General features: G+C 47.3%; 14 protein-coding genes and 1 long non-coding RNA gene across 18 annotated transcripts; 11 read left to right on the forward strand and 4 right to left on the reverse strand.

Annotated features, from left to right (window-relative positions):
- Positions 1-2,055: 2,055 nt before the first annotated feature.
- MED12L (mediator complex subunit 12L) lies at positions 2,056-158,973 on the reverse strand. The gene is made up of 44 exons (XM_072867910.1): positions 158,754-158,973; positions 150,568-150,672; positions 148,500-148,691; positions 146,436-146,595; positions 142,995-143,164; positions 142,224-142,334; positions 141,521-141,790; positions 139,140-139,289; positions 138,501-138,600; positions 138,194-138,330; positions 126,523-126,654; positions 124,993-125,119; positions 122,723-122,937; positions 121,470-121,574; positions 120,281-120,457; positions 49,356-49,503; positions 48,647-48,765; positions 47,343-47,486; positions 46,634-46,797; positions 46,032-46,163; positions 42,947-43,174; positions 40,202-40,343; positions 39,232-39,352; positions 38,409-38,510; positions 36,576-36,689; positions 33,140-33,339; positions 32,391-32,579; positions 31,335-31,409; positions 31,022-31,212; positions 30,534-30,695; positions 27,751-27,862; positions 26,450-26,539; positions 24,010-24,119; positions 23,370-23,505; positions 22,704-22,865; positions 20,867-21,229; positions 19,680-19,836; positions 18,302-18,519; positions 11,218-11,307; positions 10,349-10,572; positions 8,215-8,371; positions 7,308-7,376; positions 3,209-3,290; positions 2,056-2,758 (listed from the first exon to the last, which is right to left on the reverse strand). The coding sequence occupies exons 1-44, from the start codon at positions 158,850-158,852 to the stop codon at positions 2,706-2,708; spliced, it is 6,504 nt and encodes a 2,167-aa protein (XP_072724011.1). The 5' UTR covers positions 158,853-158,973; the 3' UTR covers positions 2,056-2,705.
- P2RY12 (purinergic receptor P2Y12) lies at positions 52,553-53,566 on the forward strand. Its single transcript, XM_072867914.1, has one exon. It carries the CDS (start codon positions 52,553-52,555, stop codon positions 53,564-53,566), a length of 1,014 nt encoding a protein of 337 aa, XP_072724015.1.
- Positions 56,408-58,042, forward strand: P2RY13 (purinergic receptor P2Y13). Its single transcript, XM_072867916.1, has 2 exons — positions 56,408-56,462; positions 56,998-58,042. The coding sequence occupies exon 2, from the start codon at positions 57,011-57,013 to the stop codon at positions 58,040-58,042; it is 1,032 nt and encodes a 343-aa protein (XP_072724017.1). The 5' UTR covers positions 56,408-56,462; positions 56,998-57,010.
- GPR87 (G protein-coupled receptor 87) lies at positions 80,139-82,617 on the forward strand. The gene is made up of 2 exons (XM_072867912.1): positions 80,139-80,172; positions 81,581-82,617. The coding sequence occupies exons 1-2, from the start codon at positions 80,139-80,141 to the stop codon at positions 82,615-82,617; spliced, it is 1,071 nt and encodes a 356-aa protein (XP_072724013.1).
- Positions 105,129-107,791, forward strand: P2RY14 (purinergic receptor P2Y14). Its single transcript, XM_072867913.1, has 2 exons — positions 105,129-105,211; positions 106,760-107,791. The coding sequence occupies exon 2, from the start codon at positions 106,778-106,780 to the stop codon at positions 107,789-107,791; it is 1,014 nt and encodes a 337-aa protein (XP_072724014.1). The 5' UTR covers positions 105,129-105,211; positions 106,760-106,777.
- Positions 115,921-119,004, forward strand: GPR171 (G protein-coupled receptor 171). The gene is made up of 2 exons (XM_072867915.1): positions 115,921-116,019; positions 117,465-119,004. Exon 2 carries the CDS (start codon positions 117,514-117,516, stop codon positions 118,489-118,491), a length of 978 nt encoding a protein of 325 aa, XP_072724016.1. The 5' UTR covers positions 115,921-116,019; positions 117,465-117,513; the 3' UTR covers positions 118,492-119,004.
- A 2,086-nt stretch (positions 158,974-161,059) lies between the features above and the next one.
- On the forward strand, positions 161,060-163,447 carry LOC140654997 (uncharacterized). The gene is made up of 3 exons (XR_012043599.1): positions 161,060-161,072; positions 161,919-162,081; positions 163,264-163,447. It is a non-coding gene; the product is annotated as an uncharacterized lncRNA (long non-coding RNA).
- A 2,966-nt stretch (positions 163,448-166,413) lies between these two features.
- Positions 166,414-175,318, forward strand: CLRN1 (clarin 1). Of its 2 annotated transcripts, none has more exons than XM_072868442.1 (3): positions 166,414-166,666; positions 173,817-173,996; positions 175,014-175,318. In XM_072868442.1, exons 1-3 carry the CDS (start codon positions 166,414-166,416, stop codon positions 175,316-175,318), a joined length of 738 nt encoding a protein of 245 aa, XP_072724543.1. The 2 variants fall into 2 exon arrangements, with proteins under 2 accessions (XP_072724543.1, XP_072724544.1); XM_072868443.1 differs by having other exon boundaries at positions 175,053-175,318.
- A 6,822-nt stretch (positions 175,319-182,140) lies between these two features.
- MINDY4B (MINDY family member 4B) lies at positions 182,141-191,574 on the forward strand. The gene is made up of 12 exons (XM_072868512.1): positions 182,141-182,247; positions 182,503-182,530; positions 183,169-183,321; positions 184,942-185,061; positions 186,360-186,451; positions 187,225-187,390; positions 187,854-187,919; positions 188,456-188,526; positions 189,378-189,450; positions 189,798-189,947; positions 190,053-190,233; positions 191,432-191,574. The coding sequence occupies exons 1-12, from the start codon at positions 182,141-182,143 to the stop codon at positions 191,572-191,574; spliced, it is 1,350 nt and encodes a 449-aa protein (XP_072724613.1).
- Positions 191,575-197,185: 5,611 nt separating this feature from the next.
- Positions 197,186-207,590, forward strand: SIAH2 (siah E3 ubiquitin protein ligase 2). Its single transcript, XM_072867641.1, has 2 exons — positions 197,186-197,668; positions 206,137-207,590. Exons 1-2 carry the CDS (start codon positions 197,294-197,296, stop codon positions 206,692-206,694), a joined length of 933 nt encoding a protein of 310 aa, XP_072723742.1. The 5' UTR covers positions 197,186-197,293; the 3' UTR covers positions 206,695-207,590.
- A 3,212-nt stretch (positions 207,591-210,802) lies between these two features.
- On the forward strand, positions 210,803-221,650 carry ERICH6 (glutamate rich 6). 2 transcript variants are annotated; one of them, XM_072868181.1, is made up of 12 exons: positions 210,803-210,883; positions 211,497-211,612; positions 213,816-213,862; positions 213,965-214,081; positions 215,336-215,437; positions 215,515-215,672; positions 216,688-216,755; positions 217,617-217,778; positions 217,925-218,006; positions 219,288-219,440; positions 219,726-219,957; positions 220,435-221,650. In XM_072868181.1, the coding sequence occupies exons 2-12, from the start codon at positions 211,501-211,503 to the stop codon at positions 220,696-220,698; spliced, it is 1,497 nt and encodes a 498-aa protein (XP_072724282.1). In that variant the 5' UTR covers positions 210,803-210,883; positions 211,497-211,500; the 3' UTR covers positions 220,699-221,650. The 2 variants fall into 2 exon arrangements, with proteins under 2 accessions (XP_072724282.1, XP_072724283.1); XM_072868182.1 differs by having other exon boundaries at positions 210,868-210,928.
- On the reverse strand, positions 221,303-223,043 carry LOC140654656 (glucose-dependent insulinotropic receptor-like). The gene has a single exon (XM_072868183.1). It carries the CDS (start codon positions 222,530-222,532, stop codon positions 221,303-221,305), a length of 1,230 nt encoding a protein of 409 aa, XP_072724284.1. The 5' UTR covers positions 222,533-223,043.
- A 4,367-nt stretch (positions 223,044-227,410) lies between these two features.
- On the reverse strand, positions 227,411-236,316 carry SELENOT (selenoprotein T). The gene is made up of 6 exons (XM_072867138.1): positions 236,088-236,316; positions 234,437-234,547; positions 233,191-233,317; positions 231,650-231,737; positions 230,030-230,181; positions 227,411-228,139 (listed from the first exon to the last, which is right to left on the reverse strand). The coding sequence occupies exons 1-5, from the start codon at positions 236,225-236,227 to the stop codon at positions 230,057-230,059; spliced, it is 591 nt and encodes a 196-aa protein (XP_072723239.1). The 5' UTR covers positions 236,228-236,316; the 3' UTR covers positions 227,411-228,139; positions 230,030-230,056.
- Positions 236,317-237,007: 691 nt separating this feature from the next.
- On the reverse strand, positions 237,008-253,471 carry EIF2A (eukaryotic translation initiation factor 2A). Of its 2 annotated transcripts, none has more exons than XM_072867059.1 (14): positions 251,964-253,221; positions 250,326-250,395; positions 249,943-250,017; positions 248,353-248,471; positions 247,114-247,213; positions 246,637-246,719; positions 245,272-245,345; positions 244,986-245,130; positions 243,963-244,079; positions 241,090-241,661; positions 239,638-239,754; positions 238,627-238,755; positions 237,592-237,657; positions 237,008-237,508 (listed from the first exon to the last, which is right to left on the reverse strand). In XM_072867059.1, the coding sequence occupies exons 1-14, from the start codon at positions 252,121-252,123 to the stop codon at positions 237,443-237,445; spliced, it is 1,893 nt and encodes a 630-aa protein (XP_072723160.1). In that variant the 5' UTR covers positions 252,124-253,221; the 3' UTR covers positions 237,008-237,442. The 2 variants fall into 2 exon arrangements, with proteins under 2 accessions (XP_072723160.1, XP_072723161.1); XM_072867060.1 differs by lacking the exon at positions 251,964-253,221 and adding an exon at positions 253,362-253,471 and having other exon boundaries at positions 237,009-237,508.
- A 137-nt stretch (positions 253,472-253,608) lies between these two features.
- Positions 253,609-254,434, forward strand: SERP1 (stress associated endoplasmic reticulum protein 1). Its single transcript, XM_072867061.1, has 3 exons — positions 253,609-253,814; positions 253,898-253,973; positions 254,155-254,434. Exons 1-3 carry the CDS (start codon positions 253,731-253,733, stop codon positions 254,193-254,195), a joined length of 201 nt encoding a protein of 66 aa, XP_072723162.1. The 5' UTR covers positions 253,609-253,730; the 3' UTR covers positions 254,196-254,434.
- Positions 254,435-260,593: the final 6,159 nt, after the last annotated feature.

The raw sequence follows: 260,593 nt of genomic DNA on the forward strand, positions 1-260,593 counted from the left end.
GAACTTTGGGGTGACGCTACAGAACAACTTTGTTCTCACTTTTAAACGAGAGCGTAAGCTCTCTTCAGCGCTGTTTAGAAAAAGTGTACGGACCGCATGTAGAAACACTCTAGCTTGGTGGTGTTCTCCTATTGTCACAAAAGCATCTTTTACAAATTTCTCACTAGAAAACAACTGCACCAATCTGCATATAAATTTAGAATTCTGATTTCTCAATTCAGTAGATAGGTCTGAGAACCTTCTGTAGATGAGGGAAAAACACCTTCCCAATGGTAGGAAATTGTTACCTACACATTTTACACTAGTGAATCACAGACTGGACTGGTCAAATAAATCTTTAAAAGATTAAGCCAGTAACTAAAGCTCAGAGTTTCTTGTTTTCTTCCTAAGAGATAAACTAACGTCAGGACAGAGGGGTGAAGAAAATACATGCCATGCAGCCTTTCCCTTCAAATTTGCAAATTCAGGACACATGCATTCACGGAAGAAACTGCCCTGTCCCTCCGGTCCCGGCTAGTCCCGCAGCCGGCGGTGCCCGGCACTGCCCGATCGTGCCGGAGCGGACCAGAGGCCACATGGCTGAAGCCAGGGCTGCTGGAAGAGAGCGGGCTCTTCATCCATTACAGCAAGTCTGAGGGATGTATGAAGGGTTCCGTGTAACCATCCCCTGCCTCATGAACAATTCCAGCCCTTTGCATCATTTAAAATAATAACAAATCCAAGACCGGTAACACGTCTCTTTTGGGCCCGTAAGAGACCGCTTGCAGGAAGGGCCCGCAACGGCTCTCGGGGCTAACCCGACAGCAGCACTAACGCCTTGCAGCAGCAGCTGATGAGCGCACAAGACGCTCATCAGTGAGAAAGTACTCAAATGCCGAGAGCTAAATGGAGATTCTACCTCATTTAACCACATCCCAATCAACCCGGGGAATTTTTTAGGTTTTTTATTTAAGACTATAACCTCAGCTCGGATTGCTTTTGTGCTGGTTTGATCGTTTCCTGACATCAACATATTCCCCCCTTCCACAGTGTTGATGGAGCAGTAGCCGCAACACGGTTGGATTACATGAATCTCTCTGCTAATATCTGTAATAGCTCTAGCTACTATGAAGAACAGTTAATCTCCTTAAAAAACCCGAACAGAAATAATTTTTACATGAGTAAGACTTACCTGACTATTGTAAAAGCCAGTCAAAACTTACTTTTCTACAGATTTCCGTGTGAGTATTATTTCATTAGCTGGCTGTACCGCCTCCTACAGTCCTCTGAAGCTTGCGCAGTGCAGTTTTCCCCCCTCCCCACAGAACACCTGACTATGATACCATCTATAAACTCTTTCTACAGTAAATCAAGCAAATCAAGTTAATACGAAACAGAGAAAAAATATTCCTATGTATATTTTAAATGCCCTGCATGTTCCACTTTCAAAATGAATGCATTTAAAAAAAACCAATCATATAGCCTACTCCTAAATTACATAAAATAGTCATAAATTTATCCTGTTTTTTCAACTCTAACATGAGCAAAATCATGACATATTTGAACAGGTTTGAATAATAACTATTTGTTTGTAGTAATTTTGATTTATAATTTACTTGTGGTTTTGCACTCGGCTGATAGTCCATAATGCATTACACTGCTGAAGCTCACCCAGCAATCCAGACTGAACCCGGGCTGTGAAATGCTTACCATACGAGCTGAGGAGCATCTTCCCTGGGGCGACGCCAGGACAAAGAGCTCTCAGCTACGGCCGCGCTGAGACCGCAGAGAGGGCTTCTCTCTGGTGGCTGTTCCGCCCTCGCTGTGCGAAAGCTGGTACCAGGCTGTAACCGAAGGCGTCGAGGGAGACACGGAGAGTCGCTTCTTGTGAGGCTTCACAGGACTCGGAGATTTCCCTGCGTGAGTAGAGCAAAACCTGTTTTGACCGTTCAGTCCTCGTTACTGCGTCGTGCACTCCTTCAGAACTGATCCCCAGCAGACTTTGTATTAAAAAGACCAAGTAAGAAACACTGCTACTTCTGGTAGGTTTATTAACGTTACATTGTGGCTGTTAATATAAACTTCAAGAAGTTCTAATACAAGCAATAAACCCACTTCAGCACCTTCTTACCACAATGAGAGCAAGAGAAAATTGGTACTTTAAACAAGGAACTTTATAAAGTGCATATGAAAATTACAGTCAAATAAACACAATTTAAACTGATGCTTGTTCTACCAACAAAGAAAGAGGTGAACGTTTGAATGAACAAATTAACTTCTATGCCAAAATTGGAAGTGCCTTTCAGTTCAGTAGTTTGGTCCAGTGCAGTTCTTCTTAAAAAAACAAAACAAAACAAAACAAAACCACACCAAAAAAAACCCCCCAAACCAAAAAAGTGTTTCCCACAAATAAATAAATCCAGCATTCTTTGTCCTCTTTAAAAGTAACAGGACCTAAAAAGCACCAAATTCATAAAATCTGCAATAACATTCTTCAAATAGGCCCACAAGTCCATACATTTAAATCTGGTTAAACACAAAAAAATCCCCAAGCCCCAAAACCCACCTCGTTACATATTCACATCAACTGCAGCACAAAAAATAATTATCGAAATAATAAGAGAAGAAAACTAAAGTTTGCTTTCTAGCAATAACTAGTGCATTGAATTTTGAATGTTCTGTTCTTCAGTGCAAACGTAGCGTGACGTCTCCCTTCCATCTCGGATTTAGAAGTGTGAAGGATGCCCGTACTGGTTCACCCCTTGTTGGGGCTGGTTACCTGGTCGATAAAGCAAAGGGAAGGGTTTGTGCCTCATGACTGTACTCTACAGAAATACAGAAAAATACCTGCATTGCATGCAGCAGTAGCAAACAAGAGTCAATGCATTCCCTTGTATACCTATCTAATGCACGCAAGAGGTGCTAATTTCCTGGGGGACTCTGCCTGCGGGAGGACTATAGAAGTGAGGGGAGGAAACACGCAACAAATTGCGACTGGGCCAGCAGCCCAGCGACTGGGGCTTCTCTGGAGACCAGCAGAAATCCGGGGGAGGCACTAGCACCAGAATTTTGGTATTACATCACTACTGGGATGGGTAACCAGCTGTCAGGAGGTGAATTACTTACATGTAGGTATGGCAGCATTTAAATAGGCAGAACACCTCCAGAAAGGTGATTCCATATTCAAACATACATATATATTTATGTACATCTATGCACACACACTTACTAGAGAGCTGCTTCTGGAGCTGCCTGACCAGCGCCGCTGTCTGTTGTTGCTGCTGTGTCTGTTGTAAGCCTTGCCTTGGGAACTGCAAAAGAAACGTGAAAGATGAAAGAAACAGGCACAGCGCAAGCGCCACGCCAGGTAACGGCCGAAGCGTTGGGCTTGTGCTGCCCTGTCAACTGCTGAGAGGGCGGGCGGAGGGGACAGCAGAAGGCCGGCAGGCAGGCGTGCCTCCACAGCAGATCCGGACCGGATTTTAACAGCACAGTAAGGACACGTGGAGCACGCTTACGACTTCCAGAACATTTGTTCTCTGCATTCCCTGAAATCTCACACATTTCCAGTTGTGCTGCAGGTATCACACGTGTCCAGCCGGACACAAGGGACAGAGTCAGTCCCTGTCTTTTCCACCTCTGGAGAGGCCAGTATTCATCCTGCAAGTCACTCTAAGCAACTTTACTGTCTGCATTGTTCGAAGACAAGGCAAATCAAAACTGTAAATCAAAATTAACAGCCTTTTTAGCATTTGAAAACACTTACGTGTGGTTGAAGCATAATAGTCAAAAGAAGCTTCTCAAAAAACATTCTTCCCAGGGCAATGGTGCTTCGGATAAAAAGGATGAGCACAAAGCAGACGCTGTTCATCGCGCTGCACACCTGCTGCAGGGTCGTAGCCGCACACTTGATTCTTGGCTCCAGTGGAACGGGAGATGGATCAGTGCCCAGCCAACTGGGCCAACTCCTCCACTGAGCAAAATAATCATCGTTCTGATCCTTACCCTAAGCCCACAGGGATCGAGACCCTTCCAGCCCATGGCATTCCAGCCCAAGGCCTTCCAGCCCATGGCATTAAGCACAACGGGATTAGACACAAAAAGCTTCCCAAGAAATCTGCTGGTAATGAATTAAATCATTACTTCAATCACTTTCAAAGTACCCTGGGTGTAAATGCATTGACTTTCACAAATGAGCACCCTATTTATACTTGCATCAAAGCAGAATTTAGTCTTTAATTGGTCTATCTGACAGCACGCATTATTCCCTACCTATCTGGCCCATGAAGTCTATTTTTCAAGTAAGGAAGGGTAGGAGAACAAGCACCGCTTTGCTTTCCACGCTTCTGGCTGTCATTCAGAAGAAAGTCATTCTCTGTTAACAACTTTTATTGATCATCCACCTGTACGTCAGAGTACTGAATACATTGCACACCACGCTCCTGAATACGGACAGACAGACCTGCCGCAGACCGCCTGTGTGTGTACCGTTGGGAGGGATACCTCTGGAGCCAAAGGTCTGCCTATACAAGCAGCATTTCTTCCCTCGCAAAACGCGTCACCCGCGTGACAGACAAACGCCTGTGCACCAGCGCTATCAGACTCCCGAGGACAAAGAGCTGCCGGCACAACTCCCCCATCCTTACCTACTCCTGGGAGGGAAATCGTGATGAATGAGGTACTGCTACGCCAGCAAGCACAAACCAGACCAAGCCTTCACCATTTACTGTCTGTCTGCTCCTCAGGGCCTCTAAGCTCTCTAGCTCTGTTTCCTACGTCCTGGAGTTTTCCTTCCCATTAGATGTGGTGAAAATGCATGTGCCTCTGATTAAGTGATTTCTCAGTGCTTCTGCACAAGGATACACAATACACCTGACCAGTTTGAAAACCTGATGCGCTGAATAAAAATGGAGTTATTCAATACTCTAATAACATCATATGCGCTACAGAAAACGCCCATGCTTTGTTTCAGTGAAACCTTTTGCTTACTGAAGGGAGTTTCAGTGTTTTACAAGCCTTCAGCATCTTTTCCCTTTCTGAAACCAAATCCTTCACTTAAAATGCATTGTGTAATCTTCTGGCTAACAGTCCTTAGTAAATGCTGAGGTTAGTCAAAAGCATTAACCGCACCAGGGTTAATGGGGCCATGAAACCAACACACAGAAAGCTTTCTGCTGTGCTAAGTGCTGGAAGAGGAGCCGGCAGCCAGGCAGGTGCTCTGTCTCTGTGACAGTCCTTCACATGCAGTTTGTTCAAGATATAAACACTATTAAGAAAAACTCAAAAATGGATGAAAATGACCTTTCAATAGCTATCAGATAAACAGCTTTCCTTTTTCCTTTGCACTTACAAGCCGTCCCCGAGTTTCTCTATCAGATCACATTGATTAATGCTTTTAAACTCAGAAGCTAGCAATTTCAGCATTACTATATTTTCTCCATTTTTCTATAGCACATTTTTTCTAGTTATCCTCAACTACCTTAAATATGTCTGAAGAAACTGCCCAAATACAGGAAACAAGCATAATGACATTGTAAATTCAGTGGACATGTCCACAAAAATGACTTGGTAGTGATAGTGATTTGGTAAAATCATACGTTAAGCTATAAAAGGCTGCAATTCAGCATAAAGGAATGTCTCAAGAACAATTTTGTTTGTACAGTTGTCTTCCTGAAGCTCTGTTTTATGACTAACGATTTAATTTAAAAGGATCTTCAAACAATAAAATAAATTTTTTCCCCAGCATGTTAGCAGTACAACCTAAAAATCAAAGGCCTGAAGCCACTGACAGTCACTTGTGACATGACTTAAGGCAGGGACTGGAGTTTGGTAGCAGTGGAGCTGCCGGCGTCCGCAGTCGACGCCAGAGGGAGCGGAGGGAGCGCGGATGCTCGCACAAACGCAGCGCAAGCACGGCAAGGTGGAGAAATGCCAACCATCAGCACCTGACCTTTCCCAGGGAACGCTTTTCCTAGTGTTACAGCAAAAACTAGTTCCACAAGTAGCCTCTATTGTATACATTATCCTGCTTTCACTTCAAAGTATTGCAGAGACAGAAAAATCCACCGACTTATATGCATCAGCAAAAACTACAGATTTCACATCAAGTTTTTAAAGTTAGCAGGGCTATTCATTATTACTGTGATATATTAATTAGGATAACACTTATAAAAACGCATAGCACAGCAAGCATAAACAGGAAAAATTCATTCCTGCAGCAGCAAGGTGTTAATTTACCTTAGCTTGCTGCTTTGGGACTACTAAGTGGCATCTTCAGACCAGAAAAAAAGATCCCTGACTTTCAGTGGGGCTTGCAGCACTTGGTTCCATATCAGATTCTCAAAATAGTCATTTATTTATGCTGCACTGGACTAAGACTGAGGATGACTTTAAAGCATCTCTTCCCCCCCCCCCCCCTTTGAATTCACATAAAGAGATTTAAGGCAGTTGGTCTGGGCAGTCTTATTTTGCTGGTAATGGAAAAGAGATGTACAGAATTAGAAAAGCACTGGTACCCATTTTGTAGCTAGATCCCCCAGGAATTCTCAAAAGAACTCCTCGGGGTGGTTATTTGTATTGTTTGGGATATTAACCATTAGTTTTAAATCAACACTGCTAAGTGTAATTTCAAAAAGATATGTTGAAATGAAGCATTTGAACCTTTCCTACACACACACACAAATCTTTTTTCAGCCAAAACAACGTGTCATCGTTGGCCCTGCTTTGGTATCAGTTCTAACTAAACTGGTGAGTGCACCATGGAAGCGCAGGAGGCAGCACGTACTCCAGTCCTAGAAGGAGCATCTTTGAACAGCAAACTCAAACACGGTGCTGCAGCAGCGTTGGGCATGAGCCCTCCTTGCCAAGGCCTGCGTTCAAAGCTGCACTTGGAGGTGAGCAGGCGAGGTCACCTCCAAGGACGCCTCGGCGCACGGGTAACCCACCTCTTGCCACCTTCTGTGGACAGATGCAATCTTCCTCTGCCCACAGTCGGAGCCAGCCAGGAGCTACCTGGATGCACTACAGGCTGTTGAGCCCCAGCTCACACACTCTGTTATCACAGCTACAACCTGTGGCCAGCTCAGGACGCAGGCAAAACGAGCCTGTCGCCACCGGCACCGGGCACGCGCTCGTACGGCGTTCAGAGTGGTGGAGGTACGGCACTGCGGGCACCGTGGAGTCAGCACCGGCAGGCAGACGGTGATGCAGGGAAGCTTACACAAACCCTCTCCCCAGACTGCCACGCTGCCCATCTCCGTAAGTGGCAGAACCCACCCTGTCACTACCCTCGCACCTGCCCAAAATATCCGGCAGTCGCCTCTGCTTACCAAAGGCTGCTGCGGTTGCACCGGCTGGAGACCAAGCGCCTGCTGCTGCCCCTGCTGCTGCCCCTGCAACTGAAAGAAGATGGGCATTGAAACAAGTGACGTGATGTGCACACTGCCTCAGGGAACGACTACGAGCCAAGCGATATGGCTTCTCATGACTGATGTCCAGCATAGGATCTGGGCTCGCTTACAGCATTGGTTACTGAAGGCCCCGTTTGGGAAATAAGCCTCACAGCTCTCCACTTTCATCACCGGCCATACCAAGGCTGAGAAAGAGTATTGTTAATAGACAAAAAAATACTCAAAAGCTGGTATATTTAGTTTAGTACAACATGAAAATATTTAGATAAAATACATTATCATTCGTCAAGAACTGGCAGATAGCTGTTGCATTAAAATGAAAACATGAAAATAATTCCAACTATCAAAGGGCCACGGGAAGGACTTTTAATGTAATTTACTTCCCCTGTGCCAAGCCCTACATATTTAGCTGATAAACTGATACTTACCTCCAAATTAAAAATATATCATCAAATCAGAATACAGGAAATAGGCCAGACAGGAAGCAAGCCCTTCGATTTAATTCCGGTATACATTATAAGGCCAGGCAGGGGAGAGCAGAACCACTGCTTTTGTCTCTGCACATTCAGCTAGGCTGTTCTCAAATTTACCTTCTCCAGAGGCATTCTACAATCTTGAAAAACGAAAGTACTGAATTTTACACGTATGTCCAGAGCTCTCTTTTGGAAATCCCAAATGTAAACAATGAATTCTTGCACTCGAGTAAAAGCAGTTTGGGTTTATAGCACCAGGCTCTGCTGCTAACGCCGCCACCCGGTACAGCGACGTTTACACTCCCTTCCTGCACGGAAATATCCCTGGCCTCCAGCGCAGCCGAGTCCCTCACCTGGAAGAGTCTCTGCTGTCGCATCTGCTGCTGCCTCTGTCTCATCGGCTCCGGAGGCAGCTGTACTGAGCTCAGCGTCGGGTGAGGACCTGCGGTCGATGCGCTGTCCAGTCCCCCTCCAACCAGTGAACTCGGCTGCAAAGGCTGATGGCTCAGTCTGATTGGGGAAAGAAAAAGAACGGATTATACTTCATTTATAGACAGAGCACAAGTTAGTCTAGGAGTACTCAACTATAAGCTGAGACATTAGACTTCCATAGATTTAAAAGACAATACTTTTCACAGGAAGAATATATTTCCAAATATGACTGCTTTGAAAAATATTCCGTAATAGAAGCCATACCATACTATTGCCCAGTAACTGATGTAGGTAATAACACGTTCCTCTAAACAAGAACAGATCCAAGCATTCGATTCTTGCTTTATTAAGAAGAGTGATGAGTTTCTACATTTCAAGCAAGAATTCCACATAAGCGCTAAAACATTCTCCCAACTGAAACATCTCACAGTTACATTACCATGAATTTAAATCTGATTATAAAGACTTTTTCCTTTCTAAAGTACTGATAAAAACACACCAAGCAAGAAATACTTTCTTAGGATGTTATGGGAGTAATTAAAGTTGACAAAGCAGAAAGATATACATGGGAAGAACATGTTAGCTAGCTCATAATTTAGATGAGCTGTTTAAAACTCAGTAAAGACAAGGCCACTCAGGTTAGCAGCTTTATTCCTAAGGCAAGGCACTCTGCAGGTTTTCATACGAGGCTGTCAACCAAGTCAAGGCCAAACTTTTTGAAGAGATGCAAACATACCCAAAATTGAGCATACTCTTAAAGATATCCAGGCTTGCAAGAATTGAAAAGAAGTTAAGGAACCCGTGATTATTGCAGAATATATGGTAATATTCACAATTCCAGAAACACTGATTTCGTTAAAAATAACAAGAGTTGAGAGAGAACTGCGTAGCTACATACACGACAGTTTCACATTCTGCTTACAACAAGCAATTGATGAGCAAGTAATTTAAGTACACCTGTACTTAGCATGTAAAGGGGATTTTAGTTTTGGGATCAAATTAGAGCTGAAGCAGAGAAAGAAGAGTATCTCTACCCGGTAACAGAGCTCATCAGGGGCACTCCAGGATAAATTACATGGGATCAGCGAGACAGGACTGAAGCTCTGCTGACGGGCCAGACCACCTTGTGATGACTGACATCGACGTACTCGCTGCTGTTTCAACGGATCTGTGACCCGCACACGGGGAGAGCGCTGCGCGGCGCAGATACTCCATCACAGCTACGGCTGGACAGCGCGTACAGAGGCAGACCTTGCCAATTTTGACTATTCCCCCCCACCCCCTCTTTAATTTAAGCCTGTGTTTTTTGGGAGTCACTCTACTGAACATGTCTATTTGAAATGGAAATTAAAAGTGGCAAAATTTCCGATTCAGTTGAGAGCAGAGTTAGGCTGTTAGTTGGACTATGTTAGACTGTTAGAAAAAAAATCTGATTCGAGACAGTCATTGGAAACTCCAGTTTTCCACTCTGCTTACTCTGTAACACTCCCTTCTACAGATTTATTTCCTGCTTCATCTGCCTTCTGTTTCATTACATTTCTTTACCAGTGAATTTTTCCTGTTTCTCATAGGCACTGCAACTCACCTATACTTCCGAAGTGAAGTCAATTTAGTCTATTCAGGCTTAAACACAATTCATTTGTCTATTGCTAGTTAAACTACCAAGTTGGTCTTGTGTTTTCTTGACCACAGACTCTTTGGTAAACTTGGAATATTTATTGTTTAATACCACACGTGTATTGGCATAATAGGGATACCATATCTGTGTGTGTAGTGAAATAGGATCCAACAGCAGCCTTTAAATGAATTTTTATGTTCTACAAACACACAGGACAACTGGCCTACAGCGTGTGCCAAGACCAACTTAAAATAAGACTTAAATGAGGGAAAAAACAGGGAGAAACTGGAGAGAAAGGCATATTTATTGCTAATTAGACCCAGCGTTAACCTCATTTTGATTAACACGCTTTATTTTAAACAGAGCTTTAGCTCTCTAAACAAAGTTGCCATTAAAATACTGCAATGTTACCAGCTATGAGAACTGCAGAAGCTCACCGCTGGGTGCCTGCCAAGGGCTGGATGTACGCAGCAGCCTGCTGTTGAATATATCCGCTGGGCTGCTGTTGCATCTGCCGCAGCCTCTCCATCAGCGTGGGGCTGGAATGAGCTGCTGCGTATGCTCGGGGGTTGTAGCTGGGGGAAAGCACTACGCCGCCAGGCTGCTGCTGCTGCTGCAAAGGCATCGGAGTGCTGTACATCGTGTATCCGTGAGGCATGCTCTGCAGGGAAAGCGGACAGAAGAGTAACTGCGCTGTGCCCGCATTTCAATTAGCTGAACTAGAAAAGATGGCCTTTCTCAAAGAGCCAAAGCCTGGACAACCGGAGGCAAGTCAGTGGGACGCAGTGCTGTACCCACGCGCCGACCTGCGCGTCCCCCACGCTGGCTGTACCCCACTTCTGTTTGCGGGTTCAGGCAGCTGCAACGTGGTCACGCAGCAGGACGGAACTCGCAGCGTGCCACCCTTCCCCGAGAGGCACTGGGCAAGAGCAGGGCTCTGCTCCGCAGCTCCACCTCTCTCTTTTCTTTGTTCCCCCCCCCAATCCCAAGTACCAGAATGACCATGACATAATAAAGAGTTACTGGTATCGCTGTCTCACCAAAAACTGCCCAAATTTCAGGCTTAACGCTGAAGTACGCTTGCCTTTACCAGCAACAACATTAGGAAAAACTGGGAAGTGATCACGTTAAAAACATTTACGAGCTACAATGTGCGGAGACAGCAAGCACCCTAGAAGAAGGCCTCACCGTTACCGTAGGGCACACGCACGAGGCATGTCCCAAGCACAGAAAAGCAGGTTGGGAGGTAAAGGAGCTCTGTCTGAAAGCATTTTTATGCAGAGGCTCCATGGGAGCAGCGCAGTACCTGTGCTTGCTGTAACCCTGGGTACTGTGGAAGCTGAGACGGGGGTCGAACTTGCGGAGTGAAAATAGCAGCTTGGTCCATCGGCTGTCCCTGAAAGACACATCACCCATCAGATACGGCCTCCACACCCCGAACAAGTCCAGTTCTGGACACAAACCCCACCAAGTTGTGTCCCAGAGTCATGGAGAGACTTGACCATTTCCTTCAAGACAGCACTGTTGCTCAGTGCCAAACTGCTGAACTGTATTTACTCACAGGGAGATGGAAGAATTGACTTTTGTTTGATTTCTGACACTACTGTAACACTGCAGCAATGAAGAAACAGCCATTTACTGAACAGAGGTCTTGCAGACACCCTTTAAAATGGGGCCTTGCAATGGATTAGAAAAAAAATATTCTAGCTGTCTTGAAGACAGTACATTAAATTATACAGGAAGCTTAGAGTGAATGATAATCTCTAGTGTAAATACACAGCTGATAGCTTTCTCAGGCTACCTGATTACTAGCTTTCCCCCAGATGAAGCAGGCAAAATGCCAATTAGCAAATTTTATGATGACATACAGAATACCAGTATGATAAATGGGTAACACAAGCATCTCCAGCTCCCAACCAGTACAGCTTGGAAACACAGCCCGTATTTGTGATCAGCAGACAGCCTAGTTTGTTCATTTCAAATTGTCTCAGTATTTGTGCCCAATTAATGGCAAATCATTTAAAGATTTCAACTGTAACTGCATTAGTATGTTTTGAAGCACCAGAAAAGAAGAAAAAAAAAAGTTAGACTGAATTTCAGGACCTAGATTGTAAAAAACTGGGGAATGAGAATGTGCCAAGGCTGCAATCAAGTCTGTGTATTTTCTGTGCGATTGTGACGCTGCACGGCTGCACCTGATCCTTCTGAAAGCCATTCTACTCAGCAAAGCTCAGTGGCAGACGGGAGCTGGAAGCAGCGATGTTCCTTCCCTGTAGCTGCCCAGCTCACCACAAAAACAAGCAAAAAGTCCGAGTCCTCCAGCAAAGCCTTTGCCGTTTTAATCAGGATATCCTTATAAAGATGTATTATAATTTAAGGCTAAAAGTGACTTTGATAACACACTGCAAGCAGCAACATTACAATCAGGGCTACCTGGTGGAAAAGAAAATCTCACATGGGATAAGACACTGAAGCGCCATTGGAACTCTCCTTCTTTATCTGCTCCCATCCCTTTCGTGGTAACTGTACCAAACGTTAACAAGTCTCTAAGCACAACCAGCAGTCCTGCAGTTCAGCTACTATGTTGGCGTGGGTTGAAAAATATGTGCATCCTCATCGACAGACCTGGGAAACAAGCAGAGCTACCTATTGTGAACAGGAATCGCTCAGGGAAGCAGTATGGTGGAGGGAAAGCGTTCCAGCTTCAACCGATCCAGCCCCAAGGGACGTGAACCGCTGTGAGCGGGGCTGGCTTAACCGCCCTCTGCTTTGGGTAGAGAACAGACAGAAGAGGTCAAGGACAAGATGCAAAACCAGGGGCAAAGCTACCCCAGGGTGCCACAGGGCTGTCACACACTCATTTTTCATACCTTCCTTTCTTTTAAAAACAAGCAAGCAAACAAAGACTGACCTAGCTAGGCTCTGTGCCAGCCCCTGGGACCAGCGCTAAAGGGGCCACTAAGGCGCAGACAAGGCGGCAGGGAGCTCTGATATGGTAAGCTACACTAAGGAGGCAGAAGCTACGCTAAGGATTTGTTTTAAAAACAAGCTCATTGAAAATTCTGGAGAACAAATTAGGGAGTACAGGAGGTGTGAACAGAGTATCAGTCCAGACAAAAGTTCAGACAAAAGTAAATTTCTCTGAAAAAACTTCTGCAAAATCAGACGGGGAGCTCTCAAGACAACAACCTGGCAGGTGAGAAACTGAAACGCTGGACGGAACATACGGCTTGCAGATGGGATGCACATAAAACAGATGTCAGCCAAGTACAGGGGGAAGGTACTCAAGTACTTAATATTTTTCTTTTTTTAAACAGAGGCAAAAGAAGAAAAACAAAAAAGAACAATAATTTCTCCAAGCAAATTGCTTCTGAAACTTTTTCATAAGGTGAAAAATATTCTACCACAGGATAGATAAAGATGTAACTTGAAGGCACCCAAAGGTGAAATCTGGTAAAACCACGTCTGATTTCTAGAAAAACCGGTGCCTTAAGCTGCTCCCCGCAGCAGTACAAACCACCTCGCGGGCTCTGTGGAAGCTGGTCTGCAGCACGGCGCTCCACGTGTTCTCCTTCTGCTCCTCTCGGGGACAGCTAACCTGGTGTGCCCAGGCCCAAAGCTGTCCGCTCATGCCCATGCAGTGTGAACAGCGTCCCTCCAAAGTCAGTGCAAGTTATATCAATGGAAATTGGCTTAGGCCCTAATTCTGTAAGAAAACGCTAAATAAGCAGCTGCGCGATCCCAGCAATGCACGGTGGGCAGAAAGCCGCAAGTGAGTTTTGTCCGCCGCTCTCGTCCCCACCATTTAAAGCGCACACAAAGCAGCGGAGTGGGCAGGGTGCGAGACAAGAGCAGCACACCCGAACTGAAGGCACCGCTGCCCGGGCCAGGCAAGCACCCCACACAACACCACACGTGAAACGTCAGCCAAAAGCTGGTCGTTAGGCAGGGGACAGATCAACGTATTGCACGGCAGCACACGGCCACCGAGCAAGCTCCCGTGTTGTAAGAGCACTCTGCATTCCTGAGCAGCAGTAGCAGACGTTGCTAAATTCAAAGGGACTTCCCCCTCCAGGCATAATTTAGTAAAGAGTTAACTAAGCATGCAAGCCGACTGCTGCAAGCCAGAACTGTGCATGCATGTCAAACAAAAACAAACCAAAAAAAAAAGGAGAAAAAACCCAAACACTTTTATTCAATGCTGATGCAATGTTACAGTAATAACCACTGTTCTCTTTGGTCTACTAGCAACTTAAACGGAAGCGAAACTTACTGCTTTCTCCTGTTCAGGTCTGTGACCATAGCGTATTTGGAAGGAATTTTCTTTTCTAGGTGGTGCTGGGACTGGCCAAGGCGACTGTAGCAGCCATGGCACTGTAGGCTGCTTTTGACCAAAATCTGACTTCGAAAGTAGGTAGTGAAACACTAACGCTTATTTAGATAAGAAGATGATGATAGATTTGAGAGACCTCACTGTATACTTGCTGCATATCTAGGTGTGCCTAATCAACTGCAAATATGGTGATCTATACCCTGTTCTGACATGCTACCAGTAAGAACAGGAACGACTGCACATACATAAAATACGGACAACAGGGTAAGCAGCAAAGCCTTTTTAAAAACACATTTTGCTTTGTCTTTCCAATTAGTGCTTTTAACAACATTGCAGTTTCCCTAAGACAGGATGGAAGTCCTGCAAACTAACTCTGAACAGCTTTTCCAATTAATATCTGGAAAGCTTTCCAACACAGATATTAGGGATGAAACTTCATGCCATGATGGTTTTTCCCCAGAAACAACTGAATTCTGTGAAACTTAATAATTTAACAGGTACTGTTAGCTGTTACTTCTTTTGGAAGTAAGAAAATACGGTTATTCTAATACCCGCAAATCCTGCCATAGCTCAGGAACAGACCATCAAGCCGTATACCGTTGTGCTCAGGTGGGACAAGAAGTATTTTGGAAACTACAGCTCACGTGGAGCCAGGGGAGCTGACCCTCGCTGCCTGAGCTGAGTGGCACGACTGGGTCCCACTGCAGCGGGAACAGGCCCGTGCCAGGAACGGCTTCAAGTGCTGCCTGGGAAGCGCTGGTGGCACGCGCCGGCCAAAAAGGACGTGTGGTCCATCCCTTACCGCTCGTCTGACACAGCAGGCACCACTACCCCACCTTACGTCGTGGCAGAAGCTGCCACAGGGGACGGCAGCAGAGAGGAGCAGACCCAGCTGCCAGCGAGGAGACGAGGGCAGAATGGGAACACGCCAGCCATGCTTAGATGCACGTGGCATCGCACATATCTTGCAGCTACATATCTATGCAGCTACTCTAATCTTTCACAGAGAGAAACACAACAGAAGAGAAAAAAAATTAATCAACGATGCAGTCATTGGAAGTACTTGTAAGAAAAGAATATTCTATGTGCACAAGTGTATTCACAGCCTTCCCACATGCAGCCACTGCGCTACCTAGGTGAGGGGTGCCAAAGCGTATCATTCCCATCAAAAGCAACGTGTGCAGCCTGTGTGTTGAAAGAAATGCATGTTTGTGCAAAAGAAAAAATAAAGAGACGTTCACGGTCTCAGAGTGGTTACCATTATGTTGTCAAAGCCATCCTGAAGGGATACAGCAGTGCTACAGACATCCTAAAGGAAAAGGACAGGCGAGAAAATAGCAAACAATACAAAGAATACACACGATTAGGTGCGGATTGTTAGTGGAGCAGTACAGCACCTTTACAGAGCTCACCTGTATGTACTCAAAGAATGCTGGTGTTTAGGAACGCTACCAAGGTCCTTTTAGGTGGTTTTTATGCTAATGAACCTCAATACTTTTATGAAAGTTATGAACAGAAACTCTAAACATGGAAAGAGTTACCATCCACAGGAACCTATTAATTCTATACATAATACTCAAATTTTTTTTAATAAGTCATAGTTCTTAAAGACCTTGTACCACAGCTATTCATTCAAGAGCACAGCATGCACAGCACAGCACTAAAGAGCAGAGTCCTTCTGGAGTGATTTTAAAGAACTGTCCACACCAGTGCCAGTGATTTCAAGCTGAGTAGGTAATTTCATTCTGCAGCTGCAGAAACATAAAAACCAAAGAAGAAACCTTCCTTATTTAAGCTCTACCTAACAACGTACACCACACCGTAGCAACGCTTACAAATCACCTTGTTCCTAAATTTTCAAATACTACCTTCAGGCTTGTACGCTGCCATAGCATTTCCTATTCTAAATCCAGGACTGCAGGAAGAACTACCACGAGCTCCCCGGGGACACGTTTCGCAGCGAGAGCACCGTGCATGCGGGCAGGCAGGCGTCCCGCGGGGCAGCCCACGGAGCACGCAGAGCCCCAGCCCCACTGGGACCTCGGAGGGGTTTCTCTGGTTGTCAGCGTTGCCAGCGCACGCTTAGACAACAAGGAAAGCAAACAGGACGGCCTGCCGAATTGCTCGTTCATTTCATTACAGTGGAAGGTTTCAAGTATCAGGCTGAATGAATCTTTCCAAACATCCAATAAGGCAAAATATTAGAACCAGACAGAAAACAATGCGTCCACCTGTGGAACTCCCCAGCACACCACAAAGGACCCAGCTGCGCATGCCGCTGTGTGCAAGTAACTGGGAAACAAAGGCCGGGTTTGGATGGCTCTGGTTTGACTTGGTTCACATCAGTTTAACTTATACAGACTTATTGCTGAAATAAAAACACGTCTGATATGGAACCGTTGACTGATGAACATCCAGCACATGTTGTACGTTAGCTGCAATACGCATCTGAACCTACCCGGTCAAATTTTAGTGCAACTTTTACATTGTAGAAGTTTGATCCAAATTTTATGAAAAAGTTCATCATAGACACCTTATTAATATTATTTAGACATGGATTCATGCCTTCATGGTGAGTTTATTCTCCTTACTGACAACTTGTCTATGCAGCACTTTGGAGCAGAAGTTAACCGTTGTTCTTAACACCTCAGATACTGTCCCTGTTTGAAACCAAAAGGGAAATGCAACATCTTTTGTCCTCTAAACATGACAGTGTTAAACAACAGCATTTCTTAAATGTGAGAATGTGTTATTTTAGATCTTCAACTATTGCTTTTTGATCCACCTAGCCATAAGTATTGATCATCATTTGTTTACTCAAGGCTCTTATTTAAGCCTGTATTCTATCATAGTAACTGAAAGCCAGTTGGACCTAACACTAAAATAGTGAGATACTGCCTAACGTAAGAAATACGACAGGCTTAACTGTAGAGGCCAGTACCCTAACATTTAGGGTACCCAATCCTTAGTACCTCATAGTGCCTACAGGACACCAATGAGGGATCAAATATCCACTGTACCACTGATATTATAAAACACATATCCAGAGCTTTTGGGGGCTGGTTTGGTTTTTTTTTTTTTAAGGTAGAAGACAGCACACATACAGGGAAACCCTAGTCTCACAATTATGAACAGCCCCATATAAAACTATTGTAGCCCATCAGCAGTTTAAGCACTCCAGAGGGCTTTGCATGCATCATAGCAGAGAGAGTGAAAGAGGGACGAGAAGGACAATGAGGGAGCTCCAACGAAATAGAGACAGCGTGGGAGAAATGATGAGGATACTTGCTGAAAATTTTGACTATTTTGAGCAAAGAGGGCACACCACAGAGTCTGAAGGTAAGATAGCATAAGGGCAATGTAATGTATACTGCAGTGAGGGTAAGAATGGGTACAGAAGGACTTTAAAATAAAGGTGAGAAGTTATTGGTTTTACCACCAACTACTGTACGCATATTGCTGGTGATCTGGGATCCAAAAATCAATTTTCTGTTCTTACACCATCAATTCAAAAGCCACGTGTCTGTAGCCATATTGTGAAACTAGCTCAGGCTCTGAAGCGTGTTGCACAATAGCCATGTGCGGTTTGGCACGCAGCAGCTGTACCCTGCAAAAATGTTTGGAGAAGAAGTACCAGCTATTTCTAGAGAACACGGCTGTCTGTGTGCACACGTGTGTTGAAATGGCTCCTGCTGGACTTCCTGGATTTCTAACTGAAGAGCATTGCTGTGTCTCTGCTGCTTGCTTGTAGCTTGGTGGTACATAGCACCACGCAATTCCACTATGAAAGCCTTTGTGACACACCAGGGAACAAGAATATCATCAAGTAGCAGAAGCAAAACCTGATTTTATGAAACACAGAAAAAATAGAAGGGGCTAAGAGACCAAAGGGCAAATGAAGTTTAAAAGCAGATGGCTCTGGTTAAACAATATTTGGGGAGTTACTGCAACGGTAAATATCAGCTGGCTCTCCATTCCATACGCCTACGCAGGGCAAGCAGCCCCAACAGAAGGCAAAACCACCGTGCTGCTCTTCAGACTTGGGGTTTGGACAAACCTGTTGGAGAGACCGTGACTGTGCTTGCTGCCTGAGGAGCCGCTGCTGCTGCTGCTCTTGCTGCAGGAGTTTCATCTGGAGCAACTGCTGCTGAGGCGTGATTGCATGGATAGAGGGGGGCTGCATCATGGTGCCAGAGCGCCGCTGCAGCATGTTCGACAGGGCTTGCTTCGTATTAGTTGGAACAAAGGAGCCTGTCGGATCCAGCCTGGAACCACCTAAAAACCACCCAAAACACAAATGTGTTCTCTGCCTTCCATAAGAACATTGCTGGTACAGATCACTGCTAATTCATCAGCTCCTATTTGGTTAGCTCTACAATAACCATGATAAACTTATCTCTGTAAAGGCAGTGAACTGGATTAAACCAGATTACTGGTCTGAAAAATTAAACGGGCAACATAACTTTGAAGACTACCACTTGTAAATGAGAACAAAAAGTAAACAGGCTATGGGCTGTTGCACGTTCTACATCACATAAAACGTTTGACTACTACTGAAAAACTAAAGTTGCATGTCAGATCAAAAGCACGATATGAACGGCTTATGATGTCAAGACAACTTTATGAGATGGCAATAATTTATGCACTCTATGCTATTTGATAAAAATCATGTATCTGTCTATATGTCAGACTTAGGAAGGTAATCTTATATGTATTTTTTTAAAATCAGCTTTTCCTTAGCTTTGTAGCCACGTATGTTATTTTCTGAAGACTTTTACACACTTAAATACAGATCTAGTTGTATCTGGAGCTTCAGAAAAAATATTTAACATTTATAACTGGAACCAAACTTCTAAACTTCTCCTGCATAATATCCGAGAAGGACAGAAGAGTATTTCTCAAAACATCATAAACTGCTGCCCCCTGGAGCAAGTAAAATACCTATGTTAAATTGTATACACATTAACTGGAAGAAACAAAACAGGCCTTCAAATAATTAAGTACATATCACAAATCCTGAAAAAAAAAGGGAGCCCATGGATTTATTTATTCCATCTAGCAGATGTTAAATTAGCCACCATGGTTCTTGGTATGAATCAAAGAAGAAATAACCTAAAGGTCATTTGTTCCTTTTAATCATCCCTCTCTTATTTCACTCCTCATTGAACTTCTGCCAGCTTTCTCACACTATCACTGTAGTAGGTCATTTTTGCTTATCTAACAAAAAAGTTTAACAGCTTAATAGAGACAGACCTACAACTGATAATAGAAAGCCCTTCAAAAAAACCAGCTAACTAAGGAATAAAATAAATGGCATCGGCAGACACAGCCTGCCTCGGAGAAAGTCAGAAACAAAATGTGGTTATAAGAAGTCGATTTTTATCATACATCAAATAATGAAGCCCCACGTCTGTGAATGCAAAGCTGGCACGCACCTGGTGGGAGGGGCTGGTTCTGCACAAAGAAGCCAGGCTGCTGCGGCTGTCCCATGATGTTGTAACCCCACAAGGCAGACTGAGGATGGTGCATCATTTGGGAGGAAATTGGTGAGTAAGTGGGAGGCACTCTGTATAAGGTGTTCTGTGGATATTCCTTAAAATAGACGGTAAAAGTGAATGTTACTGACATTCATACCTTACTAACTCATAAATAATGCCAATTTTCCTACTAAATTATTAAGGGCAGAGACAGTTCCCATTGTCATTGCAATGATGTAAAAAACAGATTAAGTCTCAGGCTGCCCACAGGTAATTAACACTAACAACTTCATAGACACCATCCATTTTTACCTTATTAGCAAGTATCTTCTGCAGGCTATAATTCGGTATAGCACAAGGACAGGTTACTGTATCAGTATATAAATAACAGGAGGAACTTAACTGAAACATCAAAAAGGCCAGAAAATGATCCTAAATTACAGCTACTTAAAACGCAACACATTGACAAACCAGCTGGGTGCCAACAGGATACTATCATGTCTACAACACGTACGACTACACTGGCAGCAGTGGGAAGAGGACGTCATTGCGCAGAATGCTGCGACTGGAAACGTACATTATTCTTTGGGTGGGTGGTGCCAGGGATGTTTTTCAAACCCGTGCTCTATGTCATTCTTCAGCTTAGGAACCCACCCCTCAAAACCCATTAAAACCAAAAGAGAAAGTGTCTCAGAAACCAGAACAAACTGCACAGTAAAACAGTTCATCTATGTGAAAGAGCTTATTTCAAATTGGTTTCCATTTGAATGGGACCTGGGTTTGAACCAGCATGTTTGCTCTCAACATAATTTGAACAGGAGGAATTTTAGAAATTGATACAAACAATAACAGCTGTACTTTACACCAAACAAGAGAAAGCATATATGGAACCCGAATAATATTTAGTGAGTAAGATCCAGTCTAGGGTATTTTACATAGCACATAAGGTCCTAAGCACAGTACATTCCTCTACACTGAGCTCTATTTGATAGAAATCCACCCTCCTTCTGACCATCTCCATTCAATCCCTTTATTAGGACCCGCTCCTCCAGGTGCAGAACAATTTCCAAAGGTAGCTGAGACAGCACCATGCAACATCAGATGCTTCGGCGAGCTACTTCTTGTATGGGGCACCAACTACTTACATCAGCCCTTGAGCTTGACTTTGACTTTCGCTTCCTGCCCTTTGTCTTCTTCTCGTCGTCCGTGGCAAGTTTTCCCTGATCTGAGAGCTCTCCTGACTTTCTTTCTGGTTCCTGAGAGACAGGTGTGGTGGGCTCTTCGTCCTCCTCCTCTGGAAGAAGGGGCAAGGGCTCGAGGTAGTAACTTCGCGGCTTGGGTTTGGTGTGCGTGTGGTACAGGAGGAGATGCTGCTGCTCCTCATACTTTATCACTTTCCTGTCGACACGAACTGTACCAAACCACGCCCAGGAGAGAGGAGCAGGATTTTTGTGACCTTCAAATAAATCCCAAGGGGACACCTTTTGTTTTGTTGAAACCTGAAGACCCTGTTTCAGAATAAAAGTGAAGTTAGTACTTTAAGAAAGCTGAACGCTAGAGCAGACTGCTTGCTTTTGTACACCATTAGTTGAGTCAGAAAAATCCAGTAAGGATTTTTTCCCCTCCACAAAGTGTACCAAATGCATACTGGTGGGATTTTAACCTCTATCCAAGGCTGCCACTAGATAAAAGCATTTATATTTTTATAGTACTATCTGCTTATAGCTATGCTAAAAATGTCAAGTTCCATCTATCATATTTTGGAGGAAAAGTCAAGTATCTATCAAAAATTGCTAATCTGAAAATATGCTTGCTGAAAGTTTACACATTCAAATAAGGGGAGAATAAGCCTAAGCACTATATCACCAAAAAAATGCCTATCTAAGTCTGCAGAATAAAAAGCTCTATCCTAAGCTCTATCCTTCTCTTTTAAATAAATTCACTTAAAAAAACTATGCATCCCTTTGTATTCCCCCAAAATCCAAAACAACTAATACACTTCCCCCCGCCTTTTTTTCCTCTGTCTTTTGTAAGCAGGATCACACTCTCCATCTTCCTCCCAGCAAGTAACAGGTCAACAGGTTCCCAGGTTAAAGGAGCTCTCAAATGTAGGATTCTGCTTGAAAAGCAAATACGTTCCTAAGAGCTTCTGCTGTTCAACTCCAAGTCAAACATAATTTCCTTTTTGGCAACTTTTGTGGAGTTGGCTCCAGTCAAGACCCTATATTGCAAAACTGAGCAAGCTTATGTCAACACTCATCACGTCAGCAGTTACAAATTGACCATGTACTCTGCGGATTTAACAAGGAAAGACATGCAGCCAAACGTGATGACTGATTTTTAAACAAATCGGAAAGTGAAAGGTTACCCAAACTCTTGAATTTGTACGAGTGGCATAAAACTGTTTCTATTAAAGATGCATATATATCTAACGCTCTGAGACTATCTGCAAGCATCGGTGAATTGTCAGGGAGAGGCGGATGGAATCCCTGCTGGTGCTGCTGCAGGGGTGGTGATGCTGGTGCATGGCCCAGGCCACCCGAGGCTGCTCGAACCCTTCAGCTGGGGTTTGACAGCTCCCTGCGTGCCTCTCTCTAAACCCATTCCGGGTTTCACGCTCTGCCCGAGAATTTTCACGTGGATCACGCAAGCAAAAACGGTGCAAAAATATTTGGAACGGGAACACATTTGATACCAAAAAACGGTCCGTCTTTGCAACTATTTTTAAAGGCATTATTCTGCCTCACTTTTGGCATCACGGCTCATAGAAAGCCTACCTGTTTAAAAGAGACTGCACTGCTGTGGCTGAAGCTTCAGTAATGACTGAGAGTGCGTTAGAAAGCTGTATTGCAGCAGAAGTACAATGCTTTTATGATACTGCATATAAACACGTGCACTGTACAAGCTGTACCTGTTTGCTTAAATTTCCTACACTTCAAAAATCATGGAAAAACTGAGATGAAAGCAAACATTTACTCTTGCCTGTTTCTTATCAATGGAGTCAAATCCTGCAATTTTGTTCCCCTTGGTGTCGATCAAGGATCCCATTGGCTCACAAGTAATAATATCACACGTCTGCTTTGGCAAAGGCAGCAGCTGGCGAACCTTGTCGATGCTTTCTGACCGCTTGTCTCCCAGCTCTTTCTAGAGAATGAACACATCAATCAATCAAACAGAAAGGTGGGAAAAAAGGAAGAGAAACATTGCACTGCTTTCACTATTAGAAAATGTCCAGTTTCTGGATGAATCATTTCCTTGTACTTTTACTAAATTTAAACAAGTGGCTTTAAAAGGGTTTTTTTGTTTTGTTTATTAAAAATGTAAGTTATCTTTTCATCTCTTGTTTAAACAGAACGTAGAAAATAAGTAATACAAATTTCATGTCTCAAACATGAAAAAAAGCAATTAAGTGTCTTGCAGGATCCCTAAATGTAATTTAATACAAAGAAAATACTAGAAGTCTGTCTTCCCACCCCCACATTCCTGTATTTTTATTTTCTTGTTTTTCTCCTTGTTATCACTAGTGCTGTTTCAGTCTCTCCTCTTTTTCCCAGAGGCCTTCCCAGACACTAGAAATGACAGGATTAACAGATGAGCGCAGAACGTGATTCAAAAGAAATGCTGAAAATGACAAGACATAACACTTACTTTTAATTTTTTCACTAAATTCATGTAAGCCCTCTTGTTTTCCTCAGGCCCTCCTTGGGAAGCATTTGACAAGTCCGAGGCAAGCGTCCCGTTGATGAGGACGCCCAGCATATCGAGCACGGTTGTGAACAATTCGCTGAGAGTAAAGACAAGTATTACCCTGAGGAACTGCCGATTGCCAAGAAGTCCAGGGACAGATATTCACGGCAAAGGCCACAGACACAGTTCTTTAGACAAGCCGGGTTTTTCAGGGCTTTCTGCACACACACACATCTCAGCTTGCATGCGTAAGCCCCAGTGTATACATGCAGGTGGACTGTCGAGACGGACACACAAATCTTATTATAAACCCCAGCTCAGAGCTACAGACAGCACAAACTGCTAACAGATAGTCATTAGAAATTACAGGCTCCAAGTTAGGAAAGCGCTCAGGTACATGCTTGTTAAGGAAGAGCGTAAATAGTGGCTGCAGGGCTTTCCAAAATAGAGGTGCTCCCCAACCAAGACCAGCACCGAGCACCTAAGTTGCACTCAAGCAGTAATAGGATAACAGTCAGAAAAATTTAACAACAACGTACATGCAATCTAAACTTAAAAGCACTAAGGACATAATTAGCTTGTTTAAATAGTGCAGACGTACTTGTTGGTCTGCATATCAACAGTTCCTGAAGTGATTATCTGGAGGAGCAGAAGTGCCCAGTCTGTGGTCCACTGGGTACTCCTCTGCACAGTATCAAACATGCCACCTACCTGCAAAATAATACAGCAGATAGCAAGGCTCTGCATGTATCTCACAGATGCACGCTTCCCTTATCATATGTGTTACTTATGAATTAAACTGCTATCCAGTCCCACAAGTTCTTGTGTGCTGAATGCCATCTTGAAGCGCTGGCTTTAAATAACTTTTCCTCCCCACCCCATGCGCCCAGCAAAAAGCTTCTCCTAAGAAGGAACTATAGCAAAGCAAAACATTATTACACTGCTCCTTCAGCTTCATATCTTCACTTTCATGTTTGATGCAACAAACTGAAGTCGGTGAAAAAATTCTCAGAACTGAAAAGGTGTTGAATGAGAATTGTACAGTTATCACTTTGCTCCCACACCGCAAAATCAGACAATCATGTCTAGTGCAAAGAGAAAAAAATCTGAAGAACAATATAGCATTGATTGAAAATGAGAACTGCTAAATGATATATTTTACCTTATGAACAACTTTTCACTACTTCTACCAGTATAGTATGATACTGTAAAATATGCCCTGGCTTTGAGAAGGAGCCATTTTACCAAAACGCATCCTTCAAAGGACCAAACTGCAGTAACACAAGATACCTGCTCAGGTTGCCTGATTACCAAACTGGTCCGAATAGAGTCCAAACCCCAAATCTCAAAGGTACAACACTTCTAGCTAATGAAAGCCCAGCTCAAGCCTTCAGACAGCGACAACCCTGGAAAAGAGAAAACACCTCCCTGTCGCACAACAGGATGCCTAAGAGAGCTTACGTCAAAACAACGCTGCTCTTTCCTTCCTGGTGCACTGCAGCCCGGGGTCTTCCTACTCTACCATGACGCTACTGTCAGCTTCCCTGTTTGGCACGTTATCCCTGCACCAATATCTGCATCAAATCATCTTTCCTGATGTTTGCCACTTCACAACTTTCCAAAAATAAATCTTTTTATTTTGTCATGTTTATAATCACTCTAAATCCCTTCACTGTTTGTGCTTGTAGTTGTTTCACTTCACACAATTCTTCCCCATGCTTAAAGCTTATTCCAGGGTGGTGTCTTGCTCAATAAATACAGAGACTGTTTCAATTCTCAGTACTGGCTTTTACCTCCTAAACCTTGCTGAATTTGTATCTAAGATTACTCCTTGAACTACATAAGTGGTTTATGGTTTACAAAAGGATAAAATCTTGCTGCTTTAATAATAAACCAAATATTGCCCATATCAAGCCATGACAAAGTGCATGTCTCCATGGCACTCAGTGGCAGGTGACAGCTGCTTTACTTTAAGTGCAGCCACAGCAATCCCAAAGCTGGTCAAGTCCCCTTGGCCTGAACCAGTGGCAGCGTAAGGCTGTGGTTACCCCTCTGGTTGCACAGCCACACCTAAGCAGCTTCCAAAGAGATGGGAAGAGAACAACGCTGCAGTGTTCCTCCTCCTTTGGTGCTCCCTCATTTGGCCTTAACGTGTAGTCTCCACACCCCTACTGCACTGTGCTAAACGAGCCACGGTGGCCCTGACGTCTGGCACAGAGGTTTCAAGAGATGTGGGACGTTGGAGAACTTGATGGAAACTTTCTAAGTTGATTAATACATGTATCCAAGTAGCAGCAACTGGAACTGCACACGTAAGTTAAATAGCCAAATGTTACATTCCCGGAGAGCTCTGAAAGTCTCAACTGTATTGACTGCCTAATTCCATAAAATCACTGCTTGTTCATAGGGATAAACCATCAGTGGACAATGGCTTTGAATGTCCACGAAAAGATGATACATTTCTGCAGTTCCACGGACACTGAAAGGAAGAAAGCAGCACAAAACTAAGGCATGGATAAGGCATGGGCTGTCCTTCCTATTCATTTTATATGAGCAATGTCCAAACATTATGGCCAGGAGGCATCAGCTGAAACAAGAGAGACAGGAAGAGCAGAGACAAACACCAAGGGAGCAGAGACCCTTGCCTCAGGGCAGAGGAGGCACTGACAGCCCTTGCTGTCCCTGGCCAGCTCCACCTGGGGCCACCCCCACCCCCCTCCCTGGCCCAGGAGCCCCAAGTCAGGAGCCTCAGCCCGTCCCCATGGCCCTGCCTGGCCATGCCAGGGCTGTGTCTGACCCCGGCTCCCCTCGCTGGGCCTGATCCTGAGCCCCCCCGCCATGGGCGGACGTCCTGGCGTGGCCTCAGCCTGTCCCCATCCCAGTGGAGGTGCCTGACGCTCGGGGCTGGGAGCTGCCAGCTCTCAGGGAGCCCTGGCCCCTGCGGTGCCCTGATGCAGTGCTTCTTGCTCCTTACCACCTACTCCAGAGCAGCTGCTACATCTCTCTGTAACATCACGATAACCAGATTAAGTTTTTCTTACCAAGTTAAGACGAAGTTGTAAGGCTTCATGCATCATTTGCCTAGCTTTAACATCATCCTGGTACCGTTCTTCCCTCCAGTTACTAAGGATCTAAGAAAAAGAATTTGATTAAGGTTGTTTTTTTCCTGTAAAGCAATGTTCTCCCTTTGAAGTTTAAGTACTTGTGACCATTACCTATAAGGACTCATAAAGGATTATTAACCTTTATATCCTCATGCCTGTTTAAGGATTAGAGCAGATTCCGCAAACTAGCAAGGGAAAAAAATTAATTTGTAAAGAGCTGATAATCTGCTATCAATTGTGTGACTAGATCTTCCTGTTGTAGCAAAAAGAAAATAAGCAGCTTCGTTATGCATTTATTAAAAATATTGTTTCAAACACCCTATTTAACTGTTCACCATGGGTACGTAAATAGATCTCTTGCACTGGATGCAGCTTCCCAACAGGATCTGGTGGGATCTCTGGATGAGAAATGACCAGAACCTTAGGGAACCTGGACCAGCTGCATTTCAGGGGAGAACCCATACAGCAAAAGGAAAGCCCAAGTGCCAGTAACACCAGGGGAAAAAACATCATAGGAATGAATTTAACTAGGATGTGGACCTACGCCATAGCCTGGACCTGAGCTGAGAGGCAATATGAGAAAACAGCAGCCCTACAGGTATGAATTTTCACTGTCACAGTAATTCATAGAAACTACAGACAGAAAAAAGGAAACATGCACCCACTATGCTGGGCACTGTCTATATTAATTTTAAAGACAGTCTTAAGGAGCTATTGTAGGCTAGAGCATGAACCAGATGGGAGCAGGAAGTCTAGAGCAGAATCAGCAGAGGTTGTGAGTAAGCACAAGTGATCCAAAGGAAGAGCTGTAGGCAATGGGCCAGTTTGGGATTAGCAATATTGTCTTCTAAAATATGAAAAACTCCTAATCTGTAACAGCTGGAGAAGATGAAGGGTTTTCCTAGAGAAGAAAGTTTCAAACTCATAAAAACTTTTTATGATCGAAGTAGAGACTGAGAAAACTGTTCCTCTCAGGACAAACATCTTTTATTGTTTTTCCTGGAAAGAACTGAAATCAGACTCAAGTTCATTACATTCCTCTGTAACAATTTTAGAAAAAAAGATGTATTCACTCTCAAAAAGGAACAAACACCTCCCCATTCTTCCTCCCTTGGACTGTTCCTTTTGGCATACCAGTGCACTGTAATTTTCCTGGTTTTACACCATCGTATACACGTAAAACTGATGACACGTAAAACTTCTAACAACGGGTGCGTATGGTTATGTGCTTGTTTTACCTGATTAACTTGATTCTGCAGTGATGTTAGAAGCCCTTCCCGTTGCTCATCCTGTCCCTTAAGGCAAGTAAGTACCAATGAAAGGAAAGGTTGCTGACTCAAAAGAGACATGCTTTAAGAGAGGCAAACACAGAAGTCAATTAGTAAACTTATTTTGATACTTCCCATCCTCACTCCCTTCCTTGTTTTGTCTGCTTTTTTTTTCCTGGAAGTGGCATTGCCTGCATCTATGTCTGTTTCTGTTTTAGTAAATTAGAGCCTTGCCAGACAAATTAAAAGAACATGCGCACAAGAAAGCAGAGCACCAGCCAGTAAAAACGCACATATTATACACGGCATCACTGAGACCCACCTAGCTCAGGGCACTGAATGACCAAGAATTGCACGGACACTTGAAGGCCTGACTCAGAAACAGAACATGTTATTTTAAGACTACTTTGATTAACCAGGGATATAATTTTAGTGGAGATTAGGCAGCTAAAGCTTCTAATCCGTGTTAGTGGTCTGAAGTGAATCCCAAGTAAGTTTCCCCTACAAGCACTGATTAGAATGACAGCTGCCTAAATTCCACTAAAATTCTAACACGGGCTTAGTGTAATTAAACTGAGGTGCAGCTTTAGCTGGTTGTAGGAGACATGCCATACCAATGCAAGGGCTTTCAGATTTTTTAAATTTTTTTTTTTTTTTTAAGATTAATGTGTATCCATTATAAACATAAAATTAAGACAAACTGAAAGAAATACTCAAAGATTAATTTGGAAGTACAATATGTGAAGTAGAAGAGAAGTTAAAAATGTCAGCAAAGGGATTTGAGTAACAGCTCATGCAATGACTTTGCAGTTTTAGGTATATAAGCTCCTTAAAAATTACATGCATCCGTAAACACAATATAAATACCTATCCACACATACACATGTATATTTATTACAAGTATTCATTTGAACAGCTATTTTCATTTGGCATTTAACTTGACTTCAACAATTTAGGTGACAATTAGTATAAGGGAATGGCAAAATCCCAAGGTCCCATAAAAGGAACAAAATAGAAAGTCTGCATTTTCAAAAGTCATGTTAAACAGTGATTTTTCAGATTTTAGGAACAACATGGTAGGAACACCTCTTCATTTTCTCATTAATTTCCATTTGAAAAATGTAGAGTTTGCAAGACAGTTATTATTGTCATTGCTATCCCTGCTACACAACGCAGAGTTTGAAATAAGAAAAAGAGATCTTATATATGTTATACAAGATTTCACACTTTCCCATAGTGTCATTGGTTTTGTCACTCACAGAATAGTAAAGTTTGTTTTCAATCAAGAAGAGATTGAAGAGCTTCAAAAAGCATGCAAAGAAGTAATTTATTGTTACAACTGGAACAACTTTGTAAATGCTTTTACTTCTGTGCATAGGAACCACCGTGGAGGAAGCGCTTGACAGTTTCTATAGGCATTTTATTTCACCTTTGAAAGAGACTTGGTTGAGATTTTCTACACTAGAGCTCTCCCGTAGGAAAAGAAACAGAAGACAGAGAGAGGTTCCATATTCTGCAAGCAGCAAGAGAGCCAGTGAATAATGGAAAAGTGCTGAAAATGCTCAGAAACACCTAACAAAGAGATCCGGAAAGCAAGACGTCTGTTTTATCTAACAACAGATCAAGCAGGTATTACAAATTAATTAGAAGGACAAGGAAGAGATGGATTCATAAAGCTAAGACAAAGCATACTTAACTCAAAACCTGAACATGGCAAACAGAACTTCTATAGGTCGATGTACCACATAAGCACCTTATTAAAGAAACAGCCCAGATGAACTAGGAGGGTCCAGCATAACCCAGAGTAATGAGCATACTGCAGTTGTGACAGAAAGAAAAAAATTAAATCTTCTAACCTTCAAGGGAAAATAAGCTAGGTGGAAGAGGCTGGAAAATAGCAGTAGCCTTAAAAGGCTCCACAGAATTTAATGACAACCATAAGACAAAATCAATAACGCAACACAGGTTCACAAGAGTCCTACAAGGTGGCAAAGCCCAATTATTGGTCCCACGCTCAGGGAAAGTATACTGCATGAACAACGTCGAAGGTGATCAAAAAGACAACACACACTACTGACACGCAAGAACGAGAAACTTATGGTGGGACCATACACAACAATCAAACGCTACAAGCCTTTAAGAAGTGATCTGGTTTTTTGAACAACTGTACTTTGGAAGAGCTTCACAAAAAGAAAGGTGGTTGGTATTTGAAGCTGAGAGACCTTGTTGTGTATAGTATTCAATGTAATTTCTATCACAACTCTAAGAAAGTACAAAGAAATTATAGGCACTGTGGAAGAATATTTTACTAAAGGAAAATCAATAACCACTAAGTCAATAAAATTATCATATGCTTGGAAAGCTAGCGATGAGCTTAAGCTTAATTCCTGACAGGAATTAAGTGACATCTTACCACAAGTATGGGATCTTAATGGCAAGAGAAGTGGCCTTCTGCCCTAGAAGGGAAGACACAACAAGCCCTCTGACTATTCTTTTAAATCTCTAACATTTCCCATCACCAAGCTGCAGAACAGCCACTAGAAGATGTGGTACGAAGCTTTCACATTTCTTCCTCTGAAACCAATGATATTTCTTCAGACTAAATGAAACCTGAACCCTGTTTGGGGTTGATAACTTTTTGCTCCACAAAAGCAAACCAATGAGGTTTTGTGAAGCCAAAATCCAGTCCTCAGTATACTCCTCCTTCAAAAATACCTTTCGGCTCTGCGTACAGGGATTTCCCAAGGTCGTACCTTTTTTGTTTCTGTCTATCTCTTTCCTTCTTAGAAGATGACCCCAAATGCTGACCTTTCTCCAGCTCCTCTCCCGCAGCTTTCAAGACCCTACCTTGAACTGAGGTAGGCAGTTTTGCAATCAAGGGAGCCACCAGCCACACTCCTCGCCGCTCAGAGGAACTAGAAGTAGAACAAATTTATTTCAGCCAAAATATCCATGTAGTTTTGCAACCAGTATTAGCTGTTACAAGACTGAACTGCTTTAACAAAGCAGTTGACACAATGCATCTGGAGTAACTACTGTGGACTGAGCAGTCACAATTTCTGGTTTCCAGAAAATTCAAGCATAGCAACTATATTTATTGTTAAACAAAAGTAAATACAAGTAACCTTCAGGTAACTCATTTCTGTACATTCCTGTTTCAAGTGCAAAAAAGTCTAGGCAATCTACACATAATTAAGCATCATGTTGGCTAAAATAATTAAAAAGGTGCTACAAAAAATACCTTAGGAATGTCTTTTTACCATTCTGTCTTGTATTACTTGTGTCAGCATTTCCAACAGAGTTTGGATTGAAGAGGCCTATACCAGAGTTAGAAGAGTTATTGTTTAGATCAGCGGATTGCTGAAACACCTCTATTGTCGCCTTTGCAATATTATCCAACAAGCTGTTCATTTCAGCCACAGACCCAGAACCCTACAGTAAAACATAAGTAAACTAGCACATTCATGGTATGTTTGCTCATGGACTACGTTAAAATTTAACATACTTTTTTGCATTAAATATTTAGATAAGAAAGTTTGAAAACAAATACTCACAGGCTCCTTCATGCACTGTTTGATCATTAGTTGCAGCTCCAACCAAGACTGCCGGAGAGTCCACTGATCTAAGTTCTAGGTAAGAATTAATATTATAAATACATGTGTCAACACTTTACAGGTCTGAAGAAACAATAAATCTCATCATTGAATACATTACATGCAAAAGCCTCCTCTTATAAGCAGATCATCACAGTCACTACCCTTTTTAATAGTCTAATGACATCCCAAACTATCAGGCCTATTAAAGAATGTACGTTAACTTCCACATCTTTGCAGCTAATATCGTTACTCAATACTTTTAACTGTGCAACTTTTCTGAATAAAAATCTCGCTCTCTGCAAAATCTGAGTTTAGTTACACATGAATACGGAAAACCTAATTAGCTCTTTCATTAGTAATTACATTAATCCATGGCATTGCCATCCAAATGGACGTTTGTATTTGGCAGAAGGCCATCTAGACACAATGAAAGTAAACGCAGCAGCTGAAGCGATTATTTTGCAGGACACTGATCACTATTTGTCCTGGCCCAGATATTGCCGAATTGATTCTTCACAGGTCTATTCAAAGAAAATCCATTTTGTAGTTTAAGAAATGAAGTGTCCCTAATGCAGCTGAATTTGAAGAAATGATCAGTTTAGGGCTGTCCGTGAAGGCGTTTGAGCCTTCTCCATGGGGCAGGAGGGTCTTTCACCACAGTACTGTCACAGAGCCCTGCTGAGACAGCAGGCGTCTCCACCTAAGCAGCCCGAAAAGCAGCTCCCTTTTCAGCGACTTCCTAATGACTGACAGTGATGAACAGCAATGATGAGCGTGCTGCACGCTTGTTTCCCCCAAACTGTGGAATCAGAAGTAAGGAGACACCAGAGGTCACACTGTAAAACATTCACCACAGAGACCGGGGATCCTGAGCACATACAATCTCTCAAGAAGAATCTAATGCTTGATTGCACCAGGAACTGCAAAGCAATGTCACTTGGTGGTGCTGCTGAACGACAGGTTAAGAGTCAGTGCATCACAGGTGGTTTTCCCACCTTTTCCCCACTGCATTACCTGAAGTATGCGTTTGATATGCTGCCTCTGAGGGTTGTCACCCTCGGTGCATTCTTTAATGCCATGAGGATAACAGATAAGTTGAAGGAGTTTCTGTGCTTGCTTGTTTGAAAGAACGGGATCCAAAATAAGATCTTTGTCTGTGCACAGCCTCTCAGGTTCTTTTAAGCAGTGTTCTCCAACCCATTCCTGTAAGTAATCAGACAACAGATTCACAAGATAGTTTCAAGGCAATATTAACTTTTGGTAAGCTAAACAGAAAAGTGATTTTTCCATATGCAAAACTTGAAGTGAACTACGGTTCATGCAACATGTGAGATTAGAAACGTCTCCTGTCATTCAGTACCACCTGCAAGTGTAAGGCTGTTAAAGGGTTTTCCAAAATTCACTTCTTCTGTACTTTGAAAGCAACTTTGCAATAAAACAAATGCTACGGCAAAGGCACTTTGAGCAGACAGCTGATGGAGTGGTCCTACTGTCTTCAAAGTGCTCCAGATCCAGGTACGAAAAACACCTCTGATAAAACAATTCTGGTAGAGCGTAGGGAGATGCTAATAACTAACTAAAGCAATTTTTCCCCCCAAGAACATATTAGTCTGTGCATAAGTTGTCTAAATCAGGAAACCCAAACAGAACTCAAATATTGAAATACTTCAACATTCATTTTGCGCCAAAATGTATGTTACAATTTTCAAATAAAACAACATTGTTACTCCAAATGAAGACAGAAGAGTACTTTTGGAGATTACCTGCTGGCAAATCATTCTTAGCACGTATCTAGCATACTCGCTTAAACTAGCAGTTTCTATGGAAACAGCTTTTCCGCATGATTTCAAAGTGTGAGAGGAACCCCAGATTTCATCCTCATTGAGTTCATCTAATAAGCCTCTCATATGGAAGTCTTCACTCTTCAAGGAGCTGACATTGTTGCTGCCAATTTCAGCATCGCCTGTACAGCAGAAGCACAGAAGCACAGGGTGAACTTCCACCCAAGCCCGCGTGCCCCCAGACCCCTTACCCGCTGAGGGACGTCTTTGGAGGCACAGGCCAGCTGAGGAGTAAAGCAGGAGTGAGGCAGTCGCATTCAAAAAGGGCAGCCCTAACTGACTCTGAAAGTCACCACGTTCAAAGTATCGCTCGCTTACTTCATTTTGCATAGCATCTTCTTAACGGATGTTTCAGAAGTAGGAAAAGGTTTATACAAATCAAACACAAATAAAGCCACTATGTACTTGACAGGAAAAGGTCTGTGAGTGTATGGAATGGCTTTTGCCGATAAGGAAGAGTTGGGTTGCTCGCTCTTCTCAGATGTCCATTTTCCAAGTCTTCTCTCTTACTTTGATTTATTAACACTCCATACATCAAGAGACAAGTTTTGAGCAGTGGCCCCTTAGCCCCCCTTACTATGAACTTCTTGACAAGAGAGACTGATCTTCCTGGGAATGGAAAAGGGCAGAGCACGCTGAGGGAGCCTGGCTAACACTGGTGAGCAAGGCACCGGCACAGCTCTACGACCACCATCTACCTGAAACCAGTGAGGGCAACTGGAGGAGCAAGGAAAAATAGTTCAGACATAAAAAATCAGACCTGTCACAGTTCATGTTTTACGTGTTTACAGGCCTGAAACCTTGGATGAAGAAGAATATGCAACTGCAGCGTGTAGTAGTGGGGAAAATAGCCCAAACTGCTGCACATAACAATACCCTAGAGCCTGCGAGGCCATCCAGGAGCATGCATGATGACAGCCTGCCTGAGACGGGGGCTAACATAGCCTAATGTTTTAAGTCAGCAGAAATTCCTGTGGATCTTAACTGATGCGCTACATGTGACAGTCATCCCTTAGAAAACCCCTCAGTTTACTATCAAGATCAACAACATGATGTGACAAGGCTAAATGGCTTGCTTCAGCCACTCAAACACACACACATTCACACCAGGGCCTCTGGTTACACATATGCTAGGATTTTTTGCCAAAATCTACAACTACCAGCAAAATATTTCAAACTACTGCACCAAGGATACTGACAGCCTTTCAGCAGCTGTGGCCACATCCCCAGACTACTACACATTTACACAGAGTGCTCGAAACACCACGGTGCACTGGGTCTTCCTGCACACTCAGTTCTCCCGTCGCTGTTTCTGTGTTCCCCGGCACTGCATTACCCTGGACGACAAAAAAAGGAGGGTTTAGCAGAGTTACTGCTAAGAAAAACAGCCAGCTCCTGTGCCCCCATCCTGGTCTGTGCTGCTTTTGAGTTACTCCTAAATAAGCAGCATACAATCCTTTTTTTAACAAGACTGGACTTTTATTTAACAGTCTATCAAAACCAGAGCCCTGACTCGCTGTGACAGACCAGCCTGTACCCAGACAGTACCTCCCGGTGGGTGGCAGCGGTGGCTGTGACTGGACAGCACACGTTTCATCCCCGAACCCTCACCCAGCGCTCCACTGCACCAGGCACGCTCCTGCCCCGATCTCCTCTGCACGGCCCACTGCAGCACAAGGAATCAACTCCTCACGGAGAGGGGACAGACTGAATAAACAGCGCTGTCACTCGTGAGACAGCATAGAAATGATTTTTATGTAGGGCAATAGCAAAGCAGTAGAACGTACCCTGAGAAGTGAAAGCAGTTATAATCCCTCTGTTCCCCCAAATCCAGGCAAACCCAAAAACCCCCGTACTGCTGACCCAATGGCTGGTAGAGCAGACACATCAAGCCCTGCAGAACACAAAGCCCGGGAGAAGCTCACTGCGAAGAGCGTGGGAAACAAGCCGACGGACGCCTGTGCCCAACGCACGTGAACAGACGGCAGCAGCAAATAGCCCATCCACACCCTCCCTGCACTCAAGCATCTTATGAGCTTGTGAGCGCAGCCATTGCAAGCCCAAATCTGTACCCATGAAGGACAAGAGGGAAGAACCTGGCAGGCAAATAATATGATGAAGAGACTGATATCAAGCCATACATGAAGCTAAAGCCATCCCACAACGCTCTGATAAAACTTGGGAAGACATTTAATACACCCTAGAGCAGGTGATTGCAGCACCGTTTCACTGTGGGTAGAGATTATTTTTTCTAACATAGATTTCTACTCACAAAGCTTCTTCAGTGTGGAACTGCTACAGCTGTCATTTATCCGATGCTTTTCCTCAGCAAATCAAGTACAATTTTTAAATAACTAATGCAGGGTGCCAAGAAGAGACATCTCCAAATAGAACATTTTGAGTATGGGAGGAGATGTGCTGCAGTGAAGGCACAAATAAACTGTGTCCGAATTTTCCTTTGTACCACCCTGCACCAGACCCTATCCACCAGGCCACATCCCTGCATAGAGATGAAACTACAAGCGTTCACACTACACACCATTAATGAAGAAAAATGGCAAATTTCAGCACTCTGAATAGCAAGAGAACATAGATAATGGCCATAAACATATTTCAAACTCACTCTCAAATCCATCAGTCCATCCCAGATAGCTAACATCTTTCCCAATATAGTCACATCATTAAGGATCACGGGGTTTTCAAGACAGTTCTGAGACACTGGCCGACAGAGGATATAATAATGGCACTCTAGCTGGAGGTATACCTCTGTGGGTATGTCCACATCTGGAAGATCTTGCTTGTTTAACTGGACATTTACTTAGCTCCAAAAATACATACCACCATAGGTCACAAGAGCTTTAGCTGAACTTAAGCCAAACTAAAGCTCTGAGGCAGTTATTTGTTTGGAAAAATAACACACTTGTTCATGGAGAGTTACTTAGCAGTGATTCTTTTGCAACTTCCACAATGACAGGCACACGTGATTTGTGGTAAAACACAGAAAAAAGGTGGGAAAAATTATCTGAGACCATATTTCCTCTCTGTATTTGAAAGGGACTCGCCTGAGTTTGAAATGTACTGGGACTTGGTGGCAGGGGTAGGGGTCAAAATGTGAAAAAGTCACATCTGCTGAAAGCCTCATCAGCTGGGGCTGACTCACCAGAGAAAAATTCTGTCTCTTGACCTGTGGGGAAAACGCTATGCACATGCTATAGAAGCACGGGCAGCATCCACGTTTTTCTCCTGTCATCAGGGTTTTCCTTTCCCAGGAGCATTCCCAGGGCAGTGAACTAGCACAATCTGTTTTTTACACGAATGCTAGAACAAAAACATTAGACATGACTCTGCATAATCTTACCAAGCATCAAAATTGCTTTTAAGACTGCAAACACAGCTCCCACTTCTATACTGTTGTGAGCAGCAGCCAAGAGGTGACGATCACAAGAAGAACGAATTCCAGGAAATAATTTCCCTATGGAAAGAAGAGTAAGTCTTGTAGAAAATGGTTGTTATTTACCAACTAAAATTTCCTTTGTACAAAATCCTTTTCATCTAGAATAGGTATGGAAGTACAATAACTGAATGAAGAACTGAATTTTCTGAAATTGAAACTGAAGACCAACAGGTAAGTCATTAAAATCAACTGGGATACATGGTTATGATGTATTAATACCAAAATAAGCTATGATCATTTAAATAGAAAAAGGAGCCTGTCATTTCACTGTGTCCACGTAAACAGTGAATTTAACCACAGTGAGACACGGAAGTGTATTTTGGTTTTGACTTCACAGATTTAGGAGATTACTTCCCTCCCCTAGTCTTCATAACAAATGAAGCAAAATTAATGAATACAAATGCCTGTCGCACAGTTAAGCCTAATTCTGCAGCTCAGAAGTAGGCTGCAAAAGAAGTCAGTGAGTGCTTTTTCTAACTTGAAGGAGAAGATGAACAGACTGAAAGACAGGGAGGGAGAAAGGAAGGATGCATCTACCACCCTTCTGAGGTGGTTAACTGAGCCGTATGTAAGAAAAGTCTTAGTGTGGTCACACTTTGTCCGATTTGTACTACCTCCTAGAATTCAGACATGATTTCTCCTATCCATTCAAATATATTTTTATTTCTAGGGAAGCCTGGGACCATGTAACATATTTCTGTTACTCAGACGGTATTCTTCACAGCTCTTACATGCAAACAAAAGCTCATTCATTTCTGGTCAAAAAAGAAACTAATATTACTTTTAGATGGAAGAATTTTACACCACTTAAGAGCTGAAAAAAATTTTTTCTTTCAATTTCATTTTCCCATACAAATAGCCTTGTCATCAACTTTGCTGAAATACTTCTAAGTCAAAACACAGGTTATTTCCAGTCTTGTTTCCTTTTAATTGTTAGGTGCTTGTTCCTTGCCCTTTGCCTTCTCCTTTTGGTCTGTGGCAAACATACACACATCAGACCACAGAGTATTCAAATTTAAAAGGAAAGAGAACTATATTAATATATTCTGAGAACTAATTTCCTCATGTTTCTTCTGTTGGACTAGATGCTTTATTATACCCTACTTAAAATCGCATTTAATTTCAATTTACATGCAAGGCTACCAAACTGCATGATGTGTATCCCTATCAGTTTCTGTATCACTGCGAGACGACCCACTACAGGAGCTGTCACTGCCCCGACAGTACTCGGTACGAAGGAAGGTGGGACTGTGACATGTACTACCATTGCCAACAGCAGCACCGGCACAAAAACAGTATTAATAGGTCCCAGCCTCACATGACTGTTTCAATGAAATTCCAAAACAAAATGAGAACTATCAGGACAGAACAGTTCTTCTAAATGTATTCCTCTTTGCTGAAGTGTACACAGATGCTGTGTTAAAATTTAATTTTCTTTTTGAAGATGTAATATTAATATGGCTGAGTTTTATGTCAACATTATGCCACACCTGGGTGGCCAGGTGTTGATAATGAATAAGTTTCAGCAAACTTCTATAGTTGTACATGCATATAAAACATTTCCCAAACAAGTAAGAATAGTACGTGTCAACTTTTCACTAGTGAAACATCTGTAATTTTAAACAGGCTATCATTTCTACTTGCACTATGGGTATTTTCACACATGAAATCCAAAGCCATCAAAAACCATCTGGGTTCACTTTCCGAAATGAAAGGACCATGCAGCACGCAACTTACCTGTTCCCTGGGGAAAGAGGCAGACCTGGGGTGTCCTGAAGAGGTGCAGGAGTAGCCGACAGGTCATCCTCGCCCCGGGCTCGGCATCCGGATCTCCACAGGCTATGGAAGATGGGATGTGGACATAAGGCATCTGCCCAGGACCTCACAAGCGCCAGTGGCAGGCCTGGAAATGTTCTACCTCACAGCCCCATTTTAAATGGGAATACAATAACTTCATCAACAGGAATCAGCATTTATGACCTTGAGTCATTAAAAACCAGGAAAGAATAGTATGATTTTTGGTAAGCAAGAGACCTAATCAATGGCAGAAAAGAATACATGGTTAAAATGGCTTTTGACAGTCAAAGCAGAAATAAGAAACACAAATCCAAGGAGAAAGTGAAAAATGTGTGAAGTGGCCAACACAGAGGACCACAGCTACAGTACTCCAGGGCTGGAGGCAAAGACTATGAGGTCAGGGAGAAAATGCCAACGTCAGGCAGGCTGATGCCAGAAGGAAATGCACAATCTGAGTAGATCTGGCAGACATTTGAGCATATAGCGTAGAGCAGAAAAGAGTCGTGAGCAGAAAGTGAGGCTGCATAACAGAAGGGGACAGTGTGCTGCCAGCAGCTCTGATACCACTTGTCATGTGTGGGTTCTCTGATCTAACTTGGCGTCTCTCCTTTTGGGAACTGCAGGGACACACGTGCTGCAATGCACAATAGGCGGCATTTCATACAAGCACGCAGTTCAGGACACGCTACTTACTCAATCGATGGAGATTTCTTAAGAAGTCTTAGGTCTTTCATTTTAAGTTTTTCTCTTGGTATTTCCTTACCAGCTGCAAGAAGAGAAGGCAGTGCGACATGCTGAACTACATCTTCCAGAGAAAAGCACTGCCGGGCGATGAGTATAGCAATGAAAGTGGCCAGGGAATCGTGGAACGACAGGTCACTCACCTTGAAGGAAAAACATTGCAAGGCTTCACATAACAGTGCACACACCACTGCCACGATTCTTAAGGAACTAACTAGAAGAATAAACAGTAAAATGCTTACATGTAAGCATTTGTCTCTACGTTTTAATGCATTTCCCAAACATTTTATGGCAAATACTGACAGCTCTTAACTTAATTTTAACAAACACCTATTTCAAATACCACAAATTAATTCTGAAATAAAAAACATTAGTCTTATAAAAAACGGAGAAAATTTTATCATTCTATAAAAACTGGTAACATTAATACTCATTCCTTAGCTTCAGGACAAGAATAGGTCCCCAATGTACACAGCGTCAATCTGTTCCTAAAGGCATGTGTGATCCAACTAGAGATAAATACACGGAATCAGATATTGGATAACATTAGTCACCGTAATCCTGCTGACTTTAACAGGACTACGGTAACTTATGCCAGGTGAGTAAGGAACAGCAAAGTGTACCACCCTTTCTACAATCTAAGAGCCAACATCAAAACATGGTCTTGAAAATAGAGATAGTTATTCGCACATCTGTCAGCATTTTAGAAAAAGTATACGGACATGCCTGCTCCTTTCAAAAAGGACCTCTGATATTCCATCATTCGTAATAAAGAAAAAAAAATTTACAAAGAGATGGATTCTACGTTAACCCTGAAGATGTAGGAAAGAATAAAAATCAATCAGGAATCTCATTAAAAGCCTTGAAAACTCAAATGGATACAGGACTAGATTTGTGCTCAGCACTTTGTACTGAACAGAAACCTCACTATACTTCTAAGCGCACCCTAGGTAAAGAGGTCTGACAGGTACTTCAGAAGATATTAAACTTACATCCACACTGCAGAGCAGATCATTGAAACCCCAGACATGATTTGAAGAGCAGCAAAGAGCTTTTACGACCCCTAACCACTCTGAGCTAAGCACCGTGCAGCATGCCGTCAGCTCTGCGCAAAGGTTCGCTATGTCATTAATCCTAGGAAAGAAGAGAAAAACTAATACAGAAGGAAGATATTTTGTAAACAATAAATATTTAGGTCAAAGCAGATCAGTGCTTGGCAGAAGAACTGGTGTTTCCTTACTCAAGGCAGGGGTTTATGTGCAAATGGGACTTATGGTACTGTACACGTAGCCTAGCGTTACTCGGTTGTGGAGAACTGGAGCATCTGGAAAACCAACAGCACGTGACTTGTACCCCATAACTTGCATCCATCCAATCTACAACAGCATAGGGCCTTTCTTTTGCGTAAACCCTACTTTTGAACGCCCTGTGCTCGTGCCAGCTTCCCTACCCGTGCTGAGCTGCCCAGGCAGAGGGATGGAGCACCCAAACCCCGGCTGCCTGCAGCCCACCACGGCAGATGACCTGCCCCTCTCTACGGGGCACACTCCGGCCTTTCCTCAGTGCTGCCGCACAAACGGCAGCTCCATCCTCTTTCAGGCAAAAACGTCACGGGGAAGCGGCGCGTGTGGCGCACCGCTCCCCAGCCCCCGGGTCACCTGTGACATCTCACGGCAGGAGCCCTCCCTCCCCGTGCCAGGCCAGCACCACTGTTCAGGAGGGAGGAGAGCGCCACAAAATCAATTGGCCTTCATGAATTTTACTTCATAGATCGCATACTGTGTAACGTGTGATTCGGTGTATGATTCAGAGTTATGTAACATTTAAAAAAAACAGAGCAGAGTTGACTCATCCCAGTGCAAGTTATTTTTTCTCTGTTCCACAGTGAAACTCGTTTGGCCACATTTAGATGTTCCCCTTTGTTGCTCTTACAAAACTGCTTCCTCCCAGCTGCTCTGCTCTGCCAAGGATGCCCCGCATTTCACAGAATCACGGAATGGTTTGGGTTGGAAGGGACCCTACAGACCATCTAGTCCAGCCCCCCTGCCACGGGCAGGGACACCTTCCACCAGAGCAGGTTGCCCAAAGCCCCGTCCAGCCTGGCCTTGAACACTTCCAGGGACGGGGCAGCCACAGCTTCTCTGGGCGACCTGTGCCAGTGCCTCGGCACCCTCATCGTAAAACATTTCTTCCTTATGTCCGAGTTAAATCTACCCTCTGTCAGTTTAAAACTGTTGCCCCTTGTCCTGTCACTACAGGCCTTGGTAAAAAGTCCCTCTCCATCTTTCTTGTAAGCCCCCTTTATATACTGAAAGGCCGCAAGAAGGTCTCCCCCAAATCCTTCTCTTCTGCAGGCTGAACAACCCCAACTCTCCCAGCCTTTCTTCACACGAGAGGTGTTCCAGCCCTCGGACCATTTTTGTGGCCTCCTCTGGACCTGCTCTGGACATTTCAGAGATGGCTTCATACTGGGGACAGGGAGACTGCACAGGTGTGACAGAAACTGCACACACCTTGTGCAGGAGTCAATCAGAAAATAAAAGAAAAAAAAAAATCCACAATTTCCTTGAGTTTTGTGACCTGTCAGCAACCTTAAAAAAGACTGTCAGGCCTAAAAAAGACATCTAGGCCTAACTATCAAGACCAAGAATTTCTTAATAAAAATTGGAACAGAATCAGAACAGAACACCAAGTTCTGGTGGTTTTGATTGTGTAAGAGGAATAAAGGTGCTGGGGACAGAGGCAAAGGCTAGATCCAAAAATCAGTGTCAGTTTCACCCTGTATCAAGGACTCCGCAGAATGGAAAACCGGGATGAAACAGTTTCAACACTGCAGTGCTACATTTGCACAAGAAGGCAGAGTTTGTACGTTCACACACTGGAAGGAGGAAGCAACTGAGCGAAGAACATCTGAATATGAATGAAAACATACTGCCAGTGTAAAACCCTGACATGGATGTCAAGCTGTTTTACTGCAAGGGTTCTTCACTATGCTTCGTGTCAGTACCTTGAGATCATCTAAAAAGATCTAACATAGACTTAAGACCCAAGAGGTGTCAGGAGGATCAGCCCACAGCTCCACCTGACTGGGACAGGAGCCAGCGCCTGCTGGTGTCGCAAGACAACCGCAGCAAGACAGTGCTGACAGCCTGCTGGAGCGCAGGTCTCATCCTCCACTCTCATCGCTGGAGATCGCCTTGGACTGCGCCCCATGAGGTCCAAGCTACTCTTAAAATATCACTGACAGCTGCTGTAGCTCTAGTAGCTTCTATCCAACAAAACTCTCAATACTTTTTAAAACATATTTTTGGAAAATCTATATATTACCTATGAAGATGAATTCCATAATTAATAAAGTACACATTTAATAAATTAAACACCGATTGCATCAGAAGAAGGAAATGACCTAATGCAGAACCTTCCCTCGTTTACAGGCTTCTAATGGGCAAAGATAGTGCTGAGCTGTTCTGTCTGAAAGGGCACAACTGCTGATAACAAAAAGCCTCCTGACTGTCTTACAGCAAGTACTGCCTACTTGCTACTCCCTCCTGTTAAATTATGCAGATTGATTTAATGACATAACTCAGAGGAAACTTACTCAATAAATTTTCAGCAACCAGAAAGAGTAACGAATGAAAACAATTGCAAAAAAGACACAAAACAAAAAGGTGAAAGGAAACCTCATCTATACCGTGTAAAAATCCATCCGGTTCCGATGCCAGCACGGTTTGCCTTACCTTCCTGCATCTTGGTGCCCCATGCACACATTCATTAGCGCATTGCAGACAAAGCTGTAGCGGTTGGCTGCGTTATCGCTCAGGATCTTGCCCAGCATTGAGTAGTTAATGCTGTGAGCGGAAGGATTCTCAATAAAATCTAGCATGAACTCTGGGTCCCACAGTAAATTGGAATTTGACGGCTGAACATTGCTGTATATTGTTTGCTTCACCTTAGAACAGGCACTACTGAGGACCAAAAAAAGAGAGAGTTGCCAGAAAGCATACTTTGCAGAAATACTGTTGAACGCACCATGTGGGATTAGAAAATCCTAGTTTGGTTACCATCCTGCACACGTTTTCAAACCAGAAAATAAGGCTGATACATCAATTTCATTCAAGTTTTCCTGCAAATAAAGTCTCAGGTTCCCAAATTGCTTCTATGACATTTCTGTGACTGAAATTGTGAGCAGCTGGCCAAGGACGACACATTCATTCCTCACTAGCAATAATGTCCTGGAGCATCAGATGCCTCTCCACAAACTGTAACAGTGCTTCATAACACTGCTCCCCCTCTTTATGTGTTATGACCCAGTGAACTGCAGTGCTGGTAAGAAGAATTAATTAAGGAAAAATGAGAAAACTTATCTAAATTAAAAACTCTACATTTGGTAATAATGTGACATAACAGACAACTTTTTGGAAGATGAAATCAGTAAACAGAGAAAAGATACCTAAAGGTGATATTTTGACATTAACAATTATGACAAAAGGTCAAGAAATGTTCCAGGCTAGGAATACCTCCATGTTAATTGGCTTTTTTCAGGGGGAAAAAAAAAAAAGGTGCTAGTGAAGAATGCAAATTTCACACACAAAATGTTCTAAGGAGCATTCATCTCAAGCATTGGGTTTTATACCACAGCTGGAAATAACATCCATATGGACAAACTTCACTAATTATCCCAACTGGGAAGACTTCCTTATTACTGAAAAAAACCTATTAATTGAAACTAACTTCAAATACATGAAACCTTTGGAATTTTTTAGAACTCCACTGGCCCCAGGATGAAAAGACAGAGGAAGCACTGTGCCGCCTGGAAGGCATCTGTGACCTGAGGAAGGAGCGATGTGCACGTGCGCATCGCCTGGACGCGGGGCTGGGAGGGCAGCCCTGGGGACACCCCGTCACTGCGCAGCCCCTGCACACCGCTGCTCCTCATCCACGATGCAGGGCAGGAGGAAAGGGCCGTTAGCCAGATAATTAATCTACACGAAGGGTAATGCCTGATGTCAACCCTTTGCTCTAACAGCCAGCGTAACAGCAAAGAAAGAAAACCAACCAGTGGAAAACAAATACCCCACACCTCAAAGAGCAGGCACTATTTAAATGGGCTCTGATGAACCAGCATCCTGGGCACATATACGTCCCCGACAGTCTGTCATCACAGCATTTACCTACACTTACCCCACGGGTCACAGAAAGAAAGGTCCAAAACCCAAACAGTACGATACTGGGTATGTGAGCAAAGCAGCCTCTGAAACTGTACTTGCACAAGAAGTAACGCTGGGGGAGTGGTCAATGATAAGATTAAAAAAAAAGTGAAGGAATGATTTAAAAAAGGAAGTTTGGTGAATACAACTAAATATACCAAGCATACTAAACCTAAACATGCAGCTCACTTAGTAAAACCCAGTCATGAGAAATACTGCAGATGATATTAGAAGCCATTTTGAAGCACTGCAATATAAGGAAGGTAAGTCTCTAAATTTGAACATTTATGAACTGTACTTTATTGTCGCTTCAAATTGACTTAGAGAGAGAGAAATAGCCAGACGTACGCCGTGCTAAAAAGGAGCTAAAAAAGTTGCTGTGTACAGACAACTGGTTTTGGTTTTGTTTCAATTGTAGCAAGGAAACCAAGAAGAAAACGAGTGTAGCACTGTTACCTTATACACAACTGTTTAAAAAATGTGTGCATACATTTTATGACCAGTTTTCGGAGATTTTCTAACTCCACTTGTCTGAAAAAAGGGGTTTCAAATCAAGTGCTGTATATCACATATTTAATATATTATTTAATATCTTTACTATCTCTATATTACTAGATGATGTTTTGATTTGCTATTGTAGGTTAGTATTAATAAAAATGGGTTTTTTTATTGTGTTACTGAACTTTAGGTTTTAAGTAGAAAAATGCACATACAGTCAAGACACTTCTGTAGTTCTTCTATATTTCATATTTCTTTTTCCTAGTGTTTCTCGTATTAAGTGCTACTGTTCCCATGTATTTGTAAACCTATTAAAATATTAAGATTATTACCGAGAACTCTTTTCCTGCTCCCTATGAAATGAAAACCACAAACCTGAAATATGCAATCCAAAACCAGGTATATAAACTAGGAGGGGAAGCTGTAACTGAAGTGGTTTGTAACTCTCACAAGATGCGTATTTGCATATGAAAGGTTTCTATTCCCCCTTTAAAAAGTAAAAGCCAAAAATACAGCATATGGGTACATAAAATATTTTTTTAATTTAAAAATCAAGGAACTGAACATTTGAGCATAAAACTTCACAAACTCAAACATGTTTGTGCCTGTCCCCACATCAAAGGAAATATTTAACAGAATATTACAACTGTGTCAGCTAAGATTTTGTTGTTTTCCATCCACGGTGGTATGTATTACAGCCAATTTGCTAATGCATTATAGAAACCGAATCAGCCACATCACAATCTGCGAAAGCAAAGGTGTGTGGGGAGGGGGCCCGATGCTGCGCGGCAGCTGCCTCGGCAGCCGACCCGACGCTGACGGTCCCCGCTTCCCTCGCCCCACGCCTGCTCGCTGCGCGAGCACTGCTTGCTGAAGCAACCCGCTAAGCTAACCACTGCTCCTCCACGGCAGGTACTGGCACAGCGCGAGGACTTCACAGGCTCAGGACCACACGCTGTGCTGCCACGCTGGCACGGGCAGGAGAACTGCACCAGTAAAGGTAAAGCAGCAAAGGCAACGGCGTGTTTTCCACGGAAAGCAAACCGAACTGAAACCACAGCAGCTTGCATCAGTCTACAGGCTAGGCAGCGGTGAGAAAAATCCCGTTACCACCCACCTGAAGAGGTCTCCAAACTTGCTTCTCAGGTGACTACAGGACACGTACAGATCATAGAGGTAAGCTAAAATACACCTTTCTGGGGAGGAACACTCTGAGGGATTAACGACGTGCTTTACCACCCCGCACAACCTGCAAAAATAAAACCATTCTGAGTTCGCTCCCACCCACCTGAGAAACGTGTCTCATATCGTTACATACCATATAAACCCCACCATTAGCTGGGCAACGAGGTGACGGACCTTGCATCTACGGGTTAACGGGGTTCATATGAAGTTTGGTGCCACCTGTGCGTTTGCCCAGGCCCCAGGGAGGACAGGACACAGAGGCACTCGGGCAGCCCAGGGCAGAACGGGGCGAACGGGCAGGAAATCAAGATACACGACTCCCTCCTTTCCCTAGGTTCCAAAGTGTGGACATCCCACCAGCCCCCAGCAGTGGGGAGCAGGCTGCAGAGGGGAGCCATCCGCTCCACTCACCTGCGCTCACTTACAGCCTTCCAATAGCAGCGCGATAGTTGGTCTCACTAGCTGAACCTAAACGCATTTTTTGCCTAAAAGAACACCAAAAATACTTTTTGGAAAATTGTAGCCGCCACAAACCCTTCAAAGACTTGTGCAGTTTGCTCCGAGTTGAGGATGAGGCAGGCATGGTAACGCCGCAGAACGGCGACGATGCAGACGCACAGCCCCGTTGTGTAGCTTCCTGCCAGGCTGGATGACTTCAGCAGCAGCTCTGCCTCCACAACGCTCAGCTCGTTCAACAGCTGAAAATGCGTACACAAAAATAGTGACCTGAAGATAACTTCCAAGTTAAACATGTAAAATGGGGGGGGGGATTAAGGAAAAACTATATAGCAAACAAAAATGAATTCCTTACTCACTACAGAACAAGGCAAAGAGGGAGCAAAATAAACTGTTAAGTATAAAAAACATCCCTCAGAACTGCTCTTCAGAAATACATGGCATTTCTGGCACCCAGATGCTTTACTGTGTAATATGATGGTTCTGTCTGAAACAGTGAAGCCCATCCTAAAATACTTTGTGCGAAAATAATCCAGAATTTTATTAATTTTGAAAGATTTAAAAATAAAATACGTCTATTGATTCTCCATAATTGTCAAAGTAAGGCAGAAGGGGAAGTAGATCTGGCACTCTGTTTCAGAGGTCAGGAAACTGAAACAGATAAAAGTGCATGGCAGCAAATCAGGAGAATTTGCAGTTCAGCTCTTCGGGTTTTTTCCTGGTTTTACTGAAAATGTATCACAGCTTTATCCTGACATAACCCCCCCAAAAGATGAACTCTGTTTACCTGTATTGCAAAGTCTATAAGTCCATTGATATTCAGTGCTGGCTCCATGAGATCAAAGATGAGCTGTATATGGTGAGCCAAGGGAAGATGGTATGATGTTCCTGAGGCAAAACTAGTTATCTGTTCGAGAACATTACTGGAGATCTGTGAAAATAAATGTCAAAAAGTCATATGGTGACTTCTCAGATACACTAGCCCTCCAAAAATCCCATTTTATAACTGCTAATAGCAAGTGACAGCATTTTGCAGATAAAAGCACTAACAAATCATGCATGAGTGTATCTATTACTCTACTATCCTGCAAGTCAGTCATAATGCTGTTTTGTTTGCAAAATTGACAACACAGAAAATGCTGTTCTGCTGCTTTACAGCTCAGTCAAACTGTTCTTAACATCTACAAGACTGATTTTCATTCTGTGGGGTATTTTCCTTTAAAGAAGAGGCAAAATAATTTTTCTTTTCATCTTACTGCATTGTGATTTTTTATTGATGGTTTTCAGATCCTTAATAATATGTTATCCTGCAAACAAAACATGTAATGATTCATTCAAAAGACCAGATCCAAAGATGTCTTATAAAGTAAGTATCAAACCCGTACCTCTCTTACTTTGTTTCTCATGTTAGCCTCTGGTTATTAAAATACGTTTAAAAACAGTAACACCTGACAAAGTGATGAAATCCTATGCCAATACATTTGCATGTTTACAAGTCCTAATATAGACCAGGAAAACTAGGCTTGTCATTTAAAATAACTTATTTATGTTCTCCAGTCAGCCACAGTTTTTTAACAGTAAAGGCTGACTATAAATTCTAATATCCACGAAAGAACAAACTGAATGATGCACCAGCTTCTCAAAGAGACATACTCAGTCCGTTGCACGAAAACACAGAAGAGTTCACTGTCCTTCATAAACACAGATACAGTCACATCTTACATATATGCAAGAGATCGGTTAATAAGTATCTAATTTGCCAACGAGCCCTAAACAATGGTGTTAATGGAAATTTATGTAAAATTTATTTCCAATTTTTCATTAAAAAATCATGACATCTATAATAATCCAGAAAGCTTCTTGCAAAACAAACAAAAACCCCCAAACAAACAAGCCAAACCAAACCCTCAAATATCTCCTGAAGCAGGTATTTTCAAATACCAAGGCAGCATTTTTTCTCTTGCCTTTGAAGAAGCAGTGCACTGAAAATCCTTGGTATATACAAAACACTTCTAAAAATCTCCATTTGCTTCCTATTTGATATCCCTACAGCAGAACGTAAAAGGCTACGATTTTATACAAGGGAAGTACCTGAGATGTCACCTGATGTTGATCGAAATAGGATAGTTGCTGTAGTTTTGTGAACACGGTCTCTAGAGTTGGAAATGCTTCTTGTTTGGTCTTCCTGGCTTTTTGCCCTTCATCCCCAACTTAACAGATAAAAAATTATTTTGGTCATTTAATATTTAATGGAGCCCTAGTAGTTTTGCATTATTACTAATTTAAAAGACAATAAAAATCTTAATAAGCTTTACTCATGACTACATAAACCCCTACTTGCCTCGGTTTTCCATTATACTTGGGACAAATGTACGCCACAGCATGTAACAATATCAAAGCTACTTCGAGGTTATTCCAATGCAAAAAGGCGGCACCCAAGAAAAACTGGAAAACAGTCGTACAGTTTTACTAGGAGGGTAAGGAATATGTATCGCTCGCTGGCCAGTATCTCATATTCCAGGCTTAGCCTAACGCAAGTGTTTACAGCCAAGTGCTTATAATGGAAAATAGGGATTTCTAGGCACAGTGGCCCTTTGCCGTCCTGGCGCGGCCGTAAGGCAGGCCAGCAGACTGCACTTCGTGCGGCGGGACTCTGCTCAGTACTTCACCCAGTGACTGCGAAGGGGATAAAAGCCAAATTACGTGATCAACATGCATGGCTCCAGACAACTCGCTGAGCACCTCACAGCTCCCGTGATCTTCGCTACAGGCTACCATACAGCAGCGTTAAAGCATTTACCACCCATTTCAGTAGTACTCTTCTTATTCAGAATTTTGAGGATGTCTTTGGTAATCTTCTTCAGCTGATGCCTTGCTTCATCACGCTCCTTACCAACACCATAAAGGAGAATCATGCGCTGGTTACACTCATGACTTGAAGATTCATCCTGAAAAGACCAGATATGAGTGAAGACTCTTTTCTTTTTTCTGTCATCGCCTCCAGAAACCCGACCCGAGTAGCCCAGACTGCAAGAAACAATAACTAACTCTTCGTCACAAAAAGCATCTCCTGTGGTTATCAGTGTGGAGGAAACAGTGCCAAATGAAATCACTAAAGAGGAAGGTAAAAATACAGAGGGAAAAAATGTAATCTGATCTTATGAATTCTGTATGTATCTATAAGGACAGAGTCAGACGATGCATATGGATGTCCCCTGGATTGGCATTCAGTAGCAGATTAGTAAATAGAAGACAGATGTCTAGAAACTGTGTGACATTTCTCTTATTATGTACAAGTCCATTGAAAAAAAGATGCAGCCCAACTCCTAAAATTCTGTTCCGCACATCCCAAAGAAATTGAAATGTGTACAGTTTACTTAAACTGTAATGGTTTTATTTGGTCTTTTAATAAAATGTATCATATAATGTTGATGCACTGTATATATAGCTTAAAAACTTGGAGGACTGCTCTGCAAGTCATATAAGGTATAAATATTTTGCTTACCTTCTCCAAACTAACCAATCACTACTTCTTTCAACTGCTTAAAAATTTTTTTAAAAATAAGGCTGTGTAGAAAAGCAATACTAAAGAATCCCAAGGCAAAAAGGTAGTAGGCAGGAGTGCAACTCTACACTCAGAAAAGCTGCACAGTCTTACAAAATACATGCTCTCTTTTAAAAATAGTGACTCTGTTAGTAGGACAAAAGCAGGAAGTAAACCTCTAATTACTTTTAAAAATTCTGTTTCTCTCTCTCTTCTAGAGGAAACAAAAGCAGAAGCACTGAGAGCATCACCTGGAATTTGCAGCTGTCTCTGGCTAAGAAACCAGTTCAAAGGCAGAGGAAGGGCTAAGTCTCCGAACTGGGATGCACAGCTGCTCCTCCAGCCTCTCCTTGCTCCGTGGGATTTACGCGTGAGCACTCCTGCCCGCTCACACGGTGAAGAGCTAGAGGAACTGCGAATGGCCCTCCGTCAGCAACACTAGCTTCCCATCACAGGAAATACCCAAGCGTTTCATCGCTTCTCAACAGCGCACTACGGTAATCTTCTCCTTGATTTTGGGGTGGGGGGACGGTGTCTGATTTTGCATGCTTAGGGAGTACTTATTTAATTAGGATCAGACTTGGCGGCTGAATCCGTTATGTGCTTCAAAGCATAAGCCAATTTATTTCTGTCTTACAGATAGAAATAAAACTTTGCAGCTCTGTAAGGAAGACATCAGGGATGTTTGGGCATTGGCTGACAAAGCACCAACTCCCCTGAGTGCCTTATTTTACAAAGGCAGAGATCATACAGAAATATAGCAATTTTTACAATTGCATCGCTACACACCTGGAAGTTACTCCTTTTGAAAAGCAACACTGACTGATTCAACATCCCTGCCTGGCTTTCCCAGGCAACCAGTTTGGATCAGACCTGATCTGATCAAGGTTTTTGGACTAAGGGCAACAGTTTTCAGCCCAGCCCCTGTTACCAGTTACGTGGCTGCCAGCCGCTCAGTGTTTGTGGATGACTGGCCGGCCGACGCGCTCTTGTTTTCGTGGTAAGAGCGGGCTCGGAGGGACGCAGCGCTGCGCAGGGGTCTCAGCAGCGACTTCACGCAGGCGCTCGCTGCAGGGCATGGGAGGCTGCAACTCCTGCGCAACTCCTGCGTGTTGGCTCAAGTCAGTGAAGTCTTAAAGTTATTTGCAGCACCAGTAAAGCAACTGATTTAGGACAATGACAGGATAAACCGTCAAACTAGAAGTAAAGGCATTCGTGAATACCTACATAAATAAAGCTACAAATAACTTCAGACTTTGCTGGCAAATGTGTAACCACTGAAGTAACGACACCATTAGCTGTCCAGGTGCTAATATGTAGGGTTGAAGAGCAGGTACTCCTCTCCCACTTTCTTCCCCTTGGAAGCAACAAACTGGGACTTTGTGGGATGCCACATCCATCCCTTGAGTAGCCGGGTGAAATGGCAATGGCCTGCGAGCAGCTGTTCCTGGGATCCGAGCAGGGGCAGGGAGGGGAAGGCAGAGATCATCTTCAAGGACAACCAAAAGCAAGGCTAAAATAACACCGCTGGGAGAGACAGACGGCCAGCCAAGCAGAAATAGAATGAAAAGGGGCATTTGCTTCCTTTTACTTCAGCCTGGCACTGTTAAATCTGCAGTCAAAACGAGTTTCGATGCTATCCCTTTCCGCACTGGGGAAGATGCAGAAAGGGACGCTCCGCCCTCCTCCCTGGGAGGAGAGAGGCAGTTTGGGCAGACGTGTGTCAGACGAGCAAAATCGCAGCCCAGCCAGCCCGTATGCGGCACAACGGCCTCACCGAGCGTGCCACCGCAGCCCTTCCACCCCACGCAGACCCGTGGCCCTCCCCAGCTCCTCTGCCGCCAGGCCATTGCCCAAGGCGGCGCAGCCGGGTCGAGCCCAGCCAGGCCAGAGCCCGCAGCCTGCTGTAACGCCAGCGGCAGGGCCGCGGGGGCCGGGAGGTCCACGCCAGGGCCGCCAGCCCCGCACCGCAGCCAGCGAGAGCTGCGCCGTCACCAGCACGCTCGCACCAGGGAGCGGGCGGCACACGGCCGGCCGCGCCGCCCCTGCAGCCCACCGCCACGCCGGCCCCTTGCCCACCCCTGCAGCGCGGGTCTTGGGGAAGCCGTGTGGGAAGCTGAGGAGGCTGGTTAGGATGGAAGCTCAGGAGGTTAGGATGGAGGGTCACCTCAGCATTTCAGTCACGGAAGATCAAACCAGACCACCTTACAAACACGGCTACATCTAGTGCTCTTCTGTAGAAACCTCGGTAAAATAAACCTCGGTACCTACGTTTACCTACATCCTCGGTAAAATAAACCACAACTTACAGCAGTCAAAATCCCCAGATAAATGTTCCCAACACCAAAATTAAAAGTAGACTAAAAGGGTTGAAGTCTTATGACAGGTACAACTCTCAACTTCATTTTTCTTCTTCTTTGTTCTTACAGGGAGGGGGAAAAGACAAAGTGCAAATGAAAGCCAACTTCAGCCACTCTAGAAACGACAGCAACTGCACCAGCGATAACAAAATCAGTCAAGTCATTTTTCCTTTGCTTTATACAATTCTGTTCCTGGTGGGTATCACCATGAACGGCCTGGCAATGTGGGTCTTTTTTAAAATATCCAGTAAATCCAATTTCATCATCTTCCTCAAGAACACTGTCATTTCTGACCTCCTCATGATCTTGACTTTTCCATTTAAAATCCTTAGCGATGCAAAGTTGGTATCATGGGTACTGAGAGGATTTGTGTGCCAGGTCACCCAGGTTGTATTTTACTTCACCATGTACATTAGCATTTTGTTTCTTGGTCTAATAACTATCGATCGCTACCAGAAAGCCACTTCGCCGTTCAGAACATCAACACCAAGGAGCCTTTTAGGTGCCAAGATCCTGTCCACAGCAATTTGGGTATCAATGTTTGCTCTTTCATTACCCAACATGATTCTAACGAACAAGAAGAAAACGCCTAAGAACGTAAAAAAGTGTGCTCTCCTGAAATCTGAGTTTGGCTTAGTCTGGCACGAAATTGTAAACTATATTTGTCAACTTATCTTCTGGGTTAATTTAGCAGTCATAGTTGTATGCTACATACTCATAAGTAAAGAACTGTACAAATCCTATAAAAGGACAAGACGCACAGGAAAGGCATCCAAAAAGACTGTAAATCTGAAGGTTTTCATCATTATCGCAGTGTTCTTCATTTGTTTTGTGCCGTTCCACTTTACTAGAATCCCCTACACATTGAGCCAAACAAGAGACGTTTTTGAATGCTCTGCTCAGAACACCTTGTTTTACTTGAAAGAGAGCACGCTGTGGCTGACATCGCTGAATGCTTGCCTAGATCCATTCATATACTTTTTCCTCTGCAAATCATTTAGAAAGTCCTTGCTAGACACGCTGCGCAAGCACACAGCATCGTCAGAACTCAGAGCACGGATAAAGGAGCAGAACGAAGGAGATGACACAGACGAGACACCACTCTAGAGCTAAGAACTACCCATACCCCTTCTTGGCCGCATATGTTTATTGGTGGGCGGAAGCAGCACCTATCCTGCGGAAGAATATCTAGAATTTCACCGACTTCTTTAGAAATTGTCCCACAGATGAAGCACAAGCACCCTGGAACCAACATCACTGCTTGCAAAAATGGTGAAACTAGAAAGCTTGAATAAAACAAGAGCACCACCTGATCACAACCTCTGTACTCGCCAGAATTGTTAGGAAGAAGTTGGAACTTATAGTTGGAGCTGTGAGGAAAAATTAGAACAGAGTCATGAAATGCTACAGATGAGATTATGAACTGCAAAGATTTTGCAGAAATAGCTTAACTTGGGCCAGAGTAAAGTCCATGACAACACAAGATCTGGGAAATGCAAATAAAATCCACAGTAAATATGATTTTTAAATACAGGGAGTCGTCACCTTGTATGCAACTGGTAGACAAACAGAAATATAGGAGATACGTAGACAAGCTGTTTATCTGTGCAGATTTTTGGTAACAGAATAACATTTTGCTTATCTCATTATATGCTTGCTATTCTTAATCCATTGACCAATAATTAATATTTGTATGTCAGAGGAAATTACTTCATAATCAGGCTTATCTTGATGTGAGTTAAATCTTCAAATATTTCACCTTACTATATGAATAAACAGAAATGTACACTTCTGTAGAGAACAATGCATTATATTAGAAAATATACAAAGACTCAATTTACAGAATACTTAGATCTTAGGGAAAGAAAGGCTCATGGTAAAATCTTTACTGATTATTAAGGGCAGCTTTTTTGCACTATATGAAAAATTTAACCACTCCCCCTTTTTCATTTGGAAAAGTTGAAAAAAAACCAAACCAGGGAAGTATTTTCAGGTACACAACATTTTCAGGTATCATAACAACCACACATGAAAAGGAGCCTACGCTATTGTAATAAATTATGGTTCATTTATCATCCCTGCAAAGCAGCTCCAATTCAGAAATATGTTTCACCATCATGCAAGAGCTCAGCCCTGCCAAAAGCCATTGCCTGTCTCCCCTTCTCCGGTACTTATCTGTGCCTGGCAGGGCACCGGGCGTTTTTGCGACCCATATCCAATTTCCTAAAAAGTTAAAAGACAGTTCAGTTACTTTAGCACTCAGCCTTAGAGTTTATGCATCTCTTATAACCTGCCTGGATGAATAAAATATTTTACAAAACGCTTTGTGCCCCGCTTATGCCGGTATAGGCACCAACACTGATTACAATCAGTAACTGGGTTTCACCACAGAAAAGAGGGCACCATTATTTCCCTGGAACCAGCGCTGCGGGTCACTCCAGAGCACTCTCCACAACCAGCCCCACGGGGCCCAGGACTGATCAGCTCCAGCTGATGCCCAGGAGGGAAGCGTCAGATGCCCCACTTCCACCCAACGCTCACTCCCCACATTTTTTGTACCTACATATGGAGAGAGTGGCAGTTATCTGGCAGATGCTCTTCCTGACCAGGTGAGCTGTTCAGACAATAGACAGTACAGCTACCTGTGCACCGTACAGCAGTCCCCGACAGGACAGGCAGAGGCACTGAGTACTGCCTCTTTCAGTTGGGAACAGCGTCAAGAAGTCAGTTTGGAAGAAAACGTGGAAGATGCTGCCTTGGACATGAGTCCTGGGGCATTGCAATGGATCGTCTCAGCTTTATACAGTCCCCGATGCATGAACAGAAGCCGGGTCAGGCAGCTAGGGACATGTCACGCTGATGACCGTGGCGAGGGTGACCTTCATGCCGGTCATCCTCAAGGCTCTTTGCTCTCTGCCAGCCATTTAATACCGACATCAGCATGCACACCTGCACTACACACTACACCTGTATCTACAACCAAAATGTAGATACTAACGCACAAACTTACTGTCAATACAGCTGCAGCAGCCTGAGAACCTCAAAAAGCAATCCACGTCTGCCCACAAAAGGATGGCTTGAACGTGAGCCATTTCGCACATGGCAGCAAGCAAGGAGCCAGAACCCTAAGTCACACCAGCTGACAGGAAAATACAAGACAAATCACGTGACTCAGTTAAACTTATACCAAAAGTTCTGTTTACAGAGCAATGCACTAGATTCCAACATTATACATAATAAACACATAATAAATACAAAGCATACCATGCAGCGGCAGCAGCTTCTGCCAGCACCAGAAAGTGGCTGTAACCAGCACGCTGTATCACCTGGCTACCTTGATGCCAAAATAAACCAGAAATCCCATTCTGGAGATCAAAAGTCAAGCTCAGGTCCACGTGTCAGTATTAACAGGCTACAGAGGGAGCGTACAGTTTCTGCATATGTCGGTGCACGTGATTTTGTAGCTGAGTAACCCCTTGTTAAGGGTGGCTCTGAGCAGACTTTCTGGTCACGCATTTGACGACGACTAGAACAGGGGAATTCACACACACAAACAAGAACTCAGAGCTACATATGAGGATTATCCTGGAAAACTGTCAGGAAACACCGTGTTTGTTCATCCCACCTCTCTAAAGGAGCCAGTTGGTAATGGCACAGTGTAGGTGCCATCAGGTCTGCCCCACACAAACAAAAAGCCAGAAAATGTGTCTGTCTCGATGGATATGGTCACTTTTTTCTTTATTCGTATAGCAGAAGGTAGCGTACTTTCTGACAGAGAGCAAAAGGAAGAGCGAAAAGCAACAAGCAAACATGATTAACGAACTCAGGCAATACACAAAAATGAGGAAGGAAACACAGTACACCAACAGAAAAAGTCTCATCTTTCTACACATTTCCCCATTCTTAATACTTTGCTCAAGGCTTCTGTCAGCAGAGGAACGGCGGATGACCCAGAGATAGCCAAAGAATCCTCTCTGAAACAGTTGCTGCCAGGTTTGCTCAGGTACTTGCATGATCGGAGCATTCACATGGTGTGATGGGGCACTCGGTCATCTGGCTTTCAGATGTAAGAGGCTGATAACCAGCAGTGTGCATCTTATCTTGAAAGTGTTATTTAAATCTGTGCTGAGAAAGGAAAAATGGTGTGTGCTTGGTAAGAAATACCAGAAGTTGCTTCCCCAGAAGCACCTTGCTCTGGGGCCACAACTGTAAAATTTCTGTTCAACGTTTACATGGAAATGTATTTTAAGACAAACGGTGCTCTAGGCACTCTGCTGTGATACCTTGCTATTATATTATCTTAGGCCTCCATAATGAATATATAGCATTTTAACTTTTCATTAGATGTTCGTTTGTAAACAACTTAAACTTAGGCAAAGATTTAGATTTTCTATGAACTAGAAGAGAAATCGCTCGGTCTATTTAATGCATGTTCAGGTTTTGTGTTTATTTGTGTAAACCTGCCAGTTGCTGTAAGGAACATTTAATTTTAAATACAGAATGTTATGTTCATGTTTTCTCTCTCCTTTTCACCCAAGTCTATTTCAAACAATGGGAGACTTTGCAAACAAGAGTATTGCCAGTAACTCCAGTGGAGCACCCTCCTCTGCACCGTGCCACCGAGACACCACAGTCACCCACCTGGTCTTCCCAGTGCTGTACACACTCGTCTTCCTTCTGGGACTCGTTCTGAACAGCCTGGCTTTTTGGGCTTTCTTCCATATTCCAAGCACATCAACTTTCATTGTCTACCTGAAAAATATCTTAGTTTCTGATTTTATAATGACCCTGATGCTTCCTCTGAAAATCCTGACGGACTCTGGCCTGGGACCCTGGCAGCTCAAAGCCTTTGTCTGTCGCTTCTCAGCCGTAGTATTTTATGACACCATGTATATTAGCATAGTGCTCCTTGGGCTCATTGCCTTTGACAGATTTCTCAAGATTGTGAGACCTTTTGGGAAGTTCTGGGTGCAAAACCTGACCTCAGCAAAGATCCTTGTGGGTCTTGTCTGGCTCTTCTTCTTTGTTCTCTCTCTGCCTAACATGATCTTATCGAACAAGAAAGCAACACCCCAATCTGTGAAGAAGTGTGCCTCGTTGAAGAATTACTTCGGACTCAAATGGCACGAAGCTGTCAATTATATCTGTCAGTTCATCTTCTGGACTGTTCTCATCCTCATGTTTCTATTTTATATAATTATTGCCAAAAAGGTATACGAGTCTCATATAAAAACACAGAAGAAAGACAACAGAACCGAAAAAAGGATCAAGGGGAAAGTATTCATCATTTTTACTGTGTTTTTCTTATGCTTTGCCCCCTTTCATTTTAGCAGGGTTCCCTATACTCTGAGTCAAACGACCACCCGAATGGACTGCCGTCTGCAGAACCAGCTCTTTGTCGCAAAAGAAAGCACTCTGTGGCTGGCTGCCACAAACGTCTGCATGGACCCCCTGATATATATGTTCTTGTGCAAACCATTTGTAGAAAAGGTTTTATGCAGGAGAGTAAAGACACTTCGGAAAACAGTTCATACAAACCCAAAAACCGAACTGGACACACAAATGTCTGCTACTGAATCTTGATTCTGCAGCTTCACGCTCTACAGCCTCTGCATGTTCATAGAGAAGTTAAGAAATAATTTGTTTTACTTCTGCTGTAGGAAATGAAAGGGCTGTTGTACTGTAATATTAATACTTAATAAAACAGCACAATGGATTTCCCTATTTATGCTTGCTGCTTAGCCTTAACAGGCAAAAAGCTGTCAGCTGCCAGCCCTGTTCTAACACCGATCCTCCCCTGGGCTGCGCTCTCATGGACACCACCACTGCCAACCGAAGCTGTGGAAGCCCAGCCGTGTCTTGGTTGTGCCTGCCCAGCCACGGTACTGCTGTGCTCACACCACAGAGACCTGTATTACCCTGGAGTCATTCATGCGACTTCCCAGCCATAACCACATTGGTCTGAATAGAAAAATAGCATCGATGATGCATAAAACTACCAATGATCAGTTTGTAGTCTTGCATGGCTGTGCTGGCTCTGCAAAGCTAACAAGAACAGAGGTTTTTCTGATTTGGTCACTAAACCATGTCCGCCTCACAGAATACAAACAAACCGTAGCCTGTGAATTGAAATACCTTCATATATCTTAAGACACTCCACAGAATAATTCTATCCGCTTTAAACAAAAAAACCTTACTTGTTAACACGTAAGTACCTTACTGACTATGGCTGCTTCTAAGGGCAATTTAGCTTTATTTGGGATTAAAGCCCAGAGCTGTTGATTTTGTATGTCAGTAGTTCTTACACTGGGTGTCAGCTCGGCTGGCACGTCGCGGGGCTGGGAAGAGGAGGAACCGTACTTGACAGAGGGAAGGAGGACTCGGTCCCTCCCCGTCCCTACCCACCTCTCTCACACCCGTAATTACTTTCCTACTGCCTACGCTGTTTCACCATCCTTCCTCTCCACTCCCAGCGGGGACTTTGGTGGAGGACGCAGTTGGCGGTACCCCAGAGTCCCCCCGGAGCACGCTCCTCACCGAGGCCAGCAGAAGACCCAGGACTGCTTCCCCTGCACAGGGCACCCCAGAGCCACGCAGCATTCACCCCTCCCCTACCACTCACCAGAGGGGAACACCCAGAAATGTCCCCCTTGGTGGCACGTTCACCCTTCCCAGTCCCAACGGTGGGCAAAGAGAAGGCAGCAAGCAACACCGCCTAATCCTCCCCTCCCAGAAAATCCCTCTCTGCCCAGCTCACTGCACCACTCGCAGAGCTCTCCCTTAGCTATCCCACAGGGAAAGTCCAAATGGACTGTGCCTAAAGAGAAACTGCTTTCTAATCAAAAATCCTGGAATTTATTTCACTATTTTAAGACATGAAAGAGATACCAACCATTTAATGACTCCAACTCTACAAAGAATATTAAAAAACCCTGAAATTTACCTTAGCTCTCAGCAATGCTTCCTTGCTTCTCAAACAATACGTTCCTACTGCTACTTGTCCCCCGATGTACCTGCCACTCCGGAGGACTCCCTCTGCATCACGCGCTGCTCAGGTGACATGGCATTGCAGAAGGGGCCTCAGGGAAAGCTCCACAACTTGCACTCTTCCATCAGCTCTATCGCTTGTTGTACCTCCCATCACCCTTCCTGCCTCCCGCCCCGTACCCGGACACTCATCTCCTGCTGCTTCGTGACCCTGCGGAGCTGAAGCGTGAGTCCCCAGCACCTTGCTGAGAAAACATTCTCGTCCCTTGTTAACAAACTTCACTTCTGCTCAAGCTCCCCTGCTAGCTTTATGCCTTCTCACACATGCCAGACACTTTGATCACCACTTGATTGCTATTTTTAGAAATTAAATATTTACAGCAGCCTAATACAATCGCACAGGTTGCTCCACACAGCCTGATTTTTTCAAAGCTGTTTTTAGATTACTGCGCATTAATTACATCTGCCTTTGGGATTCCCCAGCCTCTGCCACACAGGTAGATGTATGTCTTATTTAGCAATTTCCACTCACTGTATCTTCTTCACTAGGCATGTTACATACTTTCCATAAGTGTAACACCCTTTTACAACTGCAAACTGAACTAATTCCCAATCAGCTTCCAGCTGGTTCCAAACTTCCCTGTAAATCAACATTTTCTCAAACAGTGTCTTCCTCTCAGGATTAAATGCTATTCAGGAATTAATTCCTCTCTCCCCACACACATACAGTGTTTAACAGGATTAACTTAGCTACTTCAGTAAAAGTAAATATATTAAATTCTTAGCTGCTAAAATACCACTTTAGCAACTGCTTAAAGAAATGCACAAGGAGTCTGAAAATGTTTCTCAGCCTGTTGACAAGGCACAGCAATTAAGGCAGTGCCCAGAGCTAAGCATCAGGAGGAGAGGGTTTGTAAAGCAGCTGTGATCTTCCACCAGGCAGGTGCCCACGGAAACCTGTGCTCCTGAGCTTTGGGTGTAGTAGGGAAGAATTCAGCACGAAACTTTGCGGCTCGGTCCTCCCTCTTCCAAATGAATCACACCAGCATAGCTAATACAGAGGTCCCAGGACTCTCAGCACAGAGTTACATCCAGCTCTGGATTTGAAAGTGGAACTCCGGCCTGTTTTTGTGGTTATTACAAAGACAGACAGTAACATAAAATGAGCAATACGGCAGTGACAAACTATGAAAATGCTCAAGAACAGAAAACTTATTCCACTGTGGAAGTTTTTTTTATTTTCTCATTTCTCCTGCTTGTAATACAAGGCTCATTTGGCGCTGTGCACAAACACATACTGGCAGCACGCACAGCTAAGTACTAAGAGCCTGCATGGAAGGGTGGGTGTAACCACAAAATGGGCTGAGTTGCTCCTTAAATAAGGGGTGTGCCAAAGGTTTCAGAGGAGTCTTAATCATCTGTTTTTCAGCTGCTGCTTCTTAGGTAGGTAAAAGGGAGCCAGAGTTACCAGACTCTGTAGCAGAGAAACACAAGGTGACTGCAAGGATAGGACATCTGGTTGATCCACTTACGGAAAAAAAGTCCCCTAAATTCTAACATTTGGGATTTTGCACTGGTTTCTGCAAGGTTTTAGATCCCTGCCTCCAGGTGCAAGTAAGAATCACAACAGTTAAAATGCCTCAAAGTTTAGGTCTCTGCTTTTTAAAGCTCAAACAAAAATAACCAAAGCAATATTTTATATTTTACACCTGACCAAAATGGAGACATGTTTTGAGAACAGACTTCCCTTGGAGATGAGGAAGCCATCACCCTAGACCACAGGTAAAGAGTACCAGCAGCATGCCACAGAAAGCTGCTCTTCTGGGCTCCCCAGATTTCTCTAGTGCACTCAAGGCATTTACATTATTCAGTAAAGTTTACCAGCATATTCAATACAACAGTCACCATTTTTCCAAATCTGATTTTTTTCCCAACTGAACTCGGAAAGGCTGGTACTGACACTCATGCCCCAGGAGCTGCTAAGAGAAACCTTTGCTTTTCCGAGATTCAGCAGTTGTACAGGAGAGAGCAAACGCATGTAACATTGCCACCTGACGCATGCTTACTCCAGTCCATCACCACCACGAGGCAGCAGCAGGGCTTCTCCTTTCCACAGCCCAATGTTCATTTGCTCGGCTTGTCTACGCTCCAGACTAGAAGCAACAGACAACCTAGAAACTGGAAAACTGGCACCAGGCCTTAAACTTGTTCAGACAAATGAACCTTATTGCAGGCTCCTATGGTCCAGGATTCACACAAAAACTATCAACACTTATTCTAAACATTTTTACAGGTTGTTGGGTTCCCAAAAGGGGAACTATAGGGCACCAGGCAGTCGAGTTTTGTAGGAAATCAATCTTATTTGGGTACACAAAGGCTTACATATATTTCTTTGTATTTTTTATTTTACTTGCGTTTCAGAAAAAGGAAATATACCTTTGCCTAATATACCATCTAGCCTTCCAGATTTTGTATTGTACTGCCTCTCCTCAGAGGGACAGCAAGTTAATTCCTGAATGCCTAAAGACAAATTCTGCACTTCACACACATCCCGACTCTCCGGCACAGCGATACACATCCCTCCATCAAGGCTCCTACAACCCTGAGTACTGAGAAAACTCTCATAACGTACAGCAGTACTTCAATTAATTAGAAATGCAAAACAACAATTTACATCATGAACAAGAGCTGGGAAGCCAAGTCGAGCAACCAAGATATTACCCATAGGACTGCCCACAAACACACAGAGCCACCAGGCTGCATGTGAAAACTAAAGGCACCAGAAGAGACCTAAGTCTATAGACAGGATCAGCCAGCCAAGGTGTGTAACTTCAGGTAACCTGTCAACATGATGCGAGGAACTCGAGGACAGAGGAAAAAAAAGAAACAAGCTTTTTAAAAGTCAGTTCTTAATGAGCTCCTTTCCTCCCTCTTTCCCTTTTAGTGACAGCCATCAAAACCATGATAGAAGTAAACCACGTAAGGAAAGGGGAAGCGTCAAACTCTTCCAAGACACTTCCACTGCCAAAAGCACCTCCATCTTGCACATCTGAAGGTAAAACGCTGGAGGAATCATCCCAGTGTTGCAAGCTCTGATCATCCTACCACTTTTCTACGTTTAAAAGAAAGAAAAAGCCAGTCTCAGATATTATCCAGGTGGCTAATCTGCTTTAAAAATAACCCTGTAGTTGGTACTGCTAAATAAGATAGTAAAGGAGTTTTAGAATTAAGCAACCCAATAATTGCTGTAATAACGTTGTTCAGGCTCTTATGAAATCTGAGAATTGCTCTCTAATCACCAGAATACAAAAAGGGACATCCAACCTTTAAATAATGTGAACAATAGTAAAGTTACAGGTTAGCTTTCAGCTTTTCTTTACATCAGAGCTTCGCATTTCTTTCGCGCTGTTTTTACGACAAGCTCCTTAGCATTGTCTCTTCCTGCGGCAGCTAGTCCTGACTTGCTCCAGCCTGAGAACAGTCAAACAACACGTCTGAATTAAAAGCCTGCTAGGGGATGCTATGACAGTGGTTTCTAACCCATTAAGTTTTGCCGATACACCAAAATACAGAGATTTTAAAGAAAAGTTAATGTGCCACAGTACCACATTCAAAAAATAAACAAAACAAAACACCATTCTCATGTGGATTTTATGAATCTGTTTATTATTTGACAACTGTTAACACAAACTTTGGTGTGTGTACTCCACAGAGTACCAACTATTAAACACTTGGGTCTCTGTAAGAAATTAAATTATATTTTTTAGACATTTCAGTTTTCACTTCTAATTTCTTCCCTTCTTCCCCACGACACCTCCTGCACCACTGTTTCTTAGACCACAGCCTAAGACAACACCATCATGAGAAGTGCCTGAAGAACAACAGTGCAAATCAAACCATAACGCACTGTCGTGCCGTGCCTTGACTGAAGCCCGCAGGACTGAGACCAGAGGAGCAGACACAGCTGCCAGCACCACCCCAGGGTCGGAACTGTGCCCCACACCAGGGACGCAGCACAGCACCCGGCTTGGGAGCGCGTGGTCTTGTGCAAAACACAAGTCAAGCGTGTAAAACTGCTGTTTATGACCTATCTGCAAATCTGCTTCCACCCCTCAGCTACGGCACTCAGACTTCCAGGTTCCCAAGGCGCTGGTCCCAGGCGTCTGCTGTTCCTCAGAACAGAGACAGGAGCTTATCGCTCCCACGGCTGAGGGGCATGATGTCAGGCGCTCTGTGCAGAGAAACACTGGAAGCAAGACCAACACAGTGTGGATGCTTTGTTCAGTGCCCAAGCTGTGAAGTCTCTGCTCCTCTAAGGACCTCTGACACTGGAATTTTGGGTTGTCCAAACATCCCAGAGAAGGACCATCTATTACGAGATATCTCAATGGAAGAGAGAGGTGGATTTCTCCTGCAGCTTCTGCAATATTCCCCAGAAACATCAAACAGAGGTCTTCTCTTCAGGAAACCTGAAGGACTACCTATGTGGCCTGCAACAAGCAGGTGTCCACCGTGGCATCTGGATGAGTGTTCGGACATAGCTCTTGAAAGCCCAGTTTCTGAAAGACAGGAATTTTGAAGAGTCTAATCCCAGCCAATTTTCAAGAAGCCAGCATGAGAACCCAGCTTCATTCAACTCTCCCTCGTGAAGAGTCATCCAGAGACAGGACACAGCTTGACAGCACCAGGACTGGGAGCCCTGTTCACATCACTAATCTCCAGGGCCCATGTGCCTACTGGCAGCAAGTCACTTACAAGCTAGCCTGATCCCCAAGTGGCTCCTTGAAAGGATGCAGTATCTGAGGGGTGAACTGAACAGTATCAAATGGGAAATTGGCCTGAGGCACGTGGTGAAGATAATCGGTGCACAGCAGTCACAGACCATGACACTACTCAGCTACACCTAGTACAGGAGTCCTTTGCACAATCAGGCCCCACAAGATACAGACAGAAAATCACCACTGGTAATACCCGTAGGAAAAGATCTAGAAGAAGTCACCTTGTCAGACCTAAACTCACAGAGCTCTAACACAGGCACTGACAGGTCTACGTTGCAGCAAAGCCAAAGAATAGACCTTTGGACAATGGTTGTTTTACCAGTGATAACTGGAGAGGAGACCACAGTGGTGAAAAAGTGGTGCTAAGGTAAGATGCAAAGCTGAGTATAAACAGGTCTGACTCCAGCGTCAAACATCTGGTATTGGGGAAGAGATCTGAGAAATTCCCAGAAGGGCAAAGAAACAAAGGAAGAGATTTAAATTAAATCCCCCAAATTCTCAAAAGGAAGGAGATGAGGCCAACCCCAAAATCAGCACAGAGTTTGCACAGCACCCTGTCCTCAGGTAAACCAGACTGTGCTGAAAGTCAACCAAAGAGCTCAAAGTACGAGGCCCACCCAGATATTCTCATAGCCCTGGAGCCTCCCAGCTACCGCACAGCCACAGGAGAAAGGGCAAGACAGTCAAAGAGCCTTGTACGCTCCCCAGAGGAAGAATGAGGCTTCCACTTAATGGAGAGCAGACAGTAATTTACAGATATAGGAGTGAAACACCTCAAGAGAGATTTAATACCGAGAAATCGAGCTGTTTGTGTGGCTATGCACTGAGCTGTACCATACCTGAGCTGCGCTAACTGATAGCATTTACCACCGTATCGCAGGGTGGCTCTCACCGCCTTCTCCACGGGATAACTTCTCAGCTCAAAGGAGCAGCCTACAAGACCATCAGTCAGGCACATAGTCCCGTCTTACACAGGCTCCACCGAGAAGAGAGAACCAGGTCACCACAAGTAACGTTAGGGTGGAAAATGACTGAAAGCCGCTGAGGAGGTGAACCAAAGCTTGGAAGGAAAAACAGAAGGCATCATTAGCCTAGAAACAGGACAAGCAGTTGAGAGGGGAACGAAACACAAGCAGCTGCTAAACACTGGAGCACAAGGGACAGCTGAAAGAAGGTGAAATGGTGGCTGGCACACAGTCTATGTAGCCATGTGCAAGGTCTGAGAGAAGTAGAGACTTCGTCAAGTCTCCTCTGCCTAACTGCAGAAAAAGCCTTCTCCCTCCTCAGGTGATGTGATGTGCGCACTCCAGCACGTGCATGCAACAGGGACCATCACTTAATGTCAAAATATCCAGCTCCTGAGATCAGTTTTGCAGCTTGTAGTAAAGCTAAAAATATGACAGAAGTGTAACACGTGTTCCTGCTGGCTTCACTTGCATTATCTGTTTTGCCTTGCAAAAGCTGGTCTTCAAAGATGAGCCGTGTCAGAAGTCTCCTACGATCAGGGACTGTACCTGATTCAAGGGAGAGGTCCCGAGGCAAGTGGGAATTTTACAGTTTGCCCACTAGCAGAAATGTGGGAATTAGCACAGGGCCCCCTGGACACACGGCCAGAGGAAGCTGTGCACCAGCACGCGGAGGGCAGCTGGCAGGACCTGCTCCTGCTCCAGCTCCCCACAGGGCTCCACGCAGCCTCAAGGGCACCTATGCAGAAGGCTATCCAGTTTCAGAAGCGGGGGGCTGGGGATTCAGTCCCTCAGATCTTTGAGGAAAAAAGAAAAAAATGTGTATGGAGAAGTCCAGGCAGAACAGACAGAGCAGTCTGAGAAAAGGGACTTGGCAGTCATTGCTCTCGTAGCATGAAATTATTTTTTCTTTCCTCCTGAAGATTTAATGAGGGAGATTTATTTGCTTTATTTTTAAGAAGGCGGCAGAAATGGGAAATTAACCACTTTATCCTCTACTGACACGAAGCAAAATTTTGTCCTGACATAACTACTGCTGTGATTCTTTCAATGCTCTTAAGGCACTAAATTATCTTACTCTAAACGCGTGTACACCCAGGACCACTAACAGCAGGACTGCAAGAGTCAGCAGGCTCACAGTCAAAGTCTTAAAGAACACCATGGCAGTAAAAAGAATGCAGTAAACAGCCAGGCTAGTCATTTTAGCTGAAATATTTAGTTACAGACTTAACATTTTGCTTTCATCCTCCATGCTGTTCAGAAGAGAGGATCTACTGAAAGCACAACATTAAAGATGTCTAAATACAGTCAAATTAATAACTGACATGATAATCTCGATTAGCAGATATTTGCATCTATCCAGCACAAGAGTTTTCAGTATTACATTAAATTCACATTCACCCTGCAGACAAAACTGTATTAACCGAAAGGCACAGGCACGGTTGCACAGGTTGCTGCAAAACACGACTTCAGACTGTCTGCAACGTCTCGCTGCACGAAGGCTGCTGCCTTTAACAGGCACTAACCCACCTCTCAGGTGAATCACTGTCTGCATCCTGGGCGCCCGAGCTGCTCCGGAGCCAGGAAGTGAGCAGGAGCGCGCCGCTCACCTACCCTGGCATGTGAGTCATTCCCAGGAATGAGAAAGCCAGTTGCTCCAGTTGCTCCTGGCCAGGGGAATTTTGACTCTCTGATCAGGTATCGCAAAAAAAGCCATCGGAAGCAAAAAAGCTTACTTCCAGATATGGTTTATTTAACTACCTTATCGCAAGAAATACTCTCATGCCTACTGTAGTTTCAAGATGCATTTTGGAGGATTCTAGGGGACTTTCGAGATGCAGCTCAGAGACAAGCGGAAGGCGACAATGGTGACAGGTAAGTGATCTTTGAGCATCTGAAAAGCGTTTGATAAGTTGTTCTGTGAATCTTCTTGCTCTTAATCACCCTCAAGTGAAAAGAAAACAGGAATTAAGATACAGTTGCTGAAAATTAGACTTGGAACCACAAACTGAATATCAGATCAATTAAAAGTGTGACAAGTTCTCAAAATAGCGTGACTTTACTAACCTTTTATTCATTCATTAAACATTACTCGTTATCTTTTTCCCAATGGCAAAAAAATGGTTTTCTACTAATCGTTCCTTCTAAGATATGAATCAAAGTGCAGGAGGGTTCATGGTTTCAATAACTTACTTCCTGACAGAGCTTAATTCCAATCAAGTAAGATTCAGTAACTATAAAACCTGAATTTGGTATAAAACATTTGTACTGTATTCCTTTTCACCTCTTTCAGTACAGGAAAGCATATTTGAATTCTCTTAATTATATTATACAGAATAAAGGTTCTCTTCCTTCATACTTCACTCAGATCATGTTAAAACTTGTCAGGTTTGCTGGAAAAACCACATAGCTCCGAACAAGCAACCTACAAACTATACGTCTGATTAGACTCAAAGTTTGGGAAATATATAAGGCACTTTCAAAAACCTATGTCATTTAAGCAGTATTTTAGAGTGAAAAGGTTATTCTTCGTTACGAAGAACTGAAAGTAGCAGTGCAATTAAAGTTTTTGTATGTTGAAAAATGACTTGCCATTTGTGCATTATAGGGACTGTATACATCTGCCTTCTCATTACCTATGCTTGGTCTGGAAACTCTGATAGCCTTTCCCACTTTCTTCCATCTTTTTAAAGAAGATTCTGCAATCTTCTTTTAAAAAGGGAAACCAGGAAACTCAGGCAAGCATTCAGCTAATGTCACTGACTCACTCCCAGAAGTACAGGCCCCGGATCACATGAAAGGCTCCAGCGCTCCTCTGGTTATGAGCCGGCTCTGGCGGGCACCTTACTCTTTGGGTAGGCAGCCAGCTCTCCTGCACCAGCCAGGCCTTCTCCTCCCTCCCCGCTCTACGGGAGGGGGAGCTGGCAGCACCGGGGACAACCCCCTGGAGTGCGGGACGTGGGTCAGCTCCTGCAGGAGGGAGAGGAGGGCAAGGGAGCAGAGGAGAGGAGAGAGGCTGAAGGGCGGCCAGGGACCTCAGAAGCAGAAGGTATCTGTTTGCGTTAGGGGTGCGTGAGAAAAAGCAGCACATTTTCAGCAGCACCAGCCGCCGGTTCCTCCTCCCTCCCTCCCTCCCTTCCTGCAGAGGGTTGCCTTTCCCAGCTCAGCCCTGCTGTCTCACCCTCGGCTCCCCTCCCTAGCTGCCGGGGCCGCCCCGGGGCAGGGAGGGAGCGGGGAGACCAGCTCGCCCAGCACCTGCGCCCCGCAGCCCGTTGTGCGCTAGCACGCACCCACGCCGGGTGCTGGAGCGCCCGAGTCCCGGGACGCTGAGGCGTCGGGAGCCGCCTGGCCGCATGGATCCCAGGAGCACGGCTAAGCCGGGAAGACACCCAGGCAGGGCAGCCAGACAGGGAACGAGCGCCGGGAGGGAGGTGGCAAGTCACAATCTGGAGTTTGTCCGACCTCGAAGCAGCCCTTCGGAGGCTAGATGCTCCTTCTCAACTGGGAAGCCTACTCCACTCACTGCACATAGCCCAAGATGAGATATAAAGGGGAAAGCCCCTTCTCTTCTTTTTAGGACAAGTCACTTACTCACCTCCACACAGCAAAGTTCAGAAAGACCTCCTCTTTCACCAAGTGAGCACTAGGAAAAGCCAGTCAAGACATCTGCAGTAAGACTGTAGCATTAAACCTGAAGTGTGCAGTATTTATTGAAAGTTTGGAACTAAGCGAAAATGCGCCTGACGTAAACCAAGAGCTACAGACCCACCATGCTGCTGTCAGCTATCAGGGCTCTGTAGGAAACCAGGCTGCAAGAGACACTAACCCCAGCGCTGCCGAGAAAGCACTTGAGGAAGTCAGCGATATTAATTCCTACGTTTCAGCGGTCCTAACCCTTCCCAATATAAAAAATTACAGTACCTTCTTAAAACAAACAAACAAACAAAACCCCCCAAAACCTCGCACCCTCGATTATCAAATGCAGGTTTCCACATCTGACCACCGCTGAACCTCACAGGAGATCCACAACCACCACTACTTCTTGTTTTTCCTCGGCATAAATCAGCCTTACATCACCTTCACTGCAGCAGCAGCTTCTGCCACTATAGAAGGAACAGCCAAGAGCTGGCAAAGCAGTTGGGCCAGAGGAAGAGCAGCAGCTCTCCGCAGCCGGCACCCTGAAACCCCGCCCAGGATTCGCAGTCCGTCCGTTTCTGAGAACGGCAGAGTGGGGACTCCCCGGGCCGCTCATGAAAAAAATCAGGGCTGCACCAGGCTGAACTTCTCCCAGCCATTCCCCAAAATCCCCGTGTCCTTTTCCTTCCTCTTTGAAATACTGGTGCTGCTGCAAGTAGCTAACGTGGTTAATTGTGTCACAGCAATGTGTACTGAAACACAAAAAAACCCAGCTGACAACTGCAGACGAGGACTTCTTTGTCCTTTTGCAATGTGAATTAGAATTGCATATAAAAAAATCAATAGAAATTGTTTCAATGCAAAGTAAAACACCTAAAAGTAAGACTGGAATTACTTAAAAGTTTAAATGGAACTGTCTACTTGCATGTACCAATAATAATTTATTTTTCCCCACGAGATGTTTTTTCACACTATCCCTTGTAGCATCTGAGAGACCTGGCAGATGCACAATAGCCAGAGCTACAATGGATGAAGGTGTAATGCGATCAATCGCATACCTTCATTTTGTTTCCCCTGTGACCCAGACATCTTGACTGTTTTTAAAGTTTCATTATGAGCTTTTTAACTTAATGTTTTTCATTGCATAATACCAATAATCAAACCTAAAAGGTAATATTTTCAGCAAAAAGCGCCAACAGAACTAGCCTGACGCCCAAGAGAGCCTTCGCCTCGCAGGCGCGCTGCAGAGCGGAGGCCTCTCAGCAGGTCCCTGCTGCTCCCGGGCAGCGCGAAGCAGGGAGGGGCTGCACGGCACCACGCTCCTCCGCGGCACCGCGCACTGCCTGCTCGCCGGGACGGGAGCCAGCTCCTCTGGAAGGAGCTCAAGACCACCCAAGCACCGCAGGCTGAAACTTAATAACCAGTTTTTGCTTTTTGCCCAAACTACTGCATTTATAAAACTTTTTAAAATTTAAAAGACTACAACTTCAGGATAATAAAGCAGACTGGAGAAGTAAGGGCCAGCCTATGGAACTGAAGGGTGATTATTTGACAAAGACTTCCATGCTGCCCGTCACGCCAAGAAGAGAGCCCATGAAAACACAAGCAGAACAAGAATGGAAAGGCCGGGAGAGAAGCTTGTGAAGAGATTAAAAGAGGGAAAAGTTGAAGTTATTCTGGAGACATACATGTAAATGTGAACCTGCTTCTGGCCTCCACCTTGGAAGGGAAGACCAGAAACGTGACCTGGTGAGAGATTAAAACTGTGTCTTCCAAGTAGCAGCAGAACTGTAATCCAGTGGGATGGAAAGGGGACAAAGTTTGCAAACGACACCAAACTGGGAGGAACGGCTGATAGCCCCGAGGGTCGTCCTGCCATCCAGAGGGACCTCCATAGGCTGGAGAAATGGGCCGGCAGGAACCTCGTACAGTTCAGCAAGAAGTGCAAAGGCCTGCCCCCAGGGAGCACAGCCCCCTGCACCAGGACCTGCTGGGGTGCCAGCCGGAAAGCAGCTCCGCAGGGAAACACCTGGTGGACAAGTTGAACGTGAGCCAGCAGCCTGCCCTTGCAGCAAAGCAGGCCAACAGCCTCCCAGGCTGCATTAGGCAAAACCGCCAGCAAGGCACGGGTGGTGACCCTTCCTCCTGGCTCAGCACTGCGAGGCCACACCTGCAGTGCTGGGTCCAGCTCTGGGCTCCCCAGTACAAGACAGACAGGGACATACTGGAGCCCAGCACAGGGCCACACAGACCACCAACGTACTGGAGCATCTGATGTACCAGGGGGGCTGAGAGAGCTGGGACTGTTCAGCCCGGGGAAGAGCAGGCTCAGGGGCATCCCATCAATGTGCACAAACACCTGCAGGGAGGGTGCAAAGAGGACGGAGCCAGGCTCTTTCTGGTGGTGTCCAGTGACAGGACCAGGGGCGATGGGCACACACTGACACACAGGAGGTTCCCTCTGAACATCGGGGGTTTTGGTGGTGGTGGTGGTTTGGGTTTGGTTGTTTGTTTTTTTTTAAACTACTGTGAGGGTGGTCAAGCCCTGGAACAGGTTTCCCGGAGAGGCTGTGGAGTCTCCATCCTTGGAGATACTCACTGCCTGACCGGACATGGTCCTCGTCAGCCAGCTGCAGCTGATGCTGCTCTGAGCAGGGAGTTGGAGCTGATGAGCAACTGCAAAAGACAATGTCAGGAAGGAGTTTAAAAGACTGCAGGTGGAGGCTAAGTGGGCAGCAGTGAGCGGGTGGTGGTGCCAGGCAGCCAGAACTTTGGGACTGCCACCTCCACCTAACCCCGCTGAGAGCGCTGCACATGGAAGTTGCATCTTGCGTGGCATATTCCTAATGGGGGTTCAAAGAAAGCAGCTCTATAGGGTTACAACACAGCTTCCACTATCAGTAGCTTTTGTGCAACCAGGTACAACCATCAGCAGCATCTTCTAGAAAGAAGCAAAGGAAACATTCCAGAGTTAATCTTTTCCTCCTGTCTAATTAGAGGCTGCCGTACTGAGAAAATATTAATTATGCCAATCCTGCCAACGACTGCATTGTGCTCTCTTATTTTTCTTTTTCCTTTTTTTTTTTTTTTTTTTAAAGAAAAAGAAAAGGCAAGCAATTGCAACACACAGCTCCTCTTCCACCAACAACGGCCATTTACCTGCTGCCCAGTGGGATAGCATTTCTGTTTGGCAGCTCTCTCCTAACTCTTATGTAGAAGCAACCGCAGCCTAAAGGAGCTGTACTTTAGCACTACATTCATACTACACTGCTTTAGAAATGGCAGTCAAGGTGCTGGCCTCTTCTACAGAAAAGACCAGCCTGCATACAGCCCATCGCGGTAGTCAGCCTGCAAAGAGCAAAGCACAATACGCAAGACCAGGACCCCCAATAAATGCGTAACAGTAGTTTCTGCTTTTTGGTCATGAAAAATGCACATGCTTGTCGTTAATGCAACAAAGGACTGGAAAGCATTTCTTCAACATCACTGAGGAACTACGATGCATGTTCAAAAGGAAAGAGAATTCATGCATCTGTAGATTCTGCAAATAAGTTTAAAAAATAAACAGCCTTACAGTAACAATTAACAACATTTACTAGATTTTGTAACCTCTACATAGAAAATCTGACTCAAAGTAAGTAATATTAATCCGGGAACTTTTAATAAGGAATAGTTCAAAAGAGAGAAAAAAGAAAGAACTTGATAGTTCAGGCAGCATCCCAAAAAGGTCTCATGTCAGAGCTATCCCATATAGGGGAAAATAAGGGTTCATAATCATTCTCTTGAAATGAGAAAAAAATTAACATTTTATTTTTGTTACATTTGGACAAAATATTCCAAAAGTGACTTTGAGAAAGTTAGATATGTCCAAAGAATTTTATTTCTTTTTTAAGTGAGGAAATCATGTTATCCTAAGGGTATATTCCCCCAAAATAGAGAATTTTGCATATTAAACAGTATTATTCAATGCTTACTGCAGCACTCTGCTACACCCAGTTCAGGCCCTCCTGCAAAGGTGCAAACTGCACGTGAGATTTCAGGCAATACCTACAGTAAAGCACGGGTAGAGACTGAGGTAGGAACCGTAAATGAGCACATTTAGCTGGTTACTCAGATGCAAGGTAAATCTAGCACAGGCACTGGAAATATGCATGGTACTTCTAGCTGTCATATACAAAGGACCAAGAAAGACTAAACCCCAAATTTCATGAAGTGACTGCACGCGGGAAGCTCTACAGGTTACAGGAATGGCATACAGATAATTTTTCTCGGAGACACCTCTTGGGCAAAATGACTGTGGGGAAGGAAGTCTCCGTTAGCAGCGTGTCTCAATGCGGATGTGGAGGGACTGCTCTTCCCACGTGCGTACCGACACAGATGTCAGCTCAGCGTTCGGCAGAGACTTCCATGGGGAGGTGTGCTCCCTAACCACTGGCATCGCGCTATTGAAGACGAACTGCTATTGAAGACGAACGGAAGGGGTAGGGCAGGGACAGGACAGGATCCTGGAGACAAAAGCAGCTGCTCCACCAGCTGAAGGCAGATGGAAGCAAGTTGCACCGCACCTTGCCCAGGGCTGGGACGCTGTGCTGTTCAGAGACACGTGAGAGAAAAGTTAGGCTGGAATTGAGGGGAAGTTCAAGGAGGAACCTGAAAACCAAGAAGGGGGTTTTGTACTAGACACTAAAGCAGGCAAGAAGCTTTCCGAGCAGAGACAGTGGTTCCTGTTTCTGGATATGACTACACAGACAAGCACCATAAGCCACAGCTGAAGACAGTTATACCCTAGTTCTTATTTTTCAGCCGCTCTGCAATTCAGTCGGTTAAGCATGGCGGTGTTACTGCACTACAGGGAACCAGCTCATACTGTCTGCACGCCCCTCCGCCACCACGCTCCTAGGAAGGTGGGCACCGGGAGCCGAGGGCACAAAGCCCCACGGAGGGCTATTTTCACCCTCTCCCCAGCCACCCCACATTGAAGCAGTTCCCAGTTGGAGGCAGCCAGCACATGCCAGCTGGCTCAGTCAGACATAGGGTGGTGGACACCACCATTTAGCTAAGCCAGCCTTTGGCAGGCACGCAGGAGCAGGCACCCCAGGTCTCTACCGCTGCAGCAGAGCGTGGCTGAGGCAGGGGCACCCCTGGAGCTGCCCACCCCACCCCAGGCAGGGCCAGCGACACCAGGCTGCAGGGCCGTGCCCAGTTGGGAGGTACGTCCCAGGATGGAGATCCACAGCCTCCATGGGCAACCTGCACCCGTGTTTGACCACCCACACAGTAAAAAAAAAAAAGGCGTTTTCTTGTGCTCAGATGCAATCTCCTGAGTCTCAGCTTGTGCCCACTGCCTCCCATCCGGCCAGTGGGCACCACTGAAAAGAGAGAGCCACGCTCCCTCCCGCCAGGTACTCCGGCAGACTGTAGGAGCCCCCTGAGCCATCGCTGGCCCAGCCTGAACCAGCTCAGCTCTCCCAGCCCCTCGGCAGACAAAAGACGCTATACTTGGTCTACGATTACATCTGAGCACATGTGGCTGTGGTCCTGCAGTGGACAGGAGTCTCTGGCTAACACAACCCTAGCGTTACGCTAGTTCTTGTCACTGTTCGTGCTGCTGCCAGCGGCGTGGCGTCTCTTGGCACAACAGGTACAGAAGCACAGTTCCAAGGACGGGGATGTGACAGCTAGAGAAATGCAAAAAATAAGAAAGTGTGCAAAGCACAGGAGAGTAAGAGGCGCATACTCACTCACTGTAGGTACAAATTCCAACAGGAATACAAAGTTATTTCACTATGCATTAACAGTATATTAACATACACTTTTACCAAAAGGGAGATGGACAATTTTTAACAGAGGCCTCCGAGGAAGGAAAAGCTTGTAGTGTCCTAATTATTGGGACTGGGCTTTCTTTTCGTGAACACGGAAAAGCACAAAGGAAGAGAAATAGGTGCAAGCGGGGAAAAATAGAACATTAAGGCTTGCTCAGGTGATGCGGTATAGGAGTGGACTGAAATACAGAAGAGAGCAGGGATGCAGGCTCCACTTGCCTGCGTGTGCAGAAGCTTTATGCACACATACACTTACTCTGCAGCCTACGCTGATGCTTTTTTCCCCTAAATCTTTACAATTAAACTCAGTGATTTGGTTCTGGTGGGCAACAGAAAATAACACAATTGCAGGCAGCCAATAGCAAATTTAATAAACTGCCTCACGTTCGTGTTGTTTACATTAACTCTGTCATTTACCAGACTTTATGGTGGTGAATGCAGATTGGCTGGCAAGAAGCCACGTATCAAAAAGTTATGTGCTCAAATAAAAAAAAAATCACTTAAAACTCTGCAGCCCTGTGACCTACAATATCTAGTCTAGTTCACAAAGAAAATTTTCTAATTTTTAAAAAGTTGTAAATAAGATGAAAAAAGAGCAATTAGATTTGAGGATATAGAATTTCTTTAAACAGTGAGGCAACTTAAAGCCTTAGTCATTAGAAGAACTATACAGTCATTCCCTAGCCATATGACACTGAAGTCTGCCATGCAACCTACTATTTAATTTCTCATCTGAGGTTATATCAGTCATGCATATAAACCAGTCTATCAACATTAGCAGTAAAAGATTACCTCATCTGTGAAACAGTAGGTACTTAACTTACATTTATTTAATGGAGTTGACAGCCTTTAGGGGAATGACAGAAAAAAGCCAACTACCGACCAAGTGCATAAACTACAAGAAGTAAAAAGTATTCTGGTTTAAAAAGCTACTTGAATCAAGGAGCAGCTTCTAGTGCATCTTCAAAACCATTCAAGCAGAATATATGTATATGGAAGAACGAGACAGCTGGTTAGGATTAAATTGATCAGAAGGAAAGTGTCCTGAGAACTGGACAAGGAGTGGAAAACCAACATTGCCCAGCACAGAAATACCATATTCAAACAAGTAAAAAAGCCATTATCAGGGTGCATAGCCAGCGAACAATTATAAAATATCTTAAAAGACTCTTTAAAGAGAAGGCAGTCTTCATCTCCCATTCCAGGAGAACACATGGAAAAGGGTGAATTCTCCACATGTGATAACTTTCTTCCTGCTCCTAGAGTCTGCAATATAGTGGTCTCTATCAGAAAAAATGAAGCTTCTGGAGTACAGGGATGCACCAGATTTGACTCAAATGAGCCTTGCTCACCCACCCTAGCATGCAAATAACAAAGCCACACTACTCCAAGTGCTCTATCTACCACAGTACCCCTTAGTCTGATAGACTTAAGTAGGAAGCTATGGAAACACCTCTGGACTGGTGAGTCTAAGCAGGATCATCTCTGTGTATCCCAGAATTGTGTCCCATGACCAGCTCTGTGCCGCAGGGGCCATCGTGCCTGCACCTCTCTGCTGCTCTGCACAAACCTGTTTGAGACTTTAAAGCTTCACACTACAGCAGCGTAAGGGAAAGTCTTCAGCACATAATTAGGGCAGCCGTCAGTAGGTGTTGTCTCTAACCTCCACCCCATGCATGCACCAAAGCCTCCCTGCTGAGCTCAGCTGTGCCAGCAAGGCAGGATACAGAACACTGCTCATGTAGTTTAGCTGTCACAGTTTATGTTTGTGAAGAGTTTGCTGCTTTCTTTTTGCAACCCATACTTTGTTGGGATATTTGTGGAACATGTTTTAACATTAAAACCGTCAGGAAGAAGATGACACAGAGGTATCCATTCAGAGGCTTGATCCTAACTGGTCTCCAGGAACAACGAGCAAGCTCCCAGTATGGCTTCCAGGTGACCTGTATCTCCCTGGGCACTTAGAGTGTGGTCACATCTTCACTGGCCAGGGAGACGCATGTGGCAGGCATCCCCCACAGTCAGTACTCTGGGCAGGAGTCAGCAAGTCCATATGGGATTCGCTAAGACTAGGCAACGCTGACTTGAGAAGCGTAAGAGATGGGATCCTGCTGCTCCTGTCACCCATGCAGCACCTTCCCGCACTGTGTCTGGAAGGGACAACAGAGCACAACCACCGAGCAGCCGGGCTGCTTCAGCAAGCACAGGTTTTGCATAGGCTCGGGAGATAAGCAGACTGCACCTGAGCAGAGGAGTTACAGGGCAAGCACGGGAGCAGCGCTGATACTATCAAACCCCAAGAGGCACAGGTAAGCCCATCAGAGACTGGGGACTGCAACACATTCCCTGGGGTGGCGAGAAACATGCCTGTCCAGGGAGAGCCTTCTGTGACAGTGATGTAGCCATTTCTGGTCCAAGTGATTGCAGTCCATCCTCTACAGTAGTTTTCAGCTACAAAACGATGGGCTAAATCCCAAGACTCAGACTAACAGCCCAGTGGGTTCAAGTAACAGTACCCAAGAAACAAAACACTACCCACAAGGAGGAAGGAAACTGCATTTTGATCCACACTGAATTGGGGCTTGAGAGTCTTAAGGATGCTGTGGATGGCCCGTCTCTGCTGACAGTAAAGCACAGGATGCAGACAAGAATGTGAACAGTGCAAGCCAGAGGAAGAGGCCAGAGGACAGCTAGGCAGAGATCTCCAGCTAGGCAGCAAGGGAGCTTTCTCACCAGTGTCAGAAAACATCCATCAGTTTTCTGATGTAAAACCAGAGTCAGAACCTTTGGAGAGTGTAGGGCCTGTCTGTACATGAAGAGGCATTCACGGATACTACCTGGTGCTAGATTTTTGTGGTCTCTTAGTGACAACATCCACCTAAAAGGACAGATGCAGAGGTGGAAAAAGCCAGGAGCCTTTTTTGACAGGATTTAGAGCAAATCCCTTCAGGACCTGCAGTAACTGGCCTTACACAAGAAGTCCATTTAGCACAGATCTGATCCCCAGCTCCATCGAACCCTGCAGCATTTGCCAGGGTTACAGCATGGGAGACTGCAGTCCCACTGCCTCCAATCTCAGGCAACACAGCCGATGCTTTACTAACTTCTCTGGACAGAGGATCTGGGAGAGCACTTGCCTGAAGAGCCTGAGAGCAGGGAGCTTTCCAGGGACCAGGACCAGGAATTACGCAGACTTAAAAGGAACTCTGAAAAGCAGGGAAATAAGCATCTTATTTGCGTAAGAAGATAGATATGCATATTTTCATAAAATCACATATTCTTTTGATCTCAGTGCCTCCTGGGCAAAAAAGGATAGCTGCAAATTATAAACAACAGCAAAAAAGCAATAGGTTACTGCTTCTCAGACCAAGAGAAAACAAAATATCTAAAATACCCCTAACAATCTCATTGTGGACCCCAATTATTATCAGAGCAAACAATGCCAGACAAGAAGCCAAACCGACAAAAAGCTTAAAATATCAGAATTAAAATTTTTACCGACACTTTAAAATGTAATGATTTGCTTCACTGCCATCTAGTGACAATTCAACACAGGTCATAACACAGTGATATTCACATAAAACAAGTTTAGATCTGCAAAAGGGCTTCAGCAGTTTCATCGACTACTCAGTCCCACATGAGAGGCAGTCAGGTCCAGTGTAATTGCTGAGATCCAAACTATTTTGCTAGTTTTCCTATCAAAACTTGTAACCAGAAAGTGAAGCATGGAAAAATCAATGCATTTGCATACTGCAAGAGTAAAGCAATGATCTGGAATGTAGTCTTATGAATTAGTATTGTCAAAATTTCTTTGAACAATGTCAAAACACTATAATGCCATCATAGCATAAATTAGATTCTGCAGTTTTTCAGTATTCCCTGTAGGCTGGCTTCATAATACTCTGAAGCACTTCATTCAAAACCATGAGAAAGGAACAGGAACTTACAATTTCCACCCCAATTTGCTGGATACATTATACACACATATCTCATAATTACATATGAAACTTTTTTACTTCAAGAAGTGAGAGATGATAAACTTAAAAAAAAAAATCCCACTCTCAGGCATCCACCACTGAAATGTCTAAGATCGCAAATAAACGAACAGGACGGCCAAGCAAGAGATGTCAGGAATAAGGTCGAGGGCCTTTACCAAGGAGCAAGAAACCAGCTGTAGCGGCAGGTCACAACAAAGGCATACAACCATTCAAGCGGCATGTTCTGGTAGTCAGGAGACAAACTTCACCTACTGCAGTGTCTGGGATGGTACGTTTGCAAACACTTGCACACTAACCTATTTTCAAAACTGAGAAGAGCGGTGTAGAAGTACCCACCTGGAGAATATCAAATCCAGTACCAATTTAAGAAAAGAACATTCGTGGCCAGGCTGTCAGAGTCCTGTCACAGTCCAGGTTTCTGCAAAGGTTTGGTCCAAACTTTTGAAAGAAATCAAACTGAGGAAAACAGGTTTTAAAAAGTTAAAATCAAACATTTTTACAGAGGTTAACAAACTTGAAATGAAGTTTTCTGGGACAAAAAATGCAGTATCATGCAGCTAAGGACAATAAAAAAGCCTGCCGCACACTAGCACAGGTGCCTGTGAAGCACCGAGGGGACAGAAAGCGTGACAGAGCTGATCCCAGCACAGCCGTTTGCCACCTACCTGGTGCAGACATAAGGAGGAACTGAGGAAAAGAGATCCCAGAAAATGTTAGATGAGGTGTTTCAGTGGTGATAAGGAACTCGGCCACCAGGAAACAAGCTTTTCTTAAACCTCATATGCAAAACAGCGCACAATATTTGTCAATGGGATTCAAGGAAGATTATCTTAACTGGATCAGATACAGAGAAGGCCTGGTGTCTTCAAGTCTTGCAGAAACACATGAAGGCTTGCTTAATCACAGTAAATGAAGTCTCAGTACAGTGAGAAACGTCCCTCTATATGCAGAGGGCTAAGTATCAGAGATGGACATGGGTTCTTTAAATGAAAGGCACTGGTACAAGAATATACGAGACAGAAAGTGGCCATGGAGACATTTAGGCTGGAAATCAGAATAATGTTGCTAAATATTATAGCAATAAAGCTCCAGCACAGCGCTCTCAGTGAGGTGGAGAAAGGGAAACAGTTTTAACAGTGAAACTGGCAGGCTTACAAGAGCTCAGGTGGCAGGACGGCCTGCCACGATGCAGCGACGCCCAGCTCCAAGTGGAGATGTGGCAATGAAGACCTCGACGGCTGTGCAGCATCCAGAGATCAGCCATCAGCATGCCTCAGCCCTTCCCTTGGGAATTCTGGCGGATGCTAATTTCCCAGAGCTCCTCTCCACACTGGGGAGAGCAAGCTGGGGTCTTCTGTTTTGCTTTGGTTTTAATGCCGATTTATTTTCCCCAGAATGTAAAGCTGGCACAGCCCATGCCGCATCCTGGATCTACGGCTGCCAGAGGGACTCCTGAAAAGCATTGCAGCTGAAAACCTACAGCAACACAAACGATGGGGTACAATTTGTCTTATGGAAAACTGCCAGGTAAAATAACGTTGGAAATGTAAGTGATTGAGAAGTGTTTATTGTATTACTGTCAGTTCCCACCAACATTTTAAAGAAGTCATTTCAGAAAAGGCTGTCTAGACACTGCCAAGTGCTGCCCCGGGGGTGCCGGTCCTGGTTCACCACACCAGCCAAGTTCAGAGTATAAACAATATCAAATAAAATGTGCTATAGTTTTATGAGAGAATTTATAAGTCTGAAGTGTTTTCACAAACATTTACACATGAAATCTTAAAAGCCCCAGAGACTGTGATTTTTAAATACATTTAAGTACGCTAAGTTTTAAATTAGCATTTAATAGGCCCAAAGAGTCTCTCTGGAGTCCTGTCTCTTGATAAACAGATCATCTCAGCTCACAAGTTGCATTCTGTCAAGACAGCCAAGAGCTGACACCCTGTAATTTTGATCAATAGTTCGTTCCCAACACGCTGGCGTGCAGCTGCGTTTGCCCACACCCCTGCGCAAGAGCAGCGACGGGCTCTGCAGAGCTCGGCCTGCAGCGCGGGGAGCGCCCACTCCGCTTGGATGGCAGGCGGCTTAAGGGAGCTCAAATCCTTCTCACATTTCACAGGTTCTCTCTACAGAGAATTTCCAGGCTATTTATCTTCTTCAAATACTGAGAAAATGTTTACTTGCACAAACCCCGCCTGCCGCAAGGCTGGCCAGGCCCTGCTGCTCCCCCCGCCCCAGCACCGCTCCGGCCTGCGCCCACCTTACCCAGGCTCACCACCGCTCCGGCAGCCAGCGCCAGCCAGAGCCCCGAAAACAGGCGTGACCGCCACGTCTGTGGCGCAGATGCCAGCAGGCCCTGCCCGTGCCGCGGAAAGGGAGGACGCCGCCGGCGCGGCCGCGAGACCAGGTGGCAGGGACCGGCCCCACACAGGCTGCACAGCGCCCGACCCGGGCCTCGCCTCACGGGTCCTTCCAACAGCCCAAACTCAAAGCCTCTCCAGCGACAGACGGGCTGCGCTGCCGCCCATCGCCACGCAGCATCCACCCCACCGAGCTGGGCTTTCCCGGCTCCTCGCCCGCAGGGCGGCGGCAAGGGCAGGCAGGGAGCTCGTGAGTAGCGCGGGGACCTGGGGAATATACACGCACTCACATCCTGCGCGTTTTTCCTGTCAACCTATTTGCAGAAGCACCTTTATATTTCAGCAGGAAGCACAGACGTCGTGCTCAGAGGCTAGCAAGCCTCAGGCACATTTATTTTGACACGTGCAATACTTAGGAGCACTGTTTTAAACTCAGGTTTTCCAGGCTGGGTAATCCGAGCAGCCTCCAGAATTGCCCAGAGATAGGACATTTTCTAGAGGACAGTTTTAAACCAGCCCCATTTGTAAAACGCTAGAAACACACTTAAACTTGTTGTTTTCCCTCATTCCCACAGATGATCGTCTGAGCCAAGACAACAGTACCTCACTCAACTCCACAGCAGGCTTACTCGGGAACTCCACGCACAATGAATTCACCACCATCGTCTTGCCTGTGCTTTACCTCATCATTTTCCTGGCAAGCATCTTGCTGAATGGCCTAGCCGTGTGGATTTTTTTCCACATCAGAAATAAAACAAGTTTTATATTTTACCTCAAAAACATAGTGGTTGCAGACCTTCTCATGACACTGACGTTCCCATTCAAGATAATCCAGGACTCGCAGCTGGGACCGTGGCACTTCAACTCTTTCCTGTGCCGATACACCACGGTTCTGTTTTACGCAAACATGTACACCACAATTGTGTTCCTCGGACTCATCAGCATCGACCGCTACCTGAAAGTTGTGAAGCCTTTCGGAGACTCCAGGATGTACAGCATCACCTTCACCAAGATCTTATCTGCCTGCGTTTGGGTTGTAATGGCTTTCCTAGCTTTACCAAACCTGATTCTTACAAACGGCTACCCGACAAAGAAAAACATTGACGACTGCGTAAAGCTGAAGTCCCCCTTGGGAGTCAAGTGGCACACAGCTGTCATTTACATCAACACCTGCATGTTTGTAGTGGTGCTGATAGTACTGATAGGATGTTATATTGCGATATCCAGGTACATTTATAAATCGAGCAAACAATTTATTAGCTCATCAAGCAGAAAGCGAAAGCATAATCAAAGTATAAGGGTTGTTGTGGCTGTATTTTTCACTTGCTTTCTGCCATATCATTTGTGCAGAATACCCTTTACTTTTAGCCATCTAGATAAAATTTTAGATGACTCTGCACATAAAATCTTGTATTACTGTAAGGAAATGACACTGTTCCTATCTGCATGTAATGTCTGTCTGGATCCAATAATTTACTTCTTCATGTGTAGATCATTCTCACGAAGGCTGTTCAGAAAATCAAATATGCGAACCAGGAGTGAGAGTATTAGATCACTTCAGAGCGTTAGAAGATCAGAAGTGCGCATATACCATGAATACACCGATGTCTGAAGTCACCCGCACAGAGACTTTTGCTAACTTGTGAGAATATTTGTACATCGTGTAAATAAAACGTATCTTTGAGTCTCTGACCACAGAAGTTCATTATGGAATGTGCAGACATGTACAGCTTCTCTGTTTCAGCATACCTAACACCCATTTCAAACGTCAAAAGCTTAAACCCACACAGAGATCAGGTTCACTTAGAGGGGTTTTGGGGGTTGTGTTGGTTGGGTGGGTTTTTTAAGGCCGAAAGAAGCTAAGGATGCCTCAGCTCGGAAAGCAACCTGGAGCTCCAGGAGGCTCCAGCTGAGATGCACAGGGTCTGGGCTCGGAGCGGGATCCAACAAGGCGAGTCAGCAGTTCCCCAGGCTTCGCGTTTGCTGTACAGCCTTTGTTTCTGCCCGTTTCTACCTGCCCAGATGAAGAGCTCTGCCGTACGAGGACAGCACGTTTCACCCCACCTACCGCTGAGCTCACCAACACGGGGGACGCGCGGGCACAGGCCCGGCCGCAGCGTCAGCCCCTGCACCGCGGCACGGCCGCGCCGGGGCCTGGCGGATGGGTGCCAGGGGCACGCGGCAGGTGAGGGAGAGGGAGGAGGCGGCACGCGCTCCTGCGGAGACCCTCGGCGTGCCCGCGGCAGGCGGCCGCTGGGGCCGGGCAGCCACAGGCCTTATCTGCAGAAGCGGCACTTCACTGCCAGCTGAAAGCGTCTCCGCTTTTCCTCTCGGGTGTTTGCGGTGCCAGCAACACAGTCTCATCCACAGATCAAACCTACCAGAGCGCTACTCACTCCTTTCAAAATATCAAACATAAACTAGGATTGTGTTTGAATTTGTTAAGTCTCTTCTCAAAAAAAAAAAAAAAAAAAAAAGAAAGTAAAAGACAGTTAAAACAGCTTTTAATTCCCATTTATCTCAGTCTAAGTGAGGAAACAACAAAAAATGTCCCTTGACAGACTCGAATGTGACAAGTCTGAGCAATTGACATCAAGCTGAAAATTCAGCTTCCCTGCACCTTTTATGCTTGCTTAATACAACAGAAATAAGACTTAAAGCATTAGGAATTTTTTGTTCAAAATTATTTATAACTTGGCTGCTTTCAACTCTTGGAAACAATAATTGTGTGCAATAAACAGGTGAAATTCATTTTTGGAGAGCAGTTCAGGCAACACATGCAGGGTATTATTTCACACTGTGGTACACGCAACCAGAGCAGAGGAAATATTAAAGAAGAACATCCAAAATCAAGGCAAGAAGAAAGGAATAATGAAAGACCAACACAGCAGCTGCTGCATGAGATAGTGTTGACTAACAACTACATTATTTAAAAAAAGAAACCAAGTCCTGGAGAGTACCCACCAGAGCTAATACTGACTGGGACACCTCAAGTCGTTTCAATGAGATCCTGGCAGGCTTCGCACCACAGAATCACAGAATCGTATAGGTTGGAAAAGACCTTTAAGATCATCAATTCCAACCATATACCTAACACTACCGAGACCACCACTACACCATGTCCCTGAGCACCTCATCCAAACGGCTTTTAAATACCTCCAGGGATGGCGACTCAACCCCTTCCCTGGGCAGCCTGTGCCAGTGCTTGATAACCCTTTCAGTGAAGTAAAATTTCCTAATATCCAGTCTAAACCTCCCCTGGCGCAACTTGAGGCCATTTCCTCTCGTCCTATCTCTTGTTACCTGGGAGAAGAGACCGACCCCACCTCTCTCCAGCCTCCTTTCAGGCAGTTGTAGAGAGCGATGAGGTCTCCCCTCAGCCTCCTTTTCTCCAGGCAAGCAGTTGAGACGCAAGCAGTTGACCACGCGAGCAGTTGACAGGACTCCAGATTTGTTTATGACAAGGGCAGAAGAAACCAAAACCACTTGTCACAACCGCTTGTGCAAACATTCCCGAGCTGGTTTTGCACCAGCTCGTCCTGGCGGTGCAGGGCAGGCAGCCGAGCTGGCCGGGGCACTCACGCCAACAGGGCGGCAAGAGGCACAGCAGGGTCCAAGGCTGCTCCAGCAGCTCCTCCACCCCGGGATAATGGTGTGGGAACCTCTCAGGGAAAGGCAGAGGCAGACAGACAAGCTGCTCCTCCTCCTTTGATGGCTGCACTCTACAAAGGAGGCCATCTCCCACCGAACGGCATGGGCACGTGCCCTGGGTGCCTCCCGCGCTCCCTGGGGAGCTCAGAGCAGCTCGGCCGGGCCCCAGCCGAGAAGGCAGGAACAGGGTGAACACAGGCTCCCCGGGGACGAGCTCCCCAGGGGCTGGGAGAAGGATTTGCAGAGGGGTGGGGAGGCAGGGAACCGTCCCCCAGGAGCGTGAATTCGGTCGCCTTCAGCCAGTGGAGATCACCCCGAATTCACAGCCTTTTAAGAACAGCCCGGGCACGCAGTTCACGCGCCGAGCCGAGCACGGGCAGCCCCAAGCGCGTGGGCGGCACCGCACAGCCCGACACCTCCTCCCCTCACCCTGCAGCCTCCCCATACACCCTCAGCGTGACCGGAGAAATCAGCAGGGAGGACATATATATTTGGCCACTCAAGGCTACAAGGATGTGTTTGTATTTAATCCTGTAAACGGAACAATGTTTACATGAATCATTTTGTCCTGTACTCCACCAGGGATTAGATCAGATTTGTTTAGAGTAAAAGCTGCTCGTACAAAAAATAAACAGCCAACTTGAAAAATGTACATTGTAAGGAGCTGACAGGTGTTTTGAGCAATCAATTTTTATACGTCTCTTGCAATGTAGTGCAATTGAAGAAACAGAAGATGGCAACAGTCCATCATCAAGTTCATATAAGGACTTTCCTTTTAACATAGAAGAAAATGGTTTGAGAAGAAAATCCTGAAAATGCAGCATTCAAATAACAAGATAAAATACTGCATGAGAAGACCTTTGATGAAGTTTTCTACTGAAACAAGGGTTTGGTTTTTCTTTTTTTCTTTAAACACTGTTCGTTTAGTTTCAGATTCTGTTTTATGCATAATGAAAAAGTTGAAGTGGAAGTATTATAGTATTTGGATTAATGCAAGTATTATAAAACTACTTACATTGTTCGGGGGGGGCTGTTTCTGGAAAGGAAGACAGGATATTTTGGATATTTATCCTACTTTAAATAAAAATATTTTAAATGGCTAAAATACCACAGAATAAACCCTGTTTCCCAATCAGCTCTGTAGAAAACAATGTTCACACACAATCTCAAATACTAGTTCTGGGATCAAATTTGCCATTTTGTACTCTTAGGGGTCTATGCACATACATAACCATATTAAGAAAACCATTTTTGAGACTCGGTTGCATAGTTTAAATTCTCGTAAGCACCAAATTAAATGGAACAGCAAACTGGGTTGGTTTTGTGAAATGGTAATATTTAGGACTGCAAGATCAGTTATGTACACACAGATGTTAATAACCAAAGACTCTCTTATTAGGTCTTATATGGTCAAAGAAAGCCCAGGCTGAGAGCTTCTGGTCTCCCTTTTACGACTCAAGTAATAGTAAACCACAGAAGGGTTTATGGCCTGTTAAATTGTGCTAGATAATTACCGTGTTAACTTCATACACACACACCCCCCACCACCCTGGTCTCTGCTTTGCAGCTGTTACGCTTTTAAAACCTTTGCTGCAACACCCACATGGCTACAGGAACAAGCAGGTACACGCAGCTTGTCTTTTCCACTAAGGGAGACTGCTACACAAAATCTTCCAATAACAAGATCACTTATTTATGAGGCTGCAACTTCTTCCCACCCCACTTTGTGCCCTCCCCTCCACGTGCACGTTACCCGCCGGGAGGCTAAGGCAGGTGGCTCGTGCTACCGCACATTCCCTGACGTGCTCCATGGGCTCAGCGTGCCAGACAGACAGGTATCATCATCTTTTTACTTTCTTATAGCCTTCTCCAGTATTAATCTTTTGAGCTGAATTTTTCTGTGTACTATAAAACCTATCTTGATTTACCCAAAAACAGCTTTTGTCTTGCAAGAAGGCGTGCAGACCCATTACAACAGGTTTTACATCTGGCTGGAGAGAGACACTAGACTCTGCAGTCAAACTGTGAACGATTACATCCCTTACCAGATGGAACTACAGTCAAGCCCGTTCCTGGTGGATAGGCTATTTGCAGAGTAACTGTGCTACAGATGAAGATGGCTCTTTCCGTCTTCGTTGCCCGCTGCTGCTCAGAAACCGTCACCACTTGCACCGTTGGAACTGATGCTCATGAGCTGCTAGACTCAAGGGTGCTCAACCACAACCAGGCTATGCGTTTCCACCAGGCTCCCCAATGCCTGGTTTCACCCAGGTTCTCCCATTCTCAGCAGTGCTCCAGCTCCTCCTTACCAGAACCAACAGACAGCTGACTCTGTCCCACATGCTTCAGTGAGCTAAGTCCTATCAGAAGCAGATCACAGAATGAGCACACACCTCCTAAGATTAAAGTCAAATATCCTGACTACTAGACAGTATTTTAAATATATAGCATAGCAGAGTATTTCCATACATAACATACGTACACACACATACACTCTCTCAGATTCATCATATACATGCAGAACAAGAAAGCTTGAACCCCTCTCAGAATCGTAACCTTTTTCCAGGTGGATGGTGGACTTCCCGCCCAACTCCAGCAAAGCCCGAAGAGCTACTTCAGTGGAAACATCCCCCTTTGTCTCTAACCAGGGACACAAAGGACAGGCAAAGAGACTGCAGACCACGCGTACAGGACTCAGGATTCTGTCCTCGCACAGCAGTGGAGCCTGCACACCAAGTGGTGAAGCTCAGTGATGGCTGAAAACACGACCAGATGGCCACCTACATCTCTTCTAGCATGCCGCATACTGTCCTTACAGGATGCGGATGCACACATACTATGCTTTCTCACTACCCACTTATTTTTTAACTAAAGGCTGCATTTATATCGGATTTCCTCTTAGGAGAAACAGTACTGCTGTTTCCTAATAAGAATTTTCTACCAAAAAAACTATTACCCAAAGCAACTGCACCCAGGGCGATGCCCTTCAAAGAACGGCCTTAAGATACCCTTTCCAGGGGACCAAAGAGATAAAGCAACCAGTAGTTTCTGGAAAGCATGGTCCCACAAGGGATCAGTGGGGCATCCGTATGAAATCCTGCGCCGGGAAAGGAAGACGCAGCCGCGCGCTCCCAGCGCACGGGCCAGCCAGGATGAGGCTCTGCTCTGAAGCCTGACGACTTGGATGCATACAACACTTCACTGTTAAATCATCCCCAAAATAAGTTTACTTTATCTTGACAGGATGTATCTGTGATAATCCTTTATCACTGGTTTATACACGCACTTACATATACAACAGTTCTTTGAAGACGCTGTTTGTGAAATATTTTCCCAGGGCTACAAATGAATTATAAAAGAATATCCGAGTCCCCAAATACCAGATAACTGTATTTAATTTGTCTGGATTTGACATGGAATTTTGGTCCTTAAAAGTTCTTCTTGAAAGAAGAAGCTACAAGAAAGTTTATAGGAAAAGTCTCAGGCCCTGACTTATCGCTGTCATTTCAGAGAACCAGATCAGGACAGAAACATAGGTACATTTTGGTTGTGCAGCCTGAGACTCCCATTTTTTTATAGGACGCTATACGTGAAAAATGGTTTTCCAGGTGGAGGCATGACAGCAAATCAGACCCAAGAATGCAAGGAGCACACAATTCATGAACATTTGTGATTTTTTTTCATTCAGGAAGCTTTGCATTACATTGTAATTGAGTAGCCCAGCCAGAACTCTCCATGCCATGGGGTTATTGTGGAAGAAATGTTATTTGAATGTGTACTTAGAGACAGCTTCGGACTGCTACCTGTGCAAGATTTTTGTCACTACATGTATTATGCCGTTTACTTTCGAGGTTTCTCTAGCAATAACCTCTACTGTGGCTTTCCACCACTGCAGCTTCCTAAGCAACTTAAAAAAGGAAACTAGAACCTCAAAAGTTCTAAGAATATATCTTTGTACTGACACACACCAGAACCTCATGAATTACGCAATTGTAATTGCGTAACTAGCGCAACCTTGACTGGGCTCACTGACATGCGCGTCAGCCCCTTTCCTCAGCTCTCCCCACGGGAGCCCGTGCCACCCCGCAAGGCACGACGTTTGCAGTGGGAGCAACAGTGCTGCCAGCTGAATACGGCCAAAGACCTGATGACTACGTTTCAGGCAGATCCCTGTAAGGCCTCTGAAGGCTATTAATAATGACCCATGAGCAAAACAAAACTAGGCAGAAAGTATTTGCCAGCAGTTTTGATAGGGTAAAAAAAAAAATAATCCGGAAGTCCTGCAACACTTTTGTAATCAGCATGCCTTCTAGTGGGATTATTCTATACAAATCCTTATCTTGTTCATCCCGCTTTTATCAATTCACAGAGCTTGGCCACAGATATAATACAATTATATGTTTTCATGTTTAGTAGGGTTGGCAGCACTGACTACTTCATTAGGAGGTTTTGATAACAGGGCACAGACCTAGAAGGTTAGTAGTCAGAGATATTGCTTATATATGGCAATGCTTTGGTGGTGTGAGATCCTTCATTTAGAACAACACAAGTCGGAACCCCTCAGCCACATTCCTCTTACCAAAGCCTTCAGAGCTGCCACCCCAACTTGCACTTCTGTCATCAGACACACGCAGAACCAAATCACCACCACCACCAGCAGCCCTTTCAGTCACCAGATATGCTCTGATACAGTCAGTTTTCTCCCATCTCTGTCCATGAATCTGTATGCTCCGGTTCTGATACAGAAGTCCATCAGCAGGACCATAAAAAAGGTTTCCTTTCATAGGCACTGAGCTCAGACAAAAAGTTCAAATTATTTTCCTAATAAAACAACAGCTAGACCACAAGTGAATTTTGCATTTTTGGGGAAGAAAAAGACTTGTATGGCTAAAGGTAAAACGCGTTATCAGTTTGCTCTTAAGCCACCAAAAGTATATGATATACAGCAGGGGTTTTCCAGCAGTCATGCTCACTGCTTGCTTTCTAACCCTTTGGAAATAGAAGCTGTATCTTTAGATCCTTAAACATTAACTTTGGCTGGCATTTTGGAAAAATATCCCTGTCTGCATAACAAAGCGACCCTTCAGTTTGCCCTGCTGTCTAGAGTCATTCCAATGGGGTGAAACTGTACACAGAGCTGAGATGTCCTACCCGCCCTTTAAGCTCTTAATCCTCTGCGCCGGACAACTGCTTGCTTCTCTCTGAAGCACGCAAAAAATTATCTGTGCTGCAACGTTTAATCCACCACAGAACAGCAGCTTACACTTGAAAACATTGCATTTCTTCTTTTGGGACTTCACATACTCATGGAGAGCTACACACTTCAATCTTTTATTGGAGGCAGCACTGTGACTGGCGTACTTAGTTCGAGTTTAACAATTCTAACAAGTTTCAACCAAGAATGACATTTCAAACCAAGAAGTACAGCCATGCTGTCAGGCAATCCTACAATGACATAATTTCAAAATATAAACTATGAAAAAGTCATTCCCAAAGTTGCTCACCCTTGGGTCGTTACCTTTCAGCATATTACCATTTTTAAAACAGTATCATACCAATGGCTATGAAGCTTGAACTGCCCACTGCATCCTGAGACCCACACAACTTTTCAGAGAGAAACCACATAGCACCCACGCATTTTAGCACTTCAACTGGTGTTCGAGATGACTTTGCCTGCTTAGAATTGACTTCCTTTTCCAATATACACTGGCTACTCGTGATCTTCGGACAGGAAGACCAGTGACACTTCACTTCTGGTCTCCTGGCATGTGGTGTTCTGCTTCCATTGCTCAAAAACTCTGCGACAGCCAGAGCTCGCTGCAGCTTCTCTGCAGGGGAGCAGCACCGAGGCCCACTGCTGGCACAGCCCTCCAGCCTGATCCGCCGGAGAGAAGCAGCTGCTCCGAGCACACCAGGTATGTCCTTCCCTAGAATCAGCTACACGGGAAAGAGCATTCTCTTAACTTGGGCTTGTATCTGCATTGTGTATTGCTTTAAATTAAAATTCTACCCTCAGCTGAAGTCTTGGTAGCTATTGCTATTATAAGCCATTTTTAAGGTATACATATTAGCACTGGCTTGTTCACAGGAGCTTACATATTTCATTTCATGTCTTCCCCTTTCCTGTTGAAGAAGGTAACAAGCTTTGCAAAAAACAGATAGGTAAAGAAGATCCTGGATACATCAGGGCCATAAAACATCCTGGTTCCATGCACAGCCTGGAGCTCTGGATATCTATAAACCAGTGAGTGCTTTACAGTGAGAGCACCACCAGGGTGGGCACCACTCTATCTGCCTTCCTTTTTATTATTTTCTTCCTAAGCAATGACTCCTGACCATTATAAAAAACGATTTCTGAGTTAATTAGTATATTGCTTTGAGTTAGTTCAGCAACTTTATATTTCTATCAGAATATGATCAAGTTTTAAATAATCAAGAGACTCGAATTTGCACAAAGAGAGCGTGTGAGCACATTACACATATATGTCTGTTTTACCACTACATCTATATAAAACTACTCACACACATAGCCTTTTGATAAACTCCACTGCCAATAGCCTGCTAGAACTATACAGTAGAAACACTCTGTTCAAATTAAGTAACAAACTTGATAATATGTGAAGTGTTTTGTTTAGTTTGTATTGTGTTTCAAGTACAACAATAGTCATCAGAAGCCCCAAACAATAAACAAAATGGAAAAATAATACAACAGATAAAAGTGAAGTGAGAGGGCGAAAGATGTTGTCACTAACCGGACCGAACACAGGATGGCTATTTAAAGCCACTGGAACAGCTTTGAACATTTAACATGAAAAGGTGCATTTTGAGGGTTGTTTTTAAGCTTTTCCTCCTCCACCTCAATACATTAAACAGACATACAAAATTGTGTTCTTCACTCACTGTTAAAGGCAAACACGGTTATCTTCATTTCCTTCTGGGCAATAAAGTTAGTGAGTTACAGCGTTAAACCGCAAGCCTGAGCAGCAGGGTCACACAGCCCATCCAAAGATCCCACTCAATTCATTTTAAAATACTTGGGGTTCAACTCCCCAGAAATATTTTGCAAAGCACAGAAAACAACCCTTGACTTTGCAAGAACTACATGGCAACTTTTGACTTCAACCTAAAGAAATTTCCCCTCTAGAAAGAATGAATTTAAGATTCCATTCAAAGGCAGGCTGTGTTTAACAACTCTCCCGGACTCTCATTCTGGGGATGCAATTAAATTACATAAGCAGAGCCAAACAACAGTTGTTCTAAAAACATCTCATGAAGTTTCGGTGGGTATTGCTCTGAAAAGTCATGGGACTAGAACAGCGACTAGGGATTAACACGAAGCCTGCCCGTGCAGAGAACAGGCGTGCAATGTTCCTTGGAGCATCGGGCTCTGGTCTCCACACTAAGTCACGGAAAAGCCAATCAGCCTTCCTAAAGCAAACCTGGACGCCCGTTAATGCAACCGGTGGAAATCAACTGCAGCATCAATCTGCTTACATTGTTATTCTGAGTTACTCAGTATAAATGATTTATGTAATATTCTACAGTAGTCATAAATATGGTGCTAGCATTGTTTTCTTCAGAGAAACAAAGTCAGTACAAAACTACAGTTTGTTAAACATTCACTCACCCACCACCAAACCCAGAAGTGCTTACTTCCAGAACTCCATTACGCCAAGTTGAAAAATAAGGATAGGCAGGAGGAACTGCAATGCACGTGTTGTTCGATGTATCTTTACACTCAGCTGAGAAGTAACAGCCAGCCCTGCCATATGCACATTACACAAGACAGCTTTCTTTTAATGTTATCAGGGTTGACAAGAACAAGATGCTTCACTTTCTGTTTCAAAGCATTCTCTGGGTGGTTGTTTTTGGGGTTTTTTTTGTTTGGTTTGGGTTTTTTGTTTGTTTTTTTGGGGTGGTTTTTTTTTTTGGGGGGGTGGGGGGGTGGGGCACAGCAGCAGGGGGAAGGATGGGAAAGGATATCCAAACAGCTATGATCCAAACTAAATGAGATATCTGCTTCACAACATCAAAGCCCCATTTCTAGGCTGCACGAGAGCAACTCATGATCTGACATGAGACCCCAGGAAAGGAACTGAGTGTTAGAAAGCACCAAGAACCCCTTTTAAGCAAGCTGGAATTTTTCAAGTCAGACTCTCAATTCAAATAGGGAATAATAAACATGCAATCAAAACCCAAATATGCAACAAGCATGCAATCAAAACTGTCCTACAATCTGCCTCAAACCGGAGATCAACTCCAGCTCTCTGCTTCAGCTCTGCCCACCCTGGCATCGGTCTGTACTATGGTCACACCCTGTCCACGTGCTTTCACTAGAGCCAAAAGTATCTAAAACACAAGTTCCGTCCCACTGACAAATGAACACCTCGTGACTGATGACAACATTCATAACTGGAGATGACAACCGCGTAAGACTTACTGCTTGAGTACACGCAGAATTGGCAAAGCTTTTAAGCAGTTCCCATTTACAGCCTCGCAGTCCCTGAGCCTGGTCTTGATACGACTGCAGGGATTTCATGTGCACCTACGCTCCCACCTGCCGCAAAGCCAGAGACTAACATCTACCACGCATAAAAATCAGCTGGTTTCTCCATGAAGAAACACCTTTCTCGGAAGAGCAAGACACACCCCCACAGCACTGGTCATTTCAATTCTGTGCAGACTCAGAGGCTTACAGGATCAAGGCTTACAGTTAATCAGCGTGTTAGGGCAGATGGCAGGGAAGATGACACTGCACTGCTGAGATGATTGCCAGATGTGACATTTCCAGGAAACCTCTGGTTAGTAAAGGAGATTAAAGTGTAAACCTAACAGGCAAATCCCCTGATGGCGCAAGATATTTCATGCACAACTCTGAGTGCCAACAGATAATTTCATGGACTTTCCAATTAAGACGCTGCAGAGCACAGAGCCTGGGTCTGTGGATTTTATGACTCTAAAAAAGGAAATCTGCAGGCAAAGCATGGAGGAAATTTACTGTTCTTATTTATAATAAAAGGACAACAGAATCCCATGACTGAGAGTTTCCGTAGCTGTTTCCATCAAAAAGGAAAGACAATACACAACTATGTACAGAACTCAGATGTGCCTGTTTCCTAACGGTCACTTGGTTATTACCTTGAGGAGTGCTTATTCACCAACGGCATCCCAGAGAAAACCGAAATCTTCTCTCTTTCGTACACAGATGAAGACATAAGCGTGATGCATTTCTCCCTCTAACCAGAGCACTGAGACTGCACAGAAAAACGATCCTGGGCTGGGACCATGCAAAGGAAAAGCAGATCCTGCTCTGCAGAACCAGGGAGCTTACCTGTGGTGGGACGGGACGGTCGGGTCTGAGCCCTGCCTTCCCCGAGGCAGGAGTACTGCAAGGTCAGCATAAGCACTCCAGATCACTGGCCTGGGCTCACATCCACCTTAGCTAGCCAGGAGAGGTCTACTTTGTAGATCTAAAAATAACAAATTACTGAGTCATTCAGGGATGGAGGCCTATGATTGGACTGTAAATCAGCTAACCAGCCCAAGAAGGAACATTATGCTTCAGAAAAGAGAAATTGCTCTGCACTGTAGAGAAGAACTAGATCTAGCTCAAGCTTTCTGTACCCAGGAGCAAGGCACAGCTCTGCATATCTACACCTCCTGGCATGAACTGAGCACACCTGCAGTACGCCTGAGACGCTCTAACACTGGAAATGCAGATGTGGCCAAAGAGACTTCTGTTCTCACACATATACAAGTAACATTAACGAGCCCTGGATGTGCTGAAGCGTAACAGCCATCTCCAGAAAACCAAGCAATTCTTCTGGCAGGAGTCCCACTTCCACACCACATCACAACCTGCAGGTCCACACAGCGTGCAGTCACCTCTGCTGCCAATGGAAAGCACATAGGTGGTTTTGGGCCACTTTGGGGAAACTGGAAAATAAAAAATTTGGGAGTAGAAATAACATACTAAACAACAGTGCTTCCTCCCCGCTTTGCCTACAAAACAGAAGGCCTGGCAGCATAACTGCAGCAGCAGGGACTGCCGCAGCGTAACACCTTCAACCCCTTTGCAACAAGTCTGTTGCGATAACAAACTCGTGGTCTCCCTTGGAAATCCTGATGTCTGCTTAGATCTGCTTTGTAACCACCTCCTCAGCTTCTTTTCAAGCAGAAACAGAGGGTAAAAGCCCTGCTTCTGTTACCGCAGTTCACAGGAGACTGGGGAAAGCAGCCTGTGTGCTGGTGCCTTTGGAAACAGCCAGGCGGGAGGGTGTGGAGAAGAACGTAGAAGCAAGCTGCCCATTCTGCATTGGTAATTAAAGCTGAAAGCAACCTGGAGAGGCTGGCTACCAGCCTGGGCTGCGCTCCGGACTTCACTGCCAGTTTGCTTTGAGGCCCTCAGTCTTCAAACAGGAATCTTCGTTTTGTTGCGTGGCATTTTACTCTACCACAGCCCAGTCCTTCAGTGACAAGTTTGCCACAATACCCCGTAGAAAGACTATTTCCGTCACACAAAGGTTGGTGGTCTGATTGAAATTGTTGGCTGCAGGCTCAAGTCCTGATTTTCTGATGAATCAGCAAAAAAGATTTTTCAGCTCTTTGCTAAATATTCAATCGCTTGAAACAATGGGAATAACTTTTGAATGTTTCAGCTATTTTCTCACTGCTCTCATTTTCCCTTTTGCTACGTCTTTGAACGATGGCCTCCTTCAAGAGAAAGTTTGGGGTGCTGCACATAAAGTGAGAACTGCCCTTGGGAGGGAGACATTTGATTGAGGTTGGTGGACAATTTTGCTTTGCCAAGAAGTTCCTCTTATCCTTTATTTTCTGTTTCTCTTCCAAACTCACTTGTCTTGGCAGACTGCACTTTTCTTCCTCTTCTGCAAGGATTTCATCTGGACACAAATGGAACGTTGCTTATTTTAATTTATGCTTAGATGAGGGAGCTATTGGAAAGTTTGTTGTGGGTCACACTCTGAAAGTTGACCTTGATCCCAAAAGGGATATTGAGGCTTCTGCTGCTATTTCTGGGGAGAGGAAAAACAAAACAAAACAAAAAACCAAGAAAGGGGTTTTTTAGAATTAATTACAAACTCTGTCTCAGAGGGCCAGAGGTTTTTAAAGCACTTGTGATCAGCCAAAGCCTTACCTGACCCATTGCTCTCGTCCTTGCCTCAAAAAATGATGATAAGGTGGAAAGAGATGAAAAGTTTGGGTGCCTTCTGAGGAGCACCTGAAAAGCCTCGTGCGTCGTCCTGCCTGATCCTCCCCTGGCCGCAGCAGGCCAGCCAGAGGAGAGGCAGACGGGGCAGGCTTGCCCTTGGACAAGCCTCCTCGCTGCGCAGCTCAGCCCAGAGCAGCTGGCCCCAGCGGGGCTTCCCAGGCAACAGGCCTCACGGCTCGGGGTGGCCAGGAGATGCACCGACACGGGCAGCCCTCGACTCCGGCTTCTGGCAGCGCAGTCTCCCGAGGAGACGGCGGCACCCGCGCCCCAGCGGGAGCTGAGCGGGACGCCCGCCTGAGCGCAGGCTGGGAACGGCAGCACTTCCCCCGCGGAGCCGCGTTCCCATCGCACAGCCGACAGCCTGCGCTACCTCCAAGCCTGCACAAAGCCCAGGTCCGCCACCACGGGACCGCAGACCAGCTGTAAAGAAGAAGTAGCTTGTGCTGCCACCAACTCATGTCTCACAGTGTGAAACTGGGCTCCCAGCTCACAGGCGTAATTCCTCTCTAGCTGATTTCCACATTCGGAACGAGAATGAGAACAAAAACAGAATCCATATTTTTCTGAAACGTGCTGCATTGAAAATAATACCCTACGAAACAGGAGAAGGAATAGGCTTCTCCAGGGCCCCCTGCCCTGCCTGAAACCCTCACTGACGCGTTGAGCCTTGGTGAGGCTCAATGGAAGGCTCAAGAGGAAGATGACCTCCATCGAGCCTCCCCCAGGAGAGAGAGGAAAGGGCCCGAGCAGGCCGTGGGCACACGAGGACGCTGGACGTGCACACGTGCGTGCACACTCACGCAGGGGAGCGGCTGGCACTGGGAACGAAGCGGGGCAGGTCACACTGGGCAGGTGTGCTGGAAGGGTTACGCTCGTGAGATGGGTGCAGGGCAGGGGGAAAAGAGTAGAGAGACATGCAAGTGCTGCTCTAAGCCCTCCCAGGACACTGGGTGATCGTCCCTCACAAGGAGGGTTAAAACTTGCAACCTCTGGCACTCACCACATCTTCCTACGCTACAAGTTAACCCTCTCTTCTCCCGAGGCATGTGAAGAGCTGTGACTCTAGGGTAGACAGATTTCCTTCAATTTGCTTCAGACTGAAGCCTGACGGTATCAGGTGTGACACACAAAGTCCATGGGACGTGAATCCTAAATCTACAGCCCACGGGGCAGACACAGTGCAACGGGGCCCACAGAAGCGTGCTTCAAAGCAGGCTGTTATCGGCAGGATCCCCGCAGGAGCTGCCGCAGCTCGAGGAGACTGCCCGAAGAGGAAGGAGCCTGGTGCCAGGCAGCTGGGAGGGGGCCAGAGCGTGCCCCTGCCTCTGACACCCAAGAAAGTAACTCAAACCGAACTCTGACACCGCAGCACCTGCCTACCAGACCCAAAGAGCTCGGATTCAGATTCTCAGAAAGGCTGGATGCTCACACTGCCACAGAAACGGAATATAAAGCAGGTTAAAAACTGTCAATGAAACGAACATCCAAACTCATCACCCAAGCGCAGTGAATAATTGACCATTATGGCTTTGATCTGGGAGTCTCAGAAATACGAGAGGGGCAAGAGTACTGACAATAATGTAAAGACAATTTTGTCTCTGAAGATTTCACCGAGAAAGATTCAATTAAATCTGGGGGAAGGAAGGGACTACAGCTTCAGGTTAACACGCACTGGCTCTGAGTAAAGGATGCGGACACGGCAGCAATGCATTAGCGGAAGGTACATTCATTTGTCCGTGCCTTTGTGCCCCTGCATGTGAGGTGATAAACACTCATAGAAGGAAAGTCCATGAGGAAATTGTGTATTTAATGGAGGGTTTGGGTTATGCACTGTAAAGGAGAGCTCAAGTCATGTACTAAATGTTTATTAACAGTAATGTACGTAACTCACATATTTCACTTTTTTAAAAAATAAAATATAAACGCCAATTTCTCTCCCCAAACCTCAGATCTCTCTCAGAATATACTACTTTCCCAGATTGATAGAAAAGCTATTAGCTTCTCCATTACCATACATTTCCACTAATTTTGGGCTTGATTTCAATGCCTCCTAGTAAACGTATGGGGAGAACAGGAAGGGAGGAAGACAGACAGGTGATTAAGGTGAAAAGAAACGAAAAGAAAAAGAAAAAAAAGAAGCAAAAGAAAAAAGCCATACACCAAAGATTCCTCACTTATCCCAAGAAGACATCCCTCAGCCTTTGAGCACGCCCTGAGCAACCACAACGTGACCCCGTGCGCTCCAGTTCAGAACACTCCCATTAACAAAAGCCGAAGTGATCAGCGTAGTATGCTTTCCAGAAAAGGTCGCAGCTAGGCCTGGGAACAGTTTAAGAAAACATCAGCCCTTAGCTTAAGATCGCTTACTGCTTTGCCAACTGCACAAATGTGTCTTTCTTGAAACCAGTTCAACGCTGATCTTCGTGGAAGTACGTGTAAGCACACGAAAATAGCACTGACCATCTGCAGCCCTTGAGATCTCGACCACATTTGGCCAAGCAGGAAGGCACGATTCGCCAGCTCGTCAGCTTTCTGCTTGCGGAGGTACAGCACGCTCTGAACCGCTATCGCTACCGGAGCAGATAATGAAGATAATACTGCAAAGCATTTGCTTGAAGAGGTAAAGCCTCCGCGGCTGCGAAGGAGCAGCCAATGGGTAAAGCAGAGCCCACAGAAGACCGCGCTCCAGCCAGTAAGTAACAGAACCTGCTGCAGCTTACACAGTCGTTACGGGGTTTTATACTGTAAGGCAGCTGCAAAGGGCTTATTCTGTAAATCTCTTTCATAGCCGAAGAGGGACCACCCATGCAATTTCATGCTTCTTTCCAGGTGAAGGACTCTGCCTTTTCATTACATGTTTCTGTACGTTACCAACGCTCTCAAACATTCTTTTTTAATTTTTAAAAAACTACCACTATAGTTTGGGTTTTTTTAATGGACAAATAAGGTGAACAGGAAATCATCCACGTGTTATGCAAGCCACAAATAAATTCATTAGAACACAAATGAGCAGTCGTAACTGTAAATAAATACAGAAAACCAAGGCAGACAGAATCCCACACCTATTAGTCTGAGACACGGAACAGCCTTAAGCTACGCCACCAAAGACTGCTGATCTACAGGTAAGGATTGCTCTCTATTGCGTACTGTAGCAAAAGATATTTTGTTTTAACTTATGACTGAGGAAACATAACTATGTAAAACTCACAGTTTAAAACATCAGAAAATAGAATAAAAAATCAGATATTTAAATGACAAATGTTACTATTAAAATAGAATATTAAAGGGAACAATTTCTTTATTTGAGCCACATTTTGTTTCCTTTAAATACCCAGTTTTAAGACAATAAAACTACCAATCATTACAATGTTTTATTGACATAAAACTAGAAGAATATTAACATAATACTAGAAGAATTCCAAATTTGATAGGACAGTTGCTGCTGAAAACTGGTCTGTTTAATCCTCTAATGCCAAGTCATAAACTGACCATTCCTAATACCCTGGTCCTAACTTTTCCTCTTACATCCACTATCCCTAATGCAGACACTACAACTAATGGGAGATAGGAAGGATCTCGGGGGTGGGGGTGGGGGGGTGTCGAGGCTTAATTAAAAAACCGGAATATTTGGGTTAGATCTGAAAATGATCCTACATGCAAACAGCTCAAAGCATTGCCCAGTTTCAGTGTGAATATCAGGGTTTACACAGATACGTCATAGGCTCTAATCTTTTAATGGTAAAAGGTTGTGGTTTTAGAATAATTTAGACCCTTGTCTAAAAATCAGAAATAAAAATAGAATGAAAAATTTAACTTATCAGGAAAATCAGGCTGTTAAATTTCAAATTTCAAAAGGAGCATAGGGACTGCTGGACAATAAGAAGAAATGAAACAATTACTGGTGGGGTTTGCGAGACAGAAATAAAATTCTACCCTTGAGGCGTCCTCACGCTGCAACCAAAGGAGTTCACCCTGCCCTTCAAAGAGCCCACTATTTTAACAAGAATAAACGATCCTAGCTACAGCTGCTCTTTATACCTGTTGGCTCCCCTCACTCACTTCGGCCTTCAGAACACCAGAAATTAGTCATACACGCCAAGAAAACACCACATATGATCTAGCTGCCTGGAATAACTCGGTCAGGAAAGTCTGTTACCAAATGCTGGCAATGCTAAACGCTGCCTGCACTAACTGGTGCCATTTTACGTGGCACCCTTCCTCCTGCCAAGTTAGCAGCAGCAAGTCTTTTACTTAAGCTCTGTTTGTGAAGTCGGCAGAAGCGATGTGCGGGCAGGCGACGTGCCAAGCGCGCGGCTGCTGGACCACCCTGGGCCGCGCGGAGGCGAGCCCCGCTGGAAAGCGTGGGGCGGATGGGGCTCTGTGCCCCCTCGCTCGCACCCCTGCCTCCTGCCAGGGCGGCGCGGTACACTACCCTGCTTCACCGAACCTGGGGAGGAAAACGTTTATTTTCCTCATCACTGGATTACCTGAAAATGTCAGCTTGCAGCGGTTTTTTTCTTTTTTTAAAGGGTGAGCAGATGGGGAGAAGAGGAAGGAAGGAGGGGAGCAAGCAGAACGAAAGCTCAGTACTCAAATCCACATCAGTTTTAGAAACAGATGTTTTGTATCCAACTGGAAATGAGAATTCATTCACAATCGTAAAAAAGTCAAGATTTTCTACTGCAATACTGCATACTTCTGAACGGTGTTAACGGGACTCCTCTCAGCCCAATCACTGGCAGGAAATGTTTGTAATGCACTGAACCTACAAGCTTGGGAATTGTTTTTGCAAATATAAGGAGTGAGAGACACAGATACAGTCGTTAATTCATAAGGATTTATGAATATTGGCTGTGTTATACAAAGCAGTTCAAATCTTCACACACCTCCCCCCCAGGAATTATACAACCAAGCGAAAGAATACAGGCAGCCAGGGGCAAATATAGGCCCAACAAAGAGATGTCACAAAGGATGTCACGGCTTTATTCCATGTTTTTTGTTAAAATAACATTTTAAAGGTTAGATGATATAGCCAATTTCTTCCAAACTGAGCAAGTCAACTGCTCCCGTCAGTTCAGAGATGAGGAAGAAAAGACAACCCAGGCGAGGACGTGCTGCTGCCCAGTGCAAAGCTACGGGCTGCAGACGGATGCAGCGGTGTCAGGGTGCTGCCACCCCCCTAGGTGCCATGGGGTCCCTGCCCACCAGGGCATTCGAAGGGCTGCGGTCCCTGCGCAGGCATCAGCGATGCCAAGTAGGGACACTGGCAGAAGGGGCGACTGTGTAGGGCCTGGGGATGAGATGCTCACAGGAGAAAAAAGACTGTACGCAAGGCAGACAGTTCACCGTCAGGACTGGCACGTGATCTTAAGAAAGCCCCAGAGGACGGCGTTCTGCGTCGGAAGAGGTCCGAGTCCAGCTTTTTGTTTGATTCATCCCACATTTGGGAAGTCAGGAGTTTGTAAATAAAATATCATAGCGTGAAAAAATACCTCCCTCCGTCACCGATTGCTACCTCCTCACTAGAATGTCCTGAATTTTGCCTTTTTGGATCAAAAGTGAGAAGTACTGTTAAGATGTAAAGAGTTGTTTACAATTCTGTTGTGTAAACTGTACTAACCGTACGCTGTGTTACTAAACCTGTCCTGGTTTCAGCTGAGACAGAGTTAATTTTCTTTATAGTGGCTGGTACAGGGCTATGTGTTAGATTTGTGCTGAAAACAGTGTTGATAACAGAGATGTTTTAGTTGTTGCTGCACTGGGCAAGGACTTTTCAGCTTCCCCTGCTCTGCCAGGTGCAGAAGAAGCTGGGAGGGGGCACAGCCAGGACAGCTGACCCCCACTGCCCAAAGGGACATTCCAGACCATATGGCGTCATGCTCAGCACATAAAGCTGGGGAAGAAGGAGGAAGGGGGGGACGTTCAGAGTGATGGTGTTTGTCTTCCCAAGTCACCGTTATGCGTGATGGAGCCCTGCTCTCCTGGAGATGGCTGCAGACCTGCCTGCCCATGGGAAGGAGTGAAGAAATTCCTTGTTCTGCTTCGCTTGTGTGCGCGGCTTTTGCTTTCCCTGTTTAACTGTCTTTATCTCAGCCCACAAGTTTTCTCACTTTTACTCTTCCCATTCTCTCCCCCATCCCACCGGGGGGGAGCAAGCGAGCAGCTGTGTGGTGCTCAGTTGCCAGCTGGGCTTAAACCACAACAAAACTGTAAACCCTTACTAACCATAGCTGCAGACAGAACGTACCCGCAGTGTCACCAAGGCTCGCCTGGGTCGGCGGGAGCCACTGCTACTCCTGGGGACGCAGCAGCAGTGACCTTCACAGGACACACGGCCTGTCTCAGCCACCTTCACAGGACACACTACTCTCACCGGCACCCCAATGAGCAGCTTGAGTAGAAACGTGGCTCACACAGTTCTGTCTTCTCACACCAGACGCAAGTGGTCTTGAAAGCAAGAGCTGGAAGGCACAGCAGCAAGGAACCGACACCCTCTAGAAGTTACGGCCACACTTAAGGATCCCCCTTATTGCTGAGCCGCGCCAGGGGAAGCGTGCACTGAGCACCACACGAATGATGCTATCTCACAGTTACTCTCTTACTACTTCCTGCGACAGGAACGCTATTTTATTTTTTCTGTTGTCCTAGTTTTACTATTCAACCCGTTTGCCTCCACTACATTCTACGCATCTGTGACAAACAAAAACAACTACCACCCAATACACCATTTTAAAGGGCTGAAATAGTACGTAGTGTATTTTGCATACTTTTATTCTCTTAAGTATTAAAATCCAGACATTGCCTTATGACAAATGTTATAATAAGAACAGAAAAATAACGAAATCTTAGTCTCTTGGCAAACTTGCAAGAAGTCAAATGTACCAACATATCTCCACAGTCACTGCAAAAAATGCCTTCCAAAGGAGACCAGCACTTGCAACCACAGACCCTGAACGTCTCCACCCTGGCACCTACCCCACCGGCTGCCAGGTCGGGTGCCTTTGTGGAGATGCGGAAAGGGAGCAGGCCAGCCCTGAGCACACACCGGCTGAGAAATGCCCAGGCGGCCGGAGGAGACGGCTTTCCCTTGGACAGCCCCTGCCTGCTCTGACGCCCGGAACGCCCAGCTGAGCGCCGTCAGAGAGCAACCTGGAGAACGGAGAGACAGGACCCCACTGCCTGCAAATCACAGCTAGCAGGCCCTGCTTTTATTTCCCTCCGCTGGTGCAGCTCCTAACGAACAAGTGAGCGTGTCTATCCCCAAGGAGACCCACAGCAGCTTGCCCTGACGGCTTCCAGCCAGCGGCCACCCGCGCGCTCTGCTCAGAGCGGGAGCTCCAGAGGGCAGGAGCTCCGGAGAGCAGGGCAGGCAGCTCGCACCACGGTGGCCAGGGACACGCGTCCAAACTGGGGGCTGCTTTCCGACTGGACTACACCAGCGTGGCCGGGACTGCAAGTTCAGACCACTACTGATATTGCTACCATATTAGAAAGAAAATCTTAAAAAAAGATTCTTCTTTTAGCACAACTCAGCAGAATTCGCCATTGCTGTGTTTTGTGTATTGCCCTTCCTCTAGATTTCTCATGACATCAGAGAGAACATTTGGCGTGATAAACTTCTTCCCTGATAAACTCCATTTTGCAGTTCGAAAAAGATTTCTGGGGACAGTGACTACTGTCAACAATTCCTGACCCAGTAATTGCATTGCATATTTATTTATCAAGCAGCTGCACTAATTTCCATAAATAGCTAAAATGTGCACTCGGTACTACAGAACCTTCCTTATATTCAGGAGAAAAAAAACCCCAAACTTGTAAATATTATTCTTATGTTCAGTAAAGCAGCCATGAACTTTGAAGTTTGACAGCCAAGTTACAGAAGTCAAGAAAAGGTGCCTTAATCAGATTGGAAGGGTTACAAATGATAGCAGAAGAGTTTGAATACAGAAGGAACTAAGCACTTCTAATGGTTTATGCAACTTTCCTTTTGCGTATTTTGCCAAGACAACACGATTTGCAAACTGAGAAAGTTCAAAACTTTTATGTATTTTACCAAATCAATCTTGTTAATTTGGTGAATCAAGTTGGCTGGTTTTGCACAACTAGTTGATATTATTTACACAGAATAAATATACTTTATGCTGGACCAAGCATTTGAACATGCAGTGCTGCTCAAGTATGAAAGGCTATTCTCACATACAAATCACAAATTGCTGGGTGCTAATACAAACCCTCCACACCTGCCAGCAAATAGCAGCGGTTAAGCAGCAGCAAAAAAATCCAGCAATGTTTTAAGAATTGGGGAAAAGGAGGAAAAAAAAAAAGAATCCTTAAGCTTAGTCATCACCTCAGGTAGCATTTAGGACAAAAAGGTCCTAAATTGACCCACCAATTAACATCAAATGAGGAGTATTCACCGTTTCCAGATGAACCCCACACAGAATGAGGGGTGAATATCTATGCTCATTTCAAGCCACATATCACTTGGTGGAGCCGCTGCAAGTTCTCACGAGAGAAGAGGATGTTCTCATTATGAAGGTCTAAGGGCAGGTTGAACGAGAATGCAACCAGAACAAGCATGAAAGGGCAGCTCCTCTATAAAGTGGAAGCATGCCTTCTGCCAACTACATGCAACCCATCTCTGCAATCCATGGATCAGCAGAGGAGTGCGGCCATCACAGTGGCTGTGGTTATGAAGATCCAGAAGCACCAAGCAGCTGCATGAAGGCCACTCTGCTAGACTGATTCTTTACCAGAGCACAGGAGTTAGACCTCCTGGTACCACATCACCATAACTCCTACAGGATCCACACTGGGACCCATGACCGATGGAGGGAACAGGCTAGTGAGGTGACAGTGTTCGCTATCAATGCTGAATTATTCAGAGGAGTAGGGACAAGGCGTTTCGGAAAGAGCTGAGTGTGTGACCAGGTGACAAAAAGAGCAGATAAAATTGATCATGAACACAAATGACATCATGCACAGCAGGGGGGACACAAAAGCCTCCAGCCTTAACCATGCAGTGATGGGCACTAGGTTGAACACGACTGCTCTTTGACTCTGTCCCTAACCGATTTTGAAGTTCTGCCAAAAGATCTGAAGACTTGTCCGCAGCACTCATCATTAGATGGTCTGAACAGGCATTGCACTGTGGGAACCCCTCAGCGCCGCAGAACTACACTGTCCTATGTTATGATACACAACTCTAACACCTGTATTTTCCTCTCTCTCACTTAGGTCTCCCAGCAAGAGAAGCAGCCCTGTGCCTGAGAATGGAAGGCGCTCCAGACCCTTAACAAAAAGCACCACAGTCAAATCAAGAAAGGTAAGGACGAGCCATTGATATTGAAAGATTTAGAGAGTCTAGCCTGGACTTTGGCAGTGGGAAGAGAATAGTTTTCAACTACAGCATGTTACCATCTTAAAAAAAATGCCAATCGTTATTGGTGCTTTCCAGTTGTCTGAGTGGATGGTTGAAGGATGCAGAGGGGAAAGTGGAGATCCTTCTAGCTTTAGCAATAGCACCCCAACCTTACCCATTATCACCTCTAATCCTAACACACCTATTCACATGGTAGTTCTAACACCTGCTCTCCACACCATCTTTTTCCTTTAAAAACCCAACCAAACAAAAACAAATGCCTTGATGACTAGAGCTTAAACATAAAGATAGGATGGCAGGTCTTCTTATGGGAGAACTACCAGGAAGAGATTAACTGCAGGCTTTGGGTGTGAACACAGGTAGCACCTGCTCCATTGCTCCACTTATCCACGCAAGTTCCAGAACAGCACCTAAGCTGGTCAGCCTTTACAGTGTCTGCAAAAGAGATACAGAAAACAATATACCAAAGGAAACCTATACCAAATTTTACCTATTTAAAAGAAAATTTCCGTTTCCAGTTATCTATCCGTATCTAGTTATCTAGCAACATTGCATTCAGGTTCCAATCTGCTACACGGAGGCATCAGCTACCAACTCCGAATTGTGGCAATAAGGAAATTCTTTATTTTCTAAAAGACGGGGTAGGGTTTTTTTCCCAGCTCCATGGCATGTGTTTTCCAGTTGCCTAGGTTTTCATTTGCCAAATACAGCAGCATTGTATCTGTATCTGTTCTGGCCTCCCTACAGAGGATAATCCACCCCCATAAACATTCTGTCAAAGAAAAGCAAACAGCAGATGTGATTTCTTCTTGGAGATCCTCTAGAATTTAAATCTGAATGACTTGAGAGGACAGCTCTAGCTTCTACATTATGCTAACACACAGACACACTCCTGTATGTCATGCTACTAAAAGTAAAAGTTTAAAGCAAACTGTGCTAGCTGCACATAAGGCTTTCTTCCAAGTGAACATTAGAAAATATTGGCATACGCTAGGTATTTCCATGCCTGACTAACAGAAGAGTGTTTTCTATGCCTGTATACAAAACAGAACACTTGTACAAGGAATATTCATATCCCTCACATGCTTCCTGGTGAAACAGTGCTAAAAATACACACTGGTCCTTGAGGGTTAATGAGGAGTATTTAGAGTCACAAAATCACTGTGGCTCAGTCCCCCTCCTAGTTCACAGTGCATAGGCTTATACCCACGGAAAAGGGGCAGCACAGGGCTTGAAGACACTGGATTAAAGTCAAATGGAGAAGCAAATGGATTCTCTGTTCAAAACAGCAGTATGCCCTCGAACATCATCAAAAAGTGAGATGGCACCACTTGGAAAATACTTACTATGCATCCCTGCTGGAAATGATAACGTGGTGATTTCTGACAAGTATGCCAAGTTTATTCTGAAGTAAGAGTAGAACTCTTATACTAATTAATGGGAAGCACAGCACCATTTTATCTTACTGAGATAACCTTTCTCTGCTTCTAGGAACAACGATAGTGTAAGATGTTCAACTCCAGCACAAACTCCTCGGGAAGCAACTGCAGTCACAGCACAGTAATAATTAAGACAGTCATTCCCCTGGTCTACTGTTTCATTTTCATAGTAGGACTCCTGCTGAATGGTGTGGCAGCATGGATCTTTCTGTATGTTTCTAGCACAAAGAGTTTTATTGTCTATCTCAAAAACATCGTTGTTGCTGATCTCCTAATGAGCTTGACATTTCCTTTCAAAATTCTTGCCGATTCAGAAATTGCACCTCCACAGCTCAACATGTTTGTGTGCAGATACTCTGCTGTTGTTTTTTACACAAACATGTATATCGGGATAATGTTTTTTGGCCTCATAGGTTTTGACAGATACTACAAAATTGTAAAGCCTTTATTCACCTCCTTTGTTCACACAGTTAACTACAGTAAGGTGGTCTCTGTCATCATGTGGTTATTGTTAATGCTTATATCATTTCCAAATATGATTTTAACTAATGAAATCACTACACAAAATTATTCCAGAAAATGTATAGGTCTTAAAAGTGAGCTTGGCAGAGAGTGGCACAAGGCGTCAAGTTATATTTGCACAGGGATATTCTGGGTTGTTTTTCTTCTGCTAATCATTTTTTATACTTCCATATCAAAAAAAATATATAGCTCTTATAAAAAATTCAGAAGGAACTCAGATGTGACCAAGAGAAAAACCAGCCGTAATATATTCAGTATCATGTTCGTATTTGTCATTTGCTTTGTACCCTATCACCTCTGCAGAATACCATACACTCTAAGTCAAACCAGCTCACAATTCAACTGCCAGTCAAAAAAAAATCTGTTCTATGCAAAGGAGTTTACTCTTGTACTGTCTGCTGCAAATGTGTGCCTTGATCCCATTATTTATTTTTTCCTCTGCCTACCCTTTAAAGAAAAGCTGTATCAAAAACTGCATCTCAAGCTGAAAACTCCAAGTGAGGCTGAAATTTCTAAATCCAGAAGGTCAAATACACTTCGGGAAAGTACCAACATAGTGTAGGTTCAGGTCTGTAAAATAATGCATGTTTCAGAAAGTTATTCAAGAATTCAAGTCTCAAAGAAACTGAACAGATGAGAACCAGCAATAAAACAGAAAAAAGGTTTCAGTATAAAATACCAAGTGGTGTTTCTCTGTGTAACAACTTCATTGCATGTTGCCAATAAATTTACTACATGCTATTTCAGCTGATGCTCTGATTGCATTGTGGTGTGATACGACCTATCTGGATCTCAAAAAAAGAAAGAGGAATAACTGGAACAACACATTCTGGAGCTCCAGGCCATGGTTCTCCGAACGGATTATCCAACAGACCCAATAATCAAACTGATTTGCTGGTGTTTCTCACAAAGCCAGGCACGACACACGTCAGTCAACAAACCAGCCCGAAGGGCCTGGGAACAACCGGTAGCTCCACCTCGGCTGGAGCAGCCCCCTCAGAAGCAATAGCACGAAGTTCAGCACAAGTCTCTGACTTGGCCTCCGCCAGCCCATACAAGAGGACTGAGACCCTGAGGGGAAGCGCTCTCGTGTATGTACCAGCTCACAAAGCAAAGCGCTGAAGGCAATATGCAGCTTAAGGAAGGACTCTATTCCAACAACTGCGGGGCGGGGGGGGGGAGAGATTTACAAAAAAAAAAATACAGATCAAATCCTCAAAGATCTGCACAGAGCCCGAAAAACGCTTGGTAAAATTTTTTTTTTTTTTTAATATATATATTTTTATATATATATCTATACATATATAGGATTTCTTAAGGGAAACATTCTATAAAATTAAAAATGAAACATGATTATTTGTCACCCTTAGGCACCAAATGTCGGAATGCTTCTATAAAACGTGATGCTCAATATAAGCAAGTGTTTAAAGAGGATCCTTCTATAAAGTAAATAGCACAGTTACACTGTATCATATTCCTCAGGACTTTTCGGAAGTAACGTGGTGTACACCAAAGTGTTCATACCAAACTTGAGTAACTCCCTTTCTGTTGTTGCAGAAGGAGGTAAGAAGACTCAAGGAGCCGTCTGAAACCACACACATACAGCTGTCTAGAAACTCTGGGTATATTTAAATCCAGAAAGAATGATTTGTTGGTTTTCCTATGCTTTTGGCACAATGACAAAGCATTTCTCTCTGTACAAAGGTAATAGCTGAAAGCCACCAACCTTCCATATATAAATATAAACTCTTTTTTAACTGTATTTTTCAGTGCAGCTTTTTTATTTTTTTTGATTGATTTTGTCATTGTACAGGGGAAACACACTAGTGCATAAAGTACCCACAAAAGCTTTCAGGCAATGGCTCTGGAAGCTGAATGCTTTCATTTTACTTAACAAAGAAGGTCTAGGAACAGAAATAACATGTGCTTCACCCTTCTGCCACTGTGTTTCATTTTAGCCCTAACAGATAATCTCTCAGGGTGAAAGATCTTTAAATAGATGGTCTCTGAACCTTCTCCAAGGCCGTGGGTAACTTCTCTTGGTCTGAGACCACCAATCTACAGTAACAGTATTCTCCCATCACACGGGATTATATTTAAACTAAAGGACTGGACACGGGATTATATTTAAACTAAAGGACCGGACAGCTCTTCAAACTGCCTGCTGCGTTTAAACACACCTTTGTGGAGCGTATTTATCTCCATTTATTTCCCGCTTGCCTGAAGAGCGGTCCCCCCCAAACCCACAGAGCAGCCAGCGCCCGACACCCGGCGGAGCCTGGACATTCATCTGACAGCAGGGGCTAGGGGGACCCGCAGCCCGAACCGGCCCTCAGGGACTACAGGAGAAAGTTGTGTTTTGGTCGTGTTTTTTACAGAAAACACATAAAAGATTATTTATACAGTTCTTCCAGAGCTTCCTGACTCTTGTCAAGCTGAGACTTTGCAGGCTCTTCCCTCCAAGCAAGGGAAATCATAGTCTGCAGGGGAAGGGCATCTGTTGCTTTGTGGGAGATTTTTTGTCATTTATGGCAAAAACATTTAGTTCCTTACATGGCATGGCTTGGTATTTGCCTACGTAAATCTAAATAATTGCGGCTGTGAAAGTGCAGTGGCATACAGAGATGAAAACACTTCCACAATATATATTTGTATAACTTTTTAATTACTTTGCAAGCTTTGAAAAAATTATTTATATTGTAAAATTGTTTCCTCACCCCACCAGATTACTGATATTAGAACAACAAAAATCTACATCAGGCACCCAGGGGAAAGTACGCTGACCAACATGCTCTTGAAAAAGTGAGACTAAATCTCTAGCTTTTGGTTCGCTTTGAACAGGGATGGAAAGGTATGGGGCCAATTTTTTTTCTGCACTGGCTAAGTTAATTCTTTCACACCTTTCCCAGCGCATCATGCCTCAGATAAACCTAGCCAGCTCCTCAGACACCAGAAGTCTTGCAGTCACACTAAGTACCAGCTCTTGCCTTGTCAACCTACCACCTGGAGGAACTTCCCTAAAATTCCTGCAGTGGAAGTTCTGGGTAACCCAGAGCTACGCAAGGTTCCCGTTGGACAGTGAGACCCAGTCCCCAGCTGCAGCTCATCCTCCTGACTTACTTGTGACTCCCTCCATTGCACTGCAGGACGAAGCAGCTGGGTTTGGTCCGTTTACTCTTTGGAGAGCTAGGTTATCCAGCTGGACCTGGAGTCTCTTGCAAAGGCGTGGTGCCCCTGGGAAGAGCAAGCGTGCATCGCAGGCTGCTGAGAGACATCACACACACACATTTGCACAGAAAAGTTGTCGTGCTCCTACATTTCAGCCTCCCCCCCCAAGCCTGGTGGAGTTCCCGGCCAGCCCTTTGTAAGGAGACACTGTTCTGCTGTTCAAAACCTTGACACAGCACCCAGGTAGAGTGGCATAAATGTGCTTCAAAAAGCCCATAAACGTCTCGCATTTTAAACCACGCATCAGCTCATAAACCTGCTCTAGCCTTTAGCAACACCGCACAGCTATCTACCCAGAAGCCATCTCAACATTACACGGGACAAATGACAATGCTGCAGTTACGGTGGAATGGGTTATTTATGCTAATGTCGTGCTGTAAGGCTTCGAAATGGACCATTTTCTCTGCCACTGATAGAGCATAGCCATTTTTCAGGAAAAGAGCTAAACCTAGCAAATGTAAATCCTTCCTTCAAACACTATTTCAGGAGAGAAAGCTCACTCCACAACTGCCCCAACATATTAAAAAATCCCTGTAAAAAATATATATAAAAAATAAAAAAATTGTGCAGAAATCAGCAATAAGACTCTCATGGAGTTTAATTTTGCAGGATGTCATCTAAAAAAATTATCTCTATTTTAAAAAACAACAAAACCAACTCACCAAAGAGGGGGCAGATGCCACTTTAATCTACCTAACGAGGCCACAGAGTCACAACCAGCAGATGTAATGAGAGAGCACCCCTTGTATTTGCTAACTTTAACACAGAAGGGACAGGAGGGAAGGGCTAGTTTCCCTCTGCCAACACCCTCACACATATTCTCCCATCTCACCCCAATAAATAAGTCTTTTATTATTTTTATGAGAGCATCTTCACTAGCACATCCAATAATCATCACTTCAGGGCACTGCATATCACTAAAACACTGTTCAAACAATTAAAACTAAATATTGATAACTGACGGAAGGTGACAGGACAGGCTAAGGAGCTCCTCGCTGTTGGACAGTAGGCGGCTGTGCTCTGCTGGCTGCCGGTGACGTTGATCCCCAGGATGTGGTTATCCACCCATAGCATCGGCAGTTCATGCAGCGCTGCATGCCAAGCAGAGCCAATCCCCCCCTCTCCGACAGGCACAGTGACACGGGCTACGCTGAACACATCTTACCTCCTTATGCTCTGAAATAAATATATGAATCAGTTTTTTCTTCATCAGAAATAGCTGTTTCTGCTCAGAATTCATAACTGCCCTGGGCCAAGATCACTCATATTTTTCATTTAGAATGCAGACATTACAATGGGATAAAAAATTGTAATCTGTCAGTGAAAGTCATGAAAAGCGGTAAAAGAAAATACTAAACTTGCTAGTTTGTACATGTTTGCAAAGGAAAAAACTTCTTGGCTACGTGATTAAAGGATGGCAAAGACACCACTCAGAGATTGCTCCTCAAAGACGTACTGCAATACTGAAACAGTGACTGTGACAGCCGTGCACAGGCAAGAGAGGAAAACTCCCTCAGGACTAATTTGTACCATCTGCTCGTTACTGTGCCTCTGACGTTGCTTTTGAACGCTTCTCTCACAATTGAAGATAAGCTGAAAGAAAATCAACTGTTTGCCAGTGTGTTTTGGGTTTTTTCCTGTCTACCATCATGTAAATGATACAAAATCATGATAAAACCAGGGTTTCCCATCAGTTCTCTGTCATACATTGACTGCAGAATTTCCACCCACACACACCTGTCTGGCTTGTACAGGCACATAAACACACACCAAAGAAATCAAAACTCAAAATTAGATCTCAAACTTTTGGTGCCTCTAACAGCACATTTATACAGAGGGAAGCCTGGGAGAGCCACATCCCTCATGCAAGTAATCCACCCCAAACGTTCTCCAACGCAGCCGTCGCAGCCGACTCCTGAGCACGCCGCTGGAGATCTGCCCGCGGGAGACAGCGTCACTGCCCGGACTGGGAGGAGGAACCGCACGGGGGCTCTGCCTGTGCCTCCCTCCCACCGGGGGCTGTGGGGCTCGGCCCCCTCCCGCAGGTGGCCTGATCCTGCTCCCGGCCTGCTCCACACCACGCGGCAGAGGAAGGACGCAGCAGCAAGGATGCTTCTCCTGGGAGAGGGAAGGTCTCCTGCTCCCCCAGCACCGTCCCACGCCGCAGGAAGCTTACCCTTACCTTCCCCCACCTCAGCGTGGGTGAAACTTCTCCCAGTTTTCTCCCACTGCACCCAACGCTGGGAAATCTGACAGAGAGAGTCCACGTGGGCACAACGTGCAAATAAGCCTTACTTCTGTAACTGCATAGCAAGTAGGCTCAAAAGCCTTATATAAAGCAATCATGTAACTCTATGCTTGACAACCTTCCTGCTTTAAAAGACAGAGGGATATGAATGATACAGATTCAAACATTAGCTTCCTAACAGATGGGTTAGCGGGTTGTTATGTATTTTCCTCATTTAAAGAGAGGAGATCACACAGAGCCTTGAACATCCGTGCCTGGCCAGTGCTTGCTAACACTGAATGTCCTCCAGGACTGGAGACAAGGAACACACAACGAAAACGAGGGGCTCGGAGACATCCCCTCACCAGAAGCTGCACCCATCTGGCAGCCACAGAAATAAGGACAAACATGCTTGCACGCTTGTATGCAATCCTGCCTGTGCTCCTCCAATATAAAATTAGAGAAAGTTGTCCTTTTAAACTTAACTGCACCCTGTACAGTGCATCTTTAATTAACCTGAGCCCTGAATAAATCCCACGGGATGCTTGTCTGAGGAGCCTTAAGTGTAAATAACCCCTGAGGAGACCTGCTGAAGGGGGAGGAAGAAACACAAGGTGGCATCTCCGGGGGGAACTGTCAGCCACCCTGCGCACTAGCATGGCCCGAGCGCGTGCCGGGGATCTTACGCGACCGTTACACAAAGCGTTCATCTCTAACGAGCAGACGTCCGCTTTCCCACACCCCGGGCAGCCCCAACGCTCCCCACACACCGTGCTGCAACGTAACATTTCACAGCCTCAAGGAGTCAAACCCCAGGCGAGGAGAACCCACGCGGACTCCGAGGGACATCCAACCTCGCTCCCCATCCCTACTGGCTACTTTCACATCCTTCCCCTTCTCCCAGCTCCTCTGCACCCCCATGGGGAACCCAGCCCGCAGCCTCAGGAGCGAGCCCCGGCTCCCTCTCCCCTGTGGCACCGGAGCCCTGGGCTCCCCCTTCCCAGGGGCACCGCTCCCTGCCCGGAGCCGGCGGCGGGTGCTCAGCTCCCATACACCTGCAGCGAGGGGGCTCGGAGGAAGAAAAAAAGGTTAAAGCCTACTAACAGCAGAGCTCCCAAAAGCCTCTGGAAAAATTTCTGGATGTGAAACCTTTCTCCAAATGCATACACAAAATGTGGAGAGGTATCAGAAGTGCTCCTGACACGAGGACCACCCACATAAATCTGTGGCATGCCTAATGCAAACCACAAGGTTCCTGATGCTCTTTTAAAGGTCATCACATTTAGGGGGGTTTTTAAGGTTTAGACATTCTTTTTCCAAGCTTTGTTCTCAGAAATGATTTAATCATTTTGGCTGAATTCCAACCCACACCAGCACCCCTTCCCTTCCTTGCACCACCCCCAATCCCAGGAGTCAGCCTAAGCAGGCATGCATCATGGAAAATTTCAAATCAAAAGTCAAAAATTCAGCAGAGTTTAAACCACCAAAAATAGGGGTTTATGATGAGAAGTGCTCAGCAACTTTAATTACAGCAAAATCTACCATCCGCATCTGTAATGTATGAACTAAAATGGCCTTTTAAATTAGACATATAGACAGGGGAAGAGGATGACACTGAACCACAATAAAAACAGAATTATGACTCAGTAGACTCACATTCTCATGCTGCTTCTCCTCCCGAAACACTTCTGTAGGAAGTGTAGACCATTTTTCAGTAAAGGTTTACCTAACCATCCCCTTGTCTTTTTAGACCTGGAAAAGTTTTCTGAGGTGTGAACTGACTCTACGGAAAAGGGGAGACACAAACACACAGAGAAAAAACTGACTGAATGCTACATTTCAAGTTTAAAAAAAAAAAAAAAAAAGAAAAAAAAAATACAAGTATGGAAAGATCAGTTTTGCATGATGAGCATAACACCATAAAACTAGTCCACGTTTGCTCAAAACCGAACATAGGATCATTCCAGATTATGAAGCTTTGCAAACATCTTGACAAATATGGTCTGAACTTTAAGCTTATGACTAAACTTAAAACCAGACATTCTTAATTTGTTTCTTCACAAAGCTCTGGTACATGATTTGTAAATTCCTGTGGATTCTCAACTACAACAAAGCGCTAACATTTGGGGGTTTCAGCATCGTTGTCAGTACCTCAGCCCCCTAGCCTGGTGTTAGACATTTTCTCCTGGTTTAAAAACAAACAACAAAACAAAAAAAAAACCAACAAAACACCCCACCAAACTTAATTATAAACATTCCCCCTATATCCCCAATGTGTCATTTTTATTTTTAATAGTGCTTGGCAAATGTCCAAAGGTTTAGAATTTTAATTGCTATCAGTAGAATCCCTATGTGCCTTTAAATCTGCAAATTAGGTTGCAACTCTAGAAAAAAAACTGGAATTCCATGCAGGAATACTATAATGAATGCGGGACAACTACATCGCAAAACCCTGATTCCAGACAGATTTTAGTGTAAGACATACAGGGGGGAGTTTCAGATTTTTAAAAACAAAAGGAAAGAAACGGCCATTGACGTCACACCTACAGCCCCAGGTCAAGAACCTGGGATGAACCTGATGAAGCTCTAGGAACCACATGAGAAAGTCCATGTGCTGGGGCTGACCAAACCATACATGCCTTGGCACCCTTAGATACGGGAACACGTGATAAGCATTTAAACTTAAATCTTCCGGTTTGAAGTTCAGAGGATACAGTGAAAACTGCACTGCCTTCAGGTCCGCTAGGCATCAGCCCGTTCACAGCACTATTCACCATCCCTGTCGGCTCTCTGATGCGGACAGGTCAAGCAACTCCGACCATCTTTCCTCCACAAAAATGTACCTGGAATTGCAGTAATTGTAATAATCCTTGCTACTGGCCACACCAACATCTCTAGCTCGGCTCTTTCACAGCTGTTTTTCTCGCCATCGTTCTCTATTTCGTCCTGCACAGCACCGAGCACCCGAGGAGTGGCTCGCCACCACGCCACGCGGGGCAGAGCGTGCAGAAGGGCCCTGCCTCGGCGTGCCTCCGCCCGGCTGCCCGCTCCTGCACGAGGCAAAGGAAAAAGAGGTCTCTCTGGGCTGTTCCGTGAACACTTACGTTTTTCTGTCACCTCTCGTTTAGGTAACTTCCACGTGGTTTAGTTATTTGAATGCTGGTTTTAACTGCGTCAATCAGCACATTTAAAAACCACAGACACGTTTTAAAAAAACCAGCAGATGCAGCCAGAGCAAAAGATTTAACACACTATTGGACTGCGAGAGCAGTCGCTGAGAGACATCAGACCTTTGCCGACTAATGCTCAGAAGACCCCAGAGACCACTAAGACAGGTACGTGCTTTTAGTCTTTGTCTGTGCCAGCCTATCTAGATCTACATAAATATACAGCCTGAAATATTGACTGTGCCAAACACATGGAAAGTCAGGCTCAAGTATTTAGCAAAACAGCCTTTGCTTTGCCTGTAGTCAGTGTTATTTGGCTGCAGTCACGCTGTATCCTTGGAGGCTCCGCTTCCAGCGGTATTTCAGGGCTCAGTTTGCCGGGCTGCCTCTTCGCCCCGCAGAGGACGAGCGGGGCTGCACCGTGCCCCAGCACAGGAAAATCCCACCGCCTCAGGACCACGGCGGCAAGCCCAGCAGCTCTGACGGCACTGCTTGCTCCTCACCTACACTGCACATACCCAAACCTCGTTCAACTCGGTTACGCGTTTCCAGGACAATAGAGACCACCTGCAGAAAGCCAACTGCAAGAAAAACTGCTGCTTCCCCCATTTTAAATCATGGGAGTATCTGCAATCATTTTGTTTTACAAATTATGCACATCTGGATATATATTTTACAGCAGAAAATAAATGTGCAGATGCAGTAGTTCTCCTATACTGTGTATTAAAATTAGGAACTATATAGTGAAATAAACAAGCGTTGCAGTCTGATGCTATTCAAGACATAATCGTATTGTTTTTCATTCCGAGAAATTCTAATGAACATGCCTCCTTTCCCACAGACATTCTATGCAGCAGTCTGGACAGTGTAGCAAACAAACAAAAAACCCTCGGTCATGGAGTAGTATATTTAGTTAAAATAAGACCAAAGCTTTCTACTTTTCTTCCCTATAACTTCTAGTGAAGCCTAAAAAGACGTGAGCAAAATTATTTAATAGCGGCTTCTTTCAAAATGTGCTTTTTCTAAAGGCTTCATAAAAATATGCGATTAAGTTCTCCTTTGTTCAGGTAGGAAGAAAGAGCAGTCTGCAAAAACTTAGGACTGATTAGAACTATTTGCTCATCTATCTGACATATCCACGTATTGGTTTGACAGGGATTAACTTCAAAACTCCTAATACGTTCTTATAGAACAAGACTGCTACAGGTATTACCCTTCTTTTAGGCATAGTTTCAATTGTTCAAAAGTTATGAACTTTTAGTATGACCATTATTAGATGCTTCATCTTAAACAGATTCAAACCACTTCCTTTGGTGTTTTGGTTGGTTGGGAGGGGCAGGGGTTTGAACCAAACACTCAGAGAGACTGCTCTAGTGGAAAAGTTTGGCAGAAGTCTATATGCTTTCAAAAACAAATCCTAATCCATTTCCAAACTTTTCTGACATAAGAACAAAGCCCTCTTGAATATCTGTGAAGCAGCATGAAGAGAGAGAAAAATACTTCTTCCCAATTGCATTTCTTCGCTGAAATTAATCAAACAAAATTCTCAGAGAATAACTACTGTTGCTCAGGAAACGTTGATGTCATTGCCATCTTCTTGGTTCTTTTTGTAGGTTCCTGATATCTCCTAGCAGCAAAACCAACCTGCACAAGAAGTTTACCATGTCAAGCAATGTTTCGCAATGCCATGTCGGTAAAGAAATGGAACCTTTTACCTATTTTTACTACTTGATTTTTCTTATGGGATTTATTGGAAGTTGTTTCGCACTATGGGCATTCACACAAAAAGATCAGAAACAGAAATGTATGAGCATCTACTTAATTAACCTCTTAACAGCGGATTTTTTGTTGACTTTGGCCTTGCCAGTAAAGATTATTGTTGACCTAGGAGTTGCGTCCTGGAAACTGAGAATATTCCACTGTCAAGTTACAGCCTGTTTCATCTACCTGAACATGTATTTATCAATTATATTTCTGGGATTTGTAAGCATGGATCGTTGCCTTCAGCTAACACATAGTTCTAAGGTCTACCGCATTCAAGGGCCTGGATTTGCCAAGATGTTGTCTGCAGTCGTATGGACAATGGTTCTCCTTATAACGGTGCCTAACATGGCTATTCCAATAAAAACCATTGAAGAAAGACCTGGTGCAGGATGCATCGATTTCAAAACAAAATTTGGAAGAGACTGGCACGTGTTTACTAATTTCATATGCACAGCAATATTCCTGAATTTTTCAGCTGTGATACTGATTTCCAATTTCCTTGTTGTTAGACAACTCTACCGAAACAAATACAGCGAGAGTTACGCAAATGTGAAGAAAACCCTCATCAACATACTGCTCGTAACTGCAGGCTACCTGCTGTGTTTCGTTCCATACCACATTGTTCGTATCCCCTACACTTTGAGCCAAACTGATACCATAACCAGCTGCTCTCTGAAACAAGCTCTCTTCAAAGCTAAAGAATCTACCTTGCTGTTTGCAGTATCAAACCTCTGTTTTGACCCTATTCTGTATTACCATCTTTCCAAATCATTCAGACTGAAATTTACTGAGACTTTTGCAGCACCCAAAGAGGCAACGGTTTTGACAGACAAAGAGGTACAACACAGAAGTGAACAGCAGCTGCAAACGTACTGATTCTAAAACACATCAGAAGAGTGTGTGAATCCGCAGTATAAAGAGCCGTTGAGCAACTGCAAGCATGGCTGCCATGGTCAACGACATTCCTGCTGAAACATAAGCCCAAGCAGAAGGAAAAAACTTGAACAATACCAATCACTTTGTTATATGTTCACAGAGTAGGTCTGAACCAGCAGAATGTTCGATAGTGCCTTTCGGAAACAGTTCAATGTACCAGTGATGACCTGCCAGGGATCAGCAACACTTAAGAATCCAACGTGTTCAGACAGACTCAAACGTACCTTATAATTATTTATGGTAAACACCTGAACTCACCTTTTCTAAGTTAAGTATTGCATACTTACTACATTAAATGACTTGGTGCAATCAAGTGAAGAGATTACTTAAGAGCAGTTCTTCAGCTGCAAAGTTTTCACATATACAATTAACCCAAAAGCATTTTAGAGGGCATTATTTACTCCGGAAAGTTATTTTAAGCTGCACTGACTGAAAATTATTGTATCTGCTTACATCACACCTGCAAGTTTTATAAACAAATTTCTTGTTCTTGCCAAGTTCCATTGCCTTTCCTTGCTGCCGCTTCAATGAATATGAAAAAAGCTAACAACATGTTATTACAGAAAATTCAAGGAAATTTTAAAATTAAGATAAAGAGTAAGTATAAATATCCAGTGTGTTCTCTTTGCTTGTTTTTTTATAAAAGTTTATAAAATAGCAACTAAGTTTATTCTAATTTACAATTACTTCCAAAAATATTGCATATGTAGAATAATCAATAACCAAAATTTAAAAATCAATTTGCATAGGCAAAATCCAGCTGCCTGGATTAGCTCCATCTGTAAATCAAAAATATTTCAGAAACAAAACCAAACCAAGTTAACTTTTTTCTAATCCTTAAAATGGGCAAAATATGACTCAAACGTTAAGCAAGCGTTCAAAACTGTCCTGAACAGAAATAGCTCATTCAGTATTCTCATAACAATTCACCTGCAATAAATCAGAATCCAAACTTTGTGAAGTAAGAAATTTAAAGCAAAGAAAACTGTGGTTATCACATCATACTCTCACATGACACTTCCTGTATTGACAGGATTTAATATTGTTAAAAGTTATAATTGTTTAAAAAAATATATTTTATAATAATTCTTGAGTAGATACATTCCAGTTCAAGGCTTTTTCAGTATTCGGGCCCTTTTTCCAGCACAGCAGAAAACACAAGAAGTCATCTGAATGAGGGTTTGGGATCTGGAATGTTATTCGTGGGGCTTTCTTCGGTTCCCATGAGCCTACAGACAAACACAGCAGCAGCAGCTGCCAAAAATCCGCGCTAGAAACAGCGAGGAGTGGGTGGGAGGAAACAACACCATTCTGTCCCTTACGCTTCAGAACTATTTCTTTCAAATATTTTGGTATTCACCCGTCTGTCCAACTACAATATGAAATTTCCTATTTAGCAAACTTTTATTAGACCCTGGAACATGGTGGTTTTATTGTGGTGCCCATCTCCTTAACCCGAGTAAGTCATCACACATCATTACACCTCTTACGCGTTCTTCCAGCTAACCCCGACCGATAAAACAAAGATGCCCGTGCGCCCCACTAAAGCCACCCCACAGCGCACAGGGTGTGCGCGCTGGCAGCAACAGCGTCACGCAAGCCGGCCAGGAGCCCTCGGGCAGAGGTCATGCAGCCCAGCTCTCTTCAGACAGTGAACTTTTCTTCCTTTAAATGCCTTGCTGTCACATCAGGCAGTACCGGTACACACACAAGTACAGAGGTCACTCACCAGAGGTATAGGGAAATGTGTCGCGTATTGCAAATGGCGAAGGAGGTCATAATTGGATGGAAAAATCAGTTCTCTCAGTCTTTCCCTCTTGACCGACTTCTCACTGGTAACTCCAATTCTTCTGTCTAAAGAAGAGTTCACATTCTCACAAGGCTCCCCAGGCATCGGAGAAAAAATCTAAGTCATGTAAAACAAACGTTTAAGGTAAGTGTAACCTCTAGCTTTCAAAATTCAGCAATTGCATTCAGAAATACGATTTTGTTCTTGCTTACAGTTACTTTTTAAACATCTGAGGTTTTTCAAAGATAGACAAAGCAAGGGCAACCGTAACCAACCCTGAAATTTAAGATACATATACACATTATATCTCTATGCATATCTCCGCTTATATTAGACAAGTTTTAAACTAGCGGTATTCAGTCAGGAAAAAAAGCGTGATGATTCAGAGCAATCTCCACACTTCTTATGCTGCTGTGACACAGAAACCGCGATGAGATAGCCCAGTGATTGAGGGAAAACAATGAAAAGGGTGAAGTGGGACGTGACAAGAGACATTGTAGGCAGGCATGGATATGCTTGAAACCACTAATACAACAGATGTTGGGCAGAAACAGGGGTCCCAGCATCCTGCCAGTGGATCTGCACTGATAGGTCTGGGCACAGGCGTCCATGCAGATGCAGAACCAGGACGAGCCTAAAGGAAGAAACTAGGAGATTCAAGAGTAATGCAGAATCAGGCTAGCAGTAAGGAAAAAGAGAGGGGGAAACAGATTTGGAAGACAGAGCCAAAACACCACTTGAAAAGCAAATGGTATCAATGGAGTTCCTCGATGTCAAAGAAGTGGGTAGATCTGCATGTTTATTCATGCTTTACTATAATACACAGCACTCTGAACATGCTGGGGGCAAGGGGGAGGAAGGGAAGGAGGGAGAGAGGAGTGTGCGTGCGAGTGTGCAGGTGGACAACTAGGGGACACACAGAAGAGCCGTAAGCTGTCACACAGCAGAGATGCAGAGAAAGGAGGCGACGCGCTGACAGAGAAGATGGCAGGGGGCTGGATGCCAAAGGACATTGGCTGTCCGTGGAAGAAATGAGGTGGTGCTAGGGGCATGGAGAGACATTCAGTGGTGACAGCAAGCAGCAGGCACAGGCATCAAAGGCATGCAGAAAATCAAAAGTTAGACCTACTGGAAATTCCGAACCAAAATCTGCCTTAAAGTCACTCTTGTCTACATCATCAAAAATACTAGCGGTTCCTGAGTCAATGCCCATATGTTCCATAATACTATGATCCTGATAATTGCCAGAGAAAAACAAATATCAGTTACATTTTATTGAAGACCCGTTTAACTGATCACAGGTAAACCCAAGCACTCCACCTATTAAGAACTAGGAAAGAAGTATCGATGGTAAGAAGTTTTTGGATACTGACTTTTATCTTTATGATAAGCCTCAATTCACAAAAGTATTTCTCAAGCCTAAATCCACAAAACCATAGAAAAGGGCAAGAGCCAAAGGGGGAAACAAAACTTCACAGTACATCCCCGTGAGCAATTCCGTTCCAGGGACACCTACAGAACAGGAAGCTGACTCTTGTACCTTCCTAAGATTTATTTCCTACTTTACTGTACCACGAAAGGCAACTTGTAGAAACCCCCTACATTTCAGGGCAAATTTGGCCATGAGACCAATGTAAAAGATATACAAAAGAAATTTAAAAGAAATAGAAGAAGATGCTTTAGCTGCCCGCAGGCTCCACGTGGACTGTGCAGCAGAACAACAGGCTACAGCTCATCACACAAGTACAAACATGGTCCGCAGTCTTGAGTTTAAAACTGCCTTCCTCCTGCACTAGTTTTAGAAAAGGTTACAAACTGCTCGTCTGATGGAAGACTCGGGATTGCACCTGGACCGTGCACGTACAAGCCACGAGGTCTGGCTTCACAGCCTTCCATCGGTGGCTGTGTAGCACACGGTAACCTCCCGATGGTTTGCGAGCAGATCGCCAGGCTGTGCATCGCTCACGCCTGCGCTGTGCCAGCATGCCCCACACTGCACAGAGGACGTGGGGCTTACTCCAGGCTCCCCACTGACTCCTCCTGCTTAGAGCTCTCCCTTCTCTTCACTGAAGCACATCTGCGAATAAGTTTTTCCACTGGTACATTTAGAAGTCTACATTGTGCCTTTTTGTTTGTCCCGAGGTATTTAGATCACCAGACAACTGTCAGTTCAGTATATTTGCACCAAAGCAGCAATATTTACAGCTATATACACAAATGAAGCTAATGGATCACTTTCAGTCTTCTCAGAGAGAGACAAAGAGACAAGGAGTTACAGATTTAAAAACTTAGTATCTCATATCTGAAATACTAATGCTCGGTGAAAATCTACGTTTAACAAAACAGAGTACCAAACATGGGAGAAATAGCATGAAGTGTTACCTCCAGTTTCACATCATGATCCTTAGAATAGTGTTCATCCACAGCTTCCCCATTAGGTGAACGTGGTCTAGTAGTTGCAGTGACTGACAAGTCTCCGCGTGATATTAAAGTGCACATGTATGCATCATGGGAGAAAACATCATGCCGAGTGAATTCAGAAAAAAGCAGCACCAAATTCACGAACTCTGTCTTCTCATGGTCACTATTTGGGTCAGCTACCCAAAAAAAAAAAAAGTTAGACTGTAGTTTCAACTTATAAATCTTTGGGCTTATCCAAATTGCAAACCCCAGCAAATTAATTTTAAAGGCCTACTAAAAATGTCTCAGACATCCTGCACAGGTTTCTCTTTGTCTCCAGAGAACACACCATTTCCCAACTAATTTGCGTGTTTTCGCTTTGCTATCAGCTCCAGGCACGGCACAGGCTTCAGGCAGCAGTGGATTCCAGAGCATCCTACCCCATACGCATCTGCCCCAGCTGGGGGGGGTGCGTCAGCAGTTAAGTACAATGTTCAAATACTTCTAAAAATTAAAAAGAGGGGGGAAGAGGGCGAGGACGTTCCTTGTGTGAAGAAAAACTAAATCTGAAGCTTTAGATTATAACAGACCGCTCAACAGTTGTCCTTTCCTCCCAAATTATATTACTATAGTAAATGTTACTCTTATCTATAGTACTTTTGTATTCGTAACAGAAAACCTTTTAAAATATTTTCAGAGAGCTCAAGATCTATGCATGCCATGCCTCCAAGATGTAAAAGCAATATTTTATTAAAGCTTGATAGTGTAATGTATTTTATCTATTAAACGTGCTCATGCACATCAGGAAAAAGTTTATTAAAATAAATGCATGTTATTTTGCCAGTGTCAAAACAAAGCCTAGAGAAATAAAACATATAAAATTTTGTTATTAAGTTTTTATTTGTCACAGCTATATTTAATTTGACTTGTTCTGCACCACAGAAAGGTTTGCAACATTGCAGTTAACAGAAAATAGCTTTATACCATGTCAACTCTATCGGGCAACAAAACCTCCAGCTACAGAACTACCAAATCCAAATCATCAACATTTATTTAAAAGCAAATTACGCTTTACAAGTTCAAATTAGTTCAGTATATAACACTATTTCAATTTGGAAATTCTCATCACACTGCAGCACAGAAGTGGTAACAGCGAGCCCAAGAGCACACCAGTTCAGGGTCAGAACTCCTCTGCAGCACCCCAGCCCCGCTCACCCGGAGCTGCCCACCGTGAGCCCCCCCTCAAAAGCAAGGCGTGCGGACTGGGTGCTGTGCGGAGGAGCATCGTAAAACACACACCTGCAGGCCAGGCCATCTGCCCTCCTTCAAAAAATAGCAGTTGCATGCTTTTCATTTTTGGAGACACAGAAGCTCAACCACCGTAAAAAAAATACAGGACCACAAAACTTGTCCAATGCTCGAAAATACCAAAGAATATTTCAAGCAAGGAAAACATTCCCCAGCTGCTCTCCCTACCCTGCCTCGCAGAGCGACCCGGGTGAAGAAGGACCGTACCGCATTTGCAACAAGCACATCAGAAACACAAGTCTAAATAACACAAATAGTTTGGATGGTTTATTAAAACCAGGGTCACCACTGGCACAAAAATAGAGCACTGCCAATACCTCAGAGTCTGTAACGAATTTTTAAGAAGTTTCTCCTTTTTCGGATGTTGAGTTTCCAGTATCATGTTTCAAAGCACTTTAAATCCCCTCTACTTTAATGGCACCAGGAAAAAAAAAAAAAAAGGCACTAACTAGCAGTACTTAAGATACCAGAAACACGAGCTACAATATCAGACAGTTTTATTAGACCAAGACATTTCATAGAGCAACCTACAATGAACAAAGATCCTTTTTTCAATCCACCTATTTGTCAGCTAACAGCTTTCGACTTCAACACTTGTGTGTAATTTCCAAGTCAGTGACTTCGAATGTGGATGTGTCAAAAAGAGGTGAGTGTTTGATGTTAAATATGCATAGAGTGCAAGTAATTTCCCCAAATCTCTTACAGTTTAAACAGAAATAAACATAGTTTCTGCCAATTTTCCTCTTGTGAAAAGAAAGAAATAAAAATCACAGAAAGATCCTATAACAAGGCAGGAGATTTAAAAAAAAATGTGCATATGAAAATAGAGCAGGTAATCACGGAAACTGTGAAACACCCACTACAGCGAAACAATAACTTCGGCAGCCAGACAACAGACCAGTTGCTTCTGACCTACTTTGGAATATAAATTAGTTAATACTCACATAATGAGGGAGCTTGTGTATCTAAAAACCTTAGCAGGACATTCTGAAAAACAGGAAGACTGGAACCTGTCAAGGAGGCTGAAGACAGGGATTCCTTTTCATCTAGGACTTCAGATTCACCACATCTCTGCGCAGTTAAATAAATAAAAAAACGCATGTAGCTACACACAAATGCATATAATATTCCCACAATTTGCATCTGAGGCAACTATACGTCTGATCCTTTCCTACCTCTTCATAAAATCCAGACTTGCTCTACAATGACAGGCTTTTCCCATTACCTAGTTTGGTTATTTCTAACGTGTTTTATTTAATCACTTTGGATTACTTATTGAAAAGGAATGCCTGAGATGTACCATCATCTGCAACGACACGGTTTCATATAAAAGCAAAAATTTAAGATACAGAACTTCCAGGACCAATGTGAATAGAAAAGGTAACTCCTCTTGTTTGTGTAAATTACACTGAATATAATAATAACCAGGGCAAACATCTCTGCTTTGAGTGGATTTCAGTGTGAGTAAGGCAGAAACAATACCGAAAGCTCCCTTCCCCCTAAGTAATGGTTTGTGGTGAGGAGCGGACAAAGCAGAGAGGCTTTGGAAAGTGAAAGTCTTTCTGCACCTCGCGCTGTCTGTACGTCTGTCTGCACAGATGCGCTTCTGAGAGTGCTCTCATCTATCTGGCCCCGCACCCAGGCTGAACAGACATCACACATCACTTTCCTGGGGACCCTTTTTTCTAGGGGGAAAAAAAGAAAAAATAAAAAAAAACTAAACAGAACACCCATCCAGTAAAAACTGCCTGCGAGCGCTGCACGGACGCGGGTGAGGCCAAGGCAGCGGTGCTCTGGTCTGGAAAGCTGCAGCAAGGCTGTTGTGAACACACTGCCTCTGTTTAATCCTCACTGCAGAGCAGGTTTAGCATCACTGACGCTTCAAGGAGAGGTGTCAGCTTATGCAAGCTGGAGTAGGATCGTTTACCACAACAGACAGACAAGAGTCTACATCAAAGATGTCACTGCAGAGTCCTGCTTCTCCAGTGAAGCGTTTCATTTGCCCTGAAAACCAAGGAGTTCTACAGAATGCAAGATTTAAAGTTACACTCCGATTTTGCCTCAAAACAGATCTTAGTTTTGGAACGTTCCCAGAGTCTCCCACAGCTGAGCAGCCCTGCCCCACCGGCCAGACCCACGCCCCTCTTCTGGAGGGACGCCGGTTCCTCTGGCACCCCTTTATTCGGGCAAGTAGTTCACAGAAGTAAAACATTTCAAACAAACAGACATACATCAGCTAACATAGACCATTCTGAGTTAGGCTGCAATTTCTTCTTATTTTAAATAGAAGACTCTTTCATTTTAAATTTATCTAGAATTTAAAAACCGTAAATTGATGACAAAAATCCCCAGTGCTCCGAATGCCATCAAACTTACTTGTTTTGTAATGAGTAGAGATTAAAGTGATGTTTCCTTAGAGATATCTTACTTTTAAGCATACTGTTCACACTATTCTAGAAGTAAAAATAACTTACTTCTGCTTCAATTTCTGCTTGCCTCTTCTCCAGGAGTTTGGCTACAGCCATGGCCCTGTGCTTACCAGACCTTTTACAGCTCACAGCCCATTCACAAAGCAGCGTTACCACAGCTTCGTCGTTTGGGGCTACCTGTTCAGTGCAAGAACAAAGACAGAAAACCATTTCACCCACACAGCCAACAGGCTTATTTCCGAGCAAACAGCTTGCGGCAACCAGTGTTCTGGGGGACGAAGACCAAAGCTGGTTTTTGTTCTTTGGTACTGACAGATGCACGCGTTTGCTTTATTCGTAGTGTTTTCAAATGAAATATAATCTGGAAGCCAAAGAGCGAAATCTCAGTTCTCACACTGCTGATACTCAAGTCAAAATTTTCCTTTATCATCATGTTGCTTCACAAAAACAGAAAAGGGTGATCTGCTTTCTGAGCAAGAGAAACAGGAAAAGCACACCACACAGAGCCTCTCAACCCAATTAACCACAGAGAATTTACGTTTTCCTTACATTAATTCTTCCAAACCTCCTTCCTCTGTTTCCAGACCATTACTTGCGTCCCACTGACACACTAAAAAACAAACATCCCTAACCTCTAAAGGTGCATCTATCAGATCACCAAGGTCAAAAAACTTCCAAAAGGCTCAATTCATTCTGACCTAACACAGACATTTTTAAGAAACAGCACATGGCTTTAGAAAATCCATATTTACAGAATAGCAACGGGATATAGTATGCTTCTCTCTCTTGAGTGTTCATCCCATCTCTGTTTCCACTAACCACCCACATTTTGGAAGTTTTTTTTTCTTGTGTGCTGCTGAACTTCCTCGCTCCTGCCCAAGCTGGCTACCATCTCTGAACACTTAAGACATAAGACTGACCTGCAAATTAAGCAGATGTGATTTTTCTTCTTTCCCCAAGATTAGTGGAAAGTACGCTTACAAGAAAACATTAAGAAGGGCTAGAGTCAAGCACAGCACCCTCAGAAAGCGAATACTTTATTCAGAGTAATTAGGCATTACAGACGCACAAGCATGAAAGTTACTGCTTCAAAGCTATCCCAACTGTCCTCCTCAAAAAAATACAAAAACACCCAACGGTATGCTAAACAAGGCTGGTGCGTACGTGCACACACATCACACAGAAGGCTCCTGTAAATATGCTTCAACGGGCGAGCAAGAGATACTGAATGGCTGAGGGGGTGTGGAGGGAACAGGGGAAAATGCTTTTCTCTTACCCAAATGAAGTTACATGGTAACATCACGCTGTTTCAGTTAGAGTCAGTCAGCTAACAACAGAAGTATGGATACTATATATTTTTGAAGGCAATGCAGAACACCTAAAAGAGTCTGATCTTCACACTGACTTCTTTCCCTTTCTGCTAACAAGGGAAACCATGCCAACAAAAAAACCCACGTGCTTCTGTATCTCAAGCAGGAGACACCAACTCAGAGCTCAGGCAAAGCGCGTCAGGTCACCCGTTCCCTGAAGCTGCACCCGCGCTGCATCGCACCCTGCGGCATCCCAGGGACAGCAACACGGGACCTCCCTCACCCCCGTCCTTACAGGGAACGGCAGCTCTCGCAGAATGGCCGAGCAGCTTATCTTCTTAAGCAAGGAGCAGGTGACGCTCCTACAACTGAATCTCTTCAGAAAAGTAAAGAAGGAAAGCCTTGAAGAGGTGAGGCAATGGGGCACTAACGCCGAAGGTCAGAGCTCACTGTGCTGGGGCAAACACAGAGAGGGAAATCCTGGCAAGAGACACTTAAAGGAAGACTTACATGGGGTAATTCTGAAGGGAGAAAATGGTTATAAAAGTGTTCCTACATGCTTTTGTTCTGGCCTAAAGAAAAGGGCTTAGGTTTGTTTTGGGAAATGTCAAATCGTAGAAGAAGAAAGCCAATTTTTTGGCTTTCAATTATTTTCCACGTGAGAGAAACAAGGGTGCTTTTCCTCCAAGGAATAAGCACACAGGACAAACATTGCCACCACACAGACAGACACCGAGGTATACATATGCATGTGCACACATACAAGTATTTCCTTCAGACACTGCCCGAGATACTAAGCCAAGAATATCAGCCTGTTACCCAACTGTCCCCAGAGTTACACTCAATTACGCTTCGCACTGAAAAGCAAAACCACCAAAGCCTGCAGTCGGTGAGCTAACCACTTCCACTGCGGCTGCTCCCGCCGCTCGAGGGGACAGATGTTTAAGCCTTACGACAAATGTGAAAACAGCCTAAAGTAAAACTCCGGTCACCATATACAAGAACACACACAAACAAAATTCAAACCAAATTTCATGCGCCCATGTTTTTGGAGTCCTAGTGAGTATTACTTGCAACTTCATGCCTGTGCCGCTTAGCTCTGACCACTACGGACACAAGACTCAGCAGGAGTCCACGGAACAGGCGGACGGGGAGGAAGGTCATATGAGACCGACCGGCCTCAGGGTGGGCTCCCACGCCCGCCAGAGCCTGTACACCCCCGGCTGCAAAGCCAGATGCCAGAAGGCCACCAGCATTTGTTACCAGACACACCGTCTGTACTTACAGGTTGTAATTAACAGGATACCTCGTCTGAATTGCACACCCAAGTGTCTATGATCAAGGCTAAGGCTTATTTATCCAAGCACATTTCTTTCATGTTTGGTTGTCTGTTTTACAACCTTTCATGAAGCTCACTGACAAGGAGTGCAGTGGAAACTAAGCAACATTGTGATCAACAGCAAATTGCACATTTAGAGTTTTAGGTATTAAGCCAGCAACAGTCACTGTCTTTTTTTTTTTTTTAAACTAGAGATTGCATAAATGACTTATTTGATAGCCCAAAGAAAAGAAAAAACCCAGGGCAAGCTGACCTTTTTCGGTTAAAGCTGGATGCTATTTCAGTTATTTCGAGAAATGCTGTGAATTCTCACTTCTGAACAGCACTTCCACGTGTAGAACACTTCTCCGTATTAAAGTTCTCTTAACAAAAGGGATAAATAAAGGACAGATGTTTGTGCAACTCACAGAAAGTAATGTGAAATTATCCTGGTCAGGACCACTTTGAGGTCTGCATAAATTAACTACAGATTAATTCCTCGTCTGTTCTACCTGGACTTCAGGAGATTTCACAGAAGGACTGATCTGCTTCAAGCAGCTTATTTTCAAGGGACAACCTGGGTTTTTCGGGTGGGGGTGGTGGAGGTGGTGTTAAAATTAAACAACTAGGAAGAGACAGCTCTACAGTTACGAAAACACAGACAGTTAATTCTGTTCCTAAAGAAGTCATCTAACACTGATACTTATTAGTGCAAAAATATAAAAATAACTCCCCAATTCTATGCCTATAAAAAGCGTAGATTTTCAAAGATGTACACTCTTTTTTTTCTGAAATTCAGAAATTTTCTACATTCAGAGATGTAGAATCCAACATCACCACAAACCAAATACCTAGAAGTGATTACACACCTTAAAAATCACAGTTTCACATATATGCAGAACACAACCTCTTTTGAAGGGAAAAAAGCCCACCATAAATACTTGAAACATCAAGGTGTTTATCCATCTAAGAACTTCAACCACACCACTTGTAAGTGCCTAAAAACAGTGAGTTTGGTTCTCAGGAACTGACATGTGCAGCAACTAAAAAAGTTATCTGAGTGCAGGCAATGACTTGAACCCTCTGATGCAGGCTTTGGTTGGGCAGGTTGGCGTCACCAGAGCCATTCCCATACATTGGGCTCGTGGAACACGGGGCCCTGCAGCAGCTGAGAAAAGTCGAGTGGAAGTGTCTAACCATCTAATACTTTATTTTGCTTTTGACTGAAAATAACAAATACATTTGAAAGCAGTCTCAAGTCCCTGCAATATAAATAATTACCCAAAACACCTACAGTAAGTACGCCTCTACAGCAGTACACTGGGCCGTGGAAGACTACGCCAACCAACCCACAGCTGATCTGCAGAGCCACAAACTGGAAAATGAGTTAGTCCAACGCTGGAAACTCCAGCGCCGAGCGCTCGCTGCTTCGCTGAGCGCGGACAGGGGCGTGCTGCTCCTGGAGCCGGGGCGGCGGCAGCCCACGGCGCTGATAACGCAGACCGGAGAGCTCTAGCTCCCTGCCCCGCAGCCACAGCAGCCTGCTGCACGCTGCATGACTTCCTTCCTCCCCACGCTGTCTCACCATAGCTGTACCTCACAGTTTCCTCCCTTCCGACACCATGTTTACTTAAACATGTTAAGAATGCAATTAAGTAACACCTCTCAGAATAATCAGGTTTGGGATTTGTCTAATTTGGGATCTTGTACCTGCAGAGGGTCTGGCCTGGAAAAGTGCAGATCACGTTTCAGCGGGGCTCAAACAACTGCCTTGAAAAGTAGCATTAAGATCACATCTGTACCCTTAAAATTTCAGGGGCAGGAAAACAAAAAGATCAGTTCACACATTACTTAACGACTATATTTTGTAGGGAAGGCAAGACATAAGGTGCTGGAGCCCAGAACAGGCGTGGGTAGGCAGGAACTGCAACTCCCTCGGGCCAGGGGAAGCTCTCCCTCCCACAGACGAGACCCTTCCTCGAGATTCCCAAACCTTCCACAAGTCCTAATGAAAGAAAAACACTTCAAGGCGGCACCAAATGGGAGAGATTATCTACACCAGGTAGCACACACCTTTGAAGCACGACTTCAAGTTTAGACAACTCACTCACATTTGCCATCCAGCCAAATAGCTGGAACCTTCCGAAAGCCACCAGCCAGACCCTTTCAGAGAAAACCAAAGGTCTCATTTCCACTAATTTATAACTGGAACAGAAGGTGGGTGAAGAAAAGAAGAAAAGAGTTGGTTTGCTTTTATTTTTAAAAAAGCACCACAATTAGTAACACAGGAAAGTATTAAAACTAAAGTATTAAACGTTCCTGTTCCTGCTAGGTTTGGAGATAGGAAGCCAAAAGTACTATTAAACCTCTGCTTTCCATAACTCTGAGCCCTTTTCCCACTAATCCTTGCTTTTATTATTTAATTAAAATTTGCTAGTAAGGAACTAGCCTGACTTTGCGCTAGCTGAGGTACCCGGACTGCAGAAGTTATCTTTTCGTGGTGGAGGCAGGAAGAGCAGGGTGTAACGCGCAGGAGCTCAAATCACTAAGCAAAAGGAAACCCCAGCCTCCCCTCGCCTCACCGAAACCTCTCCCGAAAGCAGCCAGGTGTGTGACTCAGTGCCGCCGGGGAATGCCCATGCCGTTCGTAACGGCTGCTGCCGGGGAGCTGCCACCCAGCCCAGCCCCGCATTCTCCCTGCGCTCGGAGCCGCTTACGGGAACTCGCTGCGGGCGGCCGGCGACGCCGCCTCCCGCGCCACCGCGCCACGCCTGCGGGCCTCGACGCGTTTCGAGGGAGAGAGATGACAGCACCCGAGAAACCCTTCCTCCTGCCCCGAAACACACTGCTGCTTCTTGGGTTAGAAGGGGGAAAAAAAGCTTGTAGCAGGTGTGCTCTTATGCCAGTCATAGACGCCTGCGGAGGATATAAATGATATACTCTGTATATACATATATTATGTATATACATATTTATATGGCTATTCCTGTTCCTTTCAAAACAGGAAGATACTGAAAATGTATTCAATCAAATAATTCAACAAATCTGAGCAGGTGCTTATTGCAAGCCAAGTCTGTGTCGCAGGAAGCAGGTCTGTCCTTAAATCATGAAGGAGGTTAACTAAAACACAACACAAAAAATCCAATTGCTTCCTAGTGCAATAGAGTTCAGTCTCAAAACACAGAGCTGCTTTATTTCTAATGTTGTAGAATTTTGTCATTTAAGAACATTCCCTTTAAATACTAAGCTTTTTTTTTTTAAAGGTAGACTATCTAAATAAATTTGTAATCACAATTCCAGTTAGCATTTTCAAATTAACTCCTCAGTGAAATAAAATTAACATCTTAACATTAAACTCCAAATATGCTTTCTAAGAAGACAAGAAAGGGTTTTCAGAAGCCATATCTTTATTCAAAGAGACAAAGAAGGAGTACAATACAGCAACATTTATTAGTACAACCCACCTTTCTAAAGGGAATGGGTGAGGAAAGCAGACAAGAGCCAGGCACAAGAGCACTACCAGATTTTTGTAGGAAAACAAATGGGCCTGTGCCGTCCACAAATGCCTGGCTCGGAATCCCAAATCCATGCAAATTAGCTCTGCTCACAGAACAGTCAGGACAGCTCAGTCCGTTTGAAAACACATCTGCAGATCCGCCACAAAGGAGCTCTCAAGGTGTACTACTCTCTACGGAAAAATCGTCCTCAAAAGTTTGGGGTTTTTAGATGAACTAAATGCACTGACTCTAGCAGTGCAGACCAAAACATGGCAGATGACGAATGCTTCCAACTGCAGCCCAAGAGGGACAAAGTCATTACAGGGTGGTGGGCAAGCTCTCCATACACACCGCAGCACTAACAACAGCTCAAAGACAAACCTTTTTATTGGAGTACCATTTGCATATTTGCTTTAAATTATGAGACCATGCTCAACAAAATATTAACCACTGCTTTGAAGTTGTCTAATATAAGCAAAAACAAGTTGTGTCTTCTTTTTAAAGATCCCATCACTTATTTAAGTCACAGAATAAATTTCTCCCTTCCAGAGAGATTACGTACTTTAACTCCCTTTGACACCTAGGTGAGCAGGAATCTGAGGTTGGATTTCCTGAAATAAAGGGTGAAAGTACCCACACAAACAAGCTTCAGATGACTAAGCAATTTGAGCAACTGAACTAATGCTAACTGCATTATTAAAAATATTACAAGATGCTCAGAACATGCTTTATTTTCTCAGCGCTTATGGGAATAGACTCTGATTCTGCAGATATTTCACTCCATTTTGCTCATCTTGTCTCTCTCACCCGTCATGCATCCCAACATACTCAGATTCAGGTCCCTTACGTAGTAACAAATTGTTAAATTGCAGCTTACTAACTCAAAAGGCATGGTTAGACCTTTCCCACAGACACAGCAGAGCTGGGGGTTTTTTATTTGTTTCATTTCCAGCAAAGTGATCTCAGAAAGACAAATATTAGCTCTCTGCAGTTGTAACAAGCCCTGTTCGTGAGAACCAAGTTCAAAACAGGACTTTTTCACTCTAAAATGAAAAACATCTCTTGGCATCATAAGAATTCAGCTGGACTTCAAAGACAACATGAGAAGCAAGTCCTAAATACAAGTTCAGAGACCTAAACTTTAAAAGCAATCCGAGTGCACAAATATCCATGAAGTTTCAGGATTCTACATAACGATCTCAAGAAATTCAGTATCAGTCCTTAAAAATCAAGCGCTCTCTCCTTTCATCCATTTACTACTGCACACTAGCTAGAAAATAAGGGCATGAAGTTTCACTCATGCGGTATCCCTCCCACTGCTTAGCTGTATTTCAAGCTATACTTAACCAAATTGTATTTTTCTACACAGGAGACTGACAAGTTAAAAAGTCTCACCAACCATTCTAAAACAAAGCAAAACAAATTAAGAGGGGCAGGGGAAATCCTCTCTCAATTCCCTTCCTTAGTCATACCTGTGAAAGACTATGACAGATAATAAAATACAGGTAGACCAAAAGTTAGGATAGAGCTGAGTGGGTTTAAGCCACAGGAAGACGACAGGTGAACTCAAAGAGGACTCTTCACAGACATTATGAAAAGTCGCTATTGCATTCTCTAGCTCACTCTTCTGAGGACTCTATTTTTGCACACATTGACTCAAGCCTTCAGAGGGAGTGATCTCTAAAAGGGAGTGGAGAGGAATTAAAGGTGTTCCAAATCTGGATGAGTGCAACACAATTTTACTCTAATTTAAAACTGTATGGTAGCAATACAAACTGTTTACTAGATTTATTTATTTAAAGATACCTCCACAATAACCACCACAGTGGTAATCATTCTGGAGCTGTGCACAAGAGATGTTTTGAGTCAAGGAAATGTCAGGTAGAAAATACCTGCAGCTATAAAAAAGGCCAGTAGTTTTCTCTGCAATACCATCTCAAATGAAAGTGAATTTGCTGCTTTATGCCACATCATACATTTCTATATTTCAAGTCCTCCTAGTCAGCCAAATCTATTGAGAAACTATAAAAGTTAGTGAAGCAGAATTAAAAATGAAAGGTGCTTTGTATTACTCACTGTGCACATGGTCATGCTCACAAGGTAGCACCGTTCTTACCGTATTAATTGTGATATTACATTTTCATTGGCTGTCAGACCTTCACACCAAAAGAAGTCAACAGCTGTTACTATCATTTGGAACATCATGGATAAAAAGCTGAGCACCTGACAGATGTAACAAGTGCTACTTTTTGGGTTGCACACAGAGCCTGATGGAAGCCCCGTGCCTGTAAGGAAACCTACCACTCAAGAGCAGCCAGGCCATAATCCATGACTAAGGCTCAGACGAAGCTATTCCTGTGGGATTACACAGGGACCACCACTCTTAAGACACAGGGATAGTCGGTGAGAAACTACAATGCAATTCTTATCTCCTATTTAAAGTCTGCATTACTAAATCCTGCATTATTAAGCAATCAGTGCTCCTCCGTGTTAAGTCTTCTCCAAGTCACTGGAGAAGCACTGGATCCTCCTCCCACTTCTGTGGCCTCTCTCGGGGTCAAGGATGGAAGGTTTGTTCTGGGTCTGGTCAAAACGTGGATTTAACATCACATTTTCTCACACAGCTTCAGTGTGCCACCTCTGTCATATGCAACATGACGCTCAAAAGCTGAGCTCTATTCAATGCCTGCCATCCATCTGCCCTATTTCTCCTCCTCAAACTCAACGTATGGCTGCAGCTCAGCCCCTCACTCCACGTTTTTCTTTGTTTTGCGCTCTCATGTTCTGTCACCAATGTCACCAGATCCCAGACTTCCGCACCATTCCTCTGCATCTCCCTGTGGGATGAAAAGCCACTCTTCCCCCTGCAGGGCCCAGGACACCTGGCCTTTCAGCTAACCTGTCTACACCCGCCTGCCCTCCCTCATGCCAGCCCCTTCCCCCAAGTCTTACTTTTGCTCTGACACTTGGAAGTCATGAGTTATATATGAAAACAATTCTGAAGAAATCAATAGTGTGTGTAAAAGCAGCATCCTGAGCACATTTGTCTGTTTGCAGTCTCTCTAAGAACCTCAGTACATTGTAGCCGGAGCCACCTTCCATTCCAGCACGTGCCCAGTGCTTTGGAGCACCACTCTCATATATACTCACACTGCCATCATTTGCGGTCTTCACAACAATGTTTTGCAATCCAGCAGGAAAAATGGCAGGAAATAGGTTCCAAATATGTTCTAGCTGGGCTCACATCAAAACAGGGACAGTAGATAGCTGTCCTTCAAAGTACATTTTGCTTTAAATAGCTACGTCAGTAGGCATACGTCCTAGTGATGGACATCTTATGTACAAAATAAAAGTCCTTACAGGCTTACACGAGTTGCCAGCTGAAAGCAGAGCACACGCAACCTCATAACTTGTAGCCTTTTCTGCCAAGAAAAAATAGCCTAAGTTTATTAAGGGGGAAGGAAACGGAGACAAAAAAAGACAAACAGCATTGCACGTGGCGACATCCTCGTGTGCTTAACCTCGCAGCGCCGCAGCCGACGCGCAGCCGGTGCAGGGAGGCGCCGACATCCAGCGGCCGTTGAACGGCTCCGCAGCCCTTCTCCAGGGCGCGGGGCAGAGCTTCGCCCGCCAGCCTGCCCGGGAGGTAAGCAGCTAAACACTACCCTGGTAACTCGAATATAGCTTTGGAAGTTCAAATGTCAAAATGCACAAGTACCATCAATGGGGCATTCAGGGCATCCCAAGGTAACCTCTTCTCTAGCTGCCAAAACTTAAGCTTGAGCCAAGCAACAACTAACAGTCTTGAAAACTCCAGAGGAGGTTAAGAAACTGCAGATAATTTAAGAGTTTAATTTCATATCAGCTCCAGACTCAGTAAGGTAAGACTGAAACTTTCAAACTTAAGTTTTCTTCTCTCAGAAAGAAGTCAGCATCTTCTTTGCTTCTGCTCTCCCTACAGTCTCCTGTGACTACCGTGCAAACATAGGCACTTCGTCACTTATGTACGATAACGCTTTATTCCTACTCAATATTCTTCGCCTCAGAGTAAAATGTTATGCCATTAGAAGATAGGTAGTCCTGCACATTAACTAGACAGACCTTCAGAAAAATGTTTGGTACCCAGAACTGGGGAGCGCATCTTTAAGAGAGCTGTTTAGGGGCCAAAACAGGCATGTTTTCAAGGCAACCCAACCTCGAGTCATAAAGTACCATAAACAAAGGCAATAGCAGCAGACAACCTACAGTAAGAACAGAATAATTACCTTACTTTCAGAAGTCTCCCTACCAATACTGCCTTTTGAAACACAAAGAAACAGTTTGTTTGTACAATGGTAGCTAGAAGTCAGAAAAACTTTTTGGAATACAGAGAGGGAGGAGGAAAAAAAAAAAAAAGATACCAACACAACTGCAGAAGGGCAACAGCACAGAACCGCATCATCTGACCCCAAAAGCAGATGAAAACAAAAAGCCAGCACTCAAACAATAAAGCATATCACACCCCACCCATTTTAAAAATACAAAAACACTTGTGTGCTGAACTCCTGGTTTCATGCAAGCATTAGGGTTAAGAACTTTCAACAACTTCATCTGCCTGCTGTAACAGCTCTCCTTCCTCTGTTTCTCTCTCATTACCCTAATAGCATATTTGAAATACAAAGACAACTCTGGCAAGCGTTTCACTCCTACCTACCGGTTCTGAGCTTCACATACAGAGTTTGTTGGCAGGTATATCTCTCTGGAAATACTTCCAGAGATGTTATATCCCCAACACTATATTCTGCTTGTTTACTGCCAAGTCATTAAAATGCTGATTGGCAATTATTATGCAGTATTTCTGTGCAATAGAGGGTCTTGAATTATGACCATCAGTCGCTGAGAACATAGTCATGAACAAAAAACAGGTGTATTCAAAAAACAAGCCATTTTGCATAAAAGTTTTTAAAACAATAACAAGAGCGGCTATGACAGATTCACTAATATTTTCCACTTTAAAATTTTACTTCAACGGTGTATTGTTAAAGCTGGCTATTTCTTCTTTTCCCCAGACACTTTCCAAGGAAACTCAAGAGTTTGACATTATGCATAGGCCCAGTGACATTATCATCTGCACTGCACAAAAACAAACAAACAAACAAACAAAAAGTTAAAGATTTCTGATAAAGTTTTTCATGATCTCTGAACATGGTTCTAGGAGCCCAGGTAAAAATAATAAAAAACATAAGAGTATGTCATTTTAGAATATTTTACTACACTTAACCTACTAATTTACTGCTTTCTACAACAGATGTAAAAGTTGTTATCCAACAATAATCTGGAATTTTACTTGGCAGCACCCAAAAAACAAAGCACAAAACCTTGATAGATCATCTCTCCTAAATGAGGTTTACAGCACGTAGAACTGAAGAACTCAATTACAACAGCAAAGAGCTGTTTTCTCCTAATAAACCAAACGTCAAGTAGTAAAGAAAAAATACACCAAGAAAACACAAAGCTTTTGTATCAGATATACACATACACACAATTCTCCTAAGTAAAAATAAAATCTGTTGTCTACAGATCATGAAGTGAGGGGAGAATGTAGCCATTACCTCTTGGTTATCTTTATTCTGATTTGCCCAGAAAATCTTATGATAAAGTGTCTCCATTGAATTGCTGGAATCTGATCTGTCAAAACAATGCCGATCCAACACTTCTAAGGTGTGCAAAACTCGGCTGATGGTCACCCCTAGAGATGGGGGGGGAGAAAAAAAAAGTTTTACACAGGAAGACATTGCCTCACATCCATCAAATCTATTACTAGAATTAATCATGGTTCAACAGGTTTCTACTGAAAGAAGAACAACAGATGTAAACGCTAAAGCTCCCAATGTTTGTTTCATTTTTGAGTTGTCTTACCTGCAGTTGATTCTTGGCACTTGTCAAAAGACCACCGCACCTCCACAGCACGACCTCTTTGTTTTATCTGCTGTTCCACTTCATAAATCTTTGCCCGAACCTGTAAAAAAAGATAGTTGCTAATTAGCTAGTGGTGGGAAGTCTCAGTTTTCATTTCAAGCTTGTGACAGCTTTCTCAGCAGGAGCAAGGTACCCTATGGTGTTCCACAACGCTCCCTACGTTTGGGAACAACAAACTGAAGTACGTTCTGTTCAAATGTTTTTGTCTGTTACAAATCATCTTGTACAGTAAAATATCTTTTCTTTACATTCAACCCAGCAAAAGTTAACTTTCAGCGTATCTGAAAAGTCGCATGTCACAGTACGGTATGCCAAGCTTCCTCTTATTTGCCATTTCACATCTTAAAGTAATTTCAGTTTAGTAACAGAAAACATCTGAATGTAAAAAAAATTCCTGATATTTTCACAAAATCAGTACCTGAATGAAGTACAAAAGTAAGGTCATCAAAAACTAGCACAACACTAGTCTTGAAACTAGACCTACAGAAATATCTAAACTTGGCTGTAGTCCTAATGATCACAAATCATTATTTGGAATATAAAACAGATCTTAATAATCTGAAAATGAAAAAAGCTTACCTGCTGATTAAATGCTGAATTTCCACCTGGCATAGGTAAACTAGATGGAGCAACTTGAAGTAAATCCAGAGGTGAGCCTGGATTAATGTTCTTATTTTCATTCGTGGAATAATTCCACACCAAGGCACTTGGGCAACAGAGAGTTACAGTCTGCAAGCAATAGTACAAAACAGAAGCAATGTCTTTTTCTAACCATGTGTGATAGACAATACCAACAATAAGACAGTCCATGAGGCTAGAATCACTTTTGGTCTAACTCCTACAGTGAAAGAAACGAAGAGACAGGCCTACGTACAATTACTTTAAAACATCCATTTGAGGAAACTCAACTACTATATTATTTTCCTTCTTCATTATTAAAAAAATATTTAAATATATACATGTTCAATTCCCATTTGTATTGCTTTCCTAACGCTGTCAAAGAACATCACCAAAGGTTAATTTCAGTCAGGTCCTTCCTGTGAAACGTGAATGGGCTTTAGAAAAAAAGTAGTCATTTTGGTGTTCAGCTCACAGAAAGAAGCTACATGTGAAAAATTAAAATTTAAGAAATGAATTAAGATCAACTCTTCTGTCAAGATTTTAAAGCACAAAAGAGTCATTGAAATGCACCATGAATTTAAGATTTACTTCAAAAGAAAGATTTTGCATTGACAGGCTTCAAAACAGTCATTTCACAACGGCTTGTCAGCAGGTACCTATTACCCTGTAGCATTTGGTATTGTACTGAGCAAAAGCAGAATGCTTTGGTGTTTTGGGGTCAGACCTTAAATATAATCTAAAATGATGGAAGTTGATTCATCTTATCAATGTTTATTTTTGAGACTGCTGGATTACTTCTTTGGAAGCTCCCCCAGCCCAGATCTGGATTACAAAGCAGCACCTTAGAAAAAACACTGCCTAAAGAAATGCTCCTCTGAAAAGACAGAGAACTTGTCTGAGTAATGGCTGTCCTCTGGACCCGCTTGGTAGCACAAGAAAAAGGGGTGGAAAAAAGAGCAGAGAAAACACTTACGCATACACAAACCCAAATAGTCCAGGAAGAGCAGGAAGGTGACCAGCTGTGCTGCTAGTAGAGAAAAGCGGTAAAGCTGCCAGAGTACACAAGCAGACCCCAGCAGCCCAGGATGGAGACAAACACTGACGTTCCCAGGACAGATCCGTGTTCAAGAGGAAAAAGTCCCAGCATGCTGAGAGCCCGACGGGGTCTAACCTCCCGACTCATGCACCCTCAGCAGAGGGAGGGATGCGGATTCTCTCCCACTTTCTTTCCTCAGATAGCACCAACTGAGCCTTCCCTGCGTACAGCCCGGCCTGCCTCCAGGCTCTGGACTTCCCGCACTGCGACAACGGTGGGAAAGCATCGGCGCTCGGAAAGGGCGCTGCGTACCACAAGAAAGAGCTCTTTTACTGTGGGGGTGCTCCAGCACTGGAACGGGTTGCCCAGAGAGGTAGAGATGTTAAAAATCCAGCTGGACACGGTCCTGGGGAACCTGCTCTAGCTGACCCTGCCTGAGGGGTGGAGCACGGACGACATCATCTGAAGAGGTCCCCACCAACCTCACCCATTCTGTGATTTTGTGATCCCGCGAGCATCAGCATACTCCTGGTACCACCACCAGGACACCTCTGTGCCACCCCCAGAGACAGACAACTGAGCAGACAACAGCAGGAGGGCTGGAGGAAGTCTCACCAGGTCAGCACTCAGGAAGGCAAACAACCACAGCTCATCATACAAGTCCTTTTTTAGAAAATAATTACTCTCTTGACAATTCTGCTATTGCTGAGCAACAAGCACAAGTGAACAGTCTCTTCTGTTCCACAGTTTTAAAAACTGTGGAAGTTGATAAGGCAATATAAACTGCTTGTAATTCTGACAAAACCAAAATGAAGCGGCCTGCAGTGGCACCAAGCATCGGTGACAAGCTGGAAGCAGCAAGGAAATCCTCAAAGGTCAGAGCCTGCAGGAGCCAGTATGGTGCTGTCTCCTGTCCAGCCGCACGCAGCAGACAGTCGGGGTCTGGCAGAACTGCACAGGTCCGCTGGTGATGAGAACGTGATGAGATGCGCAGAGCATTACTGCAACCAGAAACACTCCACCGCAGAGGGAAGGCTCGGCCACCCCTGGCAGCGGAGTCGCTCCTTCCCACAGCAGAGGTGCAGACAAGCTTCTCCAGGTGGTTCCACCATCGTGCCTCAGCCAGCGTGGAGAATCCACCCTCCCGCTCCCCCCAGACCCACTCAGTCCTCACCCTTTAATGGATGCAGGTGCATTTCAAACCACAACTAGCACACCTTGTCACACCCAAAACCCAGTCTGTTTTCCAATAAACTGAACGGCTATAGCCTTGAAAACAAAGAGCAACAGAACACTGGCCTACCTGCAGCATACAACTAAGTCCATACACCAGTGGACGGTGTTGAGGGCAGGAGAGGAAATCTGGGCAGGCCAGCTGTACCGGGCTCACCACGGGACCAGGGGCAGTCGGACTCGGGGCTGCCAGAGGAGGGTTACTTGGTCCAATAATCACATGAGGAGAGTGTGCAGCTACAAGGTTAGGACCATCGCTTAGCAATAAAGATAGGCGTCTGGCACAAAAATAAGCAAGGCGACGGGATAGGTAAGCTGACTGAACAAACTCTTCCGAATACTGAAATTTAAAAAAATGCATAGTTTACTACACAGTCTACTCCATGTATTCCTTTTCTTTAACAATCTAACATTGGACATACATGAACTAAAAGGGATCACCTCAGCTATTTAAGAGTCCAGAAGTTAAAAAAGAAAAAAGTAGCTCAAATGCAAATCTATACTTCTGTCTCTTAAAAATTTCATCTGCCCTCCACAACCAGAATCAGTAACAGACAGTACAGTAACAGTCACAGAATCCTTCTACCAATTCAAGTTAAGGTTTCTAAAGCATGAACGTTTTAAAGGCGTTTAGAAATTCCAAACATGCACCGTGTAGTATATTTCCCTAAATGTCCTAAGCAAAAATGTTTATACGGATTTTACCACCACAGATATTAAAATCGTTTAACATGTACGAATCACACATACTGATTTTTAAAACATGCATGTACCTGCAACATTAGCGGCAGCAACAGCTTAAGAAGATCATCATCAGTAGGTCTGATTTTTTCCAAAACATCCAGTATCCATGTCAAATACTCGTGTCTCTCGAGCATTCCTTCCTTAAAGGATTTAAAATAACACATCACATATTAACTGGGAGCACTAAACACGAAGGTGTGCGATTACAAGTTTTATTTCGTTTCTGGTTTAGCTCTCATTATCCATGTCAGCACAGAGCTACCAAGACCCTCAACCACCACTACGCATGCAGGAACCAGCCACCATCATAGCAGGATAGGGAAGCAATTGCGTACAGCACCAATCATCTCTGCAGTGGGGATTCAGCAGGCTGCCTGATTTACTGCTGACAGACAGACTCCCTCCCGGCAACCCTTCTGCTATTTCTATCCTCGGGTAGAAATAACCAGAGGGTTATTCTGTGCTAGAACCGTGTGGAAATGAACAGCCAGGCCACCACTCCAACACCCGAGGCCTCATGTGCCACAGCGGCCTCAGCCTGATCCACAATCATTAAAAACACTCTTAAAAGATGGGATAATATAGCAGAGATGGAATAATTGAGTACATTGCTTGATTGTGATTGCAGCACACTAAGCAAATCAAAGCTTTTTCAGCTAGCAAATCTTTAAAATGAATTAGCATTTACAATTTACGCAAGTCTTATGACAAAAGCTACCAGTAAGTTCTAAAATTGAACTTTGCAAGAATGGTAACCTCAAAAAAAAAAAAAAAAATCCATGCACTTCTTAAAGTATTACCTGAAACATATAAAATGACAGTTTTTCATTATATTCCCACTGCTTCAGGGCTTGTTCCATCTCTTGAGGCATCACTACAGAGCTGTTGCCTTGACTGGAAGTCACATGATAAAACTCCGCAACCTTTGCCAGCTGCTCTCGAAGGTATCTGGTTATAATTTGAGTCCATTCTATAAAATAAGTTTACAATTAGAACACTTGAGGTGATAAAAGGTTTCTTTCACAGTGAGAATTGAAACAAACTTATATTGCCTTTGTCATCAAAAATACTCCTCCAAAACATTAACCCACCGTTGCATAATGCAGCACCTACTGTGAATTAATGGGCTTCGTACGTGCCTCTCCCGTGCACTGGTCTCCAAGCACACGTACTGTCAAGTGTGCAAGTAGCCTGCTAGCTTAGTGTGACATAAAAAGCACTGGCACAAGGCATGCCTTTAGGGAATCGCCTGTCTCTTTCATCAGATTTCAGCATTCAGCCACAAAACAGCCTTGAAATAGATAAAATAAATATACTTCATTACTTCCTTCCACCTGGACCTTTACTCTCCTCTTCCTTCCCCTCTTCCTTCCCCTCCAAATACAGCCAACATAAAACTCAACGGGACTTTGCACATGCGATAGGATATAAAACTGTCCTTTCTATAATCACTCTGAAACAGACAACTCCTCCAGATTTTTACTCTGATGAGAATGCAAAAGCTCAGGAGCAGTTTCTTAGGTCAGAGTGACCAGCACAATGCAGAGGTCTGCAGTAAGACTGATTATCTTTCATTTGTCCTAGATAAGTCAGTAAGTGCTGTTCAGCAAATACACAAACCTACTAAAAATTATCAGGTTTTCTCCCTGCTTCAGCAGTGATTCTGTACTTAGTATAACTTGGAGAAATTAGTGAAGAAAAGTAAACTTGCTTGGTCATATACATAAAGCTTTGGGAAAAGAGGAATTGTAAGGAAGGCATTCTTTTAACAGTAACCGGAACAACCAAGGATATTCGTTAGTATCTCAGAGACAAACATCTGACAGAGCTGTATTTAATCAGCATGCAGCATATTTTAGAAGAGCACACTTTTATGAATACATAACGCAGTTGCTTTGACAACCTAAGCCTGTTTACTGTCAGAGTTACAGGAACTACCACTCTCACACACAACTATTTTCTGTTCACTACCCACCTCCGACTTCAGATAGCGTGTTCGTCCTTTTTTCCCTTTGCATTTCTAATTGGCAGTTCTGTCAACATATACAGACTATATGTTGAATGCTTTTCTATCCAAATCCACTGAAATTTCTGTATGAAGCTAGTGGGTTTTAGTGTTTTCACAGAGCAGTTTAACTACATTTACTTCAAACATTCGCTCACTTTTGGAAAAACAATTCCAAATCCACTACTTCAAACTTATTTCATGTGACAGTATGAAAGAAGAATTTTCCCAAAGCAATTACCAATATCTCTGTGCCACTGAGTTAGAAACAATGCAACTGCCTTTCTGTTACCGGAGGCACAGATATAAAACATTTTGGGAACTGTCAAAGGCTGCTCAGTAACACGCAGCAAACTACTTCCCAAAAAGCTCTCAACAACCTTTGCAAAACAGGGAATTTGGACAGAGGACGTACCCTTCAGTAACCTACCTCAGAATACTCGCTGATAAAAGTCACAGGCACCTCAGCCCACAGACACTCTTACTGGCTTCGTTCACCCTTGCTGTGAAGCGGGTGCCACCATGGTGCCAGCCCGAAGCAGAGCCAGAGCAGGAGTACCTGCCTACCCCCCAACCTATGCTACCGCCTTGCACCTTCCCAGTAGGCAAAAACTCCTTTTATTTTAAAAAGCTACTACTCCCAGCCAGAGCAAACTAGGTCTAGGTCAATTTTTCGCAACAGAGTGGACAACCTTAGCTTTCCTCACTCCCTCCTTACTCCCCTTTCTCCCCCATTCCCAGACAACCAAGAAGGAGGGTGTTTAACTACACCCTAATGTGTCCCAAGCAAAGGAACAGCCCCAGTCTTGGTGCACAGCATCACCATTTCAGTCCCCCTAGGAGAGCCACAGATGCTCTCTTATCACTAGCAGAGCTACTCACAACAGATTCTGAAAGAAATCAGCCTGCTCTTGCTGCCTGCTCCAAGCCCCCTGCTAGGGTTTACCCCCAAAAATCCTTACATCATTCAAGAGAAAAGGGAAGACAACCTGAGAGGCTGGAGAGAGGGGCTGTTTCAGCATCCCTTGGTGCAAAGGACAGAAGTGGAATTTGAGAGAAGGAAAGAGCGAGTCACCCAGCCCCGCTCAGCAGTGCCAAAGCAGCTCAAAGGAGCCTGAACCCATCCTGTGTCAGAAGAGTGGGGAACTGTGCTAATCTCCCACCAAAACAGCACCGACCTCACTACAGAGAAGGCGACCCCAGCACGGCAGCCTCCCAGAGTTCATACACCAATGGAGGCAACACTGGTATGGACAAGGCTTGATACCTGGGCAGGTGTCTCCCTTCTTGCCAGCCACACACACTGCCTCCCCCTTGCTCTCTGTCTCTAAAAATCAGACTGATATTTAAAAATATTTTTAAAACTATCACCAAAGAACAAACATAGGACCTTTGCTAGAAAATAGAAAATATACTTTTGGGGCTTTAACTAGGAACTCGGACTGAAAACTAGTGTTACGAGCCTACAAATAATGATAATAATAAAAAAAAACCACAAAGCAAAGTTTGAAAGAAACAACAGAATGAGTTGGCAGGAAGAAGTAGACATTGCTCACAGTAGTACAGAGATGCTGCTAAACAGCAGTGAAATTGTCTGTTCTGAGCAGTTATTCTGAAGACGAAGGAAAACGTTCATTCCAGACAGTAGAAGAGCTGTAGGTAGCATATGTAAATTGAGAGAGTAAAACTACAACTTTGATAATAGTTAGAGCAACTTTGAACACCTTAAAGGTGTTCACTGCTTGGCCTGCTGGCATGGTGCCAGACAGTGTCATTTAAGGTTAGTTAGTACTCCAAATAAATACATTGCCACCTATGTTCTAATAAATAAGCTTTGAAATGCACATTTCATTCCAGGCTTTCTAAATTTGCAGTTCTGTTCATTCCCTGGTAACATTTATCTTAGCACAGCCTTTGCCACTCCTGCCAGCCCTGCAGAGACCAGTGTTGGTGGCGAAGACGACGCAGCACAGTCAGCTCCTCGGATGCAGCGCCTGGAGACGTAGGGAGGAATCAGCTGGCAGGAGAAGCAGCCAACAGGGCAGTATTTATGCTGCATGGCTCTTTGCACTCTTTGACATACATTTCTAAACAAAGCTGATTTAAAAGAATTTTTATTCCCCTTCCCACTACAAAGATTCCTCTCTGGACACCTAGTAACACCAAAGCCATGAACAAGAGGAGCAGGCCCCTTCAGCTATTAGAATGCATTCAGACATTAGAGATGTTTATTTACCAGTATTTGGGTCAGTGGCCTGGCGTTTCTTGATTTTAGCTTCAGAAATAGCAGCGTAGTAGGCACATGTCATTTTGATCAGCCATGCCGCTCGCAGCAGTGGCACAGAATATTTTGCTAAGTAAGCAAAAACATCTTCTTTTTTACTGAGAATAGGAACCTGAAATGAAACAGGAAGCAAGTTAGGGCACACAGTCCAAACAGCAGCTGGCACCTGCGGGTTAGCCCAGGCCTCCTCTGCTCAACCCCACGCTACCTGGAGAGCGGCAGACCGCTTCACCAACCTTGGAACCCACTACACTAATAACACCTATCATCTAGACACAGAGAAAGAGAGACTTGACAAAAAAGGGATACTGCCCCACACTTCCCCCAGGTTTCACCGGGAGCATCCTTCCCCCACTCAGAGATGCCTGCAGGGCCACTAGCAAACCGCTCAACACAGCCAAAGGCATCCAAAGTACAGAAAGAGTCCTGCAAGCTGATCCTCAGAACCTCTGGAAAATGGAAATACATCAAGGTTTTGGGTACGGGTTCAATTACACAGACACTGCCAGTTTCTTGGGTGCCCCTGGTTCAGAGGAGTCTGTAATAACCAGGGCGCAGCAGGGCAACAGAGGCTGGCCAGCTAATACTCCCTGCACTGGCCACGCACACAACGGGGCTGGTCCTACAAGACTTCCAGGTGAAAAGTCACTCTATTCTCTCACAGCAGTCCTTACACCTTTCTGCATAAAGGTAGAATAATTTTAAAACACATTTTTAAAGCAACCTATATGAGTGAGAACAAGACATTTCATACCCAGTGGAGACAGAAGGGAGTGGAGGCACAAATGCTACACTGACTATCCCCTACTGAAAAATCCTCATCACTCCTTCAAGCATACTCAACCTTTCTAACAGAGTGCCTGGAGAACAGAGGTACATCAGTGCTGAAGAGAGCAGCAAACAAAGCACTAACCCTTTCCTGTAATGCTCTTCAGTGGTCAGTCTAGGGACTCTACAGAATCAGTTTCAGTGTCTTCACACGCTTATTTACTGTTATCAGAAGGTTTATAAATCTGGTTATTAAAAAAAACTTAAATAATGAAAAAAATCTCTTTAGCACTTCTATTCACAAAGTTAACCTCTCAGAAAGGGGGAAACTTAAGTTGGTAGCATGCTTGCCACAGCTAAGCTCTTGTTTTTCTGGCAGCTCTATTGGTGGCAAAGCAGCACACGTTCTTCACCAACTGCGCGGCAACAGACCAAAAACTGGTGAAACTTGTACCTTCTGTTATTTTGGTCCATTTATGCTCAATAGTCTTGGAAAAAAGAGCTCCTTATTGCAGTTTAATTTATACTCAGAGTAACTCCCAGATACTGTAAGATCAGCTGCTTGTATACAGAGCTTCAGGAAAGAAAGGCATGAATAACAGCATCTTTGTTACTGTGTTCTAGATGCCACCTTGGATGAGTTTTAATGACCACTTCAAATTTATCTTGTACTGCTGTTCTTAACAGCACACAGTATCCAAAAAGATAGCTCAAAATTGCCTTTTCCAGTTACACACAGACTGCTACAAAGCAGCAAGAATTCTTCTCCTTAATTAGAAACTTAAACAAGAATACAACTAATAAAATGGTTTAACAAAGATTGTTAATACAAATACAAATTTAAATGTGAAGACATGCAAAGGGGTTGGAGTTAGCAAGCAGGTTTTTTTAACAAGGCATCGGCTTCCTAGCCGATTATTTCCTTGCCAGACACAATAATTTCTCTAAACTGGTCCTTTGCTGGAAAAAGAGACCGTTGAAGTGAAGCGTACAGGCAAAGAATCTGGCTGTCAATGAGAGAAACATGCCTGAGCTAAAATATGGTCATTCAAAGGGACTTTTTACCAGCTAGATCAGAAGTTCCCCTTTGCCCAGGCACCCTCCTTGCAGAGAGGGAACACGCTGCAGAGCAGCAGCTGCCTCCAGCACCGCTCCACATTCAGCACGTTCAGAAATATTGCTCTGTTCTTATAGCCCAATTCAGTACAATCCAATATCCAAGAAATAGAGGAAGGAGTACTTCGGTACCTTTTTTGCTAAAAGAGTCAGTGGTTTACTTCCTGCTAAATCTGTGAACCAGTTGTGAATTGCACTCTGAGACCGAGCAGTAACCAGCCAGTAGTTGTCTTTGGCATTTACTTGTGGTTTCTTCTTTCCTGTGTCCTGGAAAGTGTTAAGTTTTAGCTTTTCCGCTAATATGCTGCTAAAGTAAGCGCCAATCTGGTGGGGAAAAAAAGCAAAACATATATGACAACCCAGTAAGCAAGCACCTATCATACATTAATGCACGAAGGATTTCCATCTGAATAGATGTAGTCATCACTCTAGTCCAGGCTACCAATCTAATAAAATTACACTGTAATTCCCTGCAGCTAGGAGATGGGGATTCATGATATTAAGCACCCATGCAACACTTTTGCATTATTACTATAGAAGCTGCAGGTCAGCAAAACCAAGCTAAAGATGCCCAGGCCTCAGCGATACCAGAGACGCAGCTGCCATTTACGACGGGTCACTGTGAATGCCCAGAGCCACATCCCTCCAACAGATGAGTGCCTCAGATTTAGGCCCCAGTTCAGTGCATTCTAAGAGTGTCTCAGAACGTTCCTCCCCTTCTACGCTTGACTATGCCGTCAAGTCTGTAAATACGCGCTTTACACTTCTATTTAGAACAAACTACACTGTCACAAGAACCGCATTCGTTGTCTTTCCATCATCAGTCACAGCAGGCAACACTTCAAAGATTTGGATAAGCTAGGAAGTGTTCTGACTTCTGTTCAAAACACCTCCGCTACCACTCAATACCTCCAGAATGAAAAGCTTTGTAAGGTTTGCTTCCCCAGTACTTTCAAACCCAAAACAGCAGAAAAAAAGCCCAATAGAGGTTTTACTTCCCATGTAAGCTTATTTACTTTTCAAAATTACTATAATAGAAATTATTTTTTAGGCCTGTCAGTAAGAATAAAATGTTTGATTTTCTAACAAATAGATTCATAGTTGAGTAATTTTAAAAATCTATGAAAAGCTTTTAGGAGACATTGAACTTATTTTGGTAATTCCACACTTAAATCTTCCAAATAACTATAAGCACTTCCTTGTGAATTTCTGTTTTACTTTTCAAACAGTTATGTTCAATAGTCAAAACACGAATAATTAAAATATAAGACAGAAAGTGCCTGCACATAGCAATTCTAGAAAACAAAATCAGAAGAATGTAATGGGGAAACCTTTAACATTTCAACAATAGCAACCCTGTCATTTACTTGTATTTCTTCTCCTGCTAAAATAAAAAGAGCATCACTGTATAAGTAAATTCACATTTTCCAATAATCCATAAAAAGTTATATATTTTAAAAGTCAAACAGCAGAAAATTACTTTGTCTGAAAACATTTTTATAAGCTTCTTGATAACATTCTCCTTCAAAACCGTTTCTTCCTGCTTTCCCAACAGGAGAAGAAAAAAAAAAAAAAAAAAAAAAAGAGAGTACATGAATCTAGACAGATCCCGCAAAGAAATATGGGATAGGGTGTTTTTTTTTCTAAAAAGCTATTATTTTCAATTTGGAGGATAGTAACTAATATTTTAGTGATTTTTATTGCTCTTTTGTATCTCACACTTCTTTGACTCTCAAAAAAACCCCACAGGAGAGCTAAGTTAAATTTCACTAAACAATCCAAGAATGTATTTCCAAGAGACCTGGACAACAGTGACCAGTTTCTCCTGGCAGTAAACAGCCCGATGAAACAGATACAAGACCAAAGCAAGTTAAAGATGCGTAAACACTAGGGACTTTCAGGGAAGGAGTCACTACTCTCTTTGTAAATGAAGCAAATAAAAGAACAGGAGCAAAAATTAATGCCTCTTCTACAATGAAGTGTGCTAGTTATGTTTTGTTCTTGGCATCCATGTTTTCCTCCGAAGACTGGTAACACTAGGTAGCAGAAACACAGCTCAGCATTCTTATATTAGTTCTGTAATTAACTTCAATACGAAGACTTCCAACTAGAAAGCAAAGCAGTCAAGAACCAAGTACAACCACTGCCAGCTCGGTTCCAATTTCAGTGAGTATACTCAGACCGAAAAGCCCTGCCTTACCTTTGAGGCATTAATGACAATATTTCTCGCAGATCCATGCTCATCTCCAGAGAAGGCAGGCTGATTACTGAAGCCTTGTTTTACGTTCACTGCAGTAAGTTCATCCTGCAAAGAGTGTTTTAAGGGCAAAAAATGAAATGACAATTTAAGAAGTCACACCATTCTGAAAAGCATGTTGTTACAAAGAAAATGTACGCATTTGCTAGTATGTCACACTCTGCATTCACCTGAGCCCTCAAAGCACTCTGCACGTTCACGGGATTTCAGTGAAGGGGAACACAATGTCACGCCTACCCTCCGGTCCCCATTAAGTGTTTGCCTTACTACAGACTTCAAGGCTGTAACCTGATAAGGATACCCCTTGATTGCTGAAAGAGGACTGCTGCCCATTAGAAGGGTAGCAGGAAACAAGGCCTTAGCAGCCTTCGTGAAACCTGGAGCGCTCCCCAGCCCCCAGCCCTAAATCTTCCTCATGAAAGCGGTGCCAGTCGCCAGCCATCCAGACCAGCGGAGGGAGAGCAGCGCATCCTCCTCTCCTCGAGATACACTGGGATCGCTGGACCAGCTGCATCGCTCCACAACAGAACGCTGCTGCACACCCCTCGTTACCACCAGAACCCTACATGTCCCTTCCCCCAGCACGAAAAAATGTTGGCATTGTTGTTTTGTTCAAGTTTAAAGTATTACTCTTTCAGTTTGTGGCCTCACAACCACCATTTGAGGATCTCTACTCAAATAAGAAACAGACCACCCCTAGCAGAAACAATACCAAGTAAACTTCTGTCCCTGTTCCCGCTTATTCTGGAGTTACTGTCGCAGTGGAAGTATTACTAGTCTCCTACTACACCATCAACACGCCTTCATTTTGCTGCATATTGGCATTTAAGCAGGCTTAGCTGGATCATGTTCGCAGCAAGAACACAGAACAGACAGAAGTGGGGTCAGCAGCATTAGCTGCAAACACATACCCGAGCCTTCACAAATGCAGACCGTAACTTCCCCGGCAAGCCCCATCCTTCCCTATCACTCTGTATCTTCGCCAAAGTTCATATTCTTCCACGGAGGCTGTGCAGTTTATTGACTTATTCAGGATGACATGCCTGTCACACTGAGGTTTACCTATGCCAGATGAACGGGCACTTGGCTTGTTTGTTTTTCTTAATCTCCCTCTGAGGAGGAGGCACAGATCTCCCCCAACGAATCAGCTACTTGCCACCAAAGGTACTCTACACAAGCTCAAGTGGTCCACGGACCACTGGTAGTGGGTGAGGTATTGGAACAATCCCCGAGATGACTGTGAAATAACCTATGAAAACAAAGAGCGACTGCCGTGCAACCAAGCAAATGAAAATAGGAGAAAAAAAAGTTAAGAATGTCACAATTTTACTAGAAGATTTTATTACTAGTTTGGGGCAACATGTCTCCCCAAAAACAGCGACCCAGAAGCTTCCATTTGCTTTATTCTCTTACACGTTGCAACGCATTTTGCTTTTCAGTATTTTCACAAAGTTTGTGAGCAACACAGAAGACAGTAATGTATTTAGAAGAAATGTAAGCTCTCGAGGGTTTGTGAAGTTAGCAAGCCTCATCTGAATTTTAAATGAAATCAACAAGAAGTGCTGGAACACTCCTCCACCCACACTATCCCCAAGACAGCCTTGAAAACACAGATAAAGGCAGAGATGAAAGTGATCAAAGATATTATAAGCAAATAAATAAAAGGTAAATGGCAAACAGATGGAGATATATGTTACTATTAGTGCCATTTCCACAGATGACCCCAGTTCTGTTATCTTTAAACTTCTCCTCTTTTGAAAAAAGCTGTCTAGATATCATTATGCTGAAAATAACTAAGAACCGTATGTTGTACTGCTAGATCTACCGCTACTGTAGGAACAAGCTGCGGATGGACTGACAACACAAACACATCAGTGTTTTGGTTTTGTCTGGCTCAGATTATTAGCTCAGATTTCTCCCTGCCTTCAGCAGTAGCTCAGAAATTTTAAACACAGAACAGAGCACAGTTGCATAACCAAACACCAACTAGAAATGAAAAGACACGTCATCTGTGAACGCAATGCAGAGAGATACCTTTACAAACAAATTAACAATAAAATGGGATGTTCACAGGAGCTCTCATTACATCTCACTTACACCAGCTCCATTAACAGCTCGGGGTCATTTTCTAAGAGCACAGCTGTCCCCTAGCAGAGGGGGAAGTCTCCTGGACAAACAGGCAGGAACACCAGCACTGCCAAGCTGTACAATACCGAATGTACCAGGTTAAGCCCGCTTTCACTGGGCTTGGTTTGCAAGCCCTCTCCTAGTGACAGGCACAGGAGCACCGCACGCTGCTGTCACTAAGCGAGCGCGCTGCGCCGCAACACGCTGCATCCTCTGGCCTCCTGCAGGGATGTCAAGCTTCCTCTCAAAATGTCAAGCAGGGCCCCAAGCGAGCCCAATCAAGGCTTAAAACCCTTTTGCAATTTTAAATAGCCAAATGAGCATTCAGGCCCAAATTGCGTTAATTTGCTTCAGAAAGAATTTTAATTGTTTTGTGTAGGATATTTAAGACCCACCGATACATCTGCAGCAGTCCGTTTGTGAACACAACACGTACAGATGGACATCTTTACAGAAAAAAAGCCCGGCAAGTTCAGGCCGATGTTCACAGCAGCTGAGCATCGTCAGCTCTGTGAGAAGTCAGACCCCAAGGTAAGTCTGCATGCGTTCCTTCATCCATCGCAGCTGTGACTCCTGCAAAGCATGCTCAGAGGAGGCCACCTGTAGCACTTACCCAGCCAGCTGCAGTCAGGGCACTCAAATCTAGACCGGGAACAAATGAACCGACTGTTAGGATCAAGCATTGAGGCGTTGTTGGGTGTTCTGGACTGTATAATTCCATATTAACTTGCTGTTAATGAATAGGAATGAGCTCTTTCAACTTAGCATTCTCCTGCTTCCTTATATTACTGCAGTTACAGTTGCTTACTGCAGCACCAAGCCAGTAAGAGAAAAGCAGAAAGCTAATGATGTATAAAGGTTTTGAAAAACTAGGAACTGGCTAGTTTATTCTGACATCTAAGCTGAGCAAATGCACTTTGTATAGAGCTATACCGGCACTATTTGACAGCCAAAACCAAGGAATTTTTGAAAGGCTTTCTTTTTCTCCCTAACCTCAAAATTTTCCTTCAGAAGAGAAATTTAAAAGAAGTTCATATTGAACTCATGAAAGCAACAAAATGGCTCTTTTTAGCCAGTCATTACTTTCAGATCCTCTCACATGCTCCATCTTTTGCTTTGTGTTTCTGTTACAGCAGGGCACCTACTTTCAGCAGCTTGGAGCAACCATAGTGTTAGCTTGGAGACCCAAACCCTCTGCAGGAAGGTCCAGGGTTTCACCCTGTGGTGTAGCTGCTGCAGCAGAAACCTTCCACTCATGCTCTGCTTCTGCTATGTTGGGTTTGGTTTGAACGAGGAGATCAAAAAACTAACTCCCTAAAAGAGACAGTATAAAATACTGTGCCAGTTATAGATTACTAAACAAGTTTATTTCATTATGAAGAGCGGAATAACAAAATTTAGAGGAGCATTATCCCCTCCGAATCAACAGCTTAGAAGGATTAACCATACGCAACAGCCAACCACAGGCAGAAGCAACTTTTGCCAGAGACTAGGAAGATGACATACTGGCCATGTTATAAACAGATACTGAGAACGAGAAGGAAGATTGGTCTCTTATAACACTGTAGGGCCCAGGAAGACAGGTCTACTCCCGACTGGCATAAGGGGGGACACTACTGGAGAGGCCTCTCCGACAGAAACATCAACTGCTATACCCATCCTACCGGTGAGAAGGTGGTCTGGGCTACTGGTGATTGTAGACATTGAAGAATTGAGCCTTGGAAGGGTCAAACCCTGTGCACTATGTGTGGAGAAGGCAATGAAATTCCTTCTGTCTGAAGGCTATTTCTCAGCATAGAATTATGTCGACTGTGCTTTTTTGTGCTTTGAAACTGAATTCAACTGAAGTTAAAAGCATTACTCATGAGTAAAATCATCAGGATCTGGCCCTGATGATATGGTACATTCAGTGGTTATATCTTTGGCTTGTAATAAACACAATCCGCATTGTATTTTATCCATCTTAAGGAGACTGTAACAATTTATAGCACAGGAAGTGTTAGAAAAAAAGTTGATTCTAACACCTTCAAATGCTCCTGCAAGGGCAGGATTTCCAAACCTACCTTGTGCTCCAGAATCAGCAGCAGGGATTATACAGAGAAAATATGTGCAAAGCACTGTCCAGTTGTCCTGGTTTCAGCGGGGATAGAGTTAATTTTCTCCCTAGTAGCTGGTATAGTGCTGTGCTTTGGATTTAGCATGAGAATAACATTGATAACACAGGGATGTTTTAGTTGTTGCTAAGTAATGTTTACACTAGTCAAGGACTTTTCAGCTTCCCAGGCTCTGCCAGCGAGGAGGTGCGCAAGAAGCTGGGAAGGGGCACAGCCAAGGTACTTGACCCAAACTGGCCAAAGGACTATTCCATACCACATGGCGTCATGCTCAGTATAGAAACTGGGGGGAGTTGGCCGGGGGCAGCAATCGCTGCTCGGGGACTGGCTGGGCATCAGTCAGTGGGTGGTGAGAGGTTCTATCACTTGTTTTTACTTGGGTTTTGTACCTCTCTCTCATTGTTCTCCTTTTCATTACAATTTATTATTATAACATTTTATTTCAATTATTAAACTGTTCTTATCTCACCCCACGAATTTTTTTACTTTTGCTCTTCCGATTCTCTCCCCCATCCCACCGGGGGGGGAGGGTGACTGAGCGGCTGGGTGGTGCTTGGTTGCTGACTGGGGCCAAACCAGGACACCAATGTTCAAAGAAAACACATTAGAGAAAGAGGAGGAAAACTAATTCCTCCTAATCTTTCTCTTTTAGAGCAGTATCAGGTGTTAAAAGCAGCCCCAGCAGGTAACTGCATTCAAGCAGAAGCTATGTGCTATGCAATTTGAAGGCTTCCCTTCCGCCACCCCGTTATTTCTGCAGAGAGCGTTTAGCACCCAGGGCACACCCCAATGCTCCGGGGCTAAGCGCTACCCCAAGCTTTTCATAAGCGCTACCCCAAGCTTTTCATGAGGGACCCTGCAAAGGATGCAGATTTCCACCTGGCGCTCCGGTGAACAGGCGCAGGAGCTGGCTCTGGAGCATGAGGGCCCAGGGTCCCTGGAGGTGCTAGCTCCTCGCAGAGAGGGAATTTAGAAAAGCACAGGGCGACAGTCGGCAACACCAACGTCACCAGACAGCCCATTGCCACCTCTACGGGGACCTGTAGCTCCGCATTTGTCTCCTTTTTCAAATGACAGACAGACTTCACCAACGCAAAGGCTGGAACGACACAGGGCTGTATCCTGTAAACACCCCGTGCAACACGGACTAACGCTGCCCATACACATGTGGGATGAAGACTTTCCCCAAGCCACATTTCAATCAATTATGTTATGGCAAATAACAATGAGCCTGTTGGAGTTATTTTCTACTTATTAATGCACCCATGTAACATATTTTAAATATTAACCATCTGGGTACTTGCCACTTCCATTCTTATTGTAACTGTCTGCATATTTATAAATGTGTCTGCAAGAATCAATCCACCACCTGACTAAAAATATGCAACAGTCCAGAGCTAAAAATTAATCTCCATACATTGTCATAGCTGAGTCCAGATGCAGTTCTGCAGGCCTGGTCATGATCACACGTAAAAAATATGCATTAGACAAATATTTCTAGTTACTGTAATCACCAAGTTTGTAAGTATGATGAGTAGCAGCATAAGGGCAAAAAGATAGAAAGATGCTAAAGGTCAAAATTTGAGGTATGTCTCAAAGGATCAGTAACGGACTTGAATACACATCTTTTATTGCGTGTTGTCCAAGCTCCTCTCAACCAGCACTGACCAACAGTCACTCTGATGAGCACTCTCCAGCCTACGTGAACCAGATGATAATCCTCGTAAACAACTAACAAATTACCCTTAATTAGCCTCCTTTCTGGAAGTCTCAACATGACAACAGCAGACCAGGAAAAGAGCAAAGCACCAAGAGCATTGCATGGCTGCCCTGCTGTACTTGCTCCATTTAACTGCAGCTCATCCTCATCATCAGCCTGACGACTTCTACAAGCACCGAATTCACCGGGACAGAAGACGGCCAGGAACACCAGAAGAACAGGACACCCCAGATCAACCACGCAAGAAGCAGGGGTATCTGGCGCACACGGCTTCGTGTACAAGTCACAACGCAGCACGAGGCAAATCTCAGAGTGACCCGTGGCCTTTGGTGGGAGACGTCCTGTTCACAGAACCCTCCCAGAGGCTTCTTCCACCCACCTACGGAGGGCTAGCAGCCCGGAAGCAAGACCGGGAAGCCGGGCTGGGGAGAGCCTACAACCAACCCCACGGCTTTGCTGGACATGCCAGCTAGGTCACAGCACCCACCCGAACTACATGCTCACCCCCAGCACCGACCAACAGCGGGTCTCCGTGGGTTTGGTTGTGGTACCTGGGAGCAGGACAGCCACAGCATGACCCAAGAGTACAAGCTACAGCCCCGCTCACCTCTGCTCTGTGTTTTTGGATACATTTCCCAACCTCCAAAACCCTCCAGCCCTCTTTTTCCTCCAACCATGGGGCCCTGCTGTCAGATCAGAAACACAGGTGGGCAGCTCGGCAGGCCCACGCACACCCCAGCCAGCAGCACCTCTCACCCCCTGGGCAGCCTGTGCCCCTCACGGGTCAGGGGTGCCCCTCACGGCAGGTGGCTGTACCCCTCATGGGTCCGTGCCCCTCACGGCAGGTAGCTGTACCCCTCACAGGCCAGGGGTACGCCTCATGGGTCCGTGCCCCTCACGGGTCCGTGCCCCTCACGGGTCCATGCCCCTCACAGCAGGTGGCTGTACCCCTCACGGGTCCGTGCCCCTCACGGCAGGTGACTGTACCCCTCATGGGTCCGTGCCCCTCACAGTCCCCTGCCCCTCACGGCAGGTAGCTGTGCCCCTCACAGGCCAGGGGTACCCCTCATGGGTCCATGCCCCTCACGGCAGGTGGCTGTACCCCTCACGGGTCCGTGCCCCTCACGGGTCCATGCCCCTCACGGCAGGTGACTGTACCCCTCAAGGGTCCGTGCCCCTCACAGCAGGTGACTGCACCCCTCAAGGGTCCGTGCCCCTCACGGCAGGTGACTGCACCCCTCAAGGGTCCGTGCCCCTCATGGCAGGTGACTGCACCCCTCACGGCAGGTGACTGCACCCCTCAAGGGTCCGTGCCCCTCACGGCAGGTGACTGCACCCCTCACGGCAGGTGGCTGTACCCCTCACGGGTCCGTGCCCCTCACAGCAGGTAGCTGCACCCCTCAAGGGTCCGTGCCCCTCACGGCAGGTGACTGCACCCCTCAAGGGTCCGTGCCCCTCACGGCAGGTGACTGCACCCCTCACGGCAGGTGGCTGTACCCCTCACGGGTCCGTGCCCCTCACGGGTCCGTGCCCCTCACAGCAGGTAGCTGCACCCCTCAAGGGTCCGTGCCCCTCACGGCAGGTGACTGCACCCCTCAAGGGTCCGTGCCCCTCACGGCAGGTGACTGCACCCCTCACGGCAGGTGGCTGTACCCCTCACGGGTCCGTGCCCCTCACGGGTCCGTGCCCCTCACAGCAGGTAGCTGCACCCCTCAAGGGTCCGTGCCCCTCACGGCAGGTGACTGCACCCCTCACGGCAGGTGGCTGTACCCCTCACGGGTCCGTGCCCCTCACAGGCCCCTGCCCCTCACGGCAGGTAGCTGTGCCCCTCACAGGCCCCTGCCCCTCACGGCGGGTGGCCCGCCCGGCGGCCCGGCCCCTCTGCCCCACCGGCCTCACCGCCGCCCCGCAGGGCGAGCCCGGCTGCCGGCCGGGCCACGGGCAGGGCGCCGAGGCCGAGGTCGCGGTGAGCGGGACCGCCGCCCCCACCTCGCCGCAGAAAATGCAAGTCAGCGGGCGGCTCCGCGGCCGCCCGGCGCCGCTCAAAAGTTTCGGCGGAGGCGCCGGGCCGGGAGGCGAGGGCGGCGGCCGCCGCGGGCGGGGGGCGGGCGCGGGGCTGGCGGCCGGGCCCCGGCGCCGCGGGCACGGCGCGGCGCGGGCGGTCTCACCTCCTTCTGGCGCGGGTCCTGCGGGTAGACGTCGGGCGGCCCCAGGCGCGGCCGCTTGAGCGGTCTGTGCTCATAGCTGAGGAGCCCGAAGGCAGCCATGATCGCTCATGTTCGCCGGCGCGGCGGGCGGGCGCTGGAGCGGGCTCCGAGCGCCAGGGAGCAGCACTCGGCGGCTCGCCCCCCGCCTCACCCCCGCCGCGCCGGGGGCGGGCTGCGCGGCGCGGCGGCGGACGGGCGCGGGGGCGGCGCGGCCCGGCCCGCCCCGCCCGGCTCCTTCCTTCCCGCGGCAGGTGCCTGCCGGCCGGCCGGCCGGGGCCGCCCCCAGCCCCCCCCCGCCGCAGGCTCGGCTCGGCTCGGCTCGGCTCGGCTCGGCGGCCCCCGCGCTGCCCTCCGCACGGCAGCGGGGCGGTGGCGGGGCCGAATGCCGCGCCGGGCACAGCGCTGAGCCCGGCGGCTGCGGCCGGGGACCCCCGCGCTGCCCCGGGGGGACGGCGAGGAGGGGCTGGGGCGTGGGGAAGGCAGTGCTGCCCGCCGGCCCTGGCGGGGCGAGGCGCTGGGGAGAGCCCGGCGGGGAGCGGGGCGGTCGGCCGTGCTCCCTCCGGGCCCCTTCCAGCCGCAGGGACACAGCACCCTGTCGCCTGCTCCCATTTTTAATCATTCATTCTAGCGGATAAATAATTCGCTCGGGAAAATAACAGCCCGCTGCGGACGAGGCAGGTCCGCCCAGGCTGCGGGTGAGGAGGCCGTCCCCCGGCTGGGCCGCCCCGGCAGCGCTCCCGCGCAGCCCCGCTCACGGCGGGTCCTCCCCTGCTGCCCCCGCGGCTCCAGAGGCACAAGCAGCCTCGCCCTGCCAGCAGGAGCTGTGGGTGCCGGGTACAAGCTGTAGGTCCCGGGTCGGGGTGCCCTGCGCAGCCAGCAGCTGCGGAGGAGGGTGCAGCAGAGCCTCCCCCCGCCGTTTCCCACCCACCGCTCTGCCGAGGAGCAGCCCCCCCGCTCCGCTCCAGCCGTCTGGCGGCTCCGGCAGCGCCAGGCCCGGGAGAGGAGCGAAGGGCACCCCTTCCCTCTTGCTCCGCTGCCTGGGGGCTCTGAGAGAGCCTGATCCCGCTCCCAGAGGTACCGGATGACTGCGGAGAGGCACTGCTGCTCCGTCAGCGATGACCGTGGCCCCTCTGGGGCTGCAGCCGTGGGGTGGCCCGTGGCGAGCCGCCCCGTCCCTCTCCTTTCGGCTGCCGCTCCTGGCCCAGGGCAAGGGGGCACGCTGTCCCGCGACTCCCCGGGGCTGCTCGGGGGCCAGCCTGTGCCACCCAGGCGGATCCCCTGGTCCCGGGGCATCGGCCAAGCGGGACAGGAAACGCGGTGTCAACAGGGGTACGGTTTCTGATTAATGACTCTTCAAAACAGAAGTAGTACAGTAAAGCTTTAGGGCTCCTGCCTTTTCCAGCGTGCAGGTGATGATGTCCCGTCCTTGCCTGCCTTCCTGCAGCGGGGCTGCAGTCTGGATCGCAGCCCGCCGGTAGTGTCCTGCTGTGCGGGACGCAGCCCCTCGCTCGGTGTATGCGGGATGCAGCCCCTCGCTCGGTGTATGAGGGACGCAGCCCCTCGCTCGGTGTATGCGGGACGCAGCCCCTCGCTCGGTGTATGAGGGACGCAGCCCCTCGCTCGGTGTAGCTGCCATCTCCTGAGCTACTGGCGTGGCAGCTGCGTTCCTCTATTGGCATTACAGTAAGCAAGCATGAAAACATTTTTTCCCCCTTCCTACCCATTATTTATGCCATATCCCTTGTGCTACATCTCCAGGACAGTACAAACGGGAGTACTGTCCGAGTACTACTTGGAAATTGTAGTGCTTGGAGTACTTGGACAGTACTCCAAGGACAATTTCCAAGTACAAACTTGGAAATACAAGATTAGACAGTCGGTTGCAAATAAGTCTAAATGAAATTAACAACAGCACTCTACAAATGAGCTTATGTTCGAATTTAGTGTGGACAAGAACAGGAAATAGAGGCAAACCGCATTTCTTTTGTCTCTAAGCAATTCTCTGATCATACCACAGATAAAAGCTGAGGCTGAACTAGGCAATAGCAATAAAGTAGGATAGTAATGCCCTACACGGTCTCATATTTGTTAATACATTTTAAATCTTTGTTACTTTTGTGACATTTGAAATCTTTGTCACAAATATTTAAATCTTTTGGTCACTTTTGGTTACTGAATTACTTTTCAGGCGTCCAGCTGTGTTGTTCACCAAAGGCAAGGATCAACGAGTCTGAGGTCTTCAAACCTTAAAATCTAGCTCCGAGATGCCTTCCTTGACAGGTTTGTCAGACTTTGTACGTGATCCAAGGCACGCTCCAAACATCAGCAGTGTTTGTCAGCTCTTTTCCTTCACTCCACCAGTGGAAAAAAAAATGCTTCAGAGCTTTTCATAGGTTCCACTGGCACACTAGATCAGTGTCGTGATCGCTGGCTTTGGGAAGGTTAATATCATGCATACTTTAAGATAATATCATTACATTTTATTCCCAAGACTTTGTCAAACGCATCTTGATGTATTTAAACACATAGATCCCAGTCTTTTGTCATGCAGAACGGTCTGACAATCTCGTAATGGCACTGGCTGTTCCGTGTTGATTTGTCTGCATTGTACAGCACCTCTGTCGTGCAAGTGTCCCAGCAGAGACTGGCCCCACCAAGTCCACAGAGCAGGGTTGCAGATCTGGCTGAGGGTTTGCACTATCCACTGTTCAGTCCCTGATGTTTGGGAAGTCCAGGTTCAAATCCAGCTTTTTTAAACCCTCAAGTCTGCAAACATTCTGATCTGGAGTTTTAGTTTGTTTTTCTCCAGAACCGCTGCCAGGGGAGCCAGGTTTGGTTGAGCTGTCTCTCTTCAGAGGGTAGCGAGTATTTCATGTCACCTTTAGTCAAGTGAGTAGTGCCTTAAGCCACCACTTTAGTACAGAAATTTGAGGAATAAGCTCTGAATAAGGAAGAGTGGCAAATACCAGTTCATAGTATGTTTTTTTGGCATCATGACTAAATTCTTGTCGTTTGCTGTGACTTTGCTGATGCTAGTTGAAAATAGAGGGTAGCTTCTGAAAATATTGCATTAATTATTGGTTACATGCTTTCTTCGAGGACGTCTCTCATTTGTAACATTTGCAGGTTCATTCAGTTCTCATGGCAGTGAGGGACAAGTGGCACCGCTTGTCTGGACTGCGGCTGACTCCAGCCAACATGCAAACTTCCCACAGGTGTTTCTGCTAAAATGCACGTCGCCGCGGGTCCTCGTCACTCCTGGTGTTTTCACCCAAGGATGGCCTTTCTGGTAAATCGATAGCAACTCTACAGCAGTTGTGACACGGTGGAAAAGAGCAGAACGTAATCAGCATCAGTTCTACATACATCACGAGTCGTTACGTGACTGTGGATATACAGAAGTTTTCATCCATAAGAGTTACAAAATCCAAATCTTACAAAACTTGGTGGCAGTTTTGGAGGTCCTAAAATCTTTTTCTATTCTTTCCTTTCCATAGGATAAATTTAATTGATAAAATTAAAAATAAAGTGTCCGTTTGACTGCAATGATTGCCAAAGATCAAGTTAGTGCAGGACATTTCAACCTCTGTAAGAAGTGGTATGCTATTACTGCTTTCCAGGTTCATGTATACAAGCCACTGTTCTTCATCTATCTATCCCTCACATTGCACATCTACCCTTAAGTATCATAAACTGGGGTTTAGGCATCTGTGGGAGAAAAAAAGGAGGTGTTTTTTTTCCACTCCTTGCTTAACGGGCACTTGCTCTCATCAAAAGTCTGTAGTTCAGTGCATTTTTCACAGTGGTTGTTCACCGCATGCACTGTTGACCTGCGCTGGTTGCTGAACGCAGAGGCAGTGAACGGGACTGGTACGCAGTGCTGCTCACTCTGGGGACCGACCGAAGGAGGAGCCAAGCATCCGCAGTTGCGACCGCAGTCGCGTGGATGGCAGCGTTTTATACATCACCACTAGTACTCACACAACATCATGTGTCTGAGTACATACAACATATGTATATACAACGTATACTTACAATGAAAAGTGAAATCAATTAGCTAATCATCATACAATGCTCCAGTGACTTGGGTTGAGAAGTATTATAGTCTATTTCTTTAAATGTGGGCGGTTTTAAAAAACTTCGTTGTTGAGAGACCATTTGAGGAGAAAGTGCATCAATGACAATTTAAAATCAGCCCTTTTCAGGAACAGCTACGCAGGAGCAGATAACACCATGTTAAACAGGGAGGAAGAGTACCAGGCCCTCTACAAGGCAATGGCACGGGTGGAAGAGCCTCCTGAGTGTCATTATGCCACTGAACAAGTATGGCATAAGAGACAGGACCCCTGTATAGCTCAGTATGCAAACAGTCAAGATTATCTGATAACATAGCCTCGCCCTAAATTTTTTTTTTTTTAAATAAGCTAAACAACGACAACAGTCTTTCCTTTATCTTTTTCATTGTATACAGGCCTGAAGGGAGAAATGTGTATTTAGGGGGACAGGAACGAAAACATTCCGTCAGCAATCCGCTCGCAGAAAAGCAGGGAGCAAAGAGCAGGACAGAGGGAGCAGCAACGGGCCAGGATTCGGGGAGAGGTCCCAGGGTGCAGTGTTGCTCTGCAGGGACTCGGGACGAAGGAGCTGAAGCCTGACGCGGGGCAGAGGCAGGGAGGAGCAGCGTGCCTCTCGCCAGCGGCAAAGCCCCAAGCAGCCAGCGTGCGGAGAGGGGCTGCGGCAGCGATGGGGACGACCGGGGCCTCCAGAGCCTGGCTGGGCCAGTGCGGAGGGGACAGTCATTTCCCATATTGCAGGGAAAAACAGTAACACATTTAGTAATGCCTTGGACATACGGGATGGGAGAAAGGACTTGAGCAAGACGAGTAAGCTGCAGAGGAAGGCTCTTCTGCCGTGAACGGGCTGGGACTATCAGGCAAGACCTGTGGCTGCGACAGCCTGTGAAACAGCTCACGATGCTGGGCGATGCACTGCTCATGAAAGGAGCGTCCCGGCACTCGGGCCAGGAATTAAGCCTCATCCCAGTCACAGCAGCAATTTTACAATATTCCTTGGCCACTTCTATTTGGTTTTTCAGCTTGTCCTGGAACAGTGACTCACCTAAGTCTTGCTTCTAATGTGGTATTATTGGAAAGTGGGGAATCTAATGCTTCTGAGGGAAGGAACAAATGTTTCTGTTTCCCCTTTTTATCTTGTGATTTGGTGCATCTTCTTTGCTCTTGTCGTACATTCAAAGCAGTATTCATTGTTGTGGAGCACATAGCATTTGCAATAAAATATTTTCTGTGATCATCAGATACCTCGGCTTCACTTTTTCAGTTACTTATCCATTAGTAAACAACCCAATAATTATCCATTCAGTAACTAACCCATTATTTGCTTCACATGCTTTAGAAAAGGGAAGATGTTACAAAAACCTGTCAAAAGTTAATTGAGAGAGACCTTCTTTCCGAAAACTGCCAGTCTTTGCCATCAGAGAGCGTGAGCTTTTTTTTTCCTATGCTTGTTTGATAAACACAGTACCCCAGGTCCCAGGAAATATATTTTAACCGCCCGGAAAGCAGCAGTGTGTTACTGTGCAAACCCAAGCAAACGGGCCCTGTCAGATGCCTCCTCAGTCTCGCTGCAGAATTCACAGCTGGAGTTAAAGGGACTCATACCGTCTGCCAAGGCACATAGTAACTGAACTGTTTTCAAATGCAGTCAGGAGCCATAGCTGGTAACTAATGTTCCAAGAAAAAGTTACTCCAGGGCAAACTCCAGGACAATTCTTCGCTCCATTTTCCAGCTTGCCTATGCACAGTGTTGCCTCCAGCCCCATCTCATCTCCGCTGTCTTCACGCCACCAGCCGCTGCCCAGCCTATTGCAAGGTACAGCCGAACGCTGCGGGGCCGAGCCCCTGCGCGTGGCTGCTCCTGTATCACCACCTCCGCTTTGCTGAGGGATTCTGAAACATCTTAGCTCATTCAGAAAACTACATAATTTTCCGTGGCATAAAATATTGCTCCATATGAAAAGACTATCAGAAAGCTGACTCTTGAAAAAAAGTAGTCAGCAAAACAGATAAACGCAATTACTTTTTTTTCCCCCCATCAAATTCTTCCTAGGACACAGTCACTTTTATATGCATATGTTCAAGTCTGTTCCTTTCACTGCTATTGTGCTGGTGATAATCATACTAAAATATTACAGTCCCTCTTCAGGGAACAATAAATGCATTCTGCTCAAGTAAAGTATTCAAAACCATCTTTAAAAATAAGCATTTTCCCAAACCTGTATGTATTCAGCACTGTGCGCAGTGCAAGCTCAGTGGCAATGGACCCCAGTGATACAGCAGCGTGCCATCGTTTGGTTACATGCGATGATCGCAGCATTAGCTTAAAAAAATCATTTGTCTGTACACAGCCTTGCTTCATTTTAATACCAAGATTGTCTTAAAACCTATGTAGTTAAACCAGACTCCGTCTTTAAGCCTAACTGATATGATACTCTCAAACCACCTGAAGCATATTCCTGCAATGGGTATGCATCCGCTTAACAAACCACCTTCCAAGCTGATCTGGTTCAGAAAAAAACCCAAACCCCGTGTTTGCTGAAAGCACTGGCAGTCAGTAGGTCGATGCAGACGGCCGTGCTTCTGGTCCTAGCCGAGGCCCTGAGTTAGCCCCGCGCCAGGGGATGGGTTATTTTGCGCCCGTGACTTTGGCTTGCAGGAAGAGCAAGGCACGTCCCTGGCAGCAGCGGGAGCCCAGCAGTGCCTCTCCTGCGTGAGCCACCGGGAGCGGGCGTGCCGCCGAGCCTTGGGTCTGCCGTAACGAAGGAAGAGAAACCGTATTTGGGTATATTTGAAACCTGAACTGAAATGTTTGTCTGAGCATCCTACACACTGCAGCCTAAACAATACAATGCATAACAGACAGGCTGCCCTTGCCAGGGAACGCCTTGCCAGGGAAAAGCAGTGCCCAAATGCAACCAAATACCGCAGAGGGGGGCTCCTGGCTCAGCGGGGGCACTGGCTGTTACCCACGCCATTGCATGAGGAGGAACAACAACAAAAAAAGAAAAACACCCCCCCCAAAAAATAGCCGAGCAGCTCAGCATTGCTAGCTTTACAGGAAAACGTGGAAACATAAAAACCTCTGAAAACGTCCTTTGTGGAGAGCAGATAACCAGAGCCAGCAGCCAAGCCTGTCTCTGAAAGCCCCCGCTCGCCCAATCAGACGGGGGCTGGGAAGAGCGGAGCGCTCGTCAAATTACAGAGAGGCTCCTTCTGTCACCTTAAACCCTTGTTATCCAGGGACAGAGGACGCACGGAAACACTACAAACTGCTCTATTCTCCAGCTCATTTGAACACATTAGCGTGCAAGCTGGAGCTATAGAGAAGGGGACCGGGAAGAAAAACCTTTACAGCATCTTTCGGGCAATGCGTGCCTCGTGGAGGCTCGCTGCTGAAGCTCTCTGAGGAGAGGGCTCCCGCCGCACGCAGGGCTGGCTGGGTGCCCGGGGCTCCGGCCGGGGAGCTCGGCTGTTTGCCGTGCTGATGCAGACCTTGTCGCTGCCTTGCTGAAAGCCGCGTCCCTCAGAGGACTTTGCACGCCGCCATGCCAGTCCAGCAGAAGAAAATTATCTTTTGCGTAGCGGGGGTGCTGAGCTTTGCTTGCGCGCTGGGGACCGCGGCAGCCATCGGCACGCAGCTGTGGGTTAAGGGGACAATTCTCTGCAAGACGGGAGCCCTGCTCGTCAACGCCACCGGCCAGGAGCTGGAGAAGTTCATTGGCGAAATCCAGTATGGGCTTTTCTACGGCGAGCGTGTGAGACAGTGTGGGCTCGGGGGGAGACCTTTCCAGTTTTCATGTGAGTAACAATGGCATTTGAATTATTGAACACGGCCCTGCTGACGGCTAGGGGAGCCGGGAGGTAGCTGTCCCAGCGTCCCCTTGCTCACACACAGAGCCTAACGAGCACGAAATACTCCAAAGCAAATGCTGCCGTTACAGTGTTCTGATCTTCAGGTTCAAATAACTTATTTTCTGAGACTGGTAAAGCCACGCTAACATTTCCAACAATCTATATTTCAGTTACACAGATACCTACATTTCAAAAGATTTATACTATTACTTCAAAAAAAGAATATTTTTCTTTCTCAATTAATCTCTATCATCTTCCTCTGTGTGTGTCAACATTACGTCCTCTGTGCCGTCATGAAAGAATGAACTAAACTAGCAGAAATCTCATGAAAGAGCTGGGGCACAGGTACGTTTGGCTGCCGTTGAGAAACAGAGCAGCCAAAAAGTTAGCAACCTGCTGCATTAATTGGAAGAACGGCTGGTTGATGCCAGCTGACGTTCAGTCGGTTGGTCTGCAAGTCAAACTTGGTATCTGACGTACAGAATTTTATCAAAGACTGTTAGCAATGGTTTTGCATTACATGTAATATTCATAAGCTATTTATCTTCAAGGGTAAGATCAATAAAATGATCAAGTGAACACACAGTTTGCATTCAGCAGCACATTAAACAGGAAACAACAAACAGCCATTTGTTATATGTACAATATGCCGCCTGAAGTTATTGCAAAACACAGGTTAGAAGCATTCTGCTAAAACAGCGCTGGTAAATTGCTTACGTGAGTCATTTAAGGCAAGGTAAGCTTACCAGGTTAGGTATCAGAAATTAGTTACTATATAATATTTTTGCAAAGTAGTAGACCAAATTAATGTAGTATAATATTAAGATTTGCCATCTCTAAGTCAGTGCCATCACTAGTCTGTTTATACAGCTGAAGTTCTCCTCTCGACTGCTTTGTTTGCCGTCGCAGCGTGCAGACATTCCACCCTGCCGGTTATAGGCTGGGGTGAATTTTCAGAAGGGTCTACTAAATCCCAAGGAATGAGTTTTCTGCTGTAGGTGAAATTGTTATGAGCCACAGCTGACAAAGCCGCTAGCCATCAGCAGCTCTGTGGCTGACGTTTGTCCGGGTTCGTTACGGCGGCCGGGCTGCGGGGCGCAGCTAACCTGCTGTAACACGAGGACAAGACGCAGCTGCGGCCGAGGCCGGAGCCGTCCCCCGCGGGCAGCCCAAGGCAATGGTGCACACCCCAATTCCCGCACCTCCCGGCCGCGGGACGGAGCCCGGCTGAGCAGCCCCAGGCTCGCACCAGCCCCCTCGCGGGAGCTGCCCGGGCAGGGAGAGTAGCAGCAGAACGAATCCGTGGCCAACTTGGTGCAGGCGAAGCCATGGGAAGGTCGCCCACAGCCACCTCGGATGCGGCAAGAAGCGGGCATCCCTCTCTAGTCCGTGTCGGCTCAGCGCACGGGGCCGGACTAAACCCAGCCACGACAGACAGCCCCCACGCCAGAGAAGCCACAGTCGAGACAGCCCGTTGGCGTCTCCTTCTCACTATTTTCTTTCCACATATTTGTTACTTAGATACTTCTAAACCATTTCATTGATGTGCCTTGCATTCAGGCTCCCATCTGTACATTTCGGCTTGGTGTGGCTGAAATATTTTAATATACTGCTAGTGTGATTGTAGCGATAGTTTCAAAAGAATTTTAATTTTGTGGGCGGTGTGAATTAATATTAGAGGTACAAGAGAGAATACAAACGCGCAGCTTGTTTGTGATGATTTAATAATATCAATCATCACTTTTTTTTTAAGTATCTCACAATGCTACATACAGGTAAGCTCTGGATCTGTGCAAGTACTGCAGAGCATTTGCAACCAAAAGTACTCGAGGGCTGCGGAGTTTGCTCTCGCTTTGGCCACACGCTTTCTATCCACGCTCACAGAAACCTCATGTAAGGAAGCTTTCCTATCCAAATGTTTACCACACTTGCATTCATAAGTATAATTTCAACGGAGCACATAAACACAAATGTGACCAAAGAACAGAAATACTACAATGTGAAGTTTTTAATTAGTCACAGCTAAGCAACCCACTTTGGAATGGTAAAAAACCCACAAAACCCAAGTGTTCATACAGAGCTGCAAGATCCTACTGCACAGGACAATATTAAAAATTAATTTCTTTAATACGAGTGCCTAAAGTACGTATTCAAAGAACTCCAAGGCTTTCAGGAATTACATAAAGAAGAAAACATTAAGTAATTCGCTCAACATCAGTAAACATCACTGTTCTCATTTTCAGAGGTTTGAAACACGTGCTTTAATGCCTGTTCCCAGGACCTGAAACCAAGGCTGGATTTAATCTTACGCCTGAGACTCCTCGGGTCAGAAGTGAAGCTGCTGGCGTGCCGTGGTGGAGCGGCTCCCTCCCGGAGAGCAGCCTTGTCTCCCGTGTCCCAGCCCCTCGGGCACCGGCCACAGCCCCCCCCCACCTGCAGCGGCAGAGCTAGCAGGGCTCACGAACACGACCCAAGAGCCTTGACCGACCTGAAACTGAACCCAAGCTTGCTTATTAGAGCAATTTTTTAACCTTTATTCTCCTTCCGTGCAAGCCAAGCATTAACAGCGAAACATTGCAATAGGTCTCACTCACAATATTACAAGCCCGTCTTGCCAGTCTTCTTTGCCTGCACTGGCATCCTTTACATAGCACTCTGAAAAGGCAACGCTACGAGGTGGTCTTTGGCACCGTGTATATCTGAAATGTAGCCCAGTTACAGCTTAAATAATTTCACCAGCCCGGTTGTACCGATCATGGCACTCTGCAGGGCTTTGCCTCCCTGAGCGTTCACTGGCAGCTGAGGGTGGAAGCATTGCTGTCCTCCTCACAACTTGTTCTCAGATCATCTTTTATTTAGATTAAAAAGCAAACGCAACACTTACTTTAATAGGATTTGTATTTAGAAAGAATGGTTGGGCGGCTTAGCAAAATATGCCTCTACTAGAAGCGTTCACTTTGGAGACCGGGTAATGAAGGAGGCCCGTCCACGTTCTCCGGGGCTGCAGACCCGTCCCGTCCGAGCCAGCGCTCTCAGGAACTCGCTGGGAGCGTCCCGGAAAGCAGGATAACCGTATACAACACACACAGCCATAGTTTCATGCACTGACGTGCACGTTAGCACGTCTGAGAAGAAAAGGCACGGAAAATAGGCTAAATGATTTAGTTCTGTGTTTGTTCCCATTAAATGCTCCCCTCTGACCGCTATATCTCTCTTAATTGTAAAATGAATTTGCTCTGCCAGCAGACCCAGTTGGGCTGGGGAAAGCCTTCTGCTTCATTTGCTCTTGCTGATTCTCATCAGTTTCTGGGTCGGCAGTTCATTTTCTAAAGGTCACTGGCATGCATCCCTAACACACAATTTCATTCACTGCGATGAAGGAATGCTCTTCTTTCAAGACAACATCGCTGCTGGAATTAATTTCCTGATATGTCACATATAAAATTTTAATGACATAAACAACTATAAATGCAGGTGCCAAGGGAAAGAGTCAATAAAATGCAGTAACGTGTTTTCTTAAAATAAACAATCCAAAATTGTATTATTAAATACAGTTCTGCATGCTCCCCCAAACCATCAGGTAGCGTTGCAAGAAGTGGTGCTGTGCCTTGTAGAAACTCTGCACAGGCAGGGACTCCTCAGCCCTTTCGCTGGCTAGCCTGAGTGGTACGGCAGTAACATCGTACCTGGTACCACACTAAGAGTACAACTGCTTCTTATGCTGTAAATACGTGAAATACGTAATATAAGGTCCAGTAAATACAAGGTCTAGTTTCTAAAACTTGCGTTGTGTTTTACTAGGATGATGTAAGGAATTTAAGCACCAGTGGCCAAATTGGGCAGTAAGTAGCCGTCAGCAGAAGTGACCTTCTATGCGGGCAAATTCTTCCTTTAGGTGAATCGGTAAATTCAGCAGAGAGGTAGCGTTGCTGCGTGCAGCGCTTGCCCCTGCAGAGCCAGCAAGCGGTTGTGTTCCTGGCCTAGCCCCGGCAGCACGAGCTCCCTGCGCTCAGGAGCCAGGCCGGCAGGGATGCCCAGGGAAGGGTCCGCGGAGCAGAGCCCGGGCCGGTGCCGTCCCGGGAGCAGCGGCTCCTCCGTTACCCAAGGGAGGTGCGAGCGCCCGCGCAGCACGGCAGCCGCCGGGACAGGGCTCTGCGTGCCCCCTTCGTGCCCCTGTGCCTGCTGAGGGTCCCCGGGCCACGGTCCCCGCGGGCACCGGGTGCCCCTTGCCGCTCCCAGCCAGCCATCGGCAACGCAAAAGGTGATATTTCTCTAACACAGCTTCAAGGATAGTTTGCAAACATTTGCTTCCTTAATTTCCCTTTCATTAGTCAGGGAGATAAACTGACTCGGCCCCACATTACCTGCTTCGCTGTGTTTACTGCATGGCAAGCTGCAGAGCTGTTTGCTGGTAAACATTTTACAAGGTAGAGTAATTTATGGGAGGCTTTTTTACTCTCTGCACGTTACAGCTGCAGCGAGGCAGTGCCGAGGCGTTATTACCCCTGCTTTAATCGTGCCCCTGTGGATCAGGAGCAGTTAAGTGTATTTGATGACTCCTTCTAAAATACCCATTGTTGCCAAACAAACATGAATGATTAAAAATTATTCTCTCACTCCGAGCCTGATTGACTATCCCCCTGTGTCCTAGCTAAGCAGGATCACAATTTGAAATCGTAGCTAAAAGCTGCATAAAAATATTTAAAATAAAGTATTCCTCCATTTTTGCATACACAGTCACAGCAGCCGTTACATGGCTGAACTCGGCACAGCCTTCAGGCCGGCAGGCAGCGATAATGAACTCCAAGTGCAAAACTGCACGCGCCGTTTGGGGACCGCTTCCCACTGCTGCGGTCCCGAGCTGCTCCGTGGGCTCTCGTGGGGCAGCGACCGGGGCAAACGGTATAGTGGCAAATGCAGCTATAGCGAAGTATTCAGCTTTTGGAAACTTAAAATTACACAGCGTACGATGAGGGCGCTGCGTGAGCCATGTCGCAGACGCGGTACTCGCGCCCACCAAGCAGCAGCCGCCTTACTCTCAGCTGCACGGCGCAAAGCGCCGGCATTTCACCCGCCGGCAGCAGAGCGCTGGCACGGGGCTGCACCAGCCTTCGCAGCTGCACGCGCGTCTTATCTGTTCTGTCCTATTTTAGCTTGGTACCCCACTTTTTTATTGTAAGATTTCTCCATTTCCTCTCATTGATTTATCAGCTTCCCTTTTTGGCCTTGGGCTTCCAGACACAAAACATTCCATAAGTGTTTTACTTGGGGAAATGCAGGGGAGAAAATTTTGGTCATATAAAATTCACTTATTCTTTCGAAATTTCATTCAGAGAGTTTGTTGCAAATAACTCTGACGTAACCTTTATGAATTTCTCCCTCTTTAGTATCTTATTTCATTTTAAAAATAATTTAAGAGATTGATGTATCTACAGAAATATATCCCTTTTCTGTTTTTAAGGATTTTTATCAAAATACCAATTTTTTCCTATTTTCTAAAAATAGAAAAGTGCCAAAGGATAGGAGGTAAGAAACCTCCGATCCTTTTAGGTGTCTACATGCCTCTGGCAATAACTGTTGGTGGATTTTCACAGGGAGTCTCCATACCATAAGCAACTTCACACGTTATCTTCCCCAGATATCAGACGTTCTTGGAGCCTTGAACGGCTCCCAGACGCACGCAGCGCACGAGACGCTGAACCTGCCAGTATGTCAGCACCGCGGCTTCACTAATCATTTCCCGCTTCTTCATGATCAAATGTGGACCTTTTAACTTACAGATTTATCGCGTAAGGTTTTCAGAAAAAACTCACATAGTTTTAGCCAAAATTCTTTGCTATAAACTCACCAGAACAGCACCGTATATTTGTGTTAATCGAAGTGCTGGAATTGCTGCTCTGAAATGGAATGGCAACAGCATCCCCGCCAGGAGCAGCGTGGCTTCCCTCGCAGGCGAGGGGGCCAAACCCCGACATGTCTGCACTTCAGCACCTCAGGCACAACCAGAGAGCACCCGCTGCTCCGCACCGCGCGCCCCCGGGGCCGAGAGCCCCTTCTGCCTCGCCCGCCCAGGGATCCCCTCACCTCCCCATACAGCCGGGACTCCAACGTTCCCACGGGCTTTGTCCGTCACGCGTTGCCCGTGACGTGGTCCAGACCAAGAGGCCGGCGCGAGGGGGAGGGACCCCCGAGGGACCCCCGAGGCACCCCCGTGCCCCCGCGCCCGCCCCGGCGAGGGGAGCCAGAAGCAGCATCCCTGGGAAGGGGAGCTGCCTCACCCTGTCCCGGTACCGCCAGCCACACAGCACACATGGCATGGATACTGCCAGAGCCAGGAACTTCTCATCCTCGCCTGCCCCTCCCGGCACATGTATTTTGGAAAACAAGCCTCTACTGACCAGAACAATCCAGTCCGAGAAACATGTTTCGTGTGAGGTGCCGGCCGCTCCAGGCAGGGTCAGGCGTACGAGTGACACACACATTAGCTGTAACCCAGCCCAGAAGCTGATAAAGATCCAGGCAAGCAAATAAATATCCATTGCTTCTCCAGCTTGCTTCTGCGTGATCTGGTTTCCAAGGAATGAATAACCCCCAAAACCTCGCACTGCCGTTAATAGTGCCTGCGGGTGCGGAGGAGTTTGCTCTGCCTGCCAGCGCCCCGGGCCGAGGATGCTGCTCCGGATCGGGTCCCCAGTGCATAAAGAGCTGGAGGCACTGGGGGCCGCACCCTGGAGAGCCCGGCGCCGACGGCCACGGGCCGGCACCGCGGAGGGGCCGCTCCACATCCCACCGGGGTACGGCCGGGGCAGGGGAACAACGCACGCGGGAAAGGCGCTCAGGAAGGGGAGGAGAGGCTTTCCCCAGAGCTGGCCCTCCCCTCCTCGCCAGTCTACGCTTCCGAGTGTCACAAAATGCCTTTGCCTCCAATCGTCCATGAAAACCTGTTCCTAGTTAATAACTTCATTTTCATGTCCAGTTGCATTTGGAAGAGCACGATTTAAAACAATTATCACAAACCAGCAAGAAATCCCTGGCCTGATTTCTAAAACAACTTTGCCTAATGTGTATAATAATGTTTTGTTCATTTTGTTTTTAGTTTTTCCAGATTTGCTCAAAATTATCCCTGCAAGTATCCATGTTAGTGTCATTCTCTTCTGTACAGTACTGGTCGTCTTTGCTCTGGTGGGAGCAGGTTTCTTCATGTTCAATGCTTTTGGCAGCCCTTACGAAACTCTGCACGGCCCCGTCGGGTTGTACCTCTGGAGCTTCATCGCGTGTAAGCACCACTCCATGCTTGGCTTATCGGGCAAATGCCTGTCCATGTTTGCTACTTGTGATGACCAATTTATCGGAGTAGGAGACCGTATTAGGGGTCATGGCTGCATTGACTCCAAACTGGCAAAATAAAGCTAGGCAGAAAGGCGGATGACTTTGCTGTATCAAAATATGGGGTTTCCAAATTAGCGTTAAGAGAGAACATGCCAAAATCCTCCCTGAGGGCGGGCGGCGGGATGGGCACGGGTGCAGGCAGCCCCGGCGCCCTCAGCCCTTCTCCGTAAGCTGGCAGAAAAAGGGGATGGTGCCCACGAGCGCCGGGGACCCGGAGCTGGGGTCACATCAGACACACAGCACACGGCCAGAACCCGGAATCCCACCAGAGGGGGAAAGGGGGGGAACCGAACCAAAAAAAAGTCAGTGATGCAACTGCTCGTATTCACCAAGGCGGGAGGTTTCCAGCTGAGCAAGCGAGATCACCGCTTACACCAGCAAGACTTTCTCACGGAAGGAAGGAATTGAGTCGCAGAGGGAGAGACTGACAGCAGCTCGCTGTAAAAGTGGTCTCTGAAAAAACACGGCCAACAGGGGTAAGGGACCATCCCCGTCTCTCTGCCACTTACAGAGAAGGTAAAGCCCATTCTCTGGGTTGCCAGCTTCGCTGACAAGAAGATGTACCATTATTTTACAAGGTATTACGTATTACAATCATCATTTAGTAAAGGACTTAAGTACATATTTATCTTTAAACATGCAGATAGTTCAGTTATGTTCAACGGGGCAATGAGCAGCTTAAAGCTGAAAAAGAGCACAGATACTTGGCTGGATCAGGGCACTAAAGCAGCCGTGCTAAACATTTTGGGTCCTAAGCCAAATTCAATTTAAAAAGCTTACCAATTCCAATAGCTGTTGGCTTGGATTCTAAAAATAATCCCTGTTAAAGCTAAGTTACGGTGGCCATAACAACACTGTCAATATGGCACTTGGGTGTGATGTACATCGCAGCGCCTCGCTGCAGGGACTGCTGAGATGATGAGCACCTCTCCCTCCGTTTCAGGTTCCTGTGGTTGCCTCATCATGATTCTCTTCTCTTCAGAAGTGAAAATCCATCACCTTTCGGAGAAAATTGCTAATTTCAAAGAGGGAAGTTTTACATTCAAGACTCACAGTGAACAGTTTGCAAATTCATTCTGGATCGTCCTGGTTTGCTCCCTGGTGCACTTCCTGAACGCCTTGTTGATACGATTTGCTGGATTTGAATTTCCCTTTTCAAAATCAAAAGATTCCAGGACAACCACTGGGGCGGTTGACCTGATGTATTAGAATTACATCATTTAAGAACATTTAAAGCGAAGAGGTTCATCACTACTACATTCGACAGCCACCAGATGTACTAACTTGTGAATGATTAGCTCTAAAGAAGTTCAAAAAAGGCGAAGGTTTCAAGTAAGTGTCAATATGGCAAATGCAGTAAACAAAAGAGGACATACTGTTTGGTAACACCTAGATCAAAATACCCTCTCTTTCTCGGGGCAAGACCTTATGAAGACATCTGCTTTTTTTCCAGTAAGTTATTTGAAAAGTAGCTGGTATGAAGAAAACTAGGAATATCAATAGCATTGAACTGGATCTGAAAGTAAAATAAATGGGTTGGAAGAGAGGCACGCCCTATCACCAGCAGCAGTTTTACCCTTTAGCCCTTGCGAAGGTGCGGGTGCGGTTGTTACCACGTCAGGGCAGCGGAGAACAAGGACACCCAGCAAATCTACAACCATCAAACAAGGGAAAAGAAAATGTACGGGCTTTGCTCGTAACACGCATCGAGCCCCGTCTCAAAAGCACGATGCTGAGAAGGAACACAATGCTATAGCAAGTGCTTGCAGGACAACACCCAGACACCTGAACCCCCTGCTAACGCTTTAAACCAGCATCACATGCGTGGCAGCCTCATTGTTTCTGTCCATAAAACTCTCTTTTGGGTGTTTTAGTTTTAAACTCTTTGACCCTGAAGTCCCAAAAGCCCTCATTTCCCTGTGCAACCACGACAGCTGGGCCTTCACGAGCTTGGTTAGAAAGACACACGCAGCAAAGCAGGACGTCGAGGAGATGCCAAATACTCCCTCCTGCTTGCCCGAGAGAGGCAGCCTGGCTTGGTGCTGCTGAACCACCCCTCCGCAACACACCGAGGCAAAGAGCACTTCCCAGAGCAAAGCGACGGGAACGCAAACCGGGCACCTTCCACGCTGCCCTGCATCCTCCCAAAGCCCCACGCTCAGAAGCAGGAAGAACCCCGCCCCGAAAACAGCCCTGCAAACTCTCTCTCATCAAATAATAGCAATAAGCAAAATCAAAACCTTTAGCGAAGGGCAGCAATGGAGTAACACAACAGACAGGCTTACAAGGCGTGCTGCAGCTCAGCAGGGACTGATGAAGAGATGCGTGAGGTTCTCTTTACCTCAAGGCACGCAGGAAGCCAGCACGGACAAACACGTCAGCCCTCGCACCCTTAAACTTCTGCAAGTCAGTTAAAGCAACCAGGCCGCTCGTCGCAGGTACGGCGATACCAGCCCCGTTACGTACCGGTCGAGCACAAGAGCGTTACGCCGCCAAACGCTGCCTCCGGGGGATTACGTGGGTGCCTCGGAGATGGGGTGCTCCTTGCAGGACGTGGGAATGACATTCAGAGCAAACACAGGAGGAGAGGCCCGGGGCGCAGCCACCGCACGGGCGGCCCGTTTATCTGCAGGGGCTGCAGCTGCTTCGGCAGGGCTGCAGGTGGGGAGCGCCCCAGCCCGCAGCCGTCGCGTCACCCGGGGCGAGAACCAGGCCCCGGCGCCGGCTGGGGCTCGCCCCTGGCAGCGGCGTGCTTCGAGCTCCAGCAGCGTGCAGGATGACCCCGCTGGCGTTTACGCCAGTTTTTACACTTTTACTATGAGTGGCAAAACATCGCTGGGGTTTTTGTAAAAGGTTTGTCGGCTATACCCCTCCTCCACAAACCCTTTCCCAAAGCAGCTCTGCCTCCCCACGCCGTACCATATATTCCTAGATGGTAACAATGTGTAAGGGCTACGGCAAGTTGCCACGACCCCCAGTTTTTCCCATCATTTTGTTCTTAATTAATATGCATCTTCTTCTTAATGTTAGTGTAACACATAACTTGCATTACATCTCATGGTATCGTTGACTACCCAGCAGATAATGAGACGTAACGTTTCGTCCTTCTTGTTCCTGACGTTTCACGAAGCTGCTCTGCTTTGCAGCTCTGGAGCAGCGCTGGCAATCGCGGCGCACGGCGTCGGACGTACCGGCTCACGCGCCAGCCTCTTCCTCAGAGCGCTCCTTGCCAGTCCCGCAGAGGGAGCTGGCCCGTGTGGGTGAAACAGGGTTGCGCAGACCCGTCTCGGCACAGCAGATAAACCCGTTCCCGTCTCTTCTGCTGTGCAGGAGAGAGCAGCCCCTGGCTCGGGGTCCGGGCGTTCTCACGGGGGGGTCACCTCGCAAAGGGCCCGGCTCCCCCCGCAGCCCAGCCCAGCCCAGCGCGCCCGAGGCCAGCTGTTATTTCCATTTGCATCCAGTTCCCAAGGCAAGCATAACAACTTCTTAGCAAAAGAAAATCGAGCGATGTTTGTGTTTGACCGGCTGAAAGCGACAGCGCAAGCGGGACGGCCCAGCCCGCGCTCCTGGATGAGCACCAGCTCTGTGCCTCACCTGTGACCCGTGAGCACCAGCTAGAGACGGTTTGCCCTGTTTCATCTCTAGACTAGCATATTTCACGATTTAAAAACCAACAAAAATTGTATAGTGAGGAGAAATACATAAATATGTTTTGAAGGTTCTTGAAAAATCAATTTTTGCTCATCCCAATAAAAAGTCAGTATGCATGTGAGTCTGTGCGTGTGTGTGCACGCAGTGTACGTACACATAAATCAAAATATATACATTAAGTATGTATATACAAGGGTGTGTACCAGGCCTAGACCACCGGCCCACGATGCCGATGTAGGGGCGAACGGAGGAGCGTCGTGCTGCAGACGTGGAGCTCACCGAGCTCTCTGGACCCGTGTGCCACCCCACTGCTGTGCCTGCCCTGGGCAGGGATCCTGGAGGTCGCGCTGCCGGCTCCCACCGCAGACCCTTCTAAAGCACATCCACCTTAACAGGTTTTGTTGTCGGAGCTACGACCCCCAGCAGAGATCATTTATCATTTGGAAACAGCGTGAACAACAGGTTTAGTCGACTTCCCTGCAACGGCAGGAGCGATACGCCCGCACTGAAATCTGCGGACCTAATTCCATAAAGCGCAGCCAAGAAATGGCACAGCTCAGCAAGACGCTGCGGTACGGAGCAGTTCAGGCACCAGTGCGGCAGGAGCCACGCTAAGGACGAAGGCTGCAGCCAGGTGCCCCACCGCCTGGGCCCGGGGACCGCTGGGCCGAGGGACACCCTGGGAGGCTGAGCCCCGGGAGGGATGCTCAGCACCGGCTGCGGCTGCGGAAATGCCAGCGCCGCTGCCCCAGCGAGGAGCCTTTCCTCTCTGACTCATCTCAGAGCTGAGATCACGCTAGGGAAGAAGTTAATTAAGCTTCCCAGCTTCCTCTCCGACATCTCAAAGCATTTACCTACATCATGAAGGAGCCGGGAGAGGTCTGTGCCAAAGCCCCGTTGACGCAAGTGGGTGTTTCTCCCCTTGGGCCAGCACTCGCCTGTCTCAAAGGGCTTTGACATCTGGGGATGGAAGCTGCCGTGGAAATGCAAAGTTTCGTTAACTCCTTAATTGAGTTACTTTTGCCGGCAGCCATCACTGCTGTCAGAAGTCAGGAGGTGCGGGTCCGTGTCCCCTCCGGTGTGGCGGTGGCACACGGACGTGTCGCTCAGCCGCCACCTCCCGAGGCTGGACTTCATCCCCTCCCGGGGGGCACCGGGCAGGCATGCGAACGGCCCAGCCTGGATGGGGGTGGGAAAGGGGCGAGGGGAACCAGCCCCTCGGGGGGGCAGGACGGGGCGGTGTGGACGCTGCGTGCGGCCGAGGGATGGGGTGTCCTGTGCTACGTCCTCCCTCCGGTTTTCCAGACCAACTGCCGAACGAGGTGGGGGGGTTTCTGCCTCCCCACCCCGCAGCCAGGTCCTGGGCTCTTTGCTGTCCTGCTGCCCGAATTTGCCATCACCACCAGCACCGCGAGAATGTGTGGGCTTGATGGGAAAAAACACATTTCAGTCCGGCATTCTGCGGGAAGACACAATGTCAAGGACATTATTGAAAAGATGATGGAAACCACAAGAACGAGGTAGAGGACACTGTTCCCCATCGCAACTGCTCTGACGTTTCGCCTGCTGTCCCCAAAAGGGCACAGCTGGCTGGGAAGCGGTCTGCATGGCGGGAGAGGCGGGGAACGACACGTGCACTCATTCCTCAGGACCTCACCTCCTCCAAGCGGTACCAGCTCTCAGCCACGCCTAACGTTGCTCCTTGCCTGGTTGTGTTCAAACACGCATTGAAAACCCTTTCCGATGCTGTCCACCTCATGGTGGAGAGTGAAGACACCGTGCCACCTCCAGACACCTGCCCAGCCCACGCTTACCATGTCGCATCGCTTGTGGTGGGTCACAGAGAGCTGGGCACCATGGGGTGAGAGCAGGAGGGATCCAAGGGCTGCTGGCTCTTGTAGCGCCAGCAGTTACAGGGTTTAATTCCTTGGTGGAGACTGTGTTAAAAACACCAAGCACAACAGGAAATAAAGGGGCCAGTGAAGAAACATTACAGCAAGGCATGTGCTGTTGCAGTACTATCAACCAAACAGAAACCACACCGCGTCCTCGGCAGGAAAGCCTGGTACTGTCACCCCATTTATCTTGCTGCACCTTCATTGATCGCTGGCAGTGAGGAGCATCTCACGCCTCGGCCCTGGCTCCCCCGCGCTGCTCAGCTGAAGAAGGGAGTTAAGGGTCGATTCTACCCGTCTTTGCATTACCCAGGTGCTGAGCCTGGTCTCTACCAAAATGAAGGCCCCTCAAGGAGGTGCGGGCAGAGCCCACGGCCCCTGACCCTGGGTGCCCTGGGTACGAGCAGGAGACCGGCACGAGGGAGGGTGCTTGGCCGGATGACTCCATGGCACTAGAGGGGTTAAAGCAGATGGGCGCCTTCAAAGTGCCAAAGTCCCCAGTGCTTCAGCACTGAGAGCAGATGCCCCACGGCGTGTCCTCACCCAAAGCTCTTCTGCATCCCTGGGGCAACGCAAGCCTTGCCAGAGGGAGCTGGAGCCTGGTCCGAGCGACGGCCAGCTCTGCAGGGCCAGGTTCATTCTCCTCTGCCATAAAATACCCGAATCTTGTGAAGTCTCCAAATCTGGACAGGCAGCCTGTCCCACATCCTGATTTCTAACCCCTGGAAAGGGGTTTGCATCAGCCTGCTCCATCCCAGTTTACTTACAAACACAGAGCAGATTCGATCTATTTTATTCTATTTACAAACCCACAGGCAAATCTATTCGCCTTATGTCAAGAACCTGAAGAAACGACAAGAGCTAGTAACGATCACGTCATGAGGTAAGCCGGTGTTTATCAGAGAGGGAAGGACTGACTGATTTTCCAGGTCAAACTCCTTTTGTGCCAGCATGCATCCTTGGGAGGCAATTAAATCAGGCAGGGGTGCACTCGGTAGAGTCTGCTTTGCCGCTACAGCCCAGCTCCTAGGGCGCATCGTTCTCTCTAGCCAAGTTCAGTTCTTAGGGCACAAGAGCACAACTCCCATTGACTGCAGCGGGAATTGTCCTCTGCTCCCCACACCCGGGAGCACGCAAGGGAGAGGACAAGGTTAGCTCTAGCTGTGTTCGGTTATCCCCATTTACAAGCACTCTGGCAGCCACGACCGTCGGTAGCACGGTGGTGCGGAGCCGCTGCCACAAAGCCTCCCCTGCACGCAGCAGCGTTTCTGTGCCAGCGCTCTCGCCCCGCGAGCACGGGTGCTGCTCGCCGGCACGCTCAGCACGACGCTCCCCCCCGCCTCTTCCCCAGCCCTCCTCCCAGGCCGAAGCGCATGGTTTAGATGGGTTGTTGGGAACCTGGTGGATACTCTCCCCCTTCCATAAGGAAGAGCTACTCCGGTGCAGACAAAGGGGACAAAGGAATTTACATCAGTTTTTGGGAAGCTGAAGGACTGGAGCTTGTGTAGCACCAAAAAAGAGAGCAGCTTTTTTTACCCAGTAAAGCTGTGGCTCCTTCAGCTGGAAGAAAAGACTGGGCATTGGATGTCTCCATGCAGGCTGGCCCGGATGGTTTCAGTTTTCATAAACCAAGACTTGAGCCAAGCTGTTCCAAAGGGCCCTGCAGAGAACACAGAGCCGTCAGAGCCGGACCGTACGGCCGCCCTGGCCAGACCCAGCTTAGGCACGCCTGGGGAAATCCAGAGCAGCTCCCCAGTGCGCCACGGGAAGCCAGGCTCAGCTCATTAACATCAGCTCAACCTCACGTTTTTCCCACCAAAACTGAGACAGATACCCCCCGTCAGCACGTTCTCACAGACCGAAAGAGAAGAAAACAAACCGTGAGGTTTCCATGACCCCGGCAGCACGCAACCAGTGGGTTTCTCCCCGCTCAGCCATGCGGTGCCTGACCCGTGCCCCTGAACGCGAGCCTTGCTACAGCGAGCGCCAGAAGTCCGGGGACCACCACCTGCACGGATCTCGCCTTTTCCCAGCTCGTCTCCCCAGTGAACTTGCTCAACTTTACAGACATCTGCTAAGTCCGCATTTTTTCCTTGAGCTACGCGCTTCCCACCCAGCCCTCGCAGCCCAGACCGGGCCCCGCTTCTTGCCAGCGCGCGCGGAGGGAGCTGGAGCCCCGCAGCTGGGAAATGCCCCCGGCTCCTGCACCGCACCGCGCTGGAGCCAGCCCTTACAGAGCAGACACGCAGCGGCAGCCCGCTTCGTACAGCTCTGGCTGGCATTAAACATTCATGCTGCTTACGCGGGGAACAGCAAAGCACGGGCCGTGGCGGGCTCTCACGGGCGTTTCATCGCGCCGTGACGGTGGGGGCGTGGCGGGCAGAGGGGACTCGGGTGCCCGGAGAGGCGCGGGCCGGGGGAGCCGCTCCCGCGCAGTCCCGCTGCCTGCATCCCTCAGCGTCGCCCGGAGCGCGGGCGGCTGCAGATGGGTGAGCGGCAGGCCGAGCACGCCGCGCCTCGGACAGAGCTGGAGGAGATCGCCAGCAAAATTTCAGATTTAAACAAATGGAGAGAAATTTTTAGTTTCCGTGGGTAAGATTTTTATTCTGCTTCATTATCGTGGTTTTCATTCCAGGTGTTCTTTTAGTATCGTTTTTTAAGTTATGTTTTATTATGGTACTTATGTGACCACGCAAAAAGGTCTTTGTGTAGTCAGTAAGGTGAGTACTACAGCTTTTGCTCTGCCTGTCTTTTGGGGTTCTTTTCTGGCTGGTCTCCTGTTTCTTCATATGTTAGCGACGTCTCTGTTGTGTTTTTTTTAATTTGTACCTTATTTTCCCTTCTCAGTTTGGAGATCAGCAATACAGCTCATCAGGTAACTGTTTCCCTAAAAGGTAACATGTTGTATTTGTCGAGTGGTTTTTGCGACTGTTCCGCCAGGTTAGCATATTGAGGCAACCACACATCTATATAGGCAGCACAGCAGCCTGTCTTTATGGAGATTTATTTCTTATGCTCTTCCTTTAAGAAAGACGTATTTTTTTCAGATATTTTAAAGGAATGTCTTCCTGACCTAAATCAAAGTGGCAGAGTAGTCCAACATAAATTAACCTTTCTGTCTAAAAGTAATGGGTTTCACGGTCAGTTTTAGAACACAGGAAAAAAGGATAACAAATTAAGATCTCCAAAATATTTGGAAAACCTGCTGTGTCTTTAGGTTGAAACGCACTGAAGTTTATTCCCTGTAGCTCAGACAAACACAGCATTACTTTATACTCCAGTCATCAGCTTGTCAGGAGGTATTTGCAATGCTTGAGAAAAGCTGGAAGTCAAAGGCACCAGCGCTCCCTGGCAGCACGTATCCTGCCTCCCCTGCCGCTCCCCTACTGGCTCCATCGCCGTCCTTGTGCCCCCCCCGGCAATGCCGGGGGTTACCTGTCGGCACAAGCGAGGCGCCCATGGCTGCGTGCAGCAGCAGCGGACGATGGACCATCTGCCCCTCTCTCCGTCCAGCGGTGCCGGGGCAGCACTGGCAATGGACCGCCTGGAGCTGGAGAGCCCATGGGGCCGCCGCCGCCGCCGCCTCGCCCCCCCTCCGCCGTCCCCAGGCCCCTCCTGCTCTCGCCGGACACGGGCGGCCGGCCCATCTCCTTGGAAATGGCAACGGTGAGCAGGCCTGCTGAATTAAGCATGAGCTGTAATTTAATCTCGTTAAAAGAAAGAGGCTCGGGAGCCTTACCTGGCGTTACGGGAGGCTCGGCGTATGGCTGGGCTGAAGGCTGCAGGCTGCAGCCTGCCGTTAGCTGTAACAGAGGTATACAATCACAAGGATTTATTTATGAGGCTTTGAAAGAACACGGCTGCAACACAACCTTAAAGCCGATACTCTATAATTCTCACTAGCTAATAGCTCAAATGACAAAGCGTAATGCTTCCCTGCTCTTCGGTGCTTTCCTAGTGACCAGCCCCAGAACCGGAGGCAGAAGTTTGGGAGATCAGTAAGATATTTCTACTCTCGTCCCAGTACCTGGCTTTGAGAGCACCAGTGCTGGGCGCCTGCTGTCCTGCCCGTACGACGAGCCCGCGCCAGAAGCTCGGGGGCTTTCTGCAGGCGATGGCAGGATGGTCTCCAGGGCTGGCCTTACCGCCCATGACCTCCCGCACCAAACCAGGCCCCTGGCACTTCAGCACAAACTTAATGAGAAGCTCAAGGGCTTAATACCGGAGGTGAAAGCCTGGCCCAGGCTGCGTTACTGAACGCGCATCCAGAAAAGGTCCAGTCCTGAAGAGATTTTGATAGAAAACCCCGCTTACTGTCAGCTTCGCATGAATCCACCCTCTCCAGTTCATGACCCGCTTGCACAAATCATCCACAGCAGAGGCAGGCAATTTGTAACGGGAAGAGCCATGACCTACGCTTGTTTACTTTGCTCAGCGAATGCATCATTCACCAAAATTAAAATTAATTAGGAAAAACGTTCCAGGTGGGCCCTGGCAGCAGCCACAGGGTGGGGGCGGTGCGGGGTGAGGCCCGCAGGCGGGCTCACCCCCGCACCCAGGCAGGTCCCTGCCAGCACCCGCCGCAGGAGGGGCCATCGCCCCCCGCCGCCCGGGGAGCAGCACCCGCCTGGCTTTGCGGCAATGTCCTTGTGTTAAAAGTTACCACAAATGGAACTCACGGATATAGTTAGAGATCGCAGGCGTACCCATTTTAGGTGGAAGCCACATGATTTTTTTGAACTCTCTCTTTTAATTCGGCTGCCAACCCAAAAGCTGGCTGCGCGTGCCCGGCCGGGTCCCGGACACGGGACGCGCGCAGCGATGGCCATGCCTGCCCTCCAAGGGGGAGGCCTCGGAGAACCCTCCTCTGCTTCCCACCAGCGCCGCGCCGCCCCGGCCCCTGCTGCCACGGGCTTTATAGAGGGTTTGCAGGGGCAAACGTCGATGTTTAATTCAGTCCCCAGAGATGCCGCTGATGACAGCGAGCGCCTTGCCCAGGTCTTCCCCCAAAAGGTGTAGCGTATCCAAATGTAAATTATTTACACATTGCAACTGTGCTTGGCAGCAGTGGTTGAACGCCGAGCGAAGTGAGTCTCTGAATTAACCACAAACATCACCTTTGCTTCGAGATTATGGGGCCCGATTCTCGGTAGACAACTGTGCGCTGCTCCGGCTGTGCGCGCACACGCTGCACCTGCACCCCAGGCCCCTCCGACACTGAAGATCCCTCACGACGCTGGGACGTGAAGGGAGTTGAACCCAGCCCGTCTTTCTCCCCCTCCGCAGGGGCTGCGAAAGCTGCTATTTGGAAACGTGTTCCACGTCTTCAGCTGCGAATGGGCAAAAGCGTACTTCAGGTTTCGCGAGCCGTACTCTGACCTGGCCTACGCTTTGGAGGCGGAAAAGGTAAATCTTTCAACGGCTGGTACCGTCCCCGCAGCGTCTCAGCGGCTCGCAGGAGCTCGCAGCCAGCGCTGGGTGCTCAGCGGTGCACGCGCCTGCGCCCAGGGCTCTGCGGGCCCGCGCCCCATGGCGGCACCCTGCGCTCTGCACGCCCGCTCCCCACACTCTGCACACCAGCACCCCACGCTCGCACCCCGTGTTCCGCGCACCTGCACCCACGCTGGCAGCTCGCGCTCGGCACGCCTGCACCCTGCGCTCTGGGCACCTGGCCGGCCGGGCTGCCTCCGCAGGGCAGGCTGTGGGGCTTCCGGCCGCAGCCGCGCTCCACCGCTGGCCTGAGCCGAGCCCCGGCTGCCCTCGTGGTGGAGACGCTGAACCGAGTCTCGAAGCGGGATGAACGGTCCTGACCCAGCAGCACGCTGCGGACGCAAACTTTAAATACCATGGTATTAAATGTTTCCAAGGCGAACGTTCAAGAGAAAAGCAGCAGGTTGTTGTAGGTGGGCACAAATAAGCGGTACTTGCCCGTTTCTTTTTTGAGAATTAGTTACCTACTTTTTACTGCCCCGCCTGGAAATCAAATAGGTGAACTTACCTACATTTTCATTTACTGAAAGAGGGAGGTTTTCTTCTTCCTTATTTGCCATGATAATGCTTCCCCCAAAAAGGCAGAAGACCAAGATACACACTTAAAATTGCAAATACCCTGAACCCGGCAGGAGGCTAAACGCTTCTCACAAATGCAGGTGAAACCCCCTGAGTTCAGAGGCTCTGCGGCCGCAGAGAGGACGACAGCCCTGACGCGTGCAGCCAGCACGGCCGGGAGCCGGGCACGGTCACCCTGGTGCACGGCCCCGCGTCAGCCCCACGCTGCCTCAAGACCCTGGTCCCTTTGCCGCGAGGCTGGAGGAGAGAAAAAATAAGCCGTGGTGCTCCAAGGCATATGTGGCACCCGGAGCTCAGAGCCCTTCCCTGGGGCCGCAGCGCTGCAAGGGACGGACCCCCCGCCCCAGACCTCCCCTCCCCACGAGCACCCAGCCAGGGCCTCCCTGGAGCCTTTTCTTGCGTAAAGGCTTCTTGGGTTTAGGCGCATGAGATCTTTTTCAATTTACTTTTCCATTTAGCTCAGGATTTGCCAGCAGCGTTCCTGAATTCCCAGGGAGAACAGAAAAATTGCCCCTCGATACTGACAGCAGGACGGCTCAGAATGGCCAGGGACTGCAGTGACTTGCAGGAGTCCGACACGGCACGCACTAGCCCAGGCTCCTCAGCACTGGGAGGTGTTGTCTTTCTGTTTCTAGGGGGGAACGAGAGCCATCCTGATGGCCGTACAAGCCCACATCATTAAATACCTGCTCTTCGTAAGAAAGACGGAACATACGCACCTGGAAAGGTAAGAAGCGGAGCCTTCCCACGGCACATACGGAAACTATTTCCTTGCATTATTTGGACCAAGACAGAGTAGCACCAGCCTCTAGGCTTAACCGAGCTAGACCCGAGCCCAGGTTTGCAGCTGCAGGCGGGGATTTGCACCCCGGAGAAAAGCCTGGTCTGGCTCCCAGGCAAGGCTTTTTCCCACCGAAACATTTGGTTTGGTAACGGTGGCGTTCGCTGCCTCGTCCCACCCCCTGGCACCGCGGTCACAGCCTGCGGCAGCGCTTGGGCAGTGTCGGTGCTGCACGGCTGCTCCCCAGGCTGCCGGCCGGCCCCGGCCCCGGCCCCGGGCGCGCCGTGGGCAGCGTGGGGAAGGGAAAGGCAGAGCTCAGCCCTCGGTGCCGGGGACACCCACGAGGCAGCCCCAGCCGGGAGGAAAGCCCCCACGGCAGACGCGTCGCTCCCAGCACGCGGAAAGCACGTCCACACCAGCAGCGGCGACGGCAGCAAGCGAAAAGTGGAAATTTCAAGGGCGACGGGCACGGCTCGACACAAATCCCCTCACGTCTTGGCGTTCCCGCTCGTTAGGGCCGCGCAGTCCTCCCAGCCAGCGGGCGACTCAGCGGGGCAGGACCTCTGCGCCCGACCCAGGGGAGGGGATCGGAGCCGGGGAAGGGGCCTGTTTCACCCTCAGGCTCAGCCGCAGGGCCGGGGGCTCTCGGCACCCCCGAGGCCGGACCCTCGGCACGGCGCCCGCATCCCTGCCCCACGCCCCTGCCTCCCGCCCCGCAGGCTGCGCCGGGTGGGCCGGCAGGAGCAGGCGGAGGCGCTGGCCGCGGCCCTGGCAGACAGCCTGTGGGCAGCAGGAGGAGGCGGGAGAGCCGCCATCTGCCTCGCCACCGCAGCCGCCCGTGCCGTGCCGAGCGGAGACTACCAAGCCGACAACTTCACGGAAAGAGTGAGTACGAAGAAACACCTTCTGCAAACAGGGTTTTCTTTAAAGACACGTTTGGCCTGAAATTTTTAAAGACAAGAAACATAAAATCTCATAAAATCTCATAAAACCTCATAAAATCTCTAACTTGTGGTGCACCACAAACTGTGAGCACTTTAGACCCACGTCCCAGCTGTAGCCTGTAAGACACTTCTGCCCCCTCCTAAAAGCTTTAGGTGAGTCCAGAGGCTGCCGTTCCCTTCCACTAAAGGCGGATCTTTCCTCTCCCGCAAAAAGGAGAAACCAGTGAACGTAAAGCCATCCCTCTCTTTGCATAGAGCTGAACACCGCGGTTTAGGAAGGGGCAGAGCAGGCTCTTGCGTTATTCTTTCATTTGTCTAAAGGCAACACTGGATTAAAAAGCTCGGCTTTTTGATATAATTAATGTCTCCTTTACAACATCTGCCCCTACGCTCGTGCCCGACAGATCCAGCTGTTTGAGTTCTCTGAGAAAGCAGCAGCTCGGGAGTTCATCTTTGACCATATAAACTGTGTAAGTACGGGATATTTGCTTTATTCTGAGTTATTTTGTTGCTCGCTTACATCTTATTTCCCATTCCAAAGTGGACCAACAGTGTCACCCTCAGCAGGACATTCAGACTGTTAACGTCCAGTTAGTTCATGGATCTTTTCCAACCTTTCCTACGGGAAATGCTCCTGCTCCCACTAAAATCCCCGGGACTTTACCCACCGATGTCAGCACTCTCAGTCCACAAACGCTGAGTAAACAGGGGCAGCATTTCATACATTACTCAAACATAAAATACTGTTCCTTGCAACTTTAGCAAAAATCTGGATAAAGAAGTGTACAAAAACAGTTTACCTGATAACTGGAAGTTTCTTCTTTCTTTTTTTCACCTGATCCTAGTCAAAAAAACTAGTTACAAAACCTTCCCAGAATCATACCTTATTCATTTGGCTCAACATACTCACCTAAGGTTGGATTTAAGCAGCGGAGTTGTTTTAATTAAGCGTCACGTACCTGCCATAATTCCCTCCCTGTGACTGAGTACTTCTTTCTTTTTCCAGTTCAAAGGCGAAGGAAGTCATGGAGTGATCCTATTTTTATACAGCTTACTTTTCTCTAGGACACTTGAAAGGTATATTTCATTTTTTAAACGTTTTCCTCTAGTCTAGCTACATCTTCTGAAATGGTCTTTTCCTTGTTTTACTTAAACGTCCGTTCTTAGTCGAACGTGGAGCAGCAACTGTCCAAGAGGCAGACGCATCCCCGCTGGCTGTTTCACGGGCACGGACGTGCACACCTGAGTACCTGCCCGCACGTCCAGGGGCAGGCAGGAGCGAGCAGCGGAGAGGGGTTTCTAGGGGTTTCTACCCTTTGCATACACAGCAAAAGTAATGCACGGTATAAAACCAGGAGTTATCCCACTGACAGCAAGAGTCACTGTCACAGCCAACTAAACTTAAACGGGAAAATCACAAGAAGTTTACTTAAACACAGAAGAATTCTGCCCGTGCGAGTATGCTGGCAGAGGCAACTGATAGGGTCTTTCTAAAGCCGGTGTAATTAGATTTGAGTGAAGATGCTTTAGAAAGGTAGAGGCATATTTATACCCGGATGAAACATGATTCATACTAACGTGACACTCTGATAGCTGTTTAGCAAAGAATTGCACCGCTACTTCGAACAGTTGTATTAGGCTACACCCGGTGTAATCAAGGCCCTTCAGCACCAGTTGCACCGAGGGAAATCCCTGCTCGACTGCAGGGTTGGAATCTGACCCTAAATTTGAATTTGAATAGAACAGATCTGCAGTGCAGGAGCTCCAGCTGACCATAAACCTGCTGTGTCGGGAGGCCACTGCTGTGCCGGCAACACAGCGAAGCAGACGAGTCTATGGAATGTCTTCTTGTTTCCTCTTAATCAGACAGCGATGTAGAGCGATCACCTCGCGGACGCTACCGTAACACTTTGTGCTTGGTCGTACAGGGTCCAAGAAGATTTAGACTGCACGGCAACTCCTCTGTTGAAATTCAGTTTTGGAAATGTCACCTGTACACAGGTAAGAGTAGCCTCATTTCTCAACTTTTCTTTTTTATTATTCCCATATTTGATTTAGGAAAAAATTCTCACTTGTTAATCCGATGAAAAAAAAGCATAAGGCCATGGAAAAATATTTTGCAAATTTTAATCATGACTGTCCATTTAAAAAACAGATGATGATGACGATGATGATGACAATGATGATGATAATTACAACAATAATAATAATAATAAAGGCACAGGTAGCCTGGCGTTCCTCCGCTCATGACAGGCATGATAGAGCTGGGAGCGGGACGCCGGCTGCCATTTTGCAAAGGGCTTTTGCTGCGCTGCCTCTCAGCGTGACCACGGGCTGTCTCCCCGCAGGCCGTGCTCAGCCTCCTCCTAACGGGCCGAGCGAGCCCACGCGAGCTCGACGGCGGCCAGGAGCCGGGGCCCGGCGGCAGGGACGTCGAGGCGTGGCGGCGGGGCGCGGTGGGCTACCTGCGCTGGGGCAGGGCGCGGGCGGAGCAGCAGGTGAGAGCCAGCGAGGCCCCGCGGCCGAGGAGCCCGCGCCCGCACGCCAGACACCAGGGCTCTGGGGCCGAAGGCTGCGTTCCAGCGAGGCTCCCCCCTCCCCAGGCGTGCCCCCGGCTGAGGACGCCCCGGCTGCCCGTCTGGCTGTGCGGCGCCAGCGGGAGGCACGGCGTTCTCTTCGGCACCGACAGCCGGCTGGTCTCCGACTGGAAAGTGGAGAGAGTCTTCCACCTGTACTTCTACAGCGGGCAGCAGGAGCAGACAAAAACAGCCCACCTAACAATAGGTACGCACCCGCGCTTACGGGGCGGGAATGAGGCACGGCTGTCACGTACAGACCGCGCACGGAACTGTGTCCGTGCACAGCTGGGTGGGTCTACTTACACATACGATTCCATGTTCTGTATTTAGTATATACAGACATACGCTGTACGTAATACTAACCTTTCACGGAATGTGAGGAGCCTACTCCAAACAACAGTGTAAAAAGACACGAATAAAAACCTGGCTTTGAAAGGACCGTGACCATTTTGGAAGGGGTAATGCTCTCAAGGAGGTGGCCCATTGCTGGAAAGAGCTATAGGAGTGTTTCCTACAGAAGGAGTAACTCAATAAATACTCAGTATGGACATACCGTTTAAAACCGTGTTTCATCCTCCGTTGCTGTTAAGCCCCCATCAGTCCAATACGAGCGCCCTGCTGGTAAGTGTCCCAGGACAACGAGCAGGAGAAGGGAAACCCCCAGACACCCACCCCGCCCACAGCACAAATCCCCGGAGAGAGCGTTCCTGTAAGTGCAAAGTTTAAACACAACGGGAAGCAGAATCGTTTCACGATTAATTCAAAATTTTGAATAAACCTGTTTCTAATGCAGCGATGCTGGCATGCAGGATGGGTTAACAGCCTGTTTTCAGCACCTAACTTAGACTTAAGTTTCTCTTGTCCTGCCCAGCAGCCAGGTGCCACCGTGGCCCTCGTGTTCCCCCTCAAGTTTTAAATCCACAGCAGGAGGAGCGAACTGCTCCTCGTAGCATCAAATGGTTTGCGAGCCAGGCTGCGTGCTTAGGATGCAAGCTTCCTGTTTCTCCGTGCCACTGTGCACCGTTTACCTTCACTTTCGGAATGCCCATCCTTTTCCTCGCTCTCCTTTCGCTACGGCATTTAAAGTAGGAAACTTGAAGATACCACACTAAAGGCTAAATTTGCAGGAAAGGGTGAATCGAGATTCACAGCCATGATAGGCAGCATGGCCGCAGATGAGGATGTGCGAATCTCTTCAGAAAAACACTATGCAAATGTACCCTGCAAGGAGTCGAGAGCTGTATTTACAGCGCCCGAATTTCCCAAGGCGGGGGCCCGCGGGGCGTGGGGCAGGGCAGGCAGCACACCTGCAGCAACCCAGCTGGTTCTGCTTTTAGCCTTTTCTAAAACTGGTTGGGGGGGTGGGGTTTTTAGCCTTTATTTTAACTGCGCTTCCTTTTCAGACACTCATTCGCATCACTGGGACGAGGACCAAAGCGAAGACCCAAGCAGCCCAGGGAAGAGGCGTCCGGCCGTGGAGATGGCAATCAGGACCAAGTGGGCGGGCGCGACCGTCAGCTGGAACGGGACAGACCCCTTCTTCTGAGGAGTCCCGGCATCTCCCATCGCTGCCGACGCCACCAAATGCTGCGGGCTGGAGGAGAAAAAACACTATCACCGATAAAACAGCCTTTGGTGCCTTGAGCGGACGCCCTGTTCGGCAAGGCATTACGGCCACTGTGACAGCCGGCGCCGGTGAGGCACGGTCGCTAGCGACCCTGCCTCGCTGCACACGTTTTCCAGGTGGTAGGATGCGGGTCCTTCTGCTTCCCACCACAGCTGGCAGACAAAGGAAAGAGGGTGGCAATTTGCTTTCCTCCCATGCCGGGCAGAGACGTTAAAGAAATCAAGGTGTGTCTTAAGAGTGCAGTGGAAGTGAACTCAATATTGAGCATTGACAATGCTGTGTGCATCTAATTTATTTAATCCAGTGTGTGCAACTAATTTAGCTGTTTGCAATGAGTAAGGTTTCCTCCCAGCTCTCTGCAGCTGTGACTTCTGCAACCGGGTCTCTCTCCTGCTTCAGTGACAGCCGGGGCGCGGACCCCGGCCAGGTTGGCTCACGGAGCTATCCTGCCTCCTGCCCACCAGCGGGGAAGCCCAGCTCGTACACGGGGACCAGGACAAAAGAAAGTCTCATGAGACGCTCCTTGCTGTGAATTCAGCAATTTTACTAACTCTGAGCGTGGCCGAGTCCTGGCATCCTGCGGCAGCTTGGCGAGCGCAGGCAGGGCACATGGCTCCTTGCTCACGTTAACCACTTTCCACTTCCTTTTTTATAGACATCACCCAAAAGAGACCTATTAGTCATACCAAAATGTGTGTTGCTAATGACAACTGTACTGAGAACAATACACCCTTCTGCAAGTGATCCAGAAGTTTGGTTTAAATGATTTGAATTAAAAAAAAAAAAAAGAAGTGGTTGCAACCAGCCTGAGATTCAGCCCGGCCGGGGCAAGGAGCCCGCTGGTTAGCAAGCTAACGTGGGGTCTGCGCTTGTCATTGTCCCCCTTCCTCAATTTCTGCTCAGTTCAGAGCTCCCCCGAGCACATGGCATCCCCGCTGCAGAGCCGTGGGTCAGCCGAAGCGCCGCAGTCCCCGGGCGCCCGCAGCCCCGGTGACACGGTGACAGGCGTGCCACCGCCACGTGCCGCCCAGGCAGGGGCACCGCGCAGAATGGCCTGGGGCAGGGCCGGGAGCCCCCAAAACCTGGGGGGCATCGGCGAGACGGCAGCCCCCAGCACCGGCCGCGGAGCAGCCAGCACGAGCCAGAGCCAGAGGGTGCTGGAGGCGAGGGGCAGCCTGCGGGCAGGCAGGAGGGCCCCCCGTGCCCCCGCCCCAGCAGGGCCCCGCCAGGCTGGGGAGGCCCCGCTGCCCACCCAGCAGCAGCCGGGGCTGCCCGCGGGGGCTGCGCGTCGGAGCCGGGGACAGGAGGGCGGAACAGAACCCGGGCTGAGGCAGGGGCCCTGCGATGAGCCGCTGCAAGACGGCACTGATTTTAACTGGGGAATACCAGCGTGCGCTTATGCAAATAACGAATTAATAATGAATGAACGAAACTGTGCGGTAAATGCTAACGAAGCTCGGTCACCCAGCGCAAGACGGTATATTGTGAGGCTACGTAGCCGAATAATAGCTGAACGGGTTACTACGGAGGGAGATAAACGGTGCAAAGACCAGCCTTCCAGAGCTGTTTTCCATGGCGAGGCGGCAGCGCCAGCCCTTCCTCCTGCTCCCGACAGCCCATGGCGACGGTCAGCGCGTCTGGCCCTGCCTGCGCCGGCTCTCGCTCGTGCTGCAGAGAGGGGCCCCGGGGCTGCCGGCTCCGCGCCAGCCCATCGCCCTGCCGTGACCGCACCGGCAACTCCGGCCGCCGGCGCAAGGTCCCCCATCCCTTTGGCCACGCCATCGCCCCCAGACCCCCGTCTCCCACTCCGGCCCCTGCTCCCCGTCCCGCTCACAAAACCAGGTGCAGCGAGCGCCCGTCTGATTGCTAAAGGCAGAGAAAGGAAGAGAAACCACGCTGCGCCAGGCTGCAGGAGCACTCGCCCTCGCCGCCTCCCTCGGGCTTTCATCCTGCTGCCCCCACGTCTTCACGTCTTTTTAATCACCTTCTTGCAGTGCAGGGCTAAATTTAAGCTGCTGATTTCCCTCAGCGAGAACTGAGCCCTTGTTCATTTCTGTGAGGTAACATTGTGCTTATGGATGCTTTAAAAATAAGAAGCAATAATGACACAATCTGGCTATTAGTCAAACTTGTCTGAAAAACCCCCACGGCTCCGGCACCTCAGAAAGCTCTGTCCTCGTGACAGGACAACAGCTACAGATTTTCACTTCTAGTCTGGAAATGTCTTTGCAGAAGACAAATAAACCTCGCAACACCCCCTCCTCCGCCATCCCACAGATGCTCAGGGGTGCTGCCATGCCCTGAAATACAGGAATATTTGGAGGCTCAGGGGCTACCTGGCAAGGCACGCAAGCAACAAGTCCAGACCCGCACAAATGAAACTCAGGCCACGCTTTGGCACCTTGCACGAGTGGATCTCAAGGAGGAAACAAGTACCAGAGCCTCTGGCCACTCGGGCCAAGCTGCAGGGTTTCACCTCCAAGGGAGTCGCAGAAGGAACGGGATCAGCTGCACAAAAAGCCTTTTGAGGCCACACATCACCTCCGGAGAGAAACTCTCCGTCAACTTCCCTGCAGGTAGGGAAGGTGTCGGCTCTTCCCCACGTGGATGTGCCGGCACCTGTAAGTCCCGGCCGGGCGCTGCCGCTTCCCTCCCAGCCACGCTCCCGCCGCCCTCCCCTTCCCGGCCGCGCAGCTTTGGAAAGTGGTGGAAACGTCCGTCACCCACGAGGTCCCTCTCCTGAGCGGACCTGGGAGCCGATGGGCTCTGCAGCTGCAGAGGAGACAAGCAGAGCTCATTTCTCTATTTACCACTGTTTTACAAATCATCTTTTTACTGCAAATAATTACTCCTACGGCGCAGGCACGGTAACCTACGGCGCTGCAGGGAGCCAGGCTATGGTTATCTCCAGAGACCGGTGTCTGTGCCGCGGAGGATCAATAACCGGGGAAGCCGGTGGCAGCCTCATACCTGTCCGACTCTAACGTGACCAGCTCAGAGTCTGACCTGTGCTGCCCTGTTTATCCCAAGCAGAAGAAATGGACTCTATTCAGAGTATCTTTAAACCAGACACCAACCCTCTAAAAACCATTTTGTACGTTATTTATTTAAAACCAGTCTTTGGGGCTGCTAAAAAAAAGTGGGATAGCCACATTCCGACATTTAAAAAAATATATATATAGCTTAAATAACATATTTTAAATTACCCTGTATTATTGAAAGCACAGAAAAAACCCATTTTATTTATATAAACATCCACACCGCTCCAGTCTATTTGTGAAAAGGCTCTTATTTTTCCTCTTCCCTATACCACAGAGTATATAATAAACCACAAACCAAGTAAGAGGTCTTCTCCAAGACCACACGACCATTCTGGCCCTGTTTTCGCACCCGGCCGTGGGATCAGGGGGGAAAAGGACTCAGCACTCCGGGATGGAGACTAGCATCTCAGCGCCTACTAACTTTGCGTCTCTCTCTCAAAAGACACGCTCATATGCCCATGGCAAAGCTTCTCAATAGCTTTTACAACCCAAGTTCTCTGTGTTGTTTTGATATAACCTGCAGATAAAAAAGAGAGGGAAATTTCTCAAAATCTTAATAACTCGGTAGCCTTTTTTAGTCTATATATTGTATGGCCATATAATTTCTAGAGAAAATGGTACAAACATCTCAACCACACCATGTCTGAATCTATTAAACACTTTTTTTCCCCGCAGTTCGTTATTGAGAGTTTGGCTTTCTGTTGTGAATTCAGTTTTAATTGGAACTGGTTTGGTAAGCCATCGGTGAAGATTTTAAGCGTCATTTTATTCCAAGATGCCAAAATACTGTCATTCTTTGAGAGCGATTTTTTTTTTAAACTACTCAGTGTAACTCGCAAATCTGTCCTTAGCGCCGTCTAACTTCTAGGGCTCGTGAAGAGACGGCCGTCATAGGCTCCATTCAGTGCGGTGCTTGGTTCCTATAAAAACTCAGCAGGAATTCAGGTGCTCACTCCCATTTGTGCTTTCCCGGCAAGAACTGCCCTGGTGAGGTCCACCCTGCGATCTTGTCAACGTGTCCCTTAGAAAGCGCGAGGCCTTTTCATTATCCCCGAACGCACGGTGCGTTACTGTATGGTTTCTCAAAACAGCAAAGGAAAACAACCTGTAAAACCCTGTCGGGAGAACTGTATACAGAAGGATTTTTTCCAATGTCTCGGCCTGGGCCATCTCACAAGGTTTAACAGAACTTTACAAACATGAGGGAAAAAATCAGAGTTCAGCTAATAAGGCACTTTCTTTTTAATGAAAGTTGAGTACAGATAGTGCCTTAATTGAAAAGTTTGCAACGCCTGGAGTCAAGAGCGAGTCACACAGCTGCACATCCTAAAGGACCTTTGGTAACACCACCACTTCAGGGGAGCGTTACAAATGCTCGATGCGGGTGTCTCGGAAGGAAGCATGGCTCGTTTAAGGACAAGAAGCCTCGGAGCCAAACTGCAAGGACAACTCCTGGGAAAATAACCGATGTGAGCAAAACGTGCCTGTTTTGCTGGCGGGGGAAATAACCTTGTGTGATGGGGCTCCCTTCTGGTCACCCTGACTGGAAATGCTGCCCAGGGCACCGGGCAGCCTTCTGTCCGAGACAGGCGAGAACCGCATCCAGGCCGGAGCGGGGAGAGCCACGACATCCCGGCGGCCAGAGGAGGATGGATCGAGGAGCCTATGCACAAGCGTGCCTGTTGCACGGTGACCCCAGCGCCTCCAAGCAAGCACTCCTCTCTATTCCCCAATCTTGCTATAACAGGAGAGGGATCTGGGGACATTCCCGTCCGAGACCGCACCGTCCTCACTTCTCCGGTGTCCCTGGCCCACAAGATGTTGGCAGTACCACATTTTTTTTCCCCAAACCTCCTTCCTCTGGGGAACGAGAACAGCCCACCTTCTCCCCTCGGCGGTCCCCAGGTGCAAAGCCCGGACCGACGCTCGCTCATCCGAAATCCCGTTTCGGAGCAGCCCAAAGCACCTCGTGCTGCTCCTGCCCGCGCCCTTCCCGCTCCTGTCCCCGCGCCCAGCTCCCCCAGCGCGCGCTGCCCCGGGCAGGGCCCCGCTCCGCCGCCGGCCCCGGCGCAGCCCTGCCCCGCCCGCCCCCGCCCCCCGCGCCCCCTGCCGGGGCCCCCGCGCCAGGAGCCAAGCGCGGCCCGGGGGCGGCCCCGCACCCCGCACCCCGCCGCCGCCACCTCCGCTCGCCCGCGGGGCTGCCCGCGGAACCGGCGCCCAGGCCGCCCCGGCACCCCCAGGCCGCCCCGGCACCCCCAGACCGCCCCGCCGCTGCGGCCAGCGCCGGGCGCTCGATGACGGCGGGCGGCTCCGTTCCCTCCGTTCCCCCAGGGCGGCTCCGTTTCCCCCAGGGCGGCTCCGTTTCCCCGCGCCGCCGCCCCGCCCCGCCCCGCCCCGCCCCGGTTCCCGCCGCCGCCGCCGCCCGGCGGAGGCCCCGCCCGCCCGGAGCATGCCGGGAGCGGGGCGGAGGCCGCGCGCAGCCGCCGCTTGCGTCAGCGCCGCCTCCTCCTCCTCCTCCTCGCCCTCCTCCTCCTTCTCCTCCTCCTCCTCCTCCTCCTCCCGCGGCGGCCCGATGGTGGTGGCGGCGGCGCGGCGCGATGAGCCGCCCGTCCTCCGCCGGCCCCGGCGCTAGCAAGCCCTGCGGCAAGCAGCAGCACGCCCCGTCCCCCGCCGTGCCCGCCGCCGTCCTTCCGGGTCCCGGCGGGGCGTCTCCGCCGCCTCCCCCCCCTCCTCCTCCCCCGCCGCAGCAGCAGCAGCAGCAGCAGCATCACGAACTGACCTCGCTCTTCGAGTGCCCGGTCTGCTTCGACTATGTGCTGCCGCCCATCCTGCAGTGTCAGGCCGGGCATCTGGTCTGCAATCAATGCCGGCAGAAGCTGAGCCTCTGCCCCACCTGCCGGGGCTCCCTCACCCCCAGCATCAGGAACCTGGCCATGGAGAAGGTGGCCTCGGCTGTGCTCTTCCCCTGCAAGGTAAGGGGGGGTTGGCAGGGGGACGGGGATGGGGGGCAGGGGGACTCCCTGTCCCCCTGCCCTCTGTCTTAAGGCTTTCCCCACAAGCCCCTTTCCCCCGAGGAGAAGGCGAGGGGGGCAGCGCGGTGGTCACGAGGAGGGAGAAAAACTTCTTTTCTGGGTGGCAAAGTTCGGGTGTTGGCGGCTCGCAGTCGTATTACGTCCCCTCCGCAAGAAGCGCAGCGGAAAAGCTTACCCGTTTGGGTGTTTCGGTATAAACACGGCCTTGAAGCATGGGGTTTTTTAACAGCAAAGAACCGCGTGATGCTCTTTCAGCCCCCAAAACTAAATAATCTCGCGCTCCCAGCACCCTGAGAACCAGCTGGGGTAGGTACAGCGTCGTGTTTGGCCATGTCTGCGCCGGCCTCGGATTTGCACGCTGAGCAGACCGAGGAGGGGAGAACCGACTGATGCAGAATTTCCCAATGGGTTTATGTCTCGTCTTCACTGCTAGCTTGATGCAGAAATATTGCAGCTTACGAGGAGACTTTCGAAGGTTCATCCAACGTCAGCAATAGCCGGTTCACTTGGCAGTTTGCAGAAGGTGCTGATTTCTCGGCGCTTACAATAATGCCCACGCTGAAGATACCCCAGGAGCCTCCTCCCGCAACAGCACGTGGGACCCGTCCAGAGCCACTGCAGCAGCAAAGCTGTAGCTCTGCAAAGTCTTCATTTTCTGTTGGTCCGTGTCCCCTTCCTCCCTTTATTTCTTCCCCACGCAGAACAGAAAAGGAGGCGCTTGCTGGCCTCCATTAGCCTGTTTCATGGGTCTGCAGGTTTCTAAAGTAAAATAAGGTGATGGGAGTGCCACCAGCCTTTAAAAGCAAAACTTCTAATGATGCTTTCTAATTCACTGAAAATCCTGCTCTAAATTTTGTCCTAGTATTTGGCATAATCAGTAGATACAAAGGCTAGGCCTTCCTCCCCCCCCCAGTTATTTTAACCTATGCTGATGCTCAGTCTTAAAAAAAGTCTTTTATGGAGGTAGCAGAAATTCTGTTCGTGTCTCTCTCGTTAGTTCTCTGCAGCCCGCCTTTGGAAGGGTGGGGGCTGGTCAGCTGTCAGGTCAGTAATTACAGCTGAATTACTCTTTTCGAGTCTGTTCTGTCTCAGCGCTATTTCAGGTATTCAGATTAAACATTTAAGTGAGTTTTCTATTTGAAAGAACTAGGTGAACTGCTCTGAAGTGCATATCCTTCCCCATGGACGTTTACCAGGATGGCAGACACGTACCCGCGGGCAATGCTGAGCGGGTCCTTTTTATGCCTTCCTGGAGCCCCTCAATGCTCATACCTCCGTAATATCGAAAGCACTTTAAAACCACAGGCTGAAGTGATGGAGAGACAGATACAGGAACTGCTGGAGCCGTCGCTGATGCGGAATATGAGAAGAAAGTTTTAAAATACAGAGCTGTCCGTGGTGAGGTGGAGGGCCGTCACTGCTGGCTGGCACTGGGACTGATGGAGCCGGCGCGGACGCTGCCGGTCTCCGGGGCGGGCGCTGCCAGGCTCCAGCGGCACGTGGCAAGCTTTCCAGCGAGAGATGTGAGCAGGCACTCGCCACCTCTGCCTGGAAAAGCCAGTCCCTAGCAGCAGCTTTCCCCGGCCAGCCCCGCGTTAAGGATGCGCAGGGAGTAACGGCACCTCCAGAGCGAACCGTCCGTGTCGACTCCTGCAGCATGGCGAGAGCCCCGTCTGCGTCGGGGGGCTGGCTGGGTCACAGGATGGGACGGCTGTCGGCGTCTTGCAGAGCTTTTGATAGCGTGGGGCTGTTTCACCGCTCACCCGTGAATGGGGGTTAACCTCTCGGTGGCAATGGCAGATGGAGCGCAGTGGTGGGACGCAGGTCCTCTCTGCTGAACGCAGCAACAAGTGCAGCGAGCCACACGCCCAGCTGTGACCCAGTCTGAGCCCAGGGGAATACAAACAGCCAGTGCGGGTTTTGCACTGAAATGCTGGCCTAGTTCTCATTTTGTAAAGTGTCTCGTTGGTCTCATCTGCGACAGCTGGTATTCCCTGCTTGTCCTAAAGGAAACGGATGCATCCAGGCTGGAGCGGCTCCCCGGACCAGAGTCCTCGCAGCCCTTCGTTGCACGGAGGTGCAGCTCTGCTGCCCGCAGGGTGCCAGTCTGTCCAGCAGCCGAACCACTGGGCAGGACTCCTGCATGCTTGTCCTCACGCATTGCGGGTAAACAGAGCATGAGAGAAGGAAGAAAAAGCCTACAGACTCTTCCCCGTAAAGAGGAGAAGATAAGACATTCCTGACTTTACCTGTCAGATGTTACTTTACTCACTGGGCTGCAGAAAGGTTTCTTAAACCCGTAATTGATGGGATTGGCTTCTTCACCCCCTGAGGTTTGGCTTCTCCATGGGTAGAGGAGTAAGCACCAACAGAGGAGTATGTCTACAAACACCGCCCACCCCGTGCCCCCTCGGGAGAACTGAACAGTGATCCCTGCGTCTGTCGGGCAAGTTCTGGTTCGGGTGTGTCAGCTGTAAACAGTTCTCCAGTTGGGCAGTCTCTAAATATAAGTAAGAAGGCGGCAGCTAGCATGTCAACCAGTTAAGAAAACAGCATTTCCAAAAATTCCTCCAAGTATTACTCCTGTGGTTGACATCGTGCTTTTCAAAGCAGCAACTTGGAGAAGGAGGGATGCTGGTGAGGTTTGCAATGGCTGAAGCGAGCGCTGGGGATCGGGCAGCTCAGTGTCTTGCTTATGGGACTGGGAGAGTTTTGGCTCTGACCTGGTGGTGTTTTGGTGGTCCCTGCAGTAACCCAAGGTGCAGGTCTGTGCTGGTCGGCATGTTGGAGGCTGCCGCTGCGGCAGGCAGGAGGCCGTGGACTGGGCTCGTGCTGGCTTGGGGCTTGGTTTGGTTTCTTGGTGCAGCGCCTGCAAGCCAGTTGAGAGCTGGGAGAGCTGGAGAGGGACCGAATCAGCAGCGGTCGGTGTGCCGCACCTCGCAGCGGCACGGTGAGATCCTAGTGCAGGCAGGAGCCCTGGGCCACGGCGCGTGGGAGGGGACGGCTGGGGCAGCGCAGGGGGTGGCAGCAGCCCCTGGCCCCAGCTGCGTGCAGGGGAGCTGGGCGGCGCTGCCGGCAGGATGCCGAGTTCCCCTGCGCCACGCTGCCACGGTCACACGTGCGCCTGTGAGTTGCCTAACTCGGACCTGCAGAGCCGAAAACACAGCACTTGCGGAGCCCCGCGTCCCAGACCACACTGCGGTACGACCCGTGCGGGAGCGCGCGTCCTCCCTGCGCACCAGCGTCGGCTCGCGAGCCCTCCGCCCCCCCGTGTTGGGCACCCAGAAGCTCCTTGCGGAGGCAGAGGTGTAAGTAAGTCTCTGCTCCTCTTCCCTCACACGCCCTCTTTTATGTGGATTTTTTCTGCCGTGAGCAATTCCTGCTCTGCTGCTTTCACTGTTCCCAGGAGCTGAAAAGTGAAATTAGCACGCGTTGTTTTTCACTTTCACTTCTTGAGCCCAGAAACAGCAGAGGACTGTTGGGCTGTAATTCTCAGTCGGTGCTCAGGTGGGCCGCAGGCAGCCAGCGGGGAGGTGACCCACCTCGGTGGTGGGTGCCCGTCGGGTGCTGCAGCAGCACCGGGGGTTCGGCAAGAACCACCCCACTGCAGCTGCGCGCACCAGCCCACCGCGTGCCAGGGCCTGGCCCCGGTCTGACTCGCCTGTGGTTCTCACGGCGTTAAGGGAACCTGACGTAAGCTTTGGGGGCGGGGGTGGAGGAAATTAGAGCTCCAGAAAATGTGATGGTGGTCTGTCCGGAGGAGGTCCCTGCGCTTCTAGCGATAACTGTGGATGGTACTTGAAATAAATAGGACTGAGACATGACAGAGCCGACAGAAAATGGGGATTTGGTGTTGCCCATGGCTACAGCTGCTTTGAGGGTTGTTCTTAAAATGCTTTAAGAAAGAATTACAGTTATCGCATCTCTGCACTTTACAGGGCTTCTGGAAAAAATTCCATAGGAGGATTTAAATCTTAAAGTCATGGGAAAGTTATTGAAAATATAAAATGCCTTTTAGTGCTCTAAGCAATCTGCAGAAGATAAAATGCGCATCATAAATACACTCAAACTCCTAATTAATGAATGCCAAAATGAATTAGTTATTTTCTTTCATCTTTTAAATAAGTGCAAGTGGAAAATAATTCAAAGGTGCTATCTAGCTAAGCTGACTTAATTTGGATATAGGTCCTTCTGTATCTTTGTGTTTTTTGTCCAATACTGGCTATGAAAGAAAATAAATCTTATTAATTTGAGGCTGCATGAAGAGACACCAGACTCCGTTTTCACAGCAGGGTGCGAGATACGCCGTGATGGTTAGCTGCTAAACTTGGACCTGGCTAACTGAGCAGCGCAGGGTGGGAGAGGCGTTTCTCAATTTAACCACTTCATCCAAAGTCTACGGGAAAGCAAGCAGAGTTGTGAGTGTTCTCTGTTGTCATCGCAGAACTGCCGTCCTCACGTAACCACGAGTATTAGCCGACATCTGTGCCCTGCCGTGTTTTGCTAGCCTTTTGTGCTGGGACTTGACAAACAGAGGTGTTTGTGCTTGAGTGATCTTGGTATGGCCGTGGAAATGACGTGGGACCAGCACTCCTCATCTGCCCTGCGTAAAACTGTAGGCAGTTCCTGCTTGCGTTTCAGTTTCAGTAGAACTCACCTCCAACATACGCGGGCAAAAACTAGCCCAGCACCAAGGAAAGAATATCCGACAGCGAATTCAGTGTTTGTTTACACACTGATAGCAGCCCGGTTGGGCAGCTATATGAATGGCATTCAGCAATGTATAACAGGGAAAAGAAAACAAACAAACAAAAAACTCCCAAAACTTCTGCATAGGTCCACCAGTGAATTCTCAGTGCTGTGATTAATCCAACCTAACAATAAGTTTTACTTATAATAAAGGAAATTACTTTTCTAGTTATTACATACATTACAAAAATCTAAGTACAGGGGGCTTGATTTTTCGGGGGTTTGAAACCCCATTCTTGCCAGCTTTCCTAGGAGTGGTGATGCTCTGCGTCTTGGAAGCTAGGACAGATACCTCGCACGAAGAGTCTTCCAAGGTCCTTTAACACAGTAACTGGAGATACTGCCATGCTTCAGAGTTTGCAGATGCTTCTGGTCCTTTTGAAGAAAAGTGAATCCAGTAAATCCATTGTACTGTACTCTTACACTTTGCTTTGCAGAAAAAAATTGAAAGTCTTTCTGTGCCTCACAACCAACACTTTGGGTTTAAAAAGGGGAAGGCATAGTGAGACTGTATATAAACTGAGAAGTCATAAAAATACCAGACTAACCGCTTGCTTTAATTTTCTTTAGACAGGTGGTAGGAGGTAGGCAGAACCGCTCTATGTCCTTAGACCACTGCTGCACCATCAGCTCAAGGGAAACATGATGGGTTTTCCATGTAAGCAAAAAAACTTGCAAACAGAAATTGCACATTCATGTAATTATTGTATACAAACTTACTCCTCTATATTGTCCAATGCCGCCTCTACAGCCTCTTCAGAGCTTTTCTTTAGTTTAAAAAAAGAATTGTCATTTTAAAGATTTTAAGCAAATATACTAAACCTAATAAGGTCACACTTCCTATTTCCAAGACATAGTAGACTCTAATAAAGCAGTGGGGTTTTTTTCTGATTAAAAATGCATGTTTATTTTGTTTTTAACTGAACGGACATCCCTTACACATGGGGGTCTGCTTACATCACCCTCCCTGCACACGTGCATAGAGCCTGCACGCTCCCCATGAAATGACACAACGCTCTCTGGTCCTTTCCCAGGTGAGCCGTAACAGCAGACCCGGCACTGCTGGCAGAGCAGAGTTCATAAACGTGCTCTGCCGGGCAGCTGGCTGCCGCCTGAGCCGGTTTCCTCAGCGGTGCGAGGCTCTGGAAGGCACAGAGGCTTGCTGTTTTCTGGGCTGGACCTCGCTGTGCGTCCCGGGGGGAGCTCCCTAGGATCACCGCTAGACTGGGCTGCACATCTGTACCAAGTTTGGTGAATGCTTCAGAAGGCTGGAGGGATCTTAAAAGCAGGGACAGACGTTTTACAAAGCACTGGAGGAAGGAGAGGCACGAGAGGGTCTCAGTCCTCGCTGGGTCCCTGAACACTGCTGACGCACATACAGGAGCAGGCGGGCCTCTTTGTTCCAGAAGCGTTATTTGTATCTCAAGCTACCTGTATACCAGAGGGAGAGTCTGCTGGCTAGAGCAGGAGGGATTTGGACTTGGCAGTCTATTCCCAGCTCTGCTACTGATTCCCATGTCGCTTCAGACAAGTTACTTTAATCCTGTGTCCCTGCCTGCCTTCATTTACAGGGCTGGTGATACTGGCCTGCCTCTGCTGAGCGCTTTCAAGCTTAACTGATGTTTTCTGAATGCTTTAGGACTCTCAGAAAGCTATCCTGTCAAAGTGAAGTTCAGAGCAGCACATGCAGAGTGACATACGAAGCAAAAATGTGGCATGCTAAGTCATGTATATGGTGATGAGCTCTGAGCTGACTGTTTCCTCTTAGGAAAGAGAATACAGTGCTAAACAAACGACTGTGAAAACAAAGTACATAATAGTTTCCAGCATGGAATACTAGAAATGATGAGAAGGGCAATGAAAAAGCAGAAGGCAGTCACGCCAGCCCAGGCATTAGTGTCACGCCTGCACTGTTAACACCGTGTGCGGCCCTGGCTCCCCGTCTCAAGGCGGACACGGTAGAAGTGGAAAAGGTGCACAGGCCAAGTAGCCGAAAGGTATTGTATAACCTGTACGCAGGGAGAGACGAAGCAGGCTTTTGAGGGGTACGATAAAGATCAATGAAGCTGCCAAGCAGCACAAAGGCGGCAAGTCAGTTTTTGCTGTTCACAGTCTCCCATCATTGGTAGGGCTCGCTCCTACCAAATGAAACCCACAGTGACGGGTTGGGGAGCACACAAAAGCGGGTACTTCTCACAGTGAAGGGCGAAGCCACCACTATTTACTCATCTTGTTTTTTATGCTCTCACTTCTGTAGTCACCATTGGTTGCTTTTGCATAGACATCTGGTTTCGCCCAACCAGCAGCTCGTATATCATACTCATTTTGTTAATGAGGTTAGACTCGGAGCTGCTCTTCAACAGATTGCATGGTGGAAGTGTTAACGGGGGTATGAACGTGGGAAAAACAGCCGGGCGGTGGGGCTGGAAGCGTACACGTACCTGGGTCACTGTGCTACGCGGCAGGGCAGCAAGCATGGCGGACCGCGCGTCTGCCGTGATGGGGCTTCTGCCTTTGGCAGGAGGACGCCTTGTTCCACTGCAGCGCCCTGCAATAAAGCCATTAGCAGAGGATTAAGCAGCAGGGGCAGACGCAGTAAGTGAAGGCTCACGTTAACTCTTTATGGCTTATAAAACAAGCTCCTCCAGAAGTACAAGGTCGAGTTTCTGTCGCACTATTCCTAGCGCAGTATTCCTAGTGTTCGCAGCATGGGTGATTTGCATCTTGGGCATTTAACGCTTTGAGCTGAAACTTCTTGCACACATATTAGCCCAGAAATAATCACTTATACCTTGGTTGTATCTGTCCCCAAGGAAGTGTCACAGTGTCCGTAAGCAGCCACGCATGCATGTTGTAACCTGCGTGATAGTGTTAGCCGTGGTGTTGGTATCGCTACGGATACCTACAGACTGGGGAAGCTGTGCTCTTGGGGAGAATAGGAGAGCCTTTTTTCTCTCTGTGGAGGTAGCGTGAAAGCAACATGGTCAGCATGGACAACTGAACTGACTAGAAAAAGGAAAAGCATCCCCGGTCATTTAAAGCAAATTAACCCTCTAGTGTGCCCAATGACATTACGAGAAGTTAGATGGTACTTAATTGTGCACTAGCTTTCTGCTCAGTGAAAAACTGTCCTCTCTTTCCACTTCTCACAACCGCAGTGCTGAAACTGTTCCAGTATTTAAAAAAAGCTGTGGGGAATCTGCCTTTGAATTTAATGGAAGTGCTTTTGCTCTGTGATGGTAATAAGGTACATCTATTAAAAATACCTCACTCTAGTAGCTGTTTGCTGAAACTAGAATCCTTTGTTCTTTTTAAAGAAAAGAAAAATCCAAACCAGGACCACTTCAGCTGATCTGGACCGATCAGATCTAACTACAACAGCAAATCTAACTACAGCTCAGCCTTACAAACCATTTTATCTAAGTGCTTGCATTAGAAAAAACAACCACCACAAAAGACAAGAAGAATCCATTTTTAAGTGGAAACAAAAATAAGTAGAGCTCAGCTCTGAATCCAGGGCTAAATAGAAGTATCTAATGTAAAATTTGCAATGAGAACAAGAGTTCTGGTTGATCACCAGTGTTTCCAGTTGACAGGTGGGAGCGGCAAACACTAGTGCTGGTGCCTTTCCTGACGGCTTGTATTTGGTCTTTTTCCAGTACGCCACGACAGGCTGCTCTCTGACACTCCATCACACAGAAAAGCCAGAACACGAAGACATCTGTGAGTATCGTCCCTACTCCTGCCCATGCCCTGGTGCCTCCTGTAAATGGCAGGGATCCTTGGAAGCCGTGATGTCCCACCTCATGCATGCCCACAAAAGCATTACCACCCTTCAGGGAGAAGACATCGTGTTTCTTGCCACAGACATTAACCTTCCAGGGGCGGTTGACTGGGTGATGATGCAGTCGTGCTTCGGTCACCACTTCATGCTGGTGCTGGAGAAGCAGGAGAAGTACGAAGGTCACCAGCAGTTTTTTGCCATCGTGCTGCTCATCGGCACCCGTAAGCAAGCGGAGAACTTTGCGTACAGACTGGAGCTGAACGGCAACCGCCGCCGGCTGACCTGGGAGGCAACGCCCCGCTCCATCCACGACGGGGTGTCTGCGGCCATTCTGAACAGCGACTGCCTAGTTTTTGATACGGCTATAGCACACCTTTTTGCTGACAACGGAAACCTCGGCATTAACGTGACTATTTCTACGTGTTGTCCGTGATGTATTTGCATAGCTAGCAAAACCTAGGCTGTCTGGACATAGTGCTTTACATTCACCAAGGGTTTTCTTTTTGTTCTGTTTTTTTAAAATGATACTCAACTATGTCATCGTGTATGCTAAGATTCCTAACTAGCCAACGTTTTTAACTTCGGAGAGAAAAGGAACAAGAGTGTCCTGTAAGTAATATGGGTGGGAAAAGGTCTTTTTAAATTCTTGGGTGCCTTAGGAAGATTCCCCACACACAGTCACCTTTTTTAATTTAATTGTATTTTATTTAAAGAGTGCTTCCATTAGACATGTGGCTTAAGAGACTTGAAGGACTGCATTCCTGTTTGGAGCGCACCTAAAAGCCCTTTCAGCAGGAACACAGACTTGCTCTCTCGCTGGTGAGCTTTAGTAACAGTTTTTAGTAGGTAGGAAAGGAAAGAAATCCAAGCAACCTCTCACAAGAGAAGTTGTGACTCAAAGGGGAACAATAGGTACTTCAGCGTTGATACTCCATTTCCTGCTACCTTATTAAAAAGGGATGGGCATTGGATCCTTCGCTGCGTTTTTAAAAGAAAAAAGGGGAGGAGGGGCTGGGGCAAATCCAAGCGTGGCAGGTTTCACAGACCCTGGGAATTGCCGGCTCCTGTCTGTTTTAGGGGGATCAGTGAGCCCAGCACATGGCACAGCCACTCACAGGTACAGTGAAAGCAGGAGGCACACATCTAATGTATCTCAAACAGCTAGAGCCAATAATATAGAAATATACGCGAGCTGTCCACATGCAGCTTCCCTTGGAGACATACTTGACTATTGATTATCGTAGAAGACTAATAATATAGCAAGAGCTTTATGGCCAGTGTCGCGTCATTTGCTATTTAAGTTTTGTTGCCATATTTACTTTTATTTTGTAATAAATATTTTGCAAAAACTACACTGCATAGCATGCTGTGCTAACATGCGTGTGCGTGGCAGTAGCTGCTGCTTCCCGGTTACTTTGCCCGCTCTGCCTTGCTGGATCTGCTGGGCTTCCCCCGGCAGAGGCTAGCTCACCCAGGCTCACCGCAGGGCCTGAGCGGGTGCTCGCCCTGCCGCCTCGCAGCCCTGCTGCCAGGGAGGGCCACTCTGCAGCACAAGCAGGAGAACCGGGTGGGGATTGGAGTCCCAGGGGCAACAGTGACAGCCTGACTCACGCAAACTGAAATCACGGTCTGTCACCGAAGCTGAATCTGCCTGCAGCTCCCCCTCTGCGACCAGAACCTTCTGTCTGAATCACTCAAGAAAAATACTAGCTCCGCATATGGCTTTGCTGAATATTAAGATGTTTGCCATTTGGAAGAGGCAATGGGTTGTGAAGTGATACAGTCCGCTGAGTTATTCAGCGGTAGGAAGCCTCAAGATAGTGGAAAGCTACATGGAAAGCGACAGATGAAGCTTGGTGTGAATAAATACAATACATAGGGAGGAAAAACAGTCCTAACTGCATCCCTCCAGGGAAGAGCTCTTTGGAGTTATGACGGAGCCCTATGCAAACGTCGCCCTATGCAAACGTCACCCAATGCCTGGTAGCAGTCCCCAGAACAAGCGCACCAGAGAATGACAAGGACCACATCAGCGAAGGGAAGCTTGTTCTGGCCTTGACAATTTCGAAGTGACCATGGAAAAAAACCTCCCAAGGAATTACTCTGATCTTTTCATATCCATTTCCTGTAAAGATCCTGCATTTGATCTCATTTACACTGCGCTGGCAGAACTCCAGCAGCATCAGCCGAGTGCACTAATTCACTCCTGCATGAGCAGGATCAAAGTCAAGCTCTGGCTCTGACAGGTGTTAACACCTGTGCTTTCAGCAGAACTCGTTAAGCAAGAATTCCTAAGGATTTGATTCATTTTCCCATATTTCAGCAACATTTGTAGCGGAAGATAATTTTTCTTACTGACAGTTGGGACATAAGAGCTTTTTTGTGTAAAACAAAACTCTGAAGCATGTCTTTGATTATAGCAGGATTAATGAAATTAATTACTCCAGTGTTGCCTATAAGCCACATTAGATAATAACCCACGTTGTTTCATTAGGTCTTCCCACACCATTCAGTTCTGAAGGAATGGCAAACTTTTGTTATATCTCACAGCAAAAAAACCCCAACACCCGGTACCTTTTCTGACTGAAACTGAATTTAGGATAAGGAATACCTCAGCTGGTACTGCCAAAAAGTGACGTGTTTCCTCTCCAGATCAGTGAATGAACAGGTGACAATCGTTCCACCGCTGGATGCAAGTGTTTCAGGTTTTCTTCCCCACGCAGCTGGGTGCCACGCAGCTGGCACAACTTTGCGAGGGTGATGTCTGAGGGCCAGAGGCAGGAGAGGCTTGCAGGGCACCGGCACCTTGCCAAGGGAAGTGGCAGCACATCGGTAAATGTGTGAAAGTTCCTCAAAATATTCAGAAAAAAGTTACTGAGGCCAGCCTGGTTTTCTTAACAAAACTCCTGACCACCACCAAAGCAACTCGACTTTGAAATGGACAGTGAAACATGCCCGGAGAAAACTCTGCCCAGGAGCCGGCAGCAGCGAGGGAGCCGCAGCAGGCAGACCTCCCTGCCGCGGGGAGCTCTCCCACCGCCCAGCCAGGCTACCGCAAACGGCACGCACCCAACGGCCCCGCTCGGCCGCACTCCAGCACCGCCTGGGAGCGGTCACCTGCAGAAGGCAATACGAGCGACCAAGAGTTGTGCCTATGAAGCAGATTTTCTGTTGAGCCGCTACACTGTATTGTTGGCAGTTCTCCCTAAAAACAATCTCCACTTTAAACAAAGAAAAATGCAAAAACTCCCAGGGACCGGTGAGTTTATAGCAAGAGTACAGCACAACTTGAGTGGGTCCCGCCTGCGGCTGTGCCCGCGGCGGCTGCGTGCTGTTAGGACAGGCACTCGCCTCCACCCATGCTGCAGCACGGCGAAAGCTGTGGCGATACCAGGGTCTGCACCAACCGAGCACGGAAGCAACCTGCCAGGACCCCAGTGCTACGGGGAGCTCTCGGCACCAACGCCAGTGGGCAGCGTGTCCAAACGCTGCACTAACACCACTGCCTGCACCTCAACACATTCTTTCCATTTTTAAAAATGAGTAAGACTTTACTTATTTTATTGTAGAACTCATGACCTTGTAAGACAACTGGAAATTCTTATACAAAGTCCAGATAATGTAGCACATATGCGTTGTCCTAAGGTGAATCTAAAGCCTGCGCTTGTTTGCAAACGATGTATCTGAAGAAAATTGCTTTCTTTTGTTCTCCAAGCTGTAAGTGCAAGTTCCTTGGAGGGACTGAACAGCACCTAGTCCCACAGGAGACATCAGCAACAGATGTGTAACCAGCCTATGACACAAGTGTAAGAAATCTGTGTAGGCAGGTGTTCCAGGTGCAGTTAGGAGCCCCTGTCCAAACAGGCAAGCCATGCCAGGCTTTGGAACCAGCGTTTCACCTTCAGCCCAGCTCCCATTTTGTGCAAGAGGCTGCAGCTCGGCTCCAGGGGTTCACCCCATTCCGAGCTGCGGGCGGATGAAGACCGAGAGCTGGCCAGATGAAGACCGAGAGCTGGCCGGATGAAGACCGAGAGCTGGCCGGATGAAGACCGAGAGCTGGCCGGATGAAGACCGAGAGCTGGCCGGATGAAGACCGAGAGCTGGCCGGAGCCCGCGGCGCAGCAGGGGCGCAGCAGCCCCCGAGGCACCATCGCCCGTCACCGCGGGGTCCGCGGCTCCCGCACAGCTCTGGGCACCTTCTGCTCCCCTGGAGGCCCCTTTCGGCTTTCCACGCCTGGCCGCGGGCTCCCGGGGCGGCTCCGGCTCCCACCGGAGCCTCGCTGCTCCACCGCTCACAAGGTGCGGCCCTACCCACCCCGGCCCCACAGACACCCCGGCCTCACACCCCGCGTTACGAGGCGCCCACCGCTCGCACCCGCCCGCGACCGCCGGCAGAGGAACCCGCCCGGGCCGTGCCTCGCTCGCTCGCCCGCCGCCGGCCGGAGAGCCCAGGCCCCGCGGAGGGAGCACCAGCCCAGTCACCCGTGCCGCTGAGGGCCCGGGGCAGGCCCCGCCGGGCTCTGCCCCCGCCGCCCCGGCAGCCCCCGCGCCCGCCGCGTCGCCCTGGAGACGCGCCGGGGCCGGTGCGGAGCGGGCCGGGAGCGGCGCCGGGGCCGTGGCCGGTGCGGAGCGGGCCGGGAGCGGCGCCGGGGCCAGGGCCGGGGCCGGTGCGGAGGGGGCCGGGAGCGGGGCCGTGCGGCTGCCGAGCGCCCGCCGGGCTCGCAGGGGCGCGGGGAGGGAGGGGCCGGGCCGGGCCGGGCGGGACAGCGCGGTTTCTCCTCCGCGCTTCCCCGCTCAGTGGGGCGGGCGGGCCCCGCCGCCCTCGGCTCCCTGGAGAGGGGCCGGGCAGGTCGGCAGTGCCGGCTGCGGGGAGGCCCGAGGTCAGGGAGATCCCCGGCCCGCACGCAGCCCCCTGCGGAGCTCGGCTGCTCTCCGAGCGTCGCGCGGACCGAGCCCTCAGCGGGGAGTGGCGGGAAGGAAGGCGGGGGCGAAGGCGGGCGGCGGCGGCGGGCGCCCGGGCCGAAAGGCGCCTGTGGCAGCCGGGAGATCGGGAGCAGCAGGCACCGTCGGGCACAGCAGCAAAGCCGTGGCCGAGCCCCGCTTGCTGTATCTAGAGTGTTCGGATTTTTAATTAAATACGCTTGGAAAAGCCTCCTTCGCTAGTATAATCGTCAAGGGCAACTGCTTTGAAGTCATGGGGTACGGCTAACAGGTGGGTTTGTGTCTTAAATTAAGGGAAATGGAGACATCGGGCAGCGTCGAGCCCATCGCGACGCAGACGCTGCCAGGAATTTCAGTGTCGATGCAGACAGAAGCTAGCTGGCTTCATGAGCACGCCTACAGAAAATCAAGTAAGAAACAGCTTTGTTCAAGAAAGAGGTTGCTCACTTGTCTTGTCTTTCACTCAGGCTGCCTCGTACCCCAGTGTCTTCCGTAGAAGACACGCGAGTGTGCAATTTCCCAGAGATGCTTTTGCAAACTGGCGGCAGACCCGGGAGCAGCCCCCAGGAATCCCCCTCTGCGGTCCCCCCGTTAACCTCTCTCAGAGCTGCTTCTAAACGAACTGGCTCCCCATTAATGCGAACGTTCTGCCAACCAGCAGGCGTAGGAGCGCTCGGCAGGTGGCAGGAATAGCGTATTGTATTCCTGTGAGAGGTACTGGCAAAGCCTCCTTAGGACAGCTGAAAATACATCAACCTTTCTTCTCCTCCTGCTCAGCTGAGTCATCCCCGCACGTGACCGAGTACCCAGCTCCTTCCCCTGCCCGCTGACGTACGGCATTGTACCCTAGCACGCAGCGTATTAGCGTAGTTGCTGCCTGATCCCATCCCTTTTGGGCACCACGTCCAACAGCCTTTGTGCTTCATTTTCAACGCCAGGCAGCCCTCCTCTGTAGGAGAACGTCTCCCGCATCTCACGTGCCTCTGAGAGCAGGAGGAGTGATCTGGGCTGCAAAACCCAGCACACCAGCTGACAGTACGGGGGAAGGCTGTGTGCAGATCCATCCCAATGGAAAGGGGGCATGCACAGCCCAGGACAGATAAGGAGCGCTCTCTTCGTTTGTTTGGAAATGCACTGTGAATGTGTTTGCAGGAGAAAAACATTGTAGGCTTTGTACTTTAGGTGGAGCTTCACGAGTCCTTGGGATGACTGTCACTGTAACGATCAAAGTACAGAATAGCGAAGTTTGTGCCAGCGGTAAATCATCTACCTGGGTTTGGATGCAGCAGTGGTAGGCAGAGATGATACAGAAGCTGCAAAGCCCATTAGAGAGGGCAGAGTAAGAGCGTGGAGCGCCCACCTGCTCTGAGCACTGCGCCCCAGGTACCAGGCTTCCCTGCGTCCCTCGGTGCCCCGGTGCACCCAGAGCCGTGCCCCGGCTGCGCAGCCCCGCTGGTGCACTTTGCACTCCCTGAAGTCACTTCTCTCGGGTGGGGTTTACGATCAGTTACTCTCTGTGACACAGCTTGATTGCAGAGGGTGATAACTACACGTCTTTGAACTGCAATTTAAAAAAACAAAGTTCAAGCAAACCAGCAGCCACACAGCCTTCTAAAAGCATTAAGGGAATCCCATAGCATCGCTTTCTGCTTTTCCTCCTATGCTGGTGCATTCACTTCCAGACACATTCCCGAGCCGTGGTTCCCATTGCAGGCCCGGGAGCTGGGTGTTGACCTGGGGCTGTCATGATTTTTACCCCATCCTTTAAATACACGCTCTGATTTTTTCATACTTTCCAAAGAGAAGGACTTAGAAAGGATTTGGTATTTCAGCCTGCCCAGAATTTCATCTGGCTGAGTATTTTCTGGAAAGCAGGACAAGCTTACTTAGAAGGGCAAGACAAATTGTGTGGCAACAAGGGGAACTGAAATTCAAGATTAAAAGAACTAGGAACGTGTTTAGTTTGCCTGAAGGGGAGGCTATGGCAGCTGGCATGTTGGCCATGTCGATATTCAAAGAGAAGGTGATGTACATGGGACAGCACACGGTTGTGCACCTGAGGCGGCTGGATGGCGGTAGCGCTGCCCGCCGAGAGGGAACCTGGGACTGCTGAGGACAGTGATAGACACACGGTCATCTGAGATGTTTCCTGTCGCCCCAAAGGCCAAAAACCCCTTCGTTGCACTCACGCAGCGTGGACTGCACTTGGAAATGAAAAAAACTTCCATTGTCTCTACAGCTCTTTCTTCTTGGGACGAGAGAGGCTGGAAATGCTTTAGAGGATAATGCAATATTAGATTAGTGCTACAAGTCACTGGCCCTAAGCAATAAGCCGTCTCCGTGACTTCTGTGGGATGATTTTGTAAAGCCCTGATCAATGTCAGTGCTCGGTTCAAGTCCCTCAGGCATTTGGGATGGGTTACACGTGGATCCAGAGCCGCCCTTCTGAAAGTGTAGGACCAAGTCTGGCAAGAAGGTCTCGGGCAGCCGATGTGGTTGGTGAGAAAAGGCTGGCATGCTGAAACAGGAACGAAACAAATGTGTCTAGAAGATAAGCTTTCTGAGACCACAGCGCTGCTGTTCAGTAATTCTCACTATCGCTATTACTTGCAGCCCTGTCAGAAGAGTTCGGCAGCTTAGATGTTTTGTGTGACATGGAGGTAAGGACTCACCCGGGCTGCATATATGCATTTTATGCTTAATGGTTTCACCCCTGACCAAAGATATGACTCCACATTGCTTTTGGTATTTTCCACTTTGAGTTCAAAGAAGATTTTATGAAGCTGTTCAAGAAATCTCTGTGCACGCTCCCCTCCGTTGGCCTGCCTACCCTTCTGGCCTACAGACGTGAATCGTCAGGAGAAAACGTACAGATTGAGGTGAGTCAGTGGTGGGTGTTCCCTACTATGTGGCTTTTTTTGTTGATTTTAATTCCTACGATTCCCACGTAGGAAAAATAAAAATAACGCCCTTTGCCAAGCCAGTGTAGGAGTTCCTTTGTGAAAGGGTTTTTCTTTTGAGCGGCTGTTGAAACAATGCTTGTTGTGCACACCTAAACAGCAAGAGGCTGCACAACTCCTCTCCCCACCGCTGCATCCTATGTTGAGAATTTCCTAGCAGAAGATTTTGCCCTTTGGCTAAAACAGAGATACAAAATGTATATAAATACTAGGTATACAGTCAAAGAATACAAGCAGGGCGTAGAGTTCCCCATAACCCGCAGCAGAGTAAAGTCAAAGAGAGTTAACCCTCTCTTTGGCATGAGGTGGGGAGCAAGGGAATTTCCAGGAACTACGCTCCAGAGGAGTCGAGTATTTCAAATTAGTATGTTCAGAAAAGGATTTGAATGAAAGTGCTAAACACGTAGTACGGTAAATGAAGTGTAAGTGAAGCGCACCAGCTAAGAGGCCTGGAGCTGTACCCTTCACCCCTTCCTGCTGCAGCTGGACGGCTGCTGTCTGTCTGGGGAGCGCTGAGCTAGGCGCGCTGCCCTTGGGAGTGGAGGCGTTCGACATGAAATTCAGCAGCGTGCTCTTGGCAGCTGCATCTTCTGTAGCTCAGTTTCAAAATGTGTTTTCAAAAAATAGATATTTCTTTCCGAATATCTAGTACCCATCCTGAAAATACATCCTGCAGCAGCCCTGATTTGCATCTGGTCAAATATGCTCAGCTCTTTTGTCAGCTAATCTGCTGGTGGTTCCTCATGAAACTCCCCACAGATTTTCCTATGATCAACAGTGCAACAAGCTTTTTCTCTCCAAAGCCCCAGGCAATGTCTTTGAAAGGGTTAATGCATCAGAGTACTCAACTATAGCATTCTGCATGCTCTGAAGCTTTCCCTTGGAAGGAATGGGTCTCATAAATACTACAGTCATTGCATTTCTTTGAGGTTTTTTAATTTATTTAGTACAGATAGGCTTTTCTTTTTGGTGGTTTCCTGAACCTAATTTTTTGAGTTAAATCATTCCAAGATATCACAGACACAGATCTGTTTTAACAGCTCTTACACACTTTATAGCATTGCATTTTGAGCAGAGCCCCCTTTCCCCAAGATAAAAGGAGAATTTGCGTGCTGATACCCTATTTCTGCTCTCCTCCTGTTCTCTCTCCCCATCTCCCCACCGCCACTTCAGACAGAGGAGGACTGTGCTCCGAGGTGCGAGTACTGTGGCAGCCTGCTGAAGCCATTCCCTTCCTTCGAAGATGCTTGCCCACCGTCACAGGAGTATGAATCAGTAAGCTGGTGGGACAGATTAGCAGAGGTTTGCTGTGGAAAGGCCCGCTCTCGTGGCACCGCTCTTCTGCCTTTCAGAAATTCTGCTGCGAGCGTAATCGAGACCTCTACGAGTTTATCGTAAATGAGAGGAAGAACCACGAAGGCACCTGGAGCATTCCCACTGCCCTCGGCCCCCATGAATCCCACGGCACCGAAGCTGACAGGCTGCTGTCAAAGGAGAGAGCGTACCAGAGGTACCGTGAAATGACTACAGGGAGAACTGGGGATCAGGTCTGTATAAGGAACAACAGGTGACTCCAGAGGGAAAAGAAGCATTAAGAAAATGAAACTGCAGCAAGAGGGAATGAAAGAAGGAAAAAAATTTGCTTTAGGCAACACAAATTCATATTCTATCTGGACCCTCTTGACTTTTCTCTTATCAGGCTGTATTAGAAGGTGGCGAGGTATGTGCTAAGTAAAGCGTTAATTCTACTGCTGACAGATGTAATATCTAGAGACAGGTAGAGCCAAAACCATAATTGCAGCTGTGGGAGAGATAATATTTGGGTCTAGCTTTTACCTCGGGTGCTGAAACAAAGCTTGAATTTGTATTTCTCTATTTTGCTGCATAAGCAGTGACATGCATTTGGATTCCAATTTCCAGAGTCATGAGAACTCTGCAAGTTTGACTTCTGCTGGGCTGTTTAGCAGGAGGCCCACAGCTTATACAAATTCCTAAGCCTATGGCATAGGCTTAAAGAAAAGTAAATCAGCATACCTGGAAGCAAACCGTTAGTTTCCTTGAAGATCCTCCGCGGTCTGATGGTGCGAGTACTTCATATTATGTACAGAGCATAAACCAAAGCCACTGTCGGACACTGTCAAACGTACAGGAAGCTAGATTAGAAGAATAGTGAAAATATTCTTGGCGATCAGCTGTTTTCTTGATCTTGTGGGCAGCTCTCCTTCTCTTTTACATAAAATCTTAATACAAAATCCATTAAAATGTTTAGCTCTGCTGTCAGTAGAGCTGGTGCCATTGCAATTGCAGAGTCTGTTCACTGAAATCTCTGTATAGGAGCAATTCCTTTTTGCTGAGATACTACTATTTGGGTGATATTCCGTCGCCTCTGACTGTTATTTGCAATTATGCAAGTAGAGAGAAAAACAGGTTCAGAAACTTGTGTTCCTACGGCAAGGATACCCAGTACTTCTAGCTTTCAAAACGGGATATACAAAGTGTGTATCAGGAACGCTTTTATTTTCCAGGCAGCAGGAGAGACAAATGGCCAGACAGTTAGCTTTCCTGGCAGCAGAGCCGACGAGCGCAGCTGAATGTGAGTTTGCATTTCCTTATGTATTTATCTGTGCATTTATTACAACAACGAATTCCCTGGAATTGCTTGTCTCTAATGCTTTCTAATTGAACATGGAGGATTTATATAGCGACATGTTAATTCATTGTCAAGTGTGCAATCCCATTAAATTAGATACTGCCATATCAAATAATCCCTCACATGAAAAAACAAAAGCAGTTACATTCCCATTGCACAAAGAGGATCTCCTTGCTGTGACTTTCCATATTTGTATCTGAATGTTTCGGCTGAGATGCACAGAAATTGACCTTAGAGAATAACAAGTTGGCAAAGCCAAGCCCTTGGAAGGTAGGAACTGCCGGAATTAGGGTGATCAATGTTTTGCCTGATCGGGTGAATACTCCACTAATTCCTAGCCCAGGCTGTGGATGACTGAGCAGCCCTTTGGATCTAGCTATAAAATCAAAGGCATTTTGACTAAGAACAGCTGAACTAGATTTACAACATGGGCATATTTTCGCAGAGGATGGCAGGGCACTGAGGCTTCTGCGGCACCAAGGATTTCTGATGGTCAGTCCTCCAGAGCATGGAGCCGCGCATGCTATCCAAAAAAAAGTCATTCTTTACTCACACAGATGTGTATATAGACATAATTGAAAAAACTACATCTTTTTTCATAATCCTGTTCTCTGAAATAGCTGAACACTTTGGACTGTCCTTGTTAGACAGAAAATACCCCGAGACAGACTCCCAGGATGGAGCATTTCAGCCAGAAATTCCCACGCCCCCAAGTTGCAGCCTCCCTGCAGAGGTGTCAGGCAGCTCCAACATCGGCACCGCCAGCCCTGCCCCACGCACACAAGCTCTCCCTTTGCTCTCCAGGTTCAAATCAAGCTGGCACGATTTCCTACCTGCTTTCTCGGGAGCCCCCGTCGCCAAAGGGCCGGACGCTGGTGCCTGGTGAGAGAGCAGCAAAGCCCGAGGAGGAGCCCGTCTCTTACAGCGTCACCTGCTGCGATTTTTCCCCTGTGGGTGGAAAGGCAAGTACCTGCTGCCTGGGGGCCAGGGGCTGCGCCTCAGCTGGGTCCACGCTCCGAGCAGCTGGAGCCCGGCACCTGCCTGCCTTTAAGGGGCAGTGCGGGCAGCACTGCTCTCAGCCATTTTATCGTCTCTTTTCCAATCTTAGGCAGTGAAGAATGAATTGTTGGAAAAATACTACAAACACGGAGGGAAATTCCTTACCGTGCTTCCAGATGGAACAGCGCAGTTATTGTATCCTTTATGGGTTCATTTGCCTGCATTAATCCGGGGTTGTAACTGTAGTTTTCAGTGTGTCCTAGTCTGCTTTATCACAGAATAACCTGGTCACCACTCACACTCGCTTCCACAGTCCAAAAAAAAGCAGTAGTGAAACCGCTTACGTAGCTCTTGGTCTGAAGTTTTTCAGATCAGCCAGTGGCTTCGATGAAGGACAAGCACTTGTGTCTTTAATACCCAGCTTAAGAAGCGCACAGGCCCAGTGTTCAGACCCACTCCCGAGCTCTGGCCACCCGTGGAAGGGCACTGCTGGCTGAGGGGTCCCTGCGGTGTGGGCTCCAAAAGCGCTCGGCCCGTCCTTCCCCCAGGGACAAACAAGCACGACGTTTCCCCCCGGCACAGCGTGACATCGCTGTCCTGCGGGCAGGAGTACGTAAGGGGTGCACAGACAAACTGAAATTACCAGGGTACCTAGAGTACTGTCTGAAGAAATAAAACCGTGGCAGTTTCAGCAAAGGACCCCATAGCTTTCAGGCTGCCTTTGCTATTATTTAAGCCATAACATTTTAAGTCACCCATGTTGGTTTTCCTTACTGTGGCTGACTTCTCTCTGACCTGGGAGTGTATGAAAGTGTACCCGAGCTCTGCCACCAAAGCGAACAGGGGCTTGAGACTACTTCTCTGCTCTGCCCTCCAGGCTGCCTTCGTCCCAGGGATGCCGCTGGTCGTGGCAGTGGCAAAAGGCAAAGTGCCATAAACACGTGTGCTCACAGTAGCAAGTCTTGCTGGAGGGAAACCCCAGTGAGACACAAAACACCTGCTGTTTGGATACGTTCAAGTCAGGTTTCAGGGGCAAGGGCCTTTTTTCCCCCTGGTTGTTTGGTTTTTTTCTCTGGGAGAGTAGCTGCCCCTGTTTTCTGTGCTGTCATCCAAGTTGAGTAATTTGATCACTTCACTTTGCTAGGCTTCTACAATCATAAGCGTTGTCCAAGAATGTGTCTCTAAAATAAATTTGCTGAGCGGTTCTTCCTGGGTTATTGGTTAGAACACAACAAAAAAATATTCTGTATCTCTAACCACTCGTTTGTCAGTGTATACAGAATACTTCAATGTAGGAGAAAAGCACTGGCAACGTCCCAGGTGACGCTGGCAGCACACCACCGTTCCGCCTTTAACACACTGATCTAGGTAACACGTCAATTTTTGTACTCCAGAGTAGCGCTCTGAAATATTTAGTATGTAATAATAGACCAACCAGACAAACAAAGGGGTTACGAACACCTTATCTGACTACAGCTATCCATCTGGAAATCTGGCAATCATTGTTGTACGAGAGAAAAACCGGCTTATTTGCATAGTACAGGAAGACAAGCCAAAAAACGCCAAAATACAAGCGGTATTTCAGTCCAATGGCAGAAGTACTTGCTATTATCCAAACGGAGCTGTGTGGTATGTTCACGCTGGTCAGAGCAGTTTTGCTCTCCACTGCCCCTTTTAAATTTCAGAGGTCATAAAGGGTGTTTTTAATAGCATTCAAAAATTAAAAGACAAATATAGCAGCTCGTGGGCCCTGCTTCGGGTGCCTCCCCGAAGAGCAAGGCTACCCCAGCTGTGTCTTGAGATGGGGGGGTTAGATCCCAAACTAGCGGTGCCTCAGTCCCATCCCTCTGGGGAACGAGGGACGTCGGCTGTGGGAGCTGCAGGGTGCAGAGCTTTGATTTTCTTCTCTTTTAGGATAAACATGAGTATTCAGGGAGGGCAGTATTTGGACCAAGAGGGCAGCAGGGTGAGAAGGTGGACGTGGCCGAACAGCGTCATGTCATCAGGACCCCCCGTCCCACTGAGCCCCATCTTCATCTCCCTGAACCGGCACGTGGGGGTCAGGATCCTGGGCCAGGACAAGATCACTGTTTCCTTCCTCGCCATGGGGCAACAAGCAAAATTCAACGTGGGAACAAAAGTGCAGGTATTTCTCAAGCACACAAGCAGCTCCACGCAAAGCCGCTCCCCACAGTGGGAGCGGGGCAGCCAGGGAAGCTCCCATCCATGGGGAAGCACGCTCATCCCGTGGTGGGTGCTCCCCATGTTGCCCCATGGTCCTGCCCCCCAAGACAGCAAACAGTGGAGGTGTACCCCTGGTCGGTCCCCACGCAGCCGGGGGGCTCACCAGCTCCGGCAGCCCTGGCTCTCTGCGAGAGGCTGCAGAGTGTGGGAAGTGCTCCCGGGCAGGTCCCCAGCGTCCCTGGCCATGGCCCCGAGGGTCACCCTGGCTCTGCCTCGGGGAGGAGAGCCGCCATCCATGTGGGCAGGGTGTGTGGCAGCTCCCTTCCTCCATGGGCTCCTGCCACGGGGGCAGGTTTGTCTGCCGGGGAGAGACCAAAGCCCTGAAGCCCCGTCCCGCGCTGCTGTGGCTCTGCTGACACTGCTTGCCTCCGCTCCCCAGGTCAGTGATGCTGGCCAGCTGCCTCCTCCTCCCTGGCTGGGCGAAGACGAGCTCCTGCTGCTTGCCTTCAGGGTGAGGATCCTGCGGCTCTTCGACAGACTGCGTGGATGCTTAAACTTTCCTTCTAATGAGCGATGGGACAAAATCAAGCCTCCAGCCTACCTTATCACACAGACTTTAAAGATCTTACAGCTTTGCGCAACTTCTGACATAAGCGATGAGCTACGCAGCTCGGTCAGGGCAATAGTAAATGCTCAAGTCTGACCAGCATGTGTGTGGTGTGAAGGCAAAACGAGCCGACTGAGACACTCCGTGCTGCTGCAGCGCCTGCACACACTCAGCAAGGTTTCGCCTGCAGCCCTGCCATGGCGCGGGGCAAAGGGCAGCCCGTGGCCGTTCTGCACGGCCCCTCTCCTGGGGCCATCCCACCCTGACGGGTCTCGCTCAGCGTGAGTGGGGCTGTGGGGCAGGGAGTACCAGAGCACATTTCTCAGGGCAGAGTAAATCCATGCTCGATGTCGGTGCATTGCTCCTGAGCAACCTCCCTTCTGTCTCCTGGCAAAAACCAGCCCGGGCTGACCAGTCGTTTCAGCCTGTGGATGTGGCACAAAGATAAAAGCAAACAGAGCACAGCTAAGTCACAGCCTGTGACAGGTATACGGGGGGAGGTGTTTGCTCAGAAGTCCCCCGCACAGGCACTGCTCTGCACAGCCAGCGCTTCTGCCAAGGACATAGCACCAGCGGGATGCCCAGATTTCCGTGGCGCGAGTGCTGGATGACAGCTCAGCCTGCTGCAGGTGCAAGACACAGTGGTTCCCCATGCAGAGAGAGGAACAAAAGCCCACAGTTTGTCCAAAGCAATCGAAGGTCACTGTCTTGGTGCCATTTGTGCGGATGCTGGGGACAGAAGGCCGTTAACACAGAGAGCAGACAGCGTGGACGAGCCGCAGCCTCTTGGCAGCAGCTCATAAACAGCTGATGCAGCGGGAAGGCTCTGCTGCACCGGGCACCCTGCGTTTCCCTCCCGCCGTGGGCCCAGCGGCTGCAGAAGCAGCACGGGTGGAGGTGGTGGGGCACGGACCCCTCGTGAACTGGGTGCCTCAGGCTGGCCCCCACCCCAGCTCCCAAGGGTTCGGACGTTCAAGGCCAGGGTCTTCACCTGGCCCTTCATCCTGCACCTGAGCGGCTTTGCGAGGTGGCTCCGGGTGTCTTTGCTGTACAGGGCGTAGGTGAGGGGGTTGATGAGGGCATTGGTCTTGCCCAGCAGGAATAAGGCGTCCTTGAGCGGGCCAGCCAGGTTGCAGGAGCTGCAGGCGGCCTGCATGGTGCCCCGGACCAGGTAGGGGTCCCAGGAGAGGCTGAAGCTGTCGAGGACAATGAGCACAGTCCACAGCGCCTTGAAGTGGCGCGGGCGGGCGCGGAGGGGCCCCGCCTGGGCGCAGGCGTGCCCGAGCCATGTGTGCTGCACGTAGGCGATGCTGCCCACCGAGCCGTGCAGGCACACCTGCGTGAGCAGGGATGGAGCAAAGATGCCGAAGCAGATCGTGTAGAGGTACTCGCTCTTGGCCGCGTACAGGAGCCCGCAGTAACCCGTGTAGTTGCCTTGCTGGAGGGAGGGCAAGATCAGAGGCAAGTGCCCGAAAAGGAAGGACAGCATCCAGAGGACAACGAGGGAGAGGACCATGGGCGTTTTCTTCAGGAGGGTGGGGTAGGAGAGCGGCAGCGTCACCGCCAGGTACCTGTCCAGGGAGATCAGGAGCAGGGTCAGGATGGAGCCGATGCAAGGCGTCACGCTCACGTTGATGCGCAGGAGGCAGAAGGACTTGCTGCGGTCAAAATCCCCGTCGAGGATGTCATCCAGCGCCTCAGCAATGCACATCACACCCGCCAGCAGGCCAGCAGTGGCCAGGCTGAGGATGCAGACGTAGCTGGTGCCTGGCTGCTTCCTCATCAGCTGGTAGATGGTCACGATCACCAGCAGGTTGGCCGGGGGGATGAGGCAGCTCAGGAGGGAGTGCAGCACCGCGTACAGGAGGTTGACCATCTTCCCTGGCGAGGAGGGTTGAAAGAGATGCCCAGGAAAACTTGGCCCCAGCATGGAAAAACCCCACCACGAGGAGATGTGTGGCCGAGCTGGAGGGATGGGACAAAAGTGCCTCAGACCCTCCAGCTGCAGACCAAGGCCAGGAGCATCTGCGTCAGTCCTTTAAGGGGCACTTTGTCCATCCCAGGAGACCTCCGGGACCTTCCCAGCTGCCACGAGGCGACAGTGGTTTTTCCAGGGCTTTTGGCCTTCCTCCTACCCGTCTGATTTTGCTCCACACCCACAGGGATGCTCCAAGATGCAGAAGAGCCAGAGTCCTCGCCTGCGCTCAGCATGAGCCGCCGCAGAGTGGAAGCACCCCAAGCAGGAGCTCAGCGCCTGGGCACTGGCTGGGTTGGCCGGCTCCCAAGCACACCCATGACGCAGAGCGATAAGGAGCGGCTTCGCCAAACAAAGCCGAGACGAGCAGTCCGCGAGGATGGGAACGCGGGCGGTTTGTGCTCCTCCCAGCAACCCAGCACCGTCCCCTCCCAGTGCAGTGCCTGCGGCCGGGTGGCCAATGCACCGGCTTCCCTGGGGCGCTGCCTCTTGGCAAGAGGGAGGTGGGGGCCACAGCAATACCTGCTGCGCCGGGACGCCGGGACGGGCACTGCGGAGCCGACAGCCCAGGCTGCCGCACACGGCATCTGGCACGGGGACATATTGCAGCCTCCGGACCCTGCTCATGGATGGGAGCACGCGGGGAAGGGGGAACAGCAAAGGAAGCACCTCGGGCCCAGGGCAGCTGGGGCACGGCTGGGCAGCCTGTCCATCCAGCCGGGACGTGGTCGGGCAGCCTGTCCATCCAGCCAGGGCACAGCCAGGGTGTGCAGGCTGGGCATGGCCGAGCAGCCGGGCAGGGCTGTGGGCCCATCCCTGCACTCAGCACATGGTGCCTCAGCAGCATCACGAGACACGACAGCTTTTTTCTGGCCAAAACGCTGCAAATTGGCGCTCCCAGATCACCCCTCCCCACGCTGTCCATGACAAATTAGGTCTGAAGGCCCCCCCAGCACCCTGTCACACCCAGCCTCCTCCTCCTCACACCTGCAAACCGGTCCTGGCATTTTGCAGAGTGGGATTTTTAGCCCCTAAATAAATGCTTCAGTGAGGGCATTTGCAGATCAGAGTGTACAGTAAGAAGTGGTTCCTGGGGCTGTCTGCACGGCACCCATTCGCTGTGCCCGTGCCTTCGGCGGTGAGCAGTGGCTCGGCCTTTCCCTCACGGTGGATCAGCCATGGCGCATCGGCTGGTGGCTCTGACGCACAGCGGCACTGGCCACAAAAGCACTCTTCTGACCCCAGGGCAGTTCCCACAGCAGCACCCAGGCGGGGGCGGCGGCCGCAGCGGGGCGCTGGGAGTCGGGCACGCCTGCGTGGCTGGTTGGGAGACGAACCCAGAGGATGGCACATGGGGCAGACGGGCCGCGTGCCCAGTCTAGGGGGACGGCGAGATGCGCAGCCCCAGTCAGGGCCATGTCTCGGCAGGGCTGAGTTTGTTACTTCACTGTCAGTACCCAAGGACGAGCCCTGCGGTTGCTCTGCCAGCGTGGGACGCATGTGCGCAGCCCACAGGGATGGCACCGTGGCCATGCCAGCGACCGCCCAAACGGCCGCCATCCCCCCCACTGTCCTGCCCTCCACCAAGCACCTGCTCGGCCATTCCCAGCAGAATCCAACACGGGCAAAACCAGCTGCAAACAGATTTTGGCCGTGGGTGAGCGGGGAAATGCCCTGAGCTCCCAGCAGAGCAGGACGACCGGCGTTTCCTGGCAGCGCTGCCCTGGCCGGTGCAGAAAATACTGAAGGTGGGTCTGCTGAGGCCATGGGAAAAAGGGCAGGCTGGAGACACCAGGGGAGCGGGGCGATGCTTTAGCAGGTTCTCCTGGCCACAGGTCAGCGAACACGTATGAAACGAGCTTTTACTCTATACAGCTGCAGCTGCAACATGAATAGGAAGTTGCACAGTAAACGAATCAAAAAAAATTAAATCCAATTTATGTCAAATTGAGCTCTGGATAAACATACTATCTTCATTAAGCTCACATTGATTACAGATTTGGAGTGTAAGTAAGTCTACCGGTCCAAGACAGATATTGCTTGCAAGTTCTTGTTAATGAGCGGCACGATGGCTCTGCTACTAGCACTGCAAACACCACTGGAAGGGGCTCGCGCCGTGCCATCGTAGCCAGGCAGCCCCACACCGCGCCTGCCAGCCTCCACCGCCTCGAGAAACACCCCATCCCCAGGAGAGGGGCGGCGGAGGGGACCGCTCCTGCTCGCTCACCCGGGCTCGCGCTGGTCGGTGCCAGTGGGTGCCAGTGAGGTGCAGGGCCTTTGGGAAAGGGCAGAAACTGGGTGCTCAATGGAATAACTGAGGTTTAGATCCACGCCAAAGCCGGTGGATCTAAAGTCCACTGGGCAAAATCACATGCTAAAATTGCCAGAAGTGGCAGGGCATCGGCACATGCCCGCTGCCAGCTCCCCTTCACCTCTCCGTGCCCAGGCGATTTCCGAGCTTTCCCCAGAGCCGGAGCAAGGGACGGTCCCCCCGCGCCGCAGGGCCCGAGGCAGAGCAGCGTCCCGCTGCCGCACGGCCCAGCTCCCGTGAAACACGGACCTTGGCAGACTCGGGCGCGGTGGCTTGGGTGAAGATCTTGGATTAGATTCAAAATCTAGATTCTAAATCTTTGGTTTGGAAAGACGAAGATCACACCTGGGAGTTTGATTTCGACCTGTCGTGCCACTGTAGTTCGTTTTTAGCAGGATTATGCCTCATCTATGCCAGCGCGAGATGAGACCTGAAGACAGATCTCTGCTGCGAACGGCTCACGTGTAACAGCGCGTTCTTCTGCACTTGCCATGGGAAACGCGAGTCCCGTTTTTTCATTCTCCCTAGCCTGCACCCAGTTCACAGCAGCTCCACCACACCCGTATCCTCTGCCCTTGCGCTTAACAAGCCACCATCAACAAGCTTGAATTTGCCCCTCAGAATTATCATTGAATATCCATTTTGCACAGCGGTGAAATCAACCCAGGGTTCGAATAGGGCTTTTTTAGATCGATGCGTCTTTATACCTTTAAAATACCATTTTAAAATTACAAAGTAGCATCGTGCAGGAGAGAGCAAAAAGCTGCGCCAGGACAACACCTGGGCACCTGGGCTTCCCGCTGCCCCCAGCGATGCCGGCTGTCGGACCCTCCTCCACGAGACAGACGTGTTTAATAAGATGATTCAAGGGGGAGAAACCCTCTCAGGATCGTGCGTGCACAGGAAGCACAGAGGGCCCAGAAAGCCCGTGCTGTCTCTGGAGGCCGGGAGGCGAGAGAGGGCGAACGTGAAGCAGCGTGTGCTCGCCCCGGGGCCTGGCCCCTGGGCACTGCTGGACACAGGCTCCCAGGCTCTGGCTGCCCACTACCCAAAACTGCCCAGCCGGGCTGAAGCTAGACCTTAGGAAACACCGATTTCAGACTAGAACCAGTTCTGGTTAAAGCACCACAAATACCGAGTCGTCAGCTGGTGTGCGGCAGCTCGTTTATAGGAAGGCTGGCAGGTATCGCTGCCTTTAAACGACCATCAAGGTTCTTTATTTCCATTTTATGGTTCAGTTTTTCCATTTGGAAGCGCTCTATGAACAGCGATCGTGGGGCTTGGTCCAGCCCATAAAAACAAGTCTGCCCTTTGCACCCTACAACCCGGAGCGATTACAGACACGACCAAAACACGGCCCAGCCCGTGCCCCCAACGGAAAAAGCAGAGTGCTGTGCTCCTGGTAATTTAGGGGATGTCAGCAAAGGTTCTTGCGTACCTAACTCCAACATACCGGGAACACCGCCTTGCTCAGATGGGAGGGAGGGAATACTGGGGGCAGCGAGCAGATCGTGGGCAAGTATCACCAGGGTGATAACGAGAACAGCTCATGGAAAATCTTAGCCTAGCAACACATCTGTGCATTTATTTGTTTTCTGTCTAATTTGTCTGGAGCGTATAATTAATGAGAAATGAGAACTCTATCCACACTAGAAAATTCTGGTTTATCTATTTCAGAAGAGAAGGCATCAATTACCTGAAGAGATGATTTCACCACAGAGCCGAAGCAGCCTCGAGGCCATTGCACATTCACTGGTTGTGATGAGCAACACTTCCATAACAACTGGCATCGACTTTCCTCTCAGCTGGGTGAGAGCTGTGGTTACCCGACACATTTCTCACATCAGTCCCTGAAGCCTCGGGGCCAGGGACAATTCTCACAAACCGTGACAGCTGCCTTTGTCACGGCTCTGCAGACTCCCCTCTCGTCTGATTTACTGCCCCAACAGAGAAAATCTCCCTCCCTCACCTCCCCCTCCGGAGACAATTTTGGCGAGAAGGACCCAGGAAGTACTGCAGCTGGTTTTACAAGGAGTGTGAAGCCCTGTAGCCGGGCGCAGGGACAAAACAGGGAGCGGGAGGCAGGCGCTGCCGGGACTGAGCCTCCCCGCACAGGCGCCAGAGCTGCGGCCGCTCGGCCATCCAGCCCGGAGCACACCACGGTCAGAGATACGACGGTGAAGAGGAACTGCAGACCGGAGGCTGCAGCCTGCAGCTCGCACCGACTCAGGAAGCCAGCCTGAGGAAAATTCCCAGCCCCTGCAAGAAAACTGCATTTGAGACTTCCCTTCAAGCCCGTGAGCTTCCCCCGGTGCGACAGCACCCCAGCCCTGCTCGCAGGTGAATTCTGGCAGGCGCACGAAGGGGAAGACAAAGCTGTGTGCCCCTGCCAGCACACAGAGGTTGTCAGGGGCTTAGACGAGACAAACACGAGATGAACGACTTTGGAAAGTAGGCTTTTTACGCATTTTTTCAATTGTGGTTCTAAGAATATCCATCAGTGACTCAGACAAGGTACTTCACACAGTAAACGAGAACTCTTTATTGAAATGAGCTTTCTTAGTTTCTCTTTAGGACAGTAGGGAGGCCCAGCTTCTCACCTCTTCCAAATGGTCAAGGAAACACCTCTTGAGCTGGCCAACACAATTGAAAGAGCAGTTGATCCTAATTTTTACTGAAGTCACAAAATGATGTAACTACTCTGCATATAATTTCGTTTATATAATTTAGTATATAATGCACTGTTCAACTCTGCCATATATTTTGAAAAATATACAAACCTGCTTTAACCACATTAGCGATATTTGATAGACAGCTGTCAATTACTTAACAGTTTAGGACAATATCAGACACTCCTATAACTCCATTTTGAACTACAAAAAGAACATAAATTCATATAAAATAGAACAGATTAAACAAACTTTTTTCCCCGAGGAAAAATTAGATATCAACTCAATCTGCCATTGCGTGAAACATGAATATAAAATAAGTTACAATTAGTAATGCCTGCATTGTTGAGCTATGAACTGGTCGAATGAAATCTTAAAAAAACTATACAGTATTATTGCACTCATGAATGTGCAGTATCTGGAAACGCGCCAGCACTGAAAGAGGTCTTTCATTAAGTTTCTTTTCAGGAGGCACAACGTGGCTGCGAGGGAAGCATCCAGTCTGTACTAACAGCGTGCTGTCTTCAGTACAGGCCTTCATGGGTCTGAGCCACGCTGCCTTTGGAAACCACCACTTAATGCCTGGAAACACAGACACAAGCGTTACAGTCGGCAGCTCCTCCCGCGTTAAACGAGCACACCGTCTCCAGCACTGCCGGAGCAGAGAGCCGAGGCGTTTTCTGTAAGCTAGGGAGAACAGCGGGCTACGTACGCTTCGGATTAGAAAACCCGAGTTACGAGCACTGTCCCCTGGGATGCCACAACTCACGGGCAGAGAGTACTATTATTATTTTATTCTGGGCGACTGCCTGCAAGGATACCATCGGAATGACATTACATTAGCGTGACTTCAAATGAGGAGACATTACAACACAAAGTCACGAAGTCTCATTATCAGACTCTCCTAACCTGTAGGTAGCGCCACTGCCCACATGGATGGAAATACAACTGAATGGGGTGGTTTGTTGTTTTCTCTAAACTCATGTCCCATTAAATAGAATTCTAGGTAGGAACAGTCTTAGCATGCTTTGTAAGCTTGAAAGTGACATCAATCTACTTTGCAACAAAGAATACAGCCTGAGACCCTCCAAATCCATACACACAGGATGCTGGGCTTCAGCAAGCCCATCTGAAAAGTACAGGAAACACCAAACTTAGTACTGAATAGTACTTTAAAAATACGGAACAACTTATTTCATTATTAAGATGACTTCTGCTAAATTACTAGGACAGACCAGACTTCACTGAACAAACAGGACATTCCTGCAGGAATCAGAAGTCAACTGTTTCTCATATTCCCTGCACGAGGATTTTGAGGGAGCGGTCTCTCTGAATTGCTCTCCCCACTTCAGGAAGCTGCAGGAGCATCAGTGGAGGGAGAGATCAATGGGGCAAAAAAGTAGGGTTCGAAGTCTGAGCTCTGAAGCAGCGGGAAACAGCAGAGCGAGCCCTGGTTACAGAGCTTGGGTTTGTACAAGGAGTGAGACTGCCTGCAGCGCTTTGACAGAGCTTAGGTTTCTCTGAACGTACACCTCCACGTGCTGTGTTCTCGCTGGCATAAATACGAATTTGCAGAAGCCGAATCATTTCAGACAGCTCCAAAGGAAACCTGTGCAGGTGTTTGAATAGAGATAGGTCATTAACGGCTACAGCCGGGACCAACTGAGCAGTTTAAGGTGGTGAGACAAGTTCCAGGATGTCAGTCGAAAGAAACGGGAGCACAGGGTCTGTCACCTGGGAGCAGGGTGTCTGTTGGCAAGGTAACGCCAAGAAACCAGTCCCTCAAACCAAAGCATTCTTGTGCCAAAAACTGCAGTACCGCTAATCATACTTCACTTCAGTGGTCCCCTAAGCATCAACTACCAATTTTTGCACCAAGATGGTCTTTCTGTAGCACATCAGTGTTCCTGTGAAGAATCGTAAGCATTTAGCCTTTGAAAGGCACAAGTGACACAGGAACACGGAATTGGTTTGTCATGAGATAGAAAAGCATGGATGTGAACCCTCTGTTCCTAACAGTCAAGGAATATTTGCGAAAGGTTAAAACAGTACAGCACACGGACGGGAGCAAGATAATGTTCATCTTTCTAGGGTCCTGCAATTCAATTATACAAGTTATAGAGAAATCCTTTGCACATAGACTATGTTAAGGCACATAATGCAGTGTGTTTTCTGATCCCTGGACGATACAGGTCACTAACTTAAGGCTTTCTGCACGCAGTAACACATTTTTTTCTGTCCAAAGGAATGCCAGCTTCCAGTTTTGAAACAGGCAGAACAACCCCCAAACCAAAACCTCCCACCAAAGCAGAGTTTGTAAAATCACCCATGTCAATTTACTGAAAGTCACTAGAGCTGGTTCTCCAGTAAAACACTTTTAAATGAACAATGCAAGATCGCAACATTCAATCTGCAACATACGGTCCTTCACATCCAAGCCAACAGACAGCTGGCGACTGGAAGAAGACTTACAAGAAGTTTCAGTGCTGATAGATGGGGCTATGATCGATGATGAGGCATTGACTCCATGTGCACATTGAGCTTCATTTCATTATCAAGAATTTGTACAAGCTGCTGCATGGAAGGAAGGTGGCCAGACTCTAGCTTAGACCACACTGGAACATCTACCACAAAACACAGGGAGGGGAGAAAAGCACATTGTCAATGTCAGAAAACACGCAGGGCTAGTTTAAACGTAAAATTCAAAAGATCTAGGAAGCTATGCAAGTTGGTACTGTTTTAGGTTGAGAGAAACATCTGGATCAGCAATGCTGCAAACCTGTGGCTACACTAGAACCCAGTCCAACTAGGAGAACGACGAGTCTAATGCTTCCATTTAGAAGTACATCACATGGATTCAGGGGTTCAAAATATCCATTGACAGAATGTCTAAAAATAGATTAGTTGAGTGGCAGAACAGCATACTGAGCTGTGAAACCACCACTAAATCTTTGAAACTTTTGGGTCTCATTAGTCTTCATCTCACTTCTGCCTAATGTCTAAGGCTGACCCTCAAAAGCTCTGCTTACCAAGATCTGGCTTGGAAGGTTCCACTCAAAGTAGCTGCAAGCATTAGCTCCCCCCCGAAATATAAAAGGCAGCACAGTCCATGGACACTTTGGGGTAAACACAGCATTCATTTCTGATGTCGACAAATAGTTACTCCCTCAAACATCCCTCACTGCTATAGTGCTTCATGAACCCACACTGAAAAATAAAATTGCTGTCATCTATGTAAAACCAAAGCCAGACTGGAACCACGTTGTCCCAAAACACAAACCAGAGACTTACAGAAGTCCAGATGTGACCGTTCACCCCTAGGAAAGCTCTGCTGCCAATTCTGATCTGAGATTTAGGACTAGAAGTGCATCGTGTTCAACTGCTTTGATGCAATACAGTCAGTCTTTCAAAGGTTCTGCAGTATGCGACTTGACTTAGGAACTACCGCATTGAAATTCATCCCGCACAATCATAAATTGAGATTATAAAGCACAGAGCTAGATTACGTACTTGCACCTAGAGCTTGAAAATTCTGTACTCCATCAAGCTTACATAATCTTTAAAACCATAAAATTATTTGAAGGCAGAAGGTCCACAGACTCTGAACCTGAAAAATCAGCATTGCTGTCCACTGGTACCGAAAATCTGGGAATAGCAATGGATTCAATAGGATTCCAAGGCTAAACCATATTAGAAAACAGGATAGGGAAAGCATCTAAGTAACTGGAGAGTACGCTTCCCTAGTTAATCATTTCTACTTTATGTGTATCACATGCAAAGAAAGAACATAATACAGTTACTCCAAGCGACCAAGCGTTCCTCTAAGTAAGTTTTTTAAGTAGCTATTTTACAATATATGTAACTGACATCTGCCTAAACTGCTTCACAAGACATCTATGATTTTCATCATTTATTGTGATATAAAACATCTGAAGTTTCAAAATGGACGGCAGTTACCACACACCACCACATTTTGAAACCACCACATTTCATAACATCGTCCCCCACCCTCCCAACACAACAGTTCTCACAAATCTGTGCGTACACATGCAACACAATGCAATTCCCTTAGACAGGAACGTCTCTGCTCACCATTCAAAGTTATTTCGAATGCACCTGTTGACATACACTGGTTCTCAATCATGTTGCTCAGGAAGAAGACCATCATACAAGCGTAAACCTAGAAGAGAACAGAGAGCATCCCTGACGCGTCAGCCGTGTGAGCCACAGCTTATTTTATTCACTCTTAATAAGCACTGGACTTTGAATTCCCCTCTGCAATTATCAAGTAATCTTCCAATGGCATGGACATCTTCCTTTTGTCCTCTTTTTAAAAAGACTCTGCATGTTGCCTTCCCAAGACAGGTATCAAAATAGTTCTGCAACCACCCAACTCACAATCCTGATTCCAACAAAGCTGCATCTTCTCGCTCCTTTCCTCCACAAATCCTTAACAGCTAGTCTGCAGAAGTACATGGCTACGATGGCACTCGTGGGATGACGAGGGAACGCAACTGTTCCTGCGTACTGCCTGTCATTTTCAGAGTAACACTTCAGATCAAAGAACCACAGGCCTAGACACAAACAGCAGAGCAAGTCAAATTGCATTTCTTCACAAGAATTGTCAACCCTCCAGCATTTCTTCAAGCTAATTATCTGGAATTTTCTGTGTGTATTGGTGCCTCAGGATGAAATGATGCTATCTTCAGCAACACAGCATCTCCCTCCATCGCCAGCACCTCTGTAATTCCCTTCTCCTGCACAAGGGCACGTTCACACTGCAATACCGAAGAATTTAGCATGGGAGACAGTTAGCTGTTTACAACATCACAGACGTACCGCAGCCAGCCTAGCTCAGTAGCGTATTTGGCCCATTTAATTAAACAGGACATATTACAGCTCTGCACATTCAAACTGACTGGTGACAGAGACCCACTGCACTGGACAGATCAGTTTGAGGATCTGTGCCCCAATAAAATATATAAAGGTTAATAAACTTATAAATTGCGTTTGTTTAGTAGAATAAATCTGGAATAAGGTTACTATAAATCAGAGTACCACAACATTAATCTGTTAGCATCATCAGCACTGACTCACAGGGATATTCATCCCACAAGGCACAGTCTGTCATGCCCGAGTATGTTCTGCAAAAACACCCACAAAATTTCAACTTGATTTTTCTACCCACCATCTAATCGCATACCTAATCTATTAAAAGTCTGATGAACGCAACAATTGCAAAATAGTTTTGAGACCATAGAAAAGGGACGCTGTAATTTTAACACCAATGATACCAGCTTGAAACTCTACTCTCGAGCCCTAAGAAATAAAAAAATCTTTCATCATCTTTGTCAGTAACGTTAACCTCAGCTGTCCCTCCGCAGCATCATCAGCTTGGAAAGAGAGATGCTGAGAATCAAATCTGGGTCTGTCAAAAAACATGAAGCCCTACTATTAAGAATAATTACACTACTGTAAAATTCTCAAGTATATTTGGTTATACAAGCCTAAAGGTTCTGCTAAGGCTGCAGTGTACAAAAGTTAAATCAGTAAGAATTGTACTCCCAGGGCACTCTCATGAAGTCATTCTAAAACTACTTTTTCAAAATAAAAGAAGAAAGTATGCTGTTTACCTTATTTTCCTGGCCCCACTGCCAGATGCTTGGAGCTTGCATGCCAAAGAAAGCAAATGGATCCTTGCCAACGATTATTAAGCCTATTAATACTAGTTTGAAGACAGACAGGAAGGATGCTATGTGCCTATCAAAAGACAACACATAAAAGTGACTTAGAAGGTTCACAGTTACTACTTCACCACTATATAGCTGTAATTTACCTAATCAGAAGAATTTTGATAGTGTACAATCAAGTGTTTCAGAGGAAATACAAAACTTCGAGTAAGTTTATCTCTCTGTAAAAAAAAAAAAAGCTAAACAAAAAAAAGCAACACACAGTAACAGCACCACGCATCCTCAAAGGATACCATTCTTGTACACCATGCATACAGATTTTTTTTTTTCCTAAGCAGACCTCAAATAGAAATTTGCTTTCAACTTATACGTGTCTAAACTGGATAATACATTCCATTTCTTAAAGAAGCTGTCTAAATTATAGAGACACATTTAATTGATGTGCTCTACTTCCTCGTAAAGCATTTTCCCAGCAGATGCAGAAAACCCTACAGTTTTTTGTAAGAATTAAACCTACAGCCAGTGAGCAAATTAACACTGAGGTATTCAATCTTGTAGCATTCTTACCGTTGTAATTATTACAGTAAGTAGGTCAAGAAGCGGTTCAGAAGCCACCACAGTAGCTATGGCATCACTCTCTAGCACGTACACAACAGTTTAAATAATAGGAATAACACTCTTTTCGTTTTGTCTTTTTCCAAAGTTCTTTGGGCTTCCCCCTCCCCATCTGTAGTTAAGGACATCCTGGTAGTCTCTTCAATGAGGTTAGCTCTGCCCTGACTTAGATGTTAAAAACAAACTCTTCCCTCCTCTGCAACCTTAACCTATTACAGGAACTTGTCACTAAGTGCATAAGCCTGAGCAACAAATGTGAATTTATGTCCAGATACATCATGAAGGAAAGCTGGAAAAATTCACTGTGGAAAAAAGTTAATTGTGTAATTTACTTTAGATTGGAACACAACAGGCCTCATCAAACAGACATCCAGATAGTAATATTTGTATGGAAAACTAAGGCGGCCATCTGGAAGGGAGAAGATAACCGAGCTTGTATGTAATCATAATGGAAAGGAACCCTTAAGTTTCCATTTTCAATACTATTTAAGTGTAAATATACATGTTCACTACTCACCGTGCTGAGCCTACATATTGGAAAAAAGACAATTAGCACTGCTCGTCATTTGCTTACCTATATATAGGTTGAGGAAGATAGTTCTCCCCTTCAATTCGGATGTCTGGGTACCGCTGGCTAATAACCCGCATGTACTCCTCAAACACCCGCCTGTAGCCTCAGGAGACACTAAAGGCAGACAGGGATCGTCACTGAAACTGGAGGGCTGTATGTTAAAGTCGCTGCTAAACTGGCAACACCAGTACTCGCGCTGTTCACAACCCGTTCAGTTTAAAATAAAACTAAAATTCTTCACGCCAAAGAAGAAAACTGATTTCTGGCTAAGTTACACATCAAAAGTCCTGGCAGCTGGCTAGGCACTTGGTTTTACACAAATTTGTTTTCACATACTGGCACAGACACAATTTTTTGGTAAAGTCCACTGAAGAAGGAATTACTTGTTTCCCTCATAAAAAGCCGTTAAGTTAAAAAGTCAGCAGAACTATCACCTTGCTCTGTGTTAAAAAAAAAACCCACTTTCATACAATGCATTCTAATTCCTCACTAGTTAAATTTAACTCTTTCTGGCACTGCCCACAGGCAGGTAACATCGCTCCCAGTTATTTCTGTGTAAGGATGACCAGATTAGCTACAGAAGAGCTAAATATTACAGAGCTGTACCTTGGCTCACATTTTTACCAGCTGCCTCTGTAGCAGTTGAAATAAAAATTAGCTGGCCTCAGCTTACCACAGAAGAAATAAACCAAAATACTTTCTCCTGAGCGCGCCGCTGCGCTGCTGCACAGATCCGCACGGCACAACCTGGGCCAGACTCTGCTCCGGGGGCCGCAGCGAATGTTCTCGTTCCTCCGCGCCCCGGAGCAGCGGCGGGTCCGTCCCCCGGCCCGGCGCAGGGCTCTGGCGGCGGCGGCTCCGCCGCTCCTCAGGGCGCCAGGAGAGCACGGTGACAGGCGCCGAAGGCTTCTTTTTTTCCGCCAAAAAGCTGCATGTGCGAGAACTACTTCGCCCCTTCCTGCTCCCGCTCGGGTTGGCTCCGAGCAGCTGACACCTTCAGTAATATTCTTAGAACATTACATAACGGCGCCCGATTTCCCCGACTGCCGGCAGTACAGCCGGTAAAAAATACACGGCCACCTCATCGCAGTCTTTGCCAGAGTACCAGTTCCGCCTGAACGTAACCCTAAGCCAGCGACACGCCACACCGCACGCTGGAAGAGCCCGAGAAGAGCGTTTTTAGGGCGGGCAGCCCTTTTCCCGGGCGCTGTCCGGGAGCACCGGCGCCCGTCAGCCCGCCCGAGCCCAGGCGCAGGGGAGCCCGCGGCCGGCGGGCCCTGCGGCCCCGGGAGGCTCGGCTCGGCGCCCGCGGGCCGGTGCTCCCGCCTCCTGCTCCCCATTCCCCCCGCCACGACCACCCGCCTGGCCCGCGGAGCCGGGCCGGCCCCGGCCGCCTCCCACGCCCCAGCCGGGGCGGGCCGGCCGCCCGCGGCGCCTCGGCAGCTCGCCCGGGCGCTCCCCCGCGGCCGCGGCCCGCAGCCCCCCCCCCCCGGCACAAGGGGCGGCCGCGCGCCTTCCGCGGACGGGAGACGCGAGCGGGGCCGGAGCCGGCCCGGCCCGGCCGCCAGGTCCCGCCGCCGCAGCGCTGAGGGGAGGGGGGGGAAGGGAAAGGGGTAGGCCCGGCCGGCGCCGCCATCTTGCCGGGCGCCCTCACCAGATCTGGAACTTGAGCAGCGGCCCGGTGGCGTAGGCCATGCGCAGCTTCTTGGCCGGCAGGCCGCCCTGCTCCGCCGAGCCGCCCCCCGGCCCCGCCGCCAGCGCCAGCAGCAGCAGCAGCAGCTCCGCCGCCCGCATGTCGCCGCCGCCGCCGCCGCCCCCGCCGCGGAACCGCGCGAGCCGCCGCACCAAGGTCACGCGAGCGCCGCCCGGCTGCGCGCAGGCGCCGGCGGCCACGTGACGCCCGCCAGGCCCCGCCCCCCGGCGCGTCTGTCCCGGGGGCGCGGCCGCGCGTCCCCGCGAGGTGCGGGGCCGGGGTCAGCGCCGGCAGCCCCGGTGCTTAATTAATTACGCGGAGGCGCGGCCGGCTCCTGCGCCGCGCGGCAGCACGCGACGCCCGGCAGCACGCGACGCCCGCAGCGAAGCTGCACGCGTTACTCGGAGCGTTACGCGGCAGGCCGCGCGTGCTGGGCGCGGGGGCGGCCGCCCGTCCGTCCGTCCGCCCGCCCGTCCGTCCCGGAGAGCCACCCAGGCCGGATTCAGGCGGCGCAGAACGGCAGAGGCGGCACCGCCGCGGAGGGCCCGGCGGGCGGTGGGCGATGCGGGAAGGGGGCTGCGGAGCCGGGCCGAGCCCGCCCTGGGTGCAGAGCGCGGCAGCTCCGGCCCTCGACAGCGCAGCGCAGCGCAGCCGCCCTCACCCTCTTTGCCCCGCGCGCTCAGCTCTTTGTAACCGTCGCAAATAAAGGGAGGGGAAAAAGGGAAGGGGAAAATGAGAACGGAAAGAAAGGAAAAGGAAAATCAGAGTAAAGGAGGTGCAAGGGTCAGCCCAGCACCCGAAGCCTCGTTCATCCTCAGCAGCCTATTTTTGATGGTGGTGGCATGGCCTCGTCATTTTCAAGACTTCTGCCCTTGTAACACAAGAACAGAAGCACTTTTTGTTATTAAATGCTCTTTATTTTTATCTACATCCCATTATTGCATAAAGATCACATCTTTTTAAATACAATAAAGCTATCAAATGGGTAAACCTCACCCGCCTTCCGTCCTCGCACCCAAACGAGGAAAAGCTAAACCAAGAGGCGGCTTCTGGTTTTTAGGCAATATGCTCTAAGAACATAAGCACGTTTCTGGTTTGAACAGCAGCAGAACTGGCTGATGTGATATTCATTACGGGCTTACCATTTCACATGTGCGCAAATCTTTAGGAAAGCTTTTTAAAAGGCAAGTGTGCAGCAAATCTGTGGACTTCTGCATCCTCAGTCATTTGCTGAAACATTTTATTGTGTTCAAGTAAATACAAATTGTATTTTGCATGAACTTTGTGTTAACGCCGCATTGGATTTCCATGAAGTTTTAAAGACCCAGTTCCAGATCTTCCAGTTCCTGAAGGAGAGCAGTTTCCTTCTGAATCTTCTCCAACTAGAACAAAAAAGCACAAGATGTCACAGATGTAGCTTATTATAAAATGAAACCTGAATAAACTGCGTACAACTTAACAGTACCTGATTCTTCTCCAGCTGTTTGCCAGCAGCTGCTTGTTCTTTCAGCTGCTCAATTGCCTTTAGTTTCTGTAAAAAACACAAAACAAAAAACCCACGCTAACACAAAAATACTGGTGAACCAAGAATAGAACAAATAGTCTTAGAAGTTCCTGCACTTGCAATTGCCTGATTTACCAGGAGGGCAGGTCCCAATATGGAAGGCACATTTCATTTAAGCATCTCCAGATGCTCAATCTGGAATTCCCCACCAATAAAAGACATTTCTTTCAAGAACAAAACCTAGAGAACAGAAGCACTTCTTAGTCTCTGAAACATAAACACCACACATTATCTCACTGAAGGGCTAGATCCAAATTCAGAAATTACTCCTCTGCTATCACTGTCCCCCTTCACCACACATTTTCCTCAGAAAGCCTGGAATATTAATCAAAACAGAGGCCCATGAAAAGTAGGAGGCAGCCAAGGGAAAAAAGCCCTGATGGATTATGCAGAAAGGGGAAAGATTCTCTAGCCTGAACTAAACAGCTTCCATTCTGAAATTATTTAATCCAAGAATTTCCAAGACTGGCAGTAAACTTCACACTCATACCACTTAGAAGTTAGGGAAGAAACTGAAACCACATAGCATGGTTCCCTCCTCAGATCCAAGATCCAATAAATGAGAAGCCCACACAGCTGCTTTCCAAGCATAAACACCTTAAACACCCTGTCCCTCAGCTGTGAAGACTGGGTGCACACACAACAGTATTCGTAATAAGAGACCGGAATACTCTTCGTGCACCAGTCAGTGGCTTCTACCCTGTCTCGACACTGCTACGTTGTAAAGATCTAGTAAGACCTTTAGGAGTCCTGGCAAGTGATCACCTCTACTGTTTTACAAGATGGAAAAGCAAAGTAAGTTGGTTTACAAATTCAGGAAATTGCCATCTATGTAAACGCTACCCGGCTGAGCTCAAGTCACCTTACAATCAGGCTAGACCTTACAGACCATCTCACAGAGGAATCTGCTGTTCATTAGAAAGAAAATCCCCTCACCTTTTTTAAATTCTTTATCTTCTTGTCAACTTCAGGATCTCCTGATGTTACGGCAGGCACAGCACTCCGTGGTGCATTCTGTGATGCTGAGGACTGTGTAGATTCCTGGTTCGCATCAGCTTTGGCCTCCTGTAAATAAATAAAATAAACACATTATCTAGAAAATATGTCCGATTACAAAGGGACTGCAAAACATCTTTAATAATTTCAAGGGATCCACTTAATATTTCTTCTTTCACTAGTTGGCTGGTGTTCTCCAAAATTTGTAAGTGACTTGCTTTGATGTAGTGCATTACCTATATATACGCTTTCCACGAAAAAAGGGGTATCTATAACAACTCACATGCTGTTTCTTGTTTAATTTCTACTTCCTCAACCAACCATACATAGCATAGGGAAACATCAGTAAGGATGACACAACACACACATACACAAATACTTTATAAAGTAGACTGGTGGGTCATTGTCTCTGAAGTAAAAGGAAGTACTCAAAACCAGTGTAAGAAATAAAAAAACTTATTTAAAGAAATTCTTGCTTCAGAAGTTAGTAGAAATTGGAAGGCTAATACCAAAAGCTGATTTTGATCTACCTAGCCAAAGAATAGCAAGCAGAGAGGTGACCCAGAGCAGGCTGTCTTTGGTCTGCCCTGGTGACATGCCTCAGCCCAGCCCTGCTGGGGGGACAGATCAAAGCAGCGAGTCCGCTCCTACCTCTCACCTAAGACTGGAACAAACTGTGCAGATTGTCTGAAGGTGAAAGGGCAGAATTACTTAGTCTTAACACTGATTTCGGCTAACATTCACACAACTAACCAAAGCTGTTATTTTTTAAGACATCCTTTTGTACCCGCTTTAGTCCGATTAAAAAGTCTACCACCCTCCCCGCAACTTAGCACGTGCAAAATGTGTGCAGGGCTCTCAGTGCAACTAATGGTCACTGCTCTGAGACTGATCAGTGCCGTTTGTGAAAACTAATTAACATTGTCCTTGAAAGAACTACTTTTGCAGTACCTGTTTAGCAGCTTTCTTCGCTTCATGTTTCCTTTGATTTTTGAGAGCTGTTTTAGAGAGTGGCTTATCACTGCTTCCCGACTGTGGTTTCATATTCTGAGGTGGCTCGTCCTCATGCTGCGGGATATGCAAAACAAACAGTTACAAAATCTATATTCCATGTTGGCAAGCGTGTTGGCACAAAAAAACCTAACAGTGAACCCCCAAACCTACTTAAGACAACACCACATGCAAAGATGAACCATAGAGGAAGGAAAAACAAAGAAAGAAAAAGAAAAAAAAGTATGTGCCCTTTCTCTTTCGAGTAGCAGAAGACAGTGTGAAAAGGCTTTCAAACTCATCCATTCTCAAGTTTGGATGGAACTATCCTGTATGTCCTAAAGATTTCCCTGATTTCTGATAAAATAACAAAATCATCATGTTTTCTATCTCAGGGGGAAATAAAATCAAAGAGGAATAAAAAGCACAAAATGACTGAAGCTTGGCATTTTGCTTTTGTTCACAACTTTTTAACTCAAAGTCCTAGTGACAAGAAAGGAGAAATGGGTTGCCGGGAGGGGAGATAGGGTGGGGTTTCTTGGGGGATGGGGGGGTGTTAGATGGGAGGTGAAAAGAGAGGGTGTTCAGTCTTTTGGTTTTTTAAGATAACTCTTAATTGAGGAGCTGGATTGTTTTAACGCATGTGACAAGATTTCTTGCCCATATAAGTAAACAGTATTGTTTTATTTAACGCATCTTTTCTCTACTACCTCTGCTTGTTGATCATTTGCGAAATCAGACATGAGTATGATTAACAGACTCCTCACAAGCCAAGCAGTAGTCTTTCCTTCAAAAGCACAAGGCTCAAAATCGGAGCTCTCCAAGACTTAAGCATCAAGGGGGCAATTGCTAAATGTAATTAGTTGCTGCTCAGCCTACTTTGAAAACCTGCAGGAAAGAAACTAATTAGACAAGTAGGTCCCTATACTGAAACCTGTTTAAACTGCAGCTGACTTGCTGACAATCGAATCTCTCTAGCAAGTAAACTTACAAAAAAAAAGGAAGATGGGAGGACAGTCAAGGAACCACCTGTCTCTGCTAAGGCGGGTCACCCAAATCAGAGGCTTCTATCTTAACTAGAGGACCCAGTTCCACTATAAACCCAATTTGCAGTTTATTGTTCCGGTGCACATAGTGGAGAGCGTTTTTAAAGTTTGCAAGTGACTTCGTAAAAGGAGAGTATTTGGACCAAAGAAATTTCAGTTTTCTAGCATATGTTCTTGCAAACAGTGAGCAAAGTGTCAAAGAGGATTATCAAGAAAACCTCTCAAAAACCCCACAATACTACTGTCGGTCTGATTACTCGTCTAATGTCTCTCATTAAATGTATACACAGGTTTGGGGCCAAGCTTCAAAGACAGGCAAAGCAATGAAACAGAACGATTCGGTTCATATATGAAACTGTCCACTTACAAGCTTGGAACTTGTTACAGGTTTGTTTCTCAGGGCTGGAGGTCTGTACGCTTGAGCAGGCTTTGGCTCAGCACTGGGCAATTCACTTGGAACTGCCTGGTATTTTACTGCTTTCGCTGGGAACACTCCATCCAAGAAGGGCTGCCAGGAAACTTGCCACATTTCTTCGTTTGCTGGAACTTCGTAGCTGTGCAACAGAGAGCCAGTGTAGTGCCATATCTTGTAACCATTACTGACTCGTAGCCTGGGGGCACATGTAGCTGTTACAATATGTTCCCCATCAGGACACCAAGCAAAGTATGTGGAATCCGAGGCCACTGGTTTGGAAATGAGTTTGTAGTTTTTAATGTCCCACACTTCCATCTGTCCCCTGAGATTTCCAAATCCTGCGAGCACTAGGATGTGTCCATGGGGGCTGTAGTAGGCAGCATTGCGAGGACCGGTTCCAAAATCAAACACAGGGTCACATTTCAGATTAAAAACTGTTGCTTTGGCAGGCATAAAACCATACACGGCACAGAACTCGACAGAATTGGGGTTCCAAACAACATCATAAATAGGACCATTTTTTGCTAAAGGAAAAGGAAAATACACAGCTGTTATTAGGAGATTATATATTTTCAGTGCAAGCAAAAATAAAATCAATAGTGATTCTTCATGCTTTGCTAAAATGCTGTGATCTAATTATTGACAGCGAAAAGGAATTCTGCTAGCAACAGAGGTAGAAACAACATTTTATCTTCTGGTAATTTTAGTTAAGGTTTGCAACAATAACTGCAGCCATTCCAAATTACCTCTGTAGGGTCAGCATCAGCACTTTAACAGTAAGCATATTTTTTTCATGTAAAAAAATTCCTTTTTTTTTTTTCCTCGTTATTCAAGTATGACCTCTCAGGACCTTCTCAAACTCTCCCACTGGAAACCTGCAAAAACAGGAGTTTTATACCAGCTGGATACTAGTTCCTCTTTTTTTAATCTAAGAAATATTGCATAGCTCAGTGAAATACTGATCTAAGTTATCTTTGGACCGTGCTCACGCATGGTATTTTATAAGACAGATTTTCAAGTGAGAGCACACACAAAAAATGGTTTTACACATAATGATTAAAACTTGATATTGTTAGAACCTATTCTGGGTGTTAGAACATTAGGAGATATTGAAGAACGATGAATTAGTGATAGAAACTCATGTAAAATTCACAGGGGTAAGTAAAAACCATAGCTCATTATAACTTTTCATATTCTGGATATCTTTACCTGTATTTCAGATAAATACCAAGTGCATTACTGTCAATTCTTAAATCCAGACATTGACCCAAAATATCAAACTATTTAAATGGTTCATTCCTGTTGTTATTTTAACCTCATTATCTTTAGAAACTAGGCTGTGCAATCACACTGTCTGTGTGTTTTCCCCTTCAAAACTTTTTAGATGACATTAACCAAATGCAACTGCAGAGACAGAGGTCTGAAAGAAAATTCTGTTCCTGCACATTTCATGACAGTAGGCAGCTGGAGAGATGAGGGCAGCTTTATACGGGCTTCAACAGCTAAGGCAAAGGCTGCAGCACGAGCATGTATTAGTCAAAAATGAAAAACCCTCTACAAATCCTAGTGAGAAAAAAAAGCTTCAAAATTGGATCTCAAAAGTAACCAGAAGATACAAATCCACAGGAAACGAGGCACCACTCACTCCAAGCACCCACCACTTGCTTTTGTTGGAAAAAACAGTTTTACAAGACAGACATCAGTTTGTTTTTTTTCCTTGAAAAGGAATAGCTAAATTAAATGAAAATTAATGATAAGCTGCCTGTTTAATAAAGGCGCATTTCAAAGGGCAAAGAAGGTTCTAATAAGCATGTAATTAAACAACCAGTGTTCTCAATCCAGGAAAGTGCTCCCAGATTCTAGATACTGAGTTATAATCCTGATTATTTTTCCCCAGTGAAGTTAGCAACAAAGGGAAATGGGGCACAGTAGGTGCTACCACAAGTTTGCTACAGAAGGCAAACTGCAGACGTTCTCCCAATGAGCACCAGCATTGAAGAGATATATTCAGTCTCTCTACAGTCACTTAAGCATAGATAGTCTACATCACCCCATCCCCAGTGTTTCGAAACATTCACAACAAACTAGCCTCTCTATAATCCCAAACAAGACGGGCATTTAACATCAACAGCAACAACTCAAGATAGCAAAAAAATACCACCACAGGGGAAATTAATGAATGGGCTTCCGGTTCAAACAAGACACTGATGTTACGAGCATCAACTTGCTCCTCCCCAACATACCATTTGTATGTCTTAGAACTCTTTCCATTTTACTATACAAAATATAGGAATTCCATTTTCCAATAGACTTAAAAAAAAATGCTCTCGCTCTGCCCCTGTTCCTGGAATAACAGCATCAATTGCATGGCTAAAAGTGCATGTAGCATTATTCTGTTTGGTAATATACTTTCCTGCCCATTTCGGTTTCTCAGACATTAAGCTGGCTCCGTTGTCCTGGTGTTTCCTTAGTAAACGTGCACAATTCCCTTCCCGTGCACATGAACACCCTACCAAGCAGATTATTTGTGTATTTTAACTGAAGCGTGTGCACTATGCCACTGACATTAAGACCAAAGACAACAACACAATTCAGCTATTAAAAAAAAAAACAAAAACAAAAAGAAACCAACCCACATTACTCCAGATTAAAAAAAAAAGTCTGGTGAAGGATTTTTTGTTAAGAGTTCTTCATTTTTTTCTGTAAAGATTACTTCATTACACTAACAAAAAAACCCCCTCATACATTAAGTAAAAGCTGGTGAAACAGCAATTCCCACTATCGAGAGCTATAACACAATGAAAAAATGCCTGCGCGCTACTTACGCAATTGTACGACCGCACTTTCTCCATTTGTTGCAATGTAGTGCAGAGTTTGCTCTCCATAGTACGAAGCACCTGTTTTATCAACTTCTGTACTAGCTATTACTAGCACAGCAGTGGCTAAGAGAACAGACATACAGTTATTTCAATACAATTATTGCAAATTATATAAACTATTTCACAAACTACCATGAACAAAGAGAAAATAGGTTGATTATGAATTTTAGTTAGTTGCTTGCATAACAGTGTTGGTATCATTCTCTTCTGAATTTAATTTTTCCTAAATGTTAACCCAAACGGAACAAGTATCTTCCTTTCTCAGATGAAAAGCGTAAGCCAAGTCTATTCATTCATCATTGAATTACGAGAAAGTGAACATACTTTTGCATCCATAAAAAAGATACTCATCTGACTAAGGGGGGAACCAAGCATCCTGATCAGTCCTTGAATAAAATGTTTCATCAACAGCTTTTGTATGCACACCTATTTGATCCAAAAATGTGTGCCCACACGTGGTTTCTACACGTATGCAATACCCTCCCTGTATTCCAATCAATGTGGGTTGAAGCAAAACGGTTTTTACAAAATTATTCTGAAACAGCTCATTGCTAACAAACAACAAAGCACACAGAGGCCTGTGCAAGTCATCCCAACTGCGATATGTCTATGTATATACAGTTTTACAGATTAGGAACAGTTTATGCTCTGGTATAATCTTATGTTTACAGTCTCAATACATTATCATCAGGGAATGCAAAATTAAATTTGAATTTGCTATTGAACTCCAAAATTTACCAACATGTAGAATGTTCTCAATTGCAATATAAAAAATCATGGAAGTCAACACAGGAGAGTTATGAGCACTTCAGGGTATTCAGAATTGTAACCTTAACATTGCGTTGGCATTAATGGGTATCTTCAGTATTTATCTGCACATGCAAATTAAATGCAAAACCCACACAGTAAACAAAGTAATTAAATCCAAAATGGGTGGAATATAAAAGTTTAAATATACAGCTGTTATACCTTTTTTGTTCCATAGCATTGTCACCTTGTCAGCTTTAAAGAAACTTTTATTGGCTAGTGCAGACTGAGGGCCACCAAAGTTGGGATACTGATAGAGTCTAACGAACGATGGTGCACCTTTACTGCCCGGAACATACACAGCAACCTAAAACAAAGCCACAAGATTTTTATTGCAGATGATATTCTTGGTAGCACAGGGTCTCTTCACTACTAGTATGCTCTACTAAAATTACTGTAATTTTTTTAAGAAAACCAAGAAAAAAATTGGAACCAACATCAGAAGTACCTTGGTTGGCTGTGCTCCTGGAGATAACACAAAATCATTAACCTTTTGCAAATGTAGTTTATTTGCAATAGTATCTGCAAAAAAAAAGTCACAGATGCGATGACGTTAATGACAAACCATGTTAGCCTGGATTACTTAACTATACCTTCTTATGGGTCTGTATCACAGATAATAAAGAACAGTATATATAATGATAAAGGATTTCTTTTAGTAGGCAACCAACCATTACCTTCCCATTTCATCACAGATTTTTATTTACAAAACCAACTTGAACTGAGCCTAGGTCTGAAATCCAGTATGTAGTATGTGGAAGTTCAAACAGCAAGGAAGCTTGTGAACACAGCTCGTGTTTTAAGCAAGGCACAGTGTTCTTCATCTTACTGTGCCGACTTCAGAGGAAGCAGCATCAGTCATGCCCTGGTAACACGCACCATTGCACAGAGCCAGAGATTCTCCCCTCACAACTTTACTGGATGATTCTTCCTGATAGGAGGCGTTCAAAGGCCTGTTCTGTACTGAAACATTGCTCCTTTACACAAAGAACTTACAGGAAATGCATCTTTAAAAAGTGAATGAGCAGCACCAACCCACAACCTTATTCCAGCGAGGAAGTCTGTGCTGAGCAGCAGACCTCGTGCCGGAACAAAGATTCCATGCTTCCTTAGTATAGCTTCATTAACATCAGTAGGGCTAGTTCTCAGGAAACTGCATCTTATAGGCTGTATTTTTAGCTCCCAGAATAATTCTTGTAGCTGCTTTAAAAAACAAACAGGAAAAAAACCCCCAACACAAACCAAAAACCAAAACCACACACCACTGTCGTCCCCCAGCAGTTTTCTTTTATTCCTTTAAATTTTTGTTCTAATTCATTTTTATCTTCCTGCTTTTTTCTTTGACCTCTCTCGGCTCCAAATATTCTACCACTAGTAGTAAATTTCATTGAAAAAAATGCTCTAGCTTCACAACTTCATTTTTGCCATCAGTATAAGTTTCCTAATGAGACATTTTTAATAGTCGATTGACAGAATACACACAACCCAAAGAAGTAATAATAGATCACGTTCTCTATTGACAATTTCCTGGATCTCATTAAATGAGAAACAATACAAAATCAGGCCTCTAATTGAAAATCAGATGCATTTCATACTAGGTAAGTCACTGAAAAGATAAACAAGAAAGTAAAAACATACTTCATTAAAACATAATGATTCTGAACTCCAAATTCAAATAGAATGTAGGCAATATTTCAAATAAAAAGGCAAAAGAAGAAATGAGGAAAAAAATTGAAAGCAAAAAAAGAACCCACCCAAAAGAAGATGCCTATATAGAATGCAATGAAACTATCTTATAGAAATACTTGCGTACTAAAGTTGTTGTTTTCAAAGAAGTGCACTTCATTGTTTACATTCCTGGCACAAATGCTTTCATCATCTGCCCAGCAAGGACACCTACATTTAAAGAGAAAAAATTAGAAACACTGAATGATGTTCATCTTTAGCAGTCTAGGATTTTTTTCCCCTGACATTTTTAAAGCCAAGCAAGTTCAAACATGAGACGTTTTTCAAATGGACAAATGACATCTGCATAGCAAAAAAATATACAACCGGACTTAGCTATTGTCTCCTCAGCCTTCTCTGTGGTGCAAAATGATAGTGAATTTATACCAAGAAATGAACAATTATACCTACAGACGAAGATACTTACAAGCACAGATACTTGCTTTCAGCTAGCAGCAGGCAATATTTTGAAAGCCAACACCACACTAAAAACTCTCTTTACCTGGATCAGATTTTGGAAGCAACATTTATTTGCAAATAATTAGCATCTGGAAAAGTTATTTACCAGTTCTGCATCTTTTTCTGAATGAAAGACTTCAAACATTTTCCAGTTTTCACATCATGAAGTTGCAGGTTGGGGACCCCCGCTGTGCCATCTTTAGCAGCTGCAACAAAAACACGGATTATGGCAGTGGTCTCTGGGGATTAAATCTGCTTCACCACGACATTCCATCTCATGATTCTACAAGCAACCAAACATGCATAAACTTCCAACAAGAAGCATCCCACCCCCTGAGGGACCAAACCCTAGACTGCTAATAGCTTCACCTATTAACGTAAGTCTTTCAGTCTGCAGAAAGAACTAACATTTGGAAGTGTAGGGTTTCTACTCCCATTACAAGACAAGGACCACCAACATTAGGACAGATTTTTTGAACGTGTGTTTTTTAATCAGAATCAAAAGCTGTCTCTTGGCAAACAATGAAGGTATGTTCTCCATTCCTACATTTTGTCCGTCACGCTGCAGTCACAGCTCTATCTGCAAGCCACACAAAATGGTTCTGCTGGTTTTAAACTCTCTGTGCCCTTCTACTCACTCTGGATACTACAGCCTGTCTTATTTCTACCAATGATTCGCAACAGACCTCCTAACAGTTCTCTAACAGTCCACAGTTGGCATCAGTTCTGTCACTTGTGCTGCCTTGTCTTACCCTACAACCTGTCCCAGACCACTTCCCACACACTCAGCTTATGGCCAGCTCTTTCTGTCTAAGGAAGCATTTACACCGTTACTTTAGACACGCAACTCAGATGAGACTGAGGCTATCTAAATCAGGAACATAAACTCCACAGAGAGGCAGAGGGGAGAATAAAGCCCTCTGGACAATGGAGAACACTCTAGTCAGCTTCGCCCAGTGAAGGACATGACTACTGTGAGACAGCTTACAATCTTCCTTGTCTATATATGAATATAAACTGCTTGAACAGCATATTATTCAAACACACTCTTTGCACTAAGATCAGTTAGCAACTTTTAGAAACACGTGATTTATTTGATAGAGTAATTGTTAGTACGTGCAGCCTGATTCAGTGTAAGAACAGTCGATACCAGATGCTTTCAGAAGATGGCATCTCTCCCTCCTCCACTATATACTTGATTACCCATATAATTTTCTGTACGCTTTCTATACTGCTCATTTAGCCAATAAATATGCTACAATGACAAATCAGGTAATGGAAGCCTGCAAACCGAATTAAAATATGCAGTCACCCCATGTACTTTTAAAGCTGGTAAAATACTCACTTGTATAGGCCTGCCATGTTGCCAGAACATTATTCTTTGGCGAGAATTCAAGGCAAACAGCCTTTGGAAGATCAAAGGAACGCAGTAGCTCAGCACTGGTGACATTAACAATATTTACTCTGGAACCAAAAGATGCTATTTCAATAAAACATGCTTGGAATAGTTAATTAATAGCCAAGGTAACTTTTCATGTATTTGACTCTTCTAGATCTGTTCCAAATTTGGCCAATGTAACAAAATTAGAAGAGCTTTTTTTTCCTTCTTGCTTTTACTAATTTTTACAAAAACACATTTTAAAACCAGATACCCAAGCATAACAGAATCTAAGTGAAAGCACTGGTCAAAACACAGCACATATTTTTAGCTGCAACATTTAACTCTGAGCCAGAGACAAGATATACTCTATCCATAGAGTCCATCCACACTTCCACAGTGCTAAAGTTGCGCAATGGCAAACAGAAAGATTCTAACTGAATTAAAACAGGCATTTATCCCATGTATTTTTACAGGTCGTCTATCTATAAGGATACAACATTTAAGATTTGGGCTTTTTGAGGTTGGGGATGCAGGGAGACATGGACAATAAAAAGCAGAGGTCAGACAGCTGAACAAACAAGGTCAAGCGGCACCTCTGAACACTGTATATTAAAGATCTGCCACATATGGAATCCACAGAAACAAAAAAGATCACATCAAGATGTGTCCAAGCCACCATTGTTCTCAAAAGCTGCGTTAGGAGCCTGTTCCTCACCATCTCACTAACTGCTCCCACTCAAAAATGAAGGAAGAGGGACAGCTCCCAAAACAAAGAGGCATGGCAGGACTGGAAAGATTTGCCATTTGGAATATTCTCATTTAAAGTATGGGTACCTGGATATACAACCCGGTTGTTTGAAAAACATTTTCCCCCCACACCTTCTGGAAATGGACCTTTCCAACTGACAAAATAATTTTTTTAATGAAAAATGAAGAGCCTGGATATTTTGGAGAACCAGAAACCATGGTGAAAGTAACAAATCCTACATCTAAGTTATCTACTTTAAAAGAAATGGTTAAATGGTATTACTAAATACTTCTGCAGATTTTTTTAACCTGTTAGTAAGAATACCAACATTTCAGAAAAAGCCTTATCACCTCTTTACAGCAGCAACCCCATGATGCACTCTTACGTAAAGGACAATCTCTAGTACACCCTAATGCACCTGGTCTATAAAAAAAAAACAAACCTTGTGACATTTGTACATAAGCTGCACAGAATCTTCATTTTCTGTGAACTTTACTAGTAGATTAATCCCAGAAAACCAGGTACTATCGTACTGGGAAGTATGAAGAAAAAACCCAAATAAAGTATATCCAGATTCCACAGGAATGGGTGCATTACAAACATAAGAAAAACAGTAAATATTTCATCTGATATCCAGGAAACACAGCCACTACTGCAACTAACGCAAAAATAAACTGCATTTAAAGTGTGTATGCAAACATTTTCATTAACAGCAATAGCCTTTATACAGACAAGAGTAAATGGGGAATAATTGATTTGGTTTATTTAATACAAACTAAATTATTAATATCATAAAATGCACCAACTTTTCTCCATTGCACCAGGCAAAGAGGGAACCATCCTTGCTAAAAGCAACAGCTTTGCAATTTTTTCCAGAGTCCCTAAAGAAATAAGAAATGCACATTAGTATTCAAACACACTGCATAAGAAAAAGCAACCCACCAATTTTTCTGCTGCGCTCCCAAATAGCACTTTGTAACAATGCAATCTACTCTGCAATTGTTCAGAGGTTATTACGTGGGCAATGAGAAGTCAGGCAAGCATAAAGCCTTCAAAACCACCAATTTTCTGAACTAGTGACAGTAAGAAAAAAATCACTTATATATTTTTCAATTCTAGAGTCTACCTTTACTTTTAAAAGACCTACTTCTTTTGTGCAAAAGATCAAAAATAGTGATAATAACAGTACCTTTGAAACGCTCTGCTCTCTGTGAAACTAGGTGGCCCATTCACCATATAAAGCCCTTCGGATCCTCTCACTGGAAGAGTAAACAAATAACTACTCATTTCAAATTCAGAAAGTCATCCGACGCAGAAGCTTTTTCTAATTTATGAACCTTGAGACCTGCACACGCTTTTCCCCTGCTTGCATTTTAGAGTAAACGAGAGAGAGGGTTGTAAAGGAAATTCAGAACGTAACACGTGCCAGACACCTGGCTTCATCCAAGGCAGCCGCAGGATTAAAAAACAGGACAGAGGCAGCGCAGGGGCAGAGCCGAGCTATCGGCCCCAGCACGGCAGCTCTGACACACAACACACCAGCAGCTGAGGCGCCAGTCCACCGTACACCTCTGCAGATGAAACAGCAGCCAGCCAGCACCTCTCCGGAGCTGAGGATGGAAGCGGGACAACTGCCGCCGGTCCCAGCCTTCCCGCACCCACAGCCGTGCGATCCGCTCCCCGCTTCGACCGGCACGGCCCTTCCAGTGCAGCCTTGCCAGCGGGGTCGGCTTACGAACCGGTTCGTCCCTCTGCCACGGGAGCGCTGGTGCCAGTGCAAACAAGGGAGCAGAAACACTGCCGAGGGCAGCGGGCAGGGCGGGACAGACCCAAACCGGGTGCGCCGCAGAGGGGCTGAGGCAGGGGCACCCCTGGAGCCCCCACCCCTCCCCTGCTCCGGCAGGGCCAGCGATACCAGGCTGCGGGGCCATGCCCGGCCAAGAAGTGAACATCCCCAAGGATGGAGATCCACTGCCGCTCTGGACAGCCTGCGCCCGTGTTCAGCGTCATGGTAAAATAGCTTTTCTTGTGTTTAAGTGCAATTTCCTGGATTTCAGTGAGCCCATGGCCCATCGTCCCCTCACCGGATACCACAAAACAAGAGTCTGGCTTCAGCTCGCAGGATGACCTCAAACTACAGAAGAGCGGCACCTGCATAAGGAAGGAGGGTGGGACAACACCTCATCCTAAAATGGCCGATGGTCCTCGGCTCTCAACCCTGCTGCAGGAGGCACTTTCACAAAGCCTAACTTGCAGAAGCTGAAAATTCTCCATCGCTGCAAGAGCTGCACAGGAGTCCTGCGCAGTGGAGCTGCAAAGGGCTGCCTAGGTATTCCCCAAAGCGAGGATTAGCTGCCTAAGCACAGGAAGAGCATTTGCCAAAGAAAGATTACGTCAGACTGATTTTTTTGCTGACATGAGACAGGACTTGCCCTATTGTTAGTTTCAACACTGAAGTTCAACTTGGAAAACAGAAGGCTTGAAAGAAATATCAATACAAAATGTGTTTCAATTTTCTTTTTTTCAGAGGCATTGCCATGCTTACAGCACTAGAAAACAAACAAGAAATAAGAGACAGATTCATGCAAAATCACGCAGGTGGAATTGTTACATAGTGAATAAAACAAATTTTTTTTCCGGTAGCTCTATTACAAGCATATTAGAATTCAAAGTTAAACCACAAAATGGGCAATTCTTACGCAGGCATTAGCTGTGTTTTATGCATTACCTTGGGACACCAGAGATGCCTACTGAGGTGACAATTCTTTACTGACAAACACGACTCAAGAAAGCAAGATCTGCACTAGCTCAAGCTGCAGGTTCTTACTGCAAGCAGCGTTAGGGCCAGCAGCGCACGGGGGGTCTGACAGCAGAACGGCAGGGCTCCCACTCGGCCGCGTCAGCCCACGTGTGAACCACGCGATGGATCCCACACGCAGATCCAGCGACGAAACGCCTGGACGGCGGTAACGTCTGCCACCGAACATCCTCACCCTGCTCTTCAGAGCTGCTCTGTTACCTGCCAGGTATCCTTACTTCACCTCTCTCCTAGCACTTCAGAAATTAACAAATGGAAAACATTTTAAGCAACAGTTTATTAGACTGGAGAAAATACTGTTTTGATAGATTTCAGATCTCCACCTGCTCTACAGCCCTGTGCTTCATTGGGGGTACACCAGACCCCTAACATACCTCAAGGGCACGTTTTAACACTACCTTAAATACGATCCACTGGCTGCACACCCCTGCCTCCAGTCTATTCTCCAGGTCCTCTGTCAGACTCCCAAGAAGAATTAAGATGCAAATTTACAACAGATCATAGATCGTAGCAAGCAGTCCAAAATGTGCCCCGAACAACTGCAGCCCCCCGATACCCCCAAGCGAGGATAAATATGCAGACATTTAAAGCTCAGAAACACTGGAAAATGAAAATACATATCCCTTATGTCATGGACAACTTAAAAAGTAAAACAGAGAGAGAAGGAAGGAGGAGTCTTAAAAGAATGCCATAAAATGCAGTGATAAGCCCACAAAGTGCAGTGAAGATGCTGCAGGCACCGATGAGCTCCTGCTAGCTGTTAAGCAGTCTGCAGAGGCCCCGCTAGGCCGGTGCCCGCCTCCTGTGAGCCCCTGGGGCTGCCACCGTCCGCTCTGAGCCCCGGGCAAGCGCGGCTGGGCGAACGGGCCTGCCCTGCTCTCAGCCGGTCGCCGCCTCTCCCACAGCACTGCATCTCCGGGAGCGTTTCACCAGCTACCAGCTAGCCCCACGGGAGAACGAGCCCAGGAAAAAGAACAAGCAAGCTTTAAAAACCAGGCTTTTACGTCCCCGAGCACCTCCCCGCGGCGGAGCCGGGGGGGAGGGGGGGGGCCGCCGGCAGGCCAGCGGCTGCTCAGGCTCCGGAGGACAAGGAGCCGGCACTCCCAGGGGAAGGCCCGGCCGCGGGCCCGCCCGTGCCAAGGCCTGAGCGCGCCCACGAGGCGACAACAGGGCCCGGCGAGGCCCTGCCCGGCCCGCGGAGCGGGGACCCGGCCCGGCGGGCAGGGCAGAGGGCGCCGGAACCCAGGGCCGGGCCCGGCCACGCCGCGGCGGCACGCCCGGAGGAGGGGACCGGCAGAGGGCACAGGGCCGGCCCGGCCCAACACTCGCCCGCCCCCGGCTCCGGCTCCAGGCGGGCCGGTCCCCGCGGCCCCACGCTCGCCCCGCCGCCGCCCGGGCCCGACGCACCTGCCAGCAGCGGCGCGGGGGGCGCCATCTTGGCGCGGCGGCCCGGCGGGTTCGGCTTCCGCTTCCGGGTGAGCGGGAGGCGCGGCCGCCCCAGAGACGTCCACGTCGCGCGGGGCGGGGGCGGGCGGGGGCGGGGCGCCGGCACGTGACGCGGGGGCGGCCGCTTCCGCCCGCCGCGGCGCGCGCTGCCCCGGAAGCGCTGCCGCCGGGCGCGCGGGTTGGCGGCGGGAGGCGGCCCCGCCCGCGGCGGCGCGTGTTTCCGGCGGGCGGCGCCGCGCGGTGCTGACGCTGGCAGCAGGCGGCGCGCGGAGCCGAGCGAGCGAGCGGAGCGGCGGCGGCGGCGGCGGCCCGGCCCGGCCGCGGTCCACCATGGTGGCCAAGCAGCGCATCCGCATGGCCAACGAGAAGCACAGCAAGAACATCACGCAGCGCGGGAACGTCGCCAAGACCTCGGTGCGCGGGGGGCCGGGCCGGGGCGGGGCGGGGCGGGGGCCGGGGCCGGGGCCGGCGGGGTGACGGCGGTGCTGTGCCCGCAGAGGACGGCCCCGGAGGAGAAGGCGTCGGTCGGGCCCTGGCTGCTGGCGCTGTTCATCTTCGTGGTCTGCGGATCAGGTAAGCGGGCGGAGCGGCCGCGGGCGGGCCCCGGCGCTGCCCGGCTCCGGCGCTGCCCCTCCCCGCGGCCCCTCTCGGCCCCGCCGGTACCCGGGCCCCCCCGCCAGAGCCCGCGGCGGCCCGCCCGCCGGCCCCTGCGGGCGCTGCCCGGCGAGCGCTCCCCTCCTCTGCTCTCTTGCAGCCATCTTCCAGATCATCCAGAGCATCCGGATGGGCATGTGAGGGGCCCGTCGCCGGGCGAGGCCCGCCCGCCGCCCCCAGCGCTGCCATGGACTGTCCCCCGCGGCCGGCGCCCCGCCAGCCCCGGTTCGTCGCAGCAGCTGCCGAGGAGCGGCGCTCGGCATCGGCCGGGTCACATTCCAGGTCCCTTCACGAGTCATTCCGAGTTTTCTAGCCCCTGCCACAGTGCCTTGAACAGCACCACATGTATAAAGCAATAAAATTATACTGTTGATCTACAATCGTGGACCTACTTATTCGGTGAGGTATACAGTCATGTTCTCTGTAGATATGTCAAGCTGTACGCGATGTAGATACTTAGGAATTGACGTCTGTTGTAAACGCCGGTCTTGAGATCTGTTTAAGTCTCTGTATAGCTGGAAATGGTTTTATTTAAGTCGGAAGCCAGGATTCTTGTAGCGGCTGGAGCACGGAGCATGTTCGTAATCAGGCGGTTGGGCTGTGCCGCATTCCGTAGCTCACCTGACGAAGTGACTCGTCCCCGCTGTACGCGTAGAGTAGTCTTACTGCAGCATGTGGCAGTGCGTTAGTGCGCAAACGCTTATCACGACGGAAAACTTTATCCTATACCTCTTGTCCTAATAAATATGAAATGCTTGTTCGTATAGAGTTAGTGGGTGTTACTTAATTAGCAGCCAGCATGGCCGAGCAGCAGCTGTTTCTGACGTACCCGATGCTGAGGTGTCCCAGACTGCTGAGCGGCTCGGGCCGGAGCTGCGGGCTCACCGAGCCTCTCTTGGCTGCGACTGTGCTGTAAATACTTCTTGGACAACCTTCAACAAGTGGTGATAGTTTTAATTTTACAGTGTTGTATGGGAATGTTTCGAGCAGGCACAGGGACCCTGCCCCTCCTGCCCACAGTTCTGCTTTTTTGTGCAGCACCTGCAGAGTGTGGTGTGTCTTGCAATATATATTTAATCCTATTTAAGGTAAATCCTGCTTTCAACTCGATTTCGTCTCACGATGGATCCAGTGCTTAACTGCTTCCCTGTGGATGATCACAGTTCCTTCTTAGTGATACTGAAGAAAAAAAGAAAAGAAAAAGCCCTGCTTACATCTGTAGATGACTGTAACTTTAGGTCGCCGTGGAAAATGCTGCTATTGATCGTGTTTTACTGCTGGTGGCCCAGGCTTTGCGTCGGCCTCTTGCTGCCTGTTGTGGCAAACAAAGGCAGTCTGAAATCGGTCTGCTGTTGTACACAGTTGCTACAGGAAGATTTCTTTTTTCAGGTTCCTTAGCAGAAGACAAATTTAAAATCTGGTTACATTAGAAGTAATAGAAGAAAGTTTCTGTAGAGATTAATTAAATGCCTGTTAGCCGTGAAGGAGCAGAGCTTTTGTATGCGTTGTCATATGAAATCGTTGGGACTGGTGTAAACCAGCGCAGCCGAGAGCATGCCCAGAGCCTAGCCGTGCAAGGTAACACGCGTTCGTTGTTCTTGGACGCTCGTATTTTGTAAGCGGTGGTGGGGGGAAGTATGTATAATCTCTGATTTTAAATAAAGCTCTTTTCAAATGCGAGTTGTGTTCGTTTTGAGGTTGGCAAAACGGTGCCTTACTGGGTGTTGAAACTAGGCCGCTTCACCCTGAGTGCAGCTTAATTAGCTTCTCCCCCGAGAGGAGCCCCTTTGCTGCAAGAAGGCCCCGTGTTCGGCTCTTGGGGGGCCTGGGCCGTGCTGGTGCAGCGGGGCCGGTGCCGCGGTGCCTCTGAGCCGTCGGCCGCAGGGGCTCCGGCTGCGGAAGCGAGCCGGTGCTGCTCCCCGTCCCCTCAGGGACCGGCCCGTCTCCCCGCAGGGCTTCGGCAGGTGGCTGCCGCCCTGCGTGTCTGTCCTCTGGTCCCTGGGAAGGCAGCGGAGGCCTGGGGGCTCTGACCAGGTCCTGCTTCTACAGGAGACGTTTACTTTCCCAGCACGGTAATGAGGGCGCTTGCACAGCCTCACGAGGGGCTGCGGTGACCTGACGTGCGCGGTGTTTTTTACTGAACTTTGCAAAGCAAATTTGTAGAAGACTTGCTTGCTTTAGTGCAAATACAGAATGCGCTGGCATTTGCAGTGCTTTGCCCATGAAGTAGCTCGGCGTGCTTCTTCCACTGCTAGCAGCGCTGGGTTCAGAAGAACAGAAGCACGTTGTTAGTCGCGTGTAAATAAAGGGATGTGCAGCAGCTGCTCTTGTTGTAATTACAGCATGAACAGCAATCCTTGTCTGGCAGATGAGGGGCCAGCGATGGCCTCTGTCAGGTAACTGCAGTTTGGCATATCATGCGACTTGGAAAGCGCTATTGGATTGAAACCAAAGTGTTCTGGGGGTGCGCTATGTCGAAAAGCGGTGAAAGAGTAGTTACAGCCAAGAACAGGCCGTCGCACAAGGGATGGGAAGGACCCGTAGCTCACAGCTGATTAACGACGAGCCGACAAGACGAGAGCGAGGTGGTTCTGCAGATGGCGTGGTGTGCAACACCGGGCGATGCAGCCAGAAGAGGGACTCGGCAAAGCGCCGCAGGAGTTGCGCAGCGAGGAGCGTCTGCTTTATCTGCGCCCGGCGGCTGAAGCCCCTGGGGGGTCTCTGCTTCCGGGCGTGTTCCCACAGTGCTCGCACCAAGGGACTCTGCCAGGGCAGTAGAGGGTAGCTGAGCCATTTATTGGGCAAGGAGAGGAAATGGCGGTGGTCAGCGGTGGGTCGGTGAGATCTGGGGCATGCACAGTTTATCTTTAGAAACTGGACTGAGTGGTGTTCGCTCTGAGGTGACAGTTGAGGGGACGTTGATGTCCTAGGCTATTCCTTCCAGGCAACGGGTCTTTATTTTACAACAGCTTTGCATTACACCGGAAAAGTGACTCGATTTGAGCACATGAAACTGGCATAAAATTTCCTTTGACCAGTAGACTCTACGTGCTTAGAAAGATCCAACTGTGTGTGACACTACACAGCTTGAAAAGACAAAAAAAGCAAGAGAATAACCGCCTGCTTTGTTTCTAGCCTCCTGTGAGCGGCGGATGCTCTTTGGTGGCTGTGTAGCAAGGAGGACGAGCCACCGGCACAGGAGGCTCAGGTTGGGGAACGTTTATACAAACTGGGCGTACGCAAGTCCAGGGGACCCGAGGGATGCACCCACAGGAGAGATTCCTCAGGACTGGAAGAAAGCAAATGTCACGCCTGTCTTTACGAAGGGCAAGGAGGAGGATCTGGGGAACCGCAGGCTGGTCTGCCTCACCTTATCACCCCGAGGTGATGGAGCGAGGCCTCCTGGAAGCCACTTCCAGGTACAGGGAGGACAAGAAGGTGGTCGGGAGCAGCCACGGATTTGTGAATGGGAAAATGCGCCCAGTTAACCTGCCAGCCTTCTGCCAGATGACTGGCTCGGTGGAGCAGGGGACAGCAGCGGAGGCTGCTTATCTTCACTTTGGCAGAGCTTTTGACATGGCCTCCCGTCACAGCCTCGCAGACGAGCTGGTGAGGTAGGGGCTGGGTAAGCAGACGGGGAGGACTGAGCCCTGGCTGAACAGCCGGGCTCGCAGGGCTGCTGGCGGCGGTGTGAAATCCCACCGGAGGCCAGTCACTGGGGTTGGAAAGAGCATCTTTCCTGAGGCCGAGGTCTCCTTCCCCTCTGCTCAGCACTGCGGAGCACTTCTGGGGTGCTGGTGCTGCTGCTGCTGCTGGTGCTGCTCCTGCTGCTGCTGCTGCTGCTGCTGCTGCTGCTGCTGCTGCTGCTGCTGCTGCTGCTGTCCCAGTACAACACGGATGGGGACGCACTGGAGCCCAGCACAGGGCTGCAGTCAGTCTGACATCCCGGGAGGCTGAGAGCGCCTGGAGGAGAGGAGGCTCAGGGGGATCTGACCAGTGACAGGACAAGCAGCAATGGGCACACACTGAAATACGAGAAATTCCATTTAAACATAGGGAAAAAAGCTTCTTTTACGATGAGAGGGATCGAGCCCTGGCAGAGGTTGCCGAGGGAAACGGTGCAGCCTCCACCCTCGGAGACAGTCACGGCGGGCTGTGGAGAGGGCCCTGGGCAGCCTGCGGTGCGGAGCAGGGGCAGGGCCGGGCATCTCCCGAGGTGCCTGCGGCCCCAGCCGTACTCCCACTCTGAAGTACAGATGCTGCAAAGCACCAGGCTTGTTTCTTTTCAAACCTCAGAGACCGATACTCAGGTTTATTTCCCCTCTCGTGAGACCGCAACGCCTCATTTCCAGGAAGCGATAGAGCACCTTTTTCGACACGATGGCCTGCAGCGGTACGCTGTCCTGGCAAAGTCACGCAGTACCAGTTTACAGAAACGGTCGGGTTCTTCAGCAGAGCGGAACTCGCTGTCCCGTTGAGGTGATGGTATTAACCGCGTGCAACTCACTTTCATCTCAAATCCTTGTCTTTTTTTTTCCCGTGAAGCCTTCTCAAGGCTGGCTGTGAGACCGCCCTTCAGTAACACGCATCAGGGTCGGCGCGTGTTTTGCTTCAGAAGGCAAGCGGTCCCTCGTCTCCTGCCACGTCGTTCCTAGCCGTTGCTGCATGACTGGAACGGCAGCTGCAGTCGGCGCAGCGCAGGACTGCGGCCGCGTCTCCGGCGTTTTACATCCCCCTCAGTACCGCGTCGTGCAGCGCCGGCTGCAGCCGGAACCGCGCTGCCAGGTTCCCTTCACCTCAGTACGGCACAAACCGAAAAATGATGGGCCCGTTGCTGACATGAAAACGTGCAGTGACGAAACCGATCTTATGAGCCGACATCGGCCACGGGTATCCACGCCGCTGTAAGCGTACGGGGCATACAGAGCCTACCTGATAGCATCAGACATCGTCTGATGGTCTTAAAACAGCCGGAGGGAATCAAATAACTTACAGAAAGGGCATAATCCTGCCTTTTGCAACAATTATTACTTGGAAGCTTAAAGGCTGTTGCTTGGGCAGTCTAAAAAAAACGGGTTAACGCAGACGGCAGGTGGGCATCAGGGAGGGAGGGTGCTTAGGAAACACAGTGGCAACCCCCGCGGAAAGGGAGGGCGAGTGAAGGATCTGCTCTGCCAGCCGAGCGAGGCCGGTGTCCGCGGCCCTGGGCAACGGGGAACCGACCTCGGGGCAGAGCGCCGGAGCCCGGGGACCCCGCAGGCCGCCAGCGGCGGGAGGCTGGGCAGGCCGGCGGCCAGGGGCCGGGCCGGGAGGGCGCGGGCCCCGGCACCGAGGGGCCGCAGGACCGGGGGCTCCGGAGCGGAGCCCCCGGGGAACCGGCCCGGCCTCCCGCAGCGCCTCGCCTCCGGCCTGGGACGGGCCGCGGGGGCACCGCGGGGCACCGGGCTGCCCGCTCCGGCGGGAGGCCGCAGGCCCGCCCGGCCGCCCGCTCCTCCTCCGCCTGCCCGCTGCGCCGCCCCGCGGCCGGCGGCCGCCACGGCCGGGCGGCTCCGCGCCACAGCGGCGCCCGGCGGCCGCGCAGCCCCTGCGGGCCCCGGCCCGGCCCGGCCCCGGCGCCACCCCGCAGGCCGCAGAGACCGCCGGGCGGCCCGGCCGAGCCGCGGCGGGGGCCAGCCCGGCCGCGGGCAGACACCGCGGGCCGAGGGCAGCCCGCTGCCGGGCCGGGCGGCCGCTGCCGTCTCCCCGCCGCCGCCGCAGGGTCGGCGGCCCCGGCCCGGGCTACGGCCGGGAGCGGGTACCGGCGCGCAGGCCGGCGCGGAAGCCTCGTCCCTTTCGGCGCAGCAGCCGCTCCAGCCCCCAGCTCCCGTTTCAGAGCCGGGCACTTCATCCTCTCCGCCGGGGATGTCCGCCCCGCTGCCCGCCCCGGCCCCGGCCCCGGCCCCTCGGAGCAGCGGCGGGTCCCCGACCCCTTGGTCGCGCCTCCGAGGAGGAGCTTCCTCCTACCTAAAACACCCGTGCTGAAAAAGCAGCGGGCTCACTTCTCATTAAATATTAATCCTCCTGTTTTTCACAGTGCTGTTTTCCGGTTCAAGCCCTCGCTGAGCGGAGGCCTGCATCCCCCCTCAGTCCCCCGGCGGGCTCGGGGAAGGTGGCTCCCGGCTCCCCAGCAATGCCCGTGGCAGCGGCCACCGCGCCGAGGGTACAGAAGCTGTGGAAAAACCCCAGGAGCTACCGGGGCCGGAGCTGGCTCCCCCCACAGCGGTGCCCGGCCAGCTCGGGCTCCAGCCCGCGGGTGACAAGCGAAGCCCGAGAGCCGGGAGGGTGCGGGTGCGCAGCCCTCACCCTCAGCTACAAGAGCAGCAGCCCACTCAAGTCCAGCTCCGACGGACGAAGCAGAGAAGACGTGGCATTATGCGGCAGAGCCTCTCGGCGGGTACCTGGGGAAGGAAGAGCTGGCCTAGATGCCGTGGAAAGACAGAGCACCTGGATCTTGGCCAAATGTCACTTCTCTAGCGCTCTTCAGAAAGGAAAGGGAAAAC

Source organism: Ciconia boyciana, chromosome 7 (genome assembly GCF_034638445.1).
Source record: "Ciconia boyciana chromosome 7, ASM3463844v1, whole genome shotgun sequence".
Classification (NCBI taxonomy): Eukaryota; Metazoa; Chordata; class Aves; order Ciconiiformes; family Ciconiidae; genus Ciconia; species Ciconia boyciana.

What these genes read in the sequence shown, in the direction of transcription:
- P2RY12 (XM_072867914.1), top strand. Translation starts at nt 52,553, where the DNA reads ATGAAAGCCAACTTCAGCCACTCTAGAAACGACAGCAACTGCACCAGC.
- EIF2A (XM_072867059.1), bottom strand. Translation starts at nt 252,123, where the DNA reads ATGTTCGGTGGCAGACGTTACCGCCGTCCAGGCGTTTCGTCGCTGGAT. An exon ending in CAGGAGCACAGCCAACCAAG is followed by an intron (nt 245,131 to 245,271) that starts GTACTTCTGATG and finishes GCTTTGTTTTAG; the next exon opens with GTTGCTGTGTATGTTCCGGG. An exon ending in CGAAGAAAGCTGCTAAACAG is followed by an intron (nt 238,756 to 239,637) that starts GTACTGCAAAAG and finishes ATTTATTTACAG; the next exon opens with GAGGCCAAAGCTGATGCGAA.
- GPR171 (XM_072867915.1), top strand. Translation starts at nt 117,514, where the DNA reads ATGTCAAGCAATGTTTCGCAATGCCATGTCGGTAAAGAAATGGAACCT.
- P2RY13 (XM_072867916.1), top strand. Translation starts at nt 57,011, where the DNA reads ATGGGAGACTTTGCAAACAAGAGTATTGCCAGTAACTCCAGTGGAGCA.
- CLRN1 (XM_072868442.1), top strand. Translation starts at nt 166,414, where the DNA reads ATGCCAGTCCAGCAGAAGAAAATTATCTTTTGCGTAGCGGGGGTGCTG. An exon ending in GAGACCTTTCCAGTTTTCAT is followed by an intron (nt 166,667 to 173,816) that starts GTGAGTAACAAT and finishes TTTTGTTTTTAG; the next exon opens with TTTTTCCAGATTTGCTCAAA. An exon ending in CCTCTGGAGCTTCATCGCGT is followed by an intron (nt 173,997 to 175,013) that starts GTAAGCACCACT and finishes GCCTCGCTGCAG; the next exon opens with GGACTGCTGAGATGATGAGC.
- P2RY14 (XM_072867913.1), top strand. Translation starts at nt 106,778, where the DNA reads ATGTTCAACTCCAGCACAAACTCCTCGGGAAGCAACTGCAGTCACAGC.
- MED12L (XM_072867910.1), bottom strand. Translation starts at nt 158,852, where the DNA reads ATGGCTGCCTTCGGGCTCCTCAGCTATGAGCACAGACCGCTCAAGCGG. An exon ending in TTGTCATTAATGCCTCAAAG is followed by an intron (nt 148,692 to 150,567) that starts GTAAGGCAGGGC and finishes TTTCCCCACCAG; the next exon opens with ATTGGCGCTTACTTTAGCAG. An exon ending in TAAGAATGATTTGCCAGCAG is followed by an intron (nt 32,580 to 33,139) that starts GTAATCTCCAAA and finishes GATTACTTACAG; the next exon opens with GAATGGGTTGGAGAACACTG.
- SERP1 (XM_072867061.1), top strand. Translation starts at nt 253,731, where the DNA reads ATGGTGGCCAAGCAGCGCATCCGCATGGCCAACGAGAAGCACAGCAAG. An exon ending in GGAACGTCGCCAAGACCTCG is followed by an intron (nt 253,815 to 253,897) that starts GTGCGCGGGGGG and finishes CTGTGCCCGCAG; the next exon opens with AGGACGGCCCCGGAGGAGAA. An exon ending in CTTCGTGGTCTGCGGATCAG is followed by an intron (nt 253,974 to 254,154) that starts GTAAGCGGGCGG and finishes GCTCTCTTGCAG; the next exon opens with CCATCTTCCAGATCATCCAG.
- GPR87 (XM_072867912.1), top strand. Translation starts at nt 80,139, where the DNA reads ATGGGGTACAATTTGTCTTATGGAAAACTGCCAG. An exon ending in GTCTTATGGAAAACTGCCAG is followed by an intron (nt 80,173 to 81,580) that starts GTAAAATAACGT and finishes TCATTCCCACAG; the next exon opens with ATGATCGTCTGAGCCAAGAC.
- ERICH6 (XM_072868181.1), top strand. Translation starts at nt 211,501, where the DNA reads ATGGAGACATCGGGCAGCGTCGAGCCCATCGCGACGCAGACGCTGCCA. An exon ending in AAGGAGAGAGCGTACCAGAG is followed by an intron (nt 215,673 to 216,687) that starts GTACCGTGAAAT and finishes TTTATTTTCCAG; the next exon opens with GCAGCAGGAGAGACAAATGG. An exon ending in GCCGACGAGCGCAGCTGAAT is followed by an intron (nt 216,756 to 217,616) that starts GTGAGTTTGCAT and finishes TTTGCTCTCCAG; the next exon opens with GTTCAAATCAAGCTGGCACG.
- LOC140654656 (XM_072868183.1), bottom strand. Translation starts at nt 222,532, where the DNA reads ATGCTGGGGCCAAGTTTTCCTGGGCATCTCTTTCAACCCTCCTCGCCA.
- SIAH2 (XM_072867641.1), top strand. Translation starts at nt 197,294, where the DNA reads ATGAGCCGCCCGTCCTCCGCCGGCCCCGGCGCTAGCAAGCCCTGCGGC. An exon ending in CTGTGCTCTTCCCCTGCAAG is followed by an intron (nt 197,669 to 206,136) that starts GTAAGGGGGGGT and finishes GTCTTTTTCCAG; the next exon opens with TACGCCACGACAGGCTGCTC.
- MINDY4B (XM_072868512.1), top strand. Translation starts at nt 182,141, where the DNA reads ATGGGTGAGCGGCAGGCCGAGCACGCCGCGCCTCGGACAGAGCTGGAG. An exon ending in ACGCTTTGGAGGCGGAAAAG is followed by an intron (nt 185,062 to 186,359) that starts GTAAATCTTTCA and finishes TTCTGTTTCTAG; the next exon opens with GGGGGAACGAGAGCCATCCT. An exon ending in AACAGCCCACCTAACAATAG is followed by an intron (nt 190,234 to 191,431) that starts GTACGCACCCGC and finishes CTTCCTTTTCAG; the next exon opens with ACACTCATTCGCATCACTGG.